General features: G+C 43.8%; 2 protein-coding genes, 2 non-coding genes and 1 pseudogene across 4 annotated transcripts; 3 read left to right on the forward strand and 2 right to left on the reverse strand.

Moving 5' to 3' along the window:
- The first annotated feature begins 5261 nt into the window (after window positions 1-5261).
- On the forward strand, window positions 5262-9347 carry LOC120849952 (putative nuclease HARBI1). Its single transcript, XM_042291460.1, has 4 exons — window positions 5262-5647; window positions 6389-6441; window positions 6655-6808; window positions 9110-9347. Exons 1-4 carry the CDS (start codon window positions 5262-5264, stop codon window positions 9345-9347), a joined length of 831 nt encoding a protein of 276 aa, XP_042147394.1.
- A 4880-nt stretch (window positions 9348-14227) lies between these two features.
- LOC121836540 lies at window positions 14228-154079 on the reverse strand (annotated as a pseudogene).
- Window positions 154080-209005: 54926 nt separating this feature from the next.
- LOC120849693 (uncharacterized protein K02A2.6-like) lies at window positions 209006-209692 on the forward strand. The gene has a single exon (XM_040221907.1). The coding sequence runs from the start codon at window positions 209006-209008 to the stop codon at window positions 209690-209692; it is 687 nt and encodes a 228-aa protein (XP_040077841.1).
- A 51379-nt stretch (window positions 209693-261071) lies between these two features.
- Trnar-ucu lies at window positions 261072-261144 on the reverse strand. The gene has a single exon. It is a non-coding gene; the product is annotated as a tRNA-Arg (tRNA).
- A 397-nt stretch (window positions 261145-261541) lies between these two features.
- Window positions 261542-261614, forward strand: Trnar-ucu. Its single transcript has one exon. It is a non-coding gene; the product is annotated as a tRNA-Arg (tRNA).
- Window positions 261615-288358: the final 26744 nt, after the last annotated feature.

Genomic DNA, 288358 nt, shown 5'->3' on the forward strand with positions numbered 1-288358 from the left:
TCGGACCGAAGCTGAAACGAAGTATAGTTACTCGTGTACTTCCTAAGTAAAATATTCAAACACTAAAAATTGATGCATTAAAGCTTTTTCAAATAAGGAAGCTACTGACATAACCCAGCTGAACACAAAAACTCCGAGGCAGTAATTACCCGAACTGCATACTAAACAAAAGCCAAAGAGCGAGTTCGAGATAACGCTGTACAATGATGCTAGAATCATAAATGTGAACAGTGATGCACAACAGATAATTCACATTAGTTATTCATGTACTTCCCACATAGAAGATTTAAATAAAAATTGATGCACAACATGACCCAACTCGACACACTAAATATGAGGCAGCAATAGCCCGAACTGCATAAGAAAAACAGTGAATTTTAGATCGACACCGTACAAAGCAGCTATAGTCATAATAATTGTTGCATTCCTAACACATACTGGCAAGATGCATAATCATACAGAAAATGCACAGCCCACCAGACATTGAGACCACAGACCACACGCATGAAATAATTAAACGAGGACATCAAATACCTTGGTATATCTAATCTAAACTCATATGCCATTTGCGGGTAACAGTCAAATGTGATTAAGGACAATCGTGGCAGGCGCTGGGGGGGGGGGGGGGAGGGGGTGACTAAGAGTGCTACACTTCGTTTTATAATAACTTGGCGAACTGTGGAGCTTACAGCCCCCGCGACCCAATAAGGGCGTCGGAGCGAGGCACGTGACACCACATAGCGGGAGCGTGTGTGTCACTGCACCAAGGAACCAGCTGTTGTCTGCAGGCCGAGATTTGTGCCACTAAAGTGGTACCAGTAATTTATTTCGGTTTAGTTTTTGACCATAGTTGCCCTGTATGTGGAAGCGGTTGATTACAAGGCTGCTATCACCAACGGCCATGGCACTACAAGAAGAAAAAAAAAATCGAACTGGATATGAATGTCGCGTTACTTTTTTGGTTTAGATATCATTAAAATTTGCCAATATCTTTTCATTCATTTTTTTATATATTCTCAATCAAGATGGAATAACTCAAGTTCAGTTAGCACAAAAAAAAAGAAATGAAAGATTGAATTACTCTTTTTTGCGGACGGCGCTGTTACTGTGGCGGTGACGAGGCCTCGGTGGCTTCAAACATGAAGTGTTATCATGTGACTTGCTCCGACGCCCTTATTGGATCACGGGAACCGCAGCCTTAATAGTTCGCAAAATTATCGTGAAATGGAGTATAGCACGTCACAGCACAAAGCATGTAAAGCAAAAGCTCGAGTCACAGAGCCCGGAGATCCTAGGTCCAATTACCACCCTTGCCAATTTTTATGAGCATCATACCAGGATGCGTTAGTGTTATTACTACTGCATGATGCATGTTAGAGACCATATGCTTGCGGTCGTACTGCACTGGCGAAATTTATCATCTTAAGCGGAGACACTCTTTGTCCGTTGTAGCATGCTAACGTCCTCCTGTCTGAGCTTCCCTCGAACACAATTGCATCGCGGCATCACTACACTCTATTCATTGACATTTAAAAAAAAGAAATGTTGATTACAAAGCTGAAATTAGCCATGTTACGGGTTGGCTCCAAGGGTTCCTATAGTCCACCGCAACTCAAGATGGTAGGGCGAGGGAAAAGAAGGTCCGAGAGGAGGAAGCAGACGAAACACAGTTGAGAAGGTTTCCCCCTTTTCTTTCCAGCGTTCCGCCTCCTTCCTTCTCCACGTCCTTTCTTTCCCTCGTCCTACCTTCTTGAGTTGCAACGGACTATAAACATATCCCCCAGTGAGAGTTAAGAACCCAGGGATCCTTGGTTCAATCCCCACCTCTGCCAGTATCGATCTGGATGAGCATTCCCTATTGAAAATCGCTCTGATGGGACTTCAGGATTTTTTTAAAGGGTGTGAAGGGGACTTCAGGAATTTTCGAGATGTTTGAAGGGGGCACCGATATTCCCTGGTGGGTTCGCTGGCCCCGTCAGAGGCTCTCCTGAAACCTCTGAAGTGCCCTTTACATCGCCTTGAAATGTCTGAAAGCCTGTCAAGAACTTTTCTAATGGGGTCGGGAAAACCTTCAGGCTTCTTCAGATGTCTGTGGGCAACGGCTTAGGTGGAGAAAACACATTTCCCCGAATTAGAACATAGCTGCTTATTGTACGCTACGGGAAAACAAAAATAGGTATTTGGAGAATGTCGATCGTATGTGTGTACGATCAGATTTTATTACTGCTCCTGGACCCGTCTGTCACTGCCCGGGTGTTCGGTCGCCAAGGAGGCCACCGAGGGCGACCGCCCCATGTGGAGAATTGACGAGCCGCGGGCCGAGTGGTATTGGCCGAGCGGCGTTTTGAGGCGAACGGAATCTTGCCCTCTCGAGGCGAAATCCGTGCAACCATGAATAAAAAATAAAAAGAAAAGCCGAGAGCAGTGCGCGCTTTCCAGGTACAGGGACGCACGCGGGAGCGACTCGTTCGGGGAACCGGCTCCTTGACGGGGAACGGTCCCCAAAAAGCAATCCACACTGAGTTTCTCTCCGCCCGGCGATGGGGAGAGGGTGCAGGGCAGCCAGGCCAGCGGTCGGCGGGAGAGGGTGGTGTGTGTAAGCGGGGGAGGCCAGCCGCCAGTATAGGCTCCTTGCACATGACGTCATTTCCGATACCCTCCAGAGAAGAGGGGGAGAAGGAGCTCCCCTCTTATCAGGACCCTCCTTTGTGCCTTCCGGATTTGCACAGGCGTCGCTATTCTCCTCCCAGAAGATTATAGAAGATTAACCCGTCACTCAAAATTCTTACAAAAGCAGCTTCCCTCTCCTCCTTTTACTTGGTGTGCAAATGTGTGCGATGTGACGTCAATGCAAGGAGCCTATAGCTATTTTCTTTCTGCTCGTGGGCGGTTCCGGTTAGCCCACGAGCCGCCGCGGGCGATCGGAGCGGACCAATTTCCTCCAGGAAGGTGAGCATGCATGGCTTTGAGGGCTCGCCCCTTGGTCTGTTTTGATCAGTGAAGTTTCGTCCTTGGTTCCGCAGGTGATCCCCAATTCGGCGTTGGCCGCCTTCAGCACCGCTCGAGCGCCATCGTGTTCAGCCCATTCAAGGAGATGGTGGCCGGTGTCAGCTTACTCGCTGTAAAGCCTCGCAGTCGGGGTCAGCGTCCCACCGCATGTCGTGCCTGCGCACCGGGATTATGCCACTGTGGGTCCTGAGACGGTGGATGACGGCCGTTTTCCGGGCTTGTTCCTTCCGCCTCTTCGTCCGTTCGACTTCAGAAGCATCCAGCGAGCGAAAAATACGCCGAAGACGCCGGCGCGACGTCATTATCGACGAAACCGTGACTGTGCTCGGGATTTCTCAATGGCGGCGGCTGCTGCGTGCGAGTTCGTGGTTTTCGCAAAACGTGCTTACTGAGACTGTGTAGGTGTCCATGAGGTGCACCTGCTCGGTTTTATTAGCTGAACTACCGTACATCAGGAATATACCCAGCGGCATTGTGAGTACTTTGAAAGATATTTTTCTTTGTGATAAAGAAGTCAGTTGTCCCTATTTGATGTGATCTCTTTCGTCTACAGCATCTCGCGCCCGGTTTGAACAAGCGTTGCTTTTTATCACTTTTTGAGATATAATATGCATGTAAAACTAAATGCCCGCAATAAATATTCAATATTCTTTTGAACTGCATTTTTGTCCATGGTTCACAGTCATTTGGGCGTCTAGAGGGTTGATGGGGTAAAGGGTTTGACGGGTTGAAGGTTTGTGGGGCTAAAGGCTTTTTCTATGGGGTATCCGTGAAGGGTTTTTCTGAAGGGTATTCTTGAAGGGTTTTGAAGGCCTGTGAGGTCCCATAATCCTTTAAGGCTGACGGGCCCTTTAGAAATATTTTCAATGGGGTTGTGCCGGTGCGGTTGTGTATCCCAACTGCATGGTACACGTTAAGGACCCAAGGCTAGCAGCCGTACTGCACTAGATAAACTGCTTATCTACAGTAGGTAAGAATGTCGCCATGTTCTGGCAGACTAAGTTCTAGGCCGTATAAACAGCCAAACTTGTTTTTTCTACGAGCTGCCTTTAAATATTGTCACTGGGGATTCTGCGATTCGCAGCTACATCATCAAGTCTTGTGAAGGAGAGATTGAAAGAAAACGCTCGCTTCTGTTCCTGAATTGCCACCACAACCAAGGAGGTTTTCCGTCAGTGGCGTTGCGTAATGGTATACTTGGGTCCCACTAGTGCCAGTAAGCTCGTGTAAAGTGAAAACATTTCAAACGAATATTGTTGTATGGCTCCTTTTGAAGACCACTTTAAGAAAGTGATTTTTGTGGTCCCTTTAGAGTACCTGAAAACCATCTGCGACACGCTGCATTTAAAAACAAAACCCTGGAGTTCAACCACAAGAAGAAATTATTCTAAAATGTTATCAAGCTGAAGTTTGCTGCGGAAGCCGACACATATGTCCTGCTGCTACTTGGCACGGCTGAGCGGCATACGAAAGTTGCTTAAAAAACAACAAGCCTGAAACGCGTCATCTTCAATATCTATCACGGAAATGGGGAAAGGTCAATCAAAGAAGTGAAATTGCTTAATCCTTCCGATGGCGCGTTCAATAACTAAACGTGCACTGGCCACCTGCTTGGTGTGTGTCACATCTTCCTCCGGCATCTGAGGTTCGTTCGGCTGCCTGAAACACGTAATGTGCACTTGCACTCCAGGGCCCGTTTGCTCGAAGCTGGTTAACTCTAACCGCGGTTAAAAGTTAACCGCGTTTCCCTACCTAGGTACATCCGAGTACCTAGCCGCGTTCGACAAAAACTCAACGCACAATTTCTCCGTGTTTTATTATTATGCGGTAGCTCCCGCCACCTTCCGGTCGAAGCAAACAATAGCCTTTTAAGAAACGTTTTTGCTAGTTTTGTCTTTATTAAGAAAAATAAAAACAACATCGTATCACAATGTTTCTTTTTATGCATGAAAATATATATGTACTTTAAAAAAATAATAAATATCTTGATGCATCTATTGTGCCGCCAAACACAGCATAAGTTTGCAGCGTTGATTTCGGGTCTGGCAACGGTCTTTATAGATTCGTTGTTTTTGGTTGTTTTGTTCTCCGTGTTTTGCGACGCACGTTTCCCGCGCTTTAGTTATCACCTGATTTTCACTGTTTGTCTTCTCCTGCCGTTTGCCCAACCGACCCTCCGACTCGCTCGCCGACTGACTACCGGACTGACTGACAACTGATTTGCGGACGGATTGGTGAAGATAAGGGACGCAATGTCGACTGTGACGCGACGCCGACATCGAAGAGAGCGCGTGTTCGCCCAGTACGCTGTTGTGATGATGGGACGGCAGCGTGTGTTCCGTGACCGCTTGAACCCTTTGGAGGAGTTCGATGAGGACGAACTGCAGGAGCGCTTTCGATTCGGTCGCGCGGGCATTGTGTTCCTCGTCGACACACTGCGCCCGGACTTGGAGCGGCCGACGCGTCGCAGCCGCGCCCTCTCTGCAGAGCAGCAGGTCATTGTCGCCTTACAGTTCTACGCCACGGGGAACTTCCTCATCACCGCAGGGGACTACATCCGTGTGCACGTCTCCACTGCTTCGCGGACTGTGAGGCGGGTGACTCAGGCCTTGGCACGTCGTGCCCAAGACTTCATAGGGTAAGTGGTCTGGAGCATCTCTGGTGCGTCCCGATATTAGGCGCATGTGCAGGCCAGTTTTCCGAGAAAAAAAGCCTGGGCCTAGATTGCTCGATGAGCAATCACCATTATTTCAGAAACCCTTTGTATAGAAATTTCGGTGCGTGAATTGTGTTCGCTGAAACCCCCGAATTCGTTGAAGGTGGTCTTCTCAGCACACCTATTCTGCAATTTATTTACGGCGCACCACCTGCGCAATGACCCTTTCGTTTTTGTTTCCTAAGCTGTAGGCTTGCTAGCCTGAATATCTGCCAGCGCATCGATCCTCACGTATACTGGTACCTCCCTAAAGGATCATTAAAAGTGTTGCTTCAGCACTCGATATTTGTTTTTTGGTAATGAGCGTGACATGCAGACCAGTGAACTGGGCAGTAAAATTACACGAACCAACTGGAGTGTACAAAATGACTCCCTTAGTACCTATTATTGATGCAGGTGCAAATTCAACTAATCTACAAATAAAGTAGGAGTGCAGACATTTACAAACAGCCTGGTTTCTGCACTCCCAACTATGCACTTGTTGCTACTGAGCTAGTCTTGCGGCTACTGAGTACTGTCATTGTGCAGACGAGGCTTTTATTGCTCACTATTGATGACGATGAATGATAGCTGTGTTATTTTGAAGCATGTGATCATAACAACAAAACTGTCACTGTTAATGTCATAGTGCTACAGACTCACTCAAATCCATCTACAATGCAGGTGGCCAGGTGAAGCTGAGGGTCATGCCTTACAACAGGCCTTCTTTGAGATCGGTGGGTTTCCTTCGGTCGTGGGTGCTGTTGATGGCACTCACATTCGGATACAGGCACCACAAGTGCATGAGGAGGTGTACGTTAACCGCCATCTGTACCATTCAATAAATGTACAGTTAGTGGTTGACGTCTTTTACCGTATCCGCAATGTGGTTGCAAAATGGCCTGGAAGCACCCACGACTCTAGGATATTCACCGAGGGCTCGTTGTCAGGCAAGCTGGCCGATGGCGTTTACGAGGGCCTACTGCTTGGAGACAGCGGCTACACCTGCAAGCCATGGCTGATGACGCCCTTCCTGTCTCCGTCATCAGCAGCGGAGGTCGCCTACAATGCGTCACATAGCACAACGAGGAGCATCGTGGAACGGTAAAGCCAGGCTATGCGTCCTGGTTCGACGGTTCAGTGTTTCGGTACCTTGAGGCACCTAACCTTTTTTATGTGGTTGTGCCTGAGCTTTACATTTGTTGCCATTTTTATGTTCTTGCATAGTAGGCTACGGCTGCTCAGAAGCAAGGAGAGGAAGGCGTATCTCTACTATACCTTATTTATACTACGGGCTATAACCTACTGCCATAGCCTGAAATGTTTATTCTAAGGTTAGCCAGCATTGTGGGAATGAAGAACATCAATTCACAAAATTCAACCATTAGCCAGTTAACTCTGTATGTCACAATAATTGTTATATTTCATTTGCTCTTTTCTGTATAAACTCCAGAATAGAAGTTAGAACTTCTCAGAAACATATCCTTCCTGTATGACTGGGTTTATTAACCTACAGGTTTTTACTAGCTGTTTACACATTTCAAACAATAGCAGTTAATTTTTTTTTGTTACTCTATATTGCCTAAATGTAAAGCAATTCTTAGAAAAAAAAAAAACAGCTTGCAATGTGAAAAAAAAACACTGGCTTAGGCAGGTTTTGTTTTTAGACAGTTTGTGTACAGACTTATTCAAGCATATCTTATTAAATACTGCTTATCTCAAACTGCAATTTTCCTTGCAAGTTTTTGCGAAGAACATTTTCATTATATCTGTGATGGGATTGCTGCGCCATTTGCGCCAAAGTGATTACCCTGCTACGTCCTGCTACATTTAACAAAAATGTGAGAAATTTGCACCAACGTAGCACCAAAACTTATTTTCATTTTAATAATACTGAAAATATAATAGCTCGGGCTTCGCTGCCCGGCCGGACCGTCACGATATGCTTACGCAAGTTTTCAGGTTTTCAAAACTTTTGATTATAGTCTCGTATACGATACCATTCCATCACATTTCGTATGAATGACAGGCAATATCTGGAAGTTTCGCAATAATTTTTATGTTAGTCGTCAGTTCATTCTGGAGGGTTAGCTATAGTCCGTTGCAACCTAAGAACGAAGGGCGAGGGTAAGACAGGCCGGGGAGGAGGAAGCAGACGGAACGCTAGAGAAGAGAGGGGGAAACCTCCTTCTCTCTTTAGCGTTCCGCCTGCTTCCTCCTCCCCAACCCGTCTTACCCTCGCCCTTCGTTCTTAGGTTGCAACGGACTATAGTGTCGTTGAATGCGCTTTTCACCACGCACCGGTGTACTGCAAAGAAGCAAACACCACGGAGTAGGCATCGCAACTTTGTATGTCTTGCTTCTCTGCAGCGGACCCTGTGTTAAGGAGAAAGCTCTCCTCCAAAGTGAGACTCAACACAATTCCTGAACACAACTTCGGCTCGTAAATATGATGGATTACAAGATCCCGGCGGCACCTTTTCCAATTTCGAGATTTAGTAAGGGTACTTTGGTATTGCAAGAGCATTTATATATGCTCTTATGCATGTTTATTTATTTATGCCAACTCATTTGTTTAGCTATCAATTTTCTGTAGGTGCGAGTAGATTAGAACTAAATTGACAGGAGCAGTGGATGAAATCTCAGGAACAGCCTGAATGAGTTCGGCGGGTTTGTTTTTAAGTTTCGTTCACATGCCGTTTTTGCTCTGAAGTTCTACAGATAAAATGTAATTTATGTTGATAATCAAATGATAATTGCTTTGTTTTTTTATCTCATTTATAAATTGCAGTTTTATTACAACCTCTAGAACTTGAAGGAAACATCAGTTTATGTGACCAATGTTATTGTACTAATTTAGTGGCATTCAGTACCTAAAATAACCATTTAAAGGAGTTTGTGCTGTCCTTCATCACTCACCTTTTTGTTACCCTGTCATGGTGCTTCTCCACGCAACTGAACGCTATAGTTTTGTGTTTGAGGAACTCTTGCTGCGCAGTTGATGCTAACAAAGGTTTGAACGTATGTGAGAAGGCAACGTAGACTTTGCCCTTTAGTTGGACAGGCCGAAAAATTAATCTTGACGTGATGTTTGCATTGGTATCAATAAAAATGAATGTGCGCTTATGCTACAAAAGTTCTTTTTTTTGCACCATAATTGACTTTTGACTGCTCCAAGGGCTGCTCCAAAATGACTCAGACCAATCACATCACTGAAATCTTTAACAAAATCTGCATTTTCATTACTATGTTAAAATATTCCAACAAAAATATTAACTATTAGGCATAATACCATGTTTTCGATGGGCTGGAGCGATGATAGACATCGCATGCCGATCTCATTAGATGTTCTTATAAACCACTTCAAAAGGATAACAGATCTTGCTCTATTTATACACTGTGCAGGACAATAGGCCAGCTCAAGCGGAGATTTCATTGCCTCCATGCTGAGTTGAGGATGCAGCCAGAGAGATGCTGCGACATCACTGTTGCCTGCTGTGTCCTGCACAACCTGGCCAAGACATACCCCTGCAGCATGCCAAGGACTGTCCTCCCCGAAGAGGTTCCCGTCGAGCCCGTGGCAGCGGGCCGTGATGAAAGCAACGAGGCTCGGGATGCCATCGTCAGCCAGTTCTTCTGTTGAGCGTAAGTATACCAATATATTGCACATGCTGCTTTGCATGGTCTTGAGTACCAGTGCATTCTGCTTGTTTTTAATTGATCAAACATTGGAATACCAAATGTTGTTTCTGCGTTAGGTTGGAAGAGAGTGGAATTTTCGCCCACGCCGTCCCCACATATTACGCTTGACTACTGCTGCCGATTACCCCGGCGCAGCGGGAACACGAATACCATAGGCTATGGTTCAGGGAGATACGAAGATAAATTAGGCAAATGATAAAATTAGCCAGACGATCTTCCGATGAGTACATGCAAGGCAGGCTTTTAGTCTTAGCGGCAACTGAGGCGCATACGAGGCTGACGGCGGTACGGACAGAGCACACGGAGATGGATCAGCAGTCAAGATTCCTTGAGCGTCGCAACTATTCGTGCTGTGACAAGGAACTAGAGCAAAAACCCTGCAAGCAGGCGGAGCCGCCGTTAGTTCTCGATAAGCAGATGAAAAACTTGTCTTCGCATGACACGTTTCGGCGCACCGATATGTTTGACGGAGCAAATATACCACATGGTTTCAAACAGGCTCGTGATTGGACCCGGCGGCGTGTAGCATTGGGCTTTAGTCCATCGTAGGACGAGACAGAGTATAGCAGATCTGAATCTAGAAATATACAGTTGCAAGTAAAATGGATTTTATTTATCAGCAGCTGTGTTGGCTTTGTCATATATATATACATTCAAAATGAAAATTAAAAACAGCGTAATATGTCAATGTTTACTCTTCTCCTAATTGTTTTTTTAGCAATTTGATTTCCAATTCTGCACGCTGTGTTTCCAGTTGAATTAAATTTTTTTGGTCCTCTAGTAATTTTTTTGACTGCTGGTAGAACTCCTCGGCAGCAGTTGCTGCTGCAATTGTTGCCGTGGCAGCTTGCTTAACCATTTCTGTGCTCTCCTTCTCCAGCAGGAGATTAGCTCCCTCGAGCTGCTGCTGCCTTTCTGTCTCCTGCAAGAAGCGCTGTAAAGCCTCCCGGCACCAACGTCGGCTGTATGGCACATTTGTTGGAGCCCGCTGCACCGCCTCCAGCGGCCGACTCTCGTGCAGCACTGCCGCACTTGCTCCGCTCCCAGAGGGACCAGGCTGTGGATCTATTCCCCTGGAGCTGTCACTGCGACAAATTCATGTGTAAAAAGTGGTCAGGTTTTGTTCTTGTTAGCATGGGCAAAGAGAACACACTGTGCAAAGTTTGTAACCCTGATAAAGACACCGATGCTGCGCCAAAATTCATTCATACGGGTTGGTACAGAGGACAAAGTTTGTGAGCCAAGTTGGTTTATACACTGACGCACAGGCTTGAGGTCGGAGCGCAGTGTTGTTACTTCTTGCACAATTGCCCAGTACATGGTGTAGGAAAATGTGCATTTGGTTGTGAAGAGCACACAGCTGCATTCTAAAGGTTAGAATGCAGCTGTGTAGCTATGCGATTAACAGTTAATAAATTTAGTGGTCACATGTCCAGTCAAACCACAATGCACTGCACATTTATAGGACAACTTCAAACATTACAGCACATAGCTTCACTGGTATTGATTTCACTCACACAGGTTACCATCATGGGGGTAGTTAACTTCTTGACCAGAATGAAGTTAATGTTTGAGCCAATTTTCCTAAGTTGGTAAAACAAGCAACAGGATGGTTGTACTGTGTGTGATCTTTTAATTTGCATATTGAAAGCGTGCTACAGTTAGCATTAAAGAAAAGCCATTGCCACTTTGTTGCATTTAATTTCTATAAGATGGTAATAAACAGCTTTGCCACCTGATTTCTCATTGCATGCCGTGTTATTGCATGAATTTGTAGCTTCGGTGAAACTGTTTCAGCCTTGTTGAAAATAATTAGAAATGTGGTAGCGCTGGTGCCTCGTCAGATCTTAGAGTGCACTCTGGAAGACGGTTTCGTGACTTATATTTCGAACCGCCTTTGAGCTTTTGTTGTTGAAATAGAACTGAAGCCAGATTCCCGGAACTTTCTTACGACAAAAAAGTTAGTAGATTTATCTTATGACAAATTTACGAACTTTTAAGTATTCCCGAAGTACAAAGATCGTAAGTTTTGCGCAAGCTACGGATTTCGTCAGAACTTGCGCAAAACTTACAAACATTTTGCTTCGGGAATACTCAAAAGTTTGTAACTTTGTTGTAAGAAAGTTTCGGGCATCCGGCCTCTGGTCTTTATATAAAAGTACTCGGCAGTAATGCCATTCAAATGGCAACATGCCCATCTTCTTATCATCATTTGTCCTCGTCTTTTAGAACCTCGCCTGGAACGACAGTTCTGCATTACTGTGACCGGTTCCTTAAAACCATTTACTCTTCACACAATCGGGTCTAGAAACCAGTCACCTACTCTTCGGTGTCACCTATGGTGGCCTCCAACCCGCACAGGTTGGGCGAGTCCTCGCCGATCACTTCGAGGACGGCCTCGACGAGGGGCGTCAGGACGTGGGGGTTTGGCCCAGCACCTATGAATTAAGGCGTAGTAATTTCGTCTCGACTCTTACTTACTCGAGTTACGAGCAAAAACAGAGGAGGTGGGGTTCACTGTTCAACCAAGTATGTAAATGGAACTTTCATGGGAAAATTAAAATAAACAAATACTGCATGAGACATTCTTTTAAACATTCATTAACTGCTAGATAACACTGCTGAAACTGTGGACTGTGTAATCGTGCAATTTTTACTTTCTTACAGTTTGGCCTGTCGGCCTCTACCATTGTGCTCTCTTATAATCTGTTTTAATATTTTGTCCGAAGTTTTGGGTCTTCCACTGAACTGTTTTACAAGTTCCATACAGCCTGTGCAGAACTTGTACATAAACTGGAATAAATTGTTTTCTGATGCTGTAACACTGCTTATGCTGCTGTTCAAGGAAGGTGAAAAGTCGACTCCCAGCAGAGGGCAAAGGTGAACGAATATACAAATGTCCACATTCACGTTTCTAGGTTTGGTTGCTCGTGTATTATCAGTAAAGCAATGCAATATCTTTTGAACTTAAGAACACAATGAACTTACCGGTGCGCTGTTCATGCTTCTTGAATAAGCTGTAGAGTTGTCTAGTCTTTTTTAGGAGGTTTCTCCAGCACTGTTGTAGCTGGTCTGGGGTGCGCAAACAGCCCATGGCTCTGTAAATTTCATCCCATGCCTGCCTTTTTGTTTGGGTCGTGACCGTAGCACTGAACTTGCCCATAATTTGATGTTTCCTCTCCCCCACTGCCGGAATTAGTTCTAATTGTTCATCCAATGACCAATTCCTCTGCCGTTTCATGGTGATGCTTGCATTCGCCTGACTCATTTTAGATTTCAGATTGGTTGTGATCGTCTGCTACGTAATTATGTCTCTTTTTATAATCCTAATAAGACATCTAGTTATCTGAAACAAAATAAATTGAAGAAAGACAAGCGCAAGAGAAAATATGCACACTTCTTTTCCGATAGAAGCTTTGTTTATTTTCCAGTTGTACAAGTTCGCAGACGACAGTACCGAAGTTCGATCGAATGCCGTGCCGGCATCCGTGCCGGCAGCTTCTGTTGAGGTAACGGATCTTTGCTTCTGAGGGAAGTTTTTAGTTTGCATCTTGCCTTCGTTGAACCGTCGCTAAAGGGGGTCGTCGGTGTTGTGGATGCGCTGCAAATACAAAACACGACGAACTGTACTATAAACCAGACTCCGCGATTAGAGGCCGTTTTTCGGAGAGAGATTTGTTGCACTAACATGCGATTGGGGCTCGAGGTAGGTTTTAAAAGTGAAAAAAAGAAAAGAAAGCTGGACGTTGATTACAACGCAAGTTCTGCTGACATGAAATTTTGATAGCGGTACAATCTCATAACTTTCTCGTGAAACATCGCGGCACTTACCTAGGATATACGTTTTGAAGATCCCGCTGACTGTAGCATTCAATAAAACAAGTCCACTTCAGAGGGCGGTGCGTGATGTTATTCAAACTCGACGAAACCAGTCAGGCGTGGCCCTGCTCCCACAGCATGCTCGCCGTCAACTCCGACAGTAGACTTTGTGTTGAAATGTCCTTTTCGTGACACGAGGATGACGCATCTTCGTAAAAATAAATGTTCCCAAGCGTGACGAGCGGCCGTAGCAGCCATATTGGACATATTGTCTGATGCTAGGTACTATTTTACTCCGGCGTCCCTACTCTGCAGGTCACGTGACCTAAAATTCCCCCTCGTAGGGAAATCCGGTTAACCGCGGTTAGTAAACCAGCTTCGAGCAAACGGGCCCAGGTGGTAGGCTATTAAATTTGAATCCCTTGTCTACCATGATGGCATCACCTGACTCCAACTGATCCATGAGCACACTCTCCTCAACTATAATTCTGTCTGACACAGTCCGACCCCACAGTTCTGAAATATGGCAAATGTACCCTTCAGGTGTACATCCAACAACCGCTTTGTAGGTGTTGTAGTGTTTGTAGGGCGAGAAGGTCTGCCTCTGAGCAAGCAACAACGACGGCTTCTGGATACGTACCTCGGTTCCATCAAGGACAACCCTCGTGTTAGAAAACTTGTGGAAGGCGTTAGAGAGGCTGGGCTGAATTTCAGCAACTGTCGGAGACAGTAACAGTACCCTTAACTGTCGCTGGAGCAACTTGATCCACGTAACAAACACCTTGCTTACTTGGCCTTCAGAAATGTTGAATTTGCGGGCCAGTTCCTTGCCTGCCATCCCTGTCCTTAACCGCACGAGGGCCACAAAAAAACTCGTCAATCAGAGACATTTACCGTGTGCAGCCTTTGATCTTACCAGCTGTCTTTCTCTTACCTAGCCAGTAGGTCATCTCGGCTGCCCGAGGCACAAGAAAATTAAACAAATTCTGAAAAACTGAAAACTCAGGCAGCTCTGTTATAATATAAACAGTCCTTGGGCTCCTGGATAGTGTTGAGATTAAGCTGTCTGGCTTGCAGGTGGCAAGCCTGCATTTCGAGACGTTGTTCGTCTGCTTGCAGATAAAGAATGACCTGCTGAATTTTCGCAATCTGCAGGTCACGCAGCTTGGAGGCCTCAGGATTTCCAACTATCACGGTTAGGCCCGACAGCGGCATCCTTTTCCATTTCTGTAAAGGAAGCACACATAGATATATGAATCTTATGCTAAGTGATGTTACCCTATTCCTCATTAGTACAATTTCGGGCACAGCATTCAGCTCTTTGCAATTAGTCCTACTCTACTGAATCTAGATAAATAGTCAGGTTGCGTCTTTGCCTACTATACTGCAAATTATGTGGCATCAATTAGAAGATATAAATAATCTAATTTTCCCATGATACCAAAGATATGAGGCGAGGCAAGGAAAATAATAAAAAATAATGTGCCTCAGTCTGATCCAGCATTAGCATTGTAACCAATATATTTTTTTCTTTTTGTAAATAAAAGTCTACTAGCGAAACCATTGCCAGGGGGCTTAACGAAGTCAGCGGCTTTTATTGAATCTGAGTTGAGTCACCCCCTCCTTCTTCTTGCCCTCTTCTTTCTTAATTTACAATGGTTGATTTGGTGTGGCTTGCTTTACAAATCGGTGTGGTGTTCCCTGTCTGTTGAGAACACCAAGCAATGAACTCAACTGTCTTCTTTAAGTATCTCATTTCCTTACTTAGCCCACGGCATAGCAGAATGAGCCCGCCATGTTTCCCTTTCCCTAGTTAAACACTAAAAACAAAAACAATGATTCTCTTCAGGTCATCCCATTCTGCAATGATGCCAACAGGAATACTTTCAACTTCCAGCAAGTGTGACGGAAGTGTGTAGAAGCAAATGTACCAGTCACGCTGGTGCATGGGTGCACATCTGCCTTTGCATCTGGTGCTCGAATGTGGGGTGGTGGAGGAAGGTTCGCCCTTGCCTCGACCCTACAGGTAAAGTCGGATGACACATGTGCACTGGGTCTACTAAGGATTGCTAGACTTGTTCAATTCATGGGCAATACACTGCACATAATGTGTCATCTGAATTTACTAGTAAGCTCAAAGTACAATAAATTTTTGCTGGTGCCAAACGGAAGGCAAAGCGTGCCTAACCTATACCTTACCCTCGCAATGACTAACCTGCAATAGTACGAGCGGGAGTGGGTAGCTTTAACTGGTACCCCTGTGGAGAGCTTATATATTCGTTTGCAAGTCCGGCTTCAGGGCGCTGCCATCTTGCTCGGCTGAGGTGCGCTTGGACGCGTCATAATCTGATTACAAAGCCTTGCTAAGGCACCGTAATCGGATTATAGCCACGCCCAAGCGCACCGCACTGAGCAAGATGGTGGCTCCCTGAGACCGGACTTGCAAACGTGTATTTTCGTGATGAAGTGCAGGGGGCTCGTACATACGTCATGCATTCACTCCGCGTCAGCTGCGTGACTTATGTACTGCAGCAGAAACATTGTCATCTATGCAATCCAGTAGCACATTGCACAGGGGGACAGCATCAAGCCCATAACTGGGAGCTAGTGGAGACGGGTGCATATACGGTATCTTCTTTAATTAATCCTGCACATACACAGTCATTCTTTGTTATAGACTTACATAATTTTACTGAGAGAACAGGGGGGGGGGGGGGGGGGGAGTCGTAAGAAATGTTGTCGCATATAACAACTAAAGAAAGCAAACTTTTTTCTGATGTCCTAAGTAGCGTTAAGCTAACTCCTTAGTTCAAAAATGTAAATAAAGGGCTAGAATAATAATAATAATAATAATAATAATATTTATTTGCATACAAAAAATCTTATCCTGAGTGGCGTGCACGGCTGTGCAGAAAGGTTAAAACCCGTACGCGAGTGCGCCTGCCAGCCCGCCACCCAGAATTTGAAAAAAAAAAAAAAAAAAACACACGCACACGTATATCAAATTTGTACACAGGGCCGTAACCCAAAATGTTTTAAAAGAAAAATGAGGGTGAAATGTAAAGTGTAAGTTGACTCACACACACAAAAACACACACTACACTATAATAATCTAAATCACAAATTTCCTTCGTGGTATCACAGTAGGCATCTAGTACACATGCTGGTGTGTAGCAGCAGCTCTCAGTCCCATGACTAAATATTTGTTGTAATGACACAGCTGCCTATGATCTAATCTTTTTGGGAATTCTAATTTATTTTTCAGTGACTTTGTAGACCTCGAGGTCCGAACAATCGAGCCAAACAATTAAATTAATACATTTTATGGAGTCTTGTGTGCATGTGTCTTCCACCCCCTCTTCAGGCATCTCCAAAATGAGGTCACTTGCCAGCTGTGCAGCTACCTGCTGCACACAGGTGGAGACAGCAACACTCCTTGGGGCTGGATTGTTGTTCAAGGAGGACATAAAATTTTAGTGACAAAACAAGCAAGGCTGGAGTGTGATTATAGCAACTTGTTATAATCATATCAGTCAAAGGCAGTGGGCCAGCTGACAAGTCAAAAGACAAACAGTGAAGTCGTGGTCACATGCCTGTTTCTTGAACCAATGAGCGTAGAGGACAAAAGGCTCGTTCACGCATCTGCGTTTGGGGTAGCCAGAACTGCAACGATGTTACAACCAGTTGCAACGACGAGTTGTCATAGCTACGGAGCACCAAGGACCCGGTCGTTTCCAACACAACGAGTAGGATCGAGTCGAACTTCTATGCTGCGTTGCGAGCGACTGGAGCGACCGAAAGAAGCGACCAATCACTTTTCAAGAAGAGAGCAATCACGTGTATGCCCGGCAGCCGCGACCCGCTGGCAAGCACGGTGCCGGAGATCAACGTTGGCGTGGCGTGGCGTGGCCGACAGAGTGAAAATTAATTGTGCATGTGAAGTGTTATTGTGGTTGCAGAGGTCTAGACGCATGTCCCAATGGTGCACCAACACGTCCTCGAAGAGACGAGCTATTTGGTGCACCGACAACAAAACAGCACTTAGAAGGGAAACATTCTTGCCGACGTGTTTTGTTCGTGCCCGTCTGCACTATTTAAAGAAGCATTTAAAGAAGCATAGCATTTAAAGAAGCGTCCGAACAGTTGTATTTTTTTGTACTTTTCTACTTCAGTGATGCGAAATGATTAGTTTGTAGTGACCGCTTACGAAGAGAAGAAAGAGGAGCGGTCACGGGACTCGAAAACAGAGATCGCGTGACCGCTCCTCTTTCTTCTCTTCGTAAGCGGTCACTACAAGTCCTTGCATTCTTGAACGCTTACTTAACTCATGCAATGTCTAAATCGTTTCTCTTTTTAAGTGTGTCGCAACTACATCTGTTTTCACCTCGAGAGAAAAGCAAGTTTCGCGCATTGTTCATACGCGGGGAAAAGTAGTTCTTACAAGACTTAGTTATCGGAGGGAAAAGCGATGCTTTTGGAGTTTGGTACGTGTGCGTCGTGATAAGATAACATACATCTAATCGAGAATGCACCCACATATATCCTAATTCTCCACATAAAGGTGGAAATTAGTAATGCTCCACGAGGAGTCGGACTTTTTTTTACTACGGTTCTTGACGTGAAAACAAATATAAAATTATATCTTTTCCTAAAAACAAAAAAAAATTGTTGAAGTAGAATGTGGCAGGATTTCTGTCCTCCGCATGGTCTGGTGCTCTGTCGGCATCATCTCAGGATGGTGTGTCACCTTACATTCTTTCACTGGGCCCAGGGAACACGATCTGAAGAAAACAAGGGAATAAGCCCCGGGTCTAATAATAATAATTTAGTAGAAACAACTGAGTTAGTAGTCAATCATTACCTTCGGGCAGTGGCTCTACGTTCGAAATACCCGTTGAGATCGAGCACGGGGCTGGGTTGCTGCCGGAACTTTCTTTAAGGGGGTCGGCAACTGGGAGTTCCCTCGCAAGGGCCAAGGAGGGTACTGCTGCTGCAGAAGGCTAGGCTGCCGTCTGTGATGCCCCCTGCTGCACGCACGCAGAACCAGCACTTCGTACTTGTTCGTTGTTTGAAGATGACATACAATATCAGTGGCGAAATAAGCAAGGCTCCAGAGTGATTACGGCGATTGGTCCACGTTCTCAGAGTTTGGTACAGGCCACTTGGACTTACTGGAAAATTAAACGCGCAAGGATATGCTTGTTTGAGGTTGACGAGCGAGGACCCACACACAAACCAGAACATGCTGAATGATACTACCAGCTCGTGATTACAGATGAGTTGGTCATGTAAAATGGCGACTTGGTGCACTGACTGTTATACAGCTAGATTTCGCGCTTCCATATGCGCACGATTATAAAGTCCAGTCAATACACATTAACCGTCGTTAGGAAGAGGAGTTAGTAAGCGCGAACACAACACAAACGTCGGCGGGCATACGTTTCTAAGAACTGGCATTAGAAAAGATCGCTCCAGAAGCGATGAACGCGCGCATCCCTGTTAAAAGAGACACGTCTTTTTCCCGTCCCGTTCAGACGGCGAATTCATATCGCGAGTAAAAATACACAGTGTGAACGCGCCTTTATGACCATCGTCACTTCGTACCATCAGTGGACGCGCGATTTTTCCATCGTTCGTAGCGACCGAGAGATGGCTGCTGTTTCCGGTGAGCGAAGAGAGTCGGCAGATAGTCCGGGTGGTGCCATTTGAGCGATGGTTTTCCTGCTTGATAGAGCGGCAATGTAACGATCATGCAACTGCTAAACGCTTTGTCTTTGTTTTTCTCAGCTGCAATCAAAGCGAGTTACCAGTGACGAAGTGCGCTCCGCATAATCGGGACTGCTGACTCGGCTCCCAAGTCTTCCTCGGGCCTGTCGGGTGAGCCGGCTTCACCGCGTGGACCCACGCCGTCCTTCGATTGGGATCAAATTTCTCAGAGGGAAAGCAAAAGAAGCTTTCCCCCCCTTTCGATGCCAGTTCCGACACCCAAACCTGACACAGTGCGTTGGCATCGTATCGAACGACGTCGGGACGGCGCCGGGAGCCTCAGACTATCGCTAACATAGAGCAAGTTGGAGGCTTTGTTTTCCTGCGCCACTAATCCGGCCTGGCAATATGTGCCTTGCGATACCCTCGAACCAGAAGGGGGTACTCTTCCTCACTCACTGTATTCCGCCTCCTGTCATTCGACGCGCCAGCTAGATTTTTGTTTATGAACTGTGTTTTGCATAGAGTATGGGAGAGCGCCATCTAGACACTGCGCTTAGACACGCATGTATCCCATAGAATAGACTGTAGTTACCAATGCAGCCGTCCGGCGCGTCGAACGACGGGAGGCGATTCTAGGTGAGTGAGAGGGGGTACCTCTCGTACTTGCAGAATTTGTGAGCAGTTCCGTAACTGAGCTAATCTAATAACGTTGACCGGTACCCGCAGCTAGGGCGATGATGATGATCTGAACACACGTGATTCAGCACGCGCCGCGCCGAGCTTCGCACTGCCGCCGCTGCCACACCCAGCGGCGCAGCAGCCACCAGCAAACCATGGAATGCTTTCGTATTCACAACTCATAAGTAGTGGTTAGGTCCCCTGGGAAATTTGTTTTTAGACTCGGGCGTATTTTAGTTTTTTAATTCAAGATACATACCCTATTGTACGACTAATACAAATAGGTATGTATCTGCATAAGTGTTTCGTCGCCTCATGTTGATGATGTCTTCTTAGATTACTCGTATTTAATGTAAATTTAGATTTATATATTTTTGCTTTCTTATCCGCGTCTGTACTCCGTTTTACTCTGAGTTAGATCACAGCGGACTCCACAAGTTGATCGGGCCAGTCAGGCTGCGCCCACAATGCCCTATCACGGCGCTCGTCTTTATGCGATTTCTATTGTCGGGTAAGGCACTCATCCACCGAAGAAAGCACGGTCACCGCAAATTTTGTCAATGTCAATGGTTTAGCCCGGTTATAAAAAAAAAACGCATAAAAATCGATGAGTGTCGTGACGATGCACTTTTGGCGCGGCTTCTTTCGCTCCATCAAACCGCAGCGGCGTTTTTGTGCGTGATTCGCGCGCGTCGACATCTACGCGGCGTTGTTTCGAACGCGCGCGCGCTCGGTTTCCTCGACGCGCATGTTTCCCACCTAATAAAAAAAAAAAAAAAAAAAAAATCAGCTCGCGTTTGGCGCTGACGTTGGAAGCAGACATCTCCTACCACCATTGAAAGCCGCGCAGACAGTCAGGTGATTTTAACGCTTCCGCTTTTCGCACCGTGCACGGTCATTCTCGCTGTGCCTGTTCGTAAGATGTTGTTGGGCATCGCGGTGGACAAGACTGCCTTCAGTGTAGCATTCACGTTTTCTTTTTGCAAAATTATTTCATAAGTTGTGAGGCGCCACCATTAAAATACGGACACCGACTTGACATAACATAATAAAATTCATTAAACGTTTCCTTTAGTATGCGGGAGGGGGGCATCTTCACGAAGTACAGCAGCAAGGTCTATCTCGACGCAGTTCTACTTTTGATAAAATCCGTTTACGCTTCGGCGAGAGGGCCGTGTTTTTTGTGGCACGATGACGAGACCCTTCGGCTGAACCAGGATTCTAGCAGTTTTCGGTGATCCCATCTTTCCTCCCTGGCCAAGGTCGTCGCGGCCGCGAAGTCAAAATATTGGCCTATTGTCCGAGTATGGTCCACAAGTTCAGTTTCGAGGCGAGTTACGTGCAATGCCTATAGGTGACTTCACGCTTTTGTTCTTTCGGTGTTTCGCCACACAGGATGCACCCAAGTTAGCCGTTCTTGTCTTTGCGCCTGCTTCAGCACAAACATGTTTCTAAGCAGTTTTAGCAGTAACGCGGTACAAGTATCGGCGTTACCGGTAACGCGTTAACGTTTTTTGGTAAGGTGTAACGCATTTAATTATTTGTTTATTTATTGATACCCTTCAGGGTCCGAAGGCATTACGGAAGAAGGGTGGGCATGGTGATAAAATACAAGCAAAACAAATATGCCCAACTTGGGAGTTAAACAGAATACAATATATAATTAGGGACAATACACAAACAAACATATTCACTTAACAGGGTTTTATAGAGGATACAAAAAAAATATTGTACACAGCGACCCGAAAATGGGAGGTCTCAGCAATCTTGACTACAGCTGCGGGAAGGCGATTCCACTCCAGTGACGTTTTGGCCAAAAAAAGACTGAAAAAAAGACACAAAAAAACGTGATATGTGAGAGTGAGCGATGCCAACTTTCTGTCGATGGTCGACACGCGATGAGATATAAGACGGTTGTATTAACAAAAACTGACGCATTTACGTGTTAAGATAATATATCTTGTGAAATAAGCACAAGCGTGACATTTTCCTGCGAAGGGAGAGGTCAGGTAAGCACAGATTGGATTTCAATGCTGATACGCTGGATGTACGGTGATAGTTATGTAGTATGATCGAGCAGAACGGTTTTGAATGGATTCAAGTGATGATCAAAGTATTCTACCAGGATCCCTGATAACTGCGGCGTATTCAGGTTTACTTTGGACCAAAGACGTATAAAGAAGTACTTTTTAGGAGGTGGAAGCAAGAAAGAAGTTTATTTTAATATAGCCGAACATGGCGCTTTGCATTATTAATTACGTATTGAATGTAAGTATCCCAGGAAAGGTTATTTGTTATATGCACACCGAAATATTTATATGACAATACAGAACCAAGGACAGCGCTGCTAATATTGTAATAATGTCACGTGTTAATTTGATGTGATACTCTAATGGATTTGCATTTGTTAATGTTAAGTTTCATATGCCATGTGTCACACCACCGGAAAAAGCTGTCAAGGCCTGACTGTAGAGCTTGAATATCAGAATCATTGGTTATTTTCTTTTTGGTGACACAGTTATCTGAGAATAAGCCGATGATGACGACACACGAGTAAATAAACCATTTATATAACTAAGAAATAAAAGAGGACCTGGTACTAAGCTTCGGGGAACGCCTTAACGTACTGGTGAAAGGGCTGAGTTAAAGCCGGTAACATGGACAAATTGTAAGCGGTTAATTAAAAAGGAATCAATCCAAGCTAAAACATGAGGTTCTATGTTAAGCACAGTGAGTTTGAGTTTACGAAGAAGAAGCCTGTGTAAAACCTCGTCATATGAATTCGAGAAATTTTAAAAATGCAGAATCGACCACTAAAGAACGATCAACAGCGACGTAAAGATTGTAAGTGTTAACAATTGAGATTCGCACGAGAAGAGTTTCCTAAATCCATGTTGAGCAGGGGTGAACAATAATTAGAATTAAGGAAAGCAACAAGATGAGAGTAAATTGTGTGTTCCAGAAGTTTGCAGGGGATGCTCGATACTGAAATCGGATGATAATTACTGAGGCTAGACTTAGTGCCACTTGTTTGGACCGCAATCACCTTCCATGCCTTCTAGTCCTCGGGAAGAGTACCGAGAATGAGGGACTGCTGGCAATGCTTAGCTAGAATAACGGAAAAGAACATTTTAGTGTATATTTCAATTTTGAGTTTATATTATCAGTGTTAGACGATGAGGATAGCTTAAGGCCATCAATTATGTTGACAAGGCCATCACTCTGTATTGTAATGAAATCCATAGTACAAACGTTTGATGGGAGAAAGTCAGGGCAGCAAAAATATTTGAGCTGGAAAAGAAGTCAACACACATTTCATTTAGCACGGATGCACACTCACTCTTTGGTTTATCTTCCCAGTCCGAGTTGGTAAGTTTTACACCAGGTTTTTCGCAGGGGTTCACAACATTCCAAAACTGACGAGGATTTTTGAGCAACATTGCTGGCAAAGTACTTCCGAAGAAATGCTGTTTGGCTTCACTGACATACGTTTTATATAAAGCAGCGACGGAGCGATATGCCGCTCAGCTTAAATCCGCAATTGATGAAGCAGATAACTTCGCAAAGCGAAACAGCCTTTACTTTATGTTTGAATGCCTTTTGGGCGCTCCGTTGAACCATGGGGATCGAGCGGAAGAACGAATAGTTCGCACAGGGATATACATATTCGTAAGAAAATTATCTTTGTATTTAAATAAACACCAATTAGCTTTGGCAGAACGCTGGGAAAGGTTGCGCAGATATTATGCCGAAAACAAACTCATATCGTAGTTGATGACTGTAAAATCAGCTTGAGCATAGTCAAATATACTTTTAGCACTTTTCAATGATTGACACTTTGTGCTATTTAAGGAGAAGAGCAACAAAGAATGATCGCCAAGACCGCGTAAACAGGTGAGAGAGGAAAAAAGTTCCCTTGGACGTGGCTAACACGAGGCCGAATATAGTGGCTGTAGAATTAGTAACCCGCGTAGGCTGCACGACTGTCTGTGAAAAGCTAAAATCTGTACATAAGTTTAAAAAAATCATTACTCTCTGTGGAAAATGGGCTAACAGAGGCTGTCACTTATCCCCACAATGTTTGGGTAATTGAAGTTTCCCAAGAGCATTACAAGTACATTTGGGAAACGGACATACCTGGATAGCGTTAACGACATCGTGAAGCTCGGCAACAAAATTGGCGATCTTCGTGGGAGGGCGATAGCAGACACCCAAAAGATACTTGTTAGAATGTAATAACCACACAGAAACCCAAATTATATTGAGGTCAGTGACCACAATAATGCAAAAAATAACTTAATGGAATCGGCGACAGCAATAAAAACACTGCCTCCAGCATTACTCCCTCTATCTCGACGATATATGTTAGTGTCTTTTACAATGAAAAATTTCAGAATTACGGTTTTTGGTTGTTAACCAGGTTTCGGTAAAAACAACTATGACAGCACTGGACGAGTTGATAATTGAACACAAGTCCTCCTCTTTAGGAACAACACTTCAGATATTGGTAAACAGAACGTAAACTTTATCACAAGGCAAGGGTTGGAGATAACTACCACGCCTCGCGGCATGCTATTGAAGATTTATAGCGGAATGATTTACATTTAGTTGGTCATCGAAGATAGGTTCAATAGAATTGCTTTTAGTCGATAATTGAATAGAGTTGGTCAAATGATCATAAATGTAGCGCTCTCCGTTGACGAAAAGCTTGTTATACCTCAGCTTGACGGTTGAGTTTAGCAGAGGTACCTTCGTCGACAAGGTTTTTTTTTATAGCCTGGCGCGTTGCGGGGCAGAATTCCTCACTGATGGTGTCCCTGCAGATTTTGTTCTGAGCAGGAGTCTAAAATGTTTTTCTCTCAGCTTATACGAAGCAAACTTTACAATGAAAGGTTTACATCGTTCAACCACGAAAAATCCGATTATATGGGTTTGCTCAAAATTTCCTGGGGCGATTCGAAGGTTAACCAAACATCGAAGTATGCCAACTATTTTATTTTCCGTCTCCGCCTATGTCACTGACGTTGAATCGTCCACACCATGACTGTAACGAGAAACTTACTTCGTTACTTTTCTTGGTAACGCCTACAACACTGCTTCTAAGCAGGGGCAATTTTTTCCTCCTCTCCATAATGGAGGTTACGGCGAGTTTCAGATCGCAGGAAACAGCTGAGACAAAAGGGCGAACGAGCCAACGTAAGAACGAGCGTACGAGTTCACGAGTGAACAGGAGCACAGAACACACCTCTGACGAATTAGCGGCTGACTCAGCATGCAGTTTCGTTATAGAGTAATATGCACAAGGTAAAGAGCGGACACTGCCATAGGCCCCAGCGGCCCAGATAGACCAGTGACAGGTAGCGCTCTTAGCGGGCGGTATTAAGTATAATCTGATTCTGTTTCCAGTCAAGTTAGTTTCGCTTTCGGTTTGGGCGTTTCTGCTCCGCTTCTCCGGTACCCTTCTCTCTCTCTATCCTCCCCACCTCGCTCGGCTCTCGGGAGCTTCTTGACTCCCGAAGCCGCTGTTTTTTTTTTGTTTTTTTTTTAATACTGATGCACTTTTGCTTTATTTTTTACGATAGAGTCCGTGCAAAATGTGTCAAACATTATTTCAACTTACTTCACAAAGCAGAGGTATATATATTTCTTGTTCTTTTTCTATTGTAAAGCATTGAAGTTACACAATCGCCGCATTGACTCCTGGCTGGTGGAGCATTTTGGGGTCAACAACAGTAAGTGGTTCGAACACATTTTATTGGACCACATTTATGTCTACATGATTTACTTCAGAAGCTCTGTATGTTTTATACGAAAGAGATCGATACTCACAAAAATAAATGAATATGAAGGACTTCGGCATATCGTACAGTTCTTAATAGATTCCTAGCGAACCAAGTTGACAAAACCTTTCCACGGAGAACATGCTGTATGATACATTCACTTTCACGCCAACTCGGGTACGGGAAGTAAGTGCAAAAATAAATAAGACATCGCTATCATTACCAGTCATACACGCCGGATAGTACAAATTCCCGATTTCCGGCAAATATAAAAAAAATGAAAGCCGTTTACAATTCCCTGTAACGCCGGTTAGAGCGCAGCTCTTGAGGAGGAAGATGGAAGCGTACTGAGGGATAGGTGACTCCTTGAGGTCACGTGACCTCAGGGGGTCACGTGACCTCGGGGGTCACGTGACCTCGGGGGTCACGACCTTAGGGGGGTCACGTGACCTCAATGGGGTCACGTGACTTCAGGGGGTCACGTGACCTCAGGGGGTCACGTGACTTCTGGGGGTCACGTGACCTCAGGGGGTCACGTGACCTTAGGGGGTCACGTGACCTCAGGGGGTCACGCGACCTCAGGGGCTCACGTGACCTTTGGGGTCACGCGACCTCGGGGGTCACGTGACCTCAAGGGGTCACGTGACCTCAAGGGGTCACGTGACTTCTGGGGGTCACGTGACCTCAGGAAGTGTCACGTGACCTGGGTGGGTCACGTGACCATATTGAGGTCACGTGACCCCCAGAAGGACTTTAGGTGGTCACGTGACCTCAGGGGGTCACGTGACCTCAGAGGGTCACCTGACCTCGGGGTGTCATGTGACCTGGGTGGGTCACGTGACCCCCTGAAGTCACGTGACTTCTGGGGGTCACATGACCTCGGGGGGGGGGGTCACGTGACCTAAGGGGTCACGTGACCTGGGTGGGTCACGTGACCTGGGTGGGTCACGTGACCTCGCGGTTACGCCGACGGCGACGCCGCTCAAGCCGGAAACGGGCCCCTAAGAGCTGCGCTCTAAAAACACCAATTTGCATAGCCTCAAACTCACTGCGGGCGAGCCGTTACCAAACAATGAGAACTCTATTCGAAATCTGACAAGATTCAACGTCCCTAAACATTCCCCGAAATTGTTCAGAAAAGAAATGTGGCTTCAGAAAAAAGCGGCTAAAAAACTGTGGACAGTGGATACAATAGTAGATACATTTTCTTTCAAATATTTCTAGCCTCCGTACACTATTTTCTATCGAAATTTTGTAGAAAGTGGACAAATATTTTTGTTAGGAAGCCGTGATACACATTCGCTGGAAAAAGGGGAAACAAATATTTGGAGAGCAAGCTGCACGCACACTTAATAAGCACTTTTTGTTTTTGGTTCGGCAACCGCCTCTGTTAATACACTATTAACAGTTAAACCTGTCTCGTTCTTACTAGCCACTGAAGAGTGCAACCGAACTTTGTCCAAGTTCCGGTTAAGAAATCAAACCTGTCAACACAAGCGTATTCTGCAAAACAATTTTAAAAACCCTTTGTGGTACTCCTCTGGGCACAGGCTAAAACCACCCAGACCTCAAAGTGTGCCATACAAGGCAGCACACACTCCTCAAACATGTGTCACACTCTCTATTATGTGAAGAAAGTGATTTTCTAGTTGCTGAATGAAATGAAAGGCAGCCTGTGATGGTACTACTAAGTTCCCGAAGGATTTTCCAGGCACGTGGTATGCTTTAGGAACAAGACAGTACTGGTGAGGCCTGGTCAAGCTATTAGACTCATCCGCTAGCAGCTGAGAACAGCCACAGCTGTAAGTTGTCTGTTCAAGCAAATGCTTGATCAAATAGCGCCAAACGTAATAAAAAAGTGGACGAGTCATCAATTATGTTAGACCTGATGTCTGATGCCAGCTCAGAAATATCCTCTAGTGGCGGGAAGTTATCAATTGGAAGACATTCCACAATGTCTGAAATTAAACTTTCATGGTGCGAAGATATTTGCAACCCCTTTAGGAGGTCAGCCCTGTCATCCTCTACGTTTTCATCGTCCGACAGTTTAAACAGTTTTTTTATCCAGAGGTGTTTTAGTCCTGCGGTGAACTGATGCACATTTTGTGTTGCAGCCCAGCATTTGGCGTATATAGTTCCAAAAACGTTCTCAAGTGTGTCTTGCTGCAGGCGTCGTGTAAGTAAGAGCTTAAAATCATGGCTGCTTGAAAGCTCATCCCAGAGCTTGAGGACACTTTTTATAGTAACTTGCCACCCAATCATGGCTTATGGCTGCCTCCTACTTTGGAACTGCCATTCAGAAATCCATCCGAGTTACTGGTGGAGAAAATCAAGTATTTCAGATTCTCCCTTCAGAATGGCATGACGCAACTTTTGCCCTGTCTTCTTGAATTTTTTAGCTATTTAGACAATCAAAAAGTATGCACATCCTATCACAGAAATAGGCTGTAGCCATGGCTGCCTCGGGAAGTTCCTTTACATAAACAAGGGATAGGATTGCAAGAATGAGTGAGGCACTCAGTACCTGTCGGGCACAATTTTCTTCCATGTTACAGAAAGGTTCTTGAAAACATGTATCTCTCAGTAAGTTTCGAAGCCAATTGCAAGCTCATCTCATGGATAGAACAATAAAGTTCAACAATAGAAGACCACTCAATGACCTCTTTTCCAATGCAAAGTTTGTGGGCTTGGAGATTGCTCTTGGTTGTTTTGGGAAGGTGCGGAACATCAAAGACAAAGTAAACGTGTTCGTTGTCAACTTCAAAAAATGGCTTATCACCACACACACCAAGCTTATGTTTGAAGCCCCCTAACCACAGACCGCAGCCTTTACTGTGAAGCCAACAGTCTTAAAGGGGCGATGCACTGATATTTGTATTTTGCGCAAATACCGCTTAGAACGAATCCCTGACGTTAATGATCTGTGAAAAACCCGTTCGTTTTCACCACACGCAATGGAAGTCGAAGAAAAAAGATAAAGAAAAACGAGCAGAGTTCACCCCCTCAACTCGCAGCCAGAACAAGCGGCCCCGTGATCTGGAGCCGATTATATGCCGCCAATGTTGATCATAGCCATGCTACAGTGTTGCCATGCGCTGGGGTTGGCAAGGCACAGGACACGCGCTGAGTTCTAGACGTTGTTATGTTCGGCTGTTGACGTCATTGCAGCAATTGGACACAGGACACTACCCGAATGTTTCTCGAGCTATCGATTATCACGAGCCCAAATCGAGTGTCCACGCCATGCTCGGGTCCAATCTATGAGCCGTATTCAAATATAGTCACTGGGCGGTACTGCTACCGCCCAGCTACGTCATTAGGTTTTTCGAAGGAGAGATTGAATGAAAACACTCGGTTTTGTCCTCGAAATTACAGCGCAACAAAGGAGTTTCTTGGTCAGTGGCGTTGCGTGCGAGTATCCTTGAGTCCCACTAGTGCCAGTAAGCTCGTGTAAAGTGAAAAACATTCCAATTGAATATCGTTGCACCGCCCCTTTAAGCTCCCGAATGAGAGAAATGAGGAGACTGCGTTAAACAGAAGACGTTGTTGGAGTGTGCACAACAGTGTATGCAAGGGGCTACACGCACCTCCTGGAAATTTCAGACAGCATAACAACCAAGGCTCTATCTGCAATGTTAGAGGTTCGTTCAACACCGTCATCTGTAAACCCGTGGACAATGTTGTGTGCAGGGTCGTAAGTTAAATTCTTTTTTTTTAAACAATCTCATCGAAAATCAACATGCACACACGTTCAAGTGCAGCCAGACAGCCCGGCAGAAACAACAGCGCGGGAAGCTCGAACCGATCGGCTCCACGAATTCACGCCGAGCATGCGAACACGCGGGGGGTCATGCGTCACCTTGATTGATGCAAAGTCGACCGAACATGATGCAGCAGAAAGCACAGATGGACGGCACGCACGGCACAGACGAACGACGCAGGGACGAGCAGAGGCCATGCAAAATGATGCAGAGGCGACGGCGTGCAGGCAGGCAGGCCATTGCAGGCGCCATTCATCACGTGGTTTTTGTGACGTATTTTATTTAAACTATTTAGTCGTTCGAAGTACTTTAAACAATTTTAAAGCATTGCCATTTAAAATATAAATACTTTTCACAGAAAGAGTTTTAATTAATTTTAACCAAATTGCAGAAAAGCGCCACGTAGCGGAGGGTATTAAACGCACTATCTGGGCCGCGAATCGGCTCCCGTGTCCTCCCTCTTTACGTTTACTATATTACTCTATGGTTTCGTCAACGAGGTGAGGGGCTTAGAGCGAGAAACTGGTATCCCGTTCAAAAGAAACAAAGTTACCCCCCCCCCCCCCTCCCCCGCCTCTCGTTGCCGCCATGTTGTACACTTTTGACCATTAGATACGTGACCGCACCAAATCCGGAGGCTTTTATGCAAAACTGAGTCGAGATTTGTATAGCGATCGCTGTAAAATACATGATAAACTATTTTTGAATACAGTTAGCCCCCGAGATCAGTGTCTAGCTCCGATAAAAAAAACAACTAAAATACAGCACTGCAGCTGACGGCATCTAGCGGAGCCATTGTGAAGCTGCCTGAGTTTTTGCCATAAAAGCACATTTTGGACTTAAACTAAACGAAACATAACTTATCTCGGCGGTACTGTAATTAAATAACAATAAGATGTTATCTGTGTGCGGTACTTTGTTAAAATCTAGGTGTAAAACTATATGGCCATGTGTCTAGTGGTACACAAATGTGCGACACGGCAACCGCCGGGTGGGGGTCACTATCAGCTGCCAGTTTATCGCTCTAAGCCCCTCTACCTAATTGAGTTTCGTACACTAGTTTATATTTGCGCTTTTTAGGCAGCATTATTTTCAACCTAAAAAGAAAACACCACGCTTCTATGACAGGTAATTTTATTTTAAATATATAATAATTAATTTAACGAGTGTAGCGTTATATCTGCATTAATAGTATGCGCACGGATTGCAGTTTACGTAGTTCAGCAACATTGAGAACGCGACGACAGCGGGGACCACTGATCTCTATTTTAGTAGGCTGGATCGCGGATCGGGAGCCCGTCGGTGTCGCCACCGGCGGCCATTGCTTGACACCAGGCAATACAGGCAAGTCTATGGGAGAAACGCACAAAAGTAAGAATACTGAAGCATGTACGCTGTGCTCGGAGGCGAGTATTTTATAGTGTGCTTGTATCCTTATGTCGGGTGTTTGGAGATCGAATCGGTATTTGTCAAACGTCCGGTCGTCGAATAAAAAAATCAAACGTACCGGATCACCTACGGCTGAGCTGGTTAGCTTGCTCTCGTAGTGGAGAAAACAAAGGAACTTTCCGTCAATAAGACCGTCTTTAGGGAAGCCCAGAAGTTGATGAATGACAAAGACTTCCATCTGGACAGTGACTTCCCGGGGTTGAGAGAATTCAGCGTAGCAAAGCCTTCGAGCGTGTCGTCTGCGAAACCCAACTCAACGAAACCGCCACCGAATCAGCGGTAACTCTAGGTAACTCTCGCCTCATTGAGCTGCACTGCAGCGGAGTCACTCTCGACCACAAAATATTTATTTATAAGAGCTGCGAGGGGGCTGTCAGTTTTAATGTTTGTACGCAAGCTATTTGACGGGCTTATCGAGAAGCATCCAAGGAGTTTCAGTGCCGACAACAGCTTAAAAACAGGGGAAAACGTCACTTTTTCTCGTTCTTCCGATAGAGTCCCATGCATTGGCTGGTGTCAATCAATGGCCGCCGGTGGCGACACTCGGCCCCTGCTGCTGAGGCCGCGGTCCGCGATCCAGCCTACTACAATAGAGATCAGTGGCGGGTACTGTCCATGGTTCACTGTGCGTGCGTCCGCGATACCGCACGCATTCGGCGCACGTCGCGTTATCGCGAGCGAGAAAAAAAGAAAGAAAAGAAACACGCTTCATGCGGGTCACGCTTTAAGATGAAACACAGAATATTGTGATTCCGACAGTAGATGATGTTTTAATTGTATTTTTCATATTCGTTTTCTCTCTTGAGTGCTACCGAAATCTAAACAATAGCTGTTCTGGGGCAAGACTTAAATAAAGCATAATTATTATGATGGTTTTGTAGCGTGATTTCCTCGCGCGCAGAATCACTTTTGTAGAAGCACCGCGTCACAGGCCCCACGTTTCGGAAACCCCGCGTTCGGTGCCAAAAGCCCCGTCCTCACTGTCCTTGCCCCACCCCCTTCGGGCATCAACCAGCCCTATTTGTTGAGGGTCTGGAAAGGGTCTTTAAAGTGAAAGAAAAAACAAAATAAGGTTAACCTGAACTGCGAAAAACGTTGCATAACGTACAAGTGGCCAAGTGCATAGACCTGCACCAGCAGCAATGCACTCATCTCTCATAGAGGTACATTCAGACGCAGATGCAGGCTTCATCTACATAGGTGAATGAAAATATTTTTTTAGAACGACGTAAGAATGTAATTGGTTTTTACACAACCCACTTCGTCGGAACTTTGAATCCGCGCGTGTTTCAGAGTCAACGAAAGCTTTGGCTCAATACTTACTTATAAAAAATAAAGCTTTAAATGTTTTGCCAGTAACTGATATTTCCTGTTTGTTTTCGCTTCTAACGTCGCAAGGGTTGAATGTGTTTAGCGAACGCCCGAAGAAAAGGAAGCATTATTCAGCTACTCCTTACTTAAGTCCCGGGTACGGCATGATTACGGTACACCAGCTCGCGTGCACAGATACTGTATCTTAGTTGATGATGCGGCCACCTGATACGGGGGCTTCGCGTTATGGGCCTATGAAACGAGCTTTTGAAAGCGGGCAGAAAGGACGGGGCGTTTGCCACGGGGCATTTAGCACTGAGCTTTTGACATCTGGTGCTTTCGTGCACCACACATTATGATTATTAAAATACCCTTCCATAGCTTCGCATTCATTGCTTTGTTGAATGGACTGCTGTTTTCTTATATTTTTAAAGAGTCGGATGATATAATGCACCGTGGATACCTTTTTTCCTTACACCGACAAGACCCAGCTGCACTTGTGCGTCGCAATAATCCTCCATCGAGCCAAAGAATGCTGTCTGTGTTGATTGTACGTTCAGCATATAAGAACGTCAGACAACCAGATACACGTTACGGGGTTCTGGCTGGGTCTGTCAGCATTTATTTGCTCGGGGCGCACTTCTCTGAGTGCCTGCCGGTTTGCTAAGACAGTATGAATGATACACTGTCATCTTGCTTGTTTTCCCACAAACAAGACAGACAACAATAAACTGAGCGTAACGACAAAAATCGCTTTCTTGTCACACACTAAGCAAGCGATCTTGCGTTGACACCCTACGTATGCCAAGAATGAAAAGAAATTCTTCCACAAAGATGTTTTCATGCACTTGAACTTGTCCAGTGTTCCCTGTGAATTACTTCGAGTGTCCACTCAAGCCGTCTACCGATAGACAATGTCGTGCTCTTTAAAATGTTTAGGTCATACGTATGAAGCCTTTGTATAGGGTTCCGAGAGTGGCTCAAGCATCTTCATTGTAAAAGACGAAAAGAGGTTCCCACCTTTTCTACGGGGAAATTATTTTAGTGGCGCTGTTCTGGGACACCGTCTTCTACATATTTCTACCATGTATCGCCTGATCGAGCAATGCGTGAGTCATGCTCAGGCTTGTTGGTAATTGCTGTCCTTGGCAGCAAGTAGAAGACTAAAATAAACTAATATTGGGTTGGTATGAAACAGTACACTACACTATACTTCAAGTATATTTTCAATTTACTAGGTGTGTTAAACAAATTTCTTCAGTGCGCACACATCACTTGGTAAACGAAGTCAACACGCAGCGTAACGCTAAAACACAGTCGCCTCAATTATGATTAGAAGTGAAACCCCACAATGTATGCTTCAGTATATTAACATAACGTTTAAGCGTATTTTTTTCTTCAAAGAATAAATGTAAGACATTTGTAACGCATCACTTTCTGTTTTGAGAGGACTACTTTGGGGCTTGGTAAACAAAATGGTTGATGTCTATCCACTGGTTTTATACATTTAACAAAAACTGTACATGGCAGCTAAAGAGCTGACTTCGATATACTTTCAAGTCTAGTACAGTTATTTAAATTTAAATTACATTGTTTTCTGGTCAATATTTTTAGGCTACAATTAAAAGTTTGATGACTTCTAGCACAATCACAATATCCGAAGGAAAGGTATTTTACCTAGCGGTGGTATGTTTTGCAAACGTGGCTCACGAGCTATTAAAAGAACCATGCTTCGGGAAAAACGAGGATGGTGGTACATATTAAAAGTTACTTAGCCGATGTGGGGCTTCCTTTTCGTCGCCGCCCTTCACATTTTAGCAGTGATTCCTGCTAAAGTTATTCCGTATTGGACGAGATAAATAGATAATGAATGGTCCGAAACCCATACGCTTATCAAATACCGTTCGTGCCGGTTGACGTTTCTCAGATAAAGCAAATATTGTGCTCTCCCCAAACACAATTTGAACCGTGGGTATCACATGAGGAGTTAGCGTGGCGATAAAATATTCAGAATTTTGAATTATAGACAAAGCAAACCGCAAACTGGTAGACGAAAGCTATCCATAAGCCCTACATTGGAAGAGATCTGAACGATGCCCGAAAAAGTATAAACTACGTAGTATTACACTTCAAAACTAAAAAAAAGGGAACTGAAGGCACATAAGAAACGAGTATGTACTGACAACGTTCTGCAATGTAAAGAAAAGAAATAGAAAGAAAGAGCTAAAATATTTGTTTGATTTAAACTTCAACTTCCCGTTTCGCTCGGTGATAAAAGAAAAATAAGTTTCGTATGGAAAGGTTACGGAAAATTGGTTTTCTTTGTACCTATCTCAAAGAGGATTACATCTCAACTCAGACGGCAATGAAAGAAGTAAATTTTGATGTGTTACTCTACGTTGGAAAACCTTCTGTTTCCGTGGAAGATGACCCGCTGGGAATAAATGCGAACCTAAACAGCAGCGACAATAATAAAACCCGGGTTAACGCGCGTTCGTAGCGATTCATCGGATGGAAAGGGTTTTACGGCCGTGGGATATTCCCACGGGCTCGACACCCTTTGGCCACGTTGATTTTAGGAAGGCGTCGTTTTCTCCTCCTGATCTCGGTTTTCTCGCTCTTTCGAAATCGATTGTGCCCAGTGGGGACAGGTACAATTACAAGCAATAGCAGCACGAAAAGCCCGCTGTAATAGCTTGACGCACTTAATATTTTTTAAAGACGCTCTCGTTTACGCTAGGTCAGAACTCGAAGTGCAGGTCCCGGTCCCAAAGCTATTTGGCAAATAGAGAGATAATATATATTGTGGGGACCATAGACGTAGCGAAAGTTGAGGTGAAGTGTTGTCGCTGAGATTTTGCGTCGGTGGAAGGGTCTTTACATATCCTGGGTGTCCGTTTTGTTCCTTCTTTATCGTAATGACGGAAATATTTAAAGACGCGGCAGATACAGTTCTTTTTAATTAGTGAAAAGAGACATACTGTTTTAATTAACTTGTTGGAAAACCACTAAATCAATCATCTTTAGGAATACTTCGAGCGTGTGGGGGGCGTAGCAGAGCGCTAACGTTTGCACTCGTGCCGCAGGGACAACGCTGGGGCTATTATAAGAGACGGAAAAATCGCGCGGGCGCGTTATCGCATCCCTAACCTTGTTCCTTCTGTACGTGTGGGAACTTTAGCGCACTACTGCGCTTCTCACGTCCTCGAAGTTTTTCTAAAAACTACTGACTTAGGGTTTTATAATGACCTCCTGCGAGTTACTACTTGAAACCATATCTCTATTTTCACTCAGAAAATAATTCATTAAATATTTTACTTACTTAGCCGACTGGTCATTACGATCAGCCCATTATATATGTATGTCCCCTGCACAAACGTTATACTCCTGCCTCTACAAGAACGACGCCTTGAAGACATCTTGGAATTCATTGTAACAGATGCGCGTGCACCCCGGCCTTCAATGACACTAAGATTTTGGCTAAATACAAAGATAAATTGTCGTCAGAATGACATGAGGCATTTGAAATTAGGACCTGGGAGAAGAAATGTAAAAGTGACATATCCCTCTCTTTATCTTCAGATGAGTTTGAAATTTGTTAACGCGGGATGAATAGATCAGTTTAACATGGTTTTTGTGACTATATTAACTTGTCGATTTTCAATAGGCTTCAGTTGGCAGCAGTGTTGTACGGAGCGGCGTTCAAAAGAACGGCGTTCCTGGAACACGTTCCTTTTATGAGGAACGAAGGAACGCCGCCGTTACATTTTGCATCGGTGGAACTAGGAGGGGAACTCGTTACATTTTTACTGGAACAGAAAAGGGAACGGCGTTCCTTTTTTTCGTAAAGCGGAATAATTTTTATTTTATTTTTAAGAGAAAAATTCTAAACGTATAAAAACAATATTTTACGAAGAACAGGATCTCCATAAATTTTCGGTAACAGTTCGGTTGATTATTTTTGTAGTGCCTGAGACTCTGGTACAAAAAGCAAAACTTAGTCGAAGGAAAAGACAGGAGAGGGCAATTGCAAACTCTGAAACTTTCTTTGTATCCACAAATCCTCACACACCCAGAAATCTAAGGTCGACAGCCATCACTAAACTTCCACAAAGAGACCTACAGTTACAACAAAAGAACAGATTACCTGACATCGAAATCTCCCTTGTATACGAATATTGGTCACTTAATAGACACACCAAAATTAATCTTTATTACTTCTTCCCTTGTCCCCCGCTTTCAAACTGAGAGTGAATTCAACCTTCACGTAGAACTACTTGTAGTTTTCAAGACTGACCTTCCAAAAGGCCCAACCTCTTCTTCACCCGCTCGTCTTGTGGACAGCAACACCGAGAAACAACTGTTGTTAAGTTCGAATAAGGTTCTTTGATAGATTGTTAGATGTGAGGTTGTTTTAAAACGCTCTTGCAATGTCGGGTAACAGTACATTTGGCTCGTTTGAATCGCCCACCAGAAAGGATGGTTAAAAGCGGAAATTTCTAACGGTGAATATATAGACAAATGAAACCCTGCTTTCGCTTGTCTACTTCTACTGGTGCCCTTCAATCAATGCATACAGATTCATATGTTGCATTTGATGGGATAGATGAAAAAGAAACGTTTGCTTGATCTAACTAAATATGGTAATCAGCAAAATACACATGTAACGCATATGTAACGATACGTTCCATTTTGTTAACTGTAACGGGAACGAGTTCCTTTTTCACATGTGGAACTTGTCACGAGAACGCGTTCCTAAAATCAGAAGTAACGAGGAACGGGCTTTCGCTCCTTGTTTTGAGGAACGCGTACAATAATAATTGGGTTGTGTGTGTGTTTATACAGCCTAGAACTTGGTCTGCCTCACAGGGGCGACGAGTCTCCCAGCTGTAGATGAGAAATTTAGCCAGTGCGGTACAAACCGCTAGCCTGGGGTCTTTAACGTGCACCACGCAGTAGTGATACACGACCGCACGCCGGTACGATGCTCATCCAGATCGAAACGGGCAGGGGTGGGGCTCGAACCCAGGATCCCTGGGTTCTGCAGCGCGAGCTTTCGCTCCACGTGCTCCGAGCTGGTGTGCGCTAGACCACTCGGCCACCGATCCCCCCAGGAACGCGTACAAGGCTGGTTGGCAGTGCGCCTTTTCCTGTTTCACTTCGTTGTGTCCCTTTGTATTTTCGGCGTTGTTTTAGGTTTGCCCAAACCCCATACGTCTAGCTTTCACACCTTGCTTTAGGCAAATCTGTTAAGCTTCAAGAAAAACACCCAGGATATACCTTAAAAATGTACTCCTTTTATTGAAAAGAAAAAAAAAAATTGGCAAACCCTTAAAGAGATTTTCGGGTCCCATGATTCTCGAATATATAAATAGTATTTCTGCTGCAGGGTAAATGGGAATACTCCTGACTTTCGCATAAGATATGTCAAATGTTTTATCCCGCATGTTAATACGAACCGATGATAGGTAAATATTTGGGCATTAAAAGCTAAATGCTAAATATTTTGTTTTTTTTTCACTTCAAGATAAGCTTTATGATCTGCCGTTGAAACTTATCACAGGGGCCAATCTAATGTTTCTTCTTCATACCTTATAAGCCCTTTGTTGCTACAAGTTTTAAAATATAATCCATGAAGCTAATAAAAAATTATCATTTACGGGCGTAGATGGAAAAATCACTTCTACTATTTTATCTAACAATGTTTTGTTGAGCATGTTTTCTCGTAGTCTGTTATTGCCTACTCTCAATTATCGTTTTAAAGAATTTTCTTACCTGTCGACCGTTTGGTTTTGGCACTGACAGCATTGTTAAGCTAACAGAAAACCTAGAAACATCTTCCTTGTGCAGCGTTGACCACATACATATATGTATACGAATAAAGCCAAAACGTATAGCTCTTTATTACTTTTTAAAAGTTTGAGGCAATACTCTTGTACTCTTTCCGATGAGAAAGAGAAATGGGTTCGCTCGATACATATTAGGTATCATATGCATATATATTCTCAATATTGCCACCCAGTCTGTTTTATTAGGACAAACTGATCAATTGTGCGCTCGAGTATTGTGATTCGCAAGTTATAATTTTTCGCCCTCCCGATGTAGCTTTTACAAAAATATTTTTGTAAAACTCAACTTCTGTTCTTTACTAAACATTTACTTTCTATTCTTTATTAAAGTAGCTGGAAAAGTTTTGTTTCTTAATTTGTGCAAAGCACATTAAGACGTTTCCCGTAAGCATTTAAATTTCAAACTATTAAACTGATGCCGGCTCTGATGTGTAATTTTCTATGAAATTTGTTTCGGCCGGTACTTGAGACTGTACAATGAATTGCGGCCGAAAAACATTCCCTGCAGAAAAAGCGCATATATATTTGAAACAAGGCAGTTCGGTAGAAAAAGCCTAATTTTAACAATGTGCAGGGCTACACCAATATATTATGCTTAAAGTATTTGTCCGAGGCTTTTTATATTTCTGACGTCACGCTGAAAGTTAACGAGTTTTCTTTTATTTAAAATGTTTAGCAATAACATGTTTTTTTTTTTTAAATTTTTTGGTGGAAATTGCCGGCCGCCTCTGAAGAGGCCAAGGCAAAATTAGCGAAAAGATTGCTGGAAGCGAAACCAAGCATCGCTTAAAAACAGTTATATGGGACAAAAGTAAAAACGAAAATAAACATAGGTAGATCTGTGCACAGACTTGAGCAAAGCTATACTTGCGGTATGCCTGCGACACAAAAACAACAAACGACCGAAGAAGAACAGCAGTAAAATACAATTGACACAATTTTTTTCAGTTGATTTAGAATTCTGAGTCGTCATTGATGAGTGACTGAAGGCCGTCGGAGAATGCATCGAAGCAGTCATTTTTTGTCAGTTGTTACGGAAGATTGTTCCCCTCATTAACAGCGCGTGGAAAAAAAGCTATACATATAAACATCACTGTGACAGAAAAACTCGTTCATCGTTTTGTCGTGTTGACTACATGTTCGAAATACATCGCATTGTGGAGGCCAGGGCGCAAATTCTGGCATTGTAACAATACGGTCAACAAAATATTCGTCAGCGGGAAGGTCCCAACTGCGCTTCTTAGGTTGTGTGCAAGTTCTTAGGCGGGATCTAATTTGATTTGTTTCAATTTTGCCATTACTCGAGCGGACACCTCCGCTGACGAATTTATCTCTGCGTGGCGCGTGACGAATCTATGTCGGGAACATGAAAGGATTCGAGCTAGGTTAGGATGAAAGGACTGGACAAAGCGCTATGCTTGTCACGTGCTCTGCTTGTAAATGAACGGCAGCGACTTCAAAGGATGTATAATTGAGATCCACCTATTTCGATGGTCGGGTACCGCTCCTTTAACATCTGAAATTATATTATTATTCTAAATACGTCTGAGTCTACTGAGATTAAGGTGCTGGGCGCACATGTTTCATAGTCAAGCAATTTTTAAACTTCGAGAGTATTTATTTTATGTGGATACTCCCTAAGACCCATCTCATGGAACAGGTCACGTGAACGCATCATCGGCCAAACTGATTCGAGGCCTTCGTGATCTCATTCAGAAAGAGCCACACGTTACCTCTGATCCATAGCACACCTGTTACAAGAAATTGAGTTGCGTACACCTCTGCGAAAAAAGAAGACGTTTACGGTCCCATGTAACGCCGAATTAGAGCGCAGCTCTTGAAGAGGAGGAGGGGAAGGTGCGGAGAGGAGGGTATGACCCTGATCCTCATCCGTACCCTCTCCTTCTCCTCTCTTGCTACCCCCACATTTAGCGGAAACTTTTCGCTAAATTTCCGCTAAATTAAAAAAAAAATTACCCGCTACTTTTAGCAGCAAGTTTGTTTCGCTAAATTTACGGGGAAATTATTTCCGCTAAATTCAGCGGGGAATTTCGATCGCTAAATTTAGCGGGGGAATTTTCCCCCAAAATTTTGGCAGGGAATTCTTCCCGCTAAATATAGCAGGGAGTTTTTCCCGCTAGTTTTAGCGGAGAAAATTTTCCGCTAAATTTAGCAGGGAATTTGTTTCGCTAAGTTTAGCGGGGAAATTTGCCCATAATGCAACGCGCGGTGACGTCACGAGTGACCTTCGTGACGTCACACCTGACGTCACCTGTGACGTCATTACGGGGAACGTCCCGCAATGCAACGCGCGGTTACGCCGACGGCGACGGCGACCCCGCTCAAGCTTGAAACGGGCACATACGAGCTGCGCTCTAAAAGAGCTCTCTGGCCACCGCCATTTTGCGACTCGAGCGGCCCCTAACAGCGAGACATTTCTGCCAGCCGCCTGAGCTGTGAAAACTCGGTCAGCTCGACTCCCCACATGCATTGTGCAATCGGAGTTCGCCGGCTTTTCTTCAAAGATATTACTTTATTTGCCTGATCAGGATGCTCACCTTTTTAGTGTTATATTTCACTGTAAGAACCAGGGAGTTGCAGAACTCGTAGCTTTCTTGGCCTAAGCAGAAAACGTACAAAGAGAGCAAAATCCATCAACCGGTGACGCGGGCCATTCGACGTTCTTCGAGGATTATTTCCGTTGAGATAATCTGCGAAAAGCTTTCCCGGCTATGGTTCCGGTCTTAGCGAAAACTATATCTGTTAGCGTCGGGTCCGGGATGTGGACGGAATAGACATGTTCGTCATTTGCTTTGGTGCTGTGTAAAAAAGCAGCTCTCTTCAAAACGCGCCCAAAATCAAGCCGGATTTTGTCCAATCGTCAAGTGGCTATTTTCGTCACTTTATATTAGATATGCTGTGTTATTAGAGACTTCTCTTTCATTAAATCCTGTTCGAATAACGCGGCACCGTGACGTACGTAAATATTTTTGATTGATCAGACTCGTTGAAATTCATATTGTGAGCGGGGAATAGTGATGCATTTCGGCTATCGTGTGTGGTCAAATATTTTCGGCAGTTAAGACCTCTGTAGATTGATATGCTGAGTGCATGGCGTCGTAAAGAAATCAACAGAGAATGACACAAACATTCCAGCTGCAATTGTTCTGTCGCGCACGGACTCAGAAAAAATATCTTTTTGTTTGTTCTCAAAATTAATACAATGCTTTCTTAAAATGCTCGAGAGATTTTATTCACCATAGAGCACGAAAGAAACAATAAAACGGGTTAATTTAGCCGCCACGAGCGTCCGGAATCGCCTTTTAGCTGGCTGCTACAGCCTACTGACGAGAAAACCCACTGCCCAGCGCAGTCGGGCAACACTGACGGACACTCTCAAAGTCAGTCACGCGCGTTTTAGATCACTTGGTTCGAAACTGCCGCTGTAAACGTCTATAGACACGCCCTTTTTTACCATCCATCATCAAGCAGGCTATTTACTACGTGGAAGAAGTTATTGAAGTTGGTGACAAAAAGTGGACAATGCAAAATGCTTTTAATATCCTGCTCAATTACAGATGGCAAATTTCTTACTCTATTTGGGCGTAGGTTTGTTTTCTAGCTATATTTTTACTTGAGATTTAAACTGAAATGTTAGAAGATTGAGGCTTCCTCATTTTCGTCAATGTAAACGCATTTTATAAACCACAGAATTACCGCACAATTACGAGAGATAGCCCACCAAACATCAAGACCAAATCGGCTGAAAATATGGGGTGGGCTAACTTTAGGTGTACAATCAAGAAAAGTTTAAAACAAATTGCTATTTTTGGTTTGTGTCCCTTCCAAGCTTGTTATGGTGTCGAGAGGCTACAAAGCAAAGATGACTGTACTTCCTAGTCACCAACGTTCCCTTATATCCCGCCGTTGCGAACTAGACACATTTACGCCCACGCTACCACTGATTCCAACACAACTACTACTAGAGGTGGGCTATCTTTTGGGGGTAGTGCATCTGTCGGGATCTTACGGTAGCCAATAAACATAAATATTGCCATAGATTAGTGTGGCTACATAAAATGTGTCTGAAATAAAATTGCACTAATGCTGCTAATCATTCCCACGTGTCAGAAGGTGAGGCAAACGGCAAGGAAAAAAATGTAAACAGTAGATTTGGTGGACTTTAACTCACCGCGCTATTTTTTTAAAATTTAGGTTTCATTTAAGCCTGGGTTTATTAAAACGTACAGGGTGTCACAAAAAAATATAAGGTTCTTTTCGCCGCAAAAATAAACATAGGCATTGCCGAACGCTAATTCACAGCCCAAAGGTAGCGCTAGAGGACACAACCGGATGCCAAAGTTTCAGCCCGATCCTATACCTTAATCTAAAGTTATAAGTGATTTTCTGAAAATTTCAATGGGAAAATGGAACTCACTTTTGCCCCTTTTCGGTTTCTGGTGCCACAGAGCCCCATGTATTTGAAAACTCCATCGGCCGCGATGTCCCCATTTAAATTTTCAGACGATCACTTATAACTTTTGATTAAGGTATCGGATCGGGCTTAAACTTTGGCATCTGGTTGTGACCTCTAGCGCTACCTTTGGGGGGAGAGTGAGCGTTTGGCGATGCCTAGTTTATTTCTGCGGCAAAAAAAAACAACAACAAACGTGTCAATTTTTTTTTGTGACACCTTATACTTGGAAAGCTGAAAGAGAATTCTTAGAAAACTCTTTACGATAAAAATTTGTACTGAAATTTTTATGGGAAAAAAGAGAAAAAAAATAACTAGAGCTCGCGAAATATGCAATATTTTGAGTCCTTACTGTTTCTAAAAAATAATTCCTCTAAAAATATTGTCAAAAATGAAGCACAGTCTTAATCTAAAACTTCAGGTTAGGACGATTGGACGGTAATAGCATTTAATTTTGGGATGTGGGCTATGCGAAAACAAAAACCATATTCAACTCGAATTGAAATATCTCTTACCTTATTTTAAAAAGGTACTTAAAGAAGTGGTGCAACAGTTTTTAAACATTTGGCCAATTAACTGCGGGGGCCCGTCTTGTCACCTATACAACGAAAATCATTGCAAAATTATTACGCGCCCTATTTTTATTAAAAAAATTAACGAAAGCAATTAAAGGTCAAAGTACCCCACAACTCTCACATCTTTGAAAGACATCACTAGGAGCCCCATCTGGTTTTTCGTAGCGTTCTAGCTTCAGGGCATCCACAGCACCTTCAGCAATTGTCAACATTTCAAGGATTAGCATGGTCGAGCGTCGCGGCGTGCGATGGAGGCAAATAATAGTTCGCCACGTGCTGATGGCGAGTGTAGGAGCGGCAGGGGAATGGTTTTGTTGACTTCCGTGGTTCCCATAACCGCCACACGCTGTTGCAGATCGGCGAATAATGACTTTTTTTTTTCTTTCGTGATTAATCAGATAAATTGCAATATTTTAGCTAAGGTGAAGAGTTTTCTCTCACTTATGCCAATATAAAGAATACAAAAAGAGAAGCTTAAAATTATCGTAACCTTTAAGTCGTTGCGCTTCTCTTTTGGCACTGGAATATTTTGCGACGTGCTGAGACAACATACTCGAGGAGCAGGTACCAGGCTAGCGGTTTCGGTAAGGCGCCCGCGCAATTTTTTTGTCTCTTATCTAGCCTGAGCCTTGTACCTGGTTCACGAGTGGTAACTTCAGCGCACTACTGCGCTTCACATGCGCTGAAAATATTTCTAAAAATAACTGATTCAGGTGTTTTGAAAGACGCTCAGCAAGTTTGTAATCGAAACCATATGTATATTTTCACTAATTAAAAGTTAATTAGTGAATTTTAATTAATTAGCCGACTTATCGCAAAGATTAGCAAACCACATAATGTCCCCCTGGGCGTATAACTCACTCGCACAAACCGCATAGGTGTAGCTTTCATGGCTTCTTTTAAAACAAATCTGCAGGAATAAAAAAAAAAAAAAACAGTATATTGTTGTCTTCTACCCAGGGTATTGAACCGAACCCGAACCTTAAACCGAAAACCGGAAAAAAACGTTTTTTCGCACGAACCGGAGTTCAACCGGAACGAAATAATATTTTTCGCTTCAGAGCGGAACCGATATGTTTTCCATGAGGTTTTCGGTTCATACGTGAACTCAGGTCGCGTAAAAAGTGCGTGGCGAAAAACACAGTAGCGCAAAAAAAAAATTAAGCAAAAATGTAAAGAAAAAAAATCTTATTTTCGCGCAAACCAGGGAAAGCCGTGCGCTTGTTAAGAGACTACATGTCCAATGTGTTATGTCCCTGATCAGAAAGCTAGGATTGAAGAAACCAGTGCTTGATTGTCGAACGCGGTGGATGTCCACGCTGCACATGCTCACCAGGCTACTTGAACTAGGAGGCTTCGCTGGAGGGTTGCTCTGAAAATAAGAAAGCTCCGGGTCGACTGAAGACGTATGGGCGGAAGTTGAAATGCTCGCAGTATCGCTTCGCCCGGCAGATGTGGCGACGAAGACATTGCAGGAGGAACAGATCACTATAGGAGGTTTCTACGGAGCATGGCTGACATATTCCATGGACACTTCCAAGATATCCTCGCCGTTAGCAAAGGCCTTCGTCCACTCAATCAAAAGGAGGGAGCGACAACTTCTTGACACGGAGGTTTCTGTGGAGCAGTGTACATGAATCCCCGCTGCTTCTTCTCCCCCATGAGCAAAAGTACCGGGCTACGTTGCATTTGACAAAGACTTGGAGGCGAATCACAGCTCTGCAATGCGAGCAAGATTCTACCCTGTCTTCTGAAAACTGCGGCGGCTTCAGAAGATCCGGAAGACACACCGGAAGTGCTCCTCAAGAAAAGAAAGGTTGAGGCTGACGTGCACATTCGTGGTACCAGTAGCCCACTTCATAGCTCTTGTCCTGTATACTTCTTCTTGTCTTTTTTGCGTTATTTTATATGTATAACTCAGGTGAACCACTTGATATGGCATTGCTCCTGGAAATGCTAGACAAGGAGCGGCGGCTTTCAAGGTACGCTAACGTGTTACAGTTTTTGAAGGAATGACGGGAACGTCATCCAGAACTCTGCGGATTGGAGCAAGTAGCCCTGGGAGTGCCTGCTGCCCAGGTCAGCGCGGAGCGAGCCTTTTCTGCACTGAAGTTCATTCTATCGTCTCAAAGGTGCCGTCTTTCCCCGGATATGCTTGACGACGTCCTGCTTCTTCGGTCAGCTGGCCGACATTGAACTGCGCTTTTACCTACGTCCCAAAATGCCCCAGCACTAGCGCGTTCGATCCACACAGTAATGTTAGCCTTTGATTTTTATATGTAACATTTGTATAAAACATACATAGTTTATCTTTTGGGATAAAAGATAAACTTTGGATGCAAACGAGCTGTCGTCAAAAATTTTTGTAGCATATGAGTACGAACCGGTTCGAACCGGTTTGAACCTTTATTTTTTCACTCCGGAGTTGAACCGGAGCTGAACCACTTTCCCTAAACCGGAACGAAAACCGGAACGAAAAACATTTCAGTTCCACACTCCGCTTCTACTAATAACTACCAAACGTGACTTCTCATCTATATAACAAAAATACCAATTGGATATTAAGCATGTACCAACTTTTATTAATTTTTACATGAGCTGCGCTTTACGCCACTCCTGATTTTGCTCAACTTAATTCCCAGGGAAAGCAGGATTATCGACATTCGCTTAACGCATGTCGATGAAACGTTAATGTCGACGAAACGTGTGTCCATAAAACGTGTATCCACGAGGAGGTGACCGTGGAACGTGTTATCACGAAACGCAAAGAAAATAAAAAATCGGTATTCTACGGGCAGTTGTGAAGTGATTTTAGAATTTCGGAGAATTATTCTTTCGGCTGCCAGGAGATAGACACGGCCTAATTCTAGAGGTAGTCTGGAAGAGTACCTTTAGAAAAAAAGATCAATTGTCGCGAAGTAGGTTGCAGCGCACTTACGTTGGCGAGACGGGACTCGAAAGGTGTAATCCGAGATAATGTCGACACGGCCATGGCGGAACCACCACTCAAATACAAAAACAAGAAGGAAGGTGTCCGTGAAGATTCAACACGATGTAGCAGAAGCTGTCATTTGTAGAACCGAACACTAAACGCATCACAAAAAATTCTTGGGCTTCTTTGAAGAAATCGCTTGCAGAAGCAGACATCCGCAGCAGCCAGGCAGGGCGCACGCCAAACTAGATCCGGCAAAACGCATTCCGAGATTGCCAACGGCTAATGCGTCATCCGTCAAACCACGAAACCACACACCTTCTACCAGAGTTTGAGCTTAGGGAGAGAGAGTAAAGGAGAGAAGGAAAAGCCAAAACGGGAGTGCACAAACAAAAGGCTTATCTTATGGGGCATCAACGACCACGACGAGCGGATTTGTCACTTGTGCCCAAGGTTGATAGTGCAGTGAATGCTATGTGTGGCCTTGGGCTCCAGGCTGGTGCCGTGTTCTGCTATATCACCAGGTTCTAGACTGTAGTCACGTGACCCTAACCGGAGACTCGATTGTCCTAAAACATGCATAGCGTCTACCCTGTTGTCAATACTGTGTGAACATACAGCTCTATGAAGTCCAGCTTTTGACCTTCCAAGGAAGCTGTGCAGCTCGAAAGTGACCCAAAACGATGCGAGTTTGAAGATACTATGTTTTACGCTGTATAACCCACATTATAATTTTAAATAAAAAAATATGCGCGACAATTTTTGCTGCACGATGCCCACAAATAAATAGATAAATAAATATGTATATCTTTTTTACCAATAAATTTAAAATTATGTGTACACTGTTAGGTTCGCGTTTTTAAATTTCAAATTTTTCTACGAAAGTGTTACGCATAAAAGTCACCACGAACAGCACATCTTCCGACTTCCAACACATGGTGAATCGCAGACGCTCGCAAACGGAAGGTTGCGATGCTGCGCGAACGGTTTTTGAAAGATGCTGCGTAGTGTACTCCGGGCGCAACGGCTTTGCAGCCGTTCGAAGGGATAATGATTCGGGACAACAAAGTAGCGTCTTGCATCTTCAGCAAGCTAGCGGTTCGTGTTCCCCCGCTCAATTTAGTAGACAACCATGAACAAAATTAGTTTCACTGCTAGATTTAGCGGGAAAATTGACGTCACGTGACATAAGTACCAATTTTATTTCTGGCTAAATTTAGCGGGGTGGTGACACCGATGGCGACGCCGACACCGCTTAACTCAGAAACGGGCGCCTAAGAGCTGCAATCTAAAATCTATTATTTGATTAGCTCGCTTTCCGATCTTATGCACTTTGTCATAATGTCACACGTCAAACATACAGCCAGATTTCATTTGTCTTTCAATCTTCAAAATGCGCAATTGATAAATTGGTCCAAATACCTGGAATAACTTCACTTTAAGGTTGTTAACAATAGTTAACCAATTACATGAGACTCGTGCAATATAGATCAATCAAGTAGTGTCTTGGCGAGTACATATGACTCATTGCTTGCACGACCGAAACGGACCCATATATCATTATCAGGGGCTATACTTGCACACGTATATAGCGATATATGGCCGTATTTACGCAGTTATATGGCCACATGTGGTAGTATTTGCCCCATATATGGCGTATGTGGCGGAATATGGCCTATTTGCTCCCATATATGGCGGAATATTGCCATTTTTGACTACTTATATTATCATGTATGGTCGTATATAAAATATATCAGGCCCATATCTGACATTTTCGTACGGGCTAGCTCAGCCACAGCCAAAATGACGGTCTCCGTATAACACACATGCTTGGCTCCAATAGACGAGAGTGTTTGGCCTTGTTAACCTACCTTAATTTGTCTTTATTTGCACTCTGCGTGTGCCGTCTAACCACGCTTTATTTTTATCCTACCCATGCAGGTGTCTTCTTTATGACCCGGAGCTTAACTCAAGTCTCCTAGCGTCTCCTACGTTTTCTTCCCCTTTCGTTTCGGTTTCTTTTCTGTCTTGTTCACGAGGGCCCATCGTAGCCGGCGGTGTGCGACAACACAGAGAAAGACGATACCTCGTTAGCGCTTGATTTATGGCGGCTGTTTAGGTCCTGGGTCGCGGCGTTTGGTCGGGCCAATTATGGGCGCCATCTTCATAAGCTTTTCTTCCTGGGGCGACTTCTCCCCACTGGTACCCAACAAACGTTCAAGCAACTCCTTTCATACAGAGGCGCGGCTACAGCCGGAGGAAAGAAAGAGGTTGAGGATATTACAATAAACTGTAAAGGCCACGTGGCTTTAGATATGTCGTAAAGTTTGGCATTTCGGGGAACAAAGTATGTGTCGGTGTGGAAGCGAATTTCGGCAGACTCCCAAAGTTGACCATAAGGTTTTCTGTATTTAGAAAATATTTTTTTTCTTGCTGAACGTCTTGGAAAATGAGTTTCCGTATTTCTTGTTACACAAGGTATTTGAACAACTGCTAAGGGTACTTAATAAAACGCCGCTCCTAATAAGCACACCGTTCATTCATGATAAGGTCTTTCGCCGCGGTCCACAGGTTACGGGGTAAATAATTAGGGAAATAATTACCTAAAATGAAACCCATTCTCCTTCGAAGTAATCACCTTAGAACTTGCACATTCCAACGAGAGGTTTGTTACCTATTACCAAACGATGCCTTTGTAGTTGATAAAATCCAGGCAATTAAATTCTCTCCGCCGTTCTCAGGAAAATTTGAACCGTAAGAGAGGGACACATCATAACTAAACAAGAACAAGTGAAAGAAGTCTCTTCGTCTCTCCTGGAAGTGACGTCAGACTCAAAGCGGGAAAGGGTAATGGGTCACAAAGTCGCATTAGATAACGGTCACGTGGTCGTAGAAAGGGCGCTCCTCACGATAATGATTCCTCAGAGGCGCAGCTTTTCGAGTCATTTTTTTTTGTATAGGGTGGACTTCGCACTGCCTAATTATGGCAATAAACAGCGCGGCCAAGGATCCACTCTCCGACTTCTAAGAACTGCTATATAATTTCTGTACGATGGGAACCTAACCTCTAAGCAAGACATACAAGATAAGTCACAAACAAAAAGAGATGATATAATGGTGAATAATTAGGTGACGAATTATAATTTTTAGTTCCTAGATTGCGGTCAACAACCTTCTGCCGAATAAAACAATATCAATTGTAAGTGTCTCAAAAACAAACAAAAATTAAAAGAAAACACTTGGTTGAACAACGAACCTTAAAATAATGAATATCTATTGACCAAAAGCTTTCTCCATGTTGGGACTTCTAATCAGTGAATGAGTATTTTTTGAGAAGCAGAACGTGAGGAACGAGGTATGGATTATACAGTTGGACATTGACGACGCTCACTCTAGATTTGATCCTTCAAGTGTAAACCTCCCTATCACTGATTACTGCGTACTACCGATACTCTCAACATGACCCGCCCCCCCCCCCCCCCCCCCCGCCGTTTAACAAAATGTTGTAGAAAGTCTTAAATGAGGTAACTGACCAGCATCTTCTACATTACGCATTTGTCTGCCAGTGCCGACATTTTTAAAGCCTTGTAATGCCCAATTTCCGCCTACTTTTTATGCAGACCGTTGTACTTCCTAGTTTCTGGAGCAATGATTTTAAGATACCACTACATTCATCCCGCACGTTGCGCCGCTCTCCTTGTTTTGTGGTGCCGTGCTGTTCTACTCGGTATCGAAAATTCTTGAGCGATTCTTACATTCCAGGTGTATTCAACGTTCTCCTAGACTCTATTTATGACATCACCTCACTGAAGACTCTAAAAAAAAAGACTCAGGTCTCTTAACCTTTATATTATTTAATGCCTGCTCCCAGTGAACGTGCGAAAATCCTGATGTGCTAGTTGCCATAGCAATCTCAGCTTCTGAATCTTGCCTTTACTTTTGTAGTTTATTGTCTTAATTGCAACCTTTGTACTACTTCATAGTTTCCGGGCGTGTATGCCTTTGATTTTCTTTTGCTTAGCATTGTTTGCTAGCATTTGTATTTTCTTTTCAAGTGCTATGATTTGTTGCTTCGCCGTAATCAAGGGCCGGGGGGGGAGGGGGGGGGGGGTGCGTATATCACTCTCATACTTTTAGATTTTGAAGGTAATGTTTTTACCCAGACTTTCTACGGACATTTCAGTTTTTTAGATTGTAATCTCACAAGGCAATCGCTGGCTTTAATCCGTACGATTCTTTGCAATGCAAAGAATGGTACGGATAGCAGCCTGATTTCTCACCCTTCGCGGCCTCCGAAAAGCAGGTGGTTGCAATATTCCAGTTGGTGGTGAAATCATTTGCTAAAGACCTCACCTCCCTATGCATCTGGCACTCTAATCTAAGTTCATAATTTATCTGCAGCCAAACTTCCATTTTCTTTATGAACGACACCCTAATTTTTTTTAATTGCCATATTTTATTGTGTTTTCCGTAAAGCTACATGACTACTTAGTTCAAGTCCTTTCGTCCGCCGCAGTTGAATTGCGACCAGCATCCAAAGTAAGACTCACTTATAAAGCGGCCAACAATAAAACCAACTAAGCCATCGATTCGTTTGGACCAGGGCTGGGCAGCATCGAGATACAAATATATCGCGATGGTATCTTAGAGATAATTTCGAGTATCTGTATCTTTGTATCGAGATAAATCTGTAAAATGTATTTGTATCTCCGTAGTGAAATACATTTGCAATGCATCGCTTGTATCGCGACACTTTCGCCGACTTAGACATCTCGTTACATTTGTTGCCTTTTTTAAGATAAATTTAAATGATAATAACATCTGTTTGGTGCAACTTGCTTCGGAATGTATAATATGAGCCTGCCTTATAACATGATTCGTCTCAGGCACCATCAATAAAACAAAAAGTTGTGGTTTAAAGAAGGTTACTTGCAAGAATAACAAAATCAGCTCCTCTCACGAAGTCCTCCACTCTTTTCAATTAAGCGGAGCGAACGCTGTAAAGGAGTTGAGTTGAGAAAAAGTACGGCCCTGTTGTCCAAACGCCCTACGCTATGGGTGACTCAGACAGTTTAAAATGCGCCCTCACTTCAAAACAGGGTTAATGTCGGGCAGACGCCTTTTGTCAAGCATGGCACGCAGTCTTTACCGTTCTGTAACTATGTGGTTCAACGGGGGTGACATGTTTTTTAGCGGAATTAATGAATGATAAAGAGTTCAAGGTAATGGGCAGTGCATAAAATGGCACAAAAAGAGGAGCACAAGCATAAATTACCTTACGCCTTCGACACGAACTGCACCCTCTGCACGTAGCACCGTTCGGGAACAAATGTATTTCTATGAGTACCTCTATCTGTATTCTGGAATACTTTTTCGCCGTTTCTCCAGAAGTATCTCAGGAATATCCCGTTGCATAAAAGACAAATGTATCTCAATATCTGTATTTTGGCCTTAAAACACATGCATATCAGTATTTAAATTCCCGAACAATTTTGGAGTATCTTTGCCCAGCCCTGATTTCGACACTGCCAGAAAATAAATTATTAATATTATTATTTTGATAATATTAATATTATTATTATTACTATATTATTCGTATATGGCACCGGAGATATGAAACGTGCTGCATAAGTAACAAGAACAATAGCACGAGGTGCCATGAAAATGATTTGTCGGTACAAACGCTAACGAAGTTTATGTTGCTTTTTGTTACTCGATAACAAATACAAAGACTGGCACAAACGCTACAAAATAAAACATACACACGACGAACGATGAGCCTGTCGTCTATAGTAAAATAAATAATCCTATACAGAGTTGCACCAGGAGGTTTCGCTGTATTTGTCATTTATCGTCAAAGACAGTTCTGCACGAGCGTTTTTGAGATGTTCAAGCATTCACGGTTATGTCGTCTGATTGTGTTTCTTTTTCTCTACATGTTTATTGTTCGATCCTTACCGGGATGTTTCCGCTCTTTTGGACTCCACTCCGACTCCTCGCAGATACAAGGAAATGTAATTTCCCGCCCGGCTCCAACGTGTCTGTTTACTACCGCCCCGTAACAGCGCCCCGGTAAACAACAGGAGCGCCGGGCGCTCGTTCCTATTCTGAGCACCTCTCGTTCATTAGGTTTGTTTCGCACAAATTGATTTTTTCCCTTCTGTTTTACTTGTCGCAGTGGCGAGCGGAAGATGCGACATTTATTCCTCGCATTTACGTTCTTCGTTTATTTGTACTGCGCACTCAGCCTTGCCGTTTCTGCTGTTATTCTATTTGGCAAAACTCACTTCATGTTAATGTACGTACAGTGCACGCGGACACACAAACACGCACACAAACAGGCGTGCGTGCGTGCGTGTGTGTGTGTGCGCGCGTGTGTATGCGTGTGTATGTGTATGTGTGTGTGCATGTGTGTGTCCATGTGTCTGTGCGTAAATACCATATAGCTTCACCAATACTGGAAACTCCTCCAAAAACCCATGGGAGCGACGGCGAACGCGACAGTGGCGCCTCTAGCCGACTCGGAGTCTAGGGAAGCAGACAACGCGATGGAAAACTATAAGCTGCGCGACGTCCTCGAGCTTTGCGAGCCCCATTTCGTCACCTCAACAGCTGAAACAATTCACTAAGGTCAGCCTGCTTGTAAAGCGGAATCCACTGATCGCAACTGCAACGTCAATCAAATAACAAGGTGCGCAGAAACAAAGATAGAGCAGTTTATTAAGCAGTCTAAAACGCCACTCAGGGGATCACACGCGTTTGAAGCGCATCTGAAAAACGAAAAAAAAAAGCGTTTAGTCTCTCGAACTACGCCGTAAGAGGTTACTATTGACCCGTTACACACAGCGTTATTAGAGTTTCTTACCTGAATGGGTGATCATTAAAACGTGCGCAAACAACATCTTAAGATTACCACAGCGAGCGCACCGGCCGCCGCAGCGTAGCAAAAACAAAATGTAACGAGAAAAATGATCGCGCAAACACTTTCCGAACTGTGCAGAAAAGATGGAAACCTCATCCCAGACGAAAATAAAAAGAAATGGGGAACAGTCGCAAACAATGGCGAATAAAACAAAAGTTAGCAGACGATAAAAAAATACAAATCACTAGCAAAGAAGCTCCATCAACGACGACGATCGTAGCGCAGGTGGTTTTCGCCGTCGGTGTTGAGTCCACAACAAACACAGCGAAAGCAACACGACGAAACTAAAGAAAACAACAAAAAGCTTCACTTTTTTGGCTTAGAGTCGGCCGGCTCATTAACGAACGATGACCCATAGCAGATATGCCCACGTGAAAACAAATAAAATACAAATAGAAATGTCTACCGAGCTTACACTTTTAATATATTTAACAACTATCAAAACCAAATATGAATATTTCGGATTAGAAACTCAATCGAAGGCGGAAATAAGAGTTTATTAAAAACGACAGTGGTAGAAAAGAAAAAACAACAAAGTTGCAGATGGGCCTCAGTCTGAGCATAGCGTAGCAGACGAGCAAACGAAGGGGTGGTAGTAAGCGCCGAAGCGAAAGAAAGCGAGTAAAAACTAGCCAAACAAGGCAAAGCAAAATACGCGATGGTTCCTACGTGAAGTAAACAAAAAAGAGAGAAAGAAGCTACAAAAAAGCTCAACATACAATGAAAAAGAAGAGAGACCGCGCCGGCGTAGCGTCGCCTCAAACGTACAAAAGAGCGTGGAATTTGAAAAATGGAAGGAGTTGCAAACGGTCCAACGGGTGCCGGCTTTCATAAAAGACGCAGAAGTCGTTAGTCGTCCCGGTGCTACCAACCGGAATTTGCGCACCGTATCATCTGTATTTGCGCGACAACGCTCTCCTCTTTTTTCGTTTGCACGCGCGGGAAGTCTTCTTTTTCTGTAACTCCACTTTTATTAATTTCAGTAATCATGTCAAATTTTCAGGTGCACAATCGACCTCTTCCAGAGCAAACTGACATCGCAGTAACGTACGTGGTTCCACATTGCCTTTTGCTTCTTCATCCGGAGACGATCGGGATTAGCCAGCTGTGCTATTTGACAAAACGTTTATAAACAAGACATTCACAATAAAGGGGAATTGCAACAACAAAACGAATTGATTGATAAGAACAGTAAAGGTGAAACGCAGCTATGTTTGGAAATTTGTATACATTTCCCTCCTTTAAAAACAGCGCGAAGGTACATTCGTGTTTTACCTGGCCATAAGTTGTGACAAAGTGTTTTCTTAATGAGAGTCCTAATATTGCACCCGACAGCTGTAACATATTTCCCACGCGAAGAAAATATCCTTAACTCATAAGGTTGCACCAATTGTTTAACATTCAATGCAGCGAATACCCGTGGCAATTTTTTTTCATTGGTCACCTCGCACGGAGATAGGCAAAATTAATGCATTGTGAGAATTCGTCTGCTAGTGGAGACTCCGAGCTCGCCAGGGGCGCTGCGATCACTTTTCGCTCGAAATCCGCGGGAGTTGCCAGTATTGGCTTACATGGTATTTGGTGCGTGTGTGTGCGTGCGTGTGTGCGTGCGTGCGTGCGTGTGGTTGCGCGTGTGTATGTGCGTGCGTGTGTGTGTGTGTGTGTGTGTGTGCATGCTTGCGTGCGTGCGTGCGTGCGTGCACGCGCGCGTCCGTGTGTGAAAAGGAAAGAGCTGGCAAAAGATTGAGCCAGGAGCAGTGCGGGGCGACGTCTTAACCAATTAGTCTATCCAGGCCACTTTTTTCGGCAAACGCAATTTTTAGACCAGCTCTCTGTTTTTGCTGTTAGTCTCGAAATCGCTTAACTGGATAGGCGACGGCCATTGCTGATCTAAGGTCTCTGCCAGTTCCGAGTTGCGGCAGTGACGTGGCACGTCATTTCAGCTCTCTTTCCCCTTCCCCTCCCGTAACTTTGATGAAATAACTTTAATAATTACTCACTTCCCTCTTCGTTTACTGTATTATTAAGGCTGTACTGGTCAATCTTTCCTCACTCTCAATATGATATATTTATGGTATGGGCACACAGGGAGTCAGCACTCATAGAATTTATTCAGGATTTCAACGGTCTCCACCCCAGTATTATGTTTTCGTATAGTTATTCTAAAACGAGCATTGATTTTCTTGACGTGACAGTCGAGATCAGCGGGAGTGCTCTTACAACAAAACTCTTCAGGAAGCCGACGGACCGTCAACAGCACCTGCACTTCAAGAGCTCCCACCCTGAACATTGCAAAACTAGTATTCCCTTTTCTCAAGCTCACAGATTCCGGAGAATACGCTCTAATTTAGATGAATTCGAACGCAACGCCAGCAATCTGAAAATCGTGCTATCCAAGCAGAATTATCCACCAGCCATTGTCAATAAGGCCATTGAAAGAGCGCGTGCTCTCGACCGAGAGCAAATTATTAATCAATCCCAACCCAAAATGTCACGAAACCAGCACGCAAACCTGGTGGTTACATATTCAGCCCGCCTTCCAGACGTAAACATTATCCTCAGGAAACATCACAGGATTTTGCTGCAAAGCGATAAACTACGCACCCTTTTTCCGGTATCACCACGCTTGGTATATCGACGAGGTAGAAACCTTAAGGACATATTGGCGCACTCGAAAAATAAGACTTCTGACGTTCCTGGTTGTAGACCTTGCCAGACACCCAGGTGTGAGATTTGTGAATATGTCGAAACCACCAATCTTGTCACTAGCGCGAACTCTGGCTTTTCTTTCAAAATCACTGGAATCCTCAACTGCGGTACGCGTAACGTTATTTATCTTTTACGCTGTAAACTATGTAACATGGATTATACGTATAGGACAAACCAGTACTTCATTTCGGTTGCGCTTCAATAATCATAAGTCTCATGTCAAGTCCTTACCCACGCCCCCGTTCTCAAACCACATGCATCTTTAAGAGCATAGCATTGAAAAAATACGTATCATCTTTCTTGAATCTGGATTTAGCTCTGATCACTACAGAGAGTTGAAGGAGGCATTTTTAATTCACAAATTCAATTCGGTTGCTTGTGGTATTAATGGAAGTCCAGACGTACTCACTTTGCTGCCACGCTCTCTGTAGGGCCGAAGCCACACAATTGTTTTGGTTTTGCACGGACTGTGCTAGCCGAGCGCGTCGATCACATTGCTGCACCAAAGGCGCCTGCCATCGTGAGCTCGTTCCACGCCTCTCGTGAACATCCTCGTGAGCGTGCGTCCCGTGGTAATCCTTCCGCTGCGTTATATTCTTGGGCGAGTAAGCATAATTAAAATATGGCATAAATACTTCATAAAAAAACCGCCATCCCTATTGAAAATTCCATCAAGCTACGTAATTTGGGACACTGACTGCCAGTCAGCAGCCTTGGTGGAACGTGATGGACCATCAGACGTCACCTGATGGTCCATGAGATGACGTCTGACTGCCACTGCCAAGGGAATTTCATCATCAAGGGCAGCATTTATATAAGAGTAAAGCTATACGCACTCATAAATATCGCCAAATGCCTCGATAAAACAAAATGTTCCGAGAAAAAAAAAAAAAAAAAAAAAAGCAGGACCACCGCGGATCGAACCCGCGACCGCTTGCGTACAAATCGGAGACCTTAACCGCTATGCTACACCACCGCTACAGAAACTCGATTTGACTATTCGTTTTATACGAGATGCTTCAGCTGCAAATGCAGTTAAGCCGTCAGCATGTTATGAAAGCACTCGTACATCACTCGCCGTACTTCAGTTCTACTCACCTGCCATGTAGAGTACTTTCGCGTCGTAGAATGATCCTTTTGTTCGCGCGTCATCGGCCCAGTAGACCTGGTACACCTAGTCGTCTTCAACTACACCGCTAAAGTCCCTTACATCGTCGGAACTCACAACAGGCTGGGTCTTGTCGAGTAGAACTTCTACTAAAACATAAGACATTGTAGAGCCCGGGCAGGATCGACAGGTTGGAGCAAGCGGGCAAACAAAACGAGTCGAGAGCGATCGTTCATGAAAGCTCGGCGAAGCTCTATGGGCGAAGCGAAGTGCGAAGTGTCTAGTTCGACGCTTTGGCGGCTTCGGCGGGCTTCTGATCAAGGTTGTCGGTCGGTTGCGTGTCACATCTCTAACGTCAGCGGTTTTATGGGCTCACGTCCCGAAACCGTTTTCTCGTGCATAGATTACTTTTCGTATTCATAGATTTGACGAAATAGTGGTATCCGAACGAACTTTACGTCCTTTGACCGTACTTCTGTCTGCACGTCAAAGCTTTCTGACGTACAGTCAGAGACAATCAATGTACAGTCAGAATCACCACCAAGACATCCTGATGGCATTTCGCGGCGGCCGACTGCCACCAGGAAACCATCAGAAAGCCGACCAGCGGGGTCTGACTGGAGTTTGACTGTCGGTCAGAGTAACTTGTTGGCCAATCAGACATGCTTGACGTACAGTCAGGCACAGTCAGCGGTCCACTAGAAAACATTGACTGCCAAACAGCGTTACATTGATGGATTTTTCCTTCGGGATGGCACTCTTGCGCTGTCTAGATCTCCGCTTTCGAAGCGGTGTTAATCCCGAACATATCCTCATTGCTACTTTTGTGTGCGCTCCGGTTGCTCGGAGGTGATTGTGCCTAAGAGCTGTAACAAAGACTGTGGCAAATACTACAAATCAATTTATTTAGTTTTAATGATTTGGATTAACATTGTTTTTAATCACTAATTTCAAAGATTTACGACATTTTTGTTGCTCCTGCTCCGAATATTTTTAATACCCTTCATAGTCACTCTTCCTCTTCCACATGAACATCAACAAGAAGAAAAGGACATTTCACACACTATCCCACGCTGAAGAAAAGCGGTCCCCGCTTGAAACGGTGCAGTAAAGGCCTGTTCTGGAACTCCTCAACTTTCGTTTTACGTCCAACCGGCCCGTTGAACTATATATGGGTGGTTTCATCTCTACTCAGGCACGGATTTGGGCTCAAATTTTTAATTTTGACGAATAAAATATATGTTTTGGGGAAAACCCTTTTGTGACAGGGAGTGCAAACCGGAAGTTCGGGCGAGTTTTCGTTCTCGAGTTATGGACATTTTAAACAGTCGAGGCGCAAACTGACCTTTCTGTCGCCTGTTGGAGGTGTCATGTTTCACTCCTTTCTACTTTTTGACTTTTATTGGTTGAGCAATGTAACTTTTTTGGGCCACTCTCAGAATAGGGATTATTTATGGTCAATAATTTAATTGTGATTATTTATCTTCACTTTTGTTTTAAATATTGTCAAAATGTGTCAATTTGGCAATATTTTTCAAAGTTTGACCAGCTGCTCCGCGTGACCTATTTGAGATATCGTAAACATTTAGTATTTTCAGAAAGCTAAGAGTATAGTCTTTCTATTGATAACAAGTTTAACGTTGTGAGTAAAAGAGAAATGGCAGTGTATTCTCGCAAAGCAAGGACTGTTTCAAAATATTTTCGAACCGGAGGTCGATTTTCTAAAAAGCCCACCTTTTATTTGGCTGATTGTTTTTCTCTAGCTAGCCATTGTAGTGCTTTCTAAGGTAATATAAATAAAACATGTAATATTTTGTTTGTATAACAGCTATAAGAGCTTGAAATCTGATTTTCTTTGACTGTTTTGTCAGCAAGTCAACTTACTCGCAAAACTACAGAAATTTAAAATTGGCGCCTCCTATTTTTTAATACATACCTGTGAACACACTCATTCTCTGATAAAACATTTTCGTGAAGAAAGGACTTTTTCAAAAATTTTGCGAATTGAAGATTGATTTTCTAAAAAGCCTACCTTTTCTTTTGGCTCATTGATTTTTTCTACCTGCCTATTGCAGTGCTTTATAAATTAAAACAAACAGAAAATGTAATACGTTTTTGTATGGCGGCTATGCACGACTCCAGCAAAACGACCGGCACCTAGCGGGAAAACACTGAACTGGCCGCAACAGGTCCCTTAGGGATTTCCGCTCGTCTCTTCTGGCTTCCGTGTTTAAATGTTGTCGGTGGTTTGCGCGATAGAACAGTTGTACCGATGTCTGTGTCGTAAATGTAGTATCGCATTGTGACCCAGGTTGCTCTGCACGCGACATATGTTTAACCGCGTGAGCCAGACATTCTGCGTTTATCAACGTTCATCAGCACCCTGGAAGGACAGGGAGCAGTCATTTCCTCGTCTCCTCGAAGAAAGTCAAGCCTCTGGAAGTTCGCTTACCCCAACACATCGCCGCAGGTTCGAACCGTGGAAGATGAAAAGCGGGGCCAACTATTTTGAGTCCAATGCTTACTTGCTGGTGTCCCAGCGTTGTGCGTTGAGCTGGCACATGGCACGGCACGACCTGGATTCGACCACCATATTTGCCCGATTGTGGCGTCCCCTGTAGGTCGCTGGAGTCGCGCATAAAAGCTTACATTTCGGTTTTTGCTCACTGGTCGTCCAGTAATACAGGTGACTCACAAAAATACACTAACCCATAATTAACGCCTCTGAAATTTTTAGTAACTACCTGTAAATTCTTTTTGTAAATAAAGATGCAAACGGCGAGTTATGCTAATAAAGCGTCTAGGTCATAATATGTTTAATGTTTTTTTTAAATTGTCAAACCGCCTAACTTTAACAATATTTGACGAAGTTCAGCAAGCTGTGCTGTGTGGCCTAATCAATATACTTTATGATCTTTACATCACCGTAAAGCTCTAATTAAGTTCTTTCTTTTGAGTATAATTTGAATATTTTGTGCTAAACATATAACGCGGATCATTTGCCTGAAAAACGAATATTTAGAAAGACTTGGAACCTTGAAGTCCATTTTATATAAAAAAATATTTAATTTCTTTCATTTTTTGTTTACAGTTAGGTAATATAGACGTCCGTTAGGAACTACCAACAGAAATTGTAATATATTGTCTGCATGGCCGTTATTAGCACTCGAATCTCGTGCTATGAGAGTCTTGAACGGGACTTCGCATAGACGCTCATCTGAGCAGAATATTGACCTATGTAAGGTTTTCTATTTAATGTTAGTAAGTACCCTAATATGTGAGCGTAAAAGCCAGTGAAGAACAATGTTTATCCTAATAATATTTATTTACTTGGCACTGGCGTGATTTGCAAGGTGTGTGAGCTTTGACGTATGTATTGACGGAGACGATACGTAACATCTATACTCCCGGACAAACTTAAGTCAAGAGGAAAAAGTGTAAGTAACCCGACATGAATCACTGACAATAGAAATGAAACCTAAACAGATGACTAACACATTTGAGGCCTTACACGCTACAAAATGCTCGTTATTTTACAAAAGAGTCAGTACGCGCACAAAATATACCGTACTTACCGCACTTCCTAAGCGTCAGATATGCGCTGCATATCTGTTTGACATAAGAAAATATGACAATTACGTATCAAGTTCGGTATTTCAAACTCAAAGCCGAAAGCAAAAGGCCCCAGAGAAACTCTCCGACGATCTGCATTCCCCCGTATTGGGAAGAAGTAAGCGCTGTGCCCGCACTTGTGGATACTGACTTTTAAGTAACTTTTTTTTTAAAATATATTACTACAAATTCTGTTAATGTTTATGGTTGGATATTGAGGTAACTGCTAACGACAAATAGAAAACTTTACATAGGCCAAAATTCTGCTAAGCAGAGCGCCTGTGCGAAGTCACGTTCAAAACGCTCATAGCACGAGATTCAAGTCTTAATAGCAGCCATTGAAACAATATATCACAATTTCTGTTGGTAGTTTCTGATAGACTACTATATTACCTAAAAGTGAATAAAAAAAAAAGAAAAAAGGTGGGGTTGTTTTAGAAAATCGACTCCAAACTTGGTAGTTTTTCGAAATATTCGTTTTTCAGTCACATGTAGCGCATTATATATTTACTGTAAAATATATAAGTTATACTCAAAATAACGAGCTTAACTGGAGCTTTGCGGTGATGTAAAGATCATATAAATATGTTGATTATGTCACACAGCACAGCTCGCTGAACTTCGTCAAATATCGTCGCAAAGAAGCGGTTTGACAAAAAAAAAACTTTAAAAATGTTATGATATAGACGCTTAATTAGCATATAAAAGCATATCTCGAGAGTGATCCTGAAAATTTATATTGTTGTAGTGTGAAAAGTAGGGAAAAGGGATGGGGTGAAATATGGCACCCCGATAAGCTGGAAAACCGGCAGTTTCCATCTTGGCCGCTTGAACGGTCCATAACTTGAGAACGAATAATCTTAAGCACTTTCCGTTTGCGTCTTCTTTTTATAGAGAAATTGCCGGAAACACTAAACTAAAAAAAAAAAAAAAATTAAAAGTTCGATTCAAAATTTGTGCCTGAGTTGAGATGAAATCATCCCTATATATATATATATATATATATATATATATATATATATATATATATATATATATATATATATATATATATATATATATAATGGGAATGAGTGAAGATTGACAAGTGTAGTTATATATATATAAAGTGGTGAAGGTCTACAAATGGTTCGATTGATATATAGGAGACTGTGCCACTGTCAAAACGTCGACGGACGTCAGGCCCTTTTCTTATTTTTATTTTTTAAACTTGGAATTTCATATTTAAATTTTTATTTAACAATTTATTTTTGTAAGTACGTGCGTTCTTTTATTCCGTCAATTTTAAGTGTACTCTCCGCGTATCTAGCGTTCTTGTGTCTAACCTAGATTGTTCTTGTGAACTACTGTTTTTCGGCACTTTGCTCATATTTGTGTGTAAGATTTTTACCCATTAAATTAATTTTTTTTTATTTTTATCATCCCACGACTGCTGTGTAAGCGCACACTACTTTTGTATCTCTCTCTCTCTATATATATATATTTATATATATATAATTTTTATGCTGAAATATTGTAGGTCATGGCGATGCGACACGATCACGCATTTGTCGGGTGTTGTGTCTTCGGGAGGGGGGGGGGGGGCAACTTTTTTGTGAGCCCAGGCAAGAAGCAGACAATTACGTGCTTCGACTTGGCTGTAACGACTCCTTCTCGAATGAAAAAAGGCCGGAGAGAGATTCGCTCTCGCCTCCCCCCCTCCCCCCCTCCCCTTCTCAATCTTAGTCGCCCCCCACGCCTCCATCTCCAGAATAGCTCCGACGCCTCTCAAAAGGACATTAGAGTTTAAAGTTTAAACAATGTTATTAACAAGCGTTGCTTTCATGAGCAACATGGTTCGCGCGAGCACGTCAATCGTTCTTGTGGCTATTTGCTCCTATTTACTACTGTCGAGTCCTAAATGTTAATTTTCAAGCTAATAACACTCAGTGTCACAGCACAGAAGTAAATAAAACGTAGGCATTTCAGCTTTTACCGATAAAGTGAAACCTCTTATTCGTTGTTTTATGCCGATGATACAAGTTACAAGTTCCTCATGTGAAAATGAAACTCGTTCCCGTTACAGTAACAAAAATATGGAACGTATCGTTACATATACGTTACATCTGTATTTTGCTGATTTCTATATTTAGTTAAATCAACCAAAGTTTCCTTTTATCAATCCCATCAAATGGGAACATATGAATTTCAATACCGTGATGGAAGAGCACCAACGGATTAAAGCAAGCGGAAGCATGGTTCCATTTGTTGAATTATTCACCTTCAAAAATCTCAGCTTTTAACCATAATCATGCTTGTGGCCGGCGATTCGGACGTGCCAGATGTACTGTTGCTTCACAGTACACGAGTGTTTTGCAACAACCTCACACATTTCAATCTAGCATAGTCTCTTGTTCGAACTTAACAAAAGTTCCTTTTCGATGTCGCTTTCTGCATGGAGCAGCAAGTGAAGAAAAGGGTAAAAGGGTAGGGCTTTTGGAAGGTCAGTTTTGAAACCTACAAGTCCTCCTTCGTAAAGGTGGGATTCAATGTTCAGTTTGAAAGTGGGAGACCAGTGGAGAAGGAATAAAGGTTATGTTCGTGTATCTTTTAAGTCACCAATCTTCGGGATACAAGGGAGTGTTCGATGTCTGGTAACCTGTTCTTTTGTTGTAACTGTAGGTATCTTTGTGGAAGTTCAGTGATGGCTGAAGTCGGCCTTTGACTTCTGGGTGTATCAGGATTCGTGGAAGCAAAGAAAGTAGCTAAGTTTGAAACCACACTCTGTCTGTCTTTTCCTTCGACTTAATGTTTTGCTTTTTGTACCGCGGTCTTGGGCACTGAAAAAGAAATCGATGTCCGCTATAGTTGTCCTGTACCCGACTGTTACCAAGCGATGAAAACACAAAATAAAACCTAAGATAAGTAACAAAAACGTTAACGAGATACTGCTCATCCTATAGATATTGCTTTTATACTTTAAAATTTTCCTTCTTAGAAACAAAATAAAAATTATCCCACTGGACAAAAAAAAAAAAAAAGGAACGCCGTTCCTCTTTCTGTGCCAGTAAAAATGTAACGAGTTCCCTCTTTAGTTCCACCGATTCAAAATGGAACGACGGCATTCCTTTGTTCCTCCTGAAGGTAACGCGTTCCAGGAACGCCGTTCCGTACAACATTGGTACATGGGTAAATTCATGTCAGCTGTCAAGAGCAGGAATGTCAGGATGAGGGGGGACAGGGGGGGGGGGGAGACTTTGTATATGTACGTATTTGATCTTCGCAGACAATTGGTGGACCTTGAAAGCCCCATTTATTTTCTTTTTTCTCTACATCCCTTTTTGCGCTGTTTTTCTTCCCCGTCTAAAATATGACGCAAAAAACTAAATCCCGCGTAAAAGAAAAAAAAAAAACAGTTTGGGGCGAGGCTTCTGGGCCATGGTGAAATTTGTCTACCATTGAATAAGATAACTCTCTGTCATTTAGAAAAAAAAATCAACCAGTGGAGACCGGCTGCTAAACTGGAGTCTTTAACTCGATCCCTGAGTTAAGATGAAAAGAACGCGCGCTGGGACAGTGCCCTCCACATAGCAAATGCAGATGTGGGGATAGAACCGAAAATCCCGTAGTTAAATCAATGGAATTTCCATGGATTTAAATATAAATCTAAATTCAATTGTGAAAGGCACCAGGATCACGCGCAGCTCGTTTATGACTTGCATCAGGCTAAACCGGTGCAGAACAATGTAGCGCAATACACAGAAGTGCGGGGTAGTGTACTTCCGGTCTAGGTGTTAAGATGGGCTGCACTCGTAAATCGAATACTGCGGTGTGGATATCTGGGGCAGGAAATGGTTAAAATATTTTATATGGCGTAAGCGTGGTTTAATTCTTTTTTTTTTATTGGGCGCGAAAGTAGGCAATATTAAACAGTTAAGTAGAAATAATTTTTTTTTCGTAACGCTTGATAATTTATGTTCGGAAATTTGAGCTACTTTTAGCCTGCTATGTTTCGATGGCTATGTAACATTTTATTGTTGAAATATTTAAACAAGATTCAACAAAATGCAAACAAATTTTCACTTTTTTAAAATTTCGTTAAACTGATTCTTTTGCGCCTGTCAATAAGACCATTTTTAATGAAAGCCATGTAAGCGTATTACAAAAAAAAAACAGCTTGAAGCAGTACAACAAAATACTTAACAAAGAAAGAAAACTATAAACTTGCTAAAAAGTCAGTTTTGCTGCCCAAACAGCCGTTTATTCTGCCCTGAACTGTACCAAGTAAAAATACGAGAAAGAAAACGACTTGAAAAGAGTTATTGCCTTTCTCTCTGAAAGAATAATCGATTTTTTTTCTGAAGCGAAAACAACATGTTGAAGTTTTGCTCGCCCTTGGTGAAAAGTAGTTCAAAATCAGCATAGTGAAAGTATACTAATAGTGTACTTAGAGTGCTTACTAAAACTGTACTAGTTTCACACCTTTATAAAACAAAATAGTATACCTTTAGTACACTACAACTACACCTGCAGTACACTATAAGCGTACCTTGAGTGTATTTCTTGCATACAAGTGTACATCTAGTACACTACATGTACGCTCTTAGCGTACTAAGTGTACACCACCAGTACATATGCGGGGTGTTCCAGATAACTTGCACCAAATTTTAAAAAGAACTGGGGCGTTCTGCGGGAGTGAAACCGCTGTTAGCAAGTCTCTTCCGAAAGAGCACGCAATTTTTTTAGTGCGCCTAGTTATTTAATTAAGGCTAACAAGTTAACTTTTGAAATCTTAGTTTAATGGCCAAGACGGGAATCGGAAATTTGTAGAGCGCATGAAGAAACACCCAATTAAACTATTTTCAACAAGGCACTCTTTGCATGCTCCTTTTCCTAGCCTCCAAAAAACGCCAGCGAAATACAAGAAATACCGCGTGACAACTCGCTTTCCAATCACGGCACGCGGGCGCGCCGTGAATGTGCCTTTTTTGAAGGCCGGAGAAAAGCACGAAAGCTTACCATGTTGCAATCACTTTAATTGGGTGTTTCTCAATACGCCCTGCAATTTTCCAATTGATATTTCGGCCCTTAAAATAATATTTAAAAGGTTAGCTAATTAATCTTAGTTATTTAGATAACCAGGCGCGTAAAAATAATTGCGCACTTACGCAAGACGATTACTAACGACAGACAGTTGATTTCACTCCTGCAGAGCGCTCCGGTGTTTTTTAAGTATGGTGCAAGTTATCTTGGACGCCGTGTATGTCGGGCGTTCTGAATGGAAAGAACGGTCTAAAATTAGCCAGAAAAATCGGTGCCTGCATTTATAAAGCTGACTTCTCAAAGATGTTTCTTTGAACGGCTGGATTCCAACTTGTGAAATTTCATGACAAATAGCTCCCCTCTCGTGAAATGTTAAGAAACCGCGGTGACAACTTAATTGATGATAATGTAGAGGTGGCACCATCGGGAGATGCACTCTTAAAAATGAGTCGTGAAATTTACGAGGAAAGTCTTGGCAGCTCTAGTGCCAAACATTTCTCGTCAAAATAACGTACAATCATTTTATAAAATTATGTGAGAAAAGTCGTAAAAAGATGAGGCACCGCATTCTTAAGTTGCGAGCAGAGACGTAAAAATGATGATTAAATCATTTCCATATCTATCCTCGTGAAAATAATGTATTGCCGTTTTCCTAAATTGACTAGGAAAGTCAATGAAAGAATAGTGAGTGCGCAGGCGAGCTGGTGGATGTTGATCAGGATGTAGACAACCCGAGACTGTGGTAAAAGCTGGGTAATGTGGTCAAAGAAGAAAGACAGGGGAAAAGAACGTCTCAAACTCAGCTACTGCGTTTATTTCCTCAATGCTTTATATATCCACGACCTAATCACCGACCACCGACGTCACAAGGTCAACCTTTGTCATCTATAAAATCCTACCCACACTGGTCTTCACATCGACCATAAACGGTGACCTCAATCCCAAACTGAAAGCTTGGGACCTTGAACAAAACAAACACAGAAAAACACACGGACCACTTCCTTTCCAACTGGAGTCTGGAAAGGCTGTGCTTTATCTAAACGAGAACTGATATGACCTCCAACTGAACCCCTGGCCGCAAAGTGACTCCATTGCACGTTCACTTACAACTATAAAAACAAACAAAAGAAAAAAAAAACATTACATTTTAAGAGACTTCTTGGAACTACTTCCGGGTTGCATCGAAGCATTGTTGATACAATTACCGATGGATTTAGTACGAACTGTTTCTCTTATGAGCCTCTTAAGTGTTGTTGCGCTCTCTGTGCGCAACAACACTTAAGTTGCGCCCTCCACGTCAGTTTGCTACCAATGTGCCGTACAATTGTTGCACTCACTAATATGTTTAGCAATCTCTGAATTGGGTGCGTTCATTTTTACATTTCTTTTGTGCTCTACCAATCTATCATTTACACACCTTGCCGTTTGTCCCACATACTTGAAACCGCATTCCAGTGGTATTTCATAGACCACCCCTTCTTTGCAATCAACCGACTTATCACGGTGCGCTTTCTGCCACACTTTCTGACTTGTCTAAAACGGTGTCAAACGGTTCAGCTTAAAGTTGGACTTAAACGCTACATCTATCTCAAATTTTTTTGCACATGCTTTAATGTTATGCGAAATTGCGTGAAAATACGGAATAACCGCATAATGCCTTTTCGCTTCCTTTTCTGTTGGTTGTTTAGCCTTTTGCTGTAATTCCAATTGTCTTTTCATGAACACACTGTGATAGCCTGCATCTTCTAACCTTGACCACTGCCTTTCTACCACACAACCCATAAAATGGGCACACGACTTATCCAGTGCGCTGCTGATCAGAGATCTGACTACATCTGCTTTTACTAATTTAGCATGACAACTTTTCCTACTGAAAACGGGTTTTGCGGCCACTTTTCCGCGCTCCCAACATAAACTCCCTCCACGTGAATGCGTAGGTTCAGAAATTGTAAAATACGATTGTCTGCCTTTTCTAAGGTGAACATAAGTTCCGGCACCGCTCCCCTCACTGTCCGTTCTAACTCGAGTATATCCTCTTCGCGAAATGAGCAGATCAATGTGTCACTAACATATCTTCTAACAAAGCTTGTACTCGATGAAATACAATTATGTTTATCCGTTATGGCAGCATCCATGTTGTTAAGGTATATTTCTGCTAGCATTGCAGCAACAGATGGACCTATACATGCGCCATCTCTTTGTACAAATTTGCATTTATTATACCGTTGCCTGGAGATACAGATCCAGAAATGACAAAAAAACTATCCACCGTTATTCCTAAGTTGGAATGAAAATGAACCGAATTCAATTCCAAAGCCTCACGAACCCTCTGCATTAGACGTGCCTTCTCTAGCGAATAATATGTCTTTTATGTCCATGGAGACTACCGAACATCTCTTTCCATGAAATCTTTCCAGGGTACTGATCAATTCATTCGAATTCTTCGGGACCAGACTTTTTCAAGCTGCGCAAGATTCAACCCTTTTTGAAGAAATCGCGAGATGGAAATCACGAGAGTTCCGCTCTCGTTCACCACTACACAAAAGGGCATGTCTACTTTGTGATCTTTTAGAAAAAACTTTACACTTAACGTCATTCCCGCTTGGCTTGTAACCTTTTTTACCAGTGCGTCTAACCCATCTTCCTTTAAAACCGTTACGACACTTCTCAATTTGCCAATATTTCCCCTCCATTTCACAAAAAGAGAATTCAAAGCGCCAGACGATTTTCTTTCGAACATCGTCGACGCAAGGATTGCGAACTTGCCGGATTTATGTGTCTGCCGCACTTTAAGCGAACCTCTTTCCAATTTTCTCTTAACTGAAACCACGCCTCGGAAATTCCTTCTTTCTGCTGGATAAGACTTATCTAGAAGACATTCCATTCTATCAACTGCCTGATCTAAAAACGCTACCCTCTCGTCAAAATGGATCACCTTCAAAATATCCTGAATTGAGGAAAAACATCCAACCTCGAAGGTTTAACATTCAAGCAAAACTTTGGGCCTTTGCTTAACATCTGTTCTGCTTTATCTGAGATGCCCACATTGCGAGGATTAACAATGCTACATTTAGATCCGTTCGTCACGTGCCCCGAACTTGGTGTACTTTCACTCCTCCTTTCTCTGGTATTCGTACTCTTAAAACTGCTTAATACAATTCGTCGCTTCACATACCAGAGCCGCTCGAAGAGTTCCTTTTTTCCCGAGTTCCAGCGAAGATAGTCCTGGTGGTTCCTGTAATCCTTGCCTCTGGGGAGTGTCCAGATGCGATCACAGGCCCTGCGGAGCTTTTCTATTCTTGGGCATCATCCTTCTCGTGGACCTTGATTACCTTCTTTTTGGGGCTCCAACCAAACCCCGTTGTTAAAAGACGGTTGAACCGGACCGGATCGACGTAGCCTTCCCTCAAGCAAAGGCCGAAGAAGGCGACTTCTGCTTCCAGCTCGGCTACACAGCGACCCAGGTTGTCCAGCACAGTGAAGGCTTCAAGAAGTAACTTAGTTGCTTGCGGGTAGCTTGTGGATCCATAGGGAAAAGGAAATAAGCCTGCTTCCGGAATTATCAATGAAAAAAACAGTGATTGCGCAGGTGAGCTGGTGGATTTTGAACATGATGTAATCAAAGTCGTCATTTTTATTTGCGGCTATGTACGTTAAAATTACGAGGAAATCTTTGGCAGCTCTCTTTCCAAGCATTCCTCGTGAAAATGACGTACCAGCGTCTTCTGAAACTGTGTAAAAAAGCCATAAAAAATGTGCATTGCATTTTTCAATTGAAAGCCTGTATGTGTAGAATACAAACATTGTCATCAGTTTTCTTCACGTAATTGATAAGAGAGAAATTGAAATACTATTTATCACTTTATTTAAATTTTCGAGCTTGCCTCACTTTACAGTCTCCTTTGTGATGATGGTGTGCCATTACATCCTGCGTAAAAAGAGAAGAGAAAGTTACACTAAGCAACCCTATCATATAACATCACATAACTCGCTCAAAGCACCACCATGTGAGAAAGGCAAGAGATATAGTTACAACTTTAGCCTGACTCAAGGGTGAGGAAGATCGGACAATAGCCTTTCTGAATGTCTGATATGTCGGACACAGGTGGTGTGCCTTCTTTGCATGCCCAAGGCTATGTTACAGGTAATAAATAGTGCTCCTTGCAGGGCACGACATTTATTACTTCAACCCTTAAACGCCATAAAAAAATTTATGACAAACAATAGCCCTTTCCAGATTCATGGCTACATTTGGAGCACATATGAATTGATGAAGGCCACAACGAAAACATCCCTGAATGGCCATATTTGAAGGCTGTGCTTTTATTAAAATTTTATTTTAGCATTTTATTATAATACGGTAAGAGATATTGGTTTCAAGATTAATTGTACTACTGTAAACGACTTGAATTTGCGAAGGCCTATTTTTTGTGAGTTGATCAAAATTACTTAAAATTGGTCATGCAAGAAAGTAACCGCATGTATACGAATGCATTGAACATTACTCTTGATTGCGAAATTTTGTACCTGCAAAGTGTTCATAAAAGTGACACTTATATAATGTATAAAATATTGAGCTCGCGAAAATAAAGTCGTTTACGCCATTCGAACCTTTCGCGCTCGCAAAGTCGCCACTGGGATTGATTTGCTTTGTTCAGTGCGCTTCTTCGCATATGCCAGTGCGCTGCGGAGAAGGCACGCCCATAGAGCGAACTCCGCAATCGCATTGATCGAGCGCGGTCACAAGAATCCCGCTTTCTCGCAGTGCTTACTTATATTTTGGCTGGAAAAGCACACCTCAGGAGCGGAGAGGTTCACATGTACACATGGAGAATTAAGAAAAAATCGAAACATTGTTGGGTGAATGTGTATGCATCTGATGGATGTCGGTGCTTCCCTTTAGAAAACAAATAACACTATAGCTATTCTGTTATCAAGAATATGTATTAGGTTGCAATGTCCTGACAAGCTATGTCACGACATTGCAGCAACAGTTCTACTTTGAAATTTAAGGATGAGCATGGCTAGAGGACCATCAAATCCCACATTTACTTACAACCTCTATGGGGGCGTTGACCTGATCACAGTTAGAGCCACTACATAATTTGAATGAGAACTAACCAAGCTTTGGCAGTGGGCAGGATGACAACGAGATCAAGTGGATATTTAGTCAAAAAGTATATTTATTGCCCTCATGCTGGTTATGTACGCTTATACGTCGATATGACCATGCAATATACTGCTCACAAGCTTAAATAAATGGGAAGCTTTGTTTGATGGCTCGATTACCACTACGCAGCTTTAGCAGATCCTTGAGAATTTTAACAAAACATTTAGTTTAGTAATCAAAATTCTTCACTTCTAACTTTACTTCAGTGGATTCTTATTTGCCCTTGATATTAGGTATTTTTTGTACTATACGTAAATCTACTATTCGTACATGGTCTGGTTCTTTCACTGACATATTACTGTGCTCTGAGAACATGTGTACTAAAGTAACCAAAGGAGCCTACACCTGAACAAGTGAAACCGACGCTGTCAGGACGGCTGAAGCTAGCGTGACGGCACTAAGTAACAGGCTTGAAGAGAGGCGCAGAAACTATATGATATTCAACCGAAAAGTTAATAAGCTCAAATCATTATACACTTTAAGCCTAAAATTGATCATTCGTACTTGCCTATTATACTCAGCACAAAGCCAAAGGCGAACCAAGTAGGAGTCCGTTGATTTATTGCAAAAAATATAATACATTTTGAGTACCGAACTGGATGCTTTGCTTATGTTTAAAAGGTTGCGATCAAACATGCAATACTTAATTGTGTGAAAAACAAGCTTTGTAACACAATCATGTGCATGATTACATTCTACAAGACGTTTTAAATGTACAACACATCCTTCTTTTCGAAAGCTAACAAAATTTGTTAAAAAGGCCGTGAGAGTTAGGTGTGTCGATGTCTCCTTCCCCGTGTGTTTGTGGGACTCGGCGGACATTAGTAAAGGGAATAACCGTCACAGTATGTTGATTAATTGACCAAAATCTGTTAGTTTTGTAATTAATATCTGTATGACCCATGTTGCAACTGCAGTGTTAAGAGCCACTCAATACTATAGGCTATCCCGATTTAAACAATCCACGAAAAGCAAAGCGGCTTCGAGATAGCCATTGTCCAACTTCTGTGTTTTTAATGTCAGATGCAAAAACCGCGCTCAGCTTGAAATCAAGAATTCGTGGCATTAATGGTGGGTAGAAAAGTGACATAGTCGTATAGGGCACGCCGTCACTGTCGCGACGGTGTGTCCTTGGTGATTGCGTCGGCGTCATACTTCCAAGATAGTGAAGGTGCGTTTGAAGCAACCACGTCCGCACAGCATTTTGAGGTCTTCTGAGCACGCACTTTCGGAATCGGGTGACGAAAAGACAGATTTATAGCATTGAACATCTCGAAACTTGTTGCCGTTCGCAAATAGTGTCAATTGGGTTAGTCTCTAATATTCACTGCCTTTGAAACTAGAATTAAAACATATCCCATAAGACCATTATAAATGAAAGCAGTGTTTTCAAAAGATAATTAAAATTCTGATTAATTAGTTTCATTAACATATGCGACGGTTATGCCCTAATCTGATATCCTCCGAGCTTCTAGAACACACAGTGAAGGCGGCATTCAAGTAACACTCACGCAGTTTCTTTTAAATTTTGTTTGAAATAAAATAGGATGCTCTCTCTCTCTCTCTCTCTCTCTCTCTCTCTATATATATATATATATATATATATATATATATATATATACAGGGTGTTTCAGAAAATTGAGGCCAAATCGGTCTTGCGAAAACTACTCATCGCAACAAAAAAAGGCTCGTGTCGTTTTGGTCCTGGGACAGGGGCCCATTTAGGAAAACCATTAAAGTCCGAGATAATTAAGTTGTTAATTATTTTTGCGTAATTAACTTTTTTAATACTGTGTTTAAGGGCATGGTTTCATATAGAAAATTGCTCAGCATCGTCGAAAAACACTAAATCAACAAATATAAGAACGATAGAGGGCACGCGAAGCATTTTACTGCTTTCTGAAAAGCCGCACAAATTCGACGGGTTTTTAAGTTTCGGTTTGCTATCGGAGCGCATCTGGGCCCCGGCGGCACCGCGCCCCGTGGAGAGATAGTGCAACCAACCTCTGCTGCGCTGTCCGGTAGCAAACTGAAGCTTAAAAACCCGTCGAATTTGTGCGGTTTTTCAGAAAGCCGTAAAATGCTTCGTGTGCCTTCTATCGTTCTGCAATTTGTTGATTTAGTGTTTTTCGACGATGCTGAGCAATTTTCTAATTGAAACCATGCCCTGAAACACAATATTAAAAAGTTAATTACGCAAAAATAATTAACAACTTAATTATCCCGGACTTTAGTACTTTTCCTAAATGGGCCCCTGGCCCAGGACCAAAACGACAGAAGCCTTTTTTCGTTGCGAGGAGTAGTTTTTGCAGGAGCGATTTGGCCTGAGTTCTCTGAAACACCCTGTATATATATATATATACTATGCGCATGTGCATGCAGTCGTGCGCCATCTCACTATAGAGGTCCATGTTTTCCTTGGGTAAAACTGGATCAAACTGGACAAGGCAAGTCTTACATAAGCCCCCAGCACGACATGTACCAAGGACCGCCAGAAATAATTGCTCGCCTCATAGAACACTCTGTGCGACTTGAGGAGAGCGGCTTGTGTGGTTTTTGACGCTGGGTTTACCCGCTTGGTGCAGCTCGAACATGCAAGAAAGTTAATGCAGCATGCCATATACCTGAAAGTAACAAAGTCAAGGCAAGTATTACATAAACCTCCAACACGGCATGTAACAAGGACCGCCAGAAATTATGGCCCACCTCATAGAAAACTCTGTGCGGCTTGAAGAGAGCGGCTTGCGGTTTGACGGTAGTCCTATCCGCTTGGTTTAGCCCGGAACTGTGAGAAAGTAATGCAGCTTGCCATATACAAGAAATTAACAAATAAAAGGTCAGTATTACATAAGCCCCCAGCATTCCATGTACCAAAGACCGCCAGAAATGATCTCTCACCTCAGAGAGCACTCCATGCGGCTTGAAGAGAGTAGCATTTAATCTTTGCCAGTGAGTGCACCTGCTTGGTGCAGCAGCGACCTGCAATAAATTTATTGCAGCTTGCCATATACCAGAAAGTAACAACGGCAAAGCCAGTACTACATAAGCCTCCAGCATAGTATGTCCCAAGGACCGCTAGAACTGCTCGTGTTGTGAACAGTATAACGCTGTAAGGTGAACAGTATAATGCTGTAAGCAGAAGAGAAATTACGAAGAGTGTCTTCGTGTCTTCTCCCATGTTTCCTCTTTTGGGTCGCCCTTTCATTTCTTGTGCTTTAAAACTTAGCTGTGTTTCACACTTCTCTGCGTTTCTGTCATCCTTCCGAGAACCCATGTAGAATAAATAAATCTTGTTTAGCCTGTACTGGCTAGCTTGCACCCTCATTTATTTTTTGTTAATTAGTGTAGGATTCAGTTTTAAGCAATGTTAATGCACAGTAATAAAGAGCAGCAGCATTTTATTAACTAGTGCTGATGATTGGACCAGTTGGTAGCCAATAATTAAATATAAATCGTGAAGAATATGAGAACAGAGGACGCGAACACAACGCAGCGCTGTGTTCATCTCCTCCTTGTCCATGCCATTCACACTCCTTGTTTTTAATAATATTTTTTAATAATCTTTTGTTTTATATTATCTGCGCAGGCGTGCACTGTAATGACCCCCACCTGCCATTGCATACACGGTGGGGGCAGCTCTCCCTTCCTCATGGTGCCATTGTTGAGGAAGTGCAGGGCGGATGCACTGATCTCTGCTACAGGGGGCTGGATGGCATTTGGCTGCTCTCCGAGCCTGGCGCAACTAAAGCCACCGCAAGTTCGATGCTTGTCCTGGAAGTCAGGCGTGCGGTGGGCTTCCTAGTGCAATCAGTAGATATTTTTGTCGAAGTATTTTGTGTCTTTGATTGGGTTTTAATACTCCCGTTCTGAATTAAATCTTGAGAATAAGGCATTTGAACGTGGGACATACCCACACTTGATAGACTAGAATCTGTAAATTTTCACATGGAATGGCTTCCCAGGAAAATTCTCGGCTCCGCATGCACTGTTACTCCGCAACAAGCAGGCTCTCTTGTGATGAGAAAAAAAAAAATCTTAGAGTCCTAAGCGCTGTTCTAACCAGAACGCGGAGCAGTTGAAAAGCCTGTCAAGCGCTCGCTTCCGGGACAAGCCGCTTACTTCCGGTGGCTTCATACCTGTCGGCTCGGTGCACCATCCAGCCGCCTATAGTAGAGATCAGTGGGCGGACTCACTTTTACTCTTGTGATGCAGGTTCCCATAGGTTGCAACCTGCTAGTCAAACTGAATCAGGCCTGCAGCCCTGCGTGAAGTTTCCATTCCTCTCTTTTAGACGTAGACACCCACATTTTGTGTGTACCTAAAAACAGCTCTAACACAGAGGAAACAAAATGATTAGCCCTTTTTGAATTCATCCTTTTCAAATGCTGAGAACATACATACAAGTCACACGCTATTGTACATTCAGTGGTGCGGCTTAATTTATGATGAGCACTTTTTTATATAAGTGCGAGCTGTTAAAGAAAAGATTTAATATAATCGGTCGGACCTAAATGATTGGTATCAACATCCTATACATTTACAGATTAACTGATATTATAAAAGCACCAGAGCAGTGTAGGGCTCTACTGCATCAATTACAAATTTGTAATCAATTAAAAATTTGCATTTATATAATTTATTAGTATTTACTATTATTCTTTGACAGAAAGAATAACCAGGCGAGTTGGTACGTTGGTAGTCTTTCAAGACCATGAATAGTCAGGTTGTTTTCGCATTTTTTCATGCTTTTTTATTTAACTGCTCTGCTTTTCGTAGCGGATTCCGCCGCCACTAAAAAAACGTGACATTCAAACTCACTTTATTTACATCACAGAATCATAAACTTGGAAAGCGTGCCGCTTCGGCATACACAAAGAGACCGCGCGTCTCTACGGCACAGGCAATCAGCATAGGCAAGAAATTATGCTGCTTGCTCTTGTATCGTTTTTCCTGCTCCCGCTTTATGAAATAAATCAGTGGCGAGAGGCTGTTGGGACCACACGTCAGAACCAGCATGACCTGTGATTGCTTGAACTGCCGTCAGAGTGCACTTGAACGCTCCGCAAAAGCGTCGTCGGGCGTCGGGCGTCTTAGGACGGCGCCCAGAACAGGCACTTGGCTGGCCTTCGGTTCCGCCGCACGCGAATCTTTCTCAGTCTGCGGAGAGAGCCATAGGTTTTGAAGAAGATACGCTATTTTGAAATAACAAAATAACACCGGGCAGAGCATAGTTAGAATCAAGCATAGCTTAGCAAGCACACGGTATACAACAAAGATTGAAACATTGGCGCACTTCGCAGAAACGAAAGAAACTTCCTCACCGGCGCTTGCGCCAGCCGTCCATGAGCTCTCCGCCACTTACATGCGTCGGTAAGACGCAGCGTCTCCCAGCTCTCAGTCATCGCTTGCTATTCTTGAACACGATTTTCCTAAAGAAGATATTTAAAATATCCGCTAAAACGGCTCAAACGTAAAAAGGAAGCGACACTTGAAGCCTCCGGAACTCCAACGGTAGCCCAACCGAAGATGATTGCAATAGCGATGGTCTTGCGCAGTTTTCAAAAGTTTCTCTTTTAAAACAAAATTAAGCAAATCAATATTATATTAATAATAAAAATATCACTTATTAATGCTGTAAAAAAGTAACAAGAATTTGGTCTATATTAGGCTTGATCTAAACTTTAGGTTTTCTTTTTCAGGTATTAGGTTCAAGTGAATCCTATCCTCTTATTCTTACACTTCTTCTGTTTCCCCTTTTCCGTGCCACACACGCGAGTGGAAGACTCGACGTCGTGGCGTCACGTGCGCTCCGCTGCTTCGCTTCTTGCAACTTTCCTTCCCCTCGGAAGGTGAAGAAATGGGGGATGACGGGGACCACGGAGGGTGGAAGAGTGACAGCAGGTCGACGTGGGCCGTTTAACGCCGTACGCCGCAGTCGGAATCAGCCAACAAAAAGTCGTTGCCGATTTGTGCAATTATTAGAAGAGAACCTGACCGCCGAGGTGACAGCTTTGCTGAAATTCCTTGGCTTGCGGCAGTCAGAGTGTGGAGGCTCCTCAAAACCAGCTCGCCGACCTTCATGGAAACTGGCTGCCGATGCTCATTGAAGTGGCGTCCTTGTGCTGTTTTGGCTTTCCCTTGATGAGATACGGTAAACTGGTGTGCGTCCTGAGTAGTTCTGGAAAGTTCAGCTGCGAATGCATGGGCATTGCCCGCTAGGGGCTCCGAGTCACTCGGCGCATGTGGTGCTTCCCACGTCGTGGAAGTTCTCTTCCATGGTAAAGGAACGCCGGTGTGTAACCCATGACGACACTCCCCGACGTCCTGGTGGCAAAGGTATATTTCGGGGATATTACGATGCCATTCTCGGTTGCTGTCGCAGTACGCCCGGAGGCTCTCTTTCACAGTGGCGATGTGGCGCTCCACAGCTTGGCCCATTGGGCGATATGGCACAGTGTGGTGGTCCCGGATGCCACAACGCTTTAAGATGCCCTTCCAAAGTGTGCTCACAAATGGCTTGCCATTTGTGAGCACACTTTGCTTCGGCGTGGCGTAGAGGGTAGAGGACCAATAATGTTGACGCTCAGCTCTTCCATTGGTCCTGTTGCCCATTGGCTGTCCATAAATCCTTGTGGCTTCTGCCGATGTGGCTTCTTCCGCTGACATACCTGGCAGCCCCGCACATACCGGGATATGTCAGCACGCATTCCGATCCAGACGAAGCGACTGGAAATACGTTTGTGTGTTTTGAAGAGCCCTGCATGGGCGCTCAGGTGGTGATCGTGCCCCCTTTCAAGGACAGGTGGTCTCAGATGTCTTGGAAGCCATGGTACTCGCTTTTCCCCCATGATTTGTACCCACAGCCCATTCGGCTCTACCTCTGTTGTCTCTACAAGGTCTTGGAGAAGTCGTGCTTCCCTACCTCCATCTAGAAGGCAGTCCCAAGGATCTGAAGTTTCAGTAGTTTAAGCTGCTGATCGCAGACCTGTTCTGCAACCAGACTGCGGACATCGCATAGTGGCGTCAAGTAGTTTCCCGGCACTGCAGCTGTTGTCTCAAAGCTAATGCGAGACTCTGAGTTGGGAGTTGTCAAGGGAAAGAGCGATTCAGCGAGGCCGTTGTTTGGAGCATCCACTTGCTGCAGGGGAGCACGGCTGAGCACGTCAGCAGGAATATTTGCGCGTCCTCGTCGATGCATGATCTTACAATCAAAACCCTGCAGTTTGAGAACCCACCACTTGACCCTGGCTGATGCTTGATCGGTGGTAAACATCCACGAGAGAAAAGAATGGTCGGAAAATATTTCAAACCTGGTGAAATCAAGATACGATCGAAAGTTGTCCACTGCCCACACCACGACTAGACACTCTTATTCTTAAACTGTGTATTTTTTCTCAGGGCGGGTGTGGACCCGGCTAACAAAAGATACAGGCTGTAACATTCCAGCGTGCTCCTGTAAAAAAACAACTGCGATCCCCGTGCTGCAAGCATCCGTTTTCGCAACAAACGGGTGATTAAAGTCTGGAATTTTCACCACTGCTTCGCAGGCCAGCTTCCGTTTGAGTGGGTCGAATGAAGTTTGTTGTTGATCACTTCAGAGCCAGGGATAGTTCTTCCTCAGGGGATCAGTTAGGGCCTGAGCGATGACCGAAAATCGAGATAAGAAGTTCCTGTAGCATCAGGCTAGGCCTAGAAACGCCTGCAAGTGCTTGAATTTCTGCAGTTGGGGTACTGTAGAATGGCAGACACTTTATTGGGGTCCGGCTTGCAGTTTCTTTAGGAAAGAACATGGCCGAGAAACTTGAGTGTTTGACGCCCAATCTGTACATTGTCAGGGTTGATTGTAAGTCCAACAGCCGCAAGTCGACACAGTACTTCCCGCACATGCCGCACGTGGTCGTCAAGGGAGGTTGAATAAACTAGAACATTGTCGAGGCATGCCATGCAGAACTTTTGTTTAGCTTCGGCTAAAACTTTGTCCATGTGTCTCTGGAAGGAAGCAGGCCCGCCTGCAACTCCGAAATGCATCCTTTTGAATTCAAATGTCCTTTGGTGACATATGAAGGCAGGTTTAGGCACATCTCCCTGGCAGACAGCTATCGGGCAGAATCCCTGGGAGCGATCAAAACTTGTGAACCGTTGGGCCTGACCTAACTCCACCAATAACGAATCGGTACGGGACATCGGGTACACGGGAACTTTCGTGCACGCGGTGAGAGGCCGGTAGTCAATTGCTAGGCGGTAGCCTCCGGTCTCCTTTACTACTAGCCCTGGAGCACCAGCTAGCGATGCAAAACTATCGATAAATTGACTATCGATACTATCGATAGTTTGTCCAAAACTATCCATAGTCTGCAGAACTATCGATAGTCGACTATCGATAGTACTATTGATATAGTGTTTCGATAGTTTTTCGACAGTCGACTATCGATAGTTTTTCAATAGTTTTTTATAGTCAACTATCGACAGTTCTTTAATAGTTTTTCGATAGTCGACTATCGGCAGTTCTTTAATAGTTTTTCGATAGTCGACTATCGATAGTACTGTCCATTGTACTAGCGATAGTTTTTCGATAGTCGACTATCGATAGTACTATCGATAGTTTCTTTTGCTATCGATAGTCAAATTTCTGGCGACTATCGATAGTTTTGCACCACTATGGTAAGTGCTTGGGCTAGTTGGTGTCCCATTTGAAAAAAAATAAACGAGAAAAAGAAGAGGAAGCAACGCAAACTGCCACTAGCCCAAAGGCTGTTGCTGAGACGAATGAGGTCTAGATCGAGCAGCTTCGCTATACAATCGTCCATGATCTCTCGCTTTTGCGAATTTACTGGCCGAAGCTTGCAGCGTATCGGAGGACTGTCTCCCGTGTCTATCTGGTGATGCACAAGATATGTCCTGCCAGGGTTTTTGGTGAAAGAGTGCTGGAATTCTTTTATACGCTCCTTCAGTCGTGGCTCTGTGTTACTGTCAAACAAAGTCGCCGACTGATCGGAGACATGCTTGTCGGGAGCAATGAAAGTCGCTTTCTGAACCTGCAGCTTCAAGAACTAACTCTTCAACAAAGAAACCTTGCAGGAAGTATGTGCCTTCATCAACTGTCTCGTTTGCGCAGGTCCTCTGTTCCTTGATAAATGGAAAGACTCGCTGCGGCTCAACGCCTACCGTCTATCCACCGAGGGCAATATGCAGGGAGACCTCAATGACTGTGAGGAAGTCTCTCCCAAGCACGATGTCCTTGCACAAGTCGGGGATAAACAAGAAGCGGTGATGACTAGTTTCACCAGCCCAGTGAATTGTGCAGCGTGTTGTAACGAGACACTGAGCCCATCCTGCAGCTAGATGAAGTGCTCGTCTTTCTTGTTTTTTCTCCGCTCCACACGTTTCTGCAGCTTCCATCGCTCGGGGTCCAAGAAGGCTCACGCTTGACCTGGTATCCAGCAGAGCTGTAAACGTTAAGTTACCGATTCGGATATCCAAAAGCGGCTCCCTTCCCCGGCAGTTGCTGTCGCTTGCACCGATCTGTCGTGGATGCCCGCCGGTGTGGCATCTACCGGCGCTTGTTTCCCGGACACAGGGAATAAATATGACCGGATTGGTGGCACCTGTAGCATACAACTGGAGCCTGTTGTCGTCCCGTTGAACATCTAATTTCGGTGTGCCCCACGCCCCCGCAACGCTGACAGTGAGCCCCTCGAGTCTGCCAAGGAGTCACAAGCAACTGGAACCATTGATTTGGCCGTCGGACTGGCAGCTGGTCCCTGAAGAATGAGGGTTGAACGGCAGCCGGATGAAAGGGCCAATACGAAGTTAAGGACGCTCTAGGCAGAATGGGCGACATGAAAGCAGAATTGCTTGGTTGCGCGAAACTCATAGTGATTTCTTCAAGGATCAGTGCCCCTGTGGCGACGTTTGTCTCAGGTAAGCCAGATCGCAATTTCGGATGACGAGTTTCAAGTCTAGTTGCTGTGGGGGCCTCAAAGGCGAGGTCGCGGGCAACCTGATTAGTTCGAGGTGGCGGTAGTTTGTACTGGTGTCGTCTCCATGCTTTTTCCATCAGCACATCAGCTGCCTTTGCTAGCTGCTTGAGGTTGGCAAATTGCATGCCTGCAGCGAGGTCCTCTAGCTTTGGGTGCATTTTTCGGAGCCCGCATTCAACCTTGTCTATATCTGGGGCTTCTCCAATCCTATCGAAGTACTCTGATATGACGTAAATGAATTGTTTTAAATTATCATGCGGATGTTGCATACGGAGCTTCAATTCTTTCTTGATCCTGCGTTTCCCATCGATGCGTACAATTTCAGCGAGAAATGCAACTTTAAAGTCATCCCAATTGTCGAAACCATCAACGAACCGCCACCACAGCTTCGCGCTCTTTTCGAGCATTGCTGGAACCACTTGAAAAGGGCGAATCTCGGTGGTGACACCAGTGATGAGGCAAAAGCTTTCAAGACGCTCCAGAAAAGATTCTGGTGTTTGCCTGTTTTCAAATCCAAAGAATTTCGGCAGTTCGAAAGATATTTTAGGAGTAGCACAGTCCGTCAGGTTAGTGGCTCTGGCTGCCACCACACTTGCAGGAGCCGGCAGCAAGGTATCTTTGATCAGTCTCTCTTTACATGGGCCGCCAGCTGCTCACGCTGCAATGCGGAGCCATCAGTTCTTTGTTGAACACTTTCAGAAAAAAAAGGTGTATTATTACACCCTTGTCCCATATAATACACCCCAAAACTTCAATTCGACGTACAGCGCCCCATAATCGAACAGGCGGCCTCAAGGTTTTCGAGGGGCTTGATAGCCGTGTGGTACAACTTATTAAGATAGCTGATGTGCGTATTATTGAATACAAAAAAGATTATCGGAGTTTTCTTGGCCGTACTGCAAAAGCTCCGTGTTTTATTTCTTTGGTCTTTGATACGTACTTTAGCAATTTAATATGTTATATCGCACCGTTATCAAGCCCCTGGTAAAATTTTGTGCCGTCTGTTCGACTATAGGGCGCTCTACGTCGAAATGAAATTTTGGGGTGTATTATAGGGGAAAGAAGGGTGTATGGTGGCACCCTTTTTTTTAAGAGTGAAGGCGATGAATATACTCATATGCTTGATTCTCAATCCCTGGACGAGCCCCCACTTATTAGGTTTAAGTGATTGCTATCCTTTTATTCTTACACTTCTTTTTCCCTTTTTCCGTGCCACACCCGCGAGCAGAAGACTTGGCCTCGTGGCGTCACGAGCGCTCCGCTGCTTCGCTTCTTACACAGTGTAAAACCGAAACTATCTCAAGCCATGTTTCCTTCGTCGCCAAGGCTATTCTGATTCATCGGCGCATGCTTGCACCCCTGGTATTTCGGATTTTCTGGAAGGCTCTGCTCTCGCGGCAAATAAATAATGAGCGCAACATTGTATTTTGAAATGATGAAAGTGCCCGTCTTTTTTGACGAGGGAAAGACACGACCAATTGACGTCGATTTTGTAACAGCGTGGAACTCTCGATCAACTGTGTTGGCGTGTTCGTCGTTGCCATTGTCAAGGTCTTTTCACGTGAATTTAAATGTCTTAGAGTTTTGCAAGATTAATCTACACCATTAAACACTTTCGGTGAAAGCTTCAGGTTGTTACTTGAAGGTGCCGATTTCTCCAGCCAATTTCAGAGCGAAATTCCATTCATAACACCACTTCGCTTATGCGGTTCAAAGTTGATTTGCGCTGCATGTGACTATGCAAGGTGGAGCATCTGATGGCCCCCCTATTAGTCGTGGTTTCGTCGGCCTCTTGTCCTTTTGCATGCTGTGGATGCAGATATCTGAAACTGCCCATAGTGCGCTGAGACCTGCATTACAGAAACACTGGATTATCATGCAAAAATTCAAAAATCTTCTCTGGCAGCTTTTTTTTTATCGAACCCGAAGGGAGTTCTGTCTGGCAGTTGTTCAGGGCATACTGGCACCTATCAAGATGATGCCAGTATGCCCTAAACTTCCGCCAGATAGCTGCTTGAACTTACTGGTCTGGAAATCCTCCCTCTTCTCCGTCCGGAAAGAGAAACTTCCTCGTACTACTGTGGTTAGCGGCTCAACGCGGTGCGTTCACCATTTTACCCGACATGGCCAGACCAGGCACGATTTGCTCTTCGTCCGATGCAAGCATGTAGCCCGTTTTGTTTTTAGAGCGTAGCTCTTAGGCGCCCGTTTCCGGCTTGAGAGGCGTCGCCGTCGGCGTAACCGCGCGTTGCATGCAACTCAAGTTGCATTTAGCCCAAGTTGCAAGCAACCCACGTTCCATGCAGCCCGTCGGCGTTACCGTAACCACGCGTTGTATGCAACCCAGGTTGCATTGAGCGCAAGTTGCACGCAGCCCACGTTGCATGCAGCCCGCCGGAGTCGCCGGGTTGCATGCAACCCGGCGACGCCCCCCAGGTCACGTGACGCCCCGAGGTCACGTGACTCCCTTTCCGAGGTCACGCGACCTCCCTTCCCCCCTCCGAGGTCACATGACGCCCCCACAGTACCCTCCCCTCCTCCTCCTCCTCCTCAAGAGCTGCGCTCTAATTCGGCGTTACAGAGAGTTGTAAACGGCTTTCATTTTTTCTTTTACTGGGGCCTCCTCTGCCCTTCCACCATCTATGGCATTTTGTCATAGGTGCCCGCCCTCCCCCTTACACGAACTCCTGGCTACATGCCTGGTCAGTGGAGCAGGCGGGGAGTGGAAGCAACACATACCATGCTGCTCCCTGGGCGGAGGAAAGCTCCGCAAACGGCCGGAGTGGTGTCTGAGCTGGTGCTGTTGTGTCGGTGATGGCATGTTTGTTTGTTAGAATCTCTCATATTGGAGTTGCATGAAATGTTTAATTTTCTAGTGAAGTTACAACCCTCATAAAGTGCTGTCGCATTCTGCATGAACAAACTTAGGCACACTCTCGACAACCTGCCTTTGAAGGATGTTCCATCATCGTACTCCCAACGGTGCGTATGAAGCGACTACGTAAGCATATATCCGTACGTAGTAAACATATGCGCTTACTACCCTGGACAGAGCGCAGGATGATACTGCGCTCTCTCCAGCGCGCTGTTGTTTGATCAGGCGACGAAAGGCTGACTTTTAGCTATGAATAACTGAAAACTCGTTCCCTTTTCGCAAATTGTTTCAGATGGGCTAGAGTTTATTCATAGCACCTTTAAAATTGAAAATTCAACATGGCCAATTACACTGTCAATTAAAAAAGTTAATTATACAACGCACTGTGACGTTTATTTACTCATCTAATGTACGCCAAGCCCCACAAGTATTCTGTGAAAACGGCATCGGCCTATCTGTCGCGTTTTAATGTTAAAAAATGAAAGAAAATCTCCCTATATATATATGACGAAGGCCGGACTCCGGCCGAAACGTCGAAGAATAAACCGTCCGTCGTTGCTGTTTTCATCAATTGTTTTCTCTTCTTCTCAGTTATACCCACGCCTTCGGCCCCCCGCTACCATGCCTTTTATATATAATAAATAAATCTCTCTCGCTCTCTGTATATATATATATCAGTGTGTCGAACCGAAAAAAATACGGGTTCGGTTACGGTTCAAGTTCAGGTAAATTTATTTTGTTCCGATTCATTTCCGGTTCGATTAATTCGATCCGCGAACCGGTTTGGAAATTATAAATGACAAATTGCAACATCAAAATAAATTACAAATAAAACATCTGAAATCAGCACATACGAAACGAGATACATCGTAGTGTAAGGCTCAGCGATTTCTACCAGAAATGGTTTCGTTATGTGCACTCAAAGTTTACCTCACCTACGTTTACGCATTCGGACTTCATCTAATTGGGTCCGACGCAGCAGCTGTAAAATCCGCGACCTCCTTACAAACCCACTTACAAGTAGAACTCGCTAACTATCCCGCCACCTCGGCGTGTAAGCAATTGAAGGAACAGTGGGGAGAAAATACAGCTTTCTTTATTTGAACTACAGCCTTCGGTAACTCAAATTAGACCCTTAAAGAAGTTTTCATTAAACAAGACACGGAATATGAAAAACACTTCACCGAACGCAACGCCAGAAGGACGTAATAGGATAAATATTAAAATAGAAGAGTTCGCTGTCTCACAAATATGTTAGCTTCTAAGTGCCTATACGAAACCGGAGGCATTATTATTAAACTCCACAGCCTTTTCTTTTCTCATTCCGATGGAAGCAAGCTTCAAGAACTCGCGCGTTCTAGAAACGTGTTATGAAATGAGCACACAGCAGCATTTAGGATTTACGAGATTATAGGAAAATGAAATCCCCGTGATGCGATTTTTTTTTTTTGCACAGCCTTCCAATTCTTTTTTTTTCCGTGCAAGCCGCGACCAGCACGATACTGGTTCCTATGTCAAGATTCATGGATGCAGCGTTTATATTCCTAAGACTGAGTGGAGAAGAAAAATATGTAAGCGAGGTGTGTGTCAGTTGACGGCACTTAAAAAACAAATGGCATTGATAGCACATTCATTGTCAACAGCGCGTGGCCGAACCGTTTTGACATGAGTCGGTAACCGTTATTTTTTTTCCGGTTCAGTTCCGGTTCGGGTTCATCGCGATAACAATATAACGGTTCGGGTTCGGGTTCAGTTCCGGAAAAAATACCGGTTCGGTTCCGGTTCGACACCCTGATATATATATATATATATATATAGGTGAGTAAGGTAAATATAAAAACAATGGACCGGGATAAGTTAATAAGTCAAAGATGCGTACTGTCGGAGTTACTAATTCGAAGTTTATTATGACGTTTCGAGCGGGGACCGCTCTTCATCGGGTGATGAAGAGCGGTTCCTGCTCGAAACGTCGTAATAAACTTCGAATTAGGAACTCCGACAGTACTGATCTTTGACTATATATATATATATATATATATATATATATATATATATTTATATATATATATTTGTTCCCAGGTGCTGTTCCGTATATATATATATATATATACCTCTTATTATAATTTTAGTTCGCCCACTGAAACCACTGAAAGTAGACTTTTAGTATACTTAAAATCGGTTCCAGTATACAGATTTTGAACTACTTTTTACAGCGGGTCCCACGGCGCAACCTTGCATTGTTCGTTAGCGCCTCTTAACCGCACAGCACGCCGCTTTACACGAGAGCTAAGGCAAGGCAACTGCTGGTCGGGGGTGTGATTTTCGCAGAAGGGTTCTGTGCATTTGCATTCTTGACGTTGACTTGCGGGTCAATGTGATTGCGGATTCGGATCCGCGGCTCCTTTCGCTTTGCTCAGGGGCTCTAAGCGAAGAGCAAGGAGCTGTCGATCCGTGTCGGTCAGGTCTTGAGCATCAGTGAGGGACCACCTTTTAGGTTCTGTGGTTTTGTGGCAACCACTTGCATCGAGAGAGCACGCAGGAAGTTCAGTTTCTTTGAAGAAGCAATGCATTTTGATGGTGCGCACTGCACATAAAAGAAAGCGTTCTTTTTTACTCACACAATTTGGGCACATAAATGCCAGGTCTTTCATTGGGTGGTTATCATTTGAGCCCGTTCTCGTTTAGCCCTTCTCACTTGGACCCTCTGAAAACAACCATTCTCAAAAAGATCTTCTCTCTTGGACCTCTCGCATTTGGTCCTTTCCCGTTTCGTCCTTGCGTCAAATGCGAATGGCACGTTTTGAGATACACCCCTTTCGTGACATAGGCCAGTCTTGTATCCAAACCAATAAGCTTAAAAAAAAAGTTTGTCTTTGGTGTTGGTTTAGCGACAGGCAAGAGGTGAATCAGGTCAACTGCAGATGAATTAATGCACTTTTATAACTATCGCTCAGATGGGTGTCAGATAAACAAAACAAGACGAAGGGCATACAGCTTAATTTGTTTTTACGGCCTTGTTGGTCTGCAAAGGGCATGAATTGAACCGCTGCAACTAAACAGAGCCGGTGACACGTTAGGGATGTGTAAAGGTGACGCAACTATTATCATAGTTTAGAAAATAAACCAACCCGAATTTTCTACTTACCCTCATGAGTATTCGTACAAACTGCATAATGACTTACCTTTGCCGTGTGACCCGCCTCATTCATCGGCATGGCACCGTACTCCGACAAATATTAAAAATTTTTGGGTAGATTCCCGATTGCAACTTGTCAGTGGTCGTACAAAACAACGCACGTTTCTCTGCCCGTTCTTTCCTTTCAAAACTACAGTAGGGATACCGCTCTATCCTTATGGCGTTTTCTGAACTGGAGAAGTCCATGTCTGGTGATGCCGACGCCGTCAAGCAGGAGACACATGAGCGGTGAAAACGGGCGGCGCACGGCAGCGCGCGGCAGTACCCATAGCAACCGGTGTAGGCGTCCCTCCGTGACTGCGACCTACGCGCCTCGCGGCCATATATATCATACATACTAACTCTAGAGAAAAAGGTCCGCCATTTTCCCATGCATTCTGGCTGTCGCAAGCGGCGGAGTATGCAGGCAGACCCTCGGGGTCCCACATGGTTACCAACTGCCTTCGATTTCAAAAATATATCATCAGAGCAGTGTCATGAACTTCAACAATCCACGAACTTACCGGTGGAAAGATATTCGCGTTCCTTTCGAAGCTTTCTTTTTGCATAGCACGCAGATGTACGGCCTCCCGTCAACACTACACTAGACCAGATAACCGGCTTCGGTTATCTGGTTTAGTTTCGTATTTCCGGGCGCGGGTGGCCACGCCCGGAAATACGAAACCGCGCAACTACCAGATTTTCGAGATTTCGACAGAAGGGAAGTTAAAGCAGCATAATGAGTATGCTGCTTTTTATGAACCTTAGAATAGCTCAGAATTTAGTTTGCAACGCTAAATTATCGCTGTTTATATCGCTGAGAGTTTTCAGTCTTCGTGATTACCATTGTGACTGTCGTCCTTCAGCTGGCAACATTGGTTTCTTTCTCTCGTGTTCTGTCGCTCTCTTTCGCGATCTTTCACTCGGGACCCAAGATGTCGGCGCGCGGGATTCGCCACTCCTCCTCACCCAACTTTACCCCCCTGCTCGCGGCTCCGAGCTCGCGCACCACGTGATCACGGTCGCGCGGTGGTCCCGTTGCGCGTGCTGGCGAGCGGCGGAGAAGCAAATATGGCGACCGTTTGTTTGGTCGGTTTGGCTTAGGTTCGGTGCTATATGCGGCTCGAACGCTCTCGTGAGATTGTTCTAGTCGTTTGTGAAGCAATTTGAAGTCCCATTGGTGACATGTCAGGTATTGTGAAATCATCATTTCAACTAGGCGAGTCCTCACGAGCATCAACGACGGTGCCGAGAAGCGGCGGTATGACTCCGAGCGAGACTGGTTTGGTGGTGGTGGTTTGAGTTCAAGGTAGGGAATCTGTTTGCCGGGATGTTACAGCCACAGCCGATGATGGAGTTACCACGAGGGGTGTAGAAAAGATGCCGAGATGTTGCACTCTGTATCGGAGAGGCCTTTAGCGCCGTCAGGACTGTCGAGCCAGACATTCGGTGCCGCCGGCAGACAAAAATCTTTTCATGTCTTTCGAAATTTCTCTTCCAGGATAGCACCTTGGACTGAGTTGGTAGTTATTTACTTTTGTGCATACTGTTTTTATGGTGTTCGGAGATAACGCTTTCTCATTGCTCAGTTTAATTTCATGGTCATAACACGTGATAATTATTGCATTCAGTGCGACTTCCTACAAAGTCAATAAAACGTCTCCGTGTAATTTCGAATGAAAGTGCCAAGTCTCATGAAAACCGGGCGTTTCATACAAGCGATTTGCGCTAATCTTTTCTGTTCAATCTGGGCCGGCTTCCTCGGACCCCTGAACGCCTTACTAGCGGCGCTCAGGAGTCCGTTATGTTCAGTGGAATGTTTTCTTCAGGGCTGACACGCCGTGCACCGCGGATTGTCTCAGTGGAGTTGGACAGTTTATATTTGAAAATTTTAAATAATGTTTTACAGTCTACGCAACTAATCATTAAAACGATTTCAAAATATATATATATATATATATATATTATATCAGCTTGATCGCCTGATCGAGTAGGAAAGCAAAGCAAACATGGCGTTGCTATTGTTGTGCGGTAATGTTTTCTTCTACAATAATACTTTAATAGTAGTATAATGGTAGCAAAAGAACGTATGCGCAGGTTTTGTTTGTTTTATTTTGAATCTGAATATCTTAATTTACCTCTGGGACACAAATAGCGCGTTTTAAAGCGAAGTACTGCCAGTCGCTTTGCGTTCGGTGCCAATGGTCATAGGCCCCCTGCGCTAAAGCTTTGAACATATCGTGGCGCCCTCCGGTGGCAGGCCGTTTACCTCTACACACAGCTGTTATTTGTGCGTTCGCGTAATCACTACTCCAAATGTGTGACTCGCTCTCGCCACTGCACCGCGTTACCCCGGGGACCCGAGCTCGCCGCAAGCTATACTCCGCGACAACTTTTCTTGGCAATGCAGTGGAAGGTACAGGCCCGCGTCCCCTCTCCCATTTTGAGTGTACGCAGGCTCTCCTCCTCCCCCATGTCCGGGGAGAGGAGGAGAGCCCGCGCACACTCAAAATCGGAGAGGGGACGCGGGCCTGTACCTTCCACTGCATTGCGAAGAAAATTTGTCGCGGAGTATAGTAATCTTTCCTTCGTCCAAGCATGTCGAAACCGGGAGCGACGGGTGCGGCCTCGATGCCTCGAAATTTCACCATCGACGGCACTTTTGCGTCGTCAACTGTCATGAACAGGGAGGGCTCAATCCCGGAGTCGAGCTATATAGATTCCCATCGAAACCGTACGAGGTCGAGCGGAGGGAACGATACTAGCCTTCCAGCGCAAGCGAGACAATTGTTTTTCTTGCCCTCCAGGTTGTTCTGCTAAGCACGGCCACACGCTCAAGCGGCCGTGGCATGCATCGGAACTGGTTTTATGCAAATTTTACGAAGATGAACACGCTAAGCTGTTCGACCAGTGGAGCAATCCGAGGGAACCACATCTTTTCCAACGTGAGATCAGCAGTAAAAGCGCCGTCTCCAGCGAGAACATTCCTTTGAAAAAACGAACGTGCGCGCACACTAAGGCACTACAGAGGGCAAAAAGAATGTGCTAAAGGCGGAGCTCCTATTGCCGATTTTGTTGATCTTATGTTGCAAATGCACAAGAAAGGCTTCAAGAGCTCGAGAAGCAGCGAGCAGAAGGAACGATCTGGTTGGCTGAGAGACGACCGGTTGCCGCTCCATCGCTTGCGTCTGCTTCCGCGCATTTTTGAGGTTGGTCACCAGCTGATCGCGTTAGATATACGGAAAGGCTGCAGTTTGGGAGTGTTTGCTTACAAGGCGCGTTAACGTAACACGTAATGCTCACCTCAAGTTCGACATCATAGGAAGCTCGCTGTTCTTGCGAAGGACGGTGCTCTACACCAAATTTGCGTCTTCTTGTAGGGCTCAGACTCCGCTTGAAAGCAAGCATCACTGAGTTTCTTGCCTTTGCGAAGTGTTGAAGAACGAAAGAAACTTCCCACGTTAGAAATTGGCTCGCTACAAGTCAGTTATTCCGCAGTGTCTCCTGGGCAAAGGGGGACGCCTATGGCCCAGCAACTAAGTGCGTCGGGTGACGAGATTTTGCGTGCCTGTGTTTTGGACACACAAATATCGCTGCGTATCACCGGGTGGCGCGTCATTCGGAGCACCGCGCGGCGCCCAGTTTGTCCCCTGCTTTAAGCAGAGAACATATGAGCGGCAGAAACGGGCGTCGTGCGGCAGTTTCCATGGCAACTTGCGCGCACGCTGTGACGTGGCGGCTTAGCATCTATGGCCACGTCACAGCGTCCTGGGCTGTTTCTGTAAGAAACAGCGCGCGGCGCCCGTTTTTGCCGCTCATGTGTTCCCCACTGAAGCAGGCAACACATGAGCGGCAAAAACGGGCGCCGCGCGGCAGTTTCCATGACAACTTGCGTTCACGCTGTGACGTGGCGGCTTGGCACATCACAGCGTCCTGGGCTGTTTCTGTAAGAAACAGCGCGCGGCGCCCGTTTTTGCCACTCATGTGTTCCCCGCTGAAGCAGGGAACACATGAGCGGCAAAAACGGGCGCCGCGCGGCAGTTTACATGACAACTTGCGTTCACGCTGTGACGTGGCGGCTTGGCATCTATGGCCACGTCACAGCGTCCTGGGCTGTTTCTGTAAGAAACAGCGCGCGGCGCCCGTTTTTTGCCGCTCATGTGTTCCCCACTGAAGCAGGGAACACATGAGCGGCAAAAACGGGCGCCGCGCGGCAGTTTCCATGACAACTTGGGTTCACGCTGTGACGTGGCGGCTTGGCATCTATGGCCACGTCACAGCGTCCTGGGCTGTTTCTGTAAGAAACAGCGCGCGGCGCCCGTTTTTTGCCGCTCATGCGTTCCCCACTGAAGCAGGGAACACATGAGCGGCAAAAACGGGCGCCGCGCGGCAGTTTCCATGACAACTTGCGTTCACGCTGTGACGTGGTGGCTTGGCATCTATGGCCACGTCACAGCGTCCTGGGCTGTTTCTGTAAGAAACAGCGCGCGGCGCCCGTTTTTGCCACTCGTGTGTTCCCCACTGAAGCAGGGAACACATGAGCGGCAAAAACGGACGCCGCGCGGCAGTTTCCATGACAACTTGCGTTCACGCTGTGACGTGGCGGCTTGGCATATATGGCCACGTCACAGCGTCCTGGGCTGTTGCTATGGAAATCAGTGCGCGGCGCCCGTTTTTTTCGCTAATGTGTTGCTTCTTTAGGCATCAAGTTTCGGAAGGAGAACTGACATCGGTATACAGAAAGGCGCAACGAGCCTACTATGCAGTGGCGGCACGATCAATTAGCACGCGACATCCGCTATTGCTTGAGTTAAGCCGAGTAAGATGGACGAGTGGAAGCGGCCGCGGCCAACTGCGGCGCGTCTTTAGCTGTAAGCAGTGACTCTATACGGAAAGCCAATGAAGAATGCGTTTGCGTAGAGCCCTCTGCGGAAATCACACTCCCGACCAGCAATTGCCTTGCGTGCGCGCAAAGGTTCTCAGCTCTCGTGTCAGGTGGCGTCCTGTACACTGAAGAGGAACTAAGAAACAATGCAAGGTTGCGACGCGGGAGCTTAAATTAAATATTTTATTTTCTCGCCATAAAAAAATAAAAATCTGAAATTAACTGAATAGAAAGCGCCGAATACACTAGGACGAAGAAGGGGACAGAGACGAAGCGCACTCACAACTCAAGGTTCATTGAAACAAACATTGTCTATCAATAGCGGCAATCTGGGTGTGTGCTCAAAAAGAAAAACTCTTTATCTGTTAAGTGCAGTGACGTACCATACCAATGAGTTGCGGGAAATCGTATGTGGGCCAAACGGGGCGTTGCATAAATGAAAGGGCCAGGGGACATGCCTGGTCAGTGAAACAGTCCCCGTCGGGCAATCTTGTGGTGCTCTGTGATAGGTGCCCATGTGGCCCCGGGTTGGAGGAAACAACAGTTCTGGGGAGGTACGCAAACAAAATGCGCGAGAAATGCATGAGGCATTCGGCATAAGAGAGCAAGGGGAGAGTCTGTGTATTGGTTCGCCGTCACTGCACTTAACAGATAAAGAGTTTTTCATTTCGAGCCAACACCCAGATAGACGGTGTTAATAGTCAATGTTTGTTTCAATAAACCTTCAGTTGACAGTGCGCTTCGTCTCTGTCCCCTTCTTCGTCCTTGCGTATTCGGCGCTTTCCATCCAGTTATGTACCAACTAGCCCATTTATCTATTTTGCTTAAATTAAATATTTTATTTTCTCGCCATAGGAAAAAACAAACAAAAACAAACAGGTATATTAAATTTTTAGAAATAAAAGGCCATGTAAGGCCTTTTAAGCTGTTATTTTTTGCATTTTTATTTGGACCACCCAAGGGTAGAGTCAACGGCTCTTGATTAGGCAGCGAAACTGACTTTTTCACTTTATAATTTCTTCTCGTTAAGTATTTTGTTGTTCGGCGTCAAATATTTCTTTTTATTTGTAATACATCAACGGGACTTCACATAAAATACTTTATACCTGACAAGCGAAAAGTGATAATTATAAAAAAAATGTGGGAAATGTTATACTTTTTTGAATTTTGTGGAATAAAAAAGAGCAATACATTTTTGTAAAAAAAATACAACAAACAAACTAGAGGTCGTTCAAATAAAAAAAGTGAAGCGTTTTGAAACAAAAACAAAAAAAAAGACAACAAATTTCACCTAATTATTGAATGACTTCTAGTTTCAGGTCCATTTCTAGAAATAAGCCACGCCCACGCCATATAAAAAACAAAAATGGGGAAAATATATTAGGAAGAAGTTGGGGCAAAAAGCCCAGCGTTTTTTCTTATTAATTCCAAAATGGAGCGCAACGTCTGGGACGTTTGGCGTGGAATGACATAGGACTATCAGACGAGCCGATTGGCGCTGAAATTAGAGGGGGATGGTTTCCCGGGCTCCGCCTTATTTTTTTTTTTGTTTCTATCTCGTAATTCATTACGGCCATGCTGCTATGAAAGCATATGGGATTGCAGACTCTCCATCATGCGCGTCATGAGCCATATTGACCAGTACGCTTAGGATACTCGCTGAGCAACGGCAACGTTTTCCTGCAACTAATCGGCGCAGACGCGAGCGCGACGCAACGAATAAGACGGAACCATACATGTTCTTCTCCCATCAAATATTTTCGAAAGACACCGTGATCCTCCAACATGAAACATGAACTCACAACACAAATAGTTATGAAAACGTGTCACTGGTTCCAAGTAAACCTGCTCGTCGGCCCGGACACACCACGTGTGAGTCAGAAGCGTTGATTTGTAAACATGGACCGAGAAGCTACCGGGTGAAGCATACTTAAAAACTTGTTTTAGATGTGAAAGGATGCGTTGAAAATCTTCAAGCGGAGGTAAAGGGGTTTCGTATCATCTGTTCCCTCGCCCTTGAACGTGAAAGCTGCTATACGCTTAATATCTAGGCGAAAAATGTTGCGCGGCTGGGTCGTTGTCGCATGGCGCGTATTCTGATATCTCGCAAAAGAGAGCTGCTGTGCATGATCAAAACGTACCCCCACTGCCCGGTACACAAAATGGCAGCGCGCAGATTGTGATTATTAAAATACTTTTGGTAGTGTTTTGGTATCTTGCGACTACATTTCGTCTAGGGTATTTGCTACTCTATCTTAATTACATTTTTCACTATCTTGTACTCAGTATCTCAAATACATTTTTCAACCTAGGAAAACAATCTTTGTCGGAACAATCTACGGAGCTAGGGATTGTGAAACTGCAGGACAAAGCTGAGCCGATTACAAACTTGGAGCCAATAAACCAAACACAAAACTGAAAAAAAGACACGAGCAGAGCGCAGTCTCCGAAGGCCCAGTAAAGACCAAATGGATAATCCCAAGTGCGCCCGCCTCTGTGTCCACCTGTTCATTTTTTTTTCAAGTTGTTTTTGAATGGCACATTAAGCTTGGAGCTGTACTCCGTGTGACTATAGTTGTGTGCAGAGCATGCCAAGGCTATGTCAGGCGTTGAAAGAAAGGGCGAGCACTGGGCAGCCGGGACGGGAGAGAATTGCAATGGAGGGCGAGGGAATGAAAGGGAGCGCTGTAGGAATGTTAGAGAGGAGTATTCTCTCCTCCTCCCCAGCCTTCCCAATGCTTACCCTTCCTCCCCTCACATGGCGTCACCTTCGCCTGTACTACACGCAACTAGTGACACGGAATATAGAAAAGTTCTGGTGACGTCATCCGGATTGTATACCTTTAGTGTGAAGGTAGAGTGGTTACTGAGGGGAATATTGTGACAACATGGCTCGGTACATTCACAATGGGCCATAGTTTGGAAATCGCCGCTTTAGGGGGTTCTGGTATGAAAATGCGAGAGCACGTTTTAAAGCGAGAGCAGGCACTCCCCCGGCAAAGGAAGCTAGATCCAGCTGGTTTTATTGAGCTGCAGTGACCTTGATTGGGTTTCCACAAAGCCCCGTGTTTCCCCAGCAGCGCATACGGCGGTCGTAAGCCGTGGCAAGAACCGTGGTGTATGAACTGGTCTTTTTATTACCGGCTTGCAACCTACTCGCCAAGTATCTTCGAATATAATGCAATTACTTTTCTAAAGTGTTTATCCTTTACTCAAGATAGCTCGTGGTAAAAGTAACTTGAATACTACTCTGAATACATTCTCAAATGGGTATTTAGTATTGCATTGAGTACTTTTGCTAAGTATTTTGCACAACACTGCAACTTCATGCCTTGTTCCCAGGAAGTCTGTTTATTTACTAACTTCACGATACTGCTCGTGCACGGGGTACGCAATCGTCGTATCTAATGTACGCGTTACGTACCTTCGGGTCTGTGGGTTTAATCAATGTAGACATTTCAGCGGAATGTTCTTTTAATGAGACGTTATTTACACTGGACAACGAAAGAAAGACTCGGTTTAAGAACGTCATAGGTCGAGCAACTATTCAATCAGTTCGAACGGAATATGCAACAACTTGCGAGAAATGTGTGGTGCTCAAAAACAAAGCACTAAAACAACATAACATCTTTCGAGACACGTTTCGCGTTTAATAAACAAATATGGAGACAAACGTGAAAGCAGCATCCACTAGCAACAGTTTTTTATTTTTTGTATTTTACGCGTGACTGAACCCAGAGCATTGAAAGCAAGTGCTGTGAAATGGTAATCAGTATTTCTGCACCTGTGTTGCGTGGTTTTCTTTAATTAAGAACCCGCACCGGCACCAAACTTGGTAAATGAACGCGGTATTGCCATATGACAGACGCGGGATACTTCCGGATGGAATAAAATTTCGCCTAGATCACAGCCCTATTAGCATATTCGACCGCGCAGTGACGACGGTCTTTAATATAAAGGGATTCTAGGCAATGCAAATCCTGTTTGGTTTTCGCATTCAGCTGCATTCGTTCTCAGCTCTATTCGGACGGCGTCTGGCGCAGAGACCTCGTCGCGAGTTGTTGGTTCGTATTATTGAAAAGGGGTTCGAAAAGATAATGGGAATTCTGTTGTCTCCTCCGCGTCGCATGCATGGTATCCCAAGAAAGCAACACGCACGGTTTCCATCAGGGCATAAAATCGCCCCAAGCAGGAAAAAAAAGGTATTATTTCTCAAATGCCGAAGAGAAAATGCAAGATAACGTGATAAATAATGCTAGTATCCTCGATCTCATCAGTTGAAATAAATTGATATTGAACTCTGATATTGATGAATAAATACGTAGTTGCTTAAAGGAAACTAGCATGGCAAGACCGCAGCAACCTTATATGTTGCAAATTAGTTTTGAGCTATGGTAATAGTGAAAGTTTGAATTGTGGAAATATTGAACCGAAGATTTAAAACTTTGTTCAGAGAAGTGCATTCTTGATTCTCATTTTCAAAATGGTGTAACAAAATTATGTGATACAACAATGATATTAGAATACGACAAAACGTCTTTGTAAAATAATTACTTTCACGCAGAGGCAAGCTTGGCACAGGAGTTCTTTACGAAGTATGAATTTTTCGCTAGTTTTTTTTTACTAAAACCTAAAGCTTACACTTATTATGGCCTCAAAAGTAGCGCGAAAACATTCATTATCGCATGGAGACATTTCAGGGGGACGTGTTACGACATTATTAACTCATTATTTACTAGAAGAAAATGGTCCCACTATTTTTGGCAGCCATCTTACTTTCGTAGAATTATCCCAGTATGAGTGTCGGAGAGGCGCTATAAACTCTGAGTGCCAAAGCACGGCGTCGGCCGAAAGTATGTTAAGGCATGAAAATAAAAGATTAAATATTAGGTATATACATTGCGACGAAACCAGGGCTACGAGCAGTGTTCCAGGTATTTACTGGGGAACACCACCCTCAGGGTTCCAACCCTACATATCGAGCGCCATGCTGCTTAGAAACTCGGCAATGAAATGTTTTACAAAGCAGCTCTTAGGCGCTCGTTCCCGTGTTTTGCGGCGTCGGCGTCGCCATCGCCGTCCGCGTAACTGGAGGAGGAGGGGAGGGGAGGGGGAGGAGGAGGAGGGGAGGGCATAGAGGAGGAGGGTACGAAGGAGGAGAGGGTATGAAGGAGGGTATGGCTGGGAACAGGAGAGGGTGCGGAAGAAAGGGGAAGGGTATGAAGGAGGAGGAGGGGAGTGTAGGAGGAAGACATGGAAGAGGAGGAGGGGAGGGTACGCAGGGGGTGTAGGGGAGGGTCCGTACCCTCCCCCTCCCCCTCCTCCTCCATATCTTCTCCCCTTTTGGGTACAAAGGCGGAAGAGGGTAGAACCGGAGGAGGAGGATAATGAAGAGGATCAAAAAGGATACGGAGGAAGACGAGAGAGGGTATGCAAGAGGAGGAGGGGAGGATATGGAGGGGGAGGGGAAGGTATGGAGTACTTCCCCTTCTCCTCCTGCGCACCATCCCATCCTTCTCCTTCATTCCCTCCCCTGCGTACCCACCCTTTGCAATCCTCAGGAGCTGCGCTCTAATTTTTTATTAAAGAGATTTCGTAGATGTCTCTCATTTTTTTCTTTTTTAGTTGCTCAGAGGTTTTGCAGCTATATTTCAAAAATGAAGTTTCCGTTTTTGGTGACTACTATGGGTTGACACTAGATGAAAAGGGAAAATGAATAAAAGCAAGAATTGATAAAAGATTTTAAAGACACTTCGGCGAATCACCTCTTATGGTCTCGTGTTGGAAGTCATCCAAAAGTAAATTTCTAAAAGATGCGAAGGACATTAGAGCTAAGATCAACTTTCAGAAGCAAACCGGATGACCTACTCCACTACAAAATTCTCAATGTGCACAGATACCCTGCATAACTGAAGCAGGCTTGCGCAATATCATATGTACTATGTAGATTAAAAAGTCGTCGAAATTTGCCAAATCCGTTTTAGAGACATTGCTTGCAGTTTTGATTATTTACATCATGTACAATGAGCACCTTTAAAGGTGTACTCCGGCGATTTTTTCATGGTCGCTGATTTGCCTCAAAATTGCCTCAACACACCGATAGACATGGCTCTACGAGCTCCCCAAGTATTGTGTGAAAATAAAAAAAATAAAAAATTCGCGAAGTTATTGAATTTTTTGAATTTCGTTTTCATCGCGTTTCTCAAACCGAGAGTCCCTACTGGCAAGATTGAAGTGTGACGACAGAAATGGTACAAAGTGGGCAGTAAGCCATGTTCCCAACTGATTGCAAGACGTTTGATGGTGGGAAAAGAATGTTTGTTAACTGATTCACTGAGAAGCACGCAAAAACACTCGACATACTCTGTTTAAGACAACATGCACGACCTGAAAGTCTGTACCATGTGTGACGTCACACCACTGAAGAGCGCGCAAAATTATGAATGCTGGTTTCGGCATCATCTTCATTTACGGTTTTCTCAATTGCGATTTTGAATTTCGAGAAAATAAATAGCATACCATGACGATTGAAGTCCGGGTAGTCAGAAAATGCAATTTGTTTAGGTAGCTCAAAGAACGGCCGGAGTACCCCTTTAACGGTATATTTCATACAGGTGTTATCTCGCCGGGGTTTAAACGCGCGATTGTACCGCCCCAATTTAAAGGGGAATATAAAGAACGCAAGGAACTATGTCAGTATTGATTATGTCAGCGATTTGGCGCATGAATAAGTGTGTCGTCACGATAATTAACTCTTTAAATTAATAATCAATAATACCTGCCAGTATGGTTTCAGAAAGGAAAATAGTACAACCGCATTTCTCGAAAAAGTAATTTGATATTGTAAACAGAGCACTTGAGCACATAACATAACTATTTAGTTCAGTTTTAGACTTCTGAAAGGCCTTTTATAAAGTTGATCGCTCAATCTTCTTGATAAGTTATATGCAATCAGTTTTAGGGAATTTTATTGCAATAATAATATATATAAAAAACTATTTGTCTGGCAGAACGAAAAACGTTTGAATGAAGCAGTCACAAAGTAGCATTGAAAAGAAACGTTCCAGTATGCCGACAATACGGCCTAGGTTCTCCCACACGATAAATTTTATGTAACTGTACCACAATTTGAAAGCATCAGAAGTAAGATAGTAGAATAATTCGAACAAAATCCTATACTTGTAAACTTGAAGAAGTCGAAATTAATGTTTTCAAGAAATCCACATAATTGTTCTTCGGCTTTATCTGAAACAAAATATATGTATCAAAATCGCGGTAAATTAACTTCTGAAGATTGTGCAATATAGTAAGGATTGCATTTTGACGGGAAGATGCCTTGGGAATCAGAGTGTCGAATCAACATTTTTATCGGTTCGGTTCGGGTTCACTGCTTCAGTTCCGGTTCAATTCCAGGGAGCAAAAAAAAAAACGGTTTAACTTGGTTTGAAGTTGTATGAACTGGTTTGAACCGCTAAACTGAGAACATATTTTGCTCATTTGTTTAGCAATAGGCACTATTTTAACTGTGAATCTAGTAACTACATATCTGTTTATCATTCGTGCAATCACCTTTTATTTTCAGGTACCAAAATAAGAAATTGCGTTTTTTTAATGTCGACGAAAGAGTAGAAGAAAAGCTATATTAAAGAAAACATAGATACTAACGGCATGTTTATACAACTCAAGGTGTATTTGTTTACATTATTCGCGTGTATTTTACCATAATCGAAAGGTTACCAGTCGGGTAGGTTACCCAAAATACACTTGATTGGTACAACGATTGGTACAACGTAATATTGAAAGTCGAATCCTGGTTGTGCTTTTGAACGTATGAATTAATTACAGTGGATACAATGTCAAAATCGGCACGTCCTCGCCATATATATTGTGAAACCTAGTTTACGGAATACGTTTCAAAATAGGGAGTTTTCGTAGACCGCATTTCCCCCTCCGCTAAATCCACTGCAACGAAGAAGTTGCTACTGCGCCAGCGCGCCCATACCCTTGACTGTAGAGTTCCGGGTATTGTAGCGGGTTGCGGAGGGCGTTGCAGGACGGCGAAGACGATCTACGAAAACTCCCTAATATATGGGGAGCGAAAGTTCGTCTACTTCTTGCGCAGGGGTTGCACTGACAACAGGAAGCCGAGCTCTGATTGGCTCTGACGAAGGGACAGTAGGGAGAGCTCAGTGCGAGCTGCCTTGAGGTCTACCCACGATTCTTTTCATCGGAGCCAATCAGAGTTCGGCGTTCTCACGTCACCGCAACATCTACTCAAGATGCAGACGAACTTGCACTCCACAAATGATGACGACGCAACTGAGCTAAAAGTAATACTATTTTCAAAATGTTTGGAAAGTTTTAGGACAAGCCCTTTCAGTCTACCTTTTACAGAAACCCTGAGCGGCAGTCAAAACGCTTGGTTTTCTGACCAACATTGTTTACACTTAACCAGACTTGGGAAATAATTTGTTAAAAGTAACGGATTACGTGTAATCCGTTACTTTTTAAAGTAATTTTTCAATTGCCACGCTACTTTTTTTCGGAAGTAATTTTGAATGTAATTTCGTTGCGAAATATCGGTAACGGATTACTTTTATTACTCGTTACCTTTTAAAAATACTATAATAATACAGTTACTGGAGCAATACGAGCAGAACATTCAGCAGCATAAAGAGAGCAAGCTCAACAAAGTAGAAAACATAAGGAAGGGGAGAATTGCCGAAAAGAAAACATGATTTTTTGTATGACCGGCTATTAGAACCACTAGAAAAACGGGCAAGGCATGTACAAATATACGAAAGGCAAAGATCAAGTAAGACAACGCCGAGTAGGCTCTCCGTCGCTTTCCATTTTGTGTTTTCTTCTTCTCTCGGACAGAAGAAAGCTCTTCCTGTTCGTTTGTTTTTGTCCTCCCTACACCGTTTCAGCCCTTCCAACTTCTCCGACGTCTCCCGCCACCTGCACAGACATCAAACGCGGGTCTGTACCCCCTCGATTCGCGGGTTCATAACTCGCGTAACAGATGATGTAGCCTCGCGCGAAGGAGTGGAATCCTCTTTGTCTTTTTATGTGCGCTACGCCGTTGAGGCACGGCTGAAAAGCGCCCGGTGCGAGGTCAAGAGCACCGCCTTCGAGGGTATGGACGATACCTCTTTTGGTTTACTTGTATGGTCATTGTAGTCGAGTCTTTTTCCTCACTTTACAGGGGGGGGGGGGTGGTTAGGCTATCTAAGGAGTGCTGACAGAGAGACAGAGAGAGAGCGTAAAATTGGTGTGATCCTCTATTGTTTTGTGAGACCGATGGCCACCGCTTCTCTCGCTCTCTATACACTCCCCTCCCCTGGCCTCCACGTATGCAAGCGAGAACCGACGAACGATCGATAACCCGTAACCGCCAGTTTTTCTCTGACCGGTCGAGTTTTCGGTCATAGAGTGTCCGTCGTCTCCATGGCCATCTCTTAAGGAGGTGTTAAAAAATCAGGGCATCAAGGGGAACGGAAACCTAGAGTTTCAGCGCATATTTTGCTTGCCAAAAACACACATTGTCATCAGCAAGAACAACAAACTTTAATCTACGAAGACACATGAAGGTAAGCTGGGACAGCTGCATTCTGCATTGGCTATAGATTGTAACGTTCGAACCAAGTTTGTTTTTTCTTGTGAACAACAGGCAAAACCCCCGAGTCAAAATGAGCTCTTATAGATCACTTCTTTAGCTCCGAATCTCGTAGCGGAGGTAGACGCTGCTACTCAGCATACGCGCAGCTAGCTTTGTCTACACAACTCCAGGGTTCAATTCCCGAGATCGTAAGCTAGCGGGATGGCGGGTGTGGTTGCAGTTTTTGGTGCCCTGTCAGCTTACAGGTGAATGGAGTGCACCTTCACTCTTCCTCTAAAATATAATATTTTATTTTTACAAAGAGCGCGTATTCAACTGAACATTTTCGACATAGCTTGAGTTTTGAAGTTTGTTCTTGACAAAATGACTGTCAATCATTTTGCAAATAAGCATACCCTTGCTAATTGTCGATTTTTTTTGTTAAAGTTAACAAAGTAGTATTTCATACTCTACTCGACATTGCAGCTACTTAATTCGTCACCTTCTGACTGTCTGCGTACACAATCATCGCAGTTCCCCCACGTGCCCCTGTGCACTTTGTTTTTGTCCTGCCCACAGAAACAAAAAAGTTGTTCATTGCATAAAATAGACAATAACAGACTTTTTTTTTTGTTTCAGAAGTTATATATGTGTCAGGATCACATAAATATTTAAATCAACTTCATAATAAAAAAATTGTTTAATGCTCTCTCAAATCCCTTATAGACGTGCACTTCGAGGATAAAAACGCCGGAAAAGATTTGAAGTGCATATTTTAGGTAATTTTAGGGTGCATTTAGTTATTACGTATATCTTTCAGGCTGTGGACCCGTTATTCATTTTTTTTCAAATCAAGCGGCGGAAAATATTTGAATAGCATTTTTCAGGTAATTTGAGGGTGCATCTACTTATTATGTATATCTTATGGGCGGTTGGCCCTTCATTGACTTTGTCAAATATTGTCCGTAATAAATATATTTTTACTAACATCAATAAATTTGACTATATGAAGTTCACATAACCGTTTATGACCGACACGTCAGGACGAGACTCGAAAATACGCCAACTGTTGAGTCTGCGAAAACGTGCTTTTTTGTTCGTTGTATGGTAGTGTGTCGCGGGGTAGGCCAAATGAGAATGTGTGCTCACATATTATATCTGGAAACAAATACAGGGAGTGTGCATAAAGATAGATAATAAATGGTACTCTTCTAAATAATCCCCTACATATCGCCTTACTGCAAATTGAAATATATAAAGATGCATGCAATAATATTCCTAATTATACATAAATAGCGAGAAGGACAGACATCGGATTGCATGAGCTCGAAACTTCGCCAAATACTCTCTCGGGAGGCTAATGCTATATTCGGTTTTACGTGCACTCGTTTTAGGGCTTCACTTTACAAATCTATGTTTTATTAGTCATGAGCTGTAATATTTATTAGGCTGCTTCACATTGTCACGAATGACAATTGATGAGGCGATGATAACTGAAGAAACTAAACATGTAATAAGGCGAACTTGTGCCCAAAAAAATAAAAAGGATACAAAAGGTAACAGCAGAGCGTCGCGGGCGTCGATGTCGGCGAAACCGCAGGATCGAGTGCCGGGGCGAGACTGACTCCGCTCGCCACACGGAGCCCCTTATGTACATGCGTGAGCTTCTGGAATAATCGGCGTAGAACGTTGGACACGTAGAACATTTTGACCTTGAACACGCCAACAGGATTCTAGAATCTACCAGAAAACTAAATTACAGGAATAACAAAAGATGCGTCGCTCCCAGGAATCAAACCCTGGCTTTTCGCGTGGGAGGCAGGCACGATAACCGTTAGGCCACGCGGGCGCTGCCTCCTTGGCCAGCTGCGCGCGCGGCAATATTACAACGAGACTGCTATATATACTGCACAACTTTACAATTTTGACATCCCGTTTTGGTAATGTTGAGAACATCGCATTTCATCCGAAAACTAAACTGTTTAACATGCTTTGCCCATGACGTCATCGCACGATATACTGGTGGTCATTGCGATTTGTTCTTGGTAAGAAAATCAAATCTGGTGGTGCAAAATGCACGCTGCGGGAGGTTTGCACTCAGTGCAAGTAATGTATTCGAGTAATAAAGAGTATTCTTGCTTGGTGCAGTTTCGAGAGGAATGGCGCGAGCGCCTGGCACCACGAAAACTCGCTTTCTTGCAGGAGTGATTTTGAAAACAAAGTCGTTTCTTAGGTCACGCTGGTCTAGTCTGTGGAGATGATGTGGAGCAGAGGAAAGTTTAGAACACAGTATGTTCTTAGCCCCCCCCCCCCCCCCCCCCCTTCTTTTCTTTTTTTCAATGCTCCCCCAGGGAGTACTCTTCATTCCTGAGGGACTCGTTCCCCTGTTTGGGGTTGTCAATGCGACAATTCTAAAATTATATTTGTTTTATTTGTTAACAGTAATCCCCCGTTTCTTTTATTTTGCACCCAAGAGCTGTGAAGTTTAAACAAAACGGAGGTGGTCAAAGCTTGGGGAAGGGCTTGAGAAAGACAATCCTCTGAGACTCGAGTACGAGACACATGCACATCGAAACCGTCCGAACCGACGTACGAACTGTCGGAACGGCGGTCGGACGCGAGAGTTTTTGTCGCACCGGAGTCTTCACACTGATGTCAAAAAAGAAAGCGCACCGTCTTTCTGGCGTTCCACCGTGAACTGAATAGCAGGTTCGACCAGATTGCGGTCACTCACAAACCGGTGTCTATTATCCGTTACCGACTTCATCTCCCCGAGGAGAGCCCGGGAAGGGAAAAGTCCCAAGGCCTCATCTGTCGCCTCCCATGCGCGGACTGCCCTCCTGTTTACGTGGGGTAAACAAAGGACTTTCCGGAAAGCTTCTGGCGCCACATATACGACGTAAAGAAGAAAGAAGTCCAAGTCAGTGCGCTCGCTGAACACGAACTGGGTCACAGCGTGTTCTTCGATAAAAGCGAGATCCTGGGAACGAAACAACATTGGCGTAAACGTCTGCACTTCCTGCGAGATCCTGGCACATCCAGACAACAAAAAATAACATCAACAGGTCGTCGGGCACGATACCAAGCGTCTATGTCTGAAGGGTTTTCTGGCTTCGTTAAAAAACCCAGTTTCAACAATCACAACCGGCTTAAATACGTCTCTCCCACCTCCGTCCAACTCACAGTCCCCTGCAACCACGGGACGAACTGGTGCCGAAACGTCAAGGAATCTTTTTTATATTAAACTTTAGTTAGAGGTTTAAATTTCGGTAAGACTATTATTTTCTTAACCACACAGATTTCTGTCAAAGATGTTTACGTTCATGAATATATCTACAAGATAAAAATCATTATTGTTACAATTCAAAATGACCGGCGCCGCTTTCTGATTTAGGTGTTGCGCTATAATGTTTTATGTCACGACCTAGAGCTTTGTCAAACTACTCAAGCGTGCGGCGGTCGAGTTCATGGCCTCTTGAGAAGAACTTGCCAGAAGTATATCTCTTTAAGGTTTCGAGTAGTATTATAACACTAGCATGTGGAAGTGACCGAGATGTCGCCGAAAATTTCATACACTTAATATACCACACAGTCAGGACACAAAAGAAGGGCGAAATGTTTTTGTACGCAAAGTGAAGGGAAGCTCGTGGAAACTGATAATTTTTTTTTTTTTGAGCTGAGACACTTAGTTTTAAAATAATACGATACCCTATAACGACGTTGACGGGGGCACTCAAAACATTAAGAAAAAATACGTTTCGCCGAAGTCAATTCTTATTTTAGTCAAACAATATCAACCTGCAGAAATATCCAAAAATTACGGGCTGGCATTCCCAAGAAAAAACCCAAGCCGACGGACTGGCTGTGCACAGACAGTCATGGGTAAGTTACTTTTAAAAAGTAATTCGTTACAGTTACAGTTACTTTCAGAAAAAAGTAGCGAAGTTACCGTCACAGTTACCGCAACAAAAGAGTAACTCGTTACAGTTACAGTTACTTTTAAAAAGTAACGACGTTACTTTTCAGTTACTTTTCTATAACACAAATATTTTTTTGAAAAAACTAGAAAACGCTTTTCACAACGTTTTATTGCAAAAAATTAAAAAAAGTACGCCTTTTACTTCATATTGTAACTTAGCAGCAGTTGCTTCTTCAAGTTAGGGTTTGAAAGTTTCCACGCCAGAGTAGTGGCGCAAATCAAAATACGAAACATGCGCAGTGCGGAGTAGTGGCGCTAATCAAAATACGAGACATGCGCAGAGCCCTTCACGTGTATTATTGTTTTACGGTTGATTCACCCGATTAAAAAGCGTTTGCACAGAAAAAAGAAAAGAGAGCGGAGGTAGTGCTTCAAGACACTAAGATGTAAGTGTTTAGGCACGAAGTACAAGCGCGTGCGTAAAGATAACTAGATATTTTTTTCATAAAATCTACACGTGGCTATATTCGGCTCGTTACTCGCGAGAAAGAACGTATTCACAACTTTGTGCAAGGCCAGCTTGACACTCGAAATTTCGGAATAGACGATTTGGACAGTGCAAGGAATGGCTTAATTGCACCTCGCTCAGTGATATATTATTCATAAAACACTGCAAAGTAACGACAAAAGTAACGTCGTTACTTTCATCGTTACCTCAGAAAAAAGTAATAGAACTACAGTTACAAGTTACATTTTTAAAAAGTAACTCGTTACAGTTACAAGTTACCAAAAAAGTAACGAAGTTACAGTAACGCGTTACTAGTAACGCGTTACTAGTAACGCGTTACTACCCAAGACTGTGCACAGATAAGGAACAGGTTTGGTTAGAATTTTACGGTTTAGCCATACGGCTCCGATATCAGCGCACCGGCACGGCTTAAACTTAAACAAACTCTTGGAACAGAAAAATAAAATGTCGCTGTTTTAGATTATAAATTTTGAAAGACGCAGGGGCAGATTTCAGAAAAAAATATAAAAAAGAAATAAAAGGGAAAGTGTTCATGCAATTTATAAGTCGCTGCTCTAACTTCACCACTTGAGGGAGGGTTCATGTATTGTCTGGAAAAATCTTCTAGTTATTTCGCTAAATGCAGATGAAGCTTCTGACAATTTTAAAAACGCAGGGACTGCCAAGTTCCGGCTCTATAGTAATTTTGCCACAACCAATGACATTGTGGTATTAGCCAATAAGAAGGCCGAATAACGGATCACAATGCAAGACACGTTAGCATAATGAGCTCCACCATAAGTTTTGTAAGCGGTGAGTGAAAATAAAATGCGACAGCCAGTGATCCGCTTCCGTCGTCCCAACCACTGATCTTTAAGCAGTGTTAGCCCACAAACACACACTTACACACAATGTTACAGTAGCAGCACCCGCATTCAATGCACAGAGCTTCCCGTTGTGAATACACATGCCGCAGTGACCCTCTTAGGTATCAGACGAGGAGCTGAAGCAATAATCTAAGTGTAAAAATTTGGGCCAAGGAACAGTCGTGCAGCACCGACTGTGCAACGTTATGAGGACTGTCGCTTTTCGGTGCGCAGCTCGATCAGTCAATGAACGAGCTATATGCCATTCCGCTTATAGCCGGCCTGTGTCATGTTTCTCCTAGACTTACCATATAAAAAAATCCCACGTAAAAATATATACTTCCAACGATATAATTGATTAGAAAATTAAGTTATAAATGGGAATGTTCACGCCAGGTCTTTTCTGCGCAAAGGCAAGCCCGGCATGAATGCCGAAGCGGGATTAAATTAACTGTTTTGAAGAAGCCATAATCACATTCGGCGCATTTCGTTGATTAGCTCTAGCTGATATCTCTCCAGGTCCTTTTTTGATAAATGTTTTTTCTATTAAAGAACTCAATGACTTTGCACCTTTAAAACTTGTTACTAAACGCCAAGCTTTAGCGAGAATTTCCACATAAAAATTGTTAGTTTTACAATTCCTCAGCGAAGCGGGGTAAGTGCGCACCTTGCTCTTACCCTGGAGTGCAATGCTTTTAGTGGGCCAGTGTAGACAGGCGGTATTGTGAACTGTCAGTGATTATAAGACACCTTATTTGTTCGAAGTTTCCCTTCCTAGTATTATATACCGCGAGCTGGATTGTATAAAAATTCCCAATTGAGAAATTCTGCTTCCCGTTCAAGGTCTCAATAGAATTTTCGCGTGGGACCGGTACACAACAATAAATACAAACCTCGTTTGGAGGCATGCGTCACACAGAAATAGCTGTGTTTTTCAGGCTATGAGAACTTACTAAAGCCTCTAAAATTATGTAAGAAGTGTAGTTCTCATTTAGAGGGCACTAGACGAGGAAGCTGTCTAGGTTAAAACTATGACTTTCTTGTTAGTTTAAGTACGGAACGTTGCTGCTGAAGCGAACTGACAGCCTCTAATTAAGGGGGCGGCGAGGGTCGCTTTTTGATTTTAGAACAAAAATAACGTGAGTCCGTTAACACACCGGCAAACTCACGTGCTCAAAGAGACAGCGTTTTGCACAAAAAGTACCAAGAGTAGAAATTGGCGACATTTTTTTCCCAGTAGCGCGAAAGAACGGGAAAACATTGTATCTGTATACTGAAAGTGACACGGCCGTCCCGAGAGCATCGCGTCGTCGGTGAATTGCGGAGGGCGTTTCCTCGCCGCCGATCGATACTGCGAACAATTTTCGGAAGAGGCAGTTCCTTCCTTTGTTAGTTCGTTTTCTTCTTTCTTCCGCGACACAGGCTATGATGTTGTTGCCAAGGGGAGCTGGAGGCGAGTTAGAAGAATTGTTCTGACACCGCTTCCCCTCTGAGCGAAGACCAGGAGATCCCTGTAGTAAACGGCACGGATCTTTGTGCTTTAGAAGAGCTGCTGTGTGCTTGGTCCACCCGACCCGTTTCCGCTTTTGTGCTATGCCTGTCTTGCTATGGTTATCCCTAACTTTTATTTACTATGTCACATTTTTTTAGGAGTGGAATATTTTTCTTACTCTCGTAGGACAGCGTTCCCATTAGCGTCTGTGTTCAAGGCTGCTTAGTAATGACTTTGGGGTGCATACTTTCACAAATAAATATTTGCTTTTTGTTTTGTTTTTAGGAATGAGACAGTAAAATATATGGTATTCGTTTTTTTAGAAATCTTTCACAGTGGAAACATTCTCATGTTTTCAGAATATTAAAGGGTGATGCATTCTTTTGAAAAAAAAAAAATACGATTTATGTCTTCAAGCTGTATCGTCGGGACGACAGTTGCAGCATTTAAACAACAAGCACGCTCAAGGTTTCTTCTGAGCTTCACAGTGTGCCCTAATGTTATTTTAACAAGTTAGTATGACACGTAGACTGAATGCAGGGTTAATGTCGTAAGCTAGAGTGACTCAACATCTCTGGAAGCCTAAACTGTTTGTGTTCCTAAGATATAGTACGGTCTTAGTGTGAGTTTAAATTACTAGATGTCATCAAAGCAAAAGTCACTTCGGGGACACGGGCGACAGGGGGGACAGGGGAGACAAGGCCCCAGACTGCTAAAAACTTCCTTGACGTTCATAACCCACGAAGCGCTGTATTACTTTTTTTTCTTCCTATTATATATACGATTCCTGCTTCGTGATTTGCTCCGCGGTGTCCTTTTCGTCTAACGCTGCAATCTCATTGGCTGCTGAGCGATGATAAGATGCTCGGTTTTGTCCATGTCCCGCTTTCTTAAGCTGCAGCAGTGACAATTCATCGCGTAACTGATAACGTCACAACATGGTGCTCCGGTCTAAAAAAAACAAAACTTTGCTATGCCCGTTTTCAGTGATAAAGGCATGGGGGCCCGACGTGAAGTCAGAAATTGCGCGATAAAAAAAATAATATATTTTTCTGTAAGTATTGGGTCTCCTGAATAGGACTTTTTCTATCGTCTGAGCACCACGGAACGATGACAAAAGCCCGTAATAACGTTTCGCAACCAGTCTTGCCTTGCTAGCAGACGATACGGTGGCTTCGCGGCTTCAGTATATCTTCCTGAGGGAGTACGCGACTGCGTTGAATGAAGTTGGTGACGGTCGACGGGACTTCTATTGTGGGAGTTCACCTTCTGTGGGATTTCAGAAGCAAAAAGTGCACGCACACAGCTTTGATCGACGCTCGAGGCGCGCGAGCCAGCGAACGCTTCCCTTTGAAGCTCGCATCCACAATATTGGAGAAGGTGAAAACACTCTGAAGCAGAATCACGCACGACGACGACTTGAACTGTATCAACGTCGAAGTGCTCCAAGTTTCATATGGGTGGTTTAATCTCGAATCGTACAGCCAAAACAGGTAGAAATATAAGATTTCCTAAAAAAAATATATATATATATTTTATGGCATCGTCTCTAAAACACAGTTGCCACAAACCGTAACTTCGACGGATTTGTGTTCTCCACCTATGAAGCTTAAAAGAGGCCCCCGGAGGAAAGCAGTGTTTTTCACATCCGTTGTGGGTCGTATGTTTCCCTCAATCTCCCTCTGTGGATTGTAAAGAATGACGAAGTGATAAAACAAAAAATAACTGAGGAAACTGAAGCGTTTAATTGGGCAAACGTGTGTCCAAAACGAAAAGGAAACAGAAGATAAACAACAGAGAGTCGCCGGCGTCGAAGTCGGCGTAAGAGCAGGGTCGAACGCTGGGGCCAGACTGACCCCGGCTCGCCACGCGGAGGACCTTTTCAACACGCGTGTGTCCCTAGAACATTTGGCCTATAGAACGTTCGGCGCGTAGAACATTCCTAACTCGATCAGACGAGAAAGTTATCCAGCTTAACGGAACGCCAAGTAGAAAGAATATATAAAAGAAGATTCTGCTCCTTGGAACCAAACCCAGATCTTCCGCGCGACAACCAAGCACGCCAACAACTCGGTCACACAGACGCTCGCTCGGCGACGCGTGTGACACTACTCCCCCATTTAAAAAAGTGCTTCGCCTCGATGAAACTCGGCGGGAAATGAAACAGCAAAACAAACAAAAATCATGGCAAACTACGGAGCTTGTAAAACAGAGTCCTATCGAGCGTAGTACAAAAACGCGGTTCAGAGTCTTATCGATCGTAGTACGGCTTGAAGCGCACGACGTAAACGACTTGCGGTCGTGGAGGGCGGCGTGATGAAGCCCGTGTTCCGTCGGGCATCGGGAATCACCTCGTAGTTGAGATTCCCGAGCCGACGAAGCCTTTTGTAGGGTCCGAGGTAGCGCTTCAGGAGTTTCTCTCTAGGACTGCATCTTCTTATCGGGGTCCAGACCCACACACGGTCTCCGGGCTTGAAGCGAACGTCGACCGACGAAGATTGTATGGGGTGGCGTCGACACGTTGTTGATCTTGAATCTGGAGTCGGGAGAGCTGGCGAACTTCTTCGGCTCGTTGAGCAACCACCTCGGCATCGTGGTTCCAGGATCGTCAACTAATCCGTGGGGCTGCATCGCATCCAACCGGCGGAAACTTCGAGCGACTTCCCTCCAGCTATTTGAGCGCCATCTCTTATCCGTTTGTAATCTATTAAGAACTTCCCGTCTACGCCGGTAAATTTATTTAATAAAATGAGACACATATTACTGTTGCTGCTTAGATTTAAAAAAAAAGTATCCTGGCAAAGTGAAACAAATATTCTGGTCAGCTAAAGTTTCGCCCTCATACTTTGCTCTCATTGGTCGGTTGTTTTTTTGTATTTTGACCGTTGAGAACAGTTGCGTGTCGGCTGCCGCGCGGCTACGTGTTGCGCCGACTGCTCGACCGCGCGTGTGCCAGCGGTGCGGTGGTGGTTTTTGTTTGCGGCAGCGGGCAGTGGCGTTGTACTGTTGATTATCAGTCTATTTCGTCGACCAGTAAGCCGACCAAATGGCACCTTGTCTTTTGCTCGACTCATTGGTGCTCTAATTCATGTGGCAACAGCTCTGCCAAATTCTTTGGGTTCCCGAGTGGCGAAAGGTAAAGACAGGGGCTGGCTATACTTTTAGTTAAAGAGTTTCGGATTGCCGAAAACTTTACAATCCATGCTTCATTGTGGTAGAGTTATTGTAGAAGGTCAAAACTGACAGGGCATTTATGTTAAGATAAGTGGTGTGGGGGGATCGGTGTTAGAGCACCGGGGCTCAGTAGCACGTGCGCGGAGATCTTCTCGCTGCAGAAGGAACCTGCGAGGAACCGTGGCGATCGAACCACTGTTGCTAATTACCACAAGGTTGAATGTGTGATTGCAAGTCTGTGAATACTTGAATAGTAGTCTCGTGTAGATTTTTTACTTTGTTGTGCCGTAAAGGGAACGTTTTTTTTTTGTTTTTTTTGTTTTTTTTTTTGTATAGAGAGAGTGCCTAATAATAAGAAAACTTGCAAAAGAAGTTTGGACTTGTGCTCAGACTAGCGATGTGCGCCCTACTTAAGCCGGGAAACACCAGCGGCTGGGCGCATTTTGCATTTATTTATTGACGATCTATTGAGAAGTGTCTGTCCCTGAACATGCGCCGTTGCTGAGCCGATCTCAATCGAGCGACGCAAAGTCAGGTGAAATAGTTTCGGAAGCGTCGGACACTCGTAAAAAAAATGTTAACACTTCTTTAAAAAAAAAAGATATTGCCATTACCTTGTTTTGTAGAAGAACGAGACGGCGGCAATGGGAGTAGTTCCCTCTTCTCTCAACACCTGCGACAATATGATGCAAATTCGTAAGGAGTTCGGAGGCTGCTCTGAACACCGAACGAACTTGCATCCTTTTGTTGCCGAAGGTGAGAGAGGGAGAGGAGGGACAACGCTTCTCGCGCTTCTCACACCTTATCCAATAAACTAGCGGCTGCCATGACGACGGCGCCCGTACTGTTTTTTGTTTATTTCTTATTCTTTTTGTAGAAACCCAACGCCCGTTAGGGGAAATTTGGTGCTGTCGTCTGCAATTGGAGTCCCAATGGGAGGTATAGGAAGATTCCGCCGGTGATCGCGTCGGTCATGCACCAGCTGAAACGGTGTTACTCCTGTGGTGTCTTGCACCACCGTGTTGTAAGCAAACGACGTAGGGTAACACATCGTCCGACGTCTTGTGCTCTACATCGACATACTTGTAAATCATGCCGGCGATTGTTTTGTTTAGTCTCTACGTTAGTCCATTTGTCTGCGGATGGTAAGCAGTGGTTCGACTGTACGCTGGTGCTACTAAGACGAAGAATTTCGTGCGTCAGCTGAGACATGAACGATGATCCAGGGTCCGTAATGAGGAGTTTGGGGTCGCCGTGTCGGAGGATAATGGACTCCAAGAAAACCATGGCGACTTCAGCAGCCGTACCTGATGGAAGGGCTTTCGTTTAGGCGTACCATGTGAGATAATTGGTCGCAACAATGATCCATCTCTTTCCTTGCGTTGAGGGTGAGAGCGGTCCAAGTAAATCCATTCTAATTTGCCGGAATGAGGAAGATGGCGGCGCAATAGGCTGAAAAAGTCCTGCCGGTCTCGTCGGTGATTTCTTCCGTCGTTGACACTCGTGGCAAGATCGGGTGTAGTAATGGACTGTCTTCGAAGCTTGGGCCAGAAGTACATTTCGCGTATCCTGGCAAGTGTCCTGCTGCAGCCAAGGTGTCCCGCCTTCGGGTAATCGTGGTAGTCTTAAAATATGTCTTCTCAAAGACTGGAAGGAATCACCAACAGCCACGCCGTGTTATTGTCGCTAAAGTTCCTGTTGTAGGGCACACCTTGTCGGATGGAGAAGGTTGGCAGTGTTCGTATGAAAACGCGGCGAACAGCGCTTCCTTGTCCCTCTAAGCGCTCGATGAGTGCTCGCAGTTCAGGGCCGTCTCGTTGGAGTGCTGCCATGTCGCTGAGATCCAGAGCGCCGAGAAAACACTCATCGTCGTCGTCTTCAGTGCAGGCAGGACCGGCGTCGATGGCGGTCCTTGAAAGGCAGTCGGCGACATTGTGCTTCCGGCCGGACCTGTGCAACATGGTCACGTCGAACTCCTGCAGTCGTAGGCTCCACCGGGCGAGGCGTCCTGAGGGGTCCTTCAGATTCGCGAGCCAGCAGAGCGAGTGGTGTTCTGTGACCACGCGAAAAGGACTTCCATACAAATATGGGCGGAACTTTGTAATTACCCAGAGGACAGCAAGGCACTCCTTTTCAGTCGTTGAGTAGTTCCTCTCCGCGTTAGACACCATACGACTTGCGTATGCCATGACTCACTCTGCCCCGTTCTGCCTCTGGACTAGTACCGCGCCCAGTCCGGTGTTACTGGCGTCGGTGTGGATCTCTATTTCAGCAAACTGGTTGAAATGGCCAAGAATCGGGCCATGTCCGTAGTCCGTCCGCCGTGCACGTGCTCCTGCTCGTGAGCTCACGCGCTCACGTACTCACGAGCACGTAAGCACGTGCTCCCGTGCTCGTGTAGGGCAAAAAAAACAACAACAAAAAAAAAAAACAATTGCATCTCCACGTGGTGAATGATGTTGATTGGGGCGAAGCTCTGGTGGTGCTTGTTTGCGTAGACGGTGAGCCGCAGCATGCCGAGCCTTTCGTTCGTTTTCATCCATGTCAGAAAGAGAATGTGTGGTGTGGAACGTGGTTATATACGCATTTGAGAATTTGACCGCACCGTAACATGGATGAAAACGAACGAAAGGCTCGGAATGCTGCGTCTCAGCGTCTACGCAGACAAGCACCACCAGAGCTTCGCCCCAATCAACATCATTCATCACATGGAGATGCGGTTGTTTTTATAATACACGGGGTCAGGTTTCGTTCACGCCGACTTTGGGATAGAGAGTGAAGAATAGATTCGAGCAGCGCAGTTTTATGCGCGAGAAGGCAATCCAGATGCAACATGCTTTGATCACCATATGGGGAGAGGAGCTTTCGAGGTAGTTACTCAGACTCCCTTTCTCCCCTCACCTTTCCTAGAAGAACATGTCGGCCGGGGCTACCTTTTCATCTCAGGAGCAGACCAGTCCTCACAAACAGTTATCGTGTCCGTCTTCGGGATTGTTGTCCAAACGCCGCCGCCTTTAGTGAGCGCGAGGCGTTGCTTTTGCAGGCAGAACTGTTGTTGACCGCCGATATTGTAAGGTCGTGTTCTCTTTCTCCTAGGCAACACTTCCTTTGCTTTCCCTTCTACCATATTTTGACTGACTCACTCCTCCTGGTCGTCACCGTACGCCACGTCAACGCCACATTCGTGCCATTTCACTTTTCGTGACACCGGGTTTGCTGCTCGCTTTACTGTCACGGGCCGTCTTATCTCACACAACGAGCGCGAAAGGTCGTGGTAATCTGCTGGTTTCAAAAGCAGGACGTTCACATACGCCAATCAGGGTCCCGAATCAATACAACGGGTGCCGGTTTCAACATAATAAATATTTACGACGACCGCTGGTCTATTAAGACGTGTTGCTTTCCATTTTGAACTGTTCCAATGTAGGTGGCAATCTATGATAAAATTGAAATGAGCAATAAATATAACAGGGTGAAAATTCATTATTTTTATCTGAGAACACTAAAAAAACAAAAAGCAAGATTCTTTTCAATTCTGTAAAGACGCGTAATTGATAATTCCGATTCGAGCCGCACAAGCACGTTTTTCTACTCTATTTAGGCTTAAATATAGACCATGCAAACAAAATACACTTTCTCGACTTCTCTTTTTAATAGACGACTATAATATATAAACATAAAAAAATTAAAAAATAAAATGGGCTTCTTGAGGAAGTCGATTTCAAATTTTACCTTTTGGTGTTTGCATAATATCAGTGTCAACGCCAGCCAAGTTATTTTATAACATACATAAAGAGCCTGTTTTGGGCTCCCCATCGACATAAAAAATGTCGGTTTAACCAGAGTGGATCGCATGTATCTAATTGTCAAATTTCATCAATAATTAACCGAAGGGGCATTTTCGGCATTTTTATGAAAAAAAAAATAAAAGCGCCTAAAACTCATGGCATTAGAGCTTTCTGACTGTACTCGAAAAGCTGTTTAAAAAAGTTAATATAATGCAGACTGACAGTCCACGGCGGGAGATGGGGGTAAACATATTACCCACGAGGGATGTGAAAAACACTGCTTACAGCCGCGGTCTCTGTTAAGCTTTGTAAGTCGAGAACAAAAAATCTGACGAACTTGTGTTTAGTGGCCACTGTGTTTTTAGAAATGACTCTATAAAATGTATGTTTTTTAGCAAAATTAAAAATTCGCCCTTTTTTGCCTGCGCGATTTGAGATGAAATCTCCAAATCACCCTTTTATATATTTCCACGTACATGACCGAGAAAGAAGTCAAACGTGAAAACAGCGCAAAAAAATGAACAAAGGACAAGTGAAAGGAGTGCACGGACAAAGCGCTGAGTGTCAACTAAAGTTTAATTTTCAGGCGAACCAGAAAAATAAACACAGAGCATAGGAAAGAACCAATAAAGACACAAAAAATTATACAACCCAACCGACAGGATTTCTACCACGTCATCACCCTTACACATGCCTGCCATTCTCCCTGATAAAATGGACCTCATCATCCCCCAAGTGCACCGACGGTGCGCTCACACATTGCCCTTCCCCTTTACATAAAATGAAAAATGCCTCTTCAGTCTTCCTGGCGGTCTTACTTTTATTGCGCGCCAAGATCGTCAAGTCATGAAAAACAGGTACACAGCCGCACCTACTGCAATGTACCGCTAAGTGGCCAGCGGGGGAGGAACGGAGAGAAAGGGAATGCTCCCTCGCCCTCTCGTTCACGCACCTCCCCGTTTGTCCAATGTACACCCTACCACATGTGAAGGGGATCTGATACACAACCCCCACTGCGCGTGGTACAAAAGGAGTGCGGTGGTTGACATCACATTGCAAATCACTGTTCCTCCCTCGGTTGACAGCAGTGCACAGGCGTGACAGATTCTCGGGTGCTGAAAACACCACTGGCACGCTAAACTTATGCGCCACTCGCTTGACCTGATGAGAGAGGGCGTGGAGATAAGGCACCACCACCGGTCTTGTTGTCGGTTTTTGTCTAATCTTAGGACTGGGTCGGCCCCTGAACACCTTTATGAGAGACTCTGCCACGCCCACAATCAACGTAAGGGGGTATCCCGCCGATCTCAGCCTAGATACCTGAAACAAAAGACTGTTCACACACCTATGATGACATGACTTCAGCAGAGAATCCCTCATATACCCCGTAGTAACTGCCCTCTTCACAAGCTTAGAGTGCGCTGAACCGAATGGAAGAACACCCTTCTTTGAACGTGGCTCATAGGACCAACACATATGCGACGGCTGCTTAGTTAGCCTCAGGTTCAAAAACTGTAGTGGTCCTGCTGATGGTGTCTTGAACTTAAAGGATAAACCAGGGGAGCACTTCGTAAAGCAGGCCAAGAAATCCAAACACGCGCCTTGAGGGCTCAGGCTCTGGTTGTCATTGCACAGCACTAGGTAGTCGTCCACATACCAAATCACTCTCAAAACCCGACACCCCAAAGGCATTGCAATAGACCTGTCACACCTCGCCAGATATATATCACTGAGGACCGGTGCCAAACTCGGTCCGATACAGATCCTACATTTTTGCAGGTAAATTACACTTTCAAATGTGACATATGTGGAGCTCAAGTAAAAACTCAATAATTCCAAAAAGGAATCCACCGCAGCACCCGTCGAGTTCATGAAGGCAACCGAACCACTTGCCTCTATGCACTCTCCCACAGCTAGCATCAATTCATCATGAAGGATCGAATAAAACATGTCCTCAACATCGTAGGACACGAACTCACAGCCTCCCGGATTGTCTTTTTTTAGGAAATCCACAAGGGCATCAGAATTGCGAATGAGAAAAGGGTCGTCCAACTTAAGCAGAGACAGGTGACGCTAAAGAAACGACGATACATGGAGCTGCCAAGAATCTTTCTGGGTAACAATCGCCCGGAACGGACTGGGCTCCTTGTGGGTCTTTACTGTGAAGAAGACCTCGAGATTGAGGCCTTTAGCCCCCGACACAGACTTCTGAAGGTTGTCTAACCCAAGCTGGCCGCAAAGCCTCACGGCCCGCGCCTTAACCTTCTTCAGCTCCACCCCCGGCACACCTCTGAAATTCTTCAGCACTGCCTGTCTCGCTCTCTCTTGAAACAAGCCTTCAGGTACTACAACAAAACCTCCCTCTTTGTCCGACTGCAACAGTTTCAACTTCGACTCATTGAACAACTGGACCATGGGTCCAAGCTTCATCCTAGGTAAAGGCCTTCGGTCTTTCCCCTTTATCAACCCTTCCACACATTCATGAACACACCGGTCCCTGTTGTCCTCTGACGTCTTCGCAGACACCTGCCGCACCAGGGCTAGCAGTTCCGAAGGCCTGACCGACGGTTCCGTGGCGAATTTAGGACCCTTATCCAGAATGTTCCTCACAGGTGTCGGAACGGTGGCACCTCCCAGTAAAACCACGTTGTCCTTGACTCCCGGTTGGCCTTGAAACTTCTTAGGCGAAAAGGCGCGTTGCAGCTCCCACAGGAATTCGGTGCATAGAGGCTAGTGGCTCGGTTGCCTTCATGAACTCGACGGGTGTTGCGGTGGATTCCTTTTTGGAATTATTGAGTTTTTACTTGAGCTCCACATATGTCACCTTTGAAAGCGGAATTTACCTGCAAAAGAGTGGGATCTGTATCGGATCGAGTTTGGCACCGGTCCTCAGTGATATATATCTGGCGAGGTGTGACAGGTCTATTGCAATGTCTTTGAGGTGTCGGGTTTTGAGAGTGTTTCGGTATGTGGACGACTACCTAGTGCTGTACAATGACAAACAGAGCCTGAGCCCTCAAGGCGCGTGTTTGGATTTCTTGGCCTGCTTTAGAAAGTGCTCCCCTGGTTTATCCTTTAAGTTCGAGACACCATCAGCAGAAGCACTACAGTTTTTGGACCTGAGGCTAACTAAGCAGCCGTCGCATATGTGTTGGTCCTATGAGCCACGTTCAAAGAAGGGTGTTCTTCCATTCGGTTCAGCGCACTCTAAGCTTGTGAAGAGGTCGGTTACTACGGGGTGTATGAGGGCTTCTCTGCTGAAGTTATGTCATCATAGGTGTGAGAACAGTCTTTTGTTTCAGATACCTAGGCTGAGATCGGCGGGATATCCTCTTACGTTGATTGTGGGCGTGGCAGAGTCCCTCATTAAGGTGTTCACGGGCCGACCCAGGCCTAAGATTAGACAAAAACCGTCAACAAGACCGGTGGTGGTGCCTTATCTCCACACCCCCTCTCATCAGGTCAAGCGAGTGGAGCATAAGTTTAACGTGCCGGTGGTGTTTTCAGCACCCCAGAACCTGTCACGCCTGTGCACTGCTGTGAACCGAGGGAGGAACAGTGATTTGCAATGTGATGTCAACCACCGCACTCCTTTTGTACCATGCGCAGTGGGGGTTGTGTATCAGATCCCCTTCACATGTGGTAGGGTGTACATTGAACAAACGGGGAGGTGCGTGAACGAGAGGGCGAGGGAGCATTCCCTTTCTCTCCGTTCCTCCCCCGCTGGCCACTTAGCGGTACATTGCAGTAGGTGCGGCTGCATACCTGTTTTTCATGACTTGACGATCTTGGCGCGCAATAAAAGTAAGACCGCCAGGGAGACTGAAGAGGCATTTTTCATTTTATGTAAAGGGGAAGGGCAATGTGTGAGCGCACCGTCGGTGCACTTGGGGGATGATGAGGTCCATTTTATCAGGGAGAATGGCAGGCATGTGTGAGGGTGATGACGTGGTAGAAATCCTGTTGGTTGGGTTCTATAATTTTTTGTGTCTTTATTGGTTCTTTCCTATGCTCTGTGTTTATTTTTCTGGTTCGCCTGAAAATTAAACTTTAGTTGACACTCAGCGCTTTGTCCGTGCACGCCTTTCACTTGTCCTTTGTTCAATTTTTTGCGCTGTTTTCACGTTTGACGATGTTAAACCAACTAGCCCAACTTACCGCCTTGCCGAGGAAGAAGGTTTTCCCCTTTACCCAGAGCCTCCGCCAGAAATGTCCCGGATGGAAAAGGCTCGACGAGCGTGAACTTAAAATAAAGGTTTCATGGGCAAACTTGTGCGAAAAACGAATGAAGGAATGCGTTGGAACAGCAGCAGCGTACGTCGCGGCGTCGGCGTGACTGCTGGCTGGAGCTAGAGTGAATGTGCCTCCTCATCGGCAGAATATGAGTGAGTGGGCAAAGTTCACGCTTGATTCCTTATCTACTACACTCAGCGCCTCTCAAACATTCGACTTAGAATGTTCGATACTAACTAGGCAAGATCATTCTGGCGTCCTTATCTTTTATACTCTGGGTAAGTGTAAGCATGAAACTTCTAGACGTAAGGAGTGCTCGTCCGCGGTCATGCGCAGGAAATATAGCTTACCCGATGTTATTATTCAGCTCCTTCGTTATTTGGAGTCTTACTTAAAACTGAAGAATCTGCAGGATTTGTTTTTCAGTGTGATGATTACAAGCAGGTACGAAACACATACCCATAGGGCGAGCCTGAAAAACTAAGCTTGGGGACTCAAACCAATCATGATAGGGTCAAAATAATTGCTCCCTTATTTCAACGCATGTCAACTACAAAATAATAAAGGGCCCGACGTTGCTTTGATATCATGGTCTAAAGATATGCTCTTTCTCGTTCGATGATTAGCAGATCTTCATGCGTGTGATGAGTTTCGTCAGACAGTATTGTATCGCACTCAAGTACAGTTAAATTTTATAAACCTGGTGAGTTTCCTTAGGCAATTACATGTTCCAAATAATAAAAAAACAATCAAAATTGCATTATTGAGCAAGCTATTCAAACTGTTTAAGACGGCAAACTTCAGTCATTCCATGTACGCTCGTCTTGCGTTTTTTGTCTACCGCAGGCATCCGGAGACGTCTCGAGGACTGTAAGTTGTCGTCGCAAATATTTCAAAAATAGCGGATTCACGGCAAACTTCTGTCGTGGTAAGTGTGAACTCTAGGCTCCCTATATCTATTTTTTAGGCGTTCAAGTTCCACGTCCTATTTCTGATCCATCGTTTATTGTCGTTTATTGGAAGGGAAAGCCAGTCCCATGCATTCGATCATAACATTTCCCCTAGCAACAGTTTGCTTGGAGCTGTGACGTCACACTTACGGGGTCAATAGCAGTTGTACAAAAAAAAATGTACAGAATTCACTTGATGAAACCAGCAACCAAGACAGGCGGTAAAGTGATTTAGTTCCAAGCATATACGCCGCCAAAGTTCATCATGTGGCCATTCGCTGGTGTTGACAGTCCACTGGAAACGTGCTGAGCTCCAGGTATATTAAAGGTGGGCTTTTCTGTTACCGAAGCGACAGGACATTATGCTTCGTGTCAGCCAGGCGCAGCCAACACTACGAAGTAATGAGACCAATCAAGCAGTGTCAAAAGCGCAAGTCACTATGTCATTGTTTTGTTAAGGATTGACTCAGTGATTATAGAACACGTAGAGAAACATAGCCGCCTCGGTGGCTCCGAGGCGAGAGCGCCGGCCTACGAATCCCCATGTTGGGGGTTCGAATCCCGGCCGAGGTACCCGCAATCTGGCGCAGGCTTATTGCGGAGAAGGCGCCGTGTAATTGAGCTTTCGGCTGCACGTCAAAAGATTCCGAGGTGGTCGAAATTAATCCTGAGTCCTCCGCTGGGGCGTGCCAGATGCCCGTCGTTGGTTTGTCACGTAAAACCCCCAAATTTGAAATTTGAATTTGAGCGCAGCGAAGAAACATGACGAACACGAACGCCGTGATGGTGCGCTTTGACGCTCTCTGATTGGCCTCATCAGGTTAGGCTGCGTCTTTTCTTAAGATGAAAAAAGGAAAGTATAGCCTCAGCCCGAATGTACGCCAAAGCATTGATTGTAACGGAGCAAAATCCGTACGCTCAAACGTTTATCGCGTCCAATTCATTCATGAGCTGTATTCATTTTTCGTTACACCAGGGAAAACCTCAAGATAAAGTTAGAATTATAACCCCCATGACTACGCAAAAACGTTGCAAGACGCTAATAGAAGAAATGATCCCCGTTTATTGTTAAAATTATACTATCGCAAATAACTTTGTGGGTCAATGGCATTGCGGTCAAGGATGCCGCTGCAACAATTCCGTCAGACTGGTATTGTTTTGAGAGATGCTTAACATTCAAAACAAATACCGATGCATCACGCTTTTACCAACATCCTCGAACAAGTCGAAGGCCAAAAAAGTCAAATAACAAAAGCATGCCCTTTGATTGTTTTTCTATTTTAGCGATTCTTTCACAAAAATACATGAATATGAACGAAGTCAAGGAATGAAAGCAAAAAATTATACTACATTTCCAGAAAGATGTGTAAGTTTTGTTGATTCCTTGGATCAGAACAATGTGTTTGATTCATTCTTTGACCGAGAATATGCAATATATCCCCTCTCCTCGAATAAAAAAAGAACAAATCTAAAAAAAAAAAGAAAAAAAAATTTGCGTTGGGAGACGGTAACAAAATTATTTGTATATTCCTTTGGGGTCGTAGAAGACACCTGGTTGTTCGTGGCATTGATGAATTGTCGTACGAATCTGCAGTCAACCTATATGACAAACTGATTAATGATGTATTTCAAGAGATGCTTTGAACCTTGATAACGGGAGTGGAAAGATGCCAGAGATTAGTGAGGAAGGTCGGCGGCAGGACGCGGCCTGTAATTTTGAAACTGATTTATTTTCGTGGAAAACTTTCCATGCTGAAAAATTGTTCGAAACTTAAGTGTTCCAAAATATTTGTGACCGAGAATTTTTCGCTTAGGGTTCACGAAATTCGTACACACCTTTGGGACAGCGCTGCTGCGAACAGAGCCAATACAGATAGATTCAAAGTAGTATACGATAAAGTAGTCGTCAACGGAAAAGTGTATATGTAGGAAGACTTATTGATTTAAGTTTGAGCAACAGTAACAAAGGAGTAATCGACGTTGTGGTCCTTCGCCTTAATTGCTTAGCATTCTAAATAATGACTGTTGTAGTGTTGTAAATAAGGTTTTAGATTTTGAGCATCTTATTTGTGTGTATCGCCTCAAAATTCTAGCCCTAAGAGAAAAATGGCTAAATGATAACATTTTGGATAATGAGCTTCTCCCGCCATATAACAACGTTTTTCTTAGAAATAGAGATTCAAGAGGAAGGAGTGTATAGCTCCTGTACGACAAAACCGTAAAGCTTCTGAGGATGGAGGATGTTCCTCATGTAGAAGTAGTCTTTTGTAAAGCACTTTTTAACAAAACTTCGTATTTCCATGGAGGAGTTTATATGCCTCCCAATCCACCCCTTACACCCCTTTTTGCCCTAGAGAATGTTAGAGAGTACTTAACCTAACACCAAGAACTAAGCATGAAAGTAATTATGTGGGGAGACTGAAATTTACCCAATATTGACTGGCCCAACTCTTTAGCTGGGCCACGTACACTAGATAACTTAGAGGGCTCGTTGAACGACTGGTTTCCTTCAGACCAGGCGCAAAATAGGAATGTTAATCACTAAATTGAAAGAGCAAATGCATTCAGACGAGTACTGGTGCTTTAATGTTACCCTGAGTGCTTTACTAAATCTTGTCGGAAAAGTTTTGAAGACACATGCCAATTTCATCTGCTATCCCTAACATGTTTATTAGCAATAACCTCCCAATCACTGATAGTGAAATTTCTAAAGCATTTAATAACCACTTTAAATCGGTATTTACCAGTAATGATAGACGAGTGTCCCGTTAGGAAATACATTAAGCATTCCAAGCATTCCATACTCAGTTCTAAGTGAGAGTGGTGCTTATAACATGTGGCTTATTATAAACGAAAATAACCATGTAAGGCCTGATAGTTTGCTTAATGCAATTTTGAGCCACTACACTGAGTGGGTCTCCGTGTATTTATTTGTTATATTTAAAAAATCATTATATAAAAGTCCACTTCCTGATGACTCTAAAAACGCCAGGAGTAGACCACTACATAAATCTAAAAACATGCAACTGTTCCAGAAGCTTGCTTGCGTGAACATCAAGCAAGCTTCTGGAATATCTAATTAGTAAACATAATTTTGAGTTCCTTGATAAAATGCAGTCCAACAGATAAACAACACGGCTTTCGGTGTGATTAGTCTACGAATGCACAATTGTTGTAATTGAGTCATAATTTTGTATCATCCATTCAAAGAGAAATCAAGTTTATAGCTATTTCCTAGATTTAGTAAAGGCCTTTGACAAGGTTTCGAAGAAAAACAAAACAAAAAAAACTAAATAGCGAGTGATATTTAAAAATGAAGAGCTCGTCAACTGGATAGTAGCATATCTTATCAAAAGACAACACTACATAGATTTTTGCAGCACCATTTATGATAATCTTTTTGTTAATTTTGAGGTTCCCCGAAGGATCTGAACTTGGACCTCTTTTTTGCTATTTATTATGGATATCGTAAACGACATTTTTGTAGGATTGATATCATATGCTGATGATGACTGTGCGCTTTATTATGAAGTCAATGATTATAACAATGAATATTAGTTGAATCAAAATTTGGGATTGATTCTAAAGTGGTCTGACTCTTGGCAGATGTCTATTAATTATAAAAAAAAAGTTTTTATGTTTGTAACTCACAAAAAGACAGTCTCTTAAGTTTAGGTATTCTTTCGATAACAAAGACTATCAGAGGCCTCAAAATACAAATATCCGGGACTATGGATAACCAACCAACGAAGCTAGAATAAGCATATTGAGTACGCTAAAACTAATGCTCTTCGCGGCTTATTTTATTTCAATAGAGATTAAAATATTCTACATCAAACACCAGATTACTAGCTTATAAAACAATTATTCGGCCAATGCTTCAATCTACTAACGTCCTTTGGGACCCTTCTATAATATTAAATACTACGAAGTTAGACAGGGCTCAAAATAAAGTCGTTTGATTCATCTTAATTTAAACACGTATGGGAGGACACCAGTGAGAGATCTAGTCACAAGAGCTGGCCTTCCATCCCTGGCGGAAAGAAACCGAGTATGCAGACTAGAATTCCTACACTAAATCATTCATGGCCATTATAAAATAATCGTGATAATTATATGACTTTTTCTGGGGGCTACTCTACAAGACAAAAAAACATTTACTCTTCGTTGTCACACTAAGCTAAGGTATTGAAATAATTGTTTAAAAATTTTCATAGTCCCACGAACGATGATGGAGTGGAACGGGCTTCCTAGCGACACGGCTGAACAGGAGGTCCCAGACATGTTTATTGCGCGTATTGTTTCAACTCTTTGTATTTCCCCCAATTTTGTCCGGAGTGTTCTGTCTGGTATCGGCCTTCGTGAATTGATACTATTTTTGATGCTGTATATCCACCTACTAGAATATCATTGTGAGATTTCTAGTATTACCAAATAAATAAATGAGTGCATTATGAACGCGAGTATAGCTGACTCCCAGCGTTTTACATGTTAAGTTTGATGCCGTGACATTGGTGCTAGTTAAGCTCACGTAAAGAATAAAACCCGTGAAAAATACTGTTTCTTAATTTGCCTGCTGGACTTGGGAGTTATACAACACGTAAAGTCACTCCACCATAGAGCGCGGGAAAATATCGACGTTGGTTTCGGCATCACCTTAATTTTCCGTTTTTTACAATAGCTATTTGAATCTAGAACGAACAAATATTACGCCTTAGAGAGGAAAGCTTGGATATGCCGAAGATGTCATTAGTGTGGGTAGCTCAATACTTTGCCTTTAAGCAGAATTGCAATTCGACAGCTCTAACATATCCCATTGACTTGGGGGGTTTCAAATCAAGTCAGTTTATTATTCCAAGTTTGCAGCAACAGAAATGGTGTGGCTGCAGAATGGGAGATGGAAGTTTACCTTGGGAAATTTGATAGGTTCAGAGCCTCTTTTCAATAAATGCATCTCGGCAGCACGAAAACAGCAAAAAGTAAAAAAAAAAGACGCGGTTTCTCGAAACTGAGGTGTCAAATATAAGTTTTCTTTGATTTTGTACATTGCGCGACGTTCATTGTATCTGTATGAACGGAAAATAAGATGATCAAGCTCCGACGGAGGAGACACACTTTTCAGGAGTTAAAAGAGGGTGTAGGTGCTACACTACTCTTCGTGTCTTGTTGAGCGACCGAATGGATTACTTGAAATTCCGCCAAACCGTAAATAATATTTTTATTGATTTCAAACTTATACCAGACACTCTAGCGATATCTTGACAGGCAGCATGCTTTAATCACTGGAAAAAGTTATACAATTTTGTAGCTGAGCGCCTCATAGCGCCGTGGAGTTTAGTTGTGTCAAATGTAGTTTTCGTCTGAAAGTATTACGTTATAGGCGGTACCGATGAGCTTTGGGTTGTTGTAGGGTTTTTTTTAGGGTGCGTGAAAAAATAGGATAAATCGTAAATAAAATATCAGGGAATGCGATTTTATTCCATAGTCATTCCTTTTAAACGCTTTATTTAAGGTTAGTCTTTAAAAAGGGACCAGTGAATCTATGTTGTCACCTTACGTCTGAGTGCATTATTTTCTAGGTTTGGTCTACACCAAGCCCGATTAATTTTCTGACCTTCTAGAGACGTAACGTGAATACCTTTCGCTTCTCTTTGTTGCCCCTGCACCCCCAATTATGCTCGGTGCTTTCATGCAACTGCATTACCCCCCCCCCCCCCCCCCCGGTCCCCCTCCAAAAAAAAGAAGAAAAGAAAAATGACTTCACAATATTGAAATTGCACAAAACAACTTTTTTTAAGAATAAATTTCTGTAACGACCACCAGTGGAATTGACGAGACCGTTCGGGAACGGCACCCAAAAATTCCAACATGACAGTCTCAGATACCCGATGACAAATAGCCATCGGCTATGCCATTACTTTATCGGGCGTCGCAGCAAAACACGCACCTTTCGAGCTACATCAACGCACACCGTGCGCGCCGAGCTTGTAAAGCTTCCTTAAGGTTGCCAATAAATCAAGTTTGGGCTCCATTTTACACGCCGCCTGCGCGAATCCAAGAAATTTGTAGTGACAGCGCGAGCGATATTTTTATCATTGCCTCCAACACTGTTCGCGTTATTGGCGCTCTCGTACTCTGAACGCAGCAAAATTGCGCTATTTCAATGAAAGGTTGAACGCGAGACGGCGTCGCTTGCCTTCAAGCAGACTTCAGTGCCGAGCGCTTTGGTTTTTCGGTAGAAGTCTCGCGCGAGTTTAGAATGCAGCGGAAAAAGCAATTTGTGATCGCTCTAACGCCCCGTCGATCCAATTTGTCTTCAGCCATTTCTGGCATAGATGTACCTTTAGAGACACTTTTATATGCCTAGCGATAAAGGAGCAGCAAACGTTCACCTATTTCGCATGGAATGTATTCAAGTCAGATCTCAGGCACGCAGCTCTTGCCCGTCTTTGCCGTCTCTTTACGAGTCACTCGTGAGTGATGTCTAAGAAAAAACGCGCGTCCGCTTTTTTCCTTAGTCGACTCTACGTTTGGTAAAATTCATCGTCGACTTCATGTTAGAAGGTTCAAAGTACAAATGGGCCTCTACTATTATAGAAACGAGACCTGTCAGTTGTTGGTTTCTTTTATAAACCCTCAGTTATAAAACTGCAAGTGAATTGTTGTTTGTGAAGAGTATTCCCTACAAATGCGTTTCTGACTTCGAAACGGCCTCTCGGAGCCTTTTTGCGTAGAAAAGAGATCACTCATGGGAACACATTCTGGACCGTCAAGATTTCAGATTTGGGCTTTATGCGAAATATAGTTTTCATATGTTGCTGCTAAAATATACCCCTAGAGATTAATAGTATGGGTACTTTTCAAAAAGCGAAAGCGGAAGCGAACGTGAGCTTCAATTTAACTTTCATGGGACTTGAAAGAACATAAAACACGGGTGCGGTTATGCGCGCTTCAACTTTGTGCCCCTAGAATGGAATCAGTGTCATTGCATATCATTAACGCATCCACACAAAAAACGTACTCCATTAGAAAAAGCTTTGCTGTTGCTCTTCAAGACAGGTGACTCTGCATGTATCGCGAATTGATTTCGATCGTTCCATGAAGTCAGCTTTAAATAACTAAATCGTACACAGTAAAGTCACTGGGGATTCTGAGTTCCTATTACTCTAAGTAAGTCAAACCACAAAATGAATTTCAACACCCGTAACATGGACACATTTAAAACCTTAGGGCAAGCGCGAAATTTATTTCTTGAATAAAGATTATTTTTTGTTGCCTGTTCACTTTATTAAATATAATTAAAACGAAACATTGCATCTGGTAGTTAGTCTTTTTAGACACAATAGTTTTAGTGGGGAAGAAAATCGTTTTCATTAGCTCTGTGTGGTTTAGTGCTGGGGCAAGTGAAGCACCTATGTCCTTTCTCAGTATTTCTCGGTACACTGACGCACTCACGGATTATACCACAGAAAAAAATGAAATTCTTCAATCTATCAGCCTTCTTTGACAATTCTCATTGAACAGTCCGAATAATCAAATATGTCTTATTTCTATATTTTGTGCTGTAGCGTCTGCGTCAATAAGACCACCTACACCTTAGCAGAAGCAGGGAATAACATAATCTGGAAAACAAATTAGAAAATAGAAATACTGAGTCACAATACAAATAAAAGTCAAATACATCAGGAAAAAAGTTTACAAATACAAATACTAGCTTTACATTAAAAATGGCCCCTATAAAATGCTGACGTAGGATCACATTTCTTGAAAGTATGGCGAAAAGGCGGATATCCAGTTTAAATATAAATGAATCCACTATTTCATCTAGAAATACAGAAATATGTTACAATAAATCGGAGATAGAAGTATAAAAAAAAATATCGATGAATCTATTGTGTATGACTCTCTTGATAGCGTTAAATCTTCTGTACGTATTGCAGAAATTGCACATTTTCGTTTAAGCATAAATATTAAATGAACATTAAATATTTTGATAATAAAAATGTTGGGTTCCTTTAAATTAGGCCACAGCTCTATAGTATATTTTATATTCTTTAATATTTAAGCTCATTCAAACTTGAAAGGATTTACTGCAAGGGCAGCAGGGGTTTACCGTTGTACATCATCAGACTGGCCCACTACAAAGGTGAATCGAATAAATTAATTACATCGCAGACGAATGTCACGTTGTACGTAGTATAAATAGCCGTAAACTTAATTTGACATTCTTTTTACGCATGCGAATAGCGAAATACTGTTAGCGCGAAAAACCAGTGCCGCTGTTTGGTTTGTATTTGAGAATCTGAAGACTATAAAAAAAGATCAAGTTCCCTGTTCCGTGTCGTGCCCTACAATCGAACCGCAGCTTCCGCCGGGGCGCCGCACACCCGTCTGCACACAGACAACACACAATCAAACTGCACGTACACATTCTCCAACCGATACAAAAGTTATTAACTTAGAAAACGTTATAGTCTTACAAGTACTAAAGCGTTTCACCAAGTTAAGACAATCGGGACTTTTAAGATACTCGTCAAAAAACCATGTCCGCCATAGTGCGATTCTTTGTGATGCTTTTCGTTTCGTCGTTATACGGTCAGAATCCAAATTATACACTCCCAAGACCTTTTACCATGCATTGGGGCCACAATACACGTTCAATTCAAAATTACTTACCGTGAGACGCGGTGTGTCACGCAACGTCATGCGACACGGCGCCGTCACGTGACACCTTGACGACCTTAATAGATCAGCTCAGTTACGGAATTGCCCACAGACTGCTTGCACGAGCAGTGTAACCCTCCCCACCCCCCCCCCCCCCCCCCCTTCCCCCCCAACTGGCCTCCCGTCGTTCGACGTGCCACAGTTCTGGGGGGACGGCTGTTAAGGAAACTGCAGTGTATTCTATGCAATGCGTATGTTTCGAAGCACAGCGTATAGGTGGTGTTTGACCGTACTCTATGGAATACCCATCTGTGGGAGTTCCATAACCGAGGTAATCTAGTAACGTTGGTACCATGACATGACATCACGACGCCATATGACACAATGATGCGACATGATACGTGGCGGGGTAGCGTGAGGTCCGGCTACGCATTGACGTCACGTAGCGTCATTTGACGGCACGGCTCTACACAAAACACATACGGCATCCGTTGCGATACCTCGCATATAACAGCTCTTACCTTAAAACGAATAGTGGGGTGAGAGTTCTATTAGGACACTAACCAAAGCGGTAAACTCTACCGCACACTAAATAATTTTTAAATCAATATGCGAAAAAAAAATACGCCGATATCTTTTTCGCACTAACACCGCTGCTTAGATCTTGGTCAGATATACTTTGAGATCGGATTACCTGCACTAGTTAAAAAAGACAAGAGCAACTGATAAGCACTTTCCTCTGAACCGTAACTACGTACTTAAAAGTTTGATCAGTCGCCACTAGAATTGCTATTCGGAGACTAATCTGTCTGAGCTGAAAACAATTTAGTTGAAAATAATGTGTAAGATTATTTCTTGAATATGTTGTATAAACAATATTAAGTTACCATTGATCGATGTAGTGCCTCAGTTAGGATCGCTAACTGCGTATAAATCGAAAACCTATTTTTTTATAGGGGTCACTTCACCAAGGAAATATGCCCCCACTCAATAGCGATTTCGTGGACAAAGCTCTGTGCTTATCCCTTCGAACTTGCAGTTCAGCCTAAAACAGGCCATTTCCTGCTCACTTTTATAAGGCTGTGAATCTCCTTTGTGCTTACATGGGTGTTGATATCGCCACCTATAGAGGCCCGGTGTGTTGTTTTCACCCGAGAAAAGCTAGGGATAAACACTCGCCGATGTTCACTTCCTTGAACACTAAGCGCGTTTGTGATGCGGGTTATCTGAAGCTACTTGTCGTTACCACTGTCACGCTTATTCTCTTATCAAACGCGGGCGACGTCGACACGAACGCCGGGCCCTAGGCGAACACGAAAACGATTGATAAACTTAGGGTGTCAATCGACGCCCTGATTGCTAGCTCTGCCCAAATCCAAATTGAGGACTCGGAGAAGTTAGACGAAATAAAAAAGAGTATCGCAAGACTAGGAGTCCGCGTTGGTAATTCGGATAAAGGGTGGAAGAGATCCAATATATAAAAACGAGAACTTGACCCCGGGCCCCAGACGAACTCGGAATATGTTGATCAACTTAGGGTATCAGTCGACGCCCTGATTGCTAACTCTTCCCAAGACCAACTTGAGAACTCGAAGAAGCTAGGCCAAATAAGAGGGAGTAACGCCAGACTAGGAGTCCGCATTGGCAATTCGGGAACTAGAGTGGAAGATGTCAAAGTCATAAACGAAAACTTAACCACGGTGAAATTAACTCTGGGCGAGCTTCAACAAAACATTGCTGCTCTGCAAATTCAGTCAAAATCTCTCGAAAATGTTGTGGATGACCTAAATAATCGCTTAAGAAAAAGTAAACTTGTTTTCAAGGGATTTCTAGAGAGCGATATTGAAACTTAGAGCAAAGCTGAGGCAATCATCTGTACTTTCGTAGCAAGAAATTTGAATGTTAACTTGGGTGAAGTGGAATCAAATTGTCTTTGAGCTCGGAAAGAATTCCCAAGTTAATGGGTGCGTTCGATCCGCGCTCTTTTAGTCTTAGTCTGACGCTCCGAGTTCTGTATACCGAGCACAGCAACTAAACGGAGCATAGAGTACAGGAGAGCGAAACACCGAAACTATCGACGAGCCGCCTGAGTCATTTCCTGCCGCGCGGTTATGACAAGCCCGGCATTTCGTGAATATGGGTGGCAGAAGCCGAAATTATTTCCACGATAAATTAATCAAGGCCTCTGCAAAGTGACAGATTGTAAATACAAATAATAAAAGAAAAATACGGTGGCGTAGTGTATACGAATGGTTTAATATTCGTAAAAGGTTTGACGACTCGTTTTTAGCACATATGAGGTAAGTTACCTTGACGATCTATTTATTGACCATGCATGCTGTTTAAAATTTAAATGAAAGACAACATTTTTTAACTCGCTTGTCGACGAGGGAAACTGTCAAAATGTTCAGATGTTCCGTGGTTTCGACTTTCTGCACGAGACAGAACCCGTCGATGAGCCACGTCGATACCGGCACACGACCGTTCAATCGATAGCACGTCAATTCGTTATCAGGCAAGATGCATCAAGTCACCTTATCCGCAACGCTTATTTCGGCTTTCCTAATGAAGTATCTTTAGTCGCTGGGCTAAGCATTCTAAAAAGCAGTCTTGGGTAGTAACGCGTTACTAGGGACGCGTTACTGTAGCTTCGTAAGGTTTCGGTAACTTGTAACTCTAACGAGTTACTTTTTTAAAAATGTAACTTGTGACTGTACTTCTATTACTTTTTCTGAAGTAACGATGAAAGTAACGACGTTACTTTTGTCGTTATTTTCCAGTTGTTTTATGAATAATATATCATTGAACGAGTACAATCTAGATATTCCTTGCACTTTCAAAATTGTATTTTCCGACATTTCGAGTGTCAGGTTGGCCTTGCAGAAACTTGTAAATACGTTCTTTCTCGCTAGTCACGAGCCGAATATAGCCACGTGTAGATTTTATGCAAATAAAATCTAGTTATCTTCACGCACGCGCTTGTACTTTGTGACTGAACACTTACATCTTAGTATCTTCAAGCGCTACCTATGTTGCGGCTTTTTTTTTTCGCAAACGCTTTTTAATTGGATGAATCAACCGTGAATAATCAATACACGCGGCGGGTACTGCACATGTTTCATATTTTTATTAACGCCACTACTGCTTTATGCGCATAGATCGTATATTAATGTCCGCTACTACTCCAGCGTGGTGTCAACAGTCGAGGCAAATTTTACTGCTGTTTGCGCGAGTTTGTTTCTGGCTTGCCGGGCACAAACTGAATTATGTCCAGCGACTCTATGAATCCAGCGGAACCGTCAACGAGCCAGCAATGTGCTAGTGCTACCAACGATATAGGGATTTTGTATTGGTTCCGCGTTTGCCCCCGTGCAATTCCTTCCAGCGCGCCAGTTGAGCGCCTGTTCCGCAGGGCAAGTTCGTGTTCGCCATCAAACAATGGAAACTTCCAGATAAAAATTTTTAAAAGCCACTGCTGCTAAATTACAATATAAACTAAAAAGCGCCCATTTTTTAATTTTATGCAATAAAACTTGGTGAGGGGCGTTTTCTAGCCTTTCCTAATTTTATTTGTGTTATAGAAAAGTAACTGACAAGTAACGTCGTTACTTTTTAAAAGTAACTGTAACTGTAAGGAGTTACTAGTTATTGCGGTAACTGTAACAGTAACTTCGCTACTCTTTTCTGAGAGTAGCTGTAAGTGTAACGAATTACTTTTTAAAAGTAAATTACCCAAGACTGCTAAAAAGTGCAGCGGTCCGTCTGTCTTCTCATCTTGACAACTTTTCTGTCGCTGTGATATCGGCACGCTACCGTTTGATCGATGAATTCATTTTCAGGCAAGGTGCACGAACAAACGTTTTCCGGAACGGTAATTTCTGTCTTGGCTTTCAAATCCAATCGCTTTTACCTGCTGGATTAAGCACTATTCAACAGAAAAAGAACAGCGGTCCGGGAGCGCCCTTCGTGTCGACAACGTTTCGGTCAGCGCAGCCATCTTGAGTGTGGGCTTGACTTCACGGAGCGCGAAGAAGTCACTCGCGCTCCGAGATATACTAGGTGCACGAAGAGAGCGCTGAAGTGTCAGTATCCGGGGGCGCTCCTGTCCGTTTAATGAACGGAGCGCCAAACTCTCGGGCTCTGGGCCACGGACTTAACGCGCCCCATGCTTGGCACGAATCACTTGCCCAAAACTCATAGTACTCACAACGCACATTCACCCCGTTTATCATTTTTAGTAGCTAACTTTCGAAGCACCCTTTTAAAGAAAGTAGAAGTTGTAAATCTCAAAGTCCGGACATCCTATTTGGAACGGAGTCCTGGTTATGCTTTGATATCAACAGTGCCAAACTTATTTTATCTAATACTTACAATATGTATAGAAAATACTGAACTACACAACGAGGAGGTGGCGATCTTATCGCGGTTAGAAAGGGTGTCACCTGTTCAGTCGTCGAAAACATTTCGGCCTTCGAAATTTCTTGGTACGCCTACAACTTGATTCCCGAATCCTACTCCTTGCTGTTTGTTGTCGCGCTCCTAGCTCACAGACAAGTGAATTTAGTTAAAGCTCTTTGTAATTTGGCAGGCACCATAACTAGAAATTCCTGAATCACTCACTTGTTCTCGCTGGGGTTTTTAATTTTCCTGGTATTAATTGGTCGAGTCTACAACTCCACTACTACACTGTAAACCCTGTTAAATGCAATGTCTTTTTTTAAACTTTGCGTGCCAAGGATGTTTACCAGATGGTAACTGAACCCACAAGAAAACATTCCACCTAAGGCCTGTTTCTAACTACCCATCCTCAGTATGTGCTGGGTGTTAATATTATTGAAAAGGTTAGTGACCATAGGATTATTTTTTTAATGCAGCCTTTGTCATTCAACATTCCGCAAAGACCCAATAAAAACTCGATGACGATCTTCGTGCAAAAACTGAAGTCATAAAAAGGACTGTGGCTCAATTTCTTGCAGAATACACGTGTAACCAACCACGTATCACGATCTGTTGATGAAAATTGGACCTTCATTAGAAGAAAACTTCATTAGGTGCTGTCCCGTAACATTCCCACTTTTTCAATAGCATATAATCCGGTCTCCATATGGTTCACTAGATCTATAAATACACGGCTCTATAAAAAGTGACGGCTTTTCCAGAATGACGTGAGGTTCAATACATCTCTGCATTCGACAAATTACCACACTTTCAAACGCCTGTAAGAATGAAGTAAAAAACAAGTGGAAATTCTATGGTCAGGCACTACCATATACTTTGCGATTCTACCAAAAAATGTTTTTGGCGTTTCATTAATCCGAAAGAAAAATATATCCATCTAGACCTAACAAATGCGCATGGTGTGCGACTGTCGGACGGCGATGCAGCCAATGCGTTCAATAACTTTTTTTTCCAGTGCTTTCACAAATGAATGCATTCTGCTGCCTGTTTTTGATTTACATTTAAACATCGTTCAACGTGTAAATCATTTAACATTTACACCTCAAGGTTGTTCCGAACTAAATGAACATCTTCGTGTCAGTTGCTCTCCAGGAGTAGGCCAGATTTTTTCAGGACTAATAAATGTAACAAGGGACTTGATTTGATATCTACCGTTTTTTTTTTTTGCTATTCCTTCAACAAAGCCTCTACTTTATCATTTTCCCAAGCAATAGGGGCCATTCTCAAATAATACTTTTCCTAAAAACCGGTCCATCATCATACTCCTCAACTATAAACAGATATCCTTCACCAGTGTGCCCTATAAAGCTATAGAGCACGTCATATATACATACCAACTCGCTCGCCTGGATCAATTGAACATTCTGTTTCCAAACCCGCATTACTTTAGAAAACCTCACTCATGTTTCACCCAGCTATTCAAGTTCATTACTGACCTTCATGCCAATACTCATGACAACCACCAAACCGATATCACCTTCGTCGATTTCGCCAAAGCATTTGATTATGTCCCTCATAGTCGCCTCCTGCTAAAGCTATCACGTCTCTGTATCGAACCGTGTAATCTTGACTGTATTACTTCATTCTTTTCCAATGGAACTCAGTAGGTAAAATAAACACTTCAATTTCCTTCCAATGTTCAACGTCGTCTGCTGTAGTGCAATGGAGCGTTCCAGGCCTTTTTTGTTTCAAATATATGTTAATGACCTACCTTCTTCATTAACGTCCACAATTAGGCTTTTTGCCGAGATTGTGTCATATATAAAATTTTTTATAATACATCCGACCATTTAATTTTGCAAGATGACTTTGATAGAATTGGAAGTTGGCGTACTTATTGGCCCATGAATATTAATGCCGGAAAAGTAAACACCTAAACATTCCCACATGACCGAGGAGATCGTCTACCAAATATTCCCTTTTAGCAGGCAATAATGACAGGGCGTCTGTCTACAAGAACCTAGGTGTCCACTTTTCAGAAACGTTAAACTGGTCTCATCAAATATATGGTATAGCAACGGGTGCTCACAAAACCCTCGGCTTCTTGCAAAGAAGGGTATCTCTAACGCCTCCGTCCGCTAAATTGCTTGCTTAGAGATCGCTGATACTTCCAAGAGTGGAACACGCTAGCGCTATCTGGAACCCACATCAGGAACACCTTGTTGATAAACTGGAATTCATCCTCTGTCTACTCACCATTCACTAGTGTCTCGTCGCTAAAAAACAAACTCGGTCTACATTCTCTTGAAGAAAGTCCACAGCTTTCACGACTATGTCTGTTTCATACAATTTTCAATAGACGATCGACCGTTAGGCAGATGTACTGCAAAACTACCGTTTATATATCATCAAGAACTGATCACCAGCTCGAGACCCAACTGTCAAATCGCAGGCACTATCACTCTCCTCATCACCAGTCGTCACGTGCATTAGTAATAGAAACGGCTTTGCTTTTCGAGGTAGTATCTGAAACAAACCAAACAGCATATAAACTAAAGTTCGAACAATATCCTGGAATATGCAATTAGTAACCAGTCACTACTTCGACGTTCAATTACCTTGCATAAAGGTTATATTTTTGCATTTTCGTCTATGGATATATTTTGAATGTTCTTTTTTAGAGCGCAGCTCTTAGGGGCCCGTTTCCGGCTTGAGCGGCGTCGCCGTCGGCGTCGGCGTCGCCGTCGCCGTCGCCGTCGCCGTCGGCGTCGGCGTAACCGCGCGGTGCATCATGGGAAATGTCCCATAATGCACCGCGCGAGCCCCCCACCGGGGTCACGTGACCTCGTGGGGGGCACGTGACCCCCCGAGGTCACGTGACACCCCGAAGTCACGTGACTCCCCTGAGGTCACGTGACCCCCTCCTCGAGGTCACGTGACCCCCCGAGGTCACGTGACCCCCGCCGATGTCGCGTGACCCCCCGATGACATCATCCTCACTGATGACGTCACCGGCATCCACATCGTCATCGTCATCATCACTGATGACGTCACCGGCATCCACATCGTCATCGTCATCATCACTGATGACGTCACCGGCATCCACATCGTCATCGTCATCATCACTGATGACGTCACCGGCATCCACATCGTCATCGTCATCATCACTGATGACGTCACCGGTATCCGCATCGTCATCGTCATCATCACTGATGACGTCACCGGAATCCACATCGTCATCGTCATCATCACTGATGACGTCACCGGCATCCACATCATCATCGTCATCATCACTGATGACGTCACCGGCATCCACATCGTCATCGTCATCATAACTGATGACGTCACCGGCATCCACATCGTCATCATCACTGATGACGTCACCGGCATCCGCATCGTCATCGTCATCATCACTGATGACGTCACCGGCATCCACATCGTCATCGTCATCATCACTGATGACGTCACCGGCATCCACATCGTCATCATCATTGATGACGTCACCGGCATCCACATCGTCATCGTCATCATCACTGATGACGTTACCGACATCCGCATCGTCATCGTCATCATCACTGATGACATCATCAGTGACGTCACTGATGTCGTCACCGGCATCCGCATCGTCATCATCACTCATCACTCGCTGATGACGTCATCATCACTGATGACGTCATCAGCGACGTCACTTATGACGTCACCGACATTCGCATCGTCATCGTCATCATCACTGGTGAAGTTATCAGTGACGTCACTAATGACGTCATCGGTACCCGCATCGTCATCGTCAGTGATGACGTCATCAGTGACGTCAGTGATGACATCATCGGCACTGGGGGTCACGTGACCCCCAAGGTCACGTGACCCCCCACTGGTTAGTTTAACCCCCCCCCCAGTGCCCTTCCCTCCTCCTCCTCAAGAGCTGCGCTCTAATTCGGTGTTACAGGGAGTTGTAAGCGCCTTTCATTTTTATTGGGTGAATATTTGCTTACACCCGATTCAAATATGTTGTAATATCAATACTATAATATTATATTTTGTATTGTGCTCTGTTCCCAGCTCTTCTTTTTTTGTGCACGCTTTCCTCAGCACTTTTGTATGATGTAAGTTGTATATACTCGAAAACATTGTTTTGAAGGTTACCAATATCTATGTTTTGAATTTCTTCTTCATGCAACGCGCTCGCGATTCGAGTGCCTTTGGGGTAATGAAATAAAATGGAATAAAATGAAACTTCAGGAGATTATTGAAAACTAAGTGGCATGTTTGCTAAACCTAGGCGGACGTCCAATATTTATCAGAAATCCTACTTTTGGTGGAAACGTATTCGCTTTTACTGAAATTTCAGTGTAGGAGGTGTAGTAATAAAGTAGAAAGTTGGGCTAGTTGTTATTCCGGTGTGTCTCTTCCCTTTTTGTCCTTTTGCGCTGTGTATTTGTCAATATGTATAGGAGGTGTAGATATCGTAAAATAAATATTGGAGTGATTATATTTACAGGCAGAATCGAGCTGCTGATATCCTCTCGCCTGCCACACAAGCATAGCGGTCGTTTACTTGCAGATTCCGAGATTTGTATTCGGAGCCTCTGAATTATCCTCCTAAACCAATTACCTCAAGTGCTACTTCTGCTGTGGCAGATTACCTGAGAAACTGGGATTATGTTCTTTGTCTAATGGACGTCGCTTATATGATATATTGTTTTACTTAGCGCTGTCAACTCAGTCCATTCGCTCTCAATGCTTTGTTTGTCCCCAACGTTTGTACCATATGTCGCAGATTGCAAGAATTCAACTCAAATATAACAGGCTAGACTAATTTTGCAGTGTATATTATTTGTGACGTGAACAATATATGACGAGCAATCCAGTTCGTAGTGCATTCATGGTCGTGACTTTGCTCATCTCAGTTTTTGTTTTGTACTCGTATATATTTTAATTCATATAACAGTGTAACACTTTTGAGGTTTATTGCTGTTTGTGGATACATCAATATGACAATTATTCTTACTAATTACTTCTCTATACTATTACAATTGATGCCCTTAATTGCTCAGGGACCATATCATTGTTCTGAATGGCCCTTAAAGCCGTACAGCTGTACGGACATTTCGTTTAAAACTTTGACGTCATCTCAAGAATGTTGTAATCATTGCTTTAAAAGTTGGGGAGAATATTGCTAATTAGGACCTGGTGTCAGCTTTCAGACAATAAGGTGCGCTAAATCAATCCCCCTTACGACCCCTCGATACTCGACTAATTATATAATAGAATTGTTTGGCGCTTTTGTTTGTTGCGTTTTCAACTAAAAAATGTGATAGGCTTGCACAGCGCTAGGATAATGACACGTTAAAAAATACCTATCTCAGAAATAAGAAGTTGCTATGTGCATGATATTTTCACATGCGGAGGGGGTTTGAATGCACATGCTAGATTTTTTTTAAATTTTTATTATTAAGTACGAACGCAACCAACTTTATGATCCTACGGCGTCAATCAAGCCGCTCTGAAGTCATGGGCTTGGCGATCGTCCTCTTTGGGCGTTCACTATTAACCGCTAGACCAAACACGCTCGTTTAATGCGTCGTAATCCTGCGGGTTTTTATATGCGTGATTAGTACAACCAACGGTAGCAATCCTCCCCCCCTCCCCCCAAAAAAATAAAAAAAAATAGAGCCGTGACGATGCGTTTTTGGCTCTGTTTGTTTGGCTCCATTGGAGCGTGGCTTCGGCTGGGGTCGGATAATGTGAAACGGAGTATAATAAAGGAGATCAGCAAAAAAGCTTATCAAAATGACTTTCCCGTTTCGGAAGTTCCCATACGCTGAATGAGGACAACCAAGATCTGTGCGAGCCAAATGAAAAGAGTCTCGTCTATACAACGTACAATCCGGGATGTCGGCGGCTACGACATGTGAGAGGGCTGCATTCAATCGGACCTTGCTGGTGATTTGTTTTTCGTCCTTAATGAGAAAATGACTAACCGCTCGCTATTTAGGGAAGTATCTCGGGTTTTCACCATTAGGCACCATTTAGCCGGACATACGTCAGTGTTCTATACCAGGGGTCTCCAAACGTTCTGGCTAAGGGGACGGCTCGGGGATGTGTCACTGCCTCGAGGGCCGAAAAATAAAGAAGCGAATATTGCCACTCGCGTCGCCGAGCGAGAGCTTGCGTGGCCGAACGTAGGCCCTGGGGCCCGGGAGATGATGTGATACCGCGAGTCAAGAGCGCTATAATACCAGCGGCGGTTAAAACTTTATTTTTGAAACCTACACAGCGAAACGTTGCCAGTAAGGATTTTCTGGAGGGAAAAGACATGAACCTCTACTGGTCGCTAAACTGTATTTTGTGCAAACAACCGGAGACCACTGAACATGTCTTTTTGGGCTGCTGGAATGCTGTTCTTTTCAGGGAAGTGGTTCAGCGCACCATAAAGAAAGAGCTCCCGCTGTCACCTTTAGCAATCCGGTTCTTAACAATAGAATGCGAACCTGTGCCCTATGACATAATCATGCTGCTAAGGCTCCACGGCATATGGAAGAGCAGAATGGCGGTGAGGCATGCTGATGTTGATGCACGCAACCCCCGAATGCACTTTATTGAAAGTATCAAATGGTTAAGAGAATGTTAGAAAAATATAAATACTGATGTGGAATGGTTGCCAGTTCTGGACGATTTGGCCACGCTCAAAATTTTTTAAATAAACCATCGCAGCGACCTTTAGCCAAGTCTGGCTGGTAGGCTTTTAACCCCTTCTTCATGTTAAGTAATATCTGAAGGTTGCAGCTTTCGCGGCATCTTGTTTTTATAAATATGTGTATCATATGTAGTCTGGCAATAAATACATTTTTAAAAAAAGCTTGCGTGGCCTTCTCGAGCAGAGGGGAGCCAGGTAGTGATGATTCAAATTGACCTGGAAAAGGCGTTTGACAGAGTATACCACGGGGTGCTGTGGGAGGTTCTAAATAAAGCCAATGTAGGTAACATTGTTTTTGAAGGAGTCAAAATGGCGTACTCAGGTTGTACGACGCGTCTTGTCATTAACAATTCCTTGTCAGAAAAGATTAATGTCCTATCTTCTGTGCGACAGGGGTGTCCCATGTCTTTTTTATTATTTTGTCTCTAACTTGAGCCGCTCTGTCTATGTGTTATCAGAAACGGGCCCGTTGAGGGATACACAATGGGGAACGTGGAAGTGAAAGTACTGGCATATGGTGATGATGTTGCTTTTTTCTGTCAGGACAAGACTAGCATTTCAAAAGTTTTAGATTTGTGTAAAATTTTCTGTGATGCTACAGGTGCTAGTATTAACAAAAATAAATGTCTCGGGATATGTACGGGCAGGGGGGCGATGCGCCTTTTTTTTTTTTTGAGGGGATTCATTGGACATGTTCCCCAGGTAGATACCTGGGAGCTCCTCTGGATCACATGGAAAAGAGTTCGCCTTACTGGGAAGGTGTGATAGAGGATTTGAAGGAACGCACGAGGAAATGGAGGGGTCGTAACATGTCTATTTTCACCAGGGCTTCTGCTTGTAATATCTTTTTAACCGCGAAGCTCTGGTACGTTTTGCAAGTGCTATGCTGTGCGCGCTGCAATATTCAAAAAATGCATAGAGTTTTTGCGGTGTTCATTTGGCAATGTGCTGGAGAACCGATGCGACGGGATAACCTTTTTCTTCGTCCGCTCAAAGGCGGTCTTGGGCTGTCTCATTTGTTTCTTAGGCAGTTAGTATCACGTTTTATTTTTATGAGAGACCAGAGACACCCATTATTACAAGTCATGTTTCAAACGAAACTTACCATTCATTTGCCAGAATTTTTTGTATCGTCCGTTATCGGTTCCCCAGCAAAGATGGTTGGGTTTGTTAAGGAAGTAGTTGCCGCCTTTCGTTTTTTGAGTGTACGGTACTCTTTGGAATACTTGGCCACCGTTAAAAGGCGGACCCTGTACCGGAACCTACTAGAAAGTGTTTTTCCTGTACCTGTTTATCGTTCACTATAGGAAAACGGACCTGGAAATGATGTGTTATGCCGAGTTAAGAAGATGAGAATACCTCCAACCCCAAAATCTTTTTTCTTTCGCCTACATTCTGGAACGCTGCCGGTAAAAACCTGGCTTTGGGAAAGAGGTTTGCCTGTTCCTGGGGGCGTTAACTGCCCACTATGTAAAGTCCCGGAGACAGTAGAGCACTCCTTTTTGTACTGCTGGGACGCTGTTTTTCTATGGGATGTTCTCAAGAGGACTTTGAAGAAAGAATTAGTCATAACATCCTATAATATACGTTTTCTGGCTGTTGAACGTGAAGATAATGTTCCCTATGATATTCTTATGCTGCTAGCAATATTCAGCCTCTGGAAATCTCGCATGTCGGTTAGACATGCCGAGCACCCACCAAAAGGGGCAAGAGCATTTTTGATTGAACTGGTAACCCAAGTGAAGAGTGTCTATGAATACAGTGAGAGTTTGCCGTAATGGGCAAACCTATTTGATGATGTGATGAGAATGAAAGACTTTTAATTGTACGGCTGCCTACAAGTGCTGGGTAGTCGTTTTATTGTTTTTAAAGCGCTGAATAAAAAAAAGCTTGCGTGGCCGAATGGTTATCGCGGTCGACTATCACGCGGAAGATCTGGGTTCGATTCCAGTTTTCGGAATGTTTTTTATTTATTATTTTACTTGTCTTTCTCGCAAGTTCGAAACGTTCTCGTCTCATGGAGTTACGAATGTTCTACACGCCGAACATTCTAGGCCGAATGTTCTAGGAAACCACGCGTGTACAAAAAGTTCTTCGCGTGGCGAGCGGGAGTCAGTCTCGCCCCAGCGTTCGATCCTGCTCTTACGCCGACCTCGGCGCCCGCGACGCCATGTGGTTCTCCTCTGTTTCGCCTTTGAGTTTGGGTACAAGTTCGCCCCATAAACACTTAACTTACCTCAGTCATTTTTTGTTTCGTCACTTCATCATTCGTGTCAATATAAACGAGAAAAAACCAAATAAATAATCCAAAATAATCCTCTAAATACAACGCTAAAGGGAAGAATTAAATTAGGAAAATAATGTTAGGTGATTGAATAAGTATTTTTTTAAAATTATTATTTAGCAAATTATAAAGTTTTACTGTAATTGGGACTCACTCACCAGACATGAAACAAAGCGCATAGAAACTTTGGCAAGTTAGCCAAGAGCAGAAGACTGAGGAGAATAATCGAACTAGTGCTGACAATAGTGAATAAATATGGCCCAGGAAATACTCACTATGTACATGGGAACGCAAGGGAATTTTAATATACGTAATGACCTAGATATAATACAGGGCACTGAAAATTGTGACGCTGGTGATGACAATGTTTAATGAATTATCTAACGGAGGCACACTAATTACGCTGGCAGTTGTCTCGTTTTCTTTTGGTAGGTTCGTTTTCACGGTTGGTGCGCGTTGCGGCGCCGTTTTTTCACGCGTGCTTATTTTTGCGGCGGTAGCAGCGGGCTTTCTTGGAGCGGGCCGGGGATTATTGGAACGACTACGGCTAGCCACAGGAAAATCGAAATACCTCCTCGAGCTCTATTTGGGACGCGGCTGGGGTTTCGGGACCCTCCTTCTCGACCAAAGCTCTCGTCTAACTTCGAACATTTCGCGCTATATGCAATATTCCTTTACAAAGTGTTTGAATTATTCTGCCGAAAGTACAATGTGAAGCAGTATATTGTTTTAGTTGTCGTTTAAGCTTCTTACTAGTGTTCTTATTTGTGTCTCTTCATAAGACGACTTCAGGGCATGACTTTGTCCCATAATCGACGATATATATCTTCCCCTAACGTGTGCTCTAGTTTTAGATTAGTCAAAACCATTTTATCATGGAGATAAAATATCCCGCGGTCCATTGAGGATTTGACCAGATTTATCAACGTAACTTCCTCAATGGAGCAAAGACGTATTTTAAACTTTTTAATGAACCCTCCTCAAGCATGTAATTTATTAGGTATCCAACTTGTGGCGGATTTCACTAACGCTGGATGACAGTGAATATGCAAAAATTAAACGAAAACACTTAAGACTGCTTACGTGTAGGAATTCGAAACACTTCCTACACGCAGCGCATTCCTACAAGCAGCGCGCCACGCCTTCCTTTTTCGCACGGCGCTTTGGCGGTGACATCACCCTGCTCCACTGCGCAGGCGCGGCGCCCGCGCCAACGCCAAGGCTTCGATGAGGAGGCCTCTGCGTTGCTGTGCTACTCTTTGTGTTTTATTTCTGAGGCGTGTCCGCTTTGACCTCGAGCGCCCTGCCGGCTTCCCTGACAAAGCATCTGTGTTGCTCTGCTTTTGCCCAATGGGACTTTAGCTTCCGTTTCGCTGAGCCAATGGGAATTGAGGTGCCGTTTCGCTCAGCTAATTTAGGTGCTGTTTTTTGTTGCCACAGACAACGCCGGCTTTGCCCCATTGGAGAGTTAATGCTTCCGCATTAAAATTTTAGTATTACACAGGCAATATTTTATTACTTATGAGGCCATTCATGTAGTCTTTGTAAGATGACAAACAGTTTTAAACCCGCATGCTACATGAAATTTGCGGTCTCCGTAAAAAAAGTGGTATTTATATTAATACGCTATGAAATTACTGAGGAGGTTTGGCAACAAAGTCTAGTCAGTTGGGTATTTAATTTACGACCAACTTCAGCTTTCTTCTCCAGCTGCTGCCTCGTCATTCTCTACAACAGGAAAACATGCGATTGCAGTGCAACCTTAAAAATTCCACTTCTAGTGGAAAGGGTGATTATAGGAATTCGAGATGGTCGACGTTGTCAGAATGCATGGTGAAACAGTTTCATTCGAGACGCATGTACAAAATCCTTGTTCCATGAACGGCTATCTAAAATAGGCGTCACAGTTCCACTTCGTAGTTGACCTCAGGCGTCTGGCGAGTGACGTGGTAGGGTCCGGAATACCTTGAGAGAAGTTTTTCTGAGCGGCAAACGAAACGAACATGTGTCCAAACTACGGCAAGATTTCCGAAACTGTTGGCGCTGGTGTTTTGTTGATCGTATTATTTTGTTTTCTGGTGAGACGATGGTTTTCTTCTTGCGTGACATAGGTTTTACTGATTCTACAAAGGTGGCTTGTATTTTATGGGTACTGAAGCCCGACGAAATGCGCCGACTTAACTTGTCAAGTTGGCTCTGGATTAACTTACAGGATATTTGTTTGTTTAGGCGCACCCTATACGTATATATCGAAGCGAAGGAAGAAAGCAAGGCAAGAAAACTACTGTGAACTCAAGGGGCTAGCATATCACAAAAGACGCGTGCGCTCATCATCCTCTTTTCTAAAGCCCAGACTTGTCCTCTCCAATACATTGCCTCGGTTTAGGGGGCTGCTATCCTTGCAGCAGTGGTTCAAGAGGAGGAGGTGAGGTTGGGCTTCACATATGGTTTCATTCGTGACATATGAACGATCTCTTGATGGCGACGGCGGTGGTCGGAGGGGAGAGGAACGGGTTTTACGCGGTAGTTGACCGCCAAAGTTGCTGTCAGCACTGTGTATGGGACATGGTATTTCCGAAGAGATAGTCCAGGCTTCTTGTTGGGCCTCCACGTCTACACTAAATCTTTCAGATTCACACTTAGTACCCGTCGCTGTAGGTGACAGAGAAATGACGGTCATCGCAACGATTATTTTCGTCGTTCTGGTGTTCAGCTGTACGACAAAAGGCTAATTGACGAAATTTTTCAGCTTGGCTGATTGCTTCATCAAATGTTATGTGCTCGGTAATATCTGGTCGTTACGGTAAGGTAGTTTCGAGCGGGCATGATACTTCGCTGTTATACGTGAGCTTGAAAAGTGAGAAGCTTGTCGTTGCTTAAGGAGCGGCGTTATCGGTGAAGGTAATGTAGGAGAGAATTCGGTCTCAGTTATCTTGGTCCTCAGAGACATACATGTGAAGCATTTCCCAGAGTGTACTATTAAGGCGTTCCGTGAGCCCATTTCTTTGGGGATCGTAGGAGGTGTGCAAAGATGACTAACATTTCACTATCTCAAAATGTATTCGACGACTTGTGAAAGAAAAAAATTGAAAGACGTTTACAACTCCCTGTAATGCCGAATTAGAGCGGAGTTCTTGAGGAGGAGGAAGGGAGGGTATGTAGGGGATCGAATGCCGCTTCTCCTCCGTACCCTCTCCTCAACCCCTTCTCCTAATCTCCACCTCCTATGCTCCTCCCCTCCTCCCCTGTTCCTCCTCCTCCCTTCCTTTCTCCATCCTCCTCCTTCTCTCTTGAGGTATCTCGTTCTCAATGGTATATATACATATATATATATATAAAGTAATGAAGTCGCTCTTCGAAATGTTGGAGTTTTAAAGCATTTAGTGAGTCGACGTTTCGGCTTGAGACAGGCCTTCTTCAATTCTGGTTGCCAAAATCGGTTACAGAGTTGTTTTCGGTTACCACACCCGGGTCGCGTCACCTGTCAGATCACGTGTAAAAAAGCCCAAGTAAAAAAGCCCAACTAAAAAACGCTGCTGTACTCACTCCCACTTCACGCCTGGCCGCAGCAGACGCCTCCAGCCACTAGAGCCAACCAAAGGCCACGTCAGATTTCGTGACCCCAGGAACGTCACGTGCGGAAGACGCAGTAACGTTTACAGAGTTGAATCGGCCCAGATGGCCAGCAACGCACGCCGCGGAAGGACGCAAAGCTAAACAGAGCACAGTAAAAAAATAAGAGGAATGAAATAAGCGCACACAGTAAATCAATGCCAAAGCGCATAGAAAAAAAAACCGCAGAGAAAAAAACAAAAGGGAAATAAGCGCACACAGTAAATCAACGCCAACGCGCATAGACAGATCCCCCTGCATTAAAAAAATGACTGAAAAAAGAACTTGCAGTAAATAAGGCAAACGCTCGGCCAAAGCACATAAACAAATCCCCTGCAACAAAATGAAAAAAATCGTATATATAACAGTGTTAACCACAGTCCCAGAACATTCAACAATGAGCAACAGGTGGAATATGCCTGTTGAAGGTAATGACCCGTTGACTCATCGACAGGTTATACAGAAAGGTACTCTAAAAAATTCAAGGGTCGAACTAATGGGATTGAATTAGCTACAGTCACCCCGCTACTGGGCGATCAAGGTAGATTGCGTGCATAGATGACATTATACCTGGATCTTCATTAATACCGGCCCGGATTGAATTTAATTTGTAAATAAGTTAAGATTCTCTCTGCTCGCAATCACGGTTGCTTTTGAAATTGGATTGTAAAAATGTAATGTCCAGTTCGTCAAACGTGTGTTTGGGTAAAGCCATATGTTTGGAAAGGAGGAGTTTGGGAAATGAATTTACATGCGCCCTGTGATTGTTAAACCTCATTCGAAAAGGAGTGTTGGTTTGGCCCACGTACTGCTTACCGCAGGTGCCACATGTCAGGAGGTATATGACATTGATTGTGCCGCAGTTTAAGTTTCCGTGGATTATGTAGGTGAAATTGGAATTCGCACTCTCTACAATGGTTTTAGGTGTCACGTGTTAACACACTTCGAAATTCGTTCTTCCACAACGGCGACTGCCAATGCTTTCAGTGTAAGTTGTCTTAGACCCAACTATGGCGTCCCTAAGATTGCGTGAGCGTCTGTAGACTACTCGGGGGACGGAAGGAATACTTCTTGAGAGGAGTTCACTGTGCTGTAAAATGTTAAAATGTTTTCTTAATATGGGTGCGACATTTGGAGTCTTATGGTTGAAAGTTAGTACGAGGTTCGCCCGACGCTCGTCTCTCTGAGGGCTCCGCTCACTCAACGAGAGGCCACGATCAAGGACCTGTGCCTTATTGATCGCGTCGTCTATGATCTTTTCCGGGTACTTCTGTTCTTTCAGGACTTGCCGTAATTGATCGGTGTTTGTTTTAAAATCGTCGTTGCTTGAACATATACGTTTAAACCTATGAGCCTGACTATAAGGTATGCAATTTTTGCAGTGCCGTGGGTGGCAGTTGTCGTAGTGCAAGTATTTCTGACGATCCGTCGGTTTTCGGTATAGATGAGTGGCCAATTTAGAGTCATTAATTTGCACTCTAGTGTCTAGAAAGGTAATTTCAGATTTTGAGTAACTATGTGTAAAACAAATGGAGGGGTGCGCAAAATTAAAAGCTCTAATGAACTCGAGAAGCTCCTGCTCCGAATGCGACCGGATAAGAAATATATCGTGAATGTACCTTTTCTAGAAAAGTGGTTTGAGTGAACGCGATGCCAAATGTTGGAATCTAAATTTCCCATAAATATATTAGCGTAGTTAGGTGCCATCTTCGTTCCCATTGCAGTGCCGCTGGTTTGGAGGAAAAAACTTTCATTGAATTCAGAGCTATTTAACTCAAGCACCAGACGCGAGAGAGTAGCCACAACATGCTTATCTTGTAAATGACTGTAGCTAATTCAATCCCATTAGTTCGACCCTTGAATTTCTCCGAATACCTTTCTGTATAACCTGTCGATGAGTCAACGGGTCATGAACTTCAACAGGCATCTTCCACCTGTTGCTCATTGGTGAATGCTCTGGGACTGTGGTGAACACTGTTATATTTACGATTTTTTTTTCTTTTTGTTGCAGGGGATTTGTTTATGTGCTTTGGCCGAGCGTTTGCTTGATTTACTGTGTGCGTTTTTTTCAGCAATTTTTTTAATGCAGGGGATCTGTCTATGCGCGTTGGCGTTGATTTACTGTGTTCGCTTATTCCACTTTTGTTTTTCTCTGCATTCTATGTGTTTTGGCATTGATTTACTGTGTGATCTTATTTCATTTCCCTTTTTGTTTACTATGCCCTGTTTGGCTTTGCGTCCTTCCGTGGCGTGCGCTGCTGGCCATCTGGGCCTATTCAACTCTGTGAGCGTTACCGCGCCTTCCGTACGTGACGTTCCTGGGGTAACGAAGTCTGACGTGGCCTTTGGTTGGCTCCGATGGCTGGCGGCGTCTGCTGCGGCCGGGCGTGGAGTGGGAGTGAGTACAGCAGCGTTTTTTACTTGGGCTTTTTTACTTGGACATTTTTAAACGTGATCTGACAGGTGACGCGACCCGGGTGTGGAAACCGAAAACAACTCTGTAACCGATTCTGGCAACCAGTCTTGAAGAAGGCCTGTCTCAGGCCGAAGCGTCGACTCACTAAATGATTTAAAACTCCAAGAACGTTTCGAAGTGCGACTTCATTACCTTATAGTCTTCGGCATCCTACGCTATATTTTCTTTTTCTGTCTCTCTCTCTCTCTCTCTATATATATATATATATATATATATTGCTGTATTTTCGCTCATTGCTTGTCCCGAGAAAGGAAATATAGTTCTCACATCTGGAAGCTCCATTCCAAGTTCTGCCGGTATCAGCAAACAGGACAGCAAAAGCAAAGCGGGAGAACGAGACAGCGTTAGAGTCAACACTTAGACGAAGCACGTGATACTCTCGATGTATCCTACTTGCTCTAGGCTCTGTCGAAGGCTGCTCGGCGTTTTTGATTTCTTCAGCATTTGTCTTAGCGTGCTCTCCCGAGATGGCACAGCAGAACAGCGTGTGCACGAGGCCTCGGGGCCAGTGGGATGTTTTCCTGCTTGACTGGTATGAAATTCTTTGTCTTGCACGAATATTTAATGAGTACCATAGGTGTGAGGTACAGAGCTACCACGACCAAGCCCTTGTCGACCTTGGCGGCACACAATTTACCAACTTCGTCTGACGTGCCACAGAAATCGATGGGCACAGCACAGACTCGTACCACTGTAGACGGGCACTTGGATGACGAGTACACCACGTTTTCATACTTGCCTCTCTATGACTTATGAATAGTGATATCACCTGCCTGCACAACGGGTAAGTGGCATTTCCCCTCCTCCTCCTCCTCCTCTCCTCCTCCCCTCCTCCTCATCCTACTTCCTTCTCCTCCCCACTCTTCCTCCCCTCCTCCTTTCCCATTATGCAACGCGCGTTTCTCGTAATGCAACGCGGTAGACCCTCGTGGCGTCACTCGTGACGTCACGTGTGGCGTCGTTATGAGAAACATCCCATAATGCAATGCGCGGGTCTCACTCGTGACTGCGCGTTGCATTATGAGACGCTTCCCATAATGTAACGCGCGGTTACGCCGAAACATCCCATAACGCAATGTCCCGCAATGCACCGCACGGTTACGCCGACGGCGACGCCGCTCAAGCCGGAAACGGGCGCCTAAGAGCTGCGCTCTAAAACTGTTCCTAGATCACTGAGTAGTTCTCGAGGCGAGCCGTGCCGCAGTGCAATATTGTTTAAGAGAAAGCATGCAACTTCATGAGAATCTACGGCGGGCGGGGAAGCAGTTTCCACGTAGCGGGTCGGATGATCAATGGCGACGGTCACCCAACGGTTTCCCTGGGATGATTTTAGTAGGGGGCCGTACATATCTTTTACGACTCGTTCGAATGGGTTGTCGGGACAAGGTATGAGTTGGAGCAAGCCCGGCGGAGATTGTAGCGATTTTTTTTTTCCTTGTTTGCTCGTAAGTAGGAGCTGACATAGTTTAGTAGAAAGCGACACATGCCGGGTCAGCAATATCGGCCACGCAGACGATTATAAGTCATGGAGACACCCAGATGTTTCGATGTTAGTTCGTTATGTAGGCATTGTAGCAGCTGAAAGCAAAGCTGTCGTGGTACTACTAAAAACCATCGCTGACCGTCTGCTGAATAGTTACGACGGAACGAGAGGCCATAACAGACAGAAAAATGCCGTGCTTGTTTGCAGAACTTCCAGTTGTTGGAGATAGGAAGGCCTGTAATATGTTGCATTAGGGCGTGGGTGTAGGGATCTTGGAGCTGGATTCGTACCACAGCATGCAGGGAGAGAGCGGCGAGGGTAATTTGATCGTCGTCTCCGTCAGAGGCAATGGTTGGCAAGGGGCAACGTGAGAGGCCGTCGGCGTCCTGATGCTTGCGTCGGGGTATATAAGTGACGTAGAAGCTGTACTCTTGAAGGCGAAGAGCCCAACGTCCCAAACGCTTAGAGACATATTTCAACGACGTCAGCCAACAGAGAGCGTGGGAGTCTGTGACGATACTAAAATGGCGTCCGTAATGATAGGATCAAAACTTCGGAATAGCCCAGATAATAGCCAAGCATTCATTTTTAGCTGTGGAGTGATTACCTTCACACTTGACAGGGTGCGACTGGCGTATGCCACAACTCTCTGGTGTTGGCATTTTTTCCGGTGTGTTAGGACTGCGCCTAGTACATAGCCGCCGGCATCTATGTAGGTCTCTGTAGGGATTGAGGGATCGAAGTTACATAAGCTTGGATCACCTGTCAGGCGAGCAGTTAGTCGATTGAAGGCAGACTGGCGTTCTGAGGACCAATGAAAGGGTTTGTTTTTATCATGTAAAGCGTGAAAGAGGTCGGCGATTGTTTGGGAATCCTTGGACAAATCGCCGAAGTTAGGAGAAAAGACCCAAAAAGCTGCAAAATTGTTTAAATCTAGTTGGGACGGGACATTCGGCGACTGCTCGAATCTTGTCAGGATCGGGACGGACGCCCTTCTTTGATAACACATTTCCGAGGACTCAAATTGCTTTTGTTTTAAAATGGCACCTTTTGATGTTCAGTTTCACATTGGCTTTTGCAATGCACGGTAGAGCAGTGGCGACACGTTCGAGATGTGTTTCAAACGTTGTTGCGAAAATGACAATATCGTCAAGATAGCAAATGCAGATTTGCCACTTCAGACCTCAAACGTGGCCGGAGCATTACAAAGTTCTAATAGCAACACATTAAATTCTTACATACCATCTGCTGTAATAAAGGAAGTTTTAGATTTATCGGTTCCTTTCATTGGGACTTGCCGAAATCCGGATCGTAAATCCAAGGAGGTATAAAATTCCGCGCCCTCAGAAAAACGGATGGCATTGTCAATGTGTGGCAATAGATATTCATCTTTAGGGGTCATCTTGTTGAGACGTGGGTAACCTACATAACCGCGAATACTGCCATATTTTTTCTTTACTAGAACCACAGTAGATGACTAAGGACTGGAAGGCTTTCTGATTACTTCTCGTTGTAACATTTCTGCTACTTGTTGTTCTATGAGCTGTCTTTCTTTTATTGAGACCCTCCAGGGTCCTTGACAAATTTGACCTTGGCATTCGCGTCTCGATGGAATGTTGACCAATTGAAACGGCTTCCAAATGTGTTTCTGTTAGCCAAAATATTTTCGTACAAGGTTAGGATAGTTACCATTTTTTGCTTTTTATGTTGGGTAAGATTCGTATCGATGGCGTTTGAGACACTCCTGGACCCATCATTTTCTTTGGTATAATTCGTTGAGAGTGCGTTGGCTTGGGAATTGAACGCGTCGTCGAGGGCAACTGTATTAATGTCGGTCGCTAATGTGACGGTGGCCTGAACGGTTTGACTCAGGATCAGTACCGGCTCTAACGTAACGTTAATTAGAAAGATACACGTTGACAATAATTCAATATTAGGGATTCCATGGAGGACCAGCAGACCTTTTTTGGTCAACAAGTTAACTGTGGGACCGATGAAATATTTTCTTGGTGATAGCGAAGTGCACGTACTGGGGAGTGAAGATAAACTATGGGGTGTGATTAAAATTTATTTCAGTGAGTGGAATTTGTTGTCATGGAAAAATACATCTACGCGTCCAGGTAGTTCGTGAAGAGGAAGCTGTGCGCTCCTGCAAATAAAAATAATTGCGTCACTAGCAGAAATAAAATCCCAGCCGAGAATAATCTTGTGCGTGCATGATGAGAGTACGAAAAACTGGGCTACGTACAGCGCACCCTGTGAGAAAATACGTGCGGTTCAAAACCCAACGGGTTTTAGTAATTCGGATCCTGCAATTTTGAGGTCACTTTGAAATGTTGTGACAACATTCTTGAGGCCACGACAAATGTCCTAATCCATGACGGAAATCGCAGCACCTGTATCAATTAAAGCTTGAAACATTTGACGTTCATTTTCAATTATTACGATTTTCGATGGAGATGTACGAGGAATTCAAAGGTGCGATGATGTCACAACTGGTGCCTCAGAAGCTGCGGTTACATGTTTCCCCTGTTCTCGAGAAGTTAGCTCTGGTCGTACCATAGGCGATGTCGATCGCTGTCGCTGTGGTGAAGGCGACTGTGGACGTGATAGGTTTCGTGGACACCCGGAGGAACTTGACGCTGGAGATGACGATCAGCCGTACCCAAATGTCTGGTAATAAAGGGCAGAGATTCCAGTAATAGTTTTTCCGAAGCCTGCAGACGACTCGCCGGCTTGACGACGGCGTTACATGCGTAAAAATGCCCCTGTATTTCACAATAATTGCTCGCAGGGCGGCGGCCGGTCAATTGGCGAGCATACTGCATGTGTGCTTGAGAATAGCCAGACGGTCGGACTTATAGCACGCCGCCCGCAGGGTGATTGGTCGGAAATATCGGTGCAGCTATATCTGCATAGGTGGCTGCATGGTTTGCACCAGCAATAGAATCTGCGACGGCCGTGGGATGGAAGAAGCCAGCTATTTTTGGGCGAGTGGCCGCAGTGCAGACCTTGTTGATGTATGTGATGATGGTGTCGGGCGAAGAGCTCGAGACACCTCTTCCCGAAAAAATCTGCTGAATCAATTGGCGCAGACTGGTGCTTTTGGTCTCTGGGTATAGTGGTGGTGCGGATATTCTGTTCACCTCAGGGAGACGTGGGACTGTGGCAGCGAACGACAAACGTTGGGTTTTTAGTTCGGGGAACTGCCTGGCATATTTCTACAATCTTCTTCATGGTTGTCGGATTGTGCAGGAGTATAACAAGAAAAACGTCCCCAGCAATTCCTTTCAAAAGATAACGCACCTTTTAGCTTTCCGGCATGTTGAAGTCCAGTCGGCGGCAGAGATCCATTACGTCTTTAATGAAGGATGTAAATGATTCAGTTGGCTGTTAAGCTCGTGAAAGTTTTCGGTCTGCTGCAATCTGTCGCATTGCAGGTCTTCCAAACACTTCCCTAAGCTTTTTAGCAAACATTTGCCAGCTTTGAAAATCTTGTTCATGGTTATGTAATCATAGTTTTCGCGATGTGGGACAAGTAGAAAACGGCTGTGGTCAACTTGGTTGCATCGTTCCATCTATTGTAACGACTGACACGATCTAAGGCATCGATCCAGTCGTCGACGTCAGCGTCGCGAATTTCGGAGAAACTATGAAGCTCACGTTGGTGCGTAGTCATTACCGATTGAGTACCGATGTCTGCTTGGGTTGCCGTTAAAATCATTACGGTACTCGTATTGACAGCCGGGGACTGCCTCGGTGCTGTCGATGTGATAATTCGAGTTCTCAGCTTCAGTGTTGATGTCGAGGTGATGGACAAAGGCCCGCGCCTCCACCAAACGAAGCGAAGGAAGATGGCAAGGCAAGGGAAGTAGTCTGAACTCAATGAGCTGGTATATTGCAAAAGACGCGCGCGGTCGTCGTCCTCTTTCCTGGAGCCCTGGCTTGTCTTCTTCGTTACAATGCTCATATTTGAGCAAACCGGTATGTGTGCTAAAGCCATCTCAGAATTGTGTCATTTATGTAGCAATGTAAAATTGCTTTGTGACACACATATCACTTTAGATGTTTTTTTTTACAAATATGTATTTTCTTGATCTGCCTTTGATACAAACCACACTATTAACTATCATTAAATATATTTGAAACCAGAGATTCCCTTTCTTAGAGGGAAGTTGATTGGGATCTGCGTTCTAAACATTTTATTATATTAATTCTTTTTGTCCTAATTATCTTCCATAAGCCATTCTTCCGAAAACTTTTATTTATGACGAAATGTGCAAAAGAAGCCACATAGGCAGTAACTTCTGAGTATAAGCTTCGAAATTGATTTAGCAATAAAGTAGGTGAGAATTTATTTACTACACAAATATCTGGGGTTTTGGCAAGACAACATTCTACGTTACCAAATGTTTTCTTAGAATTCAATATAATTTATTTCACCATGTGGTTAATATTCTTTTTCAGTTCTCCTCGCTGCACCAGCGCTACGCCCACACAGATTTTTGTTAATGCAAGAAATTTTGTTGCACGTTTATTTACGCAATTTCAGCCGCTAGCAGCTTTTCTTAGGTAAGGTATGCAATTGCTAAAAATAATATGAATCACATCCTTGCTACTAACACGAAGGAGTGCGTGAAACCGATTCTGGAAGCACAAAAGCAAAGTGAATATCCGTTAATTTCCATTACCTTTTCCCTGAACCAAGGTATAAAGTAAAACAAGGAGGCCATTGTTACACATTTCCAGCGGCTCACATTCTTTCATTACGTGTTGGTCATTATTGCACATCGAGAGCAGTTAATGGTGATTGATTGGAATAAGGCGGAGAGAGGCGTGCGGCCTAGTTGACGGGCACCCTACTGCCCGGCGATCAGGGATATCGGAGGCGCAGTGCGCGAGCTGGTTATGAGTCTGCCGACCACCAATATCCGGCGGTTCAATTGTCGAATAACTTAAAAGAGGCCGCTGTTTGCAATAACAGCTGAAACTCCGCCTGATGCCTTTACTGAATGGCAAAAGGTATAGATAATTTCACCCTAAGTGAAAGCACAGCTCACGCTGCGATCTAATTGGGCCAATCAAGCATTGCCAAACGTGTAAGATCCTGGCGTTGGTCATCGTTATTCACGTGGTATCACTGGCTTAGCCTATCGAGCACTATGAATACGCTGCTGTCTTATTCACCTAGTCCACGAGTCTGTTTTTTTTAAATTTAATCTAGACCCTTCACTGCGCTCCGATTTACGGTGAAAAAAAAAAAAGTATACGAACAGGCCTATCAATTTTCTATCTTATGACCGTAAAGCTTTCTGGCAGATGTTTTTTTTTTTTCTTACGTATTTCTGGCGTTCTATACAAGTTTCGCGTTCCGAGAATAGGCAGATTTATGTTTTGGTCATTCTCTTGACCTAATTTCGTTAAGCGTAACGATTCGCTCTGCGCGTGCTTGGCGAGTAAGTGGAGGCGCCGAAAATAATAAAGCTTTTTTTTTTTTTCAAACGGGTCACTTGAATCGTGGTATGCTACCCTATGTACACATTATAATCTATGACATCTTGATTTTTTATCTGCGTCCTGAAAACAGAAGACCGCTCGCTCAAGCTTTCTGAGCTCCTCGGGCGCAAGCAACTGCTCTGATTATTGCTCAGGTTTGCGAACGTAGTTTTTGCTCGAACGCAGTCAGTGTAATCTAAAATTCTTTATACCTGCGACCCCCGTTTTACAAAAAATTGATAACACTCAGATAGTGCTAATCTATCCTCTTCATTCCCATTTGCATTGTATCTCAAAGAAAATATATGCGGAAAAGTAAGACATCCTTCGAAGAATTCCGCCTGCCAACTTGAAACTATCTAGGCGGCGCTACCATCGACGCGCGAGTTCGAAAGAGCAATACATAAAGTTAAACGAGTGTGCACGGAGGAGGAAGAAGAAGGACTGCCTATGTTTTTAGAACCCAGTGGAGTTATATTTTTTTATTACTTTTTTATTTATTAGTACCGACAATCCGTTGGTGCCAAAGCAAGAGTGAATGGTTCAAGTATGAATGGTCCCCCGATGCTGGAGCTCGAGAAAGACATACGGCACTGGCCTACTGAGTGTGTGTTACAGTCGAGCGTTAGAGCTTCTCATCAGAGTAAGCAGGTAAAGAAATTCGCGTTAAAAATAACGGAGGGACAAAGTTATTGCTTAAATTCATAACTTTTCCCAGATTTCAAAGGGAGTCGGCGTTCATTTTAGCGGCAATGTTATATTTTCAGCGCCTACAAAACTTCGAAACCTCCGTCCATGAATAAACAATCGCATCGGAACGGGTGACGCATCGAAGAAGAAGCCTTTCGGCGGGTTTCAAGATCGTGTCACGTCGCTCATCTATCCGATTCGAACGACATTCAGGCACATTGGGAAAAACTGCCACATGCTTCAGTGAGAGGTCAAGGGAGCGTCAATGAAGCGGGTACCACCAAGTTAACGCCGCTTTCACTTTCGTTGCTACAGTCAGAAGTTCCATATTCAAAACGAACATATGGTGCAGATTAAGCACAACCTTAGAAAAAAAGGCGGGCGTCTGTGGTTTAATGATTTTACCATGCTAGTCCCGATTTCCTACAATTATTTAATGAATGTTGTCGTGGCAATAAAACATAATAAAGCAATGAATTTTCATATTAGTGCGTTTCTATGTTAAGTCGGCGGCCTCCTCATGATGAGGCTGGAAATCGGAGTGTTTCTGGAACGCAGCTCTCAAACCGAAGCATTTTTCAGTGTCTGGCGAATATGAATATTTCTTGCGTTTTCTGCTAATGCTATGACATAAACACGTGTGCGAGTGATATCAAGGTATTTCTAGGCTTGGACTAGTCTGCAGAAAAAATGGCTTGAAAGAACCTCGTGACTTTGTAAGGTAAAAGTGGACTTGTCAAAGTCCGAGGTAAGCGCCACCATCTTTCCGGGTAAAAAGAAATGCGCAGTGTTCTTGCAATATTGAGGATAAGGTCAAACATTCCCTACATTTGAGAGCATCGATGATTTGTAACTTTTCGCTTGTTACTTTATTTTGGGCTCTCTTCAGAGTAACCCAGAATTGCAGCCCCGTAAAACGATACCTAAAACAACAGCTGGAGGTCGGGACAGAAAAAGAAAACCGAAACTGAATTTTCCACACAGATGCTTTATAAGGTGTACATGCTTTCGCACAGGGCATCTCCAAAACTGACTACATAGTCCCATGAGCGATGCTCGGGAAAAAAACAATGGCTACTCTAAAGACGTATCCCGAGATATGACTTTGACTTCACGCACGCACTTACACCATGCTCAATGGCGCATGCTAGGCTTTCGTTTCAGCGATGCCCTCATTCTCTGAACTTCCTTCATAAACTGAAGTTCTTAGCATTGCGAATACACCTTAAAATATTTGATGCACGGCTAGTGAGTGGTTTCTGTTTTTACAGGTGCGTGTATGAAGAAACAAATAAAATAAGAGGCGCATCAGAAAAACAAAAGACACAAAATGCAGACACTGCTTTAATAAACCATGTTACATTTTTCCAGTATAGAAATCGCAGAACAACTCATGCTGGACAAAGGTTATAGAAACAGACTTGAATAAACGTTCTTGCAGGTCTAAAAAAATGTATGCCATGCATATGTCAATGCCAAATAAACCCGATGGCATAAAAATATTTTAAGAAATATGCAGTTCTATTTGTTAATTTTGGCGACAGATGTCCCTCCGGTTGGCAATTTCTTGATATTTTGACGGTATGCACCGAATGCGTTGCTTTCAGGTAAAAGAGCTGGTGAAGGTATATCTTCGGAACGTTTTATGAACGCCGCAGTCGACGTGTAGGTTGTGACTGCAACAATATTTTTAAAGAGGGATCACCAAAATTATCAATGTAAAACCTTTACCTATTGCACAATCAAACGTTTACAAGAACTCCTAAAAGTGTTGAAACTTATAGAAAAAAATATTTATGACCATGCAAGCTTGTGGTTTGACATGGTTACCACGAAGCACGTGACTCCCACACAAACGGAAGACGAACACATGCCATATTTTGTGTCGAGTTTCAGTTTTAAGATATGCGAAATATATGAACACGTGTTTCATACACACACCCGAATCATATTTTTTTGGAAGGGCCTGCTGATGTGCATAGATTTGCTTTTAGTTTCGCACGTTGGAACCGAATTTTAAGTGTTTCTATGAAGTATTTTCACGCCTTACTTTTATTATCCGACCAAATGTCTATGGAAAACTGACAAGTGTAAGGGTCTCTCCTAAAAAAAAAAAGACTTCTGTATTTTGATTTTAAAAAATGCGTCAATCTCAGAAAAAAAAAAAATCTCGATTACGTTTTTCGAAATCGTTTACGCCTTTTTTTCTGCGTCGGAATTCAAAGCTGGACAACGCACGGAATATGTTTCAGAAAAAACGCGAACTGCTATGGTGGGAATAGATGCGGCAGATTTTGTCTGGTAATCGCCTTATCCTCGACGTCTAGCAAATTGAGCTGAATGTTTTTGTTCTTTCGAGCACACGTATACTCTTTAGGTAATACTTAGCAAGAAATATTGTGTTTTTAACTCTCTACATGAGACTAATCTAAGGAAAACAAACAGCGCAGGGACAAGGACAGAGTAGAAGGCGGTAGACACACACAGCGCTGTGTGTGTCTACCGCCTTCTACTCTGTCCTTGTCCTTGCGCTGTTTGTTTTCCGCTAATATGAATGACCAACTAGCCCAATCGTCAACACTAATCTAAGGATTTACGCGAATATTCCAAGTTTCATAAGGCATTCTGGAGAGACATAGAGCTCGTGTAAGTGAGCTATTAGCTCCCTTTCAGGGTTTTCACAGAATTAGAAAAAAATATTTTAAGCAATATATGCAATCAACCTGTAAATACCAAATTTATTTTATGCTGTTTAACAATGTTCCTGAGATTCTATTGTAGCTCGTTTTTCCCTATTCCGTATGGTTCAGAATGTTGGTTATTGGCGTGTGTAAGCTCAAAGCAGTCGCGAACAACCGTTGTCAACCTCTATTAATTGCCTCAATTAAAAATTAAAACTTTCTTTAAAAAAACTAAAACAAAAAAAAACGATGATGGGGGAACGGTTAGGTATCTTGAAACATGCCGACTATTATCCAGAAAAAGTGAATTTCTAATAAAGTTATGTATGCACTGGATGTCTAAGGTTTAGCAACTTCCCTAGCTTCAGGTTTAAAGTGGTGTTTTTTGCATACGAGCTCTAATACAAATTATTCTTCACCTGTGAGCAGAAGTGCAATTATAAGGCACTTCATCATATTACTCGCCATTGTTTTCTTCTTAAAGGCGACAGCGGTACCTTCCTGAAGGATTAACCGAAACGTTTCTGAAGGAGAAAATTAGTAGTCAGTCTTACATACACACAATCAACAGGGGAGTGCATCCGTAAATGTAAACATTGACTATATTAAATCCTCAAACTTATGGTTCCAACACTATTGTGCTATGACTCAGCAAAACAAATGGATGCAGACCTCTGTAATGAGCGAATATAGCCGTCTAATTTTTTAGTCTGAATTTTAAACGGCCAAAATCGCGAACTGTTACGAAAAGCATATTTTATTTATTTATTTATTTATACATACTGCAGCCCCACTGGGGCTATGGCAGGAGTGGGAGGTAAACACAGACGGTCCGGACATCACTGTGGACCACTGTCAACGGCACACAGAAATTCATCTGGTTGTAGTGATCGGATGTTTCCTGGTAATAAATTCCAGCGTTCAATGGTGTGAGGAAAAAAACTGTATTTAAACATATCAGTACGAGGATGAAAAGGTAAAATGTTTAATTCATGGTGGCTCCTAGTTGCAGTTGGCTCGAGAAACTTTATGTAGTTATGTAACGAGTCAAAACGTGATGAGTTAACCATGAAATACAGAGACTTTAGGCGCTCGATACCACGACGCTCAGAAAGAAGTCTTAGACCTAACACGGAAAGATTAGAAGAAGGAGAAAAGTTTCTGTCATACCGACGACAAATAAAACGTACCGATTTCTTTTGTACTGATTCGACCTTTTTTATATCGGACTCTTTGTAGGGAAACCAAATAATAGAACCATATTCGAGGATTGGGCGAATCAAAGTTTTATAAGTTAAAAGCTTAGTATCTTGTGGTGCCACACGTAAGGTACGCCGCAGGTATCCAAGTCTTTTAAGAGATTTGTTACATGTCGTATCAATGTGCTTAGACCAAGATAAATCAGGCGTGAAAAGGAGGCCAAGATATTTATATTCAAAAACTCTTTCTAGGCATAACCCGTCAAATGAATAATTAAACACAGAAGGTGATGAACGCCTAGAAAAGGTCATAAAAACCGTTTTACTAAAATTCAGGTTCATTTGCCAGGTTTTACACCACGTACAAAAATTCACGAAAGAATTGTTAAGAGTTATATGGTCATCTGAGGAGTTTATCACATGATATAGTACGCAGTCGTCAGCGTAAAGTCGGACCTTAGTGGAAATACAGCGTGGCAAATCATTGATATATAACAAGAAAAGTAGCGGTCCAAGAACTGACCCTTGTGGAACACCTGATGATACGTCAACTGTACTAGACTTGGATGAGTCAAAGTAGACAAACTGAGACCGTTGGGAAAGAAAACTGGATATCCAGTTCACAAGGTGATGATTATTTAGAATTAGGTTAAGCTTGTGTAGGAGTTTAGAATGAGGAACGGTGTCGAAAGCCTTTGACAAATCTATAAATATCGCATCAACTTGGTTACCGATGTCAAGAGACAGACCGATATCATGAACAAACTCTGTTAGTTGTGTCATAGTACTATAACCGCGTCGAAAACCATGTTGGAAATCGCATAAAATATTGTTAGTATCGAGAAACTCTATTACATGCCTGTAGACTATATGTTCCAATAATTTGCATGAATGTGACGTTATAGAAATTGGTCTATAGTTTGACAGTGATTGTGAGTTGCCAGATTTGTATACGGGAATAATTTTTGCGAGTTTCCATGATGAAGGAACTGTGGCCGTTGACAGTGATTTCTGAAAAATAACCGTGAGATACCGACTGTACCATTGGGAGTACCTGACAATGAATGAATTAGGAATGTCATCAGGACCAGGACTTTTTTTAGTGTCTAACTTCAAAATCAGGTTTAGTACGCCCCGAACGTTCACATCTATGTCGTCAACCGCAGACTGCGAAACATGAGTAAAAGGAGGAACTTCGAAATTATCAACTGTAAATACTGACTGAAAGTACGTATTAAACGCTGTAGCGATTGTCAGCGCGTCCATAGTAGTTACGTCGTTAATTATAAACAAGTTTGAAATTGTGCTGCCATCAAAGAAAGAGAGGTGACAAAACGGATTTACATCGAGTAATGTAAAAAATTGTTTATCTTATTTTAAACTTATCCCTTCAAAGTTCGTTTCGCCTGACTTCTTCTACTACTCGCTATGTTTTCTTTTAATATTGAATTTTACTCATAGAAATAATTCTGTTCTAATTCAATTCCAGTAACTTTGCCAGGTTAGAGAACATTAATATGAAATACTTACAAGCCAAGCGTTTTTGCAGAGCTACAAAATTCTGAACCGTGTCAGAGAGTGTATCGGGATGATATAAGAAATGCGGATGCTGTAAATATCCCAATCTGTGCAACAAGAAAGCATTTTACGACAGAAGTATAAAAAAATCTAAACATAATTGCCGAAACCCTTGATATCTGCATGAGTGAGGATTCTGGTTTCCGTTCCATAATCAGTATGTTTGCGTGAGCTAACGGATGTACGGAGCAGGGTAAAGGCAGGAAACATGATAATTGTCACGATCAGTGAGGTATTTGCGTCCGCTTTTGAAGACCCCAAATAAAGCAGATTGAGGAATACGTTATGTTCGTTCTGTTTGTTCAACACGTGAAATTCTTTAATCGTTTCATTCGTTAATCTTGCATCGAGCAAGGTAAAAAACCGGTCCTTATTTCGGTTCGGTTCGGGCTCGGGTTTAGTAGCCTTTCATCTTTTTATTTCCGCTGCGGCTCCGGTTCAGCGATGCATTAAAAATATCGGTTCGGTTACCGGTTGGCAACTAGCGCGATCAGGTTCAAAGCTGTTCTGAACCCTACTTTTTACCGCTACCGCCAGTGCAATTCCTGCGATAAAAAAAAAAAGAGAAAAAAACAATGAAAGACGTCTGTTGTTTTCTGTGATGCCACAGCTCTTGAGAAGGAGGAGGTGAGGGTACGGGCGAGAGGGTCTACCCCTCTGTGCCCTCCCCCCCTCCTCTCCTGCTCCCCCGCAATTTAGCGGGACATTTTCGCTAAAGTTCTCGCTAAATTTAGCAAAATTTTGCCCACTAAGTTTATCGGGTAAACTTTTCGTGGGGAACTTTTTCATTAAAGGGACCATGAAATGATTTTAAAATCGAATTTCATCCACCGCACGTCGTAAAAGGTGTGAAAAGAAACACCAAAACACAAAAATAGGGAGCCAAAAAGAAAAGATTATTTGCTATAGAACTTTTAAAAGAAAACTGGACTCTTTTGCGCCTTCTTTCCTTCAAAAGCTCTGTGCCTTTTCACTACGATGCATCCGCGGAAACGGAGCACGTCAGCCGAATCCACGTCGCCTATTGGGTAAGAGCCTACCTCACCAGCACCGCGATCGTAAACAATAAATAGCCGGCGAATGTTTCCTAAAAGTTTTGTTAAATAATATTCAGATCCACATTTTGTAACATAATTAGAGATGTGTGGCGAAAATTGCCAAATTTGATAATGCTCAGAGCCAAGCGCCATCTATCGTGTGGTACACGAAGTAACTACTCCGCGTTCGCAGTAGGGCAGGGCCGACTTCAGTTACTTGAGTCGCTTGGGTCGCGACGACCGTCGAACGTTATTTCCTTTGATTTCCTTCCTTTCAAAACTCTGACTGACTGAACGTTTATTTTTCTACGTGTTCTTCTCGCGCGTGCCGACTTCAATCAGCAAGAAAAAAAGTACTTAAAACAGACCACGACGAACAAGAACGCTGGATCCACAAACACCCGAGATAAGCGACAACGGACACGAATCCACTGACTCCGACGAAGCGAGCTGCTCAGAATATAGGCCTAGCAGGCACTCCGACTCGGCGCAGCGTTGCTTCGTCGCAAGACCGTCTGCCTACGACCGGCTGGCGTGCTGAATGGAACATGCCCGTGCTACCCTTGTGGACCCTTCTGTATTATAGTTTGATCGCTGACATTAATTTTAGATTAAAAGGTGAGGTCAATCTCTTCCCTTTGTTTTCCGAGGCAGTGTTGACGAACACTCGTCGAAAAAGGACTCTCGTCGATTCTATCTTGTTTTGTGTGATATAGAGCGGAAATATACGCCATATGGATTACCTTCGTAACAGGGTATGTACACTTTGTTATTGGTATGCCATTTTTATTCTAACAAACTGCACGTCACTGTCGAGCTATAACAGTTCGTGGGAGGTACGCGTGCAATGCCGGTCCAACCTTTCTTTGCCGAGTGTCGCGACAGTATCGAGTTGCAATCGTAAAAGATCGGTCCCGAAGCCCTTACCAACAGCGCGAATACAGCACTTCCATCAAACGCGCGCGTCCGCTCCGAGTGTGAACAGGTATTTACGTGACTCTTGCTGACACTCGTAGTTCAAACGTATCTTTTTTAACGTCGGCTCGCTCCTGCATCTCCGAGGCCGCGAAAAACGCCACGGCAATTTCTTTCCATCTACGTCGCTTTGCAAGCGACTGACACGGGCCGCCTTTTACCGACAATGACAGTTGGGTTGACTTCTGGAGTCTTCACCGGAAGACTCGCTGCACTTCCCAACAGGCATACCGGCGTATGGGAATAGTCCCATGCTGTCGCTGTAGCGCGACATATCTCATTGAATTTCACTCAGCTGCGATGCGGCGATGAGAGGCGCAGATTCAGAAAATATGTCGGCGCACCCCATATTCGTTTACCCCAACGGGTAAACGAATATTGGGGCGTAAAACATTTCCTCTCGAAATAGATGATTATTATATAGCGCTATCCAAAATCGACAGATTTTCACCGGCCATATAGCCTATAATAACGTAAACGATAATAAACAATTGTCAACTAGGACACGCAGAATGCTTTTGAAAAGATAGAAATATCCTGAAACTTTATATTGGCATGCATTCTTGTGATAAATGTTGTAAACATTTTGTAATGTATGCTTGCCTGATTTATTGATTTGAAAGGAACAACGTTTGTTATATTCATTAAACATATAAATAGCTGTTGATATTCGCTCAAATATGTGTTGCCTATTTCAAACTGGTGTAAATATTTTGATGCAATTATTAAGCTATATTACTAATTACGCTTAATGCCATTCAGTTGGGGGCCAAACAACACATCAGAGCTTAAGAAAATCCCTGATGGCCCAAAAAGAGGGCAATTTGAATGAAGCAACGGTGAGGGTGCAGGCTAGCTGGTGTAAATTGAGCATTGACCCCAGAATTGACCCCAGAATTGACCCCAGAATTGACCCCAGTCTCGGGTTTACAACTATGCGCAATTTGAATAATTGAGTAATGCGGATTCTTGGGCGAGTTGGTACTGAAACTTTGACAACATAATAGCGCTTCAAGGCAGGGACAAAAGTTGGAACAAGACAACACAATGCGCTAACTTCAACTGGTTTAATCGTCCGAAAATCAAGGGTATAAATACCCTGCATCATTGCGCCATTGAACGAATCCCATGCCACACCAATGCTGTCTCTTTGTTGCCCAATTCGATCGACGCCACGCTGACACATCGATCCCCGCATTTTTTTATCAGGTCTGTCTCTATAATCTCCCTTACCGTCTTATCTCTATGTTTTCTAACAACAGCGCGAAAATTAAATTTAGGTTCGCACCCACAGTCATGGCAGTGCATTGACAAATTACCGTCACGCTGACCGCTCGCTTTTTGGTCTTGTTCGCGCAATCTATAATTTAGACATCTTCCTGTCTGTCCCACGTACTTTTTGCCGCACGTCAGCGGGATCTGATAAGTAACTCCTTCTGCGCATTCTACAAACGGGCTGTGCTGCTTTTTCACGCGGTCAACCGGTGGTTTGCGGTAAGGGTCCGTCAATTTGCACAACTTGGCAAGTTTTTCCGTTGCAGAAAAAAACACCCGAGCATTTACGCGGTTTGCTCTATTTTTGAGACTGTGCGGTTTTAGGCATGTAAGGCACAACTGCTACTCTTTGTTTCTTTTGGGCCATATCTTGATCTGGACTCGCTACTATTCGTAGCTTCTTTAAAACCTTTTCTGCAACCGACAACAGGGGCGTCCCCGGAAAACCGGCAGCCACCAAGCGTTCCGACTGCGCCTTTATACCTGAAGGCAACGCATGAGGACACGACCTTCTGATGGCGTTCACAAAGCACAAATTTACAATGCCTCCCTTAACGGGTTTTGAATGGGATGAATTGAATGACAACAGGGGCTGATTTGCTCTCGGTTGGTCGGTAGCCATTTCCCTACAGTTCTGTGCAGACTTCTGAAATATCAATAAGACATTAAAGCAATGAAATTTTATATCAGCGCTTTGCTATGTTAGGTCGGCGGCGTTATCAAAATAAGGCTGGAAATTCTTGTTTCAGGAGCGCACTTCTCACGCCGACGCATCTGGCAACGCCAGGTTAATATGAAATTTTTTGCCGTTTATTGCTAATGCTATGATATAGCCACGTGGGTGAGTGATCTCAGTGTATTCCTAAGCTTGCACTTGTCTGCAACAACAATGTCCTTAAATATTATCAAAACTTTGTAGAGTCTAAGTTAACTTATCAAAGTCCGAGGTAAAGCGCTACGCATTTCTGGGTAAGAAAAAGTTGCGCAGTGTTCTACCAATATTGGGGCTAAGGTTAAAAACTCAATAAATTTGAAAACATCGATAATGACTGACTTTTGGATTGTTAGTTTATTTCGGACTCCGTTCAGAGTAGCCCACAATTTAAGCCCCACAAAACATAATAAAAAAACATAAAAACTACAAGTCGAGAAAGAAAAATAAAACATACCCTCGCACAAGCAATCTACAAAACTGACCACATAGTCATTTGAACGATGCCTTTCAAAAAACAATGACTACTCTGAAAATGTATCTCGAGATGTGACGTTTAGCATTATGATTCACGAACTTACGCTATGCTCAACGGCGCATACCAGGCCCTACGTCGAGGTCTAGATTTCATCGGTGCCATCATTCGGAGAACTCCCTTCATAGACTGCTGTTCTTAGCATTGCAAATACACCATGCAGTTCCTGATGCACGGCCAGTGAGTGGTTTCTGATTTTACCATTTCACTCTCAATTATACATTTTTGCTCACATTATGGGTATGAGGAAACAACTAAATGTAGAGCCCCAAAGGAAAAAGGAAGCCGCGGAATGAAGACATTGCTTTATTAAACCATGTTACACATTTCCAGTATGGGAAGAACGTTTATACAAACATACCTGAATACATTTCTGCCGGCCTAAAACAAAAATAAGTGGTGGCATTCCCCAGCACAAAATAAGCCCGATGACATAAATATGAAGCTTCATGGGTCTATTTTCTAACAGCGGCGAAAGATGTCCCGCAGCCTATCAATTTCTTGATAGTGTAATTAACGGTCTTAGGAATGGGCCCCGGACCATTTCCTAATGTCTGCATCGGGCCGTTTGTTTCGCCGGACGCCTCCCGCGGGTTCAAGGTCATCTGACTCAGCGAGCCTGGCACCATCATCGCTTCGGAGGCACGCCTGCCCAGCGAACGCACGAGACGTGCGCCGTGATATAGCCAGACTTTAACGTGTACAAGTCTGGATATAGCCTCCGAAAAGGGAAAACAACGTCTCAGGTTTCACCGCCGAAACACCAGGGCACGATCCGGGACGATGAGATCATCCGGACGCCTTCATTCAACGCGCAGACACGAAGGGTCGAAAGGCGGCACGTCACGTCTCGGCCCCGGACGGTGTTTTGACCAGCTGCGTGAATTTCAACGAGGCGGTGTTTTGGTGAGACTCTCGGCGCCGTCTAGACCGACGGTGAAGTGTTTACGGCGGCTGAGTGTGCGTAATCATGGAATGTGGGACGGTGTTTGAACTGGACACCTTTCTGTGGTTGGCCGACTATCCACCGATGTGGGGGTCCCTACCTAGGGACCTAGGGAGAACCCAGTGTTTAAAATAAGCGAACTTTGACGAGCAAATGTCTTCTCTTCTCTGGTCTTGAACCAACTGTACAAATGTAAATTAAACGTCTATCAAAAGTAACCCTGTTTCCGAGGCCCATCTTCCTGATGTCCTGGTCGGTACCTGGCTCCCGCGAAGCCCGACAAGGACTACCCTGGGTTCGCTACAACTGGTTGGCAGCCGGTGGGATTGAGACCAACGACTCCTGATGAGAAGCAGCGCTAGTGGAGCCGCGGATCGTGAACTTCAAAATCTGGTGAGTGCCTGCATTGCTTCTCTGTCGCCAGGTCTGTAACATAGAAGTGTAATCTTGCAGAGGCGTTTGGGTCTGCCTTGGAAGCGGATTTTCGTAGTACTTCCAGGTAGTGGGAGAGAGGTTTTGCACCCAGATCAGTTACGGCCATGGAGTTCGAACGCTTGCTGAAATCGGAATTACTCGGTCTATGCGATGAGCTTGGGGTAGAGACAAGTAGCTCGATGAAAAAGTCGGAAATTATTAACGCTATCAGGAATGAAGACTTGCCGGAGGATGAAATTGGACGGATGTGGGCAAAATTGAAAGCGCAAAAGGAAGACGAAGCAACTCGTGCAAGTTTGGAACTCGAAAAACTTCGGCTCGAGGTTGAGTTAAGGAAAACGACGGTAGCATCTGGACATCAGGTAGCAGGCCGTCATGATCTTTATGACATGACCAAGCTGATTCAGACCTACAAGGTTGAACAGGACATGGGCCTGTATCTTGTTAATTTTGAAAGGGCATGCGAAAAAGCTCGCTTCGCCCAAGATTTCTGGCCCAGGAGGTTACTGAGCGTGCTGCCTTGCGAAGCAGCCGAGGTGATTGCCAGGCTTTCTGCCGAAGACGCGGACGATTACGCGAAAGTCAAGAGCAGCTTGCTCAAAAGATATCGTCTGTCGGCAGAGGCTTTCAGGCAAAAGTTCTGAAACGCGACGAAACGGTCGGATGCCAGCTACGCAGAATTCGCGTACGAGCTCCGGTGCTACCTCATCGAGTGGATGAAGGGGGCCGACTTGTACGAGAGTAAGGAAAAGATGCTGGAAATCATCGCTTTAGAGCAGTTTTATAAGACGCTTCCCGAGTCCATGCGTACATGGGTACAAGACAAGACAGGGGTAGACTCCGTCCTCAAAGCGGCCGACCTGGCGGACGAGCACAGTTCGCGCAGAGGCGGTAAAGAGGGGACGGGGAAGCCGCCTGAAATGGGGGACTCGGAGGTGAGGCGCAAAAACTGGAAGCGGCAAGAGTTTCGCCAGAAACCTGGCGAAAGTAAGTCGTCACAAAAGGAAAAGGAGGGTGCCAGCGGCAAAGAAGGCGAGGATCGGGACAAGAAAAAGGCCTTTGAGGCAAAGAAACCGATCACGTGTTTTAATTGTCTCGAGGCGGGGCACATCGCGGCAGGGTGTCGAAAACCCGAGGTTGTTTTTGCATGTGCGAGCCAGTGCGAAGAGAACGAAGAGCTGTTGGGCCCGTACCTTTATACTTTGACGGTAAACGGCAAATCATGCCGAGTGTTGCGTGACAGTGGGGCGACCATCGATGTGGTCCACCCCGATTTCGTAACGAAGGCCCATTACAATGGGAAGTGTAGTTGGATTCGGTCTGTCATAGACGAGGGGAGCTTGTGCCTTCCCGTGGCTGATATCCTGATCCCCGGACCGTTCGGAGAGGTGCGCACTGAGGCGGCGGTTTCAGACAAACTGCCCCCCCAGTAACCTTATTTGTTTTCGAACCGAACGAAGAAAATCTTGAGAGATCAGGGCAGAAGCCTCGGGAAGGGGCTCGTTCAGGCGCTGACACGGTCCAAGGCTCGAGAGCTTTCCGCCCAGCTGGCGTATGATCTACCAAAAAAGGTGCTGTCAACAGACGAGCTGTTGGGGGAAGCGAAAGTGGAGAGCTCGCGAACTCGGACCGACGAGGCAAACACAGCTGCCAGTCGGGAGACAGGCATTAGAAAAGAGAAAGAGGACGATCATGAGAATGTAACCTTGCCTGATGAAGTTCTGGTGCCTCCGTCTTCGAACAGCTTCCACAAACTCGTTACAGTAACGAGGGAAACGCTCATCAGCGAGCAGAAGGGCGACCCGAGTCTAGCTAGAATCTGGGAGACTAGCAAAGAGGGTGTAGCGATGAAGAACGTCAGCTTTCCGGTTCGAGATGGCGTGCTCTACAGGCACTACCGAGACAGACGCGGTCGAACCTTCGACCAGCTCGTGGTACCTGATAAGTATCGAGCGGACGTCCTGCGGCTTTGCCATGGCGCAGGGTGGGTAGGCCACTTGGGCAATAAAAAAACTAAAGAACGGCTTCTTTCTGAGTTCTACTGGCCCGGGTGCTTTCGGGACGCCGAGAACCGAGTGCGGGCGTGCGATGTCTGCCAAAGGGTGGGCAAACCAAACGAGAAGTCGAAGGCGCCTCTGAGATTGGTGCCGCTAATCTCTGAGCCCTTTCAGCGCCTGGTGATAGACGTTGTCGGACCTCTCTCCACTACAAAGACGGGGTACCGCTATGTACTTACCATGCTTTGCGCGGCAACCAAGTTTCCCGAGGCAGTGCCCCTGAGGGAATTAATTTCGGTCGAGATCGTAAAGGCGCTCCTGTATGCCTTTGCGCGAGTGGGGTTTCCCCGAGAAATACAATGCGACCAGGGAACGGTATTCACTAGTGCGCTCACCACGGGATTTCTCGAACGATGCGGGATAAAACTAATACACAGCTCGGTCTACCATCCACAGACAAACAGCGTAGAGAGATGGCACTCTGTGATGAAGTGCGTGTTGCGGGCCCTTATCTACGAGAACAAGTGCGAATGGGAGGCCTGCCTTCCTGCGATGTTGTTCGCCCTACGTTCCGTAGCTCATGACGCCACTGGCTTCAGCCCCGCTGAGCTGGTCTACGGTCGAGGCATGCGTTGGCCAATAAGGCTCCTTCGAGAGTCGTGGGAATCAAGGGGCTCCGACCCCACCGTAGTGGAGTACATTCTAGCTCTCCTGAGAGATTCGGGAGCTCGAGAGAGATCGCTGAGAAGAACATGAAGGCATCCCAGGAGAGAGCGAAACGTTACTACAATAAAAACGCTCGGTTTCGGCAGTACTCCGAGGGCGATGCAGTGTTGTTACTACGCCCCTGGCGGGCCAACAAATTAGAGGTGCAGTGGGAAGGGCCTTCTCGGGTGGCCCAAAAGTTTTCGGATACCAACTATGCTATTGAGAGAACAGGTAAACGAAAATCCATTCAGATTTATCACTGCAACTTGATGAAGCCGTACGTGAGTAGACCTCAGTTGGTCAACATTGCGCTGAATGGGTCCGACGAGGGTGAGCTGGAAGTTCCACAACTCGAAGAACCTTCGGACGGGTCTGTCGGAGTTGATGAGATAATGGCGCTCGCGGTACAGCCCGACCAACTGACGGCGTCTCAGGTGGCGGACCTGAGGCAACTGTTAGGAGAGTTTGAGGGACTATTTTCAGAGATTCCGGGGAAGACCTCGGTGGTGACGCATGACATAGAGCTCACATCTGGTGCTCCAATCAGATGCCGACCTTACCGCATGGCTCCACGACAGCAAGATATCCTAAGGACTGAGATCGAGCGGATGTTAAAGTTGGGAGCCATCGTCCCTTGCGAGAGCGAGTATACCTCACCCATGATCCTCGTAGAGGCCCCCGGAAAGGACCCTCGACCCTGTGTCAATTATCGCAAACTTAACGCGATCACTAAAGACCAAATGTACCCGATTCCCCACATCGAGGAGAGGGTGGAACGAGTAAGTTGGGCTCAGTTTGTCTCGATCCTGGACCTAGTTAGAGGGGACTGGCAGGTCCCAATGACCGAGAGGGCGAGCCAGTATGCCGCTTTTGTGACTCCTTCTGGAACATTTCGCCCGACGGTGTTGAGTTTCGGTCTAAAAAACGCACCCTTTTGCTTTTCGAGATTAATGGACCGAGTGTTGAGGGGCGCTGAAACATACGCCCTCCCGTATCTAGACGACGTGGCTATCTTCTCAGCCACTTGGGAAGACCACCTCAGACACCCTAGGGATGATTTCAGTCGATTGCGTGAGGCCGGACTAACTGTAAAACCCAAAAAGTGCCAGCTGGCGAAAGGGGAAGTGCGTTACCTGGGGCACGTGGTGGGCCAGGGCCGGCGTAGACCAGATGAGCTAAAAGTCGAGGCGGTCAATGAATTTCCGCAAACCGTCAAAAAAACAGGCATTCGGGCCTTCCTCGGTTTGACGGGTTATTATCAGCGTTATATTCCGCGGTATTCCCAGATGGCTAGCCCTTTGACGGACGCTCTGAGGAAGGGCGCGCCCGAGAAGGTCGCCTGGACGGAGGAAATGGAGCGGGCCTTCCGCGGGCTAAAGGCTGCTTTGTGCAGCGCTCCTGTGCTGCGCACGCCAGATTATAACCGTCCCTTTATTGTACAGTGCGATGCGAGTAATCGCGGGTTAGGCGTCATTCTTTGCCAGGAGGATAACCGAGGAGAGGAACACCCCGTGCTCTACGCTAGCAGAAGGCTCAGTACCCGAGAAGAGGCGTTTAGCGCCTCCGAAATGGAATGCGTGTGCCTGATTTGGGCGACACAAAAGCTATCCTGCTACCTGTATGGAGCCCCGTTCGTCTTCGTTACCGATCACTGCCCGCTGACTTGGCTGACTCAGATGTCATCCAAAAATGCTCGGCTTCTGCGGTGGAGCCTTGCTCTGCAGCAGCTGAATTTCACTGTAATATACAAGAAAGGAAAGGCTAACGGAAATGTAGATGGCCTGAGTAGGTCTTTTTAGACTGGTGTTGCTTGATTTTCCTATGCATTTAACGGGTTACTATTTTTACGTGTAGGCGAATAATGTTTGTTTCTTGCACTATATTGTAAGGTGCGTCGAGAATGGAACCAACTTTAGCCTTGTGTTGAGGCCTCATGGCACACTTTTAGGGTGATTTTAGCTGGAATATGAAAAACATAGGAAGGCCTGGCGGCTTCAGAGGCAGTGTGGGCGCTTGCTGGTTTTGTTTGTTTCGGCCGGGGTCTACTATGTGTGACGCTTCTTCTTGCCACTTGAATGTTGATCTCTTCAGGCGTGAAGCGGTTACTCCTCCCCTTCAGAGATCTTCCCGTGCGTGGAGGAGCTGTAATGAACGGTGTTATGAATGGGCCCCGGACCATTTCCTAATGTCTGCATCGGGCCATTTGTTTTCGCCGGACGCCTCCCGCGGGTTCAAGGTCATCTGACTCAGCGAGCCTGGCACCATCATCGCTTCGGAGGCACGCCTGCCCAGCGAACGCACGAGACGTGCGCCGTAATATAGCCAGACTTTAACGTGTACAAGTCTGGATATAGCCTCCGAAGAGGGAAAACAACGTCTCAGGTTTCACCGCCGAAACACCAGGGCACGATCCGGAACGATGAGATCATCCGGACGCCTTCATTCAACGCGTAGACACGAAGGGTCGAAAGGCGGCACGTCACGTCTCGGCCCCGGACGGTGTTTTGACCAGCTGCGTGAATTTCAACGAGGCGGTGTTTTGGTGAGACTCTCGGCGCCGTCTAGACCGACGGTGAAGTGTTTACGGCGGCTGAGTGTGCGTATTCATGGAAGGTGGGGCGGTGTTTGAACTGGACACTTTTCTGTGATTGGCCGACTATCCACCGATGTGGGGGTCCCTACCTAGGGACCTAGGGAGAACCCAGTGTTTAAAATAAGCGAACTTTGACGAGCAAATGTCTTCTCTTCTCTGGTCTTGAACCAACTGTACAAATGTAAATTAAACGCGTATCAAAAGTAACCCTGCTTCCGAGGCCCATCTTCCTGATGTCCTGGTCGGTACCTGGCTCCCGCGAAGCCCGACAACAAGGACTACCCTGGGTTCGCTACAATAGTTAGACTCTCTGCACCGGCTGTCTGGCTTTCAGGTAAAAGTGCTGGGGAAGATCTAATGAACGCCTGTGTCTCAGTATAGGTTGGGGATGAATAAATATGTTTAAAGAGGGAGCACTAAAATCATTTATGTTAAACTTGTTCCTATTCCATAATAAAAAGATTGAAAGTACTGCTGAAAGTGCTGACCATTTAGAAACAAATTGATGACCATGCAAGGTTGTGGCTTGACATTGTTTCAATGTGTCCGGGACTCTCACACAGATGGATCATTTCATACACACACACGAATAATTTTTTTTTTAGAAACGGCCTGCTGATACACATAGATTTGTTTTTAGAATAGTTCTTTGAAACGGACAGTAAAGAAGTGCTTCTATTAAATATTTTCACGTTTTATTTTAATGCTACTGTGCGCCGAAAAGTCTATAGAAAGCTGCCGAGAGTAACTGTCTCTCATATAAGAAGACAGCTCTATTTGATTTCTGGAAAATGTCTCAATTTCAGAGAAAACGTTTACCTTACGTTTTGGGAAATTGCGGCTTTTTTCGGTGTCGAAATTCAAAGTTGGACAATGTATGGATTATGTTTTCTAAAAACGCTGACTGCAAATATCTGAATAGATTCGGTAGATTTTTTCTGGTAATCGTCTTTACTTCTACAACTATCAAATGAAGCTGAAGGCTTTTATTTTTTGGAGGATACGTATACTCGTTGGGTAATTTTAAGCAAGATAAATTGACCTTTTAACTCAAGACATAAGACCGTAATCTAAGGTTTTGCGCGATTATTCAAGTTATTATGAGTCAGTGCATTGAACACTCTTGCATTGGTACCGCGTGCGTTAAGTGCAATGTTTTATAAGACATTCTGGAGAAACATAGAGTTCGTGAAAACGAGATATTAACTCCCTTGCACAAGTTCCACAAAAAAAATTTTTTTTTATTCCAAGTGGTTTATGTAGTCGACGTGTAACTACCCAAATTTATTTCGTACTGTTTCACAATGTTCTTGAAATCCAAAAGTAGCTGCTCGTTTTTCCTATATTTTATGGTTCACACTTTTGATTACTGCGCGTCTGTAAGCTGAGAGCAGTCGCGAACAGCAGATTGACAACAACTAGAAATTGACTCACTTAAGGGTGATTTCATTTGAATTCGACCAAACTTGTCGGGGGGGGGGGGGTCTTTAGATTTAATCGTAAAAAATATATATGATACCCGAATGCTTGTGATGAAAGAAACTGCCTTTGAAAAAAATTAGAATTGTATAGTTTGAGAGAAAAAAATTCTGAGGCGCTGCAGGGTAGAAAACGTCAAATTCCCAATTTGATTTTATCTCGACTTTAGCCGCCATTTACAAAATATCGAATTCTTGCAGAATTATTATATTTATTACGCAATATTTACGCAGACTTGGCTATTTTTAGAGGTAAATTTCTGTCTTCTGTTATTTTAAATTAATTTTCTAAAAAATCTCAAACATGCAACCTAGAGCAAGTGTGACGCAACTTCGGACAGCTATATAAAACGAACGGTAGGGCGCAATGACGTGAGACAGATATCTGTGCGTAGCTATCAATGTAAGCTATCGATTGACATGTATTTTCTGGTTATTGTGTTTACCGTGTAGTTTTTATTCTGCCACAAATATAGACAAAAATGAAAAATATGCAAAGTTTGAAGTCATTTTTCTCAAAAAAGCCATTTTTTATTTCGTTCATACTTTTTTAATTTATTGCCCAGATTCTGCTTAATAACCGGGTATAAATATTGCTTGACCTTTTTTTGTTGTAGTTTTAGGACAACCAGTTGAATAAGTCATTTTTATCGCGTAATACCAACCTCCGGCTCCGGTATGCGGGCTTCACCGCAACATTGATAATTGGCTCAGCAATATCAGATTTCACTGAAAACTACTTTACCCCGTTGAATTTTTACTAATATTTTAAAAAAAAAAAAATCAGTAACGTCATAAAGAAATGAGAGATGGCTGAATTGACGAAGTGATGTCGGCGAAGTCACAGCTTGCATTTTCGAACGTCGCCACGACAACGTTTTACTACTGAGGTTGCACGAAACTTATATATTTAAATTATTTGTTTGAACATTGTGCCGTGATAAACAACAACAAAAGTAAATTTAGTTAACATCAATGTTAACTAGCCTAAGCGAGTGGAGAGATCCAAGACGTTTCATCCGTTTCGATCATGTCGGGTTGCATTCTACGGCACTATCCAGTCCAGAAAAACAATATCCCCGTTTATGCGTTTCGGACAATCTTTATTTTATACAAACATTATCGGAAAATCGGCCCGAATTTTTTTAAATTTACCGCATGGCATTCTTTCGCCTATCCTTCATTGGCCCTTAGTATTCCGAGGTACGTGAAAAAAAAATTGACTACATTTTGTCCATCCTTCGGCTTTTGGACTACTTGTTGCATACGTTTAAATTTTTGGGCTACGCACAGCATATCGGAAGTTGCTTTTCAGCTTACAGTAATCATACTCTTTTGTTGGCAGTATGCAATAAAACATTCATAGGTAACAGTTTAACAAAATCATTCTATTTATTGAGTAATTTATTTGGGTTAACAAGGCACACCTATAGAAACACATAATTTTTCACAGAAGCGCAAATGTACAAGAAGAGGCTTTAACAACAAAACAAAACAAAGCCGTAGATCATCTGAGAGTTCCGCACGTGCACCACAGAGGTTCATGCATTAAGACGAAGATAGAACAGTTCGCTCAAGCTGCACTTCGCTCCTTTCGCGTCGCCACACGTGCGAAGCGCGGATGCCTTTCCGAGTCGGTACGCAACTCCACTCTGTTTTCTTGATTCTGCGGAAGTCACTCACCTCCTTCTCGGTTAAGTTCATGAGAGTTACGTTTTTGACACGCCTTCCAACCTTGTCCACAAAATCTACTGATGTTCGGACGAGCTGCTCCTCCGGTGAACGGAGGTTGTGCACCGTTGCGTGGTGTTTGAGAAGCCCTCCAACCCCGTCACAAGAGTTTTTACCATGCCCAGAGGCAGAAAATATCCACTTCAATTGGGTATGGCCCACTCGTTCGAACTCATGCAGCTGAAATCTATTTTTAAAATGAGCAGGTGCCCCGTCGGATATGTACGTTAGTGAAGCATAAACTGGGATGTGCTCCTCCAGCCAGTCTTCTATAAGTCTCAGAGCCAGCAGCGCATGGGAAGTGTCATGACATAAGTCCTCACAGACAACGCCGAAGCATTTTGAGCCTTGCGACGTGGATGCCACACACGTGAACACAGAGAGCTGACGCTTGTGCCAGTGGTACTCCTGTATCTCGTGTGGCAAAATTACCATCCAGTTCTCCGCAAAATCGAAGTGCATGACGATGTGTCTTGAGGTCACACTAGACTTCTCAATCCGTATGGCTTCCCGTTGTGTCCTGCGAATAAAATCGTGCGTGGAAAACCTTGTGGCCCATTTCTGTAGCTCTTTCAAAAAGGCGCTGGAGTCGGCAGTCTTGCTTATCAAATTACCATTCTCCCATGTGAAAAATGTAGTTTCCTCTTCAGGCACCATTTCCAATGATTCTAAGGAGAGTCTGTCAGTCGAGGGGCAGTCTTTGCATTCGCCTCTGAAACATTCGGACGAGGGTTCAGGGCAGAGGCACAAAGCGAGAATCTCCTCTTTTGTTATTTTTTCTTCTCGCATGCTGTTCAGGGTGGAAAAGCAAAAATCGAAATTCGTACAGCACACACATGCACAGACAGTCTGTTCAGGGTTTAGCTTGACCCACTTTGGCCGCAGCGAGTAAAATTTAGTCAGACCTAATTTTGAGTCCGGGTTTGCTTCCTTAAACAGCCTGTACGTCTCTCGGACAGACCTTGTCATATACCGCTTCACGACCACATGTTCTTCGCCATCCTTCAGAAGCTTAACAGCATCTTTTTTGTTTGGGCTCTGCCGAGAACAGTCGAGATCGTCGTCGGTGTAATATTGCGTGGCTGCCCGTATGGTGTCCTCGCTTATGCTTCCACCGTGATAAGGCTCCGGACGCTCCCATACGCCGAACCGTTCACGAAGCTGCTTTGATTTCTTCAGAAGGTACTTCGATGCCTCAGGAATTAGCCGTTCTACCTCCCTAGTGGCTACGCCCTTGGGCACAAGCGTGAGGAGCTGACATCTCTCCTGGTAAGATGCCGCCTTCACAAAGGCCTCTCTGATGTTTGCCCACCACCCGTTGCAGCCTAGGCATGGTTGATCACTGCGAGAACTTGACCCACTTGGCTCCAAGGTATATGCAGTCGCCAACTTTTTTCGTACCTGTCGGCTGTGTGATCCTTCAATCTCCTGCTGTTTTCTTTCAGCATATGCCTGACGGCTTTTCGGGTTTACTGTAGAAGGCATGCGCAAAGGAGTTGTTTCAAGCCCAGCATCAGAAATCTCTTCGTTAAGACCTTCCACTACTTCGTGCTCTTCGATGCAGCTTGCTGGAGAGCTCGAGCATGGATCACTGACAGATGATGAAAGCTTCTCACCGGTGTACTGGAAGCAGTTCTGGCAGAGCACGTCATCCAACGCAAGAGCCGCGGCTTTCGATGGAGGCAGGATCATCTTCAAGGCGTCTACGTTGAGATCGGTGACATAACGAAAACGTCGGTTGCGGTATACCCTTCGCTTATGTCTCTCGAAGTAGTCCGCGCAACTCTTTCTTTTAAAGCTGAAAACTGCAGCCATGACTGAGTTCAAAATAACGCGTTCATTCCTCGGGAGGTTCCGGCTTTCTGCTTTCGACGCAGTTCCGCAGTTCTCTTATACAAATTCATTGCTGCAAGCCCTCTTCTTATATTTTTTTTATTCTCTTATACTAGATGAGTTTGTCAAATATAGACACTGATTAGCGAATCAACCTAAGGACGCCAGAAATGTCATGGTGCGTGTTATTCGCTTACATGTAAAAATAAATAATGGATAAGAGAAACAGACAGACCATAGCACCAGGGGCTCAAAGAGGACTACAAACATTAGTTCCGGAGAAAAGCGCTGCAACGAAGACACAAAATGATAAGCCAACCAAACCTTCCTTTTTGTTCTGATGCTCTTGCCGACACTGTGGCCATGTTTGTACTGGTGATAACTTGCCACCCTTGAAACAAATAAGTATCCGCAAAAGCTGTATGTATACAGTTACGACTCCATCGACCGGCGTGATAATGTCTAGTGTTTACTGCATTTGTTTTCTCCTTTTGACAAACTTGACCCAGCCGAGCTACAGAAACTTCGGGCACCAAAGAGTCTCAAGCTTCCGCCCATAAATTTATTGGGAGAAGGACAAGGACTGCTTCACACAGTTCCACTTCGCTGTGATGCATTGCGACAGCCTGTGACGACGCGAGTTCCACTCTAACAAGATTAGTATAACCCTCTTGCAACGGCGCACGCCGAGGTCAACTAAGAGTCGCATGGTAATCTTCATGATAAGAATCGCAGCCTTTTGCTGGCGCTCGCGAAGAGGTTACTGAACCTATACTTCACCTAACAACTGGACCAGTTGCAACTGATGTAACGAACGTGGCTCTTTCTTTTGATGTAAAAACAAACATAAAGAAAAGCGCCAGAAAACGTGCATACCCAGCTGGTAAGCAACACACGGGAAATCAATTAAAAAAGTTTGAAAGAGAAAAAAAAAATTTGCCTACGCCACTTGCCTTCTGTCATTTTTTTGTGACATTTCTTTTTTTGTAAAAAAGTATACTACTAGGAATGCAACGAGGTAAAGTGGTTGTCAGTGAAATCTGATATTGCTGAGCCAATTATCAATGTTGCGGTGAAGCCCGCATACCGGAGCCGGAGGTTGGTATTACGCGATAAAAATGACTTATTCAACTGGTTGTCCTAAAACTACAACAAAAAAAGGTCAAGCAATATTTATACCCGGTTATTAAGCAGAATCTGGGCAATAAATTAAAAAAGTATGAACGAAATAAAAAATGGCTTTTTTGAGAAAATTGACTTCAAAATTTGCATATTTTTCATTTTTGTCTATATTTGTGGCAGAATAAAAACAACACGGTAAACACAATAACCAGAAAGTACATGTCAATCGATAGCTTACATTGATAGCTACGCACAGATATCTGTCTCACGTCATTGCGCCCTACCGTTCGTTTTATATAGCTGTCCGAAGTTGCGTCACACTTGCTCTAGGTTGCATGTTTGAGATTTTTTAGAAAATTAATTTAAAATAACAGAAGACAGAAATTTACCTCTAAAAATAGCCAAGTCTGCGTAAATATTGCGTAATAAATATAATAATTCTGCAAGAATTCGATATTTTGTAAATGGCGGCTAAAGTCGAGATAAAATCAAATTGGAATTTGACGTGTTCTACCCTGCAGCGCCTCAGAATTTTTTTCTCTCAAACTATACAATTCTAATTTTTTTCAAAGGCAGTTTCTTTCATCACAAGGATTCGGGTATCATATATATTTTTTTACGATTAAATCTAAAGACCCCCCCCCCCGACAAGTTTGGTCGAATTCAAATGAAATCACCCTTAAGAAATCAAACTTCATGTACAAAAATCTTTGTCCCGAAACGTTTAGGTATCTTAAACATGTCGACTATTATCAAGACCAAGACAATTTCTAATACAGTTATTTATAGAGTGGATGTCTAAGCTTTAGCGTCTTGTGTACTTTATGTTTGAAGTGTCATTGTTTGTCATAGAGGCTGAACTACAAATTAATATTCACCCGTGAGGAGAAGTGCCATTATAAGGCATTTCATAATATTACTCGCCATTATTGGTTTCTTTTTAAAGGCGATAGCTGTACCAGCCTTAAGGATTGATCAAAAAGTTCCTGAAAAACAAATTTAGTAGTTAGACTTACACACATTCAACCGAGGAGCGGATCCGTGGCTATTGGGCAGGAGATCGAACTATAGGGGGCGCTCTGACCCGTTTGTTTTCCCCACGCTTGGTGTTTACTCAACACAAGGCCTGTGCACATGCCGACAGGCCTTATGGGCATGGCCATGTCATCGTCTACAATAGAGCGCCGGGCGCAGTTTAATGTAAAAAATACTAACAATCGACGAAGCGACGTTAAGTGCCGGATCTATCCTCAGAGAATGCGAGCTTGACCCACTTCGGCTTTTGTGCTGAGCTGGAATCGTGCATGCTGCATTGTTCATGCAGGCCGTAGTGGAAACAAAACAGCCCCTCCTCCCCCTCGCCGGAGAACACGAACTCCAGCCGAACGCTGACGCCGCGTTCGGTTATGTCGGCCGAACGCTGCGTCATTGTATTTGTTGTCCCCATCCGTGTAGTTGTTAGGTTAACCGCTTGGGGCGTCACGGTCTGTCCTCCTCCCCAATAAACATTAATTATATTAAATCCTCAAACCTATGGTTCGACACTATTGTAGTAGAACTCAGCAATACATATTCATTCAGATCTTTGTAATGAGCGAAGATAGCCGTCTAAAGTTTTTAATCAGAATATTTAATTGCCAGATATACTGTACCGTCCGTGCTCTACTCGACATAATTCTAAAACCGCGAAGTGTTGAAAAAAGCCTATGAAAAAAGAGGGATGAAAAAACTGATTTACATCGAGTAATGTAAAAAAGTGTTTATCTTATTTTAAACTTATCCCCTTAAAATTCGTTTCGGGTAGCCTCATTCGCTACCTGCTATCTTTTCTTATAATATTGAATTTTATTTCATAGAAATAAATGTGTTCTGATTCACTTCCGGTGACTTTTCCAGGTTAGAGAACACGCATATAAATACGTGTAAGTCAAGCGTTTTGCAGAGCCACAAAATCCTGAACCGCGTCAATCTGTCTTCGTGAACATATGTGTTAGCTGTAGAGAGTGTATCGGGATTATATATCAAATGAATATGCTGTAAATATCTGAATCTGCGCAACGAGAAAAAAATTATACTACAAGCATAAAAAAAATATCCACTGCCGAAGCCAATGACTTCGGCAATTGATATTTTTTTTCAACAATGGCTCCGAGACGCACAAACAAAGTCGACGCTCCAAGTGTACCTGAACCACAAAACAACCATCGCATCGGAAGCACTGCTGTACGACAACAGCCTGGGCAGGCGTTTGTTGTCTGAGGCGCGCGCCGGGGCCCTCCGGACACTAGTTTACAGACGCCGGTTTGATGCTACGGTGACCTCGAGCGCATGTCGGGTCTGCGGAGGCTACGATGAAACGGTGGAGCACGTTGTGCTAGATTGTGCGGGACTTCAGCCGTCCCGGTGCCCACGCCTGCAGAGCCCCTTAGTGCTCGCTGAGGCGTTGGGCTTCACAATTACTGAAATCGGACGCAACCAAGCAGACTACTCTGATGCACAAAGCTCTGCAGCTACGCAAATAAAGGGGCCTTCTAGCGGCCGGCACAGGCTTGTAGTGGCCACTAAACGAAGACTTGAAGATTGGTGGAATAAGATCCACCTCAGGGGGCATTAAGACCTCCTCGCTCCCAGGCTTGGGCACGAACTTAGTTCGCGCTCGCCCGTTTTAAAGGGAACAAGCCTCATCCTCCTCATCATCATCATGATCAAGCACGTGATATCTGTACGATTGAGGATTCTGATTTGCGTTCCTTAATCACTATGTTTGCCTGAACTTGCCAATACGTGGGGCAGTGTAAAAGCAGGAAACAGGATAACTGACGCGGGCAATGCGGTATTTGCCTCCGGTACGCGACGCCACGTGCTCTGCTGGTCTCGCGTAAATGACGCGGTGTCGCGTCTGGTACGCGAGTTGCACATCCGCACAGCTGTGCCAAGCACTCAGCGGCTGTTTTTGCTCGGAGCGCAACCCCTTATAGCTGATCAACGCTGGCCATGAGTTTGCAACAGGACAGTGTTTTGGTTTCTTATTTGCAGCAGTGTAAACTGATTTAGGGTGATTTCAGATAAGATCGACCAAAGGATGGCTAGTCGACATTTTCAAATCAACTGACGTTTTTATATGTTATTGTCTAGTGTCTGGTATGAACGAATCCAAACTTAGTTTTGACTAGAAAAAATACTTGGGGACAGGAAAAATCGTAAGGCATGAGGTGGTGGACAGTTGCATTAACGCGCACTGATGGAGGGGGCCCGTTTGAGAGTGAATAACTAAAGCTATAACATTAGGATAACTCTAATACGTTTTAGGCGCAAACTATGGGTATAGCTTGCTTGTAATATAAAGTAATAATATTTATTTAAAATTTATTTATTTTTCTAAAAATTGACAAACATGCCTGCTCGAACGACAAATGGCAAACTTTGGAGGTCTGTATCTCATGAAATAATTTAATCATTATGATATAATTTGCAGATATTATTCTACTAATATATAGCTAATATTTAAAAAATAACTAAGGTATCTGTGTGATATAATAGTTAGGATATATTTAGTCAAACATGGAAAAACAATCAAACAAAGAAAAATTCCGATGCGAATAAAAAAAAAAACACCACCATCGTTTTTTTTTAAATTTAGGTAACCTGTTATACTCTATTTCGGCATTCATTTCCATTAAAAACATGTTGCATCATTTTATTGAGAAAGAAGATACAACTCCCCAAAGTAGGGTCCTTTTTCAAAGCCTACACTTAGCAGTGTTTTATACAAAAACTGACTCTGAGTTCCAGTTTCATGAAACCAACACACATCTTTTATATATTTTTATTCAGATGAGGCCAATGATAACTAAAGAAATCGTTCACACACTTAAATTAGGGAGAAACTACTGTGTACAAAGAGGTATCATATTACGGACTACTGATCCGAGAAAAGATCATGCACCCATCGGCCACTAGGAACTTTGTTTACTTTATTCTCCTGCGACACTATATGCTATTCCCTCTTCCGCTCTACCTTCATCTCTCTCTCTCTCTCTCTCTCTCTCTCTCATATATATCCCTGATATATATCCAGAACAAAAACATGTTCAAGCATTCCGTTTCTCCGTGGTAGTGTTCTGTGGCTAGCAAAAATCATTTCCTCGCTAAGCTCACGATTATGGCAAAATAGTTGCCGGAAACCGCAGACGACACTCGTCGCTAGTTCTGGCAAAACGGCCGATACAATCTTTTTTTCGCATTTCCCCGCTCGCTGTCAAGGACAAGGGGGTTCGCTTCAACCAGCAAAACATGGCCGCCGACGCCTGTTTACTGAGCAGTCATGCCTGTCGCCATCTCACTCGCTGGCGTCACGGGCGATAATATCAGGCACAAAGGGGCACACCAACCGGCAGCATTATCCCCAAATACTCGAGCCTCGCGTAAATACATAGAGTGTAAACGCTGTCGCCATGTTATCGTAGTAAGACCGCCCCCCCCCCCCCTCCCCCAACGGGGGACTGCAGTACGCGACGGCGTACTAACACAACGGCGACGATATCGACATCGCGGGCTCCGAATTTTCCCATAGTTCCACTCCACGGGCATTTCTGGAAACGCTTGATATTGTGTACGCCCGCCTGGAAGGATTTCAGGCGCGTAGTTAAGAGAAGGCGGTTCTCCGCGGCAAAAGAAAGCAATTTCAGAAAAGCTTAAAAGCGGCGGCGACGCGTGTGCGGTGAACGCTTGTAGTTTTGGTGTAGACAGGGTGTGTGTGTTCTCGTTGTTGACACCAGCCGGCGATAAAGCACTGCAGGCGGTAGCTCAGTACAGCAAGGGCTAATCCGAGTGACCATCAACGTAACCCCACCGCCAACCCCTCGCGAACCGGTCGCCGACATGGCTCAGGCTGTGTCATGAACCACGTGGTAGAAGCTCGGGTGCTTTCATATCAGCGCGTGGAGGGACGACAGTGCGATTCCGGAAAGTCTTTTTCGAAGGCCGCTGACCACAATTTTTTGTCTGGAGATTTTCCCTCTTTCTTCCTTTGACGTGGATCAATCTTTGCCGACAGCCTCAGTTGTGACCTCCCTTTTCAAATGTACGTTTGCAGTGAGTGAGCTCCTCAGCCTCGGACTTGTCACTTGTGCACCCAGTAGTTCTTTCACTTGGCAATTATATGCCATCAGTTGGAGTTTAATTTTTATTATTTATGTATACATTATGAAGACGTCCTGGAGCTCCGAACGAGTGTTTTGTGCAGATTACTTTTGCAAACACAAAAAGACTATACCAAAGCAGCGGAATTTTCGAAGTGTTGGCGAGTTGGACCTAAACTCGTTGAAGCAAATTCTTCCGCCTGACTGTTCCACCAAAGTGAGTGCGACGGACTACCTGTGCTACCATTGCTTCATGCACATCACTAAGGAGATCTCGATGCGAAGCTCAGAGCAGTGCCCTGACATATTTGTGCCAGCTGAAGAAGCAATTGAAGATCTAAATCGCAGCATACTACCTACAGATGTGTCGCCGCTGAGACAACCAAGCGTCGTAAGAAGTCGGGACAGGCCTGCCTATGTCAAGAGAAAGCAGACAGAACTGGAGCAGGTTGCTGTCAAGAATATACGCTCAAGGCTACGTATTGCGTACGACAGGGACGCACCATCGGGGTCGTCCGAACCAACATGCTCCACATGCACTGAGTGGGTGGACAACTTTCGGCAGGCCTTTGAAAATGCCACCTCTCTCCGGGAACGTTGTCAACTGCTTACACTCCTGCCGTCAACACTGACGAAGAATGAGGTTCAAAAGATGATTCCACAGGCCTCAATGTACCTCATCAGTAAATCCCGAAAACTCAAGGAAAAGCATGGCGTGTGGTATGAGCCGGATCCTAACACGAGGTGCTAGGTGAGCCCTGAGAACCTGTCTGCTGCCCTAGAGTACTTCACGAAAGACGAGCTACAATGTTCGCGCCAAAGTCCCAACCAGAAGGACGTCATCTCTGTCATGCTCAACGGAGAGAAAACGTTCGTGCCAAAGCGCTTCATGACACGCTCAATACGAGAGGCCTTCCGTATATACAAAGACAAGCATCCCGATTCCGGCGTTGGGCTAACGAAATTTTATTCGTTGCGCCCTAGATGGGTCCAATGTATTCCACACCAGGAAGTGTGCGTTTGTGTACGCTGCGCCAATTATTATCTTTGTATTGCCGCTCTAGAGAACGTTACAGGCTCAACATTCAACACTGGTGAAATGAACTCGGCATTTCTGTGCGACCCAGCAACAGAACTGTGCCTTCAAGGAGACTGTGATCACTGCCCAAAAGGCCAGTTTCTTACGCTCCAGGAACTTGATATCCCGGACGATGAAGAGATTGTGCTTGCAACATCCGGCGACCTTGTGAAAAAAACTTTGGAACCTGAGACTTTCCTAAAAGTCATCCAAGTGACGGTTGGAAGTTGGGTACTTCACAACCATATCCGGCAAACGCAAGGTAAAGCGATCTACGATGAAAAACAGTGCATGCAACGCGGGAGCATTGTCTTTCATTTTGACTTTGCTGAAAACTGGACCATCGTGCTTCCTGACGAAGTGCAAGCATATCAGTGGAAAAAGAAACAAGTTTCGATATTTACATGTGTAGTGACGAGAAGAAAATCTAAGAACAGCTTTGCCATCATCAGTGAGGACCTGTGTCACGACGCCGCTCACGCTTGCTTGGCTCTAGAAAAAGTGAAGGAGTGGGTTGAAGACAACGTTGCGGTATACTCGTACGTGACGTACGTAAGTGACGGCGCCGCCAGTCATTTCAAGAATCGCTACCAGCTTCACCAATCTGCAAAGGACGATTGCCCACAAGCCCAGTGGTTATTTTCTGCATCTGGACATGGGAAAAATGCATGTGACGGAGTTGGCGGACTCGTGAAGCACCAGGCCACGCTGAACAACCTGAGAGAACGTTCAGTAAGCGCAATTCAGACGGCCAGGACAATGGTGAGCGTTCTATCAAAGAAACTGAAAGGCGTGCATCTTGTATATCTGGACGAAAATGAGGTTGTTCGGTATCGTGAACAAAAAAAAGAAGAGTGGCTGACGGTGCGCGCCTTCCCTGGCATTCAGTCTTGGCACGCGTGGCGGCTCAGCAAGTCATCAACAGAAGGGACCTGTGACGTATATGTAGCACGGACAGTCGGATCTGCTTGGAAGCAACTTTATTAAATGGGTACAGCGAGGAAAACCTTAGCGTAAAGTGCCGAATTTGATTTCCCAAGGACTGCTCATTTTGAATGCAGGGACATCTTATTTATCACATTTTTCTTCACGGGGTATTTAACCTACTGTTTTTGTTGGTGGTTACTAATAATTTTTATCTGATCACTATAAAAAAAATCCCAAAATGTTATCCTCGAGCAGGATAAAATATATCGGCTTGCCACGATTCATTCATACACCGAGAGCATCGAAGCTGCTCCAGTTAGGCACTATGGCATCCATCACCTGAAATTGTTTGTAATCGTAAATACACAGCCAACCTAAATATCTTACTATTATATCTTTGTTTTTGTGTGTGGAAGTAAAGTTATTTATTTTACTCTAGATGTAAAATATACCGGAAGGTACAACTTCACACTGCATCATCTTTTCTCAAATCATTAGTCTCTAATATGATACCACTTTGTACGCTTATGTAAAATGCTGTATATAGTTTCTCCTCCTTTTTACTGTGTGACCGATCGCTCTTTTTATCAATGACCTCATCTGAATAAATGTATATAAAAGATTTGTGCAAGTTTCATGAAACTGGAGCTCAGAGTCACTTCTTGTATAGGACACTGCTAAGTGTAGGCTTTGAAAAAGGACCCTACTTTGGGGAGTTGTTTCTTCTTTCACAGTGCAATGATGCAACATGTTTTTAATAGAAATGAATGCCGAAATAGAGTATAACAGGGTACCCAAATTTTTAAAAAATCGAAGGTGGTGTTTTTTTTTATTCGCATTAGAATTTTTCTTTGTTTGATTTTTTTCCCATGTTTGCCTAAATATATTGTAACTATTGTGTCACTCAGATACCTTATTTATTTTTTCAATAATAGCCATATATTATTAAAATAATGTCTGCAAGTTATGTAATAATGATTAAATTATTTCATGAGATACAGATTTCCAAAGTTTGCCATTTGTCGTTCGAGCAGGCATGTTTGGCAATTTTTAGAAAACTAAATAAATTTAATAAATATTATTACTTTATATTACAAGCAAGTTGTACCCGTAGTTTGTTTGTAAAAAGTTTTAAAATTCTCCTAATTTTATTGTTTTAATTATTCACTTTCAAACTTGCCCCCTCCATCAGTGCGCGTTATTGCAACTGTCCACCTCTCCCTGCCTTACGATTTTTCTTGTCTCCACATTTTTTTTCTGGTCAAAACTAAGTGTGGATTCGTTTATACCAGACACTAGACAATGTCATATAAAAACATCAGTTGATTTAAAAATGTCGACCAGCCACCCTTTGGTCGATCTTTTCTGAAATCACCCTTTATCTGTTTCCAAAGAATAAAGTTGCAAAACTAATCACCATTCGCAGTGATCTCGCTGTTCATACTAAAAAAACAAGTATGTCATTGCATGTGCGTCTGTTTTGTAGACTTAATAAACAAAATCGGCTTTCTTTTTCTCTGCTTTCTTCTTTTTTAGATAAAATTTGGACAATAAAATTTGATGTCTTGAAGGACATGAAATTGCGAGTGTTACGCGATGATTAAAGAGAGCGGTTAATCCTTGAAATTCGTGCTTTGTAGTAATCATCCATCGCAGTTTGCGCCCTAAGCACCAAGAGCCGCTGACTGCTTGGCTCAGCTACGCACATGCGCGGCTCGCGACACTAGATTACAAGGCTTTTTTTTGGTAGATGTCTCAGCAAGTACGCGAGGTCATGCGCTCCGCCGGTCCATTTCGTTTAGTTGAGAACTGTACTTGCAGGTCCTTGTTTTCGAATCTCAAAGTTACCTCATACTCGCATCAAGCAGCGTTTGTCGACATTATAGAATATGAAAAAAAAAAAGACTTTATATGAGCAGCGAAAGAGAACCAAGTGGAAGATTGTAAAGGGTCGTCGGTTTTTTATATTCTATGCCAAACGACAACAACATAAGTCCTGCTTCTTTCGGCTTCTGGGCGTGCTATTTTAGTTTTGAGAATACGATCATTTTGTGGAGTGCCTAATGATCGCAAGATTATAACGCCTGCCACACTCCGCTTCACGATAACTTGGCGAACTTTGGAGGCTGAGGCCACCGCGACCCAATAAGAGCGGAGGGGCGAGGCACGTGCCATTACGTCACGGGAGCGTTGATGTCCACCATGGAGTGCTGTCACGCGCTTTGCTTCGACGCTCTTACTGGGTCGCGGTGTCCTCATACTGCGCGGTTCGCCAAGTTATCGTGAAACGCATTGTATCATGAGCGCTCCCACGTAAGGCGTTTAGCTTGTTACCTTCAATTTTGCGATTTTCTGTCTCTCAGTAATTTCGCATTTCAGCCAGGCAGCAATGAGAAAAACACAGGCGCTGAAGGTGAACGCTTTGGCAAAGCATAGTTCGAAGTCTTGTTGAAGGTTAATATATCCCACGCAAATATTTGACTAAATTGGGTTAGCTGATATGGGTGTAGGTGAATTCTACAGAAATGTAGTCGCGTTTTGATCTAGTCTCATAGGATGCTTATTAAGTGCAGCTCATAAAAATATGGACGAAGAGCAGACAATGCCGAAGACCAGCTTTCGTGGTCAAGGTAGTCTCCATTCCAGAGTTTCGAACCGAAATTTTTATCGGTTCGGTTCCGGTTCGGGTTCACGGCTTTCGGTTCGGTTCCGGTTGAGTTCCAGGGACCAAAAAATAAAGGTTCAAACCGGTTCAAACCGGTTTGAACCGCTAAATTGAGAATATATTTTTCGCGTTGTTCTGGCAATATACACTATTTACGCCGTGAAACGATTAACTATATAGTTTCTTCGATCGTCCGTGCAATTTACTTTTGTTTTTAGGTACTAAAATATTAAATTCAGTTATTTAATTTCGACGCAAGAGTAGAAAAAATCTACATTAACATACATAACGTCGTGTTCATACGACTCCACATCCCTTTCTTTACCAGTAACATATATTTACCTGAATCAAAATGCTTAAGTACGAGAGTAAAGATTTGAGGTGGTTGGTATATACCTGTAAATAGATCAGCTTCAAATTTAGAACTATACTGTATTTTATTGTGCTTTCTTCGTGTTGAAGTAAAATTCTAAAGTTCAAGCTGATCTTTTTACACGGTATAAAATGTTATCGCAAAGTGATGTAGGTCGCCTAAAATACCCGTGATTGGTACAACTTCGTGTCGCAATGTTAAAAATGAAATCGTGATTGTGTCCTTAAACTAAGGAATTAATTACGTCACATAAAATTATGAAATGAGCTCCTTGTGATCATGCTAATTATGAAATAAGGTTTATGAAATACACTTCACAATATATATGTATATGATGACGACACAACTGAGCTAAAAGCAATGAAATTTTCAGAACGTAACAAAAGTTTTAGGATAATTCCTTTCAGTCTATTTTTTATAGAAACACCGAGCGGCAACCCGAATTCTTGTTGTTCTAACCAAACATTGTTTACACTCAGCACCTCATGCATGCCACTAATCATGCAACAAGAAGTAATCGCAGTTGTTCACTCTAATCTATACGCACCTTCGCAATCAGATCCTTTCTCTCTACTTCTTTTCATAAGGAACCAGTTCAGCATTCCCACTAGAACAACCTCCCCTGCCTCTCTCACGCCACCTCTCTCTCGCTCTCTCTCTCTCTCACTCTCTCGAATCTGACCCAAAATAGCGCTCGCCCAAGTGAATATTTTCTTATGCAGAATACGCTGCCATAGTCTGACTGTTGAGGTTTCTTCTTGACAAGATGCCGGTCAATTTAATTTGCAAATGAGCATCACCATTGCTAACTGATGATTTTAACTCGATAGTGTTAAGGAGCTCATGTCGCAGAAAAGCTGATGTCGGTGGCGTGACTGGAAAATCCTGATTGGTCGATAGGTTCATGACGTCAGAGCTACATGCCCTTGTGCAAGAATTTCAAGCAACCCACAATGCTCACGGGAAACGTGATATCACGCGTGGAATGAGAGTGATTAAAACATGACATGTAATGCGAATTAAAGGTCGCCGTATGTCTCAAATGATTTCACTTTCGAAAGTAAATATTTTGCCTTAAAGAAAAAAAAAAAGAATATTAGGCGGGATTCGAACCCACGACTCTTTAGTTGCGAGTCAGACGCTCTTCACTAGGAACGACGCGAGCGTCAACACGACAAAAACGTGCTTTTTGGTAAGCTACCGCCCTCTATAAACGACGACGGCAACCAGACAACCAGCTTGCCGGCTGTCTGGTTGCCACCGTCGTTTATAGAGGTTGTCTGGTTGCCGCCGTCGGACTTGCGGCCGGCCATTACTTCATTTACACCATAGAACAACTTCGCTGGTCTTCCTTCTTCGCCAGAGTGGAAAGGCTGAAAGTATTCCTGAGGAACTGCATCCTCCGTTAATGTCCGTTAATTCGGCATTTTTATTTGACACTTGTTAACCGTAACCCTTCATTGATTTTATTTTGCACCCCTTGAAGTTTAGATGGGTCATAAAACGACATCAGGTTGGAATGTTCATGACTTTTCCGAGGCGTACTGGTCCTCCGACCCAAGTACACTCGCACAGGCCGCCACTAATTCAGAAACTTCTTTGTCGCGGTGAAATTGCGAGGATTAAATGAGACTATTTCTTTTAGTCTTGCCGTCCCAAAGATTGATGTCGAAATTGTGGGATCAAGACCACCCGCCTGACGACAGTCGAGCGCGGCTCGTGGATTGGACAGGAGGACTGCGTGAGCACAGTACATCGGCTCGTAACAATCAATGTCTTGGCAGACACTTGGGTAGTGGCTCGTGTCGAACCACTGCGTGATGAGAATAGCCGAACTCTAACAATGCCTGGAGTTGAGCACGCGTTTTCTTCCTTTAAAACCCCAGCGCAGGGGTATGATTAACGTTGGCGGTATAAGGTAGGCACCAGGCCACATGGCCGCTTTTGGCTTCGAGTTGAGGGGATGAACGATGCTCATATTTCTCGAATTTTTTGGCGACTGCCATTGCTTAGAAAAAAATAGCAAAGCCAAGTTCAAGCAGTAATTAACGTTAAGGTGGTGATCCTGTGTAGTATTTAGTGACGTATAGAAATATTTTTATACCTCCTTTAAGCAAAGTACGGGAGTTGAAACTTGAGCAATAACTTGAGAATGACGCTCGTGTGAGACTTACAGCAACTGCAACGTTCGGCTTGTCTCTCTCAGGTCACTAAAATATCATTTTTTTTTGTAATCCTTCCGTACACACGTGTAGTTCTATGTAACGTCATATTGATAAGTCGCATTTAGTAATTTTAGTACTTCTATTCTCAGGGACATCTTTTGTATGCAGTTCAGCAACAACGAAAAAATATTTGGGTGCCTCAATAATGTAAAATGGGTCTTGCAAAATTTTTTCTTGTACTTTCAATAAATAGTGTTAAGAAATAACTTCTAACGTTGATAGCTTGCGGAAACATCCATTAGTTTTCCCCTAATAACAGAGGCAGAAAAAATAAAGGAAAAAGACAGCTGTCGATATCTCCTCAACTCAAAATTTAAACAAGCGATCACGTGATATGATACCGCCAGTGTTCATCACAGTCATGCTCTAGGCGGCTAGGGTTTGGAAAGCAAAAGCTTGGGCTGAGCTTCGGATATTGTTAGAGTTGGGCTATTATCATATGTAATTGACATGAGCCGTTACCCAAATGTTTCGTGGTGCTGATTGTCATGAGCCCGAGCACTCGACTAGGGGTTATGAAAATCGCTTACGTCACGGTGTCACGTGACTCTCGGTGCGAAATCGTAATGTCATGTTACGTCATGCTGTCAACAATGGTAATACATCAAGTGACTTCCTGAAATAAAATCGAGTTAACGCAGCGAGTCACGTGACGTCACAAGGTCACATGACAACATGAATTGACACCATGGCGTCACGTGACAACGTGACACATGGTTAATCATAGTGCCATGAAAACCCACAACTTACCATACTTTCTGAATATATGATGATATGATCCATAGATAGAAATACAGCCGCCAATTGTTTTATTCCCATATGTTCATTTTGTGATACTAAGAAAAAAGAAAAAAAATATTACCTTGAACCGTTTTGAACCGGTTACCGTTACATTTTTTTTCGGTTCGGTTCCGGTTCAGTTCCAAGATGGCGGCGAAGATTTCGGTTCGATTCAGTTCCGGTTCCGCTAAAAATAACGGTTGTGTTCCGGTTTTCGGTTTGGTTCGGTTCCGGTTCGACACCCTGCTCCATTCTAATACAAGCCTGGGAGTTCGCTTTCCTGCAGAACGTAGAGACAGCCAACCTCGGCGAACAATATAACGGTCCCGTGAAATGACAAAACCCTCAATCCGATTAGACAAAACATCTATGGTGAATTGCTTGGCGATTGTGTTGCATATGGGAAACATTTTTTGCATTACAAACGAATACATCATCGTTTATCAGCACGTCTAGCTTGTTCAGCAAGACGGCTACGTCTTGCTGAACTGAACTGTCTTCGCGAGTGCGGAAGAGGAAAACATAAAGTTAAAAGAGTGTGCACGAAGGAGGAGGAAGAAGGACTGCTTATGTTTTTAGAACCCAGTGGATTTATTATTTCTTCATTATTTTTTTATTATTACCACCGGCCAGTTAGTGCCAAAGCAGGAGTGAAAGGTTCTAGTACAAATTAACATTTTTTACTGAAAGAATACACCATTTTTTCTACACATTCGCTTTCTATACAATATATTAATCTGCAGATGCCAAGAACTTTTGTTTTTAAAATTTTATTTTTACAAAGTAGGTTTGGTTTGTAACGTTATTGCACACATTTATATATTGATAGTTAAACAATACACTGTACGTAACAAGAACTCTACGATGTGAAAATAATATAGCACCAAAAATATCTAACAAATTTGCAGAAGCATAAAATGAATAAATGGAAACAAAATCACTCGCTAGCTTGTTTCGTACATTTATAGTATGCACAAAAATGAAATTTTAAATGTATTTATTCAAGATCTAACAGCAGTCACCATCTTTCAGTGATGTAATCATTAGGAGTTGATGGAATGGAATGGACAACCCTTATTTAGATGGGGTGTCTGTTATTGAGCCTCATGGTCGCGTTCCCTAGTCCCGGGCCCCTCAGGATTGAGCCCCCCGGCTGCTCGATCGAGGAGCGCGAGCTGCGGATCGGGCTGTGAGGCGAGCAGAGCATCTGCCTAAGTGAATTGAGATGGATTAGGAATGGGTCGGGATCCCCACTCAGACCTGAGTGGGGCAGGCCCAGGTGCAATAATAAAGGGTGGGTTTGGGGGAACGACAGCACGGGCATTCTCACCGGAATCTCTCTCGGAAGGAGCAGTGGGGGAGGCTAGGAAAGGAGAGGGTCTCGAGTTTTTTCCAGTCTGTCGCGTCTTGCAGGGTGACGAATTCGTGGGGAGGGAGATACGTTCTGCGTGACATGCGGTAGTACTCAGTAACCTGGGTTTGCGTGTATATATGGGGGGGGGGGGGTTAGTTGGGTCACAAGTCGAGCCCCTCGCTTGGTCCCCAAGAGGCCCGTCATGCTGTCTTTCCAGAGACATTGCCCGGAGGGTCGCGTCTCGGTCTAAGGCGTCTGTCGCCTCGTCGCCTGGAAGGGACGCATAGCCGGAGGTCTGTGCGATGCAGACCAGCGGTTGTTTGTTGTAGTCTAATTAGGAAACAATCTTTTTGCTTTAGGGGGAGAGCAAACCTCCATCCCAGGCCCTCCACCCGGTCTGTAAGTCGATCAGGATGGTGACCGTGGTCGTGTCCGGATCAAAGTTTGGGTTGTCGTGCGTGGTCGACAACGCGAATCCTATCGCTGTCTCGTCGGCCTCCGCACAGGAGTGGGAGCCACGGATCGAGGCGACAGTTACGGTGCAGCCGTCCGAGTCACACACTGCGACGCAGCGACAGAGTGAGGGAGAGGTGTACGACGCCGTGTTGATGTAGCTGGGTGTACGTATCTATGGGGGAGGGGGGGGGGGGGGGGTTCGGGTCGTGGTGGTAGTGTTTACGGAGATAACAAACGAGCGCGAGTCGCCTTCACGCGTGGGCTTGCGGGTGCATGTCCTTGGGGATGGACATCACCCGTACCTTTGCGGCGAGATTCGGTGGCGCGGCCGTCTGCCGTCCCTTTTCGAGTAGGGTGGTCAGGACTCGGTACAAAAGGCGGCACAGGAGGGCCCTGCCGGTCGTCGTGCGACCGAGCCGGGTCCTCTTCCCGGTCTGCTCCGTCTCAACGAGTTCCACGACCGTATTGTGGAGGCCTAGTTGGAGGAGGCGTTCTGCAGACCCGTGTTACGGGAGGCCGAATGCTTTCTTCACTGCTCTGCGGAGCGTGACGTCTAGCGCTTCGACTTCGCAGCGGCGTAAGTTATGAAAGAGGGCGTTTAAAGCAACGCAGCTCACGAGCAACACCTGACGTGTGTCGCGTTCCCTGAAACCCCTTTGCTTGTTGGTAACTCGGCGGATCAAGTGGTCTCTCTGTCGGTACTGTCTGCGCAATACCTGGACGGTGTACGTTGCTTCCCCATTTCGTTGTAGTTGGAACCCTAGGCTTCTGAGTCGTTTGAATATCAGGACTGGCTGGCCTACGATGGAGACCTCTATCTTCTTGTTGATCTTCTTTCGGGATGTACCGCGAATCAATAGAAGCTCGGGATTCACCACCGTGCGCGACAGGCTGGCCGCTCGGGCGTACCGTTGGGTTGTCTCTTCCTCTGCTGCCTTCCGCACTACCTACTGGGCCTCGCCGTATGCCTATAGTGCGTAGTGGGTGCGTGGGATCGTGTTGAGTATTGCGAAGGGCCATGCAATCACGATGTTAAACAGGGTGGGCGAGAGGACGGAGCCCAGGAGGGTGCCCCTAGCCGTGAGCGGTATGAGGTAAGGTCGCTGGTCTCCGAGGCCGAGGGTAGGGGTTCGGTCCGCGAGGAACGAGCGCACGTAAGTGTATGTCCGCCTCTCGCACCGTGCGCGGGACAAACCGTCAAGAATTGCGTTGTTCGACACGTTTTCTAAAACGCCCTTGAAGTCAAGAGTCAGCACCTCCAGGGTTTGGGTTGTACCGGGGTAGCCGAGAACATCCTCTTTAAGCTGTAGAAGGACGTCCTGGTTGGAGAGGTCCGGCCGGAAGCCGAGAACAAAATCTCCGAAAGAGCCCCTCCCCTTCATACGGTGTAGCACCACGTGCTCCATGAATTTACAGATGCAGGAGGTGAGTGAGAGAAGGTGGATGTTTTAAAGCTACTGAGGTTTGCCCGGTGAGTGAGGAGCGTGATATCTCCTCACTCAAACGACACGCGCAGTTCCCCGGTCGTCCAGACCCGGTTGAAGTATTGTGTGTTGGCTCTGATGGAGCCATCGTCAAGGTTTTTCAGGAGCCTGTACGTGACGCCATCCTTGCCTGAGGTGGTGCTGCCCGAGATTTATTGTAGCGGGTTCCGGACATCCTGCTCGGTGATGTCTGGTGTTTCGCCGTCGTCGTGTGCGTAGGGCGCGTATGCGGAGCGAGGTCAAACCTCAACGTAGCGGTCCCAGCGTCGTTCATAGCTGGTCGCCGGTCGTGTTTTTCGGGTGAAAGCGGAAGAGTTTAGTGATGGCCTTGCTCGACTCGATCCGAGATGTAGAAGGGTCGTGCAAGGTGCGCAGCAAGCTTCAAGTTTTCGTCGTGCCCGGAGTGCCCTGCAGCTAGCTACAGAGTGTGTGCCAATCTACTTGGTTCAGCTCTTTGGCGCATTGTTCGGCCCCCTGTGTGATGCGAGCGACACGCGTGCGGAGTTTTCGGTTGTGTATTTTCGTTCTCCACCTCCTTCTGAGACCGCGTCGTGCCTCCCAGAGATGTAGAAGCGGGGGGCTGATGATGGGCGCCTTGTCGGTCGCGTAAACCTTCTTGGTCGCCCTTTCGACGCCCGCCTCTAGCCGTTGAGCGCGTCATCGTTGTTGGTCGTATTGTCCGCGGTTGGTGTAGTCGTGCAGATCTGATGGAACGCGAACCCGTTCACCAGCCGTTGCGGCCGGCGCCGCTTGTGGTTGAACACGACGGGCACCTGGGTTTCGAGAGTGAGGTGGTCAAACCCCATGCTCTCCGCGACGTTCGCCCAAGTGCAGTCGTCGTGCGTTCGAGCGAGCGTGAGGTCAGGAAAGGTGTCGCGGCTGACACTGTTACCTATCCGAGTCGGTTGGTCGGGCTCGTTTAGGAGAGTCAGCCGGTGGACATCGATGGGGTTCATCAGCCGTCTCCCCTTTATTCTGGCCTTGGCGTAGCCGAGCGCGGTGTGCGTTGCATTGAAGTATCCCACAATCAGGATGTCGTTGGTCATTTCGCGGGCGTTGCGTATGAGTGCCAGAAAAGGTCGTCGAACCAGTCTCGCGGTCGTCTCGGAGAGGTACACACGTTTAGTAGAAAAATGCTTCCATTGTTTCTCCCCCGTTGCTAGTGCTCGTGGAAGACATGGGGCACTGGGCTACTGAGTGTGTGTACAATTATCGGGATGCGTTCTGCTACGAGTGTGCAGACGCGAGGTTTGTCTTTCACGTCCGCCAGTTCCTGGCTGAACACAACGTAGCCCACGATGGAAGGTACGCAATCTTCTTTCTGTACTGCCACGGCACTCGCGTTGCATTTGCGTTGTTTGTGATTCGTGTTCACGAGGAGCTACTGCTGGATGAACTGTCCATCGCATTGATTGTATTCTTGAGTTGGCTGCAGTGCGGGGTCAGGTTGGAGGTGTGATTGGTTAGTTGTTGCTTGTGTGTGAGAGAGTACGAGGGACTCGAGTCGCGGCGGTTTGTGTCTTGTTAAGTATTGCCCCTCTTCACGGTGGTGCTGGTTTTAAAGGATGGTGACTTGCGTGGTGCGAGAGGAGGCGGCAGTGGGTTCAGGGACTGGGCAGTGGTACGGGTGCACCCTTCCTGTTTCGGCGTGGTCGCGCGAGCCGTGTGTGTAGATTTGTAGGAGGGGCTTTGCCCTGGTTGGGGGAATTGCGTCTGGAGTCGCTGATAGCGGCCCAAACTAGTTTGGGGAGCGGCTGCACACTTTGTTTTGCATTATTTGCTTTTGTACCTCTTTGTTTTTCTTCCGTAGACCCTGCGTGCCTGTTTTATGAGAGCTTCGCCTAGCTCTTCTTTGAGCCCCTTGGCATCACCTCTAAGTGTTTGTCGGAAGCGTTCAAAATCTTCCATGGTGTCCTCTTTAATTTCCTTCCTCAATTCTTGCAGAGTCTGGGCGTAACGCTATTAGGTATTCGCGGGTGTGTTTCGTTTGGACCCTTCGGTTGCAGGTCTGTCGGTTTTGTGGGTGGTTATTTGTTTTAGGGTAGGGAGAGGTTGCCTGTGTTTTCTTTCCGCGGTTGTAGTGTCAGTGTATTGCAAGGGAGGGAGGCACGCGGTACACGGGGAATGAGAAGTGTTAGGAGGCCTCGCTGCCCAGTTCATTTTTGCGCCGTTGTGTCCAGTCTCAGGGCTGTTGATATCTGGTTGGTTTTGCTGGTCCGCCCGGCGTTGCTGCTCATGCTGTCTCTGCTCCGCGATTTGGTCGGGGCCTGGGTTTTTGGCCTTGTTGACACTGTCGCCTGGGATGTGTCGGTCGCCGTTCCTTTCTGGGACAGCGTTCGTTTTTTTTTTGTGACTCGGGTGTCCCGGGGGCGAACCTGAGCTACTGGAAACATATTCCTTCTCCTCTACAAAAGTTGGGACGGTTGAGTCAGGGTTTTCGCGGTTGTAGTTTCATAAAGGAACTCCGAATATGCAGGGCTAACGCAACCACGAACTTTATGTGTATGGTAGCTCAACACATTCTTTGTCTCCCGGTCTTCTTCAGAATCATCAAGTTGGTGCACACTTTGGACTTTATTAAACAATCGCTACCTGCCTCCTAGAAACTCCTTATATGCTTAACTCAGTCGCGAATACATCTGGCTGTGAATAACGTGGATCTAGTTCTATAGTCTTCGTACGGAATGTGCATGTGTTTGTGTTTTAACACAGGTTCTTATAGATCTATGTGGTTTACATAATTATTAGCATCCGTGTCGCAGTGAAAGCGGCCGTCGAGAGTAACAGTCGAGCGTTAGAGATTTTCATTGGAGTAAGCAGGTAAAGAAATTCGCGTTAGCAAAAACGGAGGGCAATGTTATTGCTTAAATTCATAACTGTTCCCTGATTTCAAAGGGCCTCGGCGTTCATTTTAACGGAAATGTTAATTTTTCTTCTACTCGACTGTTCATTTTTTTTTCTACTTTGAACGTTTCCTTTTTTCCTGCGTCAGTCTCGGGCTAAGAAAAAAATGGCAATGTTGTATTTTCAGCCCCTACAAAATTCTGAAACCTCTGTCCATGAATAAGCAATCACATAGGAAGGGGTGGCGCATCCAAGAAGAAGCCTTTCGACGGGTATGAAGCTCGTGTCACGTCGCTCACCTATCAAATTTCAACGAAATTCAGGTACATTGGGAAAACTGGCACAAGCTTCAGTGAGAGGTCAAGGGAGCGACAATAAAGCGGGTACCACCAAGTCAGCGCCGCTTTCACTTTCGTTGGTACAGTCAGAAGTTCCATATTTACAATGAACATATGGTGCAGCTTGAGCACAACCTTAGAAGAAAACGGGGGCGTCTGTGGTTTGATAATTTTACCATGCTAGTCCCGATTTCCTACGAATTTTTGCTGAATTTTGTCGTGGCAATCAAGCATAATAAAGCAATGAAATTTCATATCAGTGCTTTTCTATGTTAGGTCGGCGGCTTCCTCATGATGAGGCTGGAAATCGATGTGTTTCCGGAACGCACCTCTCAAACCGAGGTATTTGTCAATGCTTGGCGAACATGAATATTTCTACCGTTTATTGCTAATGCTATGACATAAACACGTGTGCGAGGGATATCATTGTATTTCTAGGCTTGCACTACTCTGCAGAAACAATGGCTTTAAAGAACCTCGTGACTTTGTAAGGTAAAAGTGGACTTATCAAAGTCGGAGGTAAGCGCCACCGTATTTCGGTGTAAAACAAATGCGCAGTGTTCTTCCAATCTTGATGCTAAGGTTAAGCGTTCACTACATATGAGAACATCGATAATTTATAACTTTTGTTTTGTTACCTTATTTTGGACTCTGTTCAGAGTAACCCAGAATTGCAGCCCCGTAAAACGATACCTAAAACAACAGATTGAGGTCGAGAAAGGAAAAGAAAACCGAAACTGAAATTTCTGCACAAATGCTTTGTAAGGTGTACATGCTTTCGCATGGGGCACCTACAAAACTAACTGCATAGTCCCATGAACGATGAATGACTATGTGAAAATGTATCCCGACATATGACTTTGAGCATGATGATTCACGCACTTACACCTTGCTAAATGGCACATACTAGGCTCTATGACGAGGTCTACGTTTCAGCGGTGGCCTCATTCGATGAACTCCCTTCATAGAATGAAGTTCTTAGCATTGAAATACACCTTGGAATTGTTGATGCACGGCCAGTAAGTCGTTTCTGTTTTTACAAATGCGTGTATGAAGAAACAAATAAAATAAGAGGCGCATCGGACAGAAAAACAAAAGATACGAAATGCAGACACTGTTTTATTAAACCATGTTACATTTTTCCAGCACAGAAACCGCAGAACAATTCATGCTGGACAAAAAGTTATACAAACATACTTGAATAAACGTTCTTGCAGGTCAAAAAAAAATGTATGCCATGCATATGGGAATGCCAAATAAACCCGATGGCATAAAATATTTAACAATTGCGCTATTTTATTTATTAGGATTGGCGAAAGACGTCCCTCCGGTTGGCAATTTCTTGATATTTTGACGGTATGCACCGAATGCGTTGCTTTCAGGTAAAAGAGATGGTGAAGGTATATCTTCGGATTGTCTTTTGAACGCCGCCGTTGACGTGTAAGTTGTGACTGCAACAATATTTTTAAAGAGGGATCAGCAAAATTATTAATGTGAAACCTTTACCTATTGCACCAAAAAAAGTTTGGAAGAACTACTTAAAGTGTTAAAACTTATCGAAAAAAATATTTATAACCATGCAAGCTTGTGGTTTGACATGGTTACCATGAAGCATGTGACTCTCAATTTTAAGATATGCGAAATATATGAACACGTGTTTCATACACACACCCGATACATGTTTTCTTTTGGAAGCGCCTGCTGATGCGCATAGATTTGCATTTAGTTTCGCGCGTTGAAACGGGTAGTTAAAAAAGTGTTTCTATGAAGTATTTTCACTCCTTAAATTTATTGTCCGCCCAAAGGTCTATAGAAAACTGCCAAGTGTAAGCGTCTTTCCTAAAAAAACGATGACTTCTGTATTTTTAGTTTCGAAAATGCGTCAATTTCAGAAACAAAAAGACAACAACGTCTAGATTCGTTTTGCCAGATCGATGGCGGCTTTCTTTTTGCGTCGGAATTCGAAGCTGTACAACGTACGAAATATGTTTCCGAAAAACCCCAAGTGCTAAGGTGGGAATAGATTCGGCAGATTTTTTCTAGTAATCGCCTTGTCCTCTATCTCGATCAAAGAGAGCTGAACGTTTTTGTTCCTTCGAGCACACGCATACTCATTAGGTAATACCAAGCAAGAAATGTAGACTTTTTAACTCTCGACATGAGACTAATCTAAGGATTTACGCGAATATCCCAAGCTTCATAAGGCATTCTGGACAGGCGTAGAGCCCGTGAAAGTGAGCTATTAGCTCCCTTTTATAATTTTCACAAAATAAAAAAAAATATATTCTGAGCAATATATGCAATCAACTTGTAACTACCAAATTTATTTTATGCGGTTTAACAACGTTTCCGAGATCCTATTGTAGCTCCTTTTTTTTCCTATTTTTTATGGTTCAGAATATTGGTTATTGGCGTGTGTAAACTGAAAGCGGTCGTGAGCAACAGTCTAACAACCTCTATTAATTGACTCAATTAAAAATTAAAACTTTCTTTACAAAAAAAAAATGTCGAAAAACAGTGAAACATGTCGACTATTATCCAGAAAAAGTGAAATTTTGATAAAGTTATTTATGCACTAGATGTCTAAGGTTTAGCAACTTTCCTAGCTTCAGGTTTGAAGTGGTGTTTTTTGCATACGAGCTGTAATGCAAATTATTGTTCACCTGTGAGCAGAAGTGCAATTATAAGGCACTTCATCATATTACTCGCCATTGTTTTCTTCTTAAAGGCGACAGTGGTAGCTCCCTGAAGGATTAACCGAAACGTTTCTGAAGGAGAAAATTAGTAGTCAGTCTTACATACACACAATCAACAGGGGAGTGCATCCGTAAATGTAAACATTGACTATATTGAATCCTCAAACTTATGGTTCCAACACTATTGTGCCAGAACTCAACAAAACAACTGGATGCAGACCTCTGTAATGAGCGAATATAGCCGTATAACGTTTTAATCCTAATTTTAAGCTGCCAAATATACTGTACCATCTGTTCTCTACTGCAGATTTTTTTTTAAACCGCGAAGTGTTAAGAAAAGCATATAAAGAAAATTAGATGACAAAACGGATTTACATCGAGTAATGTAAAAAAGTGTTTATTCTTATTTTAAACTAATCCCTTTAAAATTCGTTTCGGGCGACCTCATTTACTACTCGCTATCTTTTCTTATAATATTGAATTTTATCTTCATAGAAATAATTCTGTTTGGATTCAACTCCGGTAACTTTGCCAGGTTAGAGAACACTGATATGAAATACGTACAAGTCAAGCGTTTTTGCAGAATCACAAAATCCTGAACTGTGTCAACCTGTTTTCTTGAACATATGTGTTAGCTGTAGAGTGTATCGGGATTATATATCAAATGCTTATGTTGTAAATATGTGAATCTACGCAACAAGCAAATGTTTTACAACCCAAGTATAAAAGAATCTAAACATAATTGCCGAAACACTTGATATCTGCACGAGTGAGGATTCTGGTTTCCGTTCCTTAATCACTATGTTTGCCTGAGTTAGCGGATGTACGGAGCTGGGTAAAGGCAGGAAACATGATAATTGTCACGATCAGTGAGGTATTTGCGTCCGCTTTTGCAGACCCAAAATGAAGCAGATTGAGAATTACGTTATGTTCGTTCTGTTTATTTATCGCGTGAAATTCCTTAATCGTTTCATTAGTTAATCTTGCATCGAACAAGCTAACGAACCGGCCATTATTTCGGTTCGGTTCGGGCTCGGGTTTAGTAGCTTTTCATCTTTCCTTTTTCCGGTGCGGCTCCGGTTTTGCGATGCATTAAAAATATCTGTTCGGTTACCTGTTGGCAACTAGCAAAATCAGGTTCCAACCTGTTCTGAACACTACCTTAGACCGCGGCCGCCGGCGCAATTCCTGCGTTAAAATAAATGAAAGGCCTTTGTTGTTTTCTGTGATGCCGAACTAGAGCGCAGCTCTTGAGAAGGAGGAGGTGAGGGTACGGGCGGGAGGGTATGCCCCTCCGTGCCCTCCCCCCGTCCTCTCCTGCTCCAAGGTTATTTAGACGAAAATGTTCGCTAAATCTCCCCGCTAATTTTAGCGGGTAAACTTTTCGCGGGGAACTTTTTAATTCAATTTAGCGGTAACATTTCCTCGCTAAATGTTGTGGGGAAAACTTTTCCACTAAATTTAGCGGAGAAAGTTTCCCGCTGGGAAAAACCAACCCACTGCAAACCTTCTACAACAACTGCGCTGCATCCGCCGTCAATAAAAGTCAAGCCAGACGGGTCACACGCCAGTGGGCTCGGCACTCGCCTCCAAGATGCCATAGCTAAATCGTCTATCTTTCGCTATCAGGTCAGTTGGAGCCGTTAGTTCGTGTATTACTAAATTGCTTCTATATTCTCTGTTTTCAAGTTCACCGATTTTTGACTTGAGAGTCTCAACATGACTTCGAAGTTCTTCACTCTGACTTTATTGTGTGGTCTTCACTTGACATAACTCTTGCATTCAATTGCTCTAACGTTTCTTTTAAACTATTCGCGCGCTGTAGGAGTATTTCGACATTAGTATTAATTTGTAACAATGGTTCTCGTTATTTCATGAATCGTTTATTTTAACGTCACCGCAAATAAGAGTCCTAACATATATACACAGTTCTTCGCCAAAAAAAAAAAACAACTACACTGGGGGCTCGGCACAACTATTAAAACGATTAGTGTTTCTAAACAGCTCAATTATTTTATTCCAACTAACCTGATAGCGAAGGATGGACGATTTAGCTATGACATCTTGTTGGCGAGTGCCGAGCCCACTGGTGGGTGCTCCGTCTGGCTTGGCTTTTATGGTCGACGGATGTAGCGCAGTTGTTGACGAAGGTTTGCAGTGGGGTGGTTTTTCCCAGCACGTCTGACGGTGCGATTTGGGTGATTATCAGAAGGGTCGCGATCCGAGCATGACAGAAACAATGAGACCACCTGATAGAAAATGAACGCCAATCAATCCACGGTTTCTGGTCAAGTGCCGTGCCCGTTTGTTTTCGTTTTACGTTAGTTCGTTTGCGTAACTGTGCTTTAGCTGAAGTCCAGACGCAGCTCACGCTACGACCTCATGGGAACGACCAAACAGAGACAAAAACGCAACTACTTGAGCATCTTTGGTTTATAATTGGTTCAGCGATAATGAAACACGTACAAAAAAAACGACAAAAAACATGATGGTGCGCTTTTGATGCTCTCTGATAGGTCCCATTTAGGTGGTTGCGTCGGCGGCATATGGTCTTGATGTGAAACGAAGTGTAGTAGCCCATGCCGCCAATCAAGTAACCTCGAGACCGCAACCTCACGGCTTTCATCATCTTTCTTGGAGCATCCGCATCTTAAGACTTTGGCTGTACTCTGATTCAAGTTGAAACCAAGTATATGAAGGCGGTCTGCTATCTTAGAGCGGGACAGGCGGCGCTACCGTCGATGCGCGTGTGCGAAGGAGCAAAATCTAAAGATAAAAATTGAGCGCGCCAGAGGAGAAGGGAGAAGATGTCTTCAAAGTGACAGATGGGTTAGTTGGTGCATCGTTCCTTTTGACAATAAGCGCCACCACACAGGGACAGGAAGTAAGAGATACAACAAAAAGCTTTTCGTGTCGTCTCTCGCCATCTCTCTTATTAGGGGCCTTAGTAAATTGGCGACCGGAAAGCCCTCCCAGTTTCTTTGTTGACGAAACAAGACGTAGATCTGCTGAACAAAAAAAAAAAAAAATGTTGAGATATTTTATGAACCCGCATCAGTGACTGTTCATCATATTCGAGTGTTGGAAATACTGTGTCATAACTTGTCTTTTTTTGTTCTTTTTTAATATGTTCAAGTTCCCGCTGATGTATTGCATGCGCAAGAATCTCCTTGGTATCAATATTTGAATGAAATAAAAATAGAAATCCAATCTCCACGCACCTGGGAAAGAATGAAAGTAACGTTTCGTTTTCGGTTTCGTAGATGACTGTTGGTACGAGCTGTGATATTTTAATATTACGGCAACTCCAGTGTTGAAAGATTGAGGTTATTGATATTCATAGTAAAAATTAGCGACAACAGTTTATTTTAGTCAAAGTTAGTGGCTCATAATTGCATAATATCTAGCCTAAGGAATACTATAATCATCAAATTACAACAAAAGTCAATCTCTGTATTTATCGACGGCCTAAAAACAGAGGCCATGACGAGCCCCGCGGGCATCCCAATTTCGCGCATTACACAATGAGGATGTCGCGTTATCCTGTCAAAGTAGCGAAGAACGAGTCTCAAAGAAAGATACGTGCATATATGCGACATCCCGCGATTTTTGAGTAGTCCGTACCTATAATTAAATTACTGCGCAACAACAAACACACTGTTTATTTTTAAGCTTAAAAGATAAAAAAAAAGCAGCCTTGGAAGCTACTCTAATGTTGTTTTTGCAGGTGAGTTGTACCTTCAGGGGCAATCGTAGAGGAAGCTAATCGCAACGATCAGTTGACTAATTAATTACAATAAGTTAATTAAAAATTAGTGATAGAAAATAAACATGCGGTTTTAATTAAAAACTTGCAGAGCGTCATAGCGTCATCGAAAACCCCTAAATCACTCAATATTAGATAGACTTGGAGCGCATGGGAAGCACGCGTACCCGGTGGGGCGCTAAATTTACCGCTCGTGCAGCGGGAGCAAGGCTACCGGTGCGATAACGCGCCCGCGTGGTTTTTCTGTCTCTCATCACCCACGTCTTCTTGCCCCAGCCTTGTGCATGTTTCACGGGTGGTAACTTCAGCGCACTACTGCGCTTCCCACGCGCTCAAAGAAATAAAATATATATATATATATATATATATATATATAGATTTAGGGGTGTTTTAATTAGAAACTCAGAAAGTTTCTAATTAAACCATATGTCTATTTTCACTTATAAAAAAGTTAATTTAGCAATTTTAGTGAATTATTAGACTTCCCCTGACGATTAGCTCCTCTATAATATGTCTCCTGGGCCTATAACTCACCTGCTCAATCCGTGTCAGTTAAGCTTTCACAGATTTTTTCAAAAAAATAAATCTGTTAAGCTTAAACAAAAACACCCTGTATAATTCTAGTGAATATTTCCACGAATGACGAGGTGACGAAACAAAGAATAACTCGGGAAACTAAAACGTTTAATGGGGCGAACTTGTTCCTGAAACAAAAGAAGTGAACAGAAGATAAGAACAGAGCGTAGCGGGCGTCGAAGTCGGCGTAACAGCAGGATCGAATGGTGGGGCGAGACTGACTCAGGCTTGCCACGGGGGGGGGGGGGGGGGGGGGGGGGGGCGTTTGTGTTTCCGTGGATGTCTAAAATATTCGGCCTAGAACGTTCGGAGCGTAGAATATTCGTAATTTGGTCAGACGAGAACGTTTTCGAATTCGCTAGAACGCCAACTAGAAAGAATAAATAAAATTACATACCGGTCCGTGCAATCGAACCCACACTCTCCGCGCGACAGCCAATCGCGGTATCCATTCTGCCACGTACGCGCTCGGTCAACGGCGGGCGTGACAAGATCACACAAGCTAAGCAAATGTTTATGGGTTACGCAGATCTCCAAAAAATTTCAGCGAATACATTTTGATGGTTCGACTTCGCGAGCTACCTCATAAACATAAAAATAGAGCGGGCATATAAAACATTATATGAATGTTATTTACTGTTTAGTTTGTGTCAACGGATATAACGCTTGATGCTTACTCAGACGTCAGATTCTTCTGTTGACACGGCGACCGCTAAGAGGATTGGAATGAGACCCTAGATAATTGGCGATCGTGCCTATATACAATACATGTGTTCCAAAGGGTCTCGCGTCAGCCCCCCCCCCCCCCCTTTTCCTCCACGCTGTAAACAGAGAACACGACAAGTGGGTGACTGACCGCTGCAGCGCCATCTGAGAACAGTGCTGCAGTCTGCATAGACCGCTGACATTCCTTGATAGACGCTACACGTGACCGGTGCCTCTTATATTCCGAACATCACGATGCGAGCTTTAAAGGGCGACTCCGGCACATTTTCTCGATTTTAATATTTCGATTCTTTTTAGTGAAGGCAGTGTACATGAATTATAAGGGGGAATTTCTTTTCGATGGCTGGCGTAATTTTGTAATTATACTACCACAACAGTTTCCTTCGGCTGTCTACGGCGAACCAAAACTTTCGGCTTGAGCATGATGGGAACCCATCAGATCAGCTGCAGGGCCATTGTGTGCAGCAAAGCTCTTACCCTCGCACCGGAAGGCGTACAACTGGTCTAGTCCCAAGAGCAGTTAAAATGAGCCAAGTCAAATGATGCGGTTGTTTCTTTGCTTTGCTTCGTAGATATCAACCATCTGTAGCAAATACCAGTACATATTGACAAAGGTTGCCGGGCGAAAGCGAGTTTGTCACGATAAACGCAGGCGCAGTGCAGGCTCAGAACCAGCACCCACTTATCGACGATAATAATACATTGAGAAGTGAACAAAGGGGACAAAGGGCAAACAAAAATTTGCGAACACAGCTAGGCGACTGGTGCACGACCGAAAAAATTTGCCTGGTCCTGTTATCAAAACAGGAACCTCTCCATTTCCAGCGCAGCGCTCTACCAACTGAGCTAACCAGGAGTAAGACGTCAATAGAGCAAACGGGTTTTCTCAGCCGCCACCACTCTGACACCAACAATGGTAAACGGCCTGCATTTTAAGGTTAGGATGATAATTCAGTTAATGCAAAGACGCAAGCGAACTGGGCAAGAATGACGCAAATAATCCCTAGAGAAGGGGAACAAGGGGTAGAAATGACGAGCACAAATCTAGAAACACAACTAGGTGACTGGCGCGCAACCGAAAATATTAGCCTGATCCTGGTATCGAACCAGGGACTTCTGTATTTCCAGTGGAATGCTCTACCAACTGAGCTAACCAGGATTTTTTGTATTTCTTTATTCCTGAGCTAACCAGGAGTTATACGTGAGTAGAGCAAACGGGGTTTATCAACTGCCACCTGTCTAACAAATGCCACGGTGAATGACCTACATTTTAAGGTTATGGTGATAATGCTGTTAATGTATAGCTGCAAGCGACCTGGACAAGACTGACGATAATAATCCCCGGAGAAGGGGAACTAGGGGGACAAAGTACAAACACAAACCTACAAACACAGCTATAGGTGACTGGTGCACGACCGACCAAATCTGCATGGTCTTGGCATCGAACCAGGAAACACTAATTGCGTTAACTCCTGGTTATAAGGTCAGTTGGTAGAGCGCTCCACATTAAATGGAAAGGTCCTCGATTCGATGACAAAAGCAGGCGGGTTCTTTCGGTCACGCACCAGTCACTTAGCTGTGTGTTAATATTTGGGCTTGTCTTCTGTCCTCTTGTTTCCCTTTTTCAAAGATTATTATTGTGATTATTGTCCAGCTTGCTTGCACCTTTGCATTAATTGCATCATCGTCACGCGCGTAACTTCTGAGAAGAACTACATTCTTGGTGGCGTGCAATGCACGTTGACGAAGCATAGTGGAAGCTAATCGTAAGCCCGCACTGAGCAGCAACGAACTAAACTATGGCCGTCAGTGAATGCCACCGTCGGCACCACGTTGCGCTAAAGCGAGCAGGGAGTCAAATATATTCTTGTGCGATTGCTGAGGATCACTCACAAAGTACGGCCGCTTGAACAAAACATAACAATCAGAATTTGTCCGCCGGGACGGCTCAGAACGCAGAAGAAAAACACGGAGAAAGAAGTGGCAGTACAAACAAGTAACCTACTTTGAATACGAACATGACATCTGGGCACAAGGTTGCTTGACATACTGAATATCCACTGAGAGGCTAGTGGTAGCATTTTTAATTTAGGTTTTAGAATTGATTGCGGGATCCCATTAGTGGAATCCCATTTCTGCAGCGCTCGTATTTAGTCTCCGTCAATCAATATAAGTCGTTTACTTTGGTTCGACTTTTGATCGGAGTTTTCCTTTAAGATGCCGTTGCCAGATTCGTAAATTTGAAGAAGTGAAAAGTGTAGTAGCGTAGAAGGCGAGAAAGACTCGAGACATAGAAGCGTGCTGGGCTCCCGTGAATCGAGAGATTCGGATCCTGGCGCGTATGAAGAACGGACTTCGCAGTGCAGTTCTCGGGCCCAAAGTAAAGTACATTTATCCTGCCATACGGGTCCGTGTCCACTCCACTACAAATTGGCGACGAGGGTTCCTGGAGAATTGCTGGAGAACCGCTCAAGATGATGAATGCATCGAGCGAGACATCGCAGCGAGCAACATCGAACGTCTTCCGGTTCTTGGGACCAGAACCATTCGACCCGGAGAAATAGGACTGGAACCTATACCAAATAAGGTTCAAAGCATCTCTGGACATAGCCGGAACGACAGATGATGCCAGAAAAAGGAACTTTCTGATTGCATTTCTGAGGTCCGTGACATTCAAGCTGTTGCGCTCTCTGGTTCAACCGAGGCAAGTTAGTGAAGTTCCGTGTGCGGAATTGACAAAAACACTGGACACTCATTTTTCGCCGAAGCGTTTCAAGGAATTTGAACGGGCGAAGTTGTTTTGAACAAGCCAGGATGAAAGCAAGACACCAACCGAATTCCTGGCACGACTACGATGAGTCAGCTGAAACTGGGAGTATAAGAATGAAGTCGATGCTTACGCATGTTCGTTGCTCACTGCTTTTATAGTTTGACTTCGAAATCAACGCTTGAGGGCACGTCTCGTCCTTGAGAAAGAGTTATCGTTTGACATTGAACTCAGATTGTCGGAAAGCTTTCTTCGAGCGCATGAAGAGTCCCGTCAATTGAGAAGTGACGCAGAATTACCCATCGCAGTCAGCCAGGTGAGAGATCTACAGAGGTCTGCTAGACAATGTTTCCGTTGCGGGAATTCAGACCATGTCGAAGACAAGTGCCGGTTCAAGTCTGAAGATTGCAGAGCTTGTGGAATCAAGGGACACATTGCCAAGATGTGCAGGAAAGGACAGTCTGGCAAATCCCGATCCACAAGGAAAAAAACGGTGCAAGTAATCGCCAGGGTTCAGTCCGTTTTCAATCGAGATAGCAATTTTTTGGAATCTCAGATTGAAGGCAAACGAGTGGAACTCCAAATAGACACGGGTTCACAACTCACCTTACTGGACATTAAGACTTGGCATTGCCTCGGAAAACCGAAGCTGAACGAAACACCGTACAAACTGCAAAGTTTCAGCAAGGAGGTCATCAAGGTCAAGGGCCAATGTGAGCTTCAGGTTGAATGTCAAGGCAAAAAGAAGAGTCTAGAGGCTATTTTTACTAACACAAGCCAAGTCAATTTGTTGGGCAGGATCTGGGTGAGAGCTCTGAAATTGGATCTCAACAACTTGTTCGTCGCTCTTGTGAAAACAGAAAAGAGCCTCAAGACGCTGCTGACTAGGTACGCAGTACCATTCAGAAACGAACTTGGTCGGTGCACGAAGATCAAGGCTCAACTTCACTTCAAAGAGAATGTCATCCCGCAGTTCATACGGCCAAGACCACTACCGTTTGCATTGCGCGAAGCGGCAGAGTCTGACTTGAAGAAACGGGTAGCCAACAGCGTATTGACTCCAGTGGAAACAGCGCAGTCGGCCACCCCAATCGTCATTGTCCTGAAGACCAGTGGTCTCCAGAAGTGAAATGTTTGGGCCAGATTTTTTTAAGCGGAAGGAATACGACCTTCTCAAAGGAAAGTTGGATCCATACTGAAGAAGCCGGCGCCGTCTAACCTTCCAGAGCTTTGGGCATTTTTGGGCATGGTTCAGTATTACGCAAAGTATTTGCCACGGTGAGCCGACCTTTGCGCACCACTGAGTAATCTACTCCAGAAAAATGTTCCTTGGCAATAAAATTTGTCTTGCGTAGAAGCCTTCGAAGACATAAAACACGTCTAAGGTTTATGGGGACGCTTGTTCACTTCGATCTAAGCGAGACAATCTATTTGGCGACTGATGCTTCACCAGATGTCGTTGGAGCGATCATCTTCCACAAGATAAAAGGAAAGGAACGCCCAATTGCGCATGCATTGAAAGCGCTGACTTCCGCCGCGAAACGATATGCCCAGATTGAGCGAGAAGCTCTAGCCATAATTTTTGGCGTAAAGAAGTTTCATCAGTATCTGTGGTGAAGAAGATTTGTCTTGTATACTGATCACAAACCATTGACGGTGATTTTTGGTCCAGTGAAAGGAATCCCTGTGACGGCTGCCAACAGAGTTCAACGATGGGCCTTGACCCTACAAGGGCACTTGCATGACATTATGTATACTCCAACAACTCAGTTTGGAAACGCAGATGGCTTGTTACGACTACCTCAGGGACCTGATGCAGAGTTTGACGAGGAACTTCAACATGAAGTCGCCGATGCTGTGAGCTTCATTTCTTCAGACATCATGGCAATTGTTGAAAAAATTAATAGCAAACTTAAGTCAGAGCATCCGACATCGCGGCGGAGACTGCTAAAGACAAGACACTGTCGCAGGCTTACCGGTACGTCATGGAAGGATGGCCGTCGATTGAACGCGACGCAGAAGTGCAACCATACACGAGACAGTCGGAACTCACTGTGGAAAATAGCTGCCTAGTTTGGGGCATGCGCACAGTGATCCCTCTTAGGTTTCGACGGAGTCTTCTGGATTTAATACATGAAGGACACCTTGGATGATCAAAAAATAACATGTTTGCCCGTTCCTATACGTGTGGTGGCCAAACATGGACAAAGACCGTGAAGCGAAAAGTGAGGCTTGGGAAGCTTGTGCTTCAGTCCCTGACAGTAACGAAAATGTTCCCCTACATCAGTGGGAAGTACCAAAACGACCCTGGTATTGAATCTATACAGATTTCGCAGAATACCAGAACACCATGTACTTGGTGGTGATCGACGCGTACAGCAAGTGTCCTGGAGTCACTTTGATGCCGTCGACCAGAGCTCAGCGGACGGTGGAAGCATTCAAGGAAATCTCCCTTGTTCATGCACTGCCGGAGCAGGCAGTCAGCGATAATGGAACACAGTACATTAGTGCCATTTTTCAGAATTTTCTAGAAAAACAAGGAATTAGACACATCTTAACACCACCGCACCACCCTCAGTCAAACGGCTTAGCCGGAAACTTTGTGAGGGCACTAACGTCTGCCTTTCGTAAATCCAAGGGGGAGGGAAAGGAAGGACTAAGACAGTTCCTCCTCCTTGTATAGGGTGACACTACACTCTACGACGGGACAACCCCCATGCGAGATGCTAAACAAACGACACTACCGAACGACGATGGATTTGATCAAGTCAGGCCAGTCGCCCGAAGGATCTCGTGAACGGGCTCGTCAAAAGAGAAATTACGACAAGAAGAGTCGCCACAAGACGTTCCAGATAAATCAGAAAGTCTCGATGCAGGATAAATTGAAGAAGAACCAATGTATCAAAGGTATAATCGTCAGCCAAGAAGGACAAGCTATGTTTGAAGTAGTGACTGAAGATCAAAAGCGACACCGGGTGCACGCAGATAAGACCAAGAAACGGATCCGCGAAGAAGATTGGACCAGATCGTACGCCCCAAATCCGGTGGACAACTTTCATGCAGTTGACCCGCCACAAGTGGAAGCGGATGCATCGGACGCGGCTCAGGAACACGCAGCTCATGCGTCCGGGTGCACTGCGGTTCACCGGTATCCGACAAGAGTACGTAAAGCACCTGATGTCTTCACTTCGCCTGAGGAGGGAGGAATGTAGTGGCGTAGAAGACGAGAAAGTCTCGAGACATAGGAGCGTGCTAGGCTCACGTGAATCGCGAGATTCGGATCCTGTCGCGTATGAAGAATGGTCTTCGTAGTGCAGTTCTTGGGCCCAAAGTAAAGTGCATTTATCCTGCCATCGGGCCCGTGTCCACTCCGCTACAAAAAGTAGGGTTATACCTGAGCGACGAGAAGAAGCCGATGAGAGCTTTGTATTATCACACAGGAATTTGAAAAGGCAACACAACACGCAAGAAAAATGCGGGACAAGACTAAATGCGGGAGTGGTTATTACCCGATGTTTCCTCAAGCAAATATAAATCCTGAAATTAAGGCTTTTATGTTTAGTAAGTTGATAGGGCTCATTTACACAACAGTCTTAAAAGAACTCTGGGATAAACTAGGCATTGGATGATATAACATATCTCGAATTCAGAAGTCGCTCATTTTTCAAATGATAATAAAACCCGTATACTTTTATTACGCTTAATAATTTCTGGATATGTTCACTCACTTATTTGCATACTTAATGGTATTTTTAGGCTCCGTGGCCGACGATGTGTTTCTCTGAAAGTGGGCATAAGACAAAAAAAAGCGTTTTTGTTATGTTAAAGCAATATTTCACGAAAAGAGGAGGCTTAAACAGGGAATAAATGAAACATCGCATCGATACTGTTAAACTCACACTACATGGCAATTTCAGCGGCCAGTTCACTTTAAGGGCACTTTAACTGCCACTGGATGGAATTTGGAGGTAGAGGCTGACGATAGATATCTGTTGATGGTATCTTGTCGGCAACTAACATGGCTATGCGTCAGCGAAAAGCCATAAAGCTCTTACAATAAATGGTAGAGGCTCAGCTGGCACTAGTGTCTACGGGACTTCCGGTTGCAAATTGAAGCTGACAGTATGCAGTCTACATTTCCAGCCTCTCTGTGTATTCCTATGGGAAAACGCGCGTAAATTGTGTCTCTTCGCCGGAAAATAACATGAAAGACTTTTGTCATTTCGGTTGTACCGGATAGTATACACCTTTATTGGTATTGTGGAAGTGTAATTGCATTAGTTAAGGAATTTTTCTCTACCACTGAACGATGTTAAACTTCGCTCTATTTCAGGTCCAAACCTTTGTTTCAAGGAAGGTGTGTGAAAAGGAGCGACGATTTAAGCCAACTAACGATCGAAAGGAATGTGGAGTGTGTTCAAGGTTTGCTAGCATTTCGGTGGTGCTTATATATTGCTAATATGCCCGTCCTGTCATTGGATGAAAATGACTCCGTCGTGCACCTTTACGATCGGTTAAAGAAACATTCGAACGCAAAAAATAAAGCACGTGAGCTACGAAAGGTGTATTTTTATTATTTTCTATGTCGGGCAGTTTTTATCGGGCACGTGCTCTCTGGCTCCCCCTATTTGGAAAGATTTGGAGCGTGTGGGTGATGATTTGAGCCCAGAACAAGCCTTTTCGCACATATTCATGAGCAGAAAGAATAAAACAGTACTTATTTATTCCAAATCTGACAATATTACGTGGCTTTCAATTAATTTTGATCGTCTGAGTGCACAAGGAGTTACTTATTCATTTTTACTGCGTAGTTCTTGCCGTCTCTCTTGGTTTCCCACATGTCCTTCAATAGTTTGGCACGTATATCCCCCATGCTGAAAAGCGTCGACGCCGTGTTCGCGCTGACGGTGTTTGACAGTGCACATAAATACACGTACAAAGCGGTTTTAACACCGTTTTTCATACCACGAATTTCAAATAAAATACTGTAACTGACCAATTATTTTATTTGTGTGACTGAGAAATGTTACAATGTGCCTAGTACGTACAAATTATTAGTAATATTTGCTCTTATAATCGAGCGCAGAGAGAAAATGCACTCATTTTTTCCAACAGAAATGCATTACGGGAAGTCAATTTCTGACTGCTTGCTGTCTGCTTCAAAATGCAACAGCACACTAGCGCCAGCTGAGCCTCTAGCGTTTATTGTAACAACTCTATGCGAAAAGCGTCTCAGCGACAGAAATAAATAAAACATTCTAAGCAGCAAATTACCAATGGCTATGTCCTCTGCAAATTTAAATGAATAGAAAGTGTGTTTCTTTTCACAAAATTGAAAACGGAAGATCAATATGATAGCCGTGTCGCCATTCCGCTGAATGCGCACACGCACGAGCATGCAGCATTGAAGAAATGATATTCATGATGTTATGGCTCGACTTTTATGGCTGCAAGTCCTTTCCACTAAAAATCAGTCAAATATGTCGTTAAAGATGAGCAAGTGTTGTAAAAGTATTAGACAAGAATTAAACAAATTTAAACATTTTTTTGTATCCTTGTTTTGAACGTGTCCTTTTGAAAAAACTAAAATCTGTCTTAAAAGAAGAAAACATGCAATAAACTAAATTCGCCTGCACCTTATTGCGATAAAAATTAAAAAAAAAGTATAAATTGAAAACTTAGTGTCACCAGCTTTCATGAAGCTCCTATATACATTTTTATAAACGTGACTGATCTTTCAAAACTCCATAAAAACAAAAACTTCTTACTAAAATGCAATAATTAATGTCTGAAAATTTCAATATTAAACCTCTTGCAATTGTAGAAAAAAGTGCGATTGAAGTAAAAATATTTTTAACTGTTTAAAAAAAAAAAAAAGAGACCGACGCGGACCCTTCACACGGTTTCGACCATAAACAAACTCCTACGGGCCAGGTACTACCATCCAAAACCCATGAACGCGAAAAAGCTTTAAGATAAAAATATAATAAAGAGAAACACTGTCCCCCTGAACGTCCGCGTTATTTGAAGAAAAATCACGCAACAAAAAGAGTAACAATTTTAACGCAGTAACCACATAAAGGGGCAGTGCAAGAGAACGAAGAAAACCAAATGTTGCTTTAAAGGACGTTCCTATAATTGTCGAACTCGAGCGTTCAGTGACGACATAGTTATAGAGCGTCCGAGTATGACGAAAAAAAATTCTAGAGGTAGGACTGACTAAGTAGGTGTACGTGACTCCTTCTGATCCCTTTAAACGCGTGATTCTGACTCATATTATTGCTTGGAAGTCCCATTAATCTGTGTGGCATTCAAAACTTCATATCTGGATGTTAATTCCAACAATTATGAAGATCGCGTTTGGTTGTTGCTCGCTCTTGTTGTTTCAGTTCTTTATTGTTTCAGACCAACGACGTCATGAGCAATAGAAAATGAGTTCGAAATTTTGAGCTTTTTTCACCTATTATGTTCAAAAAATATCCGATTTATTCTTTATAATATTATTTGTCCCACACAAGAGTTCCAGCGAACGCGATGCAAATTTAAAAAATCGTCAGAAGCGCTTTTTAGTTCCCCTTTAAGGCACCCGCTATAAAAAAAATGTGCTGACCTTGAAAAACCGGGGAAAACGTGATGTGGTGCATTCATAGAAGCGAAGGCACGGGTTCAGGTAGCGTGTATTGGCGGTCAATGTAATTGAAAGTAAAGGCGCTCATATCTACGATGATGCAGTCGTAGAAGAAAGCTTGCGTGCATCGAGAAGCTTTTAATCGCCATCAAAGATGGCGAATAAAAGCTTAAAAGCTTCAGCCGAAATGAAAATTTTCTTTGTTTTATTACCGCCACTTCAATTCGATATATATAGTGCCAGGGAAGGGTATTGATTGTCTGTAGGGGCAGCTTTGTTTTGAAGTGCCCATTGTCAGGTTTAGTATCTCGATATCTTGGCGAGAGACAGCGCTGCCAGAAATCGGGGATCTAATTTGGCACCTAGAGGGGTGATAAAAAGTTTCAGGATTGCTTTTTGCTAAATTTATTTAAAACATTTACAATTTATTGGACATAGTCTCTTTCAAAGTACTCCCCTGGGGAAGGTGAACATTTTACCCATCGCCGTTTCCATTCCTAGTAGAACACTGATAACTCATCTCCTGGAATGCTCTTCAACACCACCAGCGATATTTCTTTGATTTCGTCAGTTGAATCAAATCTCTGCCCTTTCAAGGGTATGTTGTGTTTTGAAAAAAGAAAAAAAGTCTGCAGAGCCAGGTCTTTTGAGTATGGGGGAATGGGGGATAACGGTAACGGAGTTTTTTGTGCAATCATTGTGAATGAACAACAGAATAAGCAGGCGCGTTTTCCTGGAGCTGCACCCACTCCCAGCTTCTACGAAGGTCGCGTCTCTTGTTCCTCACAGCCTCGCGCAAATGTCTGGAGTTTCAAGGTGACGAAAACAAATAAATGTGTCACCTCATGGAGGAAATTCTGAGTATACGACATCCTTTCTGTTGAAGAACACTGTGAGCATGACTTTGCCATTTGATTTCACTTGATGATATTTTGGGTGTTGTTGAGTATTTCGACTTCTATTTCGATGATTGGACCACTATTTCTACGTAGTGCCCATATACTCACGCCTCGTCCCCCGTAACGACGCGCCTAAAAAGATTTATTTATCATTTGCCATTTCAAGAAGTTCCTGAGAAACCTGAACTCGGTGTTGTTTATTCTCCTTGGTAAACAGTCTCGGGACAAACGTTGCTGCCGCTCAGCGCCATCTGCAGTTGTTCAGTTAAAAGTTCTTGACATGAGCTGAAAAAATGTTGCATTCCTCTGCCATTTTATATATGGTTGGTTGACGATTTGATCGCACGAGGACGCTCACTCTGGCAACAGGATCGTTGTCAGCTGAAGTCGATAGGCGTCCAGAGCGAGGACTTTCTTCTGATGATGTCCGGACTTTTTTAACCCCTTGTACTACTCCTGACACCGTGATCCACTCAGACACGCATCCCCAAAAGTCTATCGCAACACCTGAAAAGTGTCTACAAAAGTTTTACCTAACTTTACACAAAACTTGATTCAAATGTGTTGCTCTTCTTTTTGATTCATTTGACAAAATATGTCAAAATAACCAAACACGACAAGCTTGTTTCACACAAAACGCCTGTTACTGTACGACAAAGAAGGTTGTAGAGAATCTACAACAAGAGCTGATCTCTGGAAGACTCACAATAACTAATCTCGCCAACGTAGCAGCTTGGGCGAGTTGGTTGCACATGATTACACACACCACAGCGCACTATAGCAAACAACACTCACACCTTACACACAAAAAATAAAGCAAAATTCAAACAAACCGCGCTACGACCTTGCCAACCGTACCGCTCTTCGACGCTCCGTTGGCACTAAATTAAAAAGATCCAGGCTATTGATTGTCTCTAAGGGCAGCTTTGTTTTAGAGTGCCCATTGGCAGGTTTAGTGTTTCGATACCTTAGCGAGAGACAGCGCGGCCAGGAATCGAGGATCTAATTTGGCACCTAGAGGGGCGATAAAAAGTTTCAGGATTTCTTTTTGTTAAATTTATTTAAACATTTGCAATTTATTGGACATTGTCCCTTTCAAAGTACTCCCCTGGGGAAGGTGAACATTTTACCCATCCCTGTTTCTATTGCTGGTAGAACCCTGATAACTCATCTTCTGGAATGCTGTTCATCACCCCCAGCGATATTTATTTGATTTCGTCAGTTGAATCGAATCTCTGCCCTTGCAAGGGTATCTTGAGTTTTGAAAACAGGAAAAGGTCTGCAGATGTCAGGTCTGTTGAGTATGGGGGAATGGGGGACAGCGGTCATGGCGTTTTTGTGCCCTGATTTCGAATGATCAGCAGAATAAACAGGCGCGTTTTCCTGGTGCTGCAGCCACTTCCTGCTTCTACGAAGCTCAGCTCTCTTCTTCCTCACAGCCTCGCGCAAATGTCTTGAGTTTCAAGGTGACGAAAACAATTAAATGTGTCACCTCATGGAAGAAATTCCTATACTTCGTCTCACCCTACGATGGACTAAAGGCAGAAGCTACTAACCGCCGGATCCAACCACGAGCCACTTAGACATTGCGTGGTATTTCGCTTCGATGAACGTATCGGTGCCCGCGCCTCGGATCACTGATGGGAATGGGCGGACAGTGCTTCGGATCGAGCCATGAGTGACTCAACATTTTTACATTGCAAAGAAAGCCACGACGTACTGGCTCCTTGCAGTGTCGAAGCTATAAAAATGACGCAGCGTTCTTGGATTGGGAGCATTATTCGTCCAAACCTAACCAATGCTAAGCGTGTCATAGTTTAGCGTGGAACGTGATTGGACCCGGCGGCCCGTGGCTTTGGCCTTTAGTCCATCGTAGGATGAGACGAACGATAGTATTCAACATCCTTCCTGTCGAACAAAACTGTGAGTACGACCTTTTGGGTGTTGTAGAGCCTTTTGACTTCTATTTCGATGATTGGACAACTATTTCCATGTAGTGCCCACACGTATCGTCCCCAGTAACGAGGCGCCTAAAAACCTGAACACGGTGTTGTTTTTCCTTCCTTGTAAATTGTCTCGGGACAAACTCTGCTGTCGCTCAGTTCCATCTGCAGTTGTTCAATTAATAGCTCTTGACATGAGCAAAAAAAATGTTGCATTCCTCTGCCATTTTATATATGGTTAGTTGACGATTTGATCGCACGAGAACGTTCACTCTGGCAACATGATCGTTGTCAGTTGAAGTCGATAGGCGTCCAGAACGAGGACTTTCTTCGGATGATGTCCGGTCTTTTTTAACCCCTTGTCTTACTCCTGACACCGCGATCCACTCAGACACGCAACCCCAAAAGTCTATCGCAACACCTGAAAAGAGTCTATAAAAGTGTTACCCAACTTCACACTAAACTTGATACAAATCAGTTGCTCTTCTTTTTGACTTATTTGACAAAATATGACAAAATAACCAAACACGACAAACCTGTTTCACAAAAAAACGTCTGTTACTGCGCAGCAAAGGTTCAAGAGAATCTACAACAAGAGCCGATCTCTGGAAGAGTCACGAGAACTAATCTTGCCAACCGTACTGCTCTTCGACGCTCCGTTGGCACTCAATTCGAAAAGATCCAGAGGCCAGATTCCCGAAACTTTCTTACGACAAAAAAGTTCGTAAATTTATTTCACGACAAAGTTACGAATCGGTGAATATTTCCGAAGCAAAATGTTAGTAAGTTTTGCGTAAGTTACGACGAAATCCGTAAATTACACAAAACTTATGAACATTTTGCTTCAGGAATACTCAACAGTTCGTAATTTTGTCGTAAGATAAATTTACGAACTTTTTTTGTCGTAATAACGTTTCGGGATTATGGCCTCTGGATCTTCTTGACAACTCGGTATACCCCGTTTCTACTGAAGTCCAAACGTAGCCGGCGCTGCGGGTTAATGGGACCTATCATGCTGCGGCGAAATCATTAGTCACTGGGTAATTTTGTTCATGATTGGTTCAGGAGCGATACAACACGTACAGAACCTTGACGATCGCACCATGATGGTCCGCTTTTGACGCACCCTGAATGTTCCCGCTAGCTCGTAGCGTCGGTCGCGTTTGCACTTAAGATCAAGCGAAGTATAACTAAAATAAGCAACCGAAGAAAACTTCAAGCATTTCATTCAGTGTAAAGTACAGAAACACCTCCGATTCCTCATCTTCCCCTGGATCCCTCAGAAAACATTAATTTGGACGAAATCGCCTGCAAGATATTGCAAATCATTTTTTTAAATTGCAGTGCGGGCCACTAAATTACAAACACCATATTAGACAGGAAACCCTCAATGCAGACACTGTACAATAGACGTACGGTCACGGACGTCGTCAAATATGAATAGCGATACCCAAAAGTTGAGGGGAGAAAACACAAAACAACAAAGCGCAGATTCAAAACAAGACACCCTTGACTCTACACCAGACATGTACAAGTTACTAAAAAAACTAATTAATTTAAGTTACTCAGTATTGACCTCAAAAGTTGTTTGAGTAGAGTAGAAATTACTCAAATGGAAAGTAATTGAGAAAATTACTAATTACCGTAAAAAAGCAACGAATTACTTTTGAAGTTACTTTTGAAGTTACTTTTATATGTGTCTTTTTGGTAAAAAAAAAGTACATAGGCTTTGATCCGTTAGCGAAATTGGTCTAGCCAAATAATGATCGGATTGATATCTAAAAAAAAAAATCCTCAGTAGCTGGTGCTGCTCCTGCGTGCCTAATTTTGTTGTGCTTTCTTGTTCTTGTTGTTTTTTTGTTAGTTTTTTTTTGGTCAATGATGTACTGCAAATGTGTCATTTTTAGTTTGAGGTTTAGCACTGCCTGAGCTTGATCTTTAGGCAGTGTTTGCTTGTTTACAGTGTCGCGTAAAGTACATCTAAAAAGTACTTGAAGCAAAGTGCAAAGTAAATGAGAAGTTATGTACTTCAAGTAAAGTAGTACACCGGGTGCAATATTCTTGAAGTAACGTACTATAAACACAATATACTTCAAGGTAAAGTACCAGTACTTTCAACAGAATCCTTCATGGTGCCCTTTCATTCCTCAGTGTTTGTTTAACTGGTACGTATTGCTCCTGATGTAATCGGAGGGGCTAAAATTTTTTTACGGAAATGGCACAAATATTGTATAATGTCAAGTTGACGAGGTGTTTGTCACAACCAACTTGTAAGTCACGTATTTGTGTCGGTCTTATAGCCGCCATTACTTCACTCAGAGAAATAACCAGATGACTTCTTAAATGAGCGCGTTTTCACAAGACGATACGCTATTTTTTTTTTAATTCGGGGAATGTACATTAAAGTCGGAAGTTCTACTTTCTTCGAAAAGTGCAGGTACATGCCCAAAAAATGTAGTGCAAGTAAGGTACAAATTTTCTAAACAGTAGTACTTTAAGTACCATATACTTAGAGTACTTCCCAACACTGCATGTTTGGTATTTTTATATAAAAAGGTTCGGGGAATTACTAAGGTTTCTCGGACGATCTTCAAATCTTTGAAGATCCGCATATTCTATGTTTTTGGACGAAAAGGCAACGCAAAAAGGTTCCCTTTGCGTTGCCCTTTAGCACGCGATTCTTCGAGTACAGCACAAACTACGGGAGCACCAGATGAGCTGCAGAGCAGGTGCTGCATTTTGTTGCTTCCTTTGAGTGAGCATACAGTGTGTGCACCTCCTGTAGTGGGCGAGAGTTTCTACGTTGGGGAGAAGCGGGAACCAGCCCTTTCTTCGAATGGGTCAAGTCTCCTTGAGATTAGGGACGCAAAAAAGGCTAGTCTTTGGTGCTAATCCCACAGTTACTCGGCCTCTCTTGCGTCGTGCCTCTTCGCTCCCCGCGCTTCACAGCAGTGCTGTCGCAGAGGGTGGGAAGGGGGGGGGGGGGTGGAGGGGGGAGAGAGTTTGGGAAAAGTTTGGCGGGTTTCGGAATTTTCACAACGTTTTCTCTCCTCCCCCTTTCCTACGCCGCATGCTTCCCCCTCTTTGCAAATATCAGCTGATGTTCCAACTTCTTATCTCTTTTTTGCAGGAATGTTTGTTGATACGCGAAACAACTAAAATTCGAAAGTAATTTGTAAGTTGAGTAGAAGTTACTCAGAAAAAGTAATTAAAGTAAACTACTAATTACCGAAATAAAAATGTAATTGAGAGTTACTAAACTACTCAGAAAAGTAGCTAAACTACAGTAACTTGAGTAGAGTAGTGGAACTACGTGCAAGTCTACTCCACACACACACATCTACAAATACACAGGAAACCTTCATTAGGCGCACGTCGACGTTCATCTGCCATTGCATACATTACGATACAAAAACATATATTACAATACAAGGTTAAAGTTATACTCAAACAATAAAACCAGTTGCCAGAACAAAAAAAAAATATGGTAGTGCTTTACAGTGCTTATTTGAAGGTTTGGTTATCCCCATGTGCGCAGGTATTTAAAAAAAAACTACAAAGTCTCCCAATGGGTTTTTCGATCGCGGTTTTACTGTATTTTCTACCAGCACATTACGAGTTCCTGAAGTTTCGAATCGCACAGTCGCGCACACTACTTTATTTTTGTGCGCCATGTGCATACTAGAAAAATAAAATAAAGAAACCTTCTAAAGAATATGTAAGAAAAAGCTTTTATTCTATAGATAGCTATTCAACCAGGAAGTTTTTATCTTATTTTATATTTTGCTGCAACAAATCATTTATTTATTAGCGTCAGATTTACGTTCGAAAGGAATCAATTTTCCGAGAAAGATAATGACAACGGTAGAATTGCAAAAAAATGAAAAAGGCGCCTGAAAAAGAAAACAAAATTGAACGCCTCACGTTAGACTTTACGTACCTACCGCTAACATAGGAAGTGAAGCCAACGTACTGCTTTTGGCAGCACATCACTTCTGGTGATATGAAGGTGAGGTGACTCACATCAACTAAAAAATCAGGGTGATTTTATGCAGAATAAACGACGTGCAAAATTATTAAACTAAGAAATACCCTGAGAAAAGATATATATGTTATATAATCCAGCCAGACTTGGACGTAGTTCAACTACTCTACTCAAACTACTGTAGTTTAACTACTTTTCCGAGTAACTTGGTAACTTTCAATTACAACTTTATTTGGGTAATTAGTAGTTCAATTTAACTACGTTTTTCAGGTAACTTCTACTCAAATTACAAACTACTTTCGAAGTTTAATCCTATTTCTTTTCATCAGAAAAGTTTGAGTGGAGAAATAAATAAGACGCTGCCAGATTAAGTGGTATTCACGAAGAAGGGGCCACCTCACATTCCGTTCCCACGCACTTACACTCGGCAGCCCTAGAAGCTGCATCACAGGCGTCCTTGGGCCAAAGTGGCGACGAACCGCCAAAACATAACACCGGCGCGCACGAACGTAGGCAGAGTTATTGGTCGGGTGTTGACCTTATCCGGTAATGCACGCAAGCGCCGCGCCTCCAGCTCTAACCGTGAAAGACGGGGACACTCCGAGGGTTGTTATTGTTTTCATGTTGTGTGCCTTTAGTGAGTTCTGACTCAAGTGGTAGGATCCACGGTTTGCGCCACTGGAATGACCTCGCAGCTGGGCGCCTGTTCCCATGGTCGCCTCGTCGTCAGCGCATACTCCCTTGCAAAGCCGGACTCCCCCGTGCACAAACGCAGACACGGATAATCCGTTCATGGGAGCAAGTTGCCACTTCCAGCTGCAACTGTACGAGCACTGATGCTTGTTCACGTAATCCTTCGCGTCCTTCCGACCTTCCACGCCAGGGAGACCTCCTCTTTGTTGAAAAGGTTTACTTGTCAGGGCGTGTCAGGCGCGTCAGGATACCGTAGTCACCAACAAGGATTTCGAGTCACCCTTGGGAGATCCTTTTGTTGGACCCAACGTCAACAGCAAAAACCAATTTTTTTTTTATTGGCGTAGCTATAACATTGCAACGAGACGCGCAGTCGTCCGGATGATCTCTCGTCGCGGCGCGAGACTTAATCCCTTGACGGTCAGGTGCACTCGCTCGGGGAAATCTCCAAACGTCGTGAGAATGAAGAGGGGCCAGTCATAACAATCTCAACTTACTGAAGAAAAAAGAAAAAAAGAGGAGAGTTTGTTATAAAAGACCCTCTAGCCAAGGCAATCCTCACATGTTACGTCATGGACACCAAAGATGCCGACACTCGCTTACCCGACCCTGCACAGCCTACTTCTGAAAATGAACGCTGTCTTTGCATCCAGCGCCACGGTGGAACGTCTTCTTAGCTTGACCGAGGACGTCATTAGAAGGAAAAGAGGAAAACTCTCCGACAACAACTTTGAAAGACAATTGCTTCGGCGAGCGAATAAATTATTTTGGAAGTCATAAAATGACTACATTTATTTCTGGCTCGCAGGGTTTTTTACTAATAAAAAAACTTCTGTTCATTTTGCTGCCCCAAAAACATAAAATTAACTTCGAAAGTAACTTCAAAGTAATTCGCTACTTTTTACAGTAGTTAGTAGTGTACTCAATTACTATTACAAATGCGTAATTTCTACTCTACTCCAACTACTTTTGGCGTTGATACTCAGTAACTTAACTACCTTTTTTGAGTAATTTGTACATGTCTGCATCCAGCTTCTTCCTGGGACAATTCTTCTGGTATGTGCGGAAAGTACAATGCCGTTTCCGTCAATATTAGGGCTTTATGATTATTATTGAGCCGGTAAAGTTGATTTTTATACTCTTGATATGTGTTATTTCTGTTCTTTTCTGTGTTCTTAATAAATTCAATATTAAAAAGAAACTAAAATCTGACGCAACTGTATCACTTCATTTTAACACTAAGACGAAACTAAGCGTCAACTTAAAAACCGAACTTTGACTGAAAACAAAAATCCCCAAATTTTACTAATAAATAATAGATCGACGGGTAAAAGGATATTGGGGCGTAAAAACATTTCCTCTCGAAAGAGATGATTATTATATAGCACTTTGCGAAATTGACCGATTTTCACCGGCCATAGAGTCTATAATAACCTAAACGATAATAAACAATTGTCAACTAGGACACGCAGAATGTCTTTCAAAAGATAGAAATATTTTGAAACTTTATATTGGCATGCATTCTTGTGGTAAATGTCGTAAAAATATGCAATGTATGTTTGCCTGATTTATTGATTTGAAATGAACAACGTGTGTTATATTCATCAAACGTATAAATATCTGTTGATATTCGCTCAAATATTTGTTGCCTATTTCAAACGGGTGTAAATATTTTTATGCAATTATTAAGCTATATTAGTGATTACGCATACTGCCATTCCGTTGGGGGCCAAACAACACATCAAAGCTTAAGAAAACCCCTGCTGGCCCAAAAAGAGGGCAATTTGAATAATTGAGTAAGGCGGATTCTTGGGCGAGTTGGTACAGAAACTTTGACAACATAATAGCGCTTCAAGACGGGGACAAATTTTGGAACGAGACAACACAATGCTTTAAATTCAACTTGTTTAATCGTCTGAAAGTCAAGGGTATAAATACTCTGCATCATCGCGCTATTCAACGAATCCCATGCCACACCAATGCTCGCAAGTACTACGTCTTTTTGTCGCCCGAGTCGATTGACGCCACGCTGACACATCGATCCCAATAGTTTTTTTTATCGGGTCTGCCTCTATAATTTTCGTTAAAGTCTTATTTCTATGTTTTCTAATAACAGTGCGTAAAATATATTCAGGTTTGCACCCACAGTCATAGCAGTGCATTGACAAATGACCGTCACGCTGGACGCTGGCTTTTTGGTTGTGTTCGCGCAATCTATCATTGAGACATCTTCCCGTCTGTCCCACGTACCTTTTTTCGCTCGTCAGCGGGACCTGATAGGTAACTCCTTCTGCGCATTCTACGAACCGGCTGGGATGCTTTTTCACGCAGCCAACCGGTGGTTTGCGGTAAAGGTCCGTCAGTTTGCACAACGTGGCAAGTTTTTTTCTGGTGCAGAAAAAACCACCCGAGTATTTACGCTGTTTGGTATCTCTTTGAGATTGTGTGCGGTTTTGTGCATGTAAGGCATAGCTGCTACTCTTTGTCTTTGTTTTGGCCATATCGTGGTCTGGACTCGCTACTACTCGTAGCGAGTCCAGACACACATTTACATATCCTCTCTTAGCGAGTTTCGAATGGGATGAATTGAATGACAGCAGGAGTTCATTTGCTCCTGGTTGGTCGGTTGGCGATTTCTCTACAATGAGACATAATAAAGCAATAAAACTTTGTATCATCGTTTTGCTATGTTAAGTCGGCGGCGTTCTCAAAATAAGGGTGGAAATTCATGTTTCCGGAGTGCACTTCTCACGCCGACGCTATTGGCAATGTCTGGTGAACATAATTTTTTTTGTCGTTTATTGCTAATGCTATGATATAGCCACGTGGGTGAGTGATCTCCCACGTGGCTTTCCTAGGCTTTCACTAGTCTCCAAAAATAATGTCCTTAAATATTACCGGAACTTTGTAGGGTCTATGCGGACTTACCAAGGTCCGAGGTAAAGCGCTACCGCATTTCTGGGTAAACAAATGCACGGTGTTCTACCAATATTGAGCCTAAGGTTAAACACTCAATAAATTTGAAAACATAGATAATTAATGACTTTTGGATTTTAGTTTATTTTGGACTCTGCTCAAAGTGACTCACAATTTAATCCTCATAAAACAATATAAAATAACAAAAAACTACAATTCGAGAAAGAAAAATAAAACTGAAACTGAACTTTCTGCTCAGATGCTTTGTGACCTTGCATATACCCTCGCACAAGCAATCTACGAAACTGACCACATAGTCATTTGAACGATGCCTGGCAAAAAAACAATGACTACCCTGAAAATGTAGCCCGAGGTGTGACGTTAAGCATTGCGATTCACGTACTTACTCCATGCTCAACGGCGCATAGCAGGCTGTACGTCGAGGTCTACATTTCATCGGTGCCATCATTCGCTGAACTCCCTTCATAGACTGCTGTTTTTAGCATTGCAAATACACCATGAAATTATTGATGTACGGCCAGTGAGTGGTTTCTGATTTTGCCGTTTCGCTCTCAACTATACATTTTTGCTAACATTATGGCTATGAGCAAACAACTGAATGCAGAGGCGCACAGGGAAAAGAAAGCCGCGGAGTGAAGACATTGTTTTATTAAACCATGTTACATGATTCTAGTGTAGGAAAAACGTTTATACAAACATACTTGAATAAACCTTTTTGGAGGCCTAAAACCAAAATAAGTGGTGGCATTCCCCAACACCAAATAAACCCGATGAGATGAAAATGAAACTAGATGGGTCTATTTTCTAATACCGGCGAAAGATGTCCAGCCGGTTGTCAAGATCTTGACAGTTTGACTCTCTGCACCGCCTGTCTGGCTTTCAGGTAAAAGTGCTGGTGAAGGTATATCTTCTTGCGGTCTTATGAACGCCGCTGTCTCAGTATAGGTTGTGACTGCAAAAAATATTTTTAAAGAGGGATCAGTAAAATCATTTATGTGAAACTTGTACCTATTTCATAATCAAAAGATTGAAAGAACAGCTGAAAGTGCAGAAAATTTTTAAACAAATTGATGACCACGCAAGTTTGTGGCTTGATATTGTTTCAATCTGCCCGGGACTCTCACACAGATGGATCATTTCATACACACACACGAATCATTTTTGTTTTCGAAACGGCCTGCTGATACACATAGGTTTGATTTTAGAACCGTACTTTGAAACGGACAGTAAAGAAGTGCTTCTATTAAATATTTTCACGATTTAATTCTACTGTGCGCCAAAAATGTTTATAGAAAACTGCCGAGAGTAAGTGTTTCTCATATAAAAAAGAGATCTCTATTTGCGAAAAAATGGTCAGAGTGCAGGCGAGCTGGTGTAAGTTGTACATGTTTGTAAACCTCAGACTGGGGCAGAAAAGAGAACGCAATAGAAGGTAGTAAAAGAGGAGGCAACGTCTCAAACTCAGCTGCAAAGTTTATTTCGAACACGCTTTATATACCCCATCTCCAACGCCATCTCTAAAAAAAAAAAAAAAATACACACATGACAAGAGGACAATGACACTTGGGTAAACCTTTTCTTATCTCCCTTGACCTCGGCTGTGGGACACTCACACAAAGGGTCACATTCTAGCATAACCACCGCCACCCGGCGAACGTAGGTGAAATCACTACTGAACACAAAGAAAGGGTTTGACCTTCAAAGGTGCGTTTCCTCTAACAAATCACTTAGTCCAAAGAAACAATACTATACACTGCTAACAGCCGGAACTGGGGCCATCTCCAACAATGAGAACGACATTGCCCTCCTACCACGAACCACAAATGGATAACACTGCGTCTTTCTCGAACAAGTCCAAGGATACACATATAAACAACACCAGTACTACAAAAGAAAAAAAAACTTTACAAGCGTAGAAATTGTTTACATTCGTTCCCAAACTCTTGGCCTGTGTTTTTTTTTTTTTTTTTTGTAGAGACGGCGTTGGAGATGGGGTATATAAAGCGTGTTCGAAATAAACTTTGCAGCTGAGTTTGAGACGTTGCCTCCTCTTTTACTACCTTCTGTTGTGTTCTCTTTTCTGCCCCAGTCTCAGGTTTACAACCATGTTCATCTCTATTTGGTTTCTAAAAAATGCGTCAATTTCAGAGAAAACGTTTAGCTTACGTTTTTGGAAAATTATTTGCGGCTTTTTTTCTGTGTCGAAATTCAAAGTTGGACAACGTACGGATTACGTTTTTGAAAAACGCCGACTGCAAATATCTGAATAGATTCGGTCGATTTTTTTTGGTAATCCTCTTGTCCTCTACATCTATAAAATGGAGCTGAATTCTTTTATTCTCTTGGAGCAGACGTATACACATTGGGTAATTTTAAGCAAGATAAAGTGACTTTTTAACTGTCGACATTAGATCGTAATCTAAGGTTTTGCGCGAATATTCAAGGTTTGTTATGAGACACTGCATGTACCACTCTTGCATGGGTATCGCGTGTGTTAAGTGTAATGTTTCCTAAGGCATTCCGGAGAAAAATAGAGGTCGTGAAAGCGAGCTAGTAACTCCCTTGTACAAGTTCCGCAAAAAATTGTTATTCTAAGTAATTTATGAAGTCGACGTGTAAATACCCAAATTTATTTCATACTGTTTCACAATGTTCTTGAAATCTAATAGTAGCTCCTGGTTTTTCGTATTTTTTATGGTTCACACTTTTGGCTAATGCGCGTATGTAAGCTGAGAGAAGTTGCGAACAGCAGTTTAACAACCTCTAATAATTGACTCACTTGAGAATACAAATTTTATATAAAAACACTTCGTCGTGGAACGTTTAGGTATCTTAAAACATGTCGACTGTTATCAAGACAAATAGAATTTCTAATAAGGTTCTTTACAGAGTGGATGTCTAAGCTTTAGCGTCTTGTCTACTTTATGTTTAAAGTGGTATTTTTTTGGCATACAGGCTGTAATACAAATTAATATTCACCTGTGAGCAGAAGTGCAATTATGAGGCACTTCATCATAGTGCTCGCCATGTATTGGTTTCTTCTTAAAGGCGATAGCTGTACTGGCCTGAAGGATTATTCAAAAAGTTTCTGAAAGACAAATTTAGTAGTCAGACTTACACACATTTAACCGAGGAGCTGATCCGTGGCTATAAACATTAATTATATTAAATCCTCAAACCTATGGTTCAGACACTATTGTAGTAGAACTAAGCAAAATAAATGGATACAGATCTTTGTAATGAGCGAAGATAGCCGTCTAAAGTTTTTAATCTAAATTTTAAATTGTCAGATATACTGTACCGTCCGTGCTCTACTCGACATAATTCTAAAACCGCGAAGTGTTGAAAAAAGCCTATGAAAAAAGAGGGATCAAAAACGGATATACATCGAGTAATGTAAAAAAATGTTTTTCTTATTTTAAACTTATCCCCTTAAAATTCGTTTCGGGTGGCCTTTTTTGCTACCCGGTATCTTTTCTTATAATATTGAATTTTATTTCATAGAAATAAATCTGTTCTGATTCACTTGCGGTAACTTTACTAGGTTAGAGAGCACGTATATAAATACGTACAGTACAAGTCAACCGTTTTCGCAGAGCCACAAAATCCTGAACCGTATCAATCTGTCTTCTTGCACATATGTTAGCTGTAGAGAGTGTATCATGATTATATATCCAATGCATATGCTGTAAATATGTGAATCTGCACTACAAGAAAATATTTTAATATACAAGTAAAAAAAAATCTAAACATAATTGCCGAACCATTTGATATCTGCACGATTGAGGATTCTGATTTCCGTTCGTTAATCACTATCTTTGCCTGAGCTAGCGGATACGCGGAGCACTGTAAAAGCAGGAAACACGATAACTGACGCGATCAGTGCGGTATTTGCATCCGGTACGCGATGCCACGCGCTCTGCTAGTCTCGCGTAAATGACGCGGTGTCACGTCCGGTACGCGAGTTGCACATCCGCACAGCTGTGCCAACCACTTAGCGGCTGTTTGTGTCGGAGAGCAACCCCTGATAGCTGATCAACGCTGGCCATGAGTTTGCAACCGGGCAGTGTTTTGTTTTCTTGTTTGCAGCAGTGTAAACTGATTTATCTGTTTCCAAAGAAGAAAGTTGCAAAATGTAATCACCATTCGCAGTGATCTGGCTGTTCATACTAAAAAAACAAGTATGTCATTGCACGTCCGTCCGTTTTGTAGACTTAATAAAAAAAATCGGCTTTTTTTTCTGCTTTCTTTTTTTTAGATAAATTTTGGACAATACAGCTTTACGTCTTAAAGGGCATAAAATTGGGAGTGTTATGCTGTGAATAAAGAGAGCGTTTAATCCTTGAAATTCGCGGTTTCACTAATCGGATTTTGCGCCCCAAACACCAAGAGCCGCTGACCGCTTGGCTCAGCTACGCGCATGCGCGACTCGCGACACCAGATCACACGGCTTTTCTTGGTAGATGCCTCAGCAAGTACGCGAGGCCACGCGTTCCGCCGGTCCGTTTCTTTTTGTTGAGCACTGTACTTGGAGGTCCTTGTTTTCGAATCTCATAAGTCATCTCACACTCACATCAAGCAGCGTTTGTCGTCATTGTAGAATATGAAGAAATGACTTGATACAAGCAGCAAAAGAGAACCGTTAGAAGAATGTAGAGTCGTCAGTTTTTTATATTATATGGCAAACAACAACAACATAACTCCTGCTTCTTTCGGCTTCTGGTCGTGCTATTTTAGTTTTGAGAATACGATCATTTTGCTGAGTGCCTAGATTATAATGCCTACTACACTCCCCTTCACGATTAATTCGCGAACTGTGGAGGCTGAGGCCACCGCGACCCAATAAGAGTGGAGGAGCGAGGCAAGTGACTTTACGTCACGAGAGCGTTTGTGTCCAGCATCGAGTGTTGTCACGCGCTTTGCTTCAACGCTCTTACAGGGTCGTGGCGTCCTCATACTCCACGGTTCGCCAAGTTATCCTGAAACGCATTATATAATCAGGACTTCTACGTAGGGCGTTTAGCTTCTTACCTTCAATTTTGGTATTTTCTGTCTCTCAGTGTATTTGCATTTTAGCCAGGCGGCAATGAGGAAAACACAGGCGCTGAAGGTGAACGTTTTGGCAATACATAGCTCGAAGTCTTGTTGAAGGTTGAAACATCCCACACAATTATTTGGTCGAGGTGGGTTAGATGATACGGGTATAGGTGAATTCAACAGAAATGTAATAGCGTTCTGATCTAGCCTCATCGGATGCTTATTAGGTGCAGTTTTCGTGGTCAAGGTAGTCTCCGTTCGAATACAAGCCTTGGGAGTTCGCTTTCCTACAGAACGTAGAGACAGCCAACCTCGACGAACAATATAACGCCCCCATGAAATGACAAAATCTCAATACGATTAGATAAAGCATCCATGGCAAATTACTTAGCAATTGTGTTGCATATGGGAAACGTTTTTTTGCATTACAAACGAATACATTATCGTTTATCAGCACGTCTAGCTTGTTCAGCAAGACGGCTACGTTCATGGCGCACTTCATAATATATTTTAACGTGTGGCATGTGTACACTTGATATGATAAGCCTGGTGATTTTTCCAAGACCTCCTAATATACTCCTCCTTTTCCAACTTGGCGCCTCGCATACCTCTCCTCCTCACTTCACACCTGGTGATATGATCTCACCTTTAGCCAATCGGCATCGAACGCCCAGCTCTTCCTCTCCCACCCGTCAACCAATCAGTATCAAGCCTTGCGGCCACGCTTTTATCCAGGCTTCACTTCTGGTGATGGACCTTGCACTTGACCAGGGACACGGCGGTGTCCCTGGTCAAGGTTGTTCCTGCCGCGTCTGCCATTTCTTAGGTTCTCGGTAAGCTCGCCTCCCTTTTCTTACACTGTAGACGGTGGGAGGAAAAAGTCGTCAGAACTGCACCGCTTCGCTACAAAGCAAGTGTATCGAGGATTCGCTCCCGTTTCTAAAAATCGCCGTGAGATAGAGCAGCATGACATCAATGCGCGGTTTCAAGGCCGAGAGGCGCGCGACGGCGTCTGGGCGAACGCAATCAATTGCCGTGCGGAAAGTTCTCTCGTCTCATCAAGAGCAAACTCCGTCCCTCGCTAGCTCAGTCGGTAAAGCACTTAAGGTAATGAGTTTAAATGCTGCCGTAAGACTGAACTCTTCTTACATGATTCCGTATGGGCGTTGCGCTTTTGGTGTCACTTATTCGTTACAGCAAAAAGTAATACCCAAATCGTTGGGGCATAAAAGCGTGGTGTTAAATACATTTTGTTAGCTGAGTTTAAGACGCTTGTCTGTCACCTTCCTTCTGTTACTTCTAAGATTTCTTTGACTTTCCTTTCCAGTCTTAGGGTTAAAACATCATTATCTATCTGCTAGTCTCTGGCATGCCGAAGAGTCAAATGAATGCATCCCATTATTGATCAAATATGACGCGATGATTCCTAGTGCCTCCGTGAAATTGACGCGCGTGTGACTGCGGCTGGCTACCTTCCACGGCCGAGGTCAGCAACGTCTTTTTATATGCGGAGATCTGCCAAATTATATTTCTGTGGTTAATTGCAAGCACTACACCCTCCTTGTAGTCACTGAATGCGCAGAACATCCCCAAAGACCGATTGAATTACAAAACGTACGAAACGTCGCAGAGACGCTGCCCTTTAAAGGTGCGATGCAACAAGTTTTGTACTTTGCGCAAATACCACTTAGAACGGATCCCTGACGTTAATGACCTATGAAACACGCGTTTGTTTTTCACCCCGCGCAATAGAATTCCCCCCAAAAATTAAACAAAAACGAGCAGCGTTCACCCCCTCAACTCGCAGCCAAAACAAGCGGCCACGTGATCTGGAACCGATTATATGCCGCCAATGTTGATCGTAGCCGCGCGCTGGGGTAGGCAAAGCACAGGACACGCGCTGAGTTTCCGACATTGTTATGGCTCGGCTATTGTCGTCGTTGCAGCGATTGGACACGGGCCCCCTACCCGAATGCTTCTCGAGCTAGTAATTATCACGAGCCCAAATCGATTGCCAATCTATGAACCGCATTCAAATATCGTCTCTGGGGGTGTACTGCGATTCTCACGTTACGTCATCAAATTTTGCAAAGGAAAGATTGAATGCAAATGATCGCTTTTGTCCTTGAAATTACACCGCAACAAAGGAGTTTCTTGGCCAGTGGCGTTGCGTGCGAGTATCCTTGAGTCCCACTAGTGCCAATAAGCTCGTGTAAAGTGAAAAACATTCCAATTGAATATCGTTGCACCACTCCTTTAAACGCATGCAAACATAGCCGAAACGGAAAGGGTATTTGGTCCGTGCCATAGCGGCCGGAAGTGCCTGCTATGCCATGTAGAAAGGCTTTTCCTTTTTGTAACTTATAAATCAAAATGTGTTAATCAGGACGGACACTTATCCATTACTCATTTAATTAGATTTGATTTGACTTAATTCGATTAATGCAGAATAATGGATCATCATCGATTAGGCACATAAATAGATATGACTTGTGCAAACCAACTTTTATTTTGGTGTCAAGCATGATTTAATAAATATTTGGGGAAGTGACAATTTGCTGTTTTACCTAAGGAGGCGAGGGCGCCTTTTGGGAATTCTTGGAACGCAAGTCCGTCTCCTGACTCCTATTCCACCGAATCGCATTTCTTCTCCATTGACGTCCCCTTAATATAATTATTTAGCTTTATACTAGTATTGCATTCCTTAAAGTTGTTATTGTTGCTTAATTTGACTAGAGTATTGATGGTATGCTGCGATTTTTTAATTTATTTAGTAGCCGAGATGCCAGTAATGACATTGGTGCAATAAAATTACAGTAATTAAATTAATGTTTGTGATAATGAGTAATGGAACGAATAACATTTCTAGGCTGGTAAGTTAGTGATGTAATGAATGAATTCCAGGAAGTAATCTCGAGAAAATTACTAATTACTCTTTAAAATTCTATTGTCCCAAGTAAAAAGAAATAAAAAAAGCTTTATTTGCAAGCTTTAACCAAAAGGCAGAAAACTTATTTTGCATGGTGGAATGTCGTGAAAGAGAACTCAGAGCAAGTAAACGACAGCCATTTGAGTGCAAAGCCTCGTACGAAAAACTTGGCAGACGCATAAAGACGGACTGAAAAGGTGAAGGAAAAAAGCTTAGGTGTGAAGTAATCGCTGGAAGGCCTCGGCTCAACAACTCCAGCCAAGACAGATTCACGGCGTCACGTCGGCACGACGCTGTTATACTTCGTTCATCCCTAAGCTGGCAATTCGGTGGGAGCTACGAGCTACCCAGAACCAACCAACCACCTTCCTTTGATCACCTAACCCCTCCCTTTCTCTGCGCGTGGACATCAACGAGAGTGTGGTTACGTGGCGAACGAGCACGTATAGCTTCCACTACACGGTCAGCTTGGGGATGAACGGCTGATAGGCTACAAAGGGAAGGGCATATCACCAGTGATGTCCACAGATTTTAAAACCTGACAGGGCAGGAACAGTATTAACAGTATAATACTTTTCACTCCAATGATGTTATCTTAGATAAAATAACGATGCATGAATTACGTGATTTGATGTATAAATATTCTTTGGTCTAATAGTGTTTTTCAGTTTCTGTATCTTGCGTATTTGCTGCTGTAAATGCCACTGGGGGCCGAGAGCCTGTCAAGCCGCTTTGTTCGGCTTTACTTCTCGCTCTCCGACATAGTAATTGGGAAATGAAAATCATTAATCAAGAATCAAGAATCAAGAATCAAGAATAGTTTTTATTTGTGCCCAGGAACAACCTTGCGGTTTTGGTGCTGGCGCACGTAAAAAAAGAACAGAGACACACACACACACACAAAAAGGAAAAAAAAAAAACACGGAAGACAGTTTTACATAAAATTCTACAAAAAAAGAAGACGCGAGAACTTTGTACACAAAATTGTACAGAAAAACAAAACAAAAATGTGCACAAAAATTGCACAGAGACATGAAGACACGAAAAAAATTGTTTCAATACATATGGATGCTTCACTTGGACGCAAACAGACGCGAACGTCTGAACACTACACATACAGCTCCGTACAAATAGAAACAAGAACTCTACAAGTCATAGAAATACATATGGAAACCCGGCAGTTGATTCAGGAAGTTCATCAAAAGTCACAAAAGAGCTTCCGCACAGATTTAACAAAATCGGAAAAGTTATCAAGAAATATATCGAGATTAAGAGAAGAGTTATTATAAAGAAGTTCCGCACGAGATACTGGATCAAGTGTATTAACTCTAGATGACAGATAGAAGGTTGACGTTTTTCTTGTCGTCACTCGCGGTACGTGCAGAGAAACCTGATGCAGGATGTCGGAGCTATCTATTTGACCATGTATACATTTATAAAGAAAGAGCAGCTCCGCAGTGTTTCGGCGTCCCTGCAAGTCTTGCAGTCGAATGGGTGAACTATGAACGTCATCAACTGCTTTTGAAAAGTTGAAACGGTGTTTAAAAATAGATACGAATTTCGCTTGTACACGAGAAATCCTCAATAGGTTAGAGTGGCACGTCCCACCCCACACAACAGATGCATACTCAAGGTGAGAACGACACAGGGAACAATATAAGGTTAAAAATGTTTTAGGGTCACGAAATTCTCGTGGTACACGACACACAAGACCAAGGGTGCGCAGCGCAGACTTCACAATATGCATAACATGACCCTGGAAATGCAAAGCAGAGTCAAATACAACACCAAGATCTCTGATTTCGCCAACGCGGGATAGTTGATTAGTGTTAATTGTGTAGTTAAATGGTACTGTGGCAGTTTTTCTAGAGTAGGTCATGACTTTTGTTTTGGACTGGTTGATCTTCAGGTGATTACGTGAGCACCAGCCAACAAACGAGGTTATATCAGACTGTAAATCCATGCAGTCAGGTTAGCCGCCTATTTCTCTAAATATTTTTATATCGTCTGTATATAGCAAGAAAGAGGACGTGGTGATGGCACTTGCGACGTCATTCACAAAAACAGAAAATAGCAACGGGCCCAGTACGGAACCCTGTGGTACACCCGAAGTTGCGTTATACGTGGAGGAGCAAGACCCGTTCGCACGCACATAACAAACCCTTTGCCTTAGGTAGTCCTCCAGAAGGCAGTATATCGGACCGCAAAGACCAACTGCAGAGAGCTTAGATAAAAGTATACTGCGGTTTACAATGTCGAAGGCCTTGCTACAATAATAATAATAATAATATAATAATAATAATATTATTATTATTATTATTATTATTATATTACTATAATTATCATTATTGTTATTGATAGAAGAAGAAGTCCCCGGGAACTGTCCTTCCTTTTCAAATTCTCTGTACGTTTCCACACGCAATCGCTTTAAATCGAGGCATCCGGCGCCAACGAGCTGCCTATGACTCAGATGAATCCCCGGCGTCGTCACGGGCACCGGCTTCGACAAAGATCGGGTCCACAACGTCTTCATTGACAGCATCGCACGTGTAGGCCTAAGTGACTTCGCGTGTTCGCCCGGCTCAGTTTCTGGAACGCCCGTCGTGCGCGAGTTTGCCTGGCACGACGATCTTCACGGTGACTGAAGCATCTCGCGGCAGCCTGCCCAGCACATTAGGGCGACGCACGTGACACGGGAGTGCAGCATTTTACATCTTTCCCTTCTGCATCACCCAGGTTGGCTTCAGAGCTCCGCGCTGGTGTCTCTCAGTACGAAACTATCCCAGAAAGGACTCACAAGCCCAGGACCACAGGCGTGGGTATTCATCGGTTAGAAGACCTTGAAAAGATTGTTTAGCTTTCCTTCTTGCTCGGTGATACGAATCTATTGGCAGATACCAACAGTTCGAATAATGGAGGTGCAGTTTTTACGGTGCTCACACTTTTTATCACTGCAATGTTTCTTAGACCCAGTCCGTTGGTTTTCCTACAAGCTGTTGCATGTTAATATCCGAAGTATTCGTAAATAATGGGATCAGTCTATAATACCTCTGAAAGATGTAATGTCTATATTAGATGTTTTTGTGCTAACAGTGATCAATATTAACGGTAGTTTATGCGGTGAATTCCAAATGCCGTGGTATAGGCTTACTTTTTTACACGTCCGATCGGGAGAGGAGGAGGAATCGCCATTTACGTTAAAGATGTATGGTGTACTGAAACACTTGATGTGTAACTCCTTTACTGCGTATCATTGCCAGTAAGAATATAAAACTCTAAATAGTCCTTGATTTTGCTAGCTTGCAACAGACCTCCGTCAAATAATCCTTTTAAGTTTATAGAGGAACTGAGAGATACTCTTTGCAACTCTCAGTCCATTGATGACATATGTGCAATAGGTGATTTCAATATTGATACGCTAACACCCGCCATGTATATAGCCTGTGACTTTCTCATTCTACTGGCACATTTCGGCCTAGAGGTGTCGATTGTGGCTCCAGTTAGAGAAGAACTTTTAAACAGACGTCTTGCGACCGTCATGTCTTGATCACATTAGCGTACGCGCTCGAAATGTAATTGGGAAATCGGTCGTGATGGGACAACAAATTGCTGCCCCCTACGTTTTTTGCATGTCAGCTCACTTGAAAACTGAGTGAACTACCGACAAACTCAACCAAACAAGTATAAATAATTAATTGAGTAAGGTTTGATAATTAGGTTCTGGTCAATGATTGGAATAGTTTGCTGTCTATTCAAGATTTTGGCGAAGTCTATAGCCGATTTCCAGATCAATTCATGTCTTTCAGGGAACAAGCTATAAAGGTTATCACTGTAACGTGCCGACGTGCCAAACATGTGTGGTTAACGGAGGATATTTTGCCAGCTTTAAAGTCTAAAGGTACTCGTTGGGTCGAATGTCGGCGTTATACAACGAATGCCCAGTTGAAGTCAGAATTTCGTAGTATACGTTATCGTGTAAATGCGCTAATCTGCTCAGCCAATTCGAAATATTTCTGAGATTAATTTAATAAAGCACGGCCGAAAATTTCAGAGATATGGTGTTTAATAAATCGACTGCGAGGCAAGGCCGATAGGAGATCAATTGACGACATGCTTAAAAAGTGTTAGGTTATAATACGACAACAACATTTGAAGATTCCAAAAGTTTCTTCGTCACATTCCCTTGGGTATCCCGTGACAATGCTCATTTCCCAAAATAGCTCAAGATTCCAATGTTTCCTCTGCTCTCCTTCCCACAAAGGCAGAGCATGATCTACCTACGGCTTTCCAGTTTCAAAACAGACAAGGCACCTGGTATAGGTTTTATTATAATGCGGAAGATCTTCGGAGACATTATGTCTTTATAAACGTGCGTCTTTATATGTAAAATGGTTTTATTCAGAGCAGGAGGATCCCAGATGATTTAAAAATTGCGCTAGTGAAACCTTTATTTAAAGATGAATGCGAAGTAATTTCAATAATCATCGCCCAATTTCAATCATAAATTGTGTAGTTCAAATTTTAGAAAAGCATTTTTTTTAAACTATGACGTTGTTACTTGAAAAATGCGAGGTCCTCTCACCCGGTCAATGTAATTTCCTTAGTGGTCGAGGGACCAAGCCACTTCTAAAATATATTTCAGATGAGTCACATCTTCCTTTCGAGAGAAATCAAACCACCTGCGGCCTCTTTGTTGATGTGGCAAAGGCGTTTGAGGCAGTTAGTCATAGCATCTTACTAAAAAAATTGAACAATGTTGGTTTTCGCGGTTTATTCCTTTCTTTGCTTCAGAACTTTTTGACTTGGCGTTCACAAACTGTTTTGTATAGGAAACAGATAGCCGAGGCTCTGAAGTTCTCTTAAAAGCGGGGGTATTTCCAAGGTTCTATTTTCCCCCCTCTTCTCTTTGGCATATTCGTGAACAATATGTCCAAGGCTCTTCCCACATGCAAGCTATACCACTACGCGAATGACACCGTGTTGCTATTTATTCTGATTGATTATGCTGCAGCAATCATGCTGCTTCAAGACGATGCGTGCCACCTACATGAATGGTTTAAAGTAAAATGTCTGTCGATAAATATATCTAAAACTAAACTTATTTGCTTTCACAGTCCTCTAAATGTTTTAACTTCAAATCTTCCACTTTATTTGCATACATCTAAGTGCATTACCTACAATTGTTCTTTTGTGGCTTACGTCGATAATGTGAAATAATTAGTAATTGAAAACGAGCGTCTTAGTAACTAGATACGAATACTTGAAAGGATAAAACATCACTGACGAGGACGAAAACCGGACTTTTTTCATTGAACAACAACATAGAGTGGCACAAACTATAAAACCGCCACCCAAAGGTTTCAACGTTCTCGAAGGAAAACAGAAAGTTGTTAAAAAGGAAATGTAATTTACTATAAATATAAAAGTTTAAAACGCGCTGGCGTCACACCGAGGTATAAGTAATCTCGTTATCTCTGGTGCAAGGATTTCCACCTCTCTCATTGTCAGTGATAATGAAGGTGGAAAAATATTGTTGTTGACTTCCTAAAGAGAAATGTACGATAAATTCACTAGTTTAAAAAGCATTCGCGTTACTTCGAGGTATCAGTAATCTATTCATCTCTTGTGTTAGGAATTTGACCTGTCTTTGTTAGTGATAATTAAGGTAATGAAAGGTTGTTGACAGTCGCCATGGGAAATAATTCAATGATTTCTGTCCCAATTCTATTTTGTGCCCGCCCAGTATTCCAATACCGAACAAATAAGGAGTACAATCATCGCACGTGCTACTGTCAATGACGATTGGGTGAAGACTACTTTGAAGCCTTTGATGCTTCTAAGTTGTGTTCTCTGAGTCGATGGTTGAGGCATCTCCCAGTTTGTTCAATGTACTGACTGCCGCAGCTTAGTGGAATTGAATTAACGTTTCTTTCTTCGCACTCTCCGAACTTTTTGGAATGTTTTACATTGCACCCTCAGGGGCTGTCGCTCCCATTAACCTTTTTACACATATGTTTAGGACGCACATAACAGGAAACAAACAACACTCGAGTCAAACTTGGACGCGATAGATCTTAAACGGTGCGCGGACTTCTGCACGAAGGGAATCACAGTGAAACGATCTTTCTTTTTGACAACAGCTTGCGGAAGTTGTGGTCTGAGAATGGATCTCTCAAGGGTGGAACGAAGCAGGTTCACAGAAAAACCTGGTTTTATCAACGTCTGATGCTGCAACTTGAAGCAGTTTCGCAGAAATAAGTACACGACTTGGAGAATGAGGACTTAAAAAGTGACCTCACTATGGATGCTTAAATGACTTGGAGTGAGCACTGGTGAAAAAGAGGACTGGCTTCTCCGATCTCTGCTGAGAGGCCAAAGAAACACTTATGGAGTGCGGATGTAACCGTAAATCCAGGAATTGTAACCCTTCCTTTGAATAATTTTCTTGCGGAAGTTCAGCTAACTTTTCAATACTTTTCTCGTTTCCTTCATCGAGAACGTTGAAACCAGTGGGGGGAAGGGGGGGGGGGGGTCGGTTTTATAGTTTGTACCATTCTATACTTTTGCTAAATGAAAGAAGTCTTATTTCTGTTGCCGTCCTCGGTGTTTTTCTTTTCCTTTCTAGTGTTTGTGTTTTAAATATATATGTATTTTGATAGCGATCTGTCATGGAATTCTTTTTTGTCATATATCTGTGCAAGACGAAGATATGTATCTTTCTCACTGTATGATGCCAAATTTATAATACCTAGTTCCACAAAAAAGTGGAGAGTTCAAGCGTTGGAATACAGTGTTTGGCGATTCAGTATAGTTATTTTTGGTCATGGTTCAGGAAAATGGGCCCACAAAATTGATTCAGTTTTGAAAGGCATTTTTTAAAAATATAGTTTACGGTGCAATATCACAATCTGAGGATAAAAAGTTAAGAGCATTAAGTTTACCTTTATTCAAGTCAGTACTAACTCTAATTGTTATACTAAGGTACTTTTAGAACGATAGACTCAAAATACTCCATGTTTCATCTCGCTGACTTCTGCGCGTTGAACGCTACGTGGTGCCTTATGTCGCTTCAAGACACGGAAAACGAGTGTGCAATTTTTATATTCCTTCTAACTTCAACGAACTCCCGGATGACATCTATTACGTGGACTCGTAGAAGGACACTAAAACGAGTTCTCCAGAACAATTGGGGCTAGTCGTGAGTGCGTGTTTTTGCATGCGGTTCGTCATCCTGTGGATGATATCGTGGATAATGTGTGTCGAAATTAAAACCTGATGTGTTGGGGGCACTTTTAACTTAGCGTGTAGGGTGCTGTTTCACAAGCCTCCTGGCCGTGACAGACCCATGAATTTACTTTGATGGAACACGAGCTAATAAATTTCTTGTGTTCGTGCAATACACATTAATATTATTATTATTATTATTATTACTCTGCCAGATCTGCATTCCTGAATAAAATTATTATTATTATTATTATTATTATTATTATTACTGAATATGCTGAACTCTAGAAATAAAAAAAAAATATTAAAAGAACCCCAGCCTTTTTGCTCTTCCATCAAGCAATGTCAAACCGTAAGCTTCGACAATTGTGAACAACAAACGTGAGGAATAAATAGTTCATCCCAAATTCCTTGTCAAGGCACCCCAGAACGTTTTCTGCGTACCCTTGGCCTTGTTAGGTAAAGGAGCTTTTTGTAGTCGGAAAAGACGGGAATCGAGCAAAGCAGGTGCCGCTCCCGGTATGCCTCGCTGCCTTTTCTTCGGAAGTCTATTTGGAAATAAGCCTGGGTCCAGATGTCGCCACTCGTTTCTTTGGAAAATATATATTTTAGGAAGCTCCCGCCATCCCTTTCCTCAACGGAGATGCGCCTGCTTAGCCCCCTTGTGTGACAAAGCGCAATAACTTGAGTCCTTTAGTGTTTGCGAACAAGACGCCGCGAGAGGAATGACCGGGAATACAGCAACAAGTCCTCTTGGGAGAATATGGGTAGATTGATTCCGAGGTGGAAGGAAAACGTTTCACGTGATGACTCCTAGCAAGAACGAGCTCCCATGCCCCGTTTTAACACACTAATACGGACGAAAACTTCTAGATCGAGAACACGGAAACATATCACCTTTTAACTAAGAACCTTCACTGTTGAATGAATACCGAACCCGGTGAGTCAATTGTCATTTAGCCAGACCTAAAGAAGCTAATCATGTTTAACACTCATGTCGTGTGCGCCAGCAAAACGACTGTAAAGTATGGTTCACTTTAAGGCGCATAATGGCTGTTGCGGTGTAAACAGGAAGATATATGTTTTTGGTGCATATACTGAAAATAAAATGAGCAAGAATGACTGCATCAAGGTATTAAAAAGAAATGTCAAATAATTTAATTACATTTGGAAAGTAATTGGGATATAATGTAATTAATTACCTTTAGTCTGAGGTAATTTGAAATGTAATTTAATTACATTTTTGCAGTTTCCAGAAGAATAATTAGTAATATAATTATTTTAACCCGAATAATCGCCATTCCTTGATCGAATAATTAATCGATTAATCGGTTTCGTTCATTCCCGTGACAAATACTTCAAAAAATAAAAACTATTTTTTCCCTTTGTTGAATAAGAGACGAGCGGGGTAATGTACGATTTTGCATTTTAAATCAACCCGGAAATATAGTTGAGAACAGAAAAAAAGGCACTAACAATTCCAAGTTACTGCTTCAGCCGCAGATGCAAAGAGGTTCTTGATATTCTCCGGCATTAGGGAACTCGCTTGATTGTTCTCAACATTCTATGCTGCGCTAAACGGACACTTGCGTGGTGTTGAGGTGGCTCGAAGACGTATAAACTTCTCCACTTCTTTGTAGTTACGAATCTCGCCCCTTTAGTTTACTTAAGGTCAAACCTTTACGTAAAGTTTACCTTCTTACAGTTGCACTCGTCCTCGCCTGCTTGGCTAAAGCGTAGAATTTTCACTTTTTTTTTGTCAACATTTAACCGATTAACCGGTAAAAATTTAATTGCGGTTAAAGCATTAATCGATTAATCGGTAGTTCAGTCTATTAAGTGCCCAGCCCTAATATTTAGTATTTCTGTGCGTTTTTTCGTTTTCGACGTCGCACGCCGTTCCCAAGGTGAGTACTAAAACCGGTACTGTACTCTATCAAGTTATAGGCCGCCTTACATGCAGCTGAGGCAGAATGTTTTCGAACGTCAGGGCACATGTATCCAATGTATATAGAGTAGCACAGTAAGAATCAATCAATCAATCAAATGTTTATTCAACATCGCACAGATATTGGGGGCGCAGACAAAAAATGAAAGCCGTTTACAAATCCCTGTAACGCCGAATTGGAGCGCAGCTCTTGAGGAGGAGTAGGGAAGGGTACTGAGGGGGGTCACGTCACCTGCGGGTAGTCGGGGGGTCAAGTGATCTCGGGGGAGGGGGGGGGGTCACACGTGACCTCGGGGGGGGGGGGGTCACGTGACCTCGGGGGAGGGGGGTCACGTAACCCCCCCCCCCCCCCGGTTACGCCGACGCCTACGCCAACGCCGCTCAGGCTGGAACCGGGCCCCTAAAGCGCGATCCAAACCAACGCTTCTTTTTGCGCCTGTAGGCCGTGCGGCTGCGGATGTGACGTTTTTTCGTGACGTCGCGCCGCTTCTTCGCTCCTTCCGGGCGCGCACAAGAAAGTTGGATAATTTCAACTTCTTCTCAACGCGCACAAAAACGCGCGGTGACGTAGTAGGACGCTCCTGTCTCCCGGCCAATCGGTGGAGGGAAGCTAGTTCCGGCTCCGCGTTTCTCGCCGTCTGGCTGCCCTCTCCTCCCCCCTTTTATTCTCTTCCAAAATGACAACACGATCTCTCTCTCTCTTTCTCTCGCCGTCTGGCCGGCCAGTCTGTCGCAGTTGCACTTTGCTTGTGCGCTCGTGCCGAAGTTTCGCCCGTCCAAACCAAAGCGCACGGTTCTGACTCAGAAAGCGTGCCCGGAAACAGCAAAAACGTCACGAAATGCGTCACATCCGCAGCCGCGCGACCTACAGGCGCAAAAAGAAGCGTTGGTTTGGATCGCGCTTAAGAGCTGCACTCTTAAAGCCTATAAAAGGCTTGACTAAGGGTCCGCGCCCCCTAACAGCGACGCCAGTTCCGACTACATTGTTCCTTTCACATGAGCGAATGACGTTTTAGCGAACATTGCCATGTGAGCGAACCGACATTTTAGCTAATAGCGAAGTAGCAATTTAACCCCCCCACACCACTGCGTTCACGCTGCCACGCGGCGGCAGTATGCGGCGGGTTATTACAGAAATGGTAACCTACTTTGCCCACCCGTAAACGCCAACCACTCGCTACATTCTCATTCGATGAAAAGTCGGCGTTCGTTAAAACGTCGTTCGACCAACTGAGTGCCACCCGCCGATTGCGCTAAGACCTGGGGCCCTATCTGGACACTTGGCGAAAAATTCGGCGAGAAATTCGAGCGCCGTGATTGGTCGGTGCCAAAGTTAAGCGCGGCACCGGCACATCGCGGCCGCCGAATTTCACGCCTACTTTTACACCAAGTATCCAGATTAGGGAACCTGGGAGTTTGCGGCGGCTGCGTTGACGCGCGCTGCTTCGTCTGGCCCCGGTTCCCCTCGCGTGCTTAAATCGAAAAACATTGCTTTGTCGTCGCAAACCACTTGCGTTCCGCGTGAGTCGAAAGCAGCTTCGGAGTCCTACGCAGCATTTGACAACACTAAGGCGAGCAGAACATCTGCCTTTCTTTTGTTTGTCGGCCGCAGACGAGTGCCAGCGGTAAATCATCGCGGAGGTTTAGCTGACGCACCTGTTCTGAGTTCTCAGAGGCAATAAAAATGCGTTATCAGCTTTTATTTTTCAGAAATTTAGCGCCAACTTTCTGGCTTTGATTATCCGTTTCCGGCGTGTAGCGTTCGAACGGTAACACGCAGACGTTTCTCAAGCTGCCGTGTTCGCCTAATGGCACGCCAAGGAAGTATATTGACTTCTGCACGTTTTTCTTTTTTTGTCTACAGTAAAACGGACTGTTTGAAAACCATCTACAATAACTCAAAGTGTAAAGCAAAATAATTGCGAGGATTTGTCAATATACTATCATGTAGGAAATTTCAAATATAAAACTGAAAGTAAATGTTTAATGAGGAGAACTTGTGCCTACACACTCAAACACACACAAACACGCAGAAACAAATCATGCATTTTGCGACGACGACGAAAGAGCAAATGTCTTGGTCCTAACCAGTCTCAACTTCTTTTATACACAGTACGTATTCTAGAACATTCTAGAAAGGAACAAGCAACACGTCACAAGGTTCTAGCAGAACGTTTTAGAACAGCCGCGAAAGATGAAATGAACACCTGAGCTGGCAGGGTTCGAACCCTGTGCCCCCGCGTGGGAGAGGCTCCCACGCGGTGCACTTTTGGCCATGGACGTTTTTTTTCTTTGTTATTTGGTTGGAAATAAAACAAATAGAGTTGATTTATCATAATAGAACACCAGACCCTGTGGTAAGGAAAATATCTAAAAAAAACCTCCCAAGTCCAAGAAAAAGAATAAATAAATAACGGCAGGAGAACGTCTCAGTCCTCCAGCCGTTATCCTAGTGTTGTCTTTTTCTAGGTCTAAAAGTTTCTTAATTTTTTTCATGCTACAGTTTTAGGTGTTACATTATGATTATTTATCGCCAGCTCGCCGGCACTCTCATTGTTATTTGCCAACAGCAAATTCAAATAAGGTATTGGTAAAAGTGGTTGTAGTGTTATATTGTTAATATTACAATAAAGGAATTTTTGTGTGGTTAAATACATATGAGGCTGCCGTCAGGGCTTTAGGGGAGGCTTCGGTTATCATTATAAAACAGTACGCTGAGTATATGCAGTGATCGACGAAGCTGGATAGGTCGTCAAGGTTTCCTCTGTCTCCAAAGCCGGTCGAGGCGGCGTCTGCAAACATGGAATCACTACTGTGACACAGGCGGATGTCAAAGAAGGAAATTCCTTTATTTCTGATATCCTGTCCTGCACCGAAGGCCATAGGTCCCTCTCTTATGAAAGCGAAGTGAAAGTGCTACACTAGGCGCATTGAAGCATAATTTAAACGACAAGAACGGTGGCTGGGGAGATAACCAGACATGTGCGTGTGGACGCACCAGAGGGAGCCATTAAGATGGTTCATGCACAAAGGTAATTGTTTGATTGTTTTTAGAATCATCCAAAGCTATTCTGTACACATGACACCTTCAAGAAAAGATACAGAACTTGACCGATGCAGATTGTTTACCACAAATCACTCTGTTGATAAAGGACTTCTTTACCTAAACAGATCCACAAAATGACAGGTGTGTCTCATTTTTGACACAAAACCAACATCTAGGGAGGGGGACACGTGGTAAGAGTAAAATCATTTTTATAAAATACCGAACTGGGAAAACAGGTAACCGCATTGTGTTTTTCCAACGTAGTCGAGCGAAGAGTAACAGTGAGTGACAAAGAGACGTGCGCAAAGTGTGGGAGCGGCGACCATGGAGGACTCTGTGAAAGTTCATTTTCTTGTGAGGCCTGTAATCGTTGTCATACTGCGTACTCTCACTCCTGCCACCTTTTGACGATAGTGAACATTTTCTTACTTTACAAACCAAAGAACAGATAATGTACAGGGAGGCAAGACAATTGCTTTCTTCTCTTTCAAACGTTTCGCACTCTGACGAGGTACTCAGGAACCCTACACCACATATGGAACCCAGCGCCACAAAGTTTTACCTCGATGACTTGGCAAGTCCTCTCGAGGCCTTATATCAATCTACAAGGAATCAGTGGTTTCGCATTCCTGAAAAATAAGTAGGGTTATACGTGTGCGACTAAAATAAGCAATGACAGCATTGAATTTTCACGCAGAAAGCTGAGAAGGCAAGGGCAGGTGTAAGAAAATTGAAGGAGAAGGATAAGTCGGGACGGGAGTGCTGATCATGGCATGTTCACTCGAGGAAAGAAAATATAATTAAGGTTTCTATATTTAGTTAATTAATGGGGATCGTTAACGCGATATTCTTAAATGAATGCTGGGGTAAACTGAGCTTAGGGTGGTATATAATATCTCGAATTTCAAGCCGCTCTTTTGTAAAATAAGATCAAGCCCACATGTTTACTCTCGGTGAAGCCGCTAAAAGCCACCCACCTTTTTTTCCTGAAATCGGACTCTTTTTTGTGCTTAACAATTTCTAGATATCTTTACTTACTGATTTGTTTTCTTCGGGGAATTTCGAGGTCCCGTTGCCGGGAATATATTTCACTGCACGTGGACACAACAACAAAAAAAAAAAAAACTGCGTTTGATTTTTTAAAACAAATATTGCGCTAAAAATGGCTGCGTAAACAGGGATCCAATAACACACCGCATAGATACTGTTAAAACATCTATGTATGGCGATTTCAACGGCCAGTTCAGTCTTAGGGTAGTTGAAATGTCACGGGACGGGATTTGGAGGTAGAGATCGACGAGTGATAAAGAATGCAAACATTTCGTTTCTTTTGGTATCCCAGTTTTGAAAGCGTATTTTTGAAAAAAGAAAATCTTTCGTAAAATGAGAAAACATACAATAGAGATTAGAAAAAGAGAAATGTTCGAAGTAAGAATTATCAGCTTTTATAAGACTTCTGTATAAACATTTATAACTGTGATTGTCATTTGGATATCCACACAGACAAAAATCCAAGCTAAAATATTAATAAATAAATCTAGAAATTTAAATATTAGTCCTCTCGCAATCGTAATACACGGTTAAATTGAAAGAATAATATTCTTAACCGTTAAGACAGATTCCAGACCGACCTGGGTCCTTCACACTGCATCGAACATATGCACACTTCCACTGGCCAGGTACTAGTATCGAACACCCGTGAATTCGAAAAATTTCTCGGAATAAAATAGAGTAAAAGCAGACAACGTCCCGCTAAACGTCCGCATAAATTGAAAAAAAAAAAACATTAATGAAAATGTTTGATTTGTAACGCCGTAGGAACTCACGGCATCCACTTTACCGTCGTGACATCAAGTCACGTCACATGTGACGTTACGTGTGACGTCATTATGGGAAACGTCGCATAATGGAATGCGCGGTTACGCCGACGCCGACGCCGCTCTACCGGAGATGGTCAGCTAAGAGCTGCGCTGTTAAAGTAATGGGGATAGACCGGCCCCTCTGGGACGCCGGTTTCGAAGAACTGCGTTGAGCTATTAGTTTTATCTATAGAAACCACCTGGGCCCTTCCTTCTAACCGATTTGCCATGAGCGAGTGAAAAGGCCAACGAAAACCGAACCTCCAAAGCTTTCTTAACAAAATCTCGTGATTTACTCTATTGAAGGCCTTGCTGACATCTAGAAAAACGGCACGAGAAAACATGTTGCCCTCAAAAGCAGAATAAATTTCGTCAGCTACGTCCTCTAAAAGCAGCTGCGTACCAGTTCCAGAAATCAACCCATACTGCTTAAAAGAAAACAGTGAACACTAATCTATGACACTGGTCAAAATATGATGTGTTTCTCAAAGACATGTTCTAGCACGGGCAAAATCGAAATCGGGTTACTTCTCTACCTTCCCAGGATCCCTGACTTTGAAGATCGGCCGCATTGTAGCAGTCTTAAGCTCGTTAGGGATTACGCCCGATGCGATAAATTTGTTTAAAATGACAAGAATGATAACCTGCAAATATCTGATATTTTCCTGAAGACATCCAAGGGTTATACCATCCACGCCTGGAGATCTAGTAGGCTTAATGCGGAAGAGAATGCAACGTAAATCCTCCAATCTCATAACATAAAGAAAAGCGGAGTTTGCGTTCATTTCTATTACTGCTTCCGAAACACCAAGTCTTTGTAGAACACGAGTGGATACCACAAAGGAGGAATTGAGTTGCTTGACAATTTCTTTAAATCTGCCACCAAAATTGTGTTTTACAACGTCATCCACAAAGGCTTTCTTTGTGACCTCAAAAAGTGTTGATGACTGACTATGTTTTTGAAGAGCTAAATCGCGCCTTCTCAAACTTGTCATTGAAGTGCTCGCTTTTTGCCGATCGAAGTATAGCATTTTCTCTATTTCTTCCGATTCTAACTTTTGAACTAAGTTGATTATTCACTGGTGCTGTCCAACTTCGTGCCCAAGCGAATTATTTTGTTTTTATGGCGATTAGAACCTTCGTGTTTAGCCAAGTATGATCCGGTCTTCGTGTTTTTATTTTAACTGTTTGTTTACATTTGGCAATGAAAGAAATAACGATATGTGTGAACTTCGTGTACGCGTTAGATCGGGATGGAGACTCACGAAACGAGATCCAATAAAATGTCGAAATAAGGCGATCTAGATTTTCATTATCGAAAATTTCTATTTGCTTTGTTTTGGCTTCAGTCTTGGCTTCCCCAAACGTTACGAACTGACATCCTACAAAATAGTTATCGGCCAATGTTTACGTGATAGCCGATGACATCGTTACGGTATTCTCAGCCCGAACGCGGATAAGTTCGATTCAGGGCGTGACTAGTTTACATGCTATTATTTTCTCTTGTAGGAGCAGTGATAGTGCTTTCGATACTCTCATTTGCAAGTATGTTCAAATAATCACACACGTCAGATAGATCCGGTTTCGCTACATTGATACTGATATCGCCAACCAAGCAAAATAAACCACTCTTTTACACCTCATTGAGTGTTTCTTTCGATTCTTCAAGAAAACTCCCAACACTTTGTAAAGGAGGCCCATAACTAGCTCACATATAAACCATAAATTTAGAATGCTCAATTTTAAGTGCAATCGTATGTGCGTGGGAAAACGAGATGTCGAGTTTAGAAACCAGACATATGTCCTTAATGAAACCCGCGATCCCCCCACCCCCTTACATTTGGCCGTAAAAAGCAGGAGTTGTAACTAGCTAATTCAAACAGATCCCACCAATCCTCAGATGCATTTCCTTCGGTAAGTACAAAAATGTACGTGTTTACTGTAACGTCTTTCACGAGAAGGTTGAAGAGGCTCCAATATTTTCTTATACTTCTCATGTTCACATGTAACACCAACAACGTTGGCTCTTTATATTTAATTTCTGTTTGAAAGCTTGAAATCTTCACATTCTTGGAAATTTGTCGACATTATTCGTATACTTATATTCTCAAGATCGTTGACTGTGTTTACACTAACGCCAATGCCTTGAGCTTTTTTTGCAAAAAGTTTGCCTTCCTTTACCCAGACGTACTTAAAGTGTACTTCTTTGGCTTTTGGCCTGGCAATGCAGTATAATGCCCTATTTGCGCCAGGCAGGTTTTCGTTAACATTAAACCTTCGGAAGCTCACCTGAATAATGAAGCGAGCTTTATCGTAAGCGATGGCTTATCCATGCCTCATACACTTTCAATGACGCAAACCTTGTCAAAACCGGGGTCGCGGGGTCAGAACTTCACCATAAGCCGGTGGATGGCAAGGACGTCTCCTATTTGGAGTGCAGTCAAATCTGACTTGGGTACAATCTCGTCGACGATTCGTTCCAAGTTTTTTTTTTCTGGCTGCGTTGCAGTCCGTGGATTTCTAGGTTCGTCGAGCGACTCCGCTGCTCTATGTAGTTCAAGTCTCCCTGTATTCGTTCTATAGTACGCAATTGTTCGCCCATACTACTGCACACCTCAGCCAACCGGACCTGCAGTGCTTCGGTTTTTTTTCGGTTGGTTTATCAAGAACATATTGCCGCGCGCGCAGCTGGCCAAGTAGGCAGCGCGCGCGTGGCCTAACGGTTATCGCGCTTGCTTTCCACGATGAAAGCCAGGGTTCGATTCCTGGCCGTGGAGGCACATTTTTGTTGACTCTGTAAAGTAATGTTCTGGTAAATTCGAGAAGCATGTTGCTTGTTCGAGCTCAGAATGTTCTACACGCCGAACCTTCTACGCCGATTATTCCAGACGTCCACACGTGTACATAAGTGGCTCCGCGTGACAATCTGCAGTCAGTCTCGCCCCAGCGTTCGACTCTGCTGTCACGCCGACTTCGACGCCCGCGACGCTCTGTTATTACCTTTTGTACCCTTTTTATTTTTGGCACAAGTTCGCCACATTAAACGTTTATTTCTTCTTGTTCATTTATTGTTTTTGGTCACCACCCGTGACATTTTGGTGGAGGTGCGGGGTAACGCATGCCCCTGCCGCGTACCCCTCCGAGGGACCGCAGTGCAAGTCCGACGCCAAGCCCACGAAGAACCAACGAAGGCACTACCGAGATCCGGTTCAGTCGTCGCACCCAAGGCCTACACCCGGAATTCGGACTTCTGCCGCCCAGGACCAAGCAGCCAACGAAGCCGACGATGGCCAACCAGTCGCCGACCCCCGCCGCTCCTGCCGTCGTCTACCTGCCCGCCGCCCCCCGTACGCCGACTCCCTTCCACGGTGAGATCCATGAGGATGTCGAAGACTGGATCAAGCACTACGAGCGTGTGGCGCGGCACAACGGATGGACTGCGGAGCAGTGCCTCCAGAACCTCTATTTTTCGCTGGAGGGTACTGCGAGGTATTGGTTCGAGAATCACGAGGCTTCGCTTACGTCGTGGGACATCTGTGTGGCCGAGTTGCAGCGGACGTTCGCCACTCTACACCGACGGGAGAAGGCAGAAGATCTCCTCCGAATTCGAACGCAGGGCCCCGACGAAAGCGTCACAAGCTTCGTAGAAGATGTCCTCCGCCTGAGCGCCCGTGCCGACCCACGAGCCACAGACGACAAGAAGCTGCGGGTCCTCATGCGCGGGGTGAGAGACGATATCTTTGGAGGCCTCGTGCGCAACCCACCGGGCACCGTCGAAGCCTTCGTCACCGAGGCGACAAGCATCGAGCGCGCCCTCCAAGCGCGCGCTTCCCACTACCAGCGATATCCAAGTGTCGCTGCAACCGCGCTGCTTGGCGGCGAGAACGCTCCTGGTACGGACATCCGCGAAATTATCCGGGAGGTCGTCCGGGAGGAACTCCGCCAGTTGCTGCCAGCCGCAAGTCGACCACCGACGCTCTCCATTGCCGAGGCTGTGCGCGAGGAAGTACAACGGGCGCTCCAACCAGAGGTTCCCGTCACCACGGTGGCACCGGAGGAAACGACGTTGAGCTACGCTGCCATAGCCCGACGACCGCCGCAAGCTCCCCGCCAAGCCGCGGCGCCACCCCGAAGAGACGCCCCAACGCCGCACTATCCCCGACGACAGGAAGATCAGGTGCACGTTCACCCAGACCGACCTGCGCCGAGAAAGACAGACGTCTGGAGGACGGCCGACCGACGCCCGCTGTGTTACCACTGCGGGGAAGCTGACCATGTGTACCGCCGATGCCCATACCGACAACTCGGTCTGCGTGGATTCCACCCAAGCGACCCGCGCCCCCGGTATGGTGAACGCCCTCGGGAGATCGACGAGTACCTGTGACGACCCCAGTCCCCCGAGCCTGCGTCCCGCCGAGAGCTCCGGTCGCCGTCACCGCGACGTCCAGCTTCGCCGATGCACCGACCCCGACGTGAAAGCCTGTCACCCCTCGCTCCTCGCCGGGGAAACTAGGCGCGGCAACCCCTGGAGGTGGAGTTGCCGAAGACGACCGACGCCAAGATCCTCCAGGAACGCCGGAGGGCCCCCACTCGAACGCTACCGGAGACCGAAACGACGCTCCTGAAACGGTGTCCAACAACCTAAACGTCATCATCGACGGCCACGACGCATCGGCACTCGTGGACACCGGAGCAGACTACTCAGTCTTGAGTGGGAGGCTCTCCCGCCGCCTTCGAAAAGTCACGACGCCGTGGGATGGACCTCAAATAAGAACCGCCGGAGGGCACCTCATCACACCAGTCGGGAGGTGCACTGCTCGCGTAGAGATCCACGGTGAGACGTGCCCTGTGAAGTTCGTCGTTCTGCAAGACTGTTCAAGGGACGTTATCCTCGGAATGGACTTTCTCTGCGAATATGGCGCCGTCATCGACCTCGCTGCAAACCAGTTGACTCTTCGAAAGCCCGTCGTGCCGCCGGTGGAGATGAACACGACGTCAACCACAATCCGAGTTACCGCCGACCATGTGAACCTACGCCGCGGTCGAGTGTTTTCGTCACCGTTATAACCGACGCAGCCATGCACGGTGAAGCTCTTCTGGAAGGCAGCGTCCTACTGCTCCTCGAAAAAGGAATTGGTGTCGCAAGACACCAATTCCTTTTTCGTCACAAGAACTGTTGTTCGTCACAAGAACAACAGTTCTTGTGACGAACTTTCGAGAGGAGCCGCAGCACCTAACGAAGGGTACCACCGTGGGCCACATCGAGGAGCTTCAGGCGCCAGCCGTGGTCACCGCAATCTCCGAGGAAACCTCGTCGCCACAGCAGAAGAGCACGACGCCGCCGCCGCTCGACATCGACCCAGAGCTCCCAGCTCTGAAGCGCCGGCAACTGGTTCACCTCCTCGCCGAATACAGTGACTGTTTTGCCACGACATCGAAAGTTCGCCAAACACCAATGGCGAAACATCGCATTATTACTGACGACGACGCACTCCCTGTCCACCAGTCGCCCTATCGAGTCTCCTTAAAGGAAAGGAAAGTGATTCAAGATCAAGTCCAGGGGATGCTCGACGACGACATCATTCAACCCTCAAGAAGTCCATGGGCGTCCCCAGTCGTCCTTGTAAAGAAGAAGGATGGGACCCTGCGGTTCTGCTTGGACTATCGTCGACTGAACGCTGTGACGAAGAAGGATGTCTATCCGCTCCCCCGCATCGACGATACGTTGGACCGACTGCGCCACTCCCGATATTTTTCGTCGATGTACCTGAAGAGTGGTTACTGGCAGATTGAAGTCGACGAGCGTGACCGGGAGAAAACTGCCTTCGTCACTCCCGACGGACTGTACGAATTCAAAGTGATGCCGTTCGGACTTTGTACAGCACCAGCCACCTTCCAGCGCGTCATGGACACCGTGCTGGCAGGTCTGAAATGGCAGAGCTGCCTCGTCTACCTGGACGATGTCGTGGTATTCTCACGAGATTTCGACGAACACCTCAGACGACTTTGAGCCGTGCTTCAAGGCATCAAGACTGCCGGCCTGTCACTCAAGCCAACAAAGTGTCGGTTCGCCTATGGGGAACTAAAGTTCCTCGGCCACGTCGTGAACAACAAAGGTGTTCTACCTGACCCCGAGAAGACCCGCGCCGTGGCTGCATTTTCGCCGCCGTCTGACAAAAAGGCAGTAAGAAGATTTCTCGAACTCTGTGCCTATTACAGGCGCTTTGTTCGAGACTTCGCCAAACTATCCGCACCGCTGACACACCTCACGAAGGACGCCGTAAAGTTCGAGTGGACAGAAGAACACCAAAGGTCATTCGACGAGCTCAAACGAAGACTCCAGACGCCCCCGATTCTTGGCCATTTCGACCAGTTTGCTGAAACCGAGATCCACACCGACGCCAGTAACACCGGACCGGGTGCTGTACTAGTCCAAGTGCAGGACGGCGCAGAGCGAGTTATCGCTTACGCAAGTCGGACGCTGTCTAACGCGGAGACGAACTATTCAACGACTGAAAAGGAGTGCCTCGCTGTCGTCTGGGCAATAACAAAGTTTCGCCCATATTTGTATGGAAGTCCTTTTCGCGTGGTCACAGACCACCATTCGCTCTGCTGGCTGGCGAATCTGAAGGACCCCTTCGGACGCCTCGCTCGGTGGAGCCTACGACTGCAGGAGTTCGACATGACTGTGGTGTACAAGTCCGGCCGGAAGCACAATGATGCCGACTGCCTGTCGAGGGCCCCAGTCGAGGCCGGTCCTTCCTGCACCAAAGAGGACGACGATGAGTGTTTCCTCGGCGCTCTGGATGTCAGCGACATGGCAGCACTCCAGCGAGACGACCCTGAGCTGCGAGCACTCATCGAGCACCTAGAGGGACAAGGAAGCGCCGTTCCGCGCGGTTTTGTACGAACACTACCAACCTTCTCCATCCGACAAGGTGCGCTTTACAAGGAGAATTTCAGCGACAACAGCACTGCGTGGCTGTTGGTGGTCCCTTCCAGTCTTCAAGAAGAAATTTTTCAAGCCTGCCACGATGACCCGACGGCGGGACACCTTGGTTACAGCAGGACTCTTGCCAGGATACGCGAAAAGTACTACTGGCCCAAGCTTGCGAAGACAGTGCACCACTACACCCGATCTTGCCAAGATTGTCAACGACGGAAGAAGCCACCGACGAGACCGGCAGGACTTCTTCAGCCTATTGCGTCGCCATCTGCTCCCTTCCAGCAACTCGGTATGGATTTACTCGGACCTTTCCCACCGTTGACGCAAGGAAACCTATGGATCATCGTCGCAACCGATTATCTCACGCGGTACGCCGAGACAAAAGCCCTTCCATCAGGAACGGCTGTTGAAGTCGCGAAGTTTTTCATCGAGTCCATTGTCCTCCGGCACGGCGCCCCTGAAGTCCTCATCACAGACCGTGGATCTTCGTTCATGGCCCAGCTGACGCAAGAGATCCTTCGCCTCAGTGGCACCCGCCATCGTCGAACCACTGCATACCACCCGCAGACCAACGGGCTGACCGAGCGACTCAACAAGACAATCGCCGATATGATCTCTATGTACGTCGACGTAGAGCACAAGACGTGGGACGAGGTGTTGCCCTACGTCACGTTCGCCTACAATACGGCGGTTCAGGAGACCACTGGATTTACCCCTTTCCAGCTGGTACATGGTCGGAAGGTAACGGCCATGCTGGACGCAATGCTACCCCATGAGCCTTCTTACAATGAGAGCGACGACGCCCAGGCGGTTGCTCAACGCGCCGAAGAAGTCCGCCAGCTCGCCCGACTCATGATTCAAGACCAGCAACGCGTCGACGCGGGCCGCTACAACCTTCGTCGCAGGGACGTTCATTTCCAGCCCGGAGACAGGGTGTGGGTGTGGACGCCCATCCGTCGCCGCGGCCTCAGTGAGAAACTGCTGAGACGGTACTTTGGACCATACAAGGTACTTCGTCGCCTCGGCGAGCTGAACTACGAGGTGATGCCCGACGGAACTCGGACTTCGTCACGCCGCCCTCCACGACCGGAAGTCGTCCACGTCGTGCGACTGAAGCCGTACTACGCTCGATAGGACTGTGGACCTCATGTGTTCCAAATGACTCTTTAGTTTACCGTTCTTTTTATTTGCTTTGTTTTGTTTTTGGGTTGCATCGGGACGATTCACTTTTTAAAGGGGGGGGAGTAATGCCGCGCGCGCAGCTGGCCAAGTAGGCAGCGCGCGCGTGGCCTAACGGTTATCGCGCTTGCTTTCCACGATGAAAGCCAGGGTTCGATTCCTGGCCGTGGAGGCACATTTTTGTTGACTCTGTAAAGTAATGTTCTGGTAAATTCGAGAAGCATGTTGCTTGTTCGAGCTCAGAATGTTCTACACGCCGAACCTTCTACGCCGATTATTCCAGAAGTCCACACGTGTACATAAGTGGCTCCGCGTGACAATCTGCAGTCAGTCTCGCCCCAGCGTTCGACTCTGCTGTCACGCCGACTTCGACGCCCGCGACGCTCTGTTATTACCTTTTGTACCCTTTTTATTTTTGGCACAAGTTCGCCACATTAAACGTTTATTTCTTCTTGTTCATTTATTGTTTTTGGTCACCACCCGCGACAATATCCATAATTTAATAAAAGATTATCAATATATTGTTCGAGTGTCTTGACTGTTTCCTGCAGGCAGTGAACTACCGATTTCAAGAGGAAGCAGTTCATCCACCTTGGCAGAGTGTGAGCAGAGTGTCAACGATCGCCTTCGGAGAGACCATCAGGTCCAACTTGGTATTGGTCGCACCGAGAAGTTCTTCGGATGCACACATACCTTGGGGGTTTCTTAGACAGGCTTCCCTGCGTCCAATTTCAGTAGGCAGAATGGCGAGACCGGCAGTGCCACGTCTATCTCTCCATTTGGTTCATCGTGCCGTACGTTGATTCTTTTATCCAGGCACAAGACCCTAAATAATAAAGGCTCTTGCAGGCTCCACACGGGTCATGCATTTTCCGTCAGATGGGGCAGGTTTCAAGCACACCGAACAGTCACCGGGAGGATTCGTAGCGGGCGGAGCAGGCCTACCGGTGAAGCCGGCGTCCGATGAAGGTTTTTAAGCGAGGCTTCTGCTCGAGATGAAGTCTGGGGTTCGCTTAAGTCACAGACGACTTACTGGATACATATGTCTCGAGATATAGTGATTACCAGTGGAAATTTGCAGAGCAGTCGTGATGGAATTGCCGCTGTTGGGAACTTCTTGTTTCTTGATTGATTCTTTCTTAATTATAGATACTAATAATATATAATACTAATAATATTTATAATAATTAACACTGCAACCGTATTTTCAGGACTATAGTTCGCGGACTATACATGTTTAGAAGTTGAAATTTTAGTCGGTGCGGTCTATCTACGCGTGTGGACTGTACAGGAATTTTGTTTTTCAAGATCGTTCATCATGAGGAGACGAGACGCATTTTGTGATTAAAAGAGTATGTTAATGATAATTTATCTATATTATAGGCTTCTGTGTAAGCTAAGAAATCAGACCTTTGTCAAGGTGTGCCGCGTATGAGAAGATTTTCCTGTCGACTAAGCACCAGGTGCGGACTGCGCACTAGGTGGGGACTATGCACCGGGTGTAGACTATCTAAGCAAAAACTTTTATTTTTGACCCCAAACTCGCCCCTGCGGAGTCGTACTACACACCGGGTGCGGACTATAGTCCGAAAAATACGGTACTACCAGGGAGTCACACCGTAACCGTAACCGAAACCGGAAACCGTTTAGGAACAAAATTTTTTCAGTAACAGTCACCGCAACGAAACCATTATTTGAAATTTATAAAAACCGTAACCGTAACCGTAAATTATATACCGGTGACCCATATTAGAGAGTTTTAGCAGTTCGTTTTTTCGCCCCGATAACGATACCTTCTCTACAGTCCGGCGGCCTTGGGCATGCATCGTATCGTTATCGGAAGTCGCTATCAGGGTGAAAAATCGATCTGCGAAAACTCTCTATTAACCGATATTAACCGAAAACTAAAATATTAGTTTTACTGCAGAATGATTTCGAGGCGATCCTAGTGCTGAGCCCAAAGTCGACGCGCGCGTGACAGCGACTGTCCGCGTTCGGCGACCGCGGAGTCGCTGCTCGTTGCATCTTCTATTTCGCGGAGATCTGCTACAGCGAAGTTGACCAGTCACTTGTAACAAATTACAGCACTTAAAGTAGCCAGTGGACGCGGAAAGCATTACAAAAGAAAGATTTAATTTCGGAGCACACGAAACATAGCTGTGATGTTGCCCTTTAAAATTATGCAAACAAAACTCGAACCGAAAGTGGTCTCGGCTCCCTGTCATGACGGCCAGAAACGGCCCGAATACCATGAAAGTGCATACTGTTCTTCCAGCACGCAGTGGGAACTTTCCCAGGGTTGTTTACAAACGTTGGAAAACAACAAAGTGGCGACATTTATTTTTATTGTATAGACTGCTAAGATACCCGGTTAGCAATGGTAACATGTATGCTTGGGTATCAAACTATATCATGCAAAAATATGTAATGAACAAGCGTCGAAGCTAGAAACGTGTGCAACTTTTGACCGATTAGAAGTACTAAAATTGTTTTTAGTTGGTGTTGTGAATGTCCCGTTGTATCAAATCTGGGACTACTTTAAATCGCTTATAATAAAACGGCTGTCTAGCAATTCAATAAAACAAATTATGGGAGAAACCGGATGACAACGGTTTTTAGGAACGTTTAACCGGTAACCGAAACCGTTAAACATAAAACCGAAAAAAAATCCAAACGAAAGCGATGTCAACAGGAAACGGTAACCGTAACAGAAACGTTATATTTTTTCGGCTTGAGTCCCTGACCACTACTACTACTACTACTACTACTACGACAACAACAACAACAACAACAACAACTACTACTACTACTACTACTACTACTACTACTGCTACTAAAATAATAATAATTTATTGCATATCCAAATAAACTAATACAGAAATAGAACCCGCCAAAGCCGCATTTTGTTTTTTCGCAGTGCCTGGCTGACAGCAGAACGTGTCCCAAAAAAAAGATCTGTGAATAAGAAACCATAGTAAAAAAACCTTTTCATAGTATAACACGTTCTCATTATAGGATAATGCTACTCAAAACCCCTTTCAGCTTGTATTTGGAGTTCGCAATCAGAACTCAGGACGTAAGTTTCTTAAAAAATTCTGGGACATAGCATATGCGAATTCTTTTTCCATATCTCGGGGAACACGGAGAAGTCCGAAAGCGGGTTAGGAATTAGATCATGTGCAGGAACGTAGGGGGTCTTAAAAGGGCTAGACCAAAAATACCTATGTGCAGTCGTTTTGAACGGCAGTGAATTAAAACCGGGCAGAAGTAATGTCTTAATCGCGCCTATGTCCTTTCCTATGCGTAGATCGTAGGAAACACTTTTTTAACGAAAAATGCAAAATTGAATTTATTCTACTTTGCCAACATAGAACACAATGAACATACACACTTATGTCATATCGAAGTATACCATAACGTAAAGCATTTACAACAATTTTACGAACTGATAAGGGCATATAATATCGTGTAATATGTAGCAAATAAGATAGTGCGCGAAGTTCCTTGCAGACGTGGCAAGGTGGGAGTTCCACGCAAGGTCACAGTCGAACAACAGTAGGAGGTACTTCACTGTGGATGTGTATTTCACTGGTTCACAAGAAAACGATAAGCAAACAGACGTATCTAGCAATTAAGGATAAGTTGGTATAACTTTCTTAAAGGGTTTTGAAAACAAATAAGTTGCGTTTCCGAGCAATTACAAAGAATTAAATTCGCTGCAAACCAGCCCATAGTTTTAGTCACCACACCCTCCAAAGAAGATATCGCACCTGGATAGCTTAATGCCGTAAATAAAAAACAGTGTCGTCTGCACATTGAAGTGACGAAAACTGCACAGCACTGTAAAGGTCATTTGCAAAAATATTAAATAATAAGGGACTCGGAACAGAGCCCTGCGGAAAACCGACTTTGAGTTTTGAAAATATGCTCTGCAACTGGCCAATCGAAACGCAATGACGTCTGTCCTGTAGAGAGGTTTCGAGTAGTACAAGAAAAATTTTTAAAAATCATACCCGCGAAAGTTTTGTTATCAACAGTCTGGCATACACTGTCCAATACCTTACTTACGTCCAAAAAGAGCATGCAAGCAATTTGACCTCAAGGAGCGTTTGCTTACCTGGACCCTGGATGAAACAATACTGATAAGGCGACAAAACGCTATGCCTTTCTATGACACTCGTGTTAGTTGACCATAAACGTTTTTCTAACCTTGATAATAGAAGTTACGATTGAAATAAGCCGATAATGTTCTATGCCTTTACGCGCCCCACCTTTAAAAAGTGGAGTAACTACCGCCGTTTTCACAGTAATGGGTGGGACTCCACTCTAGAAAATGTTATTTAGAAATGAAAGCAAAGCATTTGATATTGTGTCAAAATGTCCGTGTAAATTATGATTGAAATGCCGTCTGTACCTCGGGATTAATTCGACTTAATGTAAAGACAATTGACCTGAGTTCATTTTTAGAATAAGAAGGCAAAAGCGCTGGCCCAATACACTATTTAGTACAGTGCGCGAGTCTGGATGTTGTCTCGCGGTACCTGTCACCCGAGAAAAAAGTCACTGAAATTATTAGCAACACATTTCCCGTCAGACGAAAATGTGATAATAAATATCTGTTGGTAGTCATTGTCGTCGTTGCACCACTTAGATTGTTGACCAAAGACCAGGTTGCTTTGATGTTAAAACGGGAGTCCCTAACTCTGTTAAGGAAGTGAATACGTTTGGCACATTGTATCATGGCATTCACCTTGTTTCTGCACTGTACGTCAACCGGAGCACGTTAAAGCAGTGGGGACCACCTTGATTGCGCCCAACACAAGTATTTTTCCTTGATTGCAGCCAGTATTTCAGCAGACGTCCATTTTTACCTGCTTTAGGTTGTAAAAATTTTACAGTACGCGTAGCCATCTGCCTGAAAGTTTTAAGCTGTGCTACACATATATTTATCTATAAGCGGGAGCTACAGTTTGCACAAACATGTCCCAAATATACTGAGTCACCAGTTTATCAAAGCCCTTGTGGTCAACGCTGGAAACTTCCCTTTCAAAACTGACTGGGGTCGACTGACCGAATAACTGCGTTAAAGAACAACATATGAAATAGTTATGATTATAATGCAATTAAATGCAAAGGTGCAAGCGAGCTGGACAAGAATGACGAAAATAATCCCTGGAGAAGGGAAACAAGAGGGACAAAGGACAAACATAGATCTCCAAACACAGCTAGGTGACTGGTGAGCGACCGAAAAAATCCGCCTGGTCCGGGTATCGAACCCGGGACCTCTCTATTAGAGGTGGAGCGCTCTACCAATTGAGCTAACCAGGGGTTAGACATCAGTAGAGCAAACGGGTTTTATCAGCCGCCACCAGTCTAACACCAACAAGGGTGAAGCTTGCAATTTTTAAGGTTATGATTATAATGCAATTAAATGCAAAAGTGCAAGCGAGCTGGACAAGAATGACGAAAATAATCCCTGGAGAAGGGGAACAAGAGGGACAAAGGACAAACATAAATCTCCAAACACATCTAGGTGACTGGTGAGCGACCGAAAAAATCCGCCTGGTCCGGGTATCGAACCCGGGACCTCTCTATTACAGGTGGAGCGCTCTACCAATTGAGCTAACCAGGGGTTAGACATCAGCAGACAAATCGCAAGCTTCACCCTTGTTGGTGTTAGACTGGTGGCGGCTGATAAAACCCGTTTGCTCTACTGATGTCTAACCCCTGGTTAGCTCAATTGGTAGAGCGCTCCACCTCTAATAGAGAGGTCCCGGGTTCGATACCCGGACCAGGCGGATTGTTTCGGTCGCTCACCAGTCACCTAGCTGTGTTTGGAGATTTATGTTTGTCCTTTGTCCCTCTTGTTCCCCTTCTCCAGGGATTATTTTCGTCATTCTTGTCCAGCTCGCTTGCACTTTTGCATTTAATTGCATTATAATCATAACCTTAAAAATTGCAAGCTTCACCCTTGTTGGTGTTAGACTGGTGGCGGCTGATAAAACCCGTTTGCTCTACTGATGTCTAACCCCTGGTTAGCTCAATTGGTAGAGCGCTCCACCTGTAATAGAGAGGTCCCGGGTTCGATACCCGGACCAGGCGGATTTTTTCGGTCGCTCACCAGTCACCTAGCTGTGTTTGGAGATTTATGTTTGTCCTCTGTCCCTCTTGTTCCCCTTCTCCAGGGATTATTTTCGTCATATGAAATAGTGGTCAGGAAGCTCTGTTTCTACTTTTGCAGGCTTAATATCCGAGTTCTGCGCTAGAATATTTAGGTGATCGATGCCAGATACAGGAAAGCTTGCCAGATAAAAAATTTCTCTTTGTGGCTTTACGAATTTTAGTGTCTTGTCCCCATTTACAAACGACGTCAAGGAAGTCTGCAACTATAGCTTTTGTATGACGAAGTATATTATTATTAATATTTCTAACCACAGATACACGTTCTTCTTTAGAAAGGGATGAAAACGCGGAATCATGTTCAGCCAATAATGAACGACCATTGCAGCACGAAGGCCAATAGATAGACAGTAATATCAGCGGTAAAAAAGGTGTGCTCAAGCGGAATGCAACTACTTCCGCCTGCTTAAACGAAACATTCAACTTAAACACCGACCACGCTTCATATATTTAATGAATACGGTAATACCCCCACCTTTTCCCACAGGACGAGTGTAAGAGAAGGCTTCGTAACCTGGAATCGCGTGCTTGTGAAATCTATTTTAAGAAACGTTAACTTCGGTATTATAAAAAACTAAAAACAAAAAACTTCAAAAAGAGGAGAATAATGCACATAACTTCTCCCAGTGCTTTCGAATGCTACGGATGGTAACATGCGTGTAATGAAAGCTTGGCACCGTCTTTCGAACTTGAAAATTAATTGTATACTTCCGTAAAGGCAGTGGTACTACGAAAGCTGCCAAAATCGATAAAAAAAACAAAAAAGCTAAAAAAAAAAAAGAAGAAAAGCCGCCCCATCTATTCCAGCCTGTCGAGGTCTATGATTTCGCATAGCATAATGCTTGAGAGACCATAATTTGTACTGAAAGAGTCGGCGGTTGTTGAAGTTCGCCGACCATGCTGCGCAGTTCCTCAACAACAGGTTTCAAGGAAAGGAGCTGGTCTACCTTGATAGGAAACCCAAGAAGTGTCTTGACCCTCGTCTTGAAGGACAAGAGCTGACTAAGGGTTGCACTGATCGAAGCCAATGCGGAGCGCAAGTCGTCTGCTTCTTGCGCAGGAGTTGCGGTGACGCCAGAACTACGCCGAGCTCTGATTGGCCTTGATTGAAGGGACAGTGGGCAGACCTCGAAGCTAGATGCCTTGAGGTCCTACCCACAATTTTCTTTTCAATCAGCCAATAGGAGCTCGGCGTTCTGACATCATCGCAACCCCTGTGGAAGAAGCAGACGAACTTGCGCTCTGTATTGATTCAGAACAGTAATATTTGTAGCTTGCTCTTGCTGACTCGTGCGAGTGTGGTCAAAGACTTGTGTTGAAGCATTTCCGCCAAGAACGTTACCTAGGCGAAGCGCGGCGCTACGACAGGTCTGACATTTCCAGGCAAGGGTGCTCATCGCCTTTATCAGCGCTTATATAAACGACTGAGCTGTCGCAAAATAATGCTTTCTTGCATCGATAAGCTTCTAATCTCCAACGAAGATGTGCTGCTTCAACACGAATAAGATTTTTATTTATTTTATTGCCCCCACTCCACTGGAATAGTTTGGTCCCAGGAGAGGCGATTGATTGTCAGTAATGACAGCTTTATCCTAGGTAACTCATTGTCAGTTTCAGTATCTCGACATCTTGACGACAAAGAGCGGGGCCAGAAATCGAGGCTCTAATTTGACACCTAGTTAAAATATGCAACCGAAGAAAACTACGCGCATTTCACGAAGTGTCAAATGCTGAAACACCTACGACTCCCCCACCCCCCCCTCCCCTTACCCTGAATCTAAAGAAAACAAAACAAAAAATAGATGAATATAAATTTGGACGAAATTGCCTGTTACGCTAATTGTAATATATAAACAAATTGCAACAAAGTAAGAAACTTGGAAGTATTTCGGCAAACTGCCCAGCGTAGGACGTCAAAAAAAATAGTCTAAATTAGAAGCGCAGTTCACAGGTCAATAGGCACATATATGGCACGCGATTTTTCAAATTCCAGACCAGGTTACTATATCACAAACACACACGGCCATTCTCCCTTGGTTTATTTCCATCGTAACCATCGTCACCAACTGGAGTTCTTTTGAGATCGCCCAGGCTGCCAGACGGCTACCGGAGACGCACGAGCAGACAACCTGAATGTATGGATGTAGAATCCTGTAGGGCTATCGAATTTGAATACACGTCAGTTTCCCCTCGACGAGAAATATGTCAATGCAGACATAATACAGTAGACGCACGGTGGGAGCCATGCAGAAATATAATATATTGACATCCGAACGTTTGCGGGGTAACCACAAAATTTTAAAGCGAATATTGAACAGAGGGCAGTGTTGACTCTGCACACAGATGTCTATAAATACACAGGATAACTTCATTAGGTTCATGTAGACGTTCAGATGGCGTTAACACATATTACGATATAAACGTTTTATTAGATTACAAGGTACAAAGGTTACATGCAGACAAACAAACCAGCCGCAAGAAAACTATTATGGTAATGCCTTTACGGTGCCTATATGAGGTTGGTTATCCCAAAGTGCGCAGGTATCTAACCATATCGCAAGGTCTCCCAGTGGGTTTTTCGATCGCGGTTCTACTAGACATGACAGCAGCAAATTAACGAGTTTTTGACGTTTTGAATGTCACAGTCGCGCACACGACTTTATTTCGGCGCGCCAATTTTATTATATGTATATGTATAAAAAAACACCTCCAAGTATAATGTGAGAACTTTTATTTTATAGTTTGAACCAAGCGTTTCTTTATTTTATCTTTTGCGGCAACCAATGATTTATCCATCAGCGTCAAAGTCACGTTTGAACGGAATCGATTTTCTGAAAGAGATAATGACAACGGCAGGAATGCCAAAAAAAGGTCGTCTGAAAAATGAACAACTGGGACACCTCACGCTAGTCACGTACTTACCCCGGACATAGACGGCGAAGCCGGCGTATTGCTTCTGGCAGCACCTCACTTCTGGTGATCTGAATGTCTGAGGTGACTCAGATAAACTCAGGATGATTTTTTGTAGAGTAAATTACGTTTAAAAATTCTAAACTAAGTAGTACCTTGAGTACCGAAAGATATGTTATATTATCCATCTTCCTCTTGGGATCATTTTTCTGGTACTCATGAGAAGAGCAATGCTGTGGCCATTATTTGTTAGGGCTTTATAAATATTATTGCTCCGGTAAAGTTGATCGTATACTCATGATATTTAATACACGTGTTGTTGTTTTTCTTTTAGATGTTCTTGATAACGTCGACATTTTTCAAGTGGCGTTACTACATCTTAAAATTTTAACACTCAGACAAAAATTAGTGACATATTAAAAATAAAAATTTTACTCCGTCACTAAAAAAAGAAAACATTCTTAAATTATACGAATAGAAAAATAGATTAAGGGTTAAATGGATATTAGAGAGTAAACATTTTGTTTGGAAAATATATGTTTATTTTAACACCTTCAAAAATCGATCGATTTTCACCGGCCATATAGTTCATAATAACGCAACTGATAATAAAAAATTATCATCCAGGAAACCCGGAATAATTTTAAAATACCGAGAACATTGTGAGACTTCATATATCCTGGTGGTAAATTCCGTTAAGATATACTACGTGTTATTCCCTAATTTATTGATATGAAGTGAACACGCTTGTTATATACATTAAGAGTATAAAGATCTCATATCATTCCTGTTAAAGTGTTTGCCTATTTCAAACTGGAATAAAATTTGTTTCATGCTATTCTCGAGTTATATCTCTAATTGCATGTATTGCCATTCAGTTGGGGGCCAAACAACCCATCAAAGGAGAACGATACCGCTGCTTGCGCACAGTGAAAGCACTTTAAGTAATTGAATATGTTTCCCTCAGGCATCCTTTTAGAAATATATATAAAAAAAGATCCTATACACCAAACCAAGTTTGTATTGATGGTTATGCATATTGTGACATTTCCAAAACACAATATTTTTTTTTGTACTAACATGCTCAAAAATTATATCACAAATTTATTACCCGCCAGAACGAAACGTGAATTAAACGTTTAATAAAGAAACTACGAACGTGCTGGAGCTAACACAACCACACGCTTCATGTGCATGGTAGCTGAATAACATTCTTTTTCTCAGGGTCACTGTCTGCATGGCCATGTAGACGAACATTTTGGACTATAAAAAAACATTTGTTACCTATCTCCAAACAACTACTCATGCTTAACTCAGTCGTTTTTGTGTCTGGCTGCGAATCACGTGGTCCCAGGTCTAATCCTGGTCGGGAGTACGCTCGTGTTCGTGTTGCAATACTATTTATTACTGATTTATATCTGTTTTACATATTTATTAACTTTCGTGTGGCGGTACAAAGCGGCGGTCGAGAGTTAGTCTAGCGTTATAAATCTTTATTTAAATAGACAGATTAAAAAATTGTGTTTAAAAAACGGAGGGACATACTTATTCCTTACATTTATAGGTGTTCACAGATATTAAAAAAAGACGGCCTTCATTTTAACGGCTATGTTGATTTTTCAGCCCTTACAAAACTTTCAAGCCCCTGACCATGAAACACAACTGCGTAGGAAGGGGTGGCACATCTAAGAAGAATCCTTTTGGCGGGTATGAATATCGTAACACGTCGTGCATCTATCAGATTCCAATGATATTCAGGTGCATTGGGCAAACTGCAAGATGTTTCACTGAGAGGACAAGGGAGAGTCAATGAAGCGGGTGCCACCAGGTCAACGCCGTCTTCACTTTCGTTGCTACAGTCAGAAGTTCCATATTCAAAAGCACTACCTTAGAGGAAATGGGGCATCTGTGGGCTATTAATTTTACCATCGAAGTCCCTATTTTCGGCGGCTTTTGTTGACTTTTGAAATGTCAATAAAACATAATAAAGCAATAAAATCTTATATTAGTGTTTTTCTATGTTATGTCGGCAGTCTGCTCATGATAATGCGCGCAGTCCAGAACACTGGAGAGTGCCGCATCCCAGAACCAATCACGGATTATGATGCTCCAGTATACTGTATCATCTACCATTAATAAACTCATAAAAAAATCTTCACGTAGAAAATATGCCAAATAACCAAATTAGGCAATTGTATTTTAACAACAAATAATAATTTAAAAGCTGTACTGTTCATCATATCAAAAGCTGTATAATGTTCTGTATGCATTTTTTTTTTGCAAGGGCCGACTAATCTGCCCAAGTCTGTATGGGAGGCAGGGACCTGTCAAGCTACGCAATGTAGCTTTTTTCCTGTCTTATCCAAACTGGAGTCAATGAAGTTTAATTGAATTGAATTGAATGCTGGAAATTAATGTTTCCGAATCGCATATCACTAACCGAAGACTTTAACAATCTTTGGCGAATATAAAATACTTTACCGTACATTTCTAATGCCATGATGCTTGCCCATGTGGGTGGGTGATCTCAATGTATTCCTCGGCTTGCACTAGTCTGCAGAAACAGTGGCTTTAAAGATTATCTTAGCCTTGTAGGGGATAAATGAACTTGTCAAAGCCTGAGGTAAAGCGCTACCATATTTTCGGGTAAAAAAATGTGCAATATCTTACTAATATTGAGGATAAGAGTAAACGCTCACTAAATCTTAGAACATTGATCATTATTAAACTTTGGCTTGTTACTTTATTTTGGACTCTGTTTGGAGTAACCCAGGATTAAAGCCCCATAAAATGATATTCAAGAAAATGTATGTAGGGATGGCCGAAGGGGCTTAGCCGAAAGAGCTCGGGGAATTGGCGGCGCGGTTACCCGAAGCGTCCTTCGGAAGCGCCCGATGTCTCACGTTTTCCCTTTGGCGGCAAGCGGCGGCCAGCTCCCGAAAGTGGAAGCAGATTTCCCCGCGTGGGAAGTAAACAAGCCTCTGTTCGCGGGTGGTCGCCCTTGCCGCCGAGGTAATTGGGGAGGCGACCTTGTCAGGGCCATGTCGGCGACTTCGGGGGAGAGAGGGAGGTCCGGCCTCCCTTCGGAATGTCGGTGCGCCCTTTTGGAGAAATTGAGTCTGAACGAGCCCGTGCGCGGAGCAAGACGTTATTCTCCCGCGGTCCCGAGGGCTCCGCGTACTTTGTCCTGCGGGGCAAAGAACTTGCCGTGCGCGGCAACGGATTTGGCGCTGAGGCGCCATTGTTGGCGTTGGACTGTCGCGAGCGACAGTACGCCAAGCGTGACGTTTTCCTGTTTGTCCTGTAAAAAGTTGTTCTTCGTTTGTAAATATATATTTATTTACTCATCAACGAGTCCTGAGCATCCCTGTGAGCACCGGGAACGAGCCACCCTCCAGCCAGCGCAGCACTCCACGATCGAAAAGAAACATTACTGGCGCAGTCGACGGGGATTGTGGACGTCGTCGGCCACTTCGACAACATCGTGTGCCAGGAAGACGACGAGGCCAGTGCTGGCGCGGAGTGTGGAGGTGTCCAGGACTAGCCGAGACAAGGAGCAGCTGTCAACAAGCAGCTTGGCGACACCGGAGGCCTTCAGCGGTGGCAGCCGGGTCTCACGGAACAGACTCTGCGTGCGGTGATCGACGCCGGGACTCGCGAGTTCGGCGGCGTCAACGACTTTCGTGGGCTCTACAGCACCACCAGGTACGTGGTCGCTTTCCCTTTCGTCGCCGGCTGACACCCGCGTGTTTAGCTGCATGGCGGAGTGTAACTTGCGTAGGAGGGGGAGCCCTAGTGACGGAGGTGACAAGGGGTCGCATAGGGAAGCGGTTCCGATGAGCGTTCGGTTAGCCCTTGCGAGGGAAAAAACGAAGGAGCTGGAGCGGCAGGTTCGACAGGCAGAACTCTGGGCGGAGGAGCGGAGAGCTAGAGCGCGGCTCCTCGGGCAGCGCCGTGAAGAGACGCAGCCTCGGGCAGCGGAAGACACGGCGCCCGAGGCTCGCTATGTGAGGGAGACAGAACTGGACGCGCGAGGCGACCAGGAGGCAGCCGTGGGGTCCGGGGCCGATCGTGTCGTTCAGGAACCGAACGCTGCGGTGGGGTTCAACGCTGATCGCGATCTCCAAGAAGTAGGGTTTGAGGCCGATCGAGCCGTACTGGGGCCGCAGACCACCGTGGGGTTCGAGGCCGATCGCGCCGTACTGGGACCGCAGACTGTCGGGGGGTCTGATGCTGATCGCATTCTCCAGGAAACGAATACTGTCGGGTTCGAGGCCGATCGTGCCGTAATGAGACCGCAGACCGCCGGAGGGTCCGTCGCCGATCGCGCTGTCCAGGAACCGGACACTGTCGTAAAGTCCGAGGCCGGTCATGCCGTGCTGGGACCGGAGACTGCCGGGGGGTCTGACGCCGATCGCGCTCTCCAGGAAGCGGACACTGTCGGGTTCGAGGCCGATCGCGCCATACAGAAACCGGGGGCCACCGTGAGGTCCGAGGCCAATTGCGCTGTCCAGGAGCCGGACACTGCCGTGGGTTCCGACGCCGATCGCGCTCTCCAGGAATCGGACACTGTCGTAGGGTTCGAGGCCGATCGTGCCGTATTGGGACCGGAGACTGCCGTGCGGTCTGAGGCCGATCGGGCCGCTTGCGAACCGGAGTCTTCCGGCGTCCGGGCAGCTGGAGGGGAGGAGCTCCCGGAGAACCAGGGGTCGGGCCCGACACTGGGGAAGCTGGTAGAGGCTGATGTCGAGAGGGGGGCTACTGCCGCTGTTCAGATTGGACTTCGAGGTCACCACGACGGGCCTGGTGTTGAGGGTGTGACACAGCGGGTGCCACCAAGCGGGCGGCGCGAGGAGGTACCGGTGCACGAGCACGAATCGCCGTGGGACGACAATCTCGGAGTGGTGACGGCGATGGCGCGCCATGGGTGCAGAGTTGGTCCTTCCTCTGACCGAACTGACGGCGTAGCGAATGCCGAACACGGCTCCGTGGAGAGGCCGAGCCGAGCACGCCTTCGTGGGGCGAATGAAGCTCTGGCGAGCTACACTGTCCTCGTGACAGTCGACACAGGTGCCCGAGTAAGGGGTGATTGTATGGCGGCAAGGGAGCGCTTTGTCGCGCTCATGCGTGTGGTGTCAGCGGGCGTGCATGTGGGGAAGCGATCACTGCCGCGGCCCTTGCGAGGTGCCATTGTACTCACACTTACTGTGTAGCGTTTGCCGCGCTTTTCGAGTTTTGTTGTCTTTTTGTTTACGGCAACGCTTGCAGCGTTCTTGGTGTCGCTGGAGTCTAGCTGAGTGTGTGATGAAGGTTTTGTCTCCACAAGCAGAAATAAGTGTTCTCCCTGTTTTAATTTTCATTTAGCAGGTCGTGCTAGAGGAGCGTGGCTGTGTTTTATTTTGTGTAATCGAACGTTTCAGCGTTGTTCAGTGTTCACCAAGCGTTTTCAGTTTACCCTTGACTGTTGGTTCGCCGTGATTTATTGATGTTTTGGTCTTTTGTTTGCGGAAGCTCTTGCGGCACCAATGGTGTCATGGTTGCGATCGATCCAGGTCCTCGAGAGGCCTGCTGAGAACCTGAGTATAGTGAAAAGTGTTGTCCTTTTTTTTTTTTCCTCCGTTTTATATATCAATTGGTGCTAGAGGTGCCTGGCTTGGTTATTTCTCCAATTTTTTTTTTCGAAAACGTATATTCTTTTAGCAGTCGGAACTAGCCTTATTATCAAAGGTGTTTCTGAAAGCACATCACGCCAGCTGCTTTCCTTGGGATGTACGCGTCAAACGGCGGTGTAAATTTAATTTATGATTGCGAGTTTGGCGGAGCATTTACCACGTATGCAATGCTGTAATAAGGTCGCAACATTCAAGTAATATTATTGATATTATAATTCTTCTCTCATGAATAAATATTATTATTATATTATTATTATTAGTATAATAATTACCATCATTTGACAACAACACGTATGTGTCTTCTCTCTTTATCGATGTAGCCAAGGCGTTCGACGCCGTAAACCGCAATTAAATCGGAAATCGTAAACCACGTCCCACGTAACCACATAAGCCGTGAACCACATAAGCTGTAAAACCATAAACCACATCATCCCAGACAAACTTTATATTGTTGCCGTCAGGGGACGGTTTCATGCATTGCTCGCCAGTTGTCTTTCGAACCGTACACAGGTTGTGTAATAAGCTAGTGTCTGTGGCTCTCAAGCGGGTAAGCAAAAAGTGGAGGCACACTCGAACACAAAGAACAAATAAGTTCCGGGCAGCTCCGTCGTCATTCAAGGTTATGCCCACGGTCTTGAGGGGCCATATAATACCTAATAGTAGAACATTACATCCCAAAGCAATTCAACGTGAGCAGCATGTCGTATTGTGGCCCTCTCGAGAACAACCTGAAGTCTCTGCTCAGGGGAAAGCGCCGTGGTTTGCTAACTATATTGCGTGATGCGGCAGCACGACAATTCATGGCCCCGGATTCAACATACGGCAGTCGGAACAAAACCGAGGGTGTACGTTTCCAAAGTGGTAATTTGAGCTAGTTGGTACATCACTAATATTAAACAGCGCACAAAAAGTCGGCGGAATCTTCCGCCGACTTTTTGTGCGCTGTTTAATATTAGTCTACGTTTCCAGTGCAATCCGTATTCTCAACACTCAAGGACCTGGAACCGGGCGGTTTGGAATTTGTTCGGATCACTCAGAGCAGTTCTCGGCGAAATAAAGTTCTGTACACGGGATGAGCTGAAAGCGGAGGTGCAATCCTGGCTTCGAAGTCACCAGTAAAGATGCTCTCTTCCACGGCATCCACTCACGGGTGATGCGTTCAGGCACATTGCTGAGGCGGGGTGGACTATATTGGCATGCATGCTGATTTCGCTGAAAAAAATATATGTTATGGCGTCGTCTCTAAAACGCACTAGCCACAAACCGCAAGTTCGTCGGATTTTTGGTTCTCGACTTATGAATTTTGAAAGAGGCCACGGCGGAAAGCAGTGTTTTTCACATCCGTAGGGGGGTCGGATCTTTCGCTCGATCTCCCGCCATGCAATTTGAGTCCGTTTTCTATTAACTTTTTTCCAGCACTCTGTGAGTACAGTCAAAAGGCTCTAATGCCATAAAATAATCTTAGGCACTTTGCTTTTTTTCTGTAAAAATGTCAAAAACGCCCCCTCGGTTAATTGTTGATGAAATTTGACAATTAAATACTGGCGATCTACTTGGGTTACGTCGATACTTTTTATGTCTATGGAGAGCTAAAAACATCTTCTTTATATATGTAATAAAATCACTCAGCTGTATAAGATTCCCTTTGCGGTACGTTTACGTTAATTTTATGCTAAAACCAAAAAGTAACAAATTTGAAATCGATCTTCTCAAAAAAATATATTTTTCATTTTGTTTCATTATTTGTTAAGATGTAGTAATGATAGTTCACTACTCGAAATACAAGTCTGGAAAGTGTTATTCTGCTTGTATGTTTTATATTTAAGCATCAATATCGTACCATAAAGTTTTTTTACGAAACGGACTTGCGAATTGCGGGTCTTCACAAACTTGGAAATATTTTTGCCTTTTTTCAACGTTCCCACATAAAAATGAAATACAGTAGTTCCACCCTGTTATATTTATTGATCATTTAAATTTTATTATAGGCAGCAAGCAACATTGGAGTAGTTCAAAAGAAAAAGCAACACTTCTTAACAGGCCAGCAGGCGTCGTAAATTTGTAATGTGTAGAAATCGGCAGACGTCGTATTGATTCGGGGCCCTCATTGGCCTATAATATGAACGTCCCGCCCTTTCGGAACCAGCAGATGACCACGGCCTTTCGCGCTCGTTGCGTTAGATTAGTACGGCCCGTGACAGTAAAGCGAGCAGCGCACCCTGTGACACGAGGAGTGAAATGGTACTAATGTGTCGTTGACGCGGCGAACAGTGACGGCCACCCAGGAGTCAGTCAGTCAAGTATTTCAGAATGGAAAGCAAAGGAACTGTTGCCTGGAAGGATGAGGGCACCACGGCCTTACAGTATCGACGGTCAACAGCAGTTCTGCCGGCCAAAACAGCGCCGCGTGCGCGCTATAACCGGCGGCGCGGGACAACAATCCCGCAGACGCATACGCGAAGATGGGCCGGTTCCGTTAGGGATTATGGGAAATTTTGAAACCAGCCAACCGTGCACGCGTGAAACGATACCGCGTATTTGCCCAAGCTTCGAGCGCCCCATCCTTGAAATGGCCGTGCTTTATATCTCTCCGCGGGGATCCGATAGTACCGAAGGGTTATCGCTTTTGGAAACAGCAAAGCCCGGAGACTTGTTGAGTCGAAGTCAGCCTCCTTGTCAACTATGACCGTTTGTGAAGAGTGGTCTTCTCCCGAGATGAAGGGTTAGCGCCGACTGACGTGTTCCTTTGGAAAAGGAAAGGAGAAAGAGAAAGTTTGAGTAACTACAGTAACTGCCTCGAAAGCTCCTCTCCCGCCATGAAGCTCGAGGCATGTTACGTCTCGGTTACCTTCTCGCGCCCCGCCCCCCCCCCCCCCCCCCCCCCCATCGCTGCTCAAATCTATTCTTCACTCTGTTCCGCACAGCCACTGTTCCGCACAGTCGCCGTGGCTGTGCGGAACAGAGTAAAGAATAGATTTGAGCATCATCTCAACGCCATGATCCTGCCAGGCTTCAGTGTCATGGGACTGGACTCGGCGTCCTTCAGTTAAGACCTTTTTTTTATTTCGTGTGTGTTTCTTCGCCCCGCTGAAATTTGTTTCTTGGGTGCGGTTCTGCTGAACGTTTTTTTTTTTTTTTGAATGTTTTTTTACTAACTGTTTGTTAGCATTGGTTACTTGTTGGGTTTATTTCGTCATGGCGTAGCGGTTGGACGGTGCTGTAGAGAGCGTGTTCGCGCTCATTTGGTTGTGTCCCGTTTAGGGAATGCCCGGAGGAGTTGGTTATCGTTCTCGCCGTGTGCGCTGAGCTTTTGCGTCTTGATTATAATTTTTTTTTTTTTTTTTACCGCTGCGTGTCGTCGACTTATTTGTCTGACTCTCCACCAGGCGTGGACATATCGCCTTGCCACCGCTCGAACCTAAGTCTTTTATTTTTTTTCACGCAATTTTCGTTAAAATTGAAGTTGGGTAATTTTATTCTTATTTATTTATTTTCATTTTCTACCCCTCTCCGTGACGATCTCTCCGTGTGTTTCGGACCATTTCTTAGTCTTCACTTCTGTGTACTACGGATGTGAAAGGCGGTGATTTGTGCGATGTCCGGTGAACGAACCCTAGCGTTTGGCTTCGGAAAGAATTGTATATAATATATCAATGAATGTGGTGACTGTCTATATCTTAGTAATATGACAGCTAATAGCTAGTCATGCTAGTTTACAGTGAAAGTTTTATAAATCGAAGCAATACAACGTCTCTGCCTCTTCGATATTGAAGGTCTACTAGGCCTGCTGATTTGATATGTTTATCGTGGTTTCTCTTTCTTATCAAAGCGTAAATAACTATTCAATACCACAAATTGCGTTTATAATTGATTACAAAACGCAGACAAAAATTCAAGAAACCTTCTTCACACTTCATAGAAACGCACGGGTCGCTCGCTATGTCTGACTTAGGTCTTGCAAAACGAGGACGTCTTTTTTCCGATATTGATCCTTAAATATAGAACATACAAATGAAAATACACACTTTCTCGACTTACTTTTCGAGTAGAAAACTGTCATATCTACATTTGAGGAAAAAATAAAGAAATAACACTTTTTTTTTAGAAAATAGACTTCCAATTTAATACTTTTGGTGTTTAGCATGAAATTAACGCAAACGTACCGCAAAGAATATTTCATACAGCTGAGTCATTTTATAATATATATAAAGAGCGTGTTTTGGGCTCTCCATAGACATAAAAATATTGATTTAACCCAAGTAGATCGCCAGTATTTAATTATCAAAGTTCGTCAACAATTAGCCGAGGGGGCGTATTTGACATCTTTACAAAAAAAAAAAAAAAAGCAAAACGCCTAAAATTATTTTATGGTATTAGAGCCTTTTAGCTGTGCTCACAGAGTGCTTGAAAAAAGTTAATATAATGCGGACTTAAAATCCAAGGCCGGAGAACGAGCGAAACATCCGACCCACGACGGGTGTGAAAAACACTGCTTTCCGCCGCGGCCTCTTTTAAAATTCGTAAGTCGAAAACAAAAATCCGACGAGCTTGCGGTTTGCGGCTACTGCGTTTTTAGAGACGACGCTACAACATATGTTTTTTTCGGCGAAATTAAAAATTCGACCCTTTTTGCCTGCACGATTTGAGATGGAATCACCTATAATATATATATATATATTGTACGATTATATAAAGCGGTTACTCTTTGACACTGCCTCGCAACTGTGGCTGTATAAAGAAAGAGAAAGCATTTCGTTCTTAGATTTTTCCCCATTATCTCACAATATTATCGATCTAGTTTTTGGCTCTAACCGGTGATGCTTTGACACCGGGAAAATAAATGATCATACTTTTGACAGAAAATGATTTACGAGCACGGGAATTGCCGAGAAGTGAAAAGGAAAGAAAATTGTTCCGAACATGTTTTCTGTGGCAGTTTGTATTCAGGCTGTATTACGTTTGGAGCAATTTTAACGTAGTGACCGCATTCGCAATTTTCTTTCATTTAAGAATAAAAGCTAGCAGCAGAAATATTTTGTAATGGCACTGCACATTTGTTGAGCTGGCTGTGATATTTGTCAGCCTGTACGATTGAGAAAAAAAAATATTTGGGGCCATCAGACATCCGTCACAACAAGGTATTTTTATTGTCCCTATATTCAAATGTTCAGTCACATTTCAAGGAACAGAATCTCTCAACAATATAAAACAATTCTAACAAATGCATTCTTGTTTGCCTTAAACGAATAAATAACTTGCCATGAAGGGTAGGTCCTGTGACAAACTGTGATACGTATGTAATAACCTAGCATTCTTATGTTCCCCTCAAATAAACTTTTCTTTGGCTTGAAAGATCATTTCGAAACTGAGAAGTGTGTCAATTACTACGCCTATAAGTAATCACCGCGCTACAGCAACAAATTGCGATCTTATCTGTAGCCTCTTTGACCGACTAATACCGATCAACTTACATAAAGAAACACTCAAAACTAAGCTTTACCTTTCTAATGCATACAAAAAAAAAACGCTTTAGGATTTGTGTTTGTCTATTGTTACCACTAGATCGTCAATTCTCAGTATTTTTTTTTGCGTCTTGTAAGACAAATTTTCTCAGAAACATTGCTGTGTTTTATTCTAAAATAAGTTTGATTACTTTTGACAGCGTAAGTACATACCGCGTTGTGAAAAGCACCGATTCAGTTTGGTATGTAGGGACGGACACAGCATTAACATCTATTAATATCATAACAATGGATTTACCTTGTGTGATTGCTTTTATAACCAGGTTTATATTAGCACTACATTTGCAGGGTAAACAGCTCCTACAGTAGCTGTCAATAAATATTTTTTGTTAAATTTGGAATAATACAATAATATATTGTACTAGCTATGTAGTATATTTATTATCTAACTGATAAAAAAACTAATAGCAACACGTGTAAAAATAATTATATAGGTGCAACTTCATATCCGCAGTTACACAATTTAAAATATACTCCTTTGCGAAAGAACACCAGCGAACATTTTTATAAGCTTAAAGCATATGAATATTTAACCCATCGATCGCGTTTATTTAAAATAATAAAGCTAGTGGGGACCTATTTGCCAAAATATGCAATGATCACAAAAAAACAGAAATAACAAACTCTCCCGAGTTAAATATTTTTATATTTAGGTAGTGCTGTGCCAAATACCTATCAAATGTATTTATGACAAGATACTTAATACACATTTGAAAATTTATTTAGAGTAGTATTTAAGTTACTTTTACTACGAACTATCTTGAGTAGGGCGCAAATACTTTTGAAAAGTAATTGAATTATGTTCGAAGGTACTCGCGTTAAGTAGGTTTAAAAATGTTAATTTATGATTAAACCCATCAAAAGGGTGTGCTCCACTTGTAACGACTTAACTAAAGCTCACATTCTGCTGTCATCTTTATTACTTTCCAGGAGTCTCTTAGCTGCTGCAATTAAAGTTTACATTAAATCATGGATATTCGATATAATCGGTACCGAAATATATTAGGAACGAAAGGTACTCAAGTTTTATGCGTTGCAACTGGCGTGCTTTAGTTTGGTGGAAGGCTAGGTTCGAATGAACGAGTCTTCCATCATTCATTGATGTCATTGTAAACCCGGATGCCTTTTTCACTTCTGTAAAACTACGTATTTCTTGTCATTAGCTTCGTCCTTCAACATTGTAATACTGTATAAATCCCAAAAGATTCCTAAGTTTATCATGCATTTTTTTTGCTCTTGACATATTTTTTTGTTAATAGCACTGATCCCCCCGCCCCTTTTTAACCAAATACCCTTAAATTGCACTTAAAGCGAAATAAATAAATATATAATTTATGTTAGGGCATGGTTTTAGCCCGAATAGGTTTGTTACAAAACCTTGTGACCGGTGCTTGGTTACCGTCCACCTTTTTAATTATTGGCATGATAGATAATGTTGCAATATCAGGATTTCTGTCAATAACTATTACAGGCTAAATCAATTCGTATATACCAAAACCCGATGCCTGCAAAAACGCCGCAAGGCCTGGCCAGAATCAAGCGTAAAAATGTGACCGACTTCCTTTGGCACCTCAATATCTCGGTGACCTGCTGGCGGGTCATCCGCCACAAACGCTCTTCCGAGATAACGAAGACGGGACGAAAATGGTGAAGCCGCTCCTCTAAGCACTACAGAAAGCAGAACTTCCCGTACTGTCTTTTTCATTATTGGAATCCGGCGACACAGTTGAGACAATTGATTTACGATCATCTCGCAACTCATTGCTTGTTCGCAAGTTGTATCAAATAATTATCCTCAGACAATGACTGCGTGAAAAACCGCAATTCAACATAATGACTAAATTTATTTACCTAACATAAGTCTGTTATTCAACGTATCTTGATAATACCTCCTATAATATATGATGAGTGTAATAAAAGCACGGCGACTCCGGTACACATCCGCGTGTCAACCACTCTTAAGGTGTTCGTAAAAGAATGTGCTAGAAATAAAAAAAAATATATTTTGTACAAACACACGCTGTTTATTTTCAATTGGAAGAGAATCAAGGAAGGGCCCTATTTATAAGTAGGCACCTTCATCACGTCATGTTTATCTGGTTCGGTAGGCATTTGAAGGGGGGGGGGGGGATAAGTGCCTAAATGGTTATAGCAATATCTTATTTTTTTAAGTACCGTAGTAATTATTTGATAAAGGTATTGGTGTTTTTTTATATCTGTTTTATCTGCGGATTTTTGTAATCGTGCGCTTTGTGCATATCTTGTAGACCGCTGTTGGCTCCCAAGCTTGATAAAACTTAAGGGGGAGGAACGTTAGTGTCTTTATTAGCCCTTTAACGGTAGAGATTTTTTTTTTTTTTCAAAAGGATGTTTTCCGATGGTCGGGTTTTGTTCCCAAAGGAATAGTTAAAAGAAAGGGTCAATGGACATGTTTTGTTTCTTAGCTATCTAGCGGGAACATGTAGAGTGTTTGCAAGCTGTTCAGGTCTAGAACTCTAAAATAAAAATATTGAAAGCGAAAAGCTGTCACCTTCCTTCCATTCGGTTTCATTTTGGCGTGTCCGCTTCTCCAAGATGGTTTTGGATTTCAACCCGTTGGTACTTTACAAATCTTCCCCACCGGGTAGTAAGATCTCATCCTTTGAATGCAGCTCTGAGAAGCGTTAGAATCTGAATAGAAAGAGCTGATGCTCTAATTGCCACTATCGCGAGGGAGCTGACTTGCGAAGCGTTGGTCTCGCGTGTCAGATAATTAGACGCGAAGCATCTAATTAAGACAAATTAAATAATTAGTCACACACAAAGTAAAACAACGCGCGAATACAAAATTTAGAGTTTGCCAAAGACATAATGAATAGCAAAACCTCTCTCGGTAAGCATGGTTTTGCATTTAGGCGGGGACTTCTAAATATGTAATCGCCATGATGTTAATGCAATTAATGCAGAGGTGCAGGCGCGCAGGACACAACAAGCGATAATAATTCCTGGAGAAGGGGAACAAATGGGGACAATGGACGGACACCTTTGTTCACCTTGTTCCCATTCTCCAGAAATTTTTACCGTTTGTTCTGTCCAGCTCGCCCTTAAAATACAGGCTCTTGTTGGTGCTAGGCTGGTGGCAGCTGTTAAAACCCTTTTGCTCTACAAACGTCTAAAAGCTGGTTAGCTCTGTTGATAGAGCGATCCACTGGAAATGGAGAGGTTCCTGGTTTAATACTAGGAGCAGGCGGATTTTTTAGCGCGCACAAGTAACCTAGTTGTGTTTGGATATTTCTGCCTGTCCTTTGTCTTCGTTGTTTGCCTTCTCGAGAAATTGTTATCGTATAATCGTTGTTGTATATGTATATGTATGGCAACGACCGTCAAAGGTTTAAAGTTAGATTGATAAATTGCTGCTACCACCAGATTGTTTTCAGCAGAATTCTGTCGGCAGACGCTTCTTCGACCATAGGACAGCTATTATGTCACCACACGATTACTACTCTCTCACCTAACGTATGCAACTGAGCGTAAGGTTGCCAATGGTGCAATTTCGTTGATTGTTTTTCTGCTATTCTGGTGCTTCTAACAGTGAGCCACGTGCTGGCACAAAATATTGTCTTTCAATCTAGTTACAGGGTGCATTTTTCTTTTTACGCTGACCCAAATGTAAAGGTATATTACTCGCAATAGTAGCCAAAAGAAACGCAAAAGAAGAACACAAAGTTAATGCGCTAATATAGCGCCGCCAGTTGGAATGAAGGTTCGAAACAAGAACCATGCAATCCGTGTACCGGTACGCACTTTCGAACATCATTCTCCGAACAGAAGGTCCTGACAGTTAATTGACAAACGGTTCTGCCTTATACGTCTTGTTGAGGAACACGATTCGAGCAATAACATCAACCAAAATAAAACATAAAATCAATGATGACAAATCGTTCTGTCAATTCCTGAGGGCCGTCGAAACATTTTTTTTTTCAATGAAAAGAGAATTTCTATTTCTTTCCTTTTAACAAAAGGGAAAAAACGGAAGGCGAAAAGTTCTTTACTGGTTCTCACATTTAGTTTGCACTTTTACTACTATACCTACCCTGTCCATATTACTACCAAATGGAAGAGTATTTCTTACACTATATTTACCTCTATAAGTGCTCTACAAACTGAGCTGATTTGGTAGAGTGCTCCACTAGGAATGGCTAGGTCCCTGGTGCGACACCAGGAACAGGTGTACTTCTTAAGTCGCGCACCAGTCACCTGGCTGTGTTTGGAGATTTTTGTTGCCCCTGGTCCCCCTTATTCTCCTTGTTTCCCTTCTCCGTTGATTATTAATTATGTTTATTCTTGTCCAGCTAGGTCGCACCTTTCCCGTAATTGCCTTATCATCATAACATTAAAAAATGTAGGCCTTTCCCCCTTGCTAGTTTTAGGCTGGTGGCGGCTGTTAAAATTAGTTTTCTCTACTGACGTCTAACTCCTGGTTAGCTTAGTTGATAGAGCGCTTGACTGGAAAAGTCCCTGGTTCGATTTAAGGGCCACGCAGATTCTTCAGTAGCGATCCAGTCACCATGCTGTGTTTGGAGATTTGTGCATTGGTGCTTTGTCCTCTTTGTACCCCATCTTTAAAAATTATTATCGGTATTCTTTTTCAGCTCGCTTGCTTCTTTGCATTAATTGCATTTTCATCTTAATAAGACGCTTTATTTTTATTGACTTTATTTAAATGGCTAGTTTTATTAAGTATTTCGAGTTATCTGCCAGTTTATAAACCATGGGTCGCTACAAAAGTGTTTGAGATATGACACACAAAAAAGGCTGAGGGAGAAGACATGTGTGATGCCACGTACCCTCATCGTTTACTAACAAAACCGGTTCTCACTAACATATCAAAATGCCGTCTAGCGTCAACCGTGGATTTCGGAATATTACGACGCGTCACTTTGTTCGTGTTGGCTCAGAAACTACGAAAGACCGGATTTTCAAGCGATTCAGTGTTGCGGCATCAAGCTAGTGTAAATGCAAGAAAATCACTGAAACGGTTTCTTCATATCTTTAGAAAACTTTCACTGTCGTATGCAACAACATTTTATAGGTTCTGTGTATTTAAATGTGGGCTCACATCTATGAAAGTCAACCAGCGCACTGGCAAACTTTTGACGACTGTGTATGAAGAACACCTCGCTGCTGTGGAGAGGTGTTTCACAGAATACCCTAGGTTGAATCACAATGTTAGAGCGGAACCCCTGTGGATTATTTCGCCAAGTATGATGACAATTCTTCACGAACACCTTTGTCTGACGAGAAGGTAATCACGATGGGGGCGATACAATTACACGAAAGCATGAAAGCTAGCACTGAATAAATGGTACCAAAAGAGGGTAACACAAATCCGAAGCAGCAACCCTATGAGTGTAAACAACAAGTTCATGGACGACTAAACCTTAATCCGTTGTAGAGACTATAAAAAAGCTCCAGTAATCAGTCTGGGTCTTTCCTGGGGAGCCTCTATCAGTCGAGAGCAAGAGGAAAAGGAGTACCGGGAAGGGGGAAATTCGTGCCCATTTTTTCTCCATTCGAGGCGTGACCTTGATTGCTCTGGTAAGCGCTGAGACAGTAACTCCACAACTGTACGCCTTAAATGTCCCCCCAGAAGTGCTCCAAAAGATCGAGAAGGGGCGACCAGGAGCAGACTCGAAGAACATTCTGCTTTACCACGACAGTGCGAACATGGCGCTCAACTTCCTCGAAGGCACTCCAATTCAGTTAGATCGCCCATCTGCCTTACAATTTAGACCTTGCACCATACGACTTCTTTCTGTTCTTTATATTGACAAAAAAAAAATTTCGCGCAGAGCAATTTTGAATTTCTGAAAATGCCGTCATCACCTACCAACATTACTTAATGTATAGTGCACGACACCCAGTGGCAACTGTGCTTCCGTAAATAGCTTAGAAAAAGGGTTTGTCCTGTGCAATTTCAAGAAGTCCCTTGACATCCTTGAAAATGTGCGTTCTTTCAACTATTACATCTTTGAAAAGATGTAGTATTTGAAAGAAAAATGTTTAGAGCAATGAGTGTCTACAAATTTTTTAGTGACACCTATATATTCCCCAACTGACTATTAATGGGCATTATAGTCCCTGGCAGCTTAAAGTGGTACTCTGGCGATTGTTCGAGCTATTCCAAGTAATTATATTTTCGGAATCACCGGCTTTTAAGGTTTGCGACATGTTATTTAGTACCGCGGAATTCAGAATATTTATTGTGAAGTCGGCGGCTGGAAATAATGCCAAAGCCAATATTAAAATATACCCCCGCCATTTTCAGTAATATCACGTTACGGGAAGACAGGCTTGCCGGTCGAGCGGCAGTCTAAAAGTGAACTATGCCGAGCTTTGTTTCGTCCTGCTGCTGCTGCTGCTCGTACGCTGGAGCGAGTTTCCAAAGCATTTTTTTTTGACACCATAAAACTGTTTCTAATTAGGTTGGGAACAAATTCCAAAGAGTCAACCTTTGCCCGCCGCTGACATCACTTTTTCATTGTTGCCAATAAAAAGTTTCACTTCGAAAAAAAAAAAAAAAAAAAAACACGGCGAAGTTTAAAATTGTAAATGCAAAAAACTTCACAAAAACATTATTTTGCCAAAATATTTTGTGTTACTATTTCGGCGATGTCTTCTCGTGTGTTTAGCAAATTTTCAGGCAAATCGAGGGGCTATGAAGAAAACGCCGGAGTAACCATTTGAAAAACGCAGAGAGGGTGACTTTGACATCTTCACACTCCTCGTTTTGTGCTTCGTTATTGGGCGTTTTAATGGCGAATGCCGCAAACTTATTGACTGCGGAGAAATATTAGGAATGCTCGGTACTTGACACGCCCTGCGTTTTTGAAGCGGTCTGTTTCTATACGGGCTACAGTATTGGGTCCTTGGATCAATATGGCCTCTAATGGCTGCTAATAAGTCTTGCTTACAAAATTACTCGTGCGTGTTTGAGCCTAATTACCCAAAATGACCAGTAACGACGTTTTGAATATTTGTTTAGTCCCACTTGAAAATATGCCTTTGACACATTACTCCTTATTGCAATATATTTTGTTCTATTTATATGGTTATCGGCTACAGTTGAGTAAATATTGTCTAATAATTATTCAGTTATTGTAGTTTCTTCAAGGCTAAATGTCTTCCAGTGTCTACCTGTGACCATTGGGGGCTGTTAAATGATGGTTTGAATAATCGTTTACTTTATAAAATAGATTCATTATGACAACTTAACACTATAAATACGTATTTTGCTCGATTTTGTGGCATCACATTAAATTATTTAAAAGCGCCTGATATTTGTTAATAACTCTTTCGAGTGACGGGGTGACTATATAAAATACTGGCATCAGATGGCTGTAAACTGTTCTTAGGGACCGTACTACAGGACGGTAACCCGCTGACCATTAAAGATGGCACCGCCAGCCAATTAAACTTTCATAATATGACAAGAACAAGTCGACAACACACGCACGTGAGCAACGGCGCTCTTCATCGACGGAGGCGAATAAGACGACACACGAGTGCCAGATATCATAACATGACAACTCAAAGCCCCCGTAGTAACTGTCAGCGACGTAGCATCACGCCGTGTCTATTCATCTTACTCTACGCGTGGGGATAAGAAAAAATTAATCTTAAATTGGAAGGTTAAACATTCTGTTACTGTCTGACTGCGTGTGTTCGCTGAAATGGCCTAAGTACGGTGCCTGGAACGCGTCTCCGACTGGTGTGTTTACCGGCTCCAAAAAAGTGGTCCCTCGATTTCCGCCTGATGACGTCATAGAAGTGTCATGCTGTCGCCGGTCGCGAACCTGGCGGCGTCCAAATAGCTACATGTGGTGTGTGTGGCAGACGCCTGTTCTGCTGCAGGTCGCTCTCCAATGCGGCAGTCCACGGAAGCTAAAGCAGCCGGAAGTTGGGACGCCTGGAACGCCGTGACGACAGCGACACTCGCGTTCACCTGTGGTTTTCGCCAGCATTTCTACGACCAACTGCCAGTATCGCGACATGACACTCCGGCTTCTGTGACGTCATTTGTTGCCACTTTGGGACCACTTTTGATGTATGGGCGGGATAGGACGCTAAACACACCAGTCGGAGACGCGCTCTAGGCACCATAGCCTAAGGAAAAGTAATGTAATGACAGCGTTCTGGCATGTAACGAATGTAAATTTAGCTATTATTTTGGAACTGGCTTAGGCTCAACTGAAAACGCTCATCAAGAAAAGACAAGTGATAATTAAAAGTAATGGGAATATTAATTTGTTTGGTTGATTAGACGATTCAGCATAAAGTAACGCGGAAGATATAGAGGTGAAAAACGACACGACAGTCGTACAAAAGCAGTTAAATAAATTTACGAATATGTTGGTAACAATAGTATCATTCAAGCAGCAATCATATGAGCTGATAGCAATTAGGTAAAAATCGGAGGACATTAAAAAGTAAGTGCGATTATTGTGTATTAATCATAATGAGTTTCTAAAAGAAAATAAAAGAAGACGGCATGTTAAAAATAATATTGCACCTGTCAAAAAAGAATCTCACATTTATTGATATGAAGCATTTATGACACCCCAAGGAATGTTATATTACAACAGTAAAACTAAACAACCAGATAAAAGAGCTTGATTGAAAACCTTTCTTTATGTTTTACTTATATAAGAGTTCAAAATGACCTGATTACCCTAGAAACATGGTGTAAAAAATGGCAAATGCAAATCAACATCCTAAAAACAAAATTCTTAAACTTCAACACTAAGCGAAGTGCCACAGTGTTTAGCTACTCTCTTTTTAATACACCCATTGAACATGTCCACACGTACAAATATCTCGGGGTTCATTTCACGTCAAACTTATCATGGGAAGCTCATATTAATCAGATCGTTGTAAAGGCAAACAAAAGCCTCGGTTTTTTGAGACGAACACTACATATGGCTAACCGGGAGACAAAACTCGTAGCTTACACTGCCCTTGTTCGCCCGCAGCTCGAGTATGCATCTACAACATGGAACCCCCACCAGGCTTACCTAATTCAGAAATTAGAGTCGATCCAAAGCAGGGCAACTCGGTTCATTCTTAAAAACTATACACACACTAGCATTACTACGCTAAAAAAAGAACTCGGCCTTCCACTGCTCGCGGAAAGAAGGAAACTGACCAGACTAGTTTCATTGCACGCTTTGTATTATCTGGCCCCTTTAAAGAGAGAATTGTACTGTCCTGCGGCTCATCACATTTCTCCTCGTACAGACCATTCTCAGAAAGTTCATCTGGTAACACCAAGGACCAACCTTTTTAAATTCTCTCCACTGCAATTATCACTTTCAGAATGGAACTCTCTGCCAGAACATATTGTTACAATTCAAGACTCATCTGGATTCAGAGCTGCACTTGCTACTTTTCTCGATATTTAGCAACCTTTAATCCTGTTTTTTCCTTTCTTTGTTTGTTTTTGTTTGCTGCCAAAGCCCCCCCTTATGTAAAGCCCTACGGGCGCTTTAAGGGAACAATAAATGAAATGAAAGTTCCTAAAAATAAAATGTTCATATGAAGTTTTCGGAGGGCCTTTTACTTTCGATTAAAAACTCAGCTATCCATTCAAAAGCTTCAGCATATTGCGCTGACAGTTTGGCAGTTTTTTTCGTTTTTTGCTTTGGAACAGTATTCCGTAATTCACTTCATTAAAATGGTCACCTCGACAGAAATTTAGGGTGGATGGTTCTATACAGCTACCCTGAGCAGCCAAGGTTTATGCAGCACTGTTGAAAATATTAAAGATAAAAAGCAAACCCCTACATGTCGCTCAGGAGGCAATATATTTTTTTAAATTCTTATTCTCAGCTTCGAGAATGAACACCGACCGTCTGTTTAGAAAAACCATAATTTGAGAATCAGCTTTTGAGGAACACGAACAAGGCTTTTGGTGACCTAAAGCAACAGAGACAGTGCTAACGGAACCAAGACCTCCCATATAGGGAGGAAGTACGCCCGCACACCGATAGCAGCGCGGCTTCCTCCATAGAAACAAAACATAGTACGAAAAGATGTGTCATGAATGACACATGCACATACCAATAAGGAATGGTCTTTGATAAGTAATATTTTATAGTAATAACGCATTTTTCGGTGTCTATGTTTATTGTGAAAACAAAAGCTAGAAGCTATATTTTGGTCAATATTGAAACACTGCATTCGCTTAAAACTTAAATATTTTTCAGTATTCTCATTTGTTTTTTCTGTTGTATTTTAAGCCGCCTATTGATTTATATTTCTCTATGTTACCTACGCATATACTTTACCTTGTAAACCATCAAAGAATCTTATTTCGTTTGTTTTTTATTGTATACATAACATATAAAGGAGACGTAGAGGAAGCAAAATAGAAAATAAACGTTTCTACCACGTTTCGCCGTTTGCTTTTTGTTGTCTTTTGGCTTTGCATAATGCACAAGGCGCCGATAAGTGAAACGTTAGGATCCATACGTATAAAAGTTGGAGCTAGAAAAAAACTTCCTCAGCATTTGGAACAAAATATACACAAAAGGACCACGAAGGCTCGCTCATTTTCATAATGGGTTTGCGTTTATCGATCGTGGATAGCTCAGAACAAACATTATGCTGATCATGTTCGAAAGCTGAATTGTAACAAATATAAGATAGACGAATCCTCCTCGCCATTTAGTAGGCGCTAGCTTTTGTTTGCTTCCTCAGACATATGTTTAGTATCTTTATTATTTTTTTTTTGTTGCAACGGCTTTCTTTTTTTTTACTACTTTTATTGTATGGGGACATTGAGTTAAACCCTGGTCCCCAACCAACTTTGGAAATGATTCTGGATGGGCAACAGGCGATTAAGGCCCAGCTTTATAATAATGAAACCAACCAAGCAACGCAAAGCGTTGCTCTTGAAGATGTCAAGCAACGGCTCTCCATGTTGGAAACACAGGTTGCATCGTTTACGAACTTAGAATTAGCAGTGACCAAGCGTAAAAAGAGCTGCGATAACCAGCAGCATATCACGCAGTCACTCGTATCAAAAATCATAGCAGGCGATGCAACCGTGTTTTTTTCCGGGGGTGTAAAAGATGCGCACGCGCTTGACTCAGGGTCTGTGTCCGAAAAAAATTGTTTGAGAGATATGTGAAAAAAAAAACCTGAGGTAAAATCTACAATAATTGAGAGAGCACTCAGGACTGGAACAATTCGTGCGGATAAAAGTTGGCCTTTATTTGTAAACTTTGCGTTTAAAAAAAAAATACAAAAAAAACAGGAAATTCTGCGCATTGCAGAAGAAAAAAAAAATTAAAAGGGTCTAGTGTCAGTTTTTCTGAGGAGTTTTCGGAAGTTGTACGATGTAAAAGACGCTCACAGTGGGGGTTTTCGGACAGTCACAAGAGTGACGACACACATTTTAGCCTCAGCATCATGCAATGTATCTCAGTGATGTTAAATTTGTTCTTGATGATGATGTCAACCAACTAGTAAAGTTCAGATTACCGAGCGCTGGCTCGCACACTACTGTCCTTTTTAGTGTGATTATCTGCTCCAACATCAACAATAATATTGAAGATTTCGATAGCCAAATACATACTCTTAAACCGATAGTTGTTATCGTACAGAATCATGGCTAGACGAAGACATAGAAGATAGTGACGTATTTCGCGAATAGTTTGCATGTTACAGAAAAGACAGGAATTGCCACGGAGGAGGTGTATTTATCTTGGTCAATCAAAGAATTCCTTCAACCAGAATTTTAGTTTATAACTCTAGCGAATCAGTATGGTGCCAACAGAAACGTTTTAATGAAAATACTTTGTCAGCATACTCCTTTCACCGTCCACCTGCAAATTCCGTAGAGGCATTGTCAGAGTTTACAACCATGGCGGAAACAATGAAATCTGAATGTATTGTTATAGGCGGGGATTTCATGCTTCCCGATTTTAACTTGCACCGGCAAAATGCGTTTTCCGGCGTAACTCGATTTGCAGTTATGTCTAATTTCATTATTTGTTTGCGATGACCCAGACCGTGTTAGAGCCCACTCGAGGCAACCACGTTCTAGATATTATTTTCACAAATGACCTCCAGCTGGCAGAGTCCACCTTAGTTCTGCAGGAATTAGTGATGATAAAATTTTGTTTGCGAAATCAATGTACGGCACATAAAAGTTAACAAGAAGAACAGCAGGCGGATGTACAATTATGCAAAAGCTCACACGGAGGAAATAAGCAA

This window comes from Ixodes scapularis, unplaced genomic scaffold (genome assembly GCF_016920785.2).
Source record: "Ixodes scapularis isolate PalLabHiFi unplaced genomic scaffold, ASM1692078v2 PGA_scaffold2__306_contigs__length_199485367, whole genome shotgun sequence".
Lineage (NCBI taxonomy): Eukaryota > Metazoa > Arthropoda > Arachnida > Ixodida > Ixodidae > Ixodes > Ixodes scapularis.

Excerpts from the sequence above, each read along its gene's own strand:
- LOC120849952 (XM_042291460.1), top strand. The coding sequence starts at position 5,262 with ATGTCGACTGTGACGCGACGCCGACATCGAAGAGAGCGCGTGTTCGCC. Across the intron at positions 5,648-6,388 it reads CGTGCCCAAGACTTCATAGG|GTGGCCAGGTGAAGCTGAGG; the intron begins GTAAGTGGTCTG and ends TCTACAATGCAG. Across the intron at positions 6,442-6,654 it reads ACAGGCCTTCTTTGAGATCG|GCAAGCTGGCCGATGGCGTT; the intron begins GTGGGTTTCCTT and ends GCTCGTTGTCAG.
- LOC120849693 (XM_040221907.1), top strand. The coding sequence starts at position 209,006 with ATGTGCAGGAAAGGACAGTCTGGCAAATCCCGATCCACAAGGAAAAAA.